We start from the raw sequence: 252,156 nt of genomic DNA on the forward strand, positions 1-252,156 counted from the left end.
GCCCACCCCTCTGATCGCCGCACAGCTGGCGCACTGGGCCTGCCAGCCTCCTGGTGCCTAACCCTAACCCTAGGTCGGCCCCCAAGGGCCCCCTTCCAAGGGGCCTGGCGATGCAACATCGGCGATTGTGGACCCCCGAGCCCAAGCGCTGGACTCACCCTGCCGCCGGATGCCACCCGGGTCGCTAGGTGCGCTGAGGTCATTCAGGGCTAGAGAACTGGCCCCTTGGGAGGGGTTGCATTTTGGCGCGGGCCGAGGTGAGGGCGCTGTTGAGCAGGAACATAGGCCAAAGCATTTTGGGGTGAAGGGCCTTTGAAGGTCACTGGGCGCTCGGAGGTCCCTGCCAGTGTTCCCTCCTTGAATGACCGGCCCCTCAGGGGCCGACCTAGGGTTACGGTTAGCTCCCATGAGGCTGGCAAGCCCGATCCGCCAGCTGTGCGGTGAGCAGAGGGGCGTGCCAAGATGAGGGTGCTGGCGAGCGGGAGAGTGGGCCCAAGCGTTTTGGTGTGGGGGGCCTTCGAAGGTTGCCAGGGGCTCGGATGGCCCACCCGTTCTCGGGTCCTGAATGACCGGCGGCGCCCCTAGGGGCCGGGGTGGTGGCGGGTGGCAGGGTGAGTCCAGTGCTGGGACTCGGGGGCCCCTGCCCGTTCTCCCTCCCTGAATGACCTGCGGCGACCCTACTGGCATGGGTGGTGGCGGGGTGGCAGGGTGAGTCCAGCGCTGGGGCTAGGGGGTCCCCAATCCCGGCGTTGCGGTGCCAGGCCCCTTGGGGGGGCCATTCTGTTGCTGACCTAGGGTTGTGGTTAGCCCCCAGGAGAACAGTAGGCCTGATCCACCAGCTGTGCAACGAGCAGAGGGCGGGCCGAGGTGAGGGCACTGGCAAGCGGGAGCGGGGGCCCAAGCATTTTGGCGTGGGGAGCTTTCGAAGGTGTCCGGGGGCTCAGAGTGCACTGCAAATTCTCCCGCCTGAATGACCGGAGGCGCCCCTAGCAGCCCAGTTGTGGCAGGGCAGCAGGGTAAGTCCAGCGCTGGCGCTAGGGGTTTCCCAATCCCCGGCGTTTCGGCGCCAGGTCCCTTGGTAGTGGCCCCTCGGGGGCCGACTTAGGGTTAGGGTTAGCCCCCAGGAGGCCGGCAGGCCCGATCCGCCAGCTGTGCAGCGAGCAGAGGGGCGGGCCGAGGTGAGGGCGTTGGCGAGCGGGAGCGAGGGCCCAAGCCGTTTTGCACGGAGGGCCTTCGAAGGTCGCCAGGGGCTCGGAGGGCACTGCCCGTTCTCCCGCCCTGAATGACCGGCGGTGCCCCTAGTGGCCCGGGTGGTGGCAGGGCAGCCGGATGAGGTGGTGCTGGATCTCAGGGGTCCCCAATCCCCGGCGTTGTGGTGCCAGGCACCTTGGGTGGGCCCCTCCGGGGCCAACATAGTGTTAGGGTTAGCCCCCAGGAGGCCGGCAGGCCCGATCCGCCGGCTGTGCATCTTTCAGAGAGGCAGGCCAAGGTGAGGGCGTTGGCGAGCAGGAGCGTGGGCTGGAGCGTTTTGGCGCAGGGGCCTTCGAAGGTCGCTGTGGGATCGGAGGGCCCTGCCCCTTCTCCAGCCGTGAATGAGCGGCGGCGCCCCTAGCGGCCCGGGTGGCACCGGGGCAGCGGGTGATTCTGGCGCTGGGGCTCAGGGGTCCCCAATCCCCGGCGTTGCGGCACCAGGCACCTTGGGAGGGACCCCTCGGGGGCCGACCTAGGGTTAGGGTTAGTCCTCAGGAGGCCGGCAGGCCAGATCCGCCAGCTGTGCAGCGAGCAGAGGGGCGGGCTGAGGTGAGGGCGCTGACGAGCGGGAGCATGGGCCCAAGCCTTTTTGCGGGGGGGGTCTTCGAAGTCGCCGGGGGCTCGGAGGGCCCTACCCATTCTCCCTCCCTGAATGACCAGCGGCGCCCCTAGCGGCCCAGGTGACAGCGGGGCGACAGGGTGAGTCCGGCGCTGGGGCTCGGGGGTCCCAAATCGCCGGCGTTGAGGCACCAGGCCCCTTGAGAGGGGCCCCTCAGGAGTCGACCTAGGGTTAGGGTTAGCCACCATGAGGCCGGCAGGCATGATCCACCGGCTATGCGGTGCGCAGAGGGGAGGGCTGAGGCGAGGGTGCTGGCGAGCGGGTGCGTGGGCCCAATCCTTTTGGCGCAGGGGGCCTTCAAAGGGCACCGGGGACTCAGAGGGCCCTGCCTGTTGTCCCGTCCTGAATGACTGGTGGCACTCCTAGCAGCCTGGGTGGTGGTGGGGTGGCAGTTTGAGTCCGGCGCTGGGGCTCGGGGGTCCCCAATCCCCGGAGTTGTGGCGCCAAGCCCCTTAGGAGGGGCTGATGGGGGCGGACCTAGGGTTAGTGTTAGCCCCCAGAACACCATAAGGCCCGATCCGCCAGCTGTGCCTCAAGCGCAGGGGCGGGCCGAGGTGAAGGCTCTGGCGAGCGGGAGCGTGGGCCCAAGCGTTATGGCATGGGGGGCCTTCGAAGGAAGCCAGGGGCTTGGAGGGCCCTGCCCGTTCTCCCACCCTGAATGACCGGCGGCGCCCCTAGTGCCGGGTGGCAGCGGGGCAGCAGGGTGAGTCCGGTGCTGGGGCTCAGGGGTCCCCAATAACCGGCGTTGCGGCACCAGGCCCCAAGGATGACACCCTCGGGGGCAGACCTAGGGTTAGGGTTAGCCTCCAGGAGGCCGGCAGGCCCGATCCACCAGCTGTGTGGCGAGCAGAGAGCCGAGCCAAGGTGAGGGAGCAGGCGAGGTGTTGCGTGGGCCCAAGCGTTTTGGTACGGGGGGCCTTCAAAGGTCGCCAGGGTCTCAGAGGGCCCTGCCCGTTCTCCCGCCCTGAATGACCGGCGGCGCCCCTAGCAGCCCGGGTGGTGGCAGGGCGGCAGGGAGAGTCCGGTGCTGGGGCTCAGGGGTCCCCAATCCCCGGCGTTGCGGCGCCAGGCACCTTGGGATTGACCCCTCAGGGGCCGACTTAGGGTTAGGGTTATCACATAGGAGGCCGGCAGGCCCGATCTGCCGGCTGTGCGGCAAGTAGAGGGGCAGGCCGAGGTGAGGGCGCTGGTGAGCGGGAGCGTGGGCCCAAACGTTTTGGCGCGGGGGGCCTTCAAAGGTTGCCGGGGACTCGGAGGGCCCTGCCCGTTCTCCCTCCCTGAATGACCGGCGGCCCCCCTAGCGGCCTGGGTGGCGGCGGGGAGGCGGGGTGAGTCCAGCGCTGGGGCTCAGGGGTCCCCAATCCCCGGCGTTGCAGCGCCAGGCCCCTTGGGAAGGGCCCCTCGGGGGCCGACCTAGGGTTAGGGTTATCCCCCAGGAGACCAGCAGGCACGATCCGCCGGCTCTGCGGCGAGTTGAAGGGCGCTCCGAGGAGATGGCACTGGCGAGCGGGAGCGTGGGCCCAAGCGTTTTGTCGCGGGGGGCCTTCAAAGTTCCCTGGGGGCTCGGTGGGCCCTGCATGTTCCACCGCCCTGAATGACTGGGGGCGCCCCTAGCGGCCCAGGTGGCGGCGGCCGGTAGGGTGAGTCTGGCGCTGGGGCTCGGTGGTCCCCAATCCCAGGCATTGTGGCACCAGGCCCCTTGGGAGGGGCAATTCTGGGGCCGACATATGGTTAGGGTTAGCCCCCAGGAGGCCTGCAGGCCCGTTCTGCTAGCTGTGCGGTGAGTGGAGGGGCGGGCCGAGGTGAGGGTGCTGGCGAGTGGGAACGGGGGCCCAAAAGTTTTGGCGTAGAGGGCCTTCAAATGTCGCCAGGGGCTCAGAGGGCCCTGCCCGTTCTCCTGCCCTGAACGACCGGCGGCACCCCTGGTGGCCCAGGTGGCAGCGGGACGGCAGGGTGAGTCCGGCGCTGGGGCTCGGGGGTCCCCAATCCCCAGCGTTTCGGCGCCAGGCCCCTTGGGAGGGGCCCCTCGGTGGCTGACCTAGGGTTAGGGTTAGCCCCCAGGAGGCCGGCAGGCTAGATCCGTCGTCTGTGCGGCGAGCAGAGGAGTGGGCCGAGGTGAGCGCGCTGGCGAGCGGGATCGTGGGCCTAAGCGTTTTGGTGTAGAGGGCCTTCGAAGGTTGCCAGGGGCTCGGAGGCCCTGCCTGTTCTCTCGCAATGAATGACCGGCGGCGCCCCTAGCGGCCTGGGTGGTGGAGGTGCGGTGGGGTGAGTCCGAGGCTGGGGCTTGGGGGTCCCCAATCCCCAGCGATGCAGCGCCAGGCCCCTTGGGAGGGGCCCCTCGGGGGCCGACCTAGGGTTAGTGTTAGCCCCCAGGAGGCTGGCAGGCCTGATCCGCTGGCTGTGCGGTGAGCAGAGGGTCGGGCCTAGGTGTGGGCACTGGCGAGCAGGAGCGTGGGCCCAAGCGTTTTGGCACGAGGGCTTCGAAAGTCGCTGGGGTCTCGGAGGGCCCTGCCCGTTCTCCTGCCCTGAATGACCCGTGGCTCACCTAGCAGCCCAGGTGGGGGCGGGGCGGCAGGGTGCCTCCGGAACTGGGGCTCGAGGGTCCCCAATCCCTGGCGTTGAGTTGCCAGGCCCCTTGGGAAGGGCCCCTCGGGGGCCTACCTTGGGTTAGGGTTAGCCCTCAAGAGGCCGGCAGACTCGATCCACCAGCTGTGTAGAAACTGGAGGGGCGGGACAAAGTGTGGGCGCTGGCGAGCAGGAGCATGGGCCCAAGCGTTTTGGCACAGGGGGCTTTCAATAGTCGCCGGGGGCTCAGAGGGCCCTGCCCATTCTCCTGCCCTGAATGACCCGTGGCTCACCTAGCGGCCCCGGTGGTGGCGGGGTGGCAGGGTGACTCTGGACCTGGGGCTTGGGGGTCCCCAATCCCCGGCGTTGAGTTGCCAGGCCCCTTGGGAAGGGCCCCTCGGGGGCCGACCTAGGGTTAGGGTTAGCCACCAAGAGGCCGGCAGGCTCACCACCTGTGTGGCTAGCGGAGGGGCGGGCCAAAGTGTGGGCACTGGCGAGCTGGAGCATGGGCCCAAGCGTTTTGGCGCGGGGGGCCTTCGAAGGTCGCCGGAGGCTCGGAGGGCCCTGCCCATTCTCCCGCCCTGAACGACCGGCAACGCCTCTAGCGGCCCCGGTGGCGGTGGGGCGGCAGGGTGAGTCCGGCGCTGGGGCTCGGAGGTCCCCAATCCCTGGCATTGAGGCGCCAGGCCCCTTTGGAGGGGCCACTCAGGGGCCGACATAAAGTTGGGGTTCGCCCCCAGTAGGCTGCAGGCCTGATCCACCAGCTGTGCGGAGAGCGGCGGGGCCGGGCCGAAGTGAGGCTGCTGTGGAGCTGGAGCGTGGGCCCAAGCGTTTTGGCGCAGGGGGCCTTCGAAAGTTGCTGGGGGCTCGGAGGGCCCTGCCCGTTCTCCCGCCCTGAATGATCGGAGGCGCCCCTAGTGGCCCGGGTGGTGGCGGGGCGGCAGAGTGAGTCCGGAGGGGGACTCAGTGGTCTCCAATCCCCAGGGTTGCGACGCCAAGCCTTTGGGAGTGGCCCCTCTGGGGCCCACCTAGGGTTATTGTTCGCCCCCAGGAGGCCAGCAGGCCCCATCCGCTGGCTGTGTGGCGAGCAGTGTAGGGGGCCAAGGTGAGAGCGTGGGGTAGGGGGATCTTGGGCCCAAGTGTTGTAGCCCGGGGGGGCCTTTGAAGGTCACTGTGGGCTCAGGGTCTTGCCTCTTCTCCCGCCCTGAATGCTCTACAGGGCCCAGAGGAGCCCGGGTTGCGGCGTGGCGGCAGCCTGAGTCAGGTGCTGGGGCTCAGGGGTCCCCAATCCTAGGCGCTGTGGCGCTAAGGCCCCTTGGAAGTGGGCCCCTTGGCAGCTGACCTAGGGTTAGGGTTAGCCCCCAGAAGGCCGGCAGGCCCGATCCGCAGGCTGTGCGGCGAGCATAGGGGCGAGCCGAGGTGAGGGCACTGGCGAGCGGGAGCGTGGGCCCCAGCATTTTGGTGCAGGGGTCCTTTGAATGTCGCCTTGGGCTCGGAGGGCCCTGCCCGTTCTCCCGCCCTGAATGACCGGTGGTGCCCCTAGCAGCCCGGGTGGCGGCGGATGGCAGGGTGAGTCCGGCGCTGGGGCTGGGGGATTCCCAATCCCCGTCGTTGCGGCGCCAGGTCCCTTGGGATCGGCACCTCGGGGGCTGACCTAGGGTTAGGGATACCCTCAGGAGGCCGGCAGGCCCGATTCTCCTGTTGTGCCGCGAGCAGAGGGGCGGGCCGAGGTGAGGTCGCTGTGGAGCGGGAGCGTGGGCCCAAGCATTTTGGCGCGGGGGACATTCGAAAGTCCCCAGGGCTCGGAGGACCCTGCCCGTACTCCCCCCTTGAATGACCGGCGGCGCCCTTAGCAGCACTGGTGGTGGCGAGCCGCATGGTGAGTCCGGCACGGAGGCTAAGGGGTCCCCAATCCTGGCGTTGCGGCGCCAGACCCATTGGGAGGGGCCCCTTGGGGGCCGACCAGGGTTAGGGTTAGACTCAAGGAGGCTGGCAGGCCTGATCCGCCGGTTGTGCAGCAAGCGGAGGGGCCGGCCGAGGTGAGAGTGCTGGCGATCTGGAGCGAGGGTCAAAGCGTTTTGGCATGGGGGGCCTTCGAAGGTCGCCGGGGGCTCGGAGGGCCCTCCCGTTCTCGGGTCCTGAATGACCGGCGGCGCCCCTAGGGGCCGGGGTGGTGGCGGGTGGCAGGGTGAGTCCAGCGCTGGGACTTGGGTGTCCCCAATCTCAGGCATTGCGGCGCCAGGCCCTTTGGGCGGGGCCCCTCAGGGGCCGACCTAGTGTTAGGGTTAGCTTTAGGAGGCCACCAGTCCCGATCCGCCAGTTGGGCGGCGAGTGTAGGGGTGGGCCGAGGTGAAGGCGCTGGCGAGTGGGAGCGTGGGACCCAGCATTTTGGCGCGGGGGGCCTTTGAAGGTCACCGGGGACTCAGAGGGCCCTGCCAGTTCTCCCGCCCTGAATGACCGGCAGTGCTCCTAGCAGCCCGGGTGGTGGCGGGGTGGCAGGGTGAGTATGGCGCTGGGGCTCGGGGGTCCAATTCATGGTGTTGTGGCGCCAGGCCCCTTGGGAAGGTCTCCCTGAGGGCGGACCTAGGGTTAGGGTTAGCCCCCAGGAGGCCAACAGGCCCGATTCGCCAGCTCTGTGGCGAGCGTAGGGGCGTGCCGAAATGAGGGCGCTCGCGAGCGGGAGCATGAGCGCAAGTGTTTGGTGCGGGTGACCTTCGAAGTTCGACCAGGGCTCAGGGGCCCTCTCCGTTCTCCCGCCCTGAATGACCTTTGGCGTCCTAGCGGCCCGGGTGGCAGCGGGCTTCAGGTTGAGTTCGGCGCTGGGTCTAAGGGGTCCCCAATCCCAACGTTGCGGCACCAGGCCCCTTGGGAGGGGCCCCTCGGGGGCAACCTAGGGTTAGCGTTAGCCCCCAGGAGGCCAGCAGGCCCCATCCGCCGGTGTGCGGCAAGCGAAGGGGTGGGTCGAGTTGAGAGCGCTGGCGATCGGGAGCGTGGGCCCAAGAGTTTTGGCGTGGGGGGCCTTCGAAGGTCGCCGGGGGCTCGCAGGGCCCTGCCCGTTCTCGGGCCCTGAATGACCGGCGGCGCCCCTAGCGGCCCGGGTGGCGGCGGGTGGCAGGGTGAGTCCAGAGCTGGGACTCGGGTGTCCCCAATCTCAGGTGTTGTGGCGCCAGGCCCCTTGGGAGGGGCCCCTCGGGGGCTGACCTAGGATTAGGGTTAGCTTTAGGAGGCCACCAGTCCCAATCCACCGGTTAGGCAGCGAGTGTAGGGGCGGGCCGAGGTGAGGGCGTTGGCGAGCGGGAGCGTTGGACTCAGAATTTTGGCGCCTGGGGCCTTCGACGGTCGCCGGAGACTCAGAGGGCCCTGCCCATTCTCCCGCCCCAAATGACCAGTGGCGCCCCTAGCGGCCCGGGTGGCGGCAGGTCGGCAATGTGAGTCCGGCGGTGGTTCTCGTGGATCCCCAATGGCTGGCTTTGCGGCGCCAGGCCCCTTGGGAGGGGCCCCTCGGGGGCCGAACTAGGGTTAGGGTTAGTCCCCAGGAGGCCCCCAGGCCTGATCTGCCTGATGTGCGGCGAACGGAGGGGCGGGCCGAGGTGAGGGCGCTGGTGAGCGGGAGCGTGGGCGCAAGCGTTTGGAACGGGTGGCCTTCGAATGTCGCCGGGGGCTCAGAGGGCCCTGCCCGTTCTCCCGCCCTGAATGACTTTCGGCGCCCTATCGGCTCGGGTGGCGGCGGGGCATCATGTTGAGTCTGGCGCTGGGACGGGGGTCCCCAATCCCCGGCGTTGCTGCGCCAGGCCCCTTGGAATGGCTCCCTCAGGGGCCGACCTAGGGTTAGGGTTAGACCCCAGCAGGTCGGCAGGCCCAATCCGCAGGCTGTGCAGAGAGCGGAGGGGTGGACCAAGGTGAGGGCGCTCCGAGCGGGAGTGTGGACCCAAGCGTTTTGACGCAGGGGGCCTCCGAAGGTCGCCGGGGGCTTGGACGGCCCTGTCCGGTCTCCTGCCCTGAATGACCGGCGGCGCCCCTGGCGACCCGGGTGGCGGCAGGGGGGGCAGGGCAAGTCCAGCGCTAGGGCTCGGGGGTCCCCAATCCCAGGTGTTGCGGCACCAGGCCCCTTGACAGGGGCCCCTCGGGGGCAGACCTATGGTTAGGGTTAGTCCCAAGGAAGCCTGCAGGCAGGATCTGCCAGCTGTGCAGCGAACGGATGGGCGGGCCGAGGTGAGGGTGCTGGCGAGTGGAGTGTGGGCCCCAGCGTTTTGGCGCGGGGGGCCTTCGAAGGTCGCTGGGGGCTCGGATGGCCCTGCCCGTTCTCCCTCCCTGAATGACCGGCAGTGCCCCTAGGGGCCCAGGTGGCAGAGGGGCGGCAGGGTGAGTCCGGTGCTGGGGCTGGGGGTCCCCAATCCCCGGCGTTGCGGCACCAGGCCCCTTGCGAGGGGCCCCTCAGGGGCCGACCTACGGTTAGGGTTAGCCCCCAGGAGGCCGTCAGGCCCCATCCGCTGGCTGTGTGGCGAGCAGTGTAGGGGGCCGAGGTGAGAGCACGGGGTAGGGGAATCGTGGGCCCAAGTGTTGTGGCCCGGGGGGGCCTTTGAAGGTCGCTGTGGGCTCAGAGTGGCCTGCCTCTTCTCCCATCCTGAATGCCCTACAGCACCCAGAGGAGCCCAGGTTGTGGCGTGGTGGCAGCCTGAGTCAGGTGCTGGGGCTCAGGGTCCCCAATTCTAGGTGCTGTGGCGCTAAGGCCCCTTGGGAGTGGGCCCCTTGGCAGCTGACCTATGGTTAGGGTTAGCCCCCAGAAGGCCGGCAGGCCCGATATGCCAGCTGATGGGCGAGCGGGGCGGTGGACCAAGGTGAGAGCATGGGGCAGGGGGAGCATGGGCCCAAGCGTTGTGTCCTAGGATGCCGTCGAGGGTGACAGGGGTCTTGGGACCTCTGCCGGTTCTCCCACCCTGAATGCTCGGCATCACCTCTAGGGATTCAGGTGGCCTTCTGGTAGTAAGCTGAGTGCTGCTGGGGCTCGGGGTTCCCCAGTCCTATGTGGTGCTGCGCCAGGCCCCTAGTAAAGGGCCCCTCAGCCCCCAACCGACGTTTAGGGTTAGGCCCCAGGATCGCAACAAGCCCGATCTTCCATCTGGGTGGTGAGCAAGGCAGCTTGCCAAGGTGAAGGTGTCGGGGAGGGGGAGCGTGGGCCCAAGCGTTGTGGCATGGGGGGCCATCGAATTTTGCTGGGGGCTCGGGGGTCCCTGCCATTCTCCCGCCCTGAATGCTGGGCAGCACCCCGAGGGCCCCAGGGGGGCTGCACAGTGGCAGGCTGAGTCCAGCGCTTGGGCTCAGGGGTCCCCAATCCCTGGCGCTGTGGCGCCAGGCCCCTGGGGAGGCTCCCCTTGGTGGCCAATGTAGGGTTAGGGTTAGGCCCCAGGAGCCCGGCAGGCCCGATCCGCTGGCTGTGCTGTGATTGGAGCGGTGGGCAGAGGTGATGACGCGGGGTAGTGGTAGCGTGGTCCCAAGTGTTGTGACGCTGGGGGCCGTCGAAGTCGCTGGGGGCTCCGGGGCCCTGCCGGTTTTCCTGAATGTTCGTCTGAACACTGAGTCCTGCATGCTCGGCGGCGCCCTGAGGGGACCAGTTGGCTGCAGGTGGGCAGGCTGAGTCCAGCGCTGTGGTCAGGGGTCCCCTATACATGGCACTGTGGCTCCAGGCCCCTGCGGAGGGACCCCTAGTCGACTGACCTAGGGTTAGGGTTAGGCCCCAGGAGCCTAACAGGCCCGATCCGCCGGCTGTGCGGGGAGCAGAGCGGCGGGCTGAGGTGAGTACGTGGGGGAGGGGGAGCGTGGCCCCCAGTGTTGGGGCACAGGGGGCCTTCAAATGTCCCTGGTTTTTTTTTCTCCTTCTGTAAAGCTCTGGATTTGGACTGCTCACACTTGCTTTCAGATTTTATCATCTACATTGAGAAGAGTTGCTCTGGAATTCCTTTCCCTATCACGGGTTGCTGGGATGGCATCAAGATCCTCCTGATCCACTGAGAGCAGTGTGGTGTATTCCCTTCGTGTGTTCTGTGTATGAGTATGGACAAAATTGTCATTCAGAAACAGTCCAATTTTCTGAATTTAGAAGCTATTTAAGGAAGCCAGTTTCATTGAAAAATCAAAATTAACTAATATGGAAAACCTAGAATTTTCATCTGAAACTGTGGACAAATTGGAGTGTGGAAATGAAAAGAAAAATTTAAAAAAGAAACAAATTTCTCTAAAAGTGAGGCAGCCAACTTGAGAGAAGGAATTCAGAAAATTGACACGAACATACCTGTAGAAAAACAGTTCAGATTTCCCATCGTGGGGAGCTTCACACCTGTTAACCAAACTGCAAGGTCTGGGCTCACAGAGTGACAGTTGAAATGGAAGGGAAGGTGTGCATCATCATCAGGTTGCCGTGGCGATGGCTCATGCTAGAACTTTCAGAGCCCAAGGCAGCTCTGCACACTGTGCATTGATAGAGGAAAGTGGGTCGGGGTTGGGTAGATGGATGATGGGTATGAAGGAGGACACAGATCAGCACTAAGTGTTGTATGTAAGTGATGAATGACCAAATTCTACTCCAGAAGCCAATACTGTACTGTATGTTAACTAACAAAAAAAAAAAAAAAAAAAAGATACCCCTGGCAGGGACACATAGGAGACTTAAATTTTCTTTTTACATCTGCTATTCTATAAAACTTTTATTAGTAAAACACTGTTTAAAAAAGTCTTTCCTGGGTTTCCTGGGTGGCTTAGTGAGTTAAGCATCTGCCTTCAGCTCAAGTCAGGCTCCTGGACTCCAGGGATCAAACCCAGCAGCAAGCTCCCCACTCAGTGGGGAGTCTGCATCTCCCTCTGCCCCTCACCCCACTTGTGCACTCTGTCTTGTTCTCTTTTGCTCTCTCAAATAAATAAGATCCCCAGGATGTCCCTGTTTTCCTTCCAAGGAGCCCTTTGAAGCCAAGAGTGACACTAATGTCTCAGGGGAGGACTGCCTGAGCCACAAGCTAAGTATGCAAACATATCTCCCTCATTTTCCAATAAATTTCATTAATTTGGATTCCAAGTTTCCTTTCTGCAGGGGATAGAAAGACATTCTTGGAAACACTGGATTTCTCCTGTGTTTCAGATTATAAAGGTCCTTAGTGCATTGACCTCCCTCTCTCCTGCCCTCCATCCTGAATTTCCATTGTGTAATGTGGATAGTTCTGTGTGGACAGCAGGTCCTCCCCACCACTGGATGGGGCCTCCCGTGGTGTGTGTGCAGGTCATGGGGCCAGGCTACTCTTGCAGTGGGTGTCCTGCATGGACTCATAAGATGAGGCAGGTCCCAGCTGGGCAGGACCCTCTGGCTGCTGAGGTCAGTCTGTGCACTCTGAGTGTTTGGACCCCACACCTCTCTGCTGGTTTCACCCCTTGTCCACCCACTCCCTAGAGCTGTCATGCAGGGGACCACATAAATTGTAACCATCTGCCAGACCAGCAACATGCTCTGTGTGATCCCTTGCAAAATGAAAATTCAGAATCCTGTGGGCAGAAAGCTAGAGATAATAAGCAGTTCTAGGCAAGAAAGATAGAAATGATTTTCTTTAAAGTATTTTATGGCTTAGATAACATAATAGGATTAAAGAATCCATGAGTAGCAGCATAAATTTACACATGACGAAGCCATCCTTTTGCTTCTAGGGGTAATGCAATCATGCCATTTTATCCAATTGATACCTAAACAGATCATTTTTCTGGCACAGTTTTGTAAAACTTTATGAAATATGTCATTAAATGGATACTTTTAAGAAGTTAATTTTTGGATAATATCATCAAGTAATCGCTGTCACTTTGGCAAATGTTGGATAACAACTATTCTTAGTTTATGCCTTTGAGAGGATTTTTTGTTGCTGGTGGTGGTGTGAATGTAAGTATAGGTATTTAGAGTACCTTATAGGCTGTGATGGATCACAATGAATGGATTTCTGAAGTGATGTCAAAGTATAAATTATATTTATAAAACCCAGAGCTGATTCTTGTGAACTAAAGTTTCCACAAAGATTTACTTTTTTTATTTTTATTTCTTTTAGATTTTATTTATTTATTTGACAGAGAGAGAGATAGCCAGTGAGACAGGGAACACAAGCAGGAGAGTGGGAGAGAAAGGAGCAGGCTCCCAGTGGAGGAGCCCCATGTGGGGCTCGATCCCAGGACTCCAGGATCACGCCCTGACCTGAAGGCAGATGCTTAACAACTGAGCCACCCAGGTGCCCCTCCAAAAAGATGTAAATGGAAACAACTCAATTTCAGGAACCTCAATTTAACTTGAAGTGTACTTTGTCATTTTCATGTTTCCTCTGGTATTTGCCATAACCTGATGATGTGTCAATAGCCTCGAGTGGGCTCTGCATTTGCACATCATTCGTGTCCATCAAGAGTAGATGCTGGAAAACACCTGAAACCTCAATTTGGGGAAGTAGGGACGGTCATCTGGGAGACAAGGATTGGTGAGAAATCCGGTGTGCCCCTTATTTTCAGCAGGGAGAGCAGGTCTATGAAGGAAAACCACAGGCACTTGTTTTGAAAGAACTGTGGTGAGGGCTGGCCGCTAACAGTTGTTACATTGTCTCTAGTTCAGTCCAAAGTAGAAGGCTGTGTTGGAGGAGGTGGTCCGGTTGTAGCTGAGCAGTTACAAGTGCCAGGAGTCCACAGTTCGTGGTGTTCGGAAACTGAAACAGGAGATGTGTAGATGCATTACTTCTGTGTCCTCATTTCCACTCTAGTTGGAGTGGCTCTCTTAGCAAAACTTACTTCATTTTGAATCTTTTTTTAAATTTTTTATTGTGTTATGTTAGTCACCATACAGTACATCCTTAGTTTTGGATATAATGTTCCATGATTCATTGTTTGCGTATAATACCCAGTGCTCCATGCAATATGTGCCTTCCCACTCACTCAACATACATACACTCTCCTTACTCTTGTTCCCTCTTTCATCCCCCCTCCCTCTTAACTCATCCCTGTTTACCTTATACATTTAATGTACACTTGGTATTTCCTGAGTACCTGCTATCCTCCCTAGAATGTAAGGTGCCCCAAGGCAGCGATTTCGTTCTTGCTCGTTGCTCTGTCCCAGAGCTTAGAACAATAACATAACACGTGCCGTGAAGGGTTGTTTAAGAAATGAGCAAACAGAGCTTAGTTAAGTGTTTGGCTTAACGTTACACCTCATTTTTAAGGCTTAATTTATAGTGGGGTTAACACTGTTTACCTCACAATGGATATGTGATGCAAAGAGATGGAAAAGCATTCTTTCAACTCTCTATTGTCATAGTCTGTGAAAATAAAGAGAAGCCTTGTCAAAGCGAACTCGGGGGAAGCTGGAAGGGACAATCACAGCACTCAGTGTCAGTTACAGGAAGGATTGTCAATTACAGACCCAACAGAAGAATCCTCAACAGGAAAGAATCATCAATTACAGGCCCCAGCAGGAAAAGATGTACATTGCATGTCCTATAAGAAATTGACTACCCCTGCAACCCAGACAATGAGAAACTGTCATCACCCCCAATTCTTGCTTTTCTGCAATGGACTTTCCTTCAAAACAACCTCTCCCAACTTCCTCCTTCTTTGCCATAAAATAAGTCCCTCTCCTTTGTTTGTTGAACTTGGCTATGGTTTTGCCATAGCTTGCAGGTCCTGAATTGTAATCTCTGTTAATCCCAAATAAATGCATTTTTGCTGGTAAAATATCTGATTGTTTTATTTTTAGGTGAAACAATCCAAACTCAGGATGTCCCAAAGGGAACTGTCTTCATTTATTTAAAGAAAAAATAGTAGATGCCTCTCACTCCCCTGCTCTCATATAACTTTCATGCTAGTTAGAAAGACACATATTCAACAATCACAGAGTTACAGAATTCAAAATTGTTATAGATGACATAAGAAATAACGGCAACAATAATAATAATCAACAACAATAATACTGAGTTTAGGCATCCACAAAGAATATTGCCATTAGGCTGGCAGAGTTCTTTTGTAGATATCTGCCCTGGGAAATGCTGGAATGTAGGGCGTGCAACAAACCTCTGCCTGCAAGAAGGAAGGAGAAAGCTTCTCTGTAGCCAAGATCAGGGACCTGACTCATTTTTCATGGTGGGTCAATTAGTGAGTGCATCCTAATATCCATGGGTACCTGCTGTCTTTAAAAACAGAAAGAAGCTGGGGCTCCTGGGTGGCTCAGTTGGTTGAGTGTCTGCCTTCAACTCAGGTCATGATCCCGGGGCCAGGTCATGATCCCAGGGTCATGGGATTGAGCCCTGTGTTGGCCTCCCCGCTTGGAGGGTAGCCTGCTTCTCCCTTTCCCCGGCTTGTGCTCTCTCTCTCTCTCTCTCAAATAAATAAATGAAATCTTAAAAAAAGAAAAAAGTAGTACAGCATAGTGACAAGGCCTCCAATCTCAGTCTTCCTGCCCATTAGATCACCTTTCTGGTCTCAGTGTTTGCATCTATAAAATGGGGATGATAGTAAGAGCATTTGCTTCTACATTGGTAGATGGTTGAATGAGATAATACATGTAAATGACATGATGCATTATGAGTGATTGAGATTATTCTGGAATTATTTTGGAAAATACATCCTAGAAAAGTGGGCTTAAAATGGACCCTAAAAATCATTATAGTCTACCTAATAGTTCGTGGATTATTGCAATGCCTAGCTTTATTTTCTTTCTTTAGCTGCCATATCATTTAACCATTTCAATTTAAACGCATACACACTTCAATAAAAGGATTAGGGAAAAAAGGAGAATAAGCTATTATTTAATGTACCGTGTGTAATAATGCCCCAGGCACTTCGGCCTCATTTTTGTTTTTCTGCTTCAGGATTTTTACTGTTCCCTTTGCCTGCAATGCTTTTCCCTGGGGCATGTGCACAGAAGGCAGCTATACACCACTGAGGCCTCCACTCAAGGGTCTGTTCCTCAGAGTGCCCTTTCCGGAGCCCCCGACACAGCCTCCACACTCAGCCCACCTTCTCCTATAGTTGTCATTACTATATCAAGTGATTCTGTTCTTTAATCTTCCCCTGCCGTTGCCTGTCTTCCCTCCAAACTGTGAACTCCATGAAGGCAGGACAATGTCTATCTGGTTCAGCCCTCTGCCCCTGGTGCCTGGAACAGTCCTGGGAACAGGAAAGTTTTCTCAAATGTCTGTCAGGTGGAGGTGGAGCAATAATGTGGAGTACGCAAAAGGGCCAGGGGAGGAAGAAAAACAATAAAAATACTGAAAATAGGGGGCGCCTGGGTGGCTCAGTCATTGGGCGTCTGCCTTCAGCTCAGGGCGTGATCCTGGAGTTCTGGGATCAAGCCCCATGTTGGGCTCTTCCGCTGGGAGCCTGCTTCTTCCTTTCCCACTCCCCCTGCTTGTGTTCCCTCTCTCACTGGCTGTCTCTATCTCTGTCAAATGAATGGGTAAGATCTAAAAAAAAAAAATACTGAAAATAGCCTGTTTTCTCCACTTAGTAACTTCACATATATTTGTACAGTACTAAAATAGCAGGCCATTTACAATTAAATATAATAATTTCTACCTCCAAATTCTCACAACCCTTGACTTTTTAAAATGATTTTATTTATTTATTTATTTATTTATTTATTTATTTATTTATTTATTTATTTGAGAGAGAGAGAGAGAACAGGCAGAGGAAGAGGAAGAAGCAGACTCCCCACTGAGCAAGGAGCCCAATGCAGTACTCGATCCTAGCACCCTGCGATCATGACCTGGGCCAAAGGCAAATGCTTAACTGACTGAGCCACCCAGGCGACCCACCCTTGAACTACTGATGCTCAGCGTATTGTACTTCATTTTCTGGTGACTTGTGAATGTCTTATTTCTCTAACTGGACTATAAATTTCTTCCATCAGGAGTGCAGGACATTCATTTAATTTTAATTTCACATAAACAATGAATAACAATTAGTAAAAGGACATTCCTAATATTGCATGGGATATCATATTTGTTGCTTATTCAGAGAAGCCAAACGAGGGCTCAAAGCCTGAGTCAGTCTGCCAAATTCCTGTCCCCTAGTGGAGAGAGATATACTCTGGGGCCTGAGCTCAAGGACTGAGTAAGGCAGAGAGAACAGGCAGGTCTCCATAACTGCACTTCTAATCCTGACCCGCCCTCCTGCTAGATGTCCAGGCCATTCGAACAGGCAGCGCCTCTTTCTCTTTGGACTGACTCTACCAAATTACTAGACTCCTAGAGGACTTGCATCAAGCCTCGCTCTGCAGATGTGAGACACATGGTGTATTTAGTCTTTGTCATCACATAGAAACTAACACACATCAATACAAATTCACATCCTTACTATAACGAACTGCACAGTCTGGATGAAGGCTAAGCATACCGCTGGCCCAGCAGTGAGTTCCAGGTCTGGGAAGTACTCGCCATGCAGAAGCATCATCTCATTTAGCCTTTGCAACAACCCTACAAGGCAGAATATCTGTTATCACACCCATTTTACAGAAAACGGACCTGAGGCCCACAGAGATTAAGTCACATAGCTAGAAAGAAGCAGAGTGAGAACTTGACCCCAAGCATCTTGGCTCAAGCGTCTATGCTTGTAACTACCTCATTCTACTTTTGCCTGGAGCAGTTCAGGGTACAGAGAGAGGAAAATAAACAGATTTTCCAAAAGGAAAGTTACAAGCATGTGGTAAGGAAAATGATGGGGTCGTGGCGCTTTTCCAGACCCTAGAATGTACAGAGAAAAAAAACTGGCTTCAAGTCACATAATCCAAGCATGAAGCAATCGCTTGTGAATTCTGCTGTATCGCAAATGTCTCATTTAACCCCTTCAGATCTAGAGTTAAGTGTGCCCTTCAGTCCCCATTTCAGTGGAAGTGTCAATACTAGGGTCTTGAGGCAAAGACAAGTTACGTGCCACAGCCCCTAAGGAAATACTGAGCATCCAGCTAATGTAAATATCAGGGTAATTTTTTCAAGGATCCTTTACCCCACCCTGCCCTCTCCCTGGGCAAGAGTGCACCCTTTCCACACAAATTCCAAAGCCTAGAAAATGAGACAAATGAACTTGTGTTTGTTTCCTGTAGATTGGGGAAAAGTGTTTGGTGGCAGATTCCAAATGGTTTACTTGTTGCCGGAGTTAGTTCCTGGTCTTAACACCAACTCTGAAAGGACATTATTGCAACAACAACAAAGCAGCAGCAGCTTCATTTGCACAAAAAACTCCCTGGCCAGGGACACAAGTCTCTGGAATACAGTTGTGACTTGGTGTCAAACAAAATATGTAACTTTGGAAACGCTCAAAGTAGGTGTGCTCAGATGGGCAGAAGGTAAAAGCTGCCAGAGTTGATGGTTTTAAAATGTGAACAGAACTAAATTTCACCTTGTCTCAGGACACAAGAGCATAAACATGATTTTGTTTGAGGGAAATAAAAAAGGCAACATCGGAACATTCATCAACAACGGAAGGCACAAATGGTGCAGGAGAAGACCTTCTCTTCCCAAAATGTAGCTGAAAATATACATTTTGCAGCTGTATTTTAAAATACATAACATTTTTGGAAGCCAGTCCCTTGTCATCAATCTGACAGTCCACTTCTGCCGGAGCTTTAACATTTTCAAAACGTAATCTTCAAAGCCCAAACAAGAAAAAGAGTCTAAAGGACATGAAGGATCCCTGGGGGGATCCCTGTTTGATGATAACGCACACTGCCATGAATTGCCCCTGTCAGAGGGAGGAGGCGAGAGAGCAGTGTTAGCTGACCGGACAGGTGAACAACAGAGACAGCCATTCCGTTTGCTCAGGTGACTGGAGTACTTCTTCCACTCAGGTTTCTCTGGATCCACCATGTGTCAGGACCCTTTCGGGTGAAAATCACAGCCACCCAACTCAACAAACAAGCTAAAGCAAGAAATGAAATCGATTGGCTTACATGACTGCATGACTGCACGTGAGTTCCACGTGACTGCAAAATGTAGCCCAGGAGTCCCAGGCTAGATGCTCAGTGTCACGAGACTTCCACTGTTTCCATCACTGTGGTCCTCTCAGATCTCTTTCCTTCCGTGTTGACTTCATCATCCCAATAGAGACCCAAAATGGCCTTCAACAACTCAGGCAAAAAAAAGGGGGGGGGCGCTTTGGTATAATTCCCATTGGTCTAGCTCTGAGTCACATGCTCCAGGTTCTGAACCAATCACTGTAGCCAGAGGGATGGCTGATGCTGATTGGTCACATCTGGGGCATGTGTTCACTGGTGGCGCTAGGAATGAGGTGTGTTACCTTATAAACCTGGAAGGATGGTGACTCCACCCCCCCCCCGGGTCACCTGCTATAACTGGTAGGAGGGGAATAGATCCTGGGCAGGCAAGAGCAGAATTCATTCTATCTTCACCATGGGATGTCCTGAGCCTTCTTGCACATCTCCAGTGATTCTTCAAATGTTCACTTCTTGTTCAGAACTTCTCCCATATGTTTTCCTGTTACCCTTGGTGATTTCCTCAACACTCCTGAGGCCGGGGTTATAGGTTTAGGCTGAATCACCTCAAACATCTGACACGACCCCCCTTCCTTTATTGTCCAAGATGCCCCTATTATGCATTATTGTGCATAATCCCTGCTATGGTCTGAATGCTTATGGCCCCTTAAATCCATATATTAAAATCCTAACTCCCAATGTGATGGCATTAGGGGGTGGGGTCTTGGAGGTGTTTAGGTTATGAAGGTGGAGCCCTCATAAATGGGATTACAAAAGAGATCCCACAGGGGCACCTGGGTGGCTCAGCCTGTTGGGCATCTGCCTTCAGCTCAGGTCATGATCCCAGAATCCTAGGATTGAGCCCCACACTGGGCTCCCTGCTTGGCTGGGAGTCTGCTTCTCCCTCTCTCTCTGCTCTGCTCGTGTTCTCTCTCAGTCTCTCTCTCAAATAAATAAATAGAACCTTTTAAAAATTAATTAAATTAAATTTAAAAAAGAGAGATCCCACAGAGTTCCCTTGTCCCTTCCACCATGACAAAGTAAGAAGGTACCAGCTATGAACAAGGAAGGCAGAGCTCACCAGAAAATGACCATGATGCCCTAACAGCACTCCTTCTGGGCTTAAGGGGTAACTTGCTTCAAGTGAACACAGTCCTTACTTGCTGACCTAAGGCTCTTGACCTGTAACAGAACTAATTGCCTTGCTTTGAGGTTTGCAGGCCACTCACCTTAAGGAATGAAGAAACAGAACTTTCCCAGGCCACAGAGGTCAGCAAGTCTGTTTGAAGCCACCTAGGTTTTCTGATCAGCCTAGCAATTTTTTTTTGACCAAAATGTTTTTCTTTCTTTTAGGTCACACAAATGACTTTACTGACCTCCCTTGGCATGCCCTCCTTTGCAGAAAGAACAGAGGACTCCTGCACATCATGGAACAAGAACCAGATCCCCTTGCACAACCCCGGAGCACTGAAGCAACATTTGTAGCTGGCATGGAGTCTGCACATGATGAAGAAATGTTGCAGGCCACTCTACCCCCTTTGCTGATGAATGACCCTAAACCCCTTTAAAAATGCCTGGGCCAGGCGGAAACCTCAGAGTTGGCTTTTGGATAGGAGCCCACCTTCTCCCAAGGTTGCCGGTCTCTTGAATAAAGCTCAAATTCCTTTCCAATCGAAACTCTTCTATGATGATCTTTCAGGTGACGTGCAGCGAAACTTGGGTTCACTAACAATGCTGACTTGATCTTGGACTTTTCAGCCTCCAGAACTGTGAGCGAGCATTTTTGTTATTTACAAACTATCTAGGCTATGGTATGGACTAAGGACTTGGGCAGGGAGTGGGTTTGGAATTAGAGCATATCACAGAAAATCAGAGAACCCCAAATGCCAGATAGCACTGACGGTCCATCTTATGAGCCTTCTGATGCCAGAAGGCTGGGGTCAACTTCCTCCCCACACAGCCATTCTCCCAGCTCTTGTATCATGCTCCCATCTCAAGGCCTCCGCCATGTGTTTTTCAAGCACCAGGTGAAAATCAGAAATTCAGATGATTTTGTTATTGGAGCAGTTTAGCTTCTTTTGTCTTCAGTTCTCCATTCCAGGCTATGCTCTGGGCTTTGCCTTTCATAACCAAAAAGGCCGCTGAAGTATTTTCCTAAATCACAGTCATAAAACACTTCTTTCCTAAGTTAAGACTGGCGCCTCCCATATCTTGGCTATTGTACCACAATGCTGCAGTCAACATAGGGGTGTATGTATCTTTCCGAATTAGATATACACACCTTATGTTTATTGTGGCACTATTTACAGTAGCCAAGCTATGGAAGCAGTCCTAATGTCCATGGGTAGATGAATAAAGATGTGGTACTTATATACAACAGAAAATTACTCAGTCATAAAAAGGAATGAAATCTTGCCATTTGCAATGACATAGGTAGAACTAGAGGGTATAATGCTAAGTGCAATAAGCCAGTCAGAGAAAGACAAATACCATATGATTTCACTCCTATGTGGAACTTAAGAAAAAAACAAATGAACAAAGAAAAAAAAAGAGACAACCAAAAATCCAACTCTTTTTTTTTTCAAAGATTTATTTATTTATTTATTTATTTTAACAGAGAGAGACAGCCAGCGAGAGAGGGAACAGAAGCAGGGGGAGTGGGAGAAAAAGAAGCAGGCTCCCAGCAGAAGAGCCTGATGCGGGGCTCGATCCCAGAACTCTGGGATCACACCCTGAACCGAAGGCAGATGCTCAACGACTGAGCCACCCAGGCGCCCCAAAAAACCAACTCTTAAGTATAGGTAAGAAACTGATGGTTGCCAGAGGGGAGGGAGGGCAGGGAACGAGTGAAATAGGTAATGGGAAGTAAGCTTATCATGACGAGCACTGAGAAATGTACAGAACTGTTGAATTGTAGGGCATCTGGGTGGCTCAGTTGGTTAAGTGTCTGACTCTTGGTCTCAGGTCAGGTCTTGATCTTGGGGTCATGAGTTTGGGCCCCACATTGGGCTCCATGCTGGGCATGAAGCCTACTTTAAAAAAATAAATAATTGTTGAATTGTTAAATTATACAATGAAACTAATATAACACTGTATGTTAATTGTATTGGAATTAAAAAATAAATATAATTAAAAAAAACTGGTGCCTGTTAGTGGAAATCAAAACCACAATGATATATGACTTTAAAACTACTAGGATGGGGGTGTCTGGGTGACTCAATCAGTTGGGTGTTGGACCTTGATTTCAAGTAGGGTCATGATCTCAGCATTGTGGGATCAAGCCCCATGTTGGGTGTAGAGATTACTTAGATAAATTAGACTTTAAAAAAAGAAATATATATAATGGAATATTTTTCAGCCACACAAAGGAATGAAATTTTGAAGTATGTGATCATATGAATGGACCTTGAAAACACTATGCTTAGTAAAATGAGCCAGACACAGAAGGACAAGTATTAGATGGTTCCATTTACATGAGGTACCCAGAATAGTTAAGTTCATAGGGACAGAAAGTGGAATAGAGTGACTGGGAGAGGGGAGAAGGGAGAGTTATTGTCTAATGGGTAGAGTGGTTTAGTGGAAGATGACGAATAAGTTTTGGATATAGATAACAGTAATGGTAATTATACAACATTGTACATTTATGTTGAATTGTACATTTATGAATGGTAAAAATGATAAATATTATGCTATGTACATTTAACCACAATATTAGTTGATTGATTAATTGGCAACACCCCAAAATTTGTCATTTTTGCTTTTGTTGAGGCTTCTGCAGGGAAAAACTATAAATAGAAATGTATCACCTGAAATGTAGGGACTTGGATATCACAGATAAACACTACAGTCTGTGATCATGCAAGCATTCAGAAACACATTCAGATGCTAGGGTTAAAGACATAAAAGATGAGCTAATGAGCAGCTGTTGGAATTTACTAGCGAGAGAGATCGCCAGCTCACCATCTTTTCCAGTTTTTATTCTTTCTACTCCAGTATCAAGAAAATGATTAATTTGAAATCTTGCTTTTAGCAAATGTTTTTGAGCTGACCATAATTCATCGTCGTATATTTTTTCTTTTTTTATTATGAAGTATAATTGAAATACATCCAGTATAATTGATATACACGTGATGTTATATTAGTTTTAGGTGCACAACATATTGATTTGATAATTCTATATGTTACTGTGTTCACCATGACGAGTGCAGTCACCATTTGTCACCATACAGTGTTACTAAAATATTATTATTACTTATTTAAAGATTTTATTTATTTGTCGAAGAAGGAGAGGTAGAGAGAGCAGAAGCAGGGAGGGTGGCAGGCAGAGGGAGAAGCAGGCTCCCTGTTGAGCAAGGAGCCGGATGTGGGACTTGGTCCCAGGACACAGGGATCATGGCCTGAGCTGAAGGCAGATGCTTAACTGACTGAGCCACCCAGGCGTCCCAAAATATTATTGACTGTATTCCCTATGCTGTACTTTTCATCTCCATGACTTATTTATTTTATATTTGGAAGTTTGTACCTCTTAATCCCCTTCATCTATTTCACCCATGCCCAACCCACCTCCCTTTGGCAATCACCAGTTTGTTCTCTGCATTTGTTCTCTGGTTTATTTCTTTTGTTTTTTTATATTCCACATATGAGTGAAATCACATGGCATTTGTCTTTCTCTAACTGACTTATTTCAATCAGCATAATACCCTTTAGATCCATTCATGTTGTTGCAAATGGAAGATTTCATTATTTTTTTTATGCCTGAGTAATATTCCAGTGTGTGTGTGTGTGTGTGTGTGTGTGTGTGTGTGTGTGTGTAACCCATCTTCATCTATTCACCTATTGATGGACACTTGAGTTGCTTCCATATCTTGGCTATTGTAAATAATTCTGCAATGAACATAGGGGGTGCATATATCTTTTTGATTTAGTATTTTTGTTTTCTTTGGAAAAATACTCAGTAGTGACAGAGGAAGGAGGGCCTGGAGGATTATCAGAGTCCTGGGGTGGTGTGGAGGGTTTGCTCTAAGACAAGATGGGCTCTGTCCCCTGCCACTGCAGGGCCTAGGGACAGATGAGGAGCCCATGGAGCCTGGATTTTGGAGGGGAGGGAAGGAGCAGAGAAGGTGACCACTCAGAGCCAGTGCAGCCCCTGTCCATTGTCAGCCAGATCTTAGTCCAGGCTGCTCGGATGGCTGCTCAGATCAATAGTCAGACATTGAGGGTCCCAGACTCCATTCATTAAATTATCAGAGCACCAGCCTAGATGGCCATTTTCCCAGTTAATTGACAGGAACTGCTCAGCCAGGGTTGGTCAGTTGAAGGGAAGATAATTCTTGGCAGAGCTGACATGTGAGAGTTGTTTAGGAGTGTCCTGGGTTCCGAGTCAACCTGTGAGCTGAGCAGACCACTCGCTGGTCACTGAGGGTGGTCAGCTGGTCACCAGGAAGGCTCCAAGTGAGGAGGCCGATAGTGCAAAGATGCTGGGGGAGGACAGCCACAGTTGGGCTTCCCCCGGCCCTTCAGAGGGGCTTCACTCTGGGAGCATCTGCATTGGATTTTGGGTCAGGGATTAAAATCTAGAGGCAAGAGGCTAGGTCAGGGTTTGAGGTCTTTCCTCAGCCCAGGAAACTCTTTCAGGCATCAACTGTCTCCTGCAGAAATCTTGGGGCAGGATATTTTGAGAAAGAGTGAGAAGAGCCCTTGGTTTGTGTACAGGGCATGACCTAGTGGTCCCAGGTGTTCAGGGACCTCTGTCCTCAGGGAACCAACTACATTCCTGTCCCAGATGCATCACACGTCCGTGTTGTGACTCTGGACAAGCCACTTAAAATCTCTAAATTTCAATGCTGTGAACTCTATGATGTGGGTTACAATCCACAGGGCTGACGTGGGGACTGCAGGAGATGAGAACAGATCTCCAGACTGGCAGCCAAGTACAAGCAGAACCAGGTAATCCTCGCTTTCTTCTTTCTTGTATTACAGGTCTGGGAGAGCCTCCAAGTTTCGTCTCGGTGACACCACACACCACCTCCTCTGTTCTGATCCAGTGGCAGGTAAGGGCTGGGAAGGGCGGGGTGTTTCCTGAACTGGTGTCAGGAGCTGGGACCTGCCCGCCAGGCCACGTGACAGCATCCGAGGGTCGGTGGCAGGTCAGAGGACACGACGTGGTTGGTGTGCCCACCTGGGGGGAGCACCACGGACCACCCGAGCCCAGCTGTGGGAAGGAGCCTGAGCTTGGCTCTCTGAGGAGGGCCAGTGTGACGGCGTGGCTGGTGCAGAGCCTCCAGGGCTGAACGTTGCAGGCATTTGGGGAAGGGCGGCCCAGCAACGCTTCCATGGTACACACAGAACTGGGTGTTGTACGACAGGGCCAAGAAACCATAGCCTGGGGAGTGATCTCTTCTATAGTGATCATCTCCTATCAGACAGAATACCCACAGGGTTACATGTGTCCTCCCTACATTCCAGGTGTTAATCCTCAGTGAAAGTCCTCTCAAGGCACCTCTATCCTAGATAATGAAGTAGTGTTGGTGGGCCATGGACAGCACCGGACACTCTGACCTCTCTTTGCCTTATTTCCAATTTGGGTACTTTTGCCAACAGCAACATGCATTGAAGACAAAAGTCACAGAGGGGAGAACTGGCAAGGAAGGCTGCCCTGTCCCAGCAAGGGTGTTCACCGGGTCTGTGGAGAGGGCTCAGCCAGGCTGGGGGGTTGGGTTCAGAAGCCTAGCTGGAGCTGGGCCAGAGAGGCACAACACAGCAACAGGCAGGGCCAAGGGCAGCGATGAGAACGTCATGGGAACTCTGGTCAACAAGGGAAGTTCCTGAGGCCAGAATGGGGCAGCCTTCCTGGGGAGAGGTAGGGCAGTGCCTAGGGCAGAGGGTCATGGGGTAAGGAGATGGGAGCAGAAGCCCTGGTCTGTGTTCATGGCCACAGTGAGGTGAGGTCTGCCTAGAAGTGGCCACACTGGGCTAGTGGTCCACGGAGGGGTCTGTGCAGCTGATCTTCTTCCTCCAGGTTGATAAGATTGTCCAGGAGAGTGCCAGCATCACATCCAGACCAGGAAGGAGAGAGGGGATGGTTTGAGGTCAGGAGATGTAGGGGCCCTGGTGATGATGGAATCCAAAGCAAACTGTGGTCTAGACATGGCCTTGGAGAGGCAGATGCCATGCCTAGCTGGGGGCAGAGCCTGGCAAGATGGGAGGACTGGAAGGGACTCCGTTAAAAAGGGAGGGGCTGAAGGGCATGCGTGGGCATGCCAGGAAACCCAGAGGAGGCTCTAGGGGACCCTGTCCTAAATGGACTGCCTCCATGGGACTTGTAAGCCAGGACAGAACATGATGGAGACCCCTCCAGGCTAGAGCTGCTGCCCAGCAAGGAGCAAGGGGGAGAAGAGCCAGGTCAGGGGCACTCCCCGGCCATCCTGGTGCTGCTAATGGAGCAGGGGTGCTGGGTGGGAAGTCAGGACAGGAAGGCCACAGTTGGGGTGTGTACACCAGCCATGAGGGGGCTTCCTGAACTCTCAAGTGGTGGCCCCTAACCGCTGAAGGTTCCTGCTGCCTCTCCTTATGTGGCAGCTCAGTGGCATCAGTAGGTATTAGCTCCACTCGCGTGCAATTTGACCATGAGTGAGGAGCACGTTTAGAGGTTCTATGAGGGTTAAATGGACAGACTTGGGGGGGGTGGGGGAATGGGATAGACCGGTGATGGGTAGTAAGGAGGGCATGTATTGCATGGTGCACTGGGTGTTAGATGCAACTAATGAATCATTGAGCCTTACATCGGAAACCGGGGATGTACTGTATGGTGACTAACATAATATAATAAAAAATCATTTAAAAAAAAAGAATTTACAAAAAAAAAAAGGACAGACTTGACACGGTTGCTCCAGGAGGGACAAGAGTGGGGCTTTCATAGCCTGGGCTCTGTGAGGCATGCAGAATGTGCAGGAATTGACGAAGTGGCTGTGGACCCTTCCTTCACTCCACTGCCAAGTGACACATCTCAAGAAGTGAAAGAACCCTTAAAGGTGACAGTTCCAAATGTCTTCCAATGAACATGGAAGTTTGCTGCCTGGTGTTCTGTAGTTTCCAGCCTCACCAGTGTGGGGACATGATGGGAACTGGCTCCCACCCCTGCCTCTGGGTAGCTGTATCCCCTGAGCTTGTCTCAGGGCCCCCACCGGCTCTAGGTCTGTGGACCCCAGTTTGCCAGTGGATGACGTGTCCCTGTTAGGCATGGCTGCCTCCCCATTCTTCCTCTGTAAAAATAGGAGGTTAAAGGTGAACTTCAAGATCTCTGATGTAAGGCCCATTAGGTCTCACAACCCCAGCTTCCTGTAGGGCCTTTGGTGGGAGGTGGGAGACTTTCAAAATGGAGATTCAAGGTCCCAAGAACTTCTGTTTCCCACCCTCCACTAACTTAATCAACCCAAAGATTGGTCTTCTCTACTGTGCTAAATTCTACCAGAAATTTAGCATTTCCTTTGTAGATGTGGCATTTGGCTTGCCAGTAACTAAGTAAGCTCTTTTCTATAAAGACATCTCAGAGCCTTGGAACAGACCATCACCTCTACAAAGTGGCTTTTGTCCCGTGCTGTCCTGGCCCCTGAGCACATGGGGCTCGGAGCCCCGTGGTTGCCATCGGACAGCTCTGTGACTGGCGGACGGCTGTACCAAAGGAACTTGGCATTCGTGTCCATCAGCTGTCCCCGTTCAGAGCCCAGTAGAACAAACTAATCGCAAGAAGCCCAGAGCAGGAGGTGGTCAATAGGATATATTGTAGAAATAAATACCTGTCAACTGCCGGGTAACTGAAGTATAAAAAAAATATGAGTAATTTACTAAATCAGAGCAAACAAAACGAAGAGACTATTTTTAAATATAGATTTGCATTCCAAATGAAATGCTTCACTTGTAAACCCCCTTCTTTCCCGTAATTTGTTTAAAAATGTGAACGCCACCTGTAATTTCAAGGCTGCTGGCCCACTTAAATGTCTCCTCCATTAGAAAATGTCAAGTTTGATTTTTCCTAGTAGGATAGTCAATCCCTGCCTTTCATGGGGCCCAGCATTATCTGAAATCTAAGGATTTGAGTGTGTTTTCTAGACAGTGGCGGTATTGTGGTCACACTGAGTACAACTCATAACAGACACCAGTGTTTCTCAATTGGTCACAACATTTAATCTGGCTGTTCTGAAACTTGCAGTGGCTCATACAGTCTGTCACTCAAGTGTAGTTCCCTTTGTGTGGCTATAGACTCTCCTAAGTGGATTTTGAGGCCATTTTTAAGCAGCAGCAGCAACAACAACAACAATAACAACAACAACAACAAAACCCCAAACAAAACAAAACAAAACAAAAAAACCCAAAAAACAAAACAAAACAAAATCTTAGCAATAGATCACATCACACACATTGGCCTCAGCAGAGGGTGGACCCAGTGTTGTATTAGGCACCTTCCTAAGAGGAGTGCGACTGCCACCTGGACGGGGGGAGCAGCAGCAGGGCCTTTTCAGGATGTATTTGGGGTTTGTTTCTTCTCTCACGTGGGCTCCATCACCTGCAGAAGACCAGGTCCTGTGTAGGGTGCCGATCACCCAGAGGTGGACAAGACAGACGCCAGGCCTTAAAGAGCTCCTGTTTCCTGGGCTGAGCCCTAGGACACATCAATGGGAAGACAGTGGAGAAGGAGCTGGGAGGAGACCCTGAGCGGGTTTGTTCACCTTCCTGAGCCTCGGATTTCTCACCTATACACAGCACCCACCCCTCCAGAGTCACAGGGGACTGAATGGCAATGTGGCCGTGGGGCGCATATAATGTGCCCTGCATGGTGTGCTCTCAGGGGACAGGTAAATGCAGGTGCTGGTAATGCTTCTGGTAATGGGCTGCTTTTTTCCACCTCTTTTTCCCCACAGGGCCATCCAGGAGATCCTGCTCACCAGCTCAGAAGGCCTGTGCCCTGGAGCCTCGAGTGAGAGGAGCCATTTCGATAGCGACTCACAGCAGGCCATGGAGCTGTCTGCCAAAGAGCTGGAGGAGTGGGAGCTCCGGCTCTAGGGGAGGAGGAGGAGCTCCAGCAAGTCTTACAGCTGTCTCTCATGGAGAAATAGACCTTTCTGCTCACGGGCTGCACAAAGCAGGGCTTCTGGGCTGCACGCGGGTGCTGCGTCACTCGTGCCCTGGGGCTGAAACAAATCAACAAATCATAAAATGGGCAGAAGATATGAACAGACACTTTTCCAATGAAGACATACAAATGGCACAGACAGACACATGAAAAAATGTTCAAAATCATTAGCCATCAGGGAAATTCAAATCAAAACCACACTAAGATACCACCTTATGCCAGTTAGAATGGCAAAAATTGACAAGCCAAGAAACAACAATTGCTGGAGAGGATGTGGAGAAAGGGGATCCCTCCTACATTGTTGGTGGAATGCAAGTTGGTACAGCCACTCTGGAAAACAGTGTGGAGGTCCCTTAAAAAGTGAAAAATTAAGCGACCCTATGATCCAGCAGTTGCACTACTGGGTATTTACCCCAAAGATACAGACATAGTGAAGAGAAGGGCCATATGCACCCCAATGTTCATAGCAGCATTGTCCACAATAGCCAAAGCGTGGAAGGAACCAAGATGCCCCTCAACAGATGACTGGATTAAGAAGTTGTGGTCCATATATACACTGGAATATTACTCAGCTATCAAAAAGAACGATTTCTCAACATTTGCTGCAACATGGATGGCACTGGAGGAGATTATGCTAAGTGAAATAAGTCAAGCTGAGAAAGACAATTATCATATGGTTCCCCTTATCTATGGAACAGAAGAACTAGGAAGATCGGTAGGAGAAGAAACGGATAAAGAAAGGGGGGAATCAGAAGGGGGAATGAAGCATGAGAGACTATGGACTCTGGGAAACAAACTGAGGGCTTCAGAGGGGAGGGGGTGGGGGAATGGGATAGGCTGGTGATGGGTAGTAGGGAGGGCACGTATTGCATGGTGCACTCGGTGTTATACGCAACCAAAGAATCATGGAACTTTACATCAAGAACCAGGGATGTACTGTATGGTGACTAACATAATATAATAAAAAAATATTCTTATAAAAAAATAAGTGCTCTGTAAGTGTTCAAGTAGCTGCTGCCTCTAGAGAGGGGGCTTCGACGGCCACAGAGCAGGGAGGGTAGAGGTGTACTTCTCATCCTTTACGCGGGAGGATGCATTACCGCTCCTCAGGAATGCCAGTTCCCTCCTGGTTCTGGTGAGGAGGCAGGACCAGAGACTGGCTCGGGGGGTTGCTGGGGAAGCAAGCCGGCAAACCAACATGCTGGCCTTGGCCTCCCTTCCCTGTGGATGCCCTTCTCTGCCTATGGAGCTTGTTTCTGCCAGGATAGAAGGGACCAGATTCTGATGCAGATGACAAGATAACATCACACCTTTATCCCCCCCACCCCCCTGCAGACCCACATGGAGACACACAAAGGCGCTTGGCTGTCTTCCCTGGGAACCCTCTGGGGAGACTTCCTGCTCTCCCACATCTTCTCAGGGGCACACACCCATCCCTGGAGGAGAGGCATCATTTATTGGAGGGACTTAATTTAAAGAGGCTCTGAACAGGATAGAGGGTCAACCCAGGCCAGAGTGCTCTTGGTTTCAGACTCTAAGGGAGGGAGGCTGACTTCTGGGGGTGCAGGGACAGCTGCATGTTCCGGGCAATGGTGGGGCTCAGCTCTGCTCTCTGAAGGGCCAAGGTCAGTTTGGCTCTGCCTTGGCCGTGCCCTACACGCTGGAAACTCAGTCCTGCACCATCTGTCTTGTCCCGCGGGCCTCCTCAGACACCCCTTCCCTACCCCTGCTCCCACTGAACCCAAAAGGCATACTGAGTTGGCCCTTGCATGGCTGCCCACTGTAAGATCCTGAGACGGTATATCAAATGTTTGGCAAGAGTCACTGAGTGGAATGACTGAGGCTGTTCTCCCCACCCCATACCCACTTGACTATCTGAGACTTGGCCTCTTGGTCACCTGCTCTGTGAGTCTCCTCTGCACCTGCCAGGGCACCCAGCACCGGGGACATGGCGGTATCAGCACACCTGCAGCCCCCCATCCTGCCTTCTGGGGAGCCCTCTACTGCATGTTCTCTGGCCTCCTGTTGGTCTGTCTGAAGTCCATGGTAGACCCTTACCTAGCTTTCCAGATCACACTGGATTGATGGCCTCTCAGTATCCCAACCACCATAACAAGAAAATGTTTATCAGCAAACCACCCACACATGGAAAGCCCCCCCGCCGCCCCACCCCAGCCCAGGGCCCCCCAAGCCCCGGAGTCTGTGCAGCTCAGTGGCTCTGTGGTTCTGGGGGCGGTACCATGCAAACACAAGGCAGTCAACTGTGAAGAGAAACTGCAAATCTTTAAGGAGGAAGGTAACAGGATAGGTGCATCAAAAGAAAGGATTTAAATATCAAAGGATTGAGACAGGCTTTAGGAACCTGGAGAGGCCCTTGAATGTTTTTGTTTTTGTTTTTGTTTTTTCCAAAACAAGCCAGGTCTGCTGGAGCCTGAGCCTTGTAAGGGCAAAGGGAGTCTGCGGTGTCCTGCTCACTGGCTTGCAATTTCCTCAAAGACTCGCCAACAAAATCAGCTTGCTGTGTTTGCTTCCATCTGCTAAAAATCAGTGCTACTCCCAAACAGAACCCCAGCTGTGTTAAATGTAAGATTAAAATATGAGCCACAGAGACAACCAGTTTCACTGGGGGTCTGTCCTGGCGACAGGCGCCTTGCGTGTGCAGAAGAGGAATCTCTGCATAAGGCCGAGAAGCTGGAAGGGTCCCCCTGAACCTCTCTGTTGGTCCCCAGCTCACCCAAGGACTCACGTTAGGACCCATGCTCCCAGGTTATAAAAGAGGAAGATGGAAACGTGGGGAATGAGTACCCAGTGCTGCTGGGTGAGCTGAGGTCTCAGGTTTGCAGCCTGGGATCTGAGCCCCAGCATCTTGAAGCAAGAGCGACCCTCCTCTCCTAAAAGTTGGCCTGCCACTGGGCCTGGCAGGATCGGCACCCAAAAGCACAAGGGATCTTGGGGTCTGCTCCTGAGGTGGGAAACAATGGGTAAGAACCACCTGGAGCTTTCAGGGGATCTCAACTCAATCACTTCCCTGTGCTTTTGTCAAACGGCAAAACAGAGGAGTGGTTCGTGAATGAGAAAAATGGGGAAACCTCTCAAAACCCAGTATAAACTGAGGGCTTCAGAGGGGAGGGGGGTGGGGTAATGGGGTAGGCTGGTCATGGGTAGTAAGGAGGGCACGTATTGCATGGTGCACTGGGTGTTATACGCAACTAATGAATCATGGAACTTTACATCAAAAACTAGGGATGTACTGTATGATGATGAACATAATAAAAAACTATTCTTATAAAAAAAAAACACCCGGTTATCCTTTGACCTTATAAATTATTCAAGTTCTAGGATGCTAATGAATCGTAGGGGTTTGGAAGCCAATCAAAGGAACCTCTGTTCCACTTGTGAGCCCTTGAAGTAGATTCACAGAGAGAAGCTTCGGAGTGCTCCGAGCTGTTTGCTGCTCACAGAACCCCACTGCTCAGCAGCCACTGCCCTCCCTCCCCAGGGTGACCCCTTCCTGGCTCGGAATGAAGCGGGGCCTCTCTGTGGGAGCCCATGTCTGCGGGTCCAAAGGCGGCAGCTATGGAAGATGCCCGTGTCTGCACGCCTGCCTGGGTCCCAGCTGGCTCACCGTCCTGCAGCATCGTCACCTCGTCCATCTCCGCACTAAAGTCACTGTCCCCAATGTCATTGGTGGCTTTCAGGCTCAGCTTGTAGGAAGTAAAGGGCCTCAGCCTGAACCACAGAAGAGCCACGAGGGCCTGAGCCCCTCGCCTTTGTCCTTCTCCCAGCTCTGGTCACAGGGAGCGGGCAGCCAGGAGGAAGAGGCACTCAGGGACCACGGGATCTGTCCTGCCCAGGGAGGGGCCCTCAGGCAGCCAGCGCTGTCCTCACAGCCTGCCTCCAGGAACAGAGGGCTTTCTGGGTGGAGGGGAGTGGGGAACGTCCAGGCAGGCCCAGGCTGGCGGTTTTACTCGGGGCCCCTCCTGTCATTAGAGCTTCTCCGGCAAAGCAAATCACCGCTCTCTGAGGGATGCGAGAATTTCTCAGGAGGAGCTGATTACCACAGCCCTCCCAGGATTCAGAGCCAGAAAAGAGGGCCCGCCTAACCACTTCCTTGCTCACCCAGAAGTGCCCCTTCGTGGGGGTCTGCCCTGGCCAGGCCCACCTGGCTCCAAAGACCATCTCTGCCTGCCCCTCGTTTCTGCACTTGTCCGGCTGGCAAGAGCGCCACGCCCTAGACAGGCAGTGCCCGGGTTCACTGCACAGCAGTTCTGTCTGCTGGACTTCCTGTGATTCCCATTGCAAGGACAAGAAAATCGAGGCCCAGTCCCATTAAGGCCCTTGCCCCCTACCAGAGGACTGGCCAGAGGCTTGGCTGGGGCTGGAAGAGGATCTTGTGTTGGGGCAACCTCTCCGCCGTACCTGAGACGAGGTAATGCCAGTTGTCCATGGGGGAAAATGTCCCCGCCTGCCTGCTGATGGGAATTTAAGGGGCACGAATACTCTGGGTGCGTGGCTCGTTGCCACCGCTCAGGCCTCCCTCCTTCCCTCCGTTGAGCAGGTCCATGTTGATGGTCTCCTGTGCTGAGCTCTGTACCACACACACTCCAGACAGACTTCTAAGCAGAGGACATTCCAGTCTTCCTTGGGTCACTGGCTGGCCTGCTCCTGTGGCTTTCCTTGCCATTACTTCTGAAGGAGCAGATGAGGAGACCCCCCCCACCCCTGCCCCACTGGCAACAGCTCTGTTTCAGGTGAGGCTCTGCCCCTGTGTCCATCTCCCAGACCAGGAGAGCAGGAGTGGCTCTGGACTCTGCCTCCTTCCTCAGCTACCAGTGGGCAAACCCTCACCGCCTCTATGCTGGGCCTCTGTCCTCCCTCCCAGGCCAACCTGTAAACTCATGGGTTTCAAACCGAGCACCGTGGAACCCCCGGAGGCTCTAAGGGATCCTCTAGGAGACCAGAGGGTTCCCATGCCCCCCGAGTCAGACAACAGCAGCCCCACTTCCATCTGATTTGCAAATGGGGTCTGGGTAATCCTTTGCCTAGAGGAAGGTTCCTGTGTTTTCAAAGACTGATAACTATCTTTGGACACTGGATCAGAAGAATCTTCCTCTAACTGTTTTCATATGCCCTCCTGCCTAAGATGGAAGTACAGTGGTTCTCTGTCGGCCGGCACCTCAAAGGATGCTCTCATGCCTGCTTGCCCTACTACGGCTGGTCCGCGACCACAGGTCTGTCTCCTGACCTCTCTGTGCCCCCATTCCACAGCTGGAGAAGGCATGCCAGGTGACCTTGCTTTGGCCCTGGCTGTCCTGGGGGTGCTTCCAAAGTTCCATCCTTAAGAATGCTCTTTGTTCCTGGTTTCTGGGGGAGCTATCCTTTATAAAGTTAAAACAAATTGTTTCCTATCTGTTTCTGGCTTCCTAGGAACTATTTTATCTAATTCTGGTGACAACCACATGGTTTTCTCCTTGGGTTCCTGCCTCAACCACCTGAGGCCCCATATTTGCATTAGCTTCTCCTTCTTAGATTAGATGGTGGCCCAGGGTGGTTGTCAGGAACGTGCACTCTGAAGCCCAACAGCCTACATGCTGACCCCCACATAGCCTTGGGCAGGTCAGTGAGCCAGAAGCATCTCACCTGGGCTGACAGAAGCACTGAGATCATGAGGCGGTCATGCAGATTCCGTTCAGAAGCAGCACAGGAAAGAGACTCTAGTACCCAAGGCGCACTCACTGCATCCTGGCTGCTCTCCTTATCATCAGGACCCTCTGGCAGCAGCTCAAGTGGCTCCAGGAAGAGCCTGTGCCCTGCACACTGTCCTCTAGGCCCATCCATCCCCTCACCAACCCCACCATTATTTGTAAGTAACCGTTCCCCTCCTGGACAAGTGTCTGCCTTCCCCCACAGGGACAGGGACCGAGGTGGTCTCCTTTACTGCTGTGCCCTGAGCACCAAGAACAAGGCCCCGCACCTAGGAGGCACTTGGTGAGGAAGGGAGGAAGAGAGGAAGGAAGGGGAGGGAGGGAGGAAGGAATGGGGGTAGGACTCAGGAGGGGTGAATGAGAGGACGCTCGTCACCATCAACATGGTGTCTGGCACATGTCAGCGTGCCAGAAACGACCCTCGTCCTTGTATTTAGTGCTCGTGTTCACTTAGCATGTTACCTTGAGGACATGTGTCAGACATGTCATTGATCCCTCCATGTTTAGCACCTACTGTTCTCTAACGCTTTGTTTTGGAATCTGAGGCAGGGCCGCCTCCTCCATTCCCACCCCAGCACACACAGCAGGGGTGCAGTTCACACACTTCAGACAGCTGGAAGCTTCCGCCAGGGTCTGAGGTCAAGCAGAGGGTTCACGGAGAGCAGGAAGCAGAGTTCCCAGCTTTAGGCCTGTTTCCCGGGCTCATGTCATTTACAGGACTGTTAGCTGTCTCGGGGGCCACAGGGCACACCCAGGGGCTGAGCTGCAGGAGCACCCTCTCCTCGGGGTAGGAAGCCCACTAGGTGCCCTAAAAATAGACCAAGAGGGACCCAGCAGCAGTGAAGGGAGCTCCATGGGAGGTGACAACAGTCCCAGTGTCCCCTCTCCTGGGCCCCAGCCCCTGCAAGCTCACCCAGCCCTTCCTCCTCATCCCTGCATAGCCAGTCCTTTAGACCCCTAGTCTACCTCCCAGTCCTGAACTGGCCTCCACCCGCCCCCGGGCTCTTGCCGTGCTCCCCCCTGAGGCAGAGCAGGACTTCAGTGCTGGTGACCTGTGAAGAAAGGCACAAACCATCCTAGACCCTCTTCTTCAACCCCTCTCATTTCCCCCAGTTCTGTTCTCTGTTCACACGCCAGGCCCACATCAGGGTCGGCCCAACCAGAATCCAGAGTCTGGTCCTGGCATCTGAGCCTGGGCCAGTCCTCAAACTTCTCTGAGCCTCCCTTTATTCATCTGTGAGAATGGCAGTACCGGTACCCGGCCCTCCCAGGGCTGCCATGACAGTCACAGGACATGACCCCCTCATGGAATAGGCAATTCCTACATGTGACCTCCTCTTTCTCGTCTTCCCAAAGTCCTCCTCTACCCCTGCCCACAGTGACCTCGTTGTCCCCAGATGCATCTGCCACGCACAGACTCCCTTGGCCTTTTCCCACTCAGCACCCTCTACCTGCCAGCTTTCTGCCATCCACACTCGAAACTGGCTGGATTTAGGTAAATGTTTGAGGTAACACCTTTTCTTAAACTACAGCTGTCTGGGGAGGGAACAGGTCAGTGGCTCAGGACGCTCACTGTCCAAGCTCACAGGAAGCAAGCACAGTCAGAAACCAATCTTGTGCTTGACCTGCTGTTCAGCTCCACAGCCAAAGTACTCGGGTGAGGGTGGCACGGAGGCGGCTTCCCGTCCCTGTCCCTGTCCCTGCCATGGAGCTTGAGGCAGAGTCTCATACACGGAAGGAGCTCCCTACATTCATTTGCCCGGTTTGGTTATGAAAATAAAGCCTGAGTCCTGATCATTTTAGAGGCTACTTACCGCTGCCTTTATGCCTCATCTATTCAGAACTCGTGATTAGCATCACAAAGATCAAAGAATATTGAACCCATGCAGGATATCCCTGGCCATTTAAATTAACCTGACTTTTCACATGGCTTTATTTTTTTAAATGGCATGGAAGAAGCAAAGAAAGAACCCCGTGGAGATGGGGCCAGCATCCTGACTTGAACTGAATCCCTCTAGTTTCACACAGTAATCCCCTTCCGGCCCTCCTGGTTGGGTCCATCGCGTCGCCCTGGGGACACGCAGAGGAACGGCAGGCCCTGTTATTGGTGGATACACAGCTGTCAGCTGAGCTCACACTGCTGCTGTCCCATCCTAGTAACACCCAGAATGTCTGTGTGGCTCTGGGCCCACGGGCCTTCTCCTCCTCTATGGTACTGCATGTCTGCGGGATGCAGCCCCGATATGTCCCTCAACCCAGAACCTCCCTCCTGCTCCAGACCCACACCCTCTAAATGTGGGGATGGCCACTTGATGTAGATGGCAAAACTTTTTGCTTTGAACTTTGGTTTAAACTTTTATGTTTTCTGGTCATTGGCAGATTTCAAGCAATCGGCAAATGTAAAATGTAAAAAGAACATCGAGAAAGAGGAGGATAAAGTTGCTCTGAGGCTGTTGAACAGGAGGGAGGCCACACCATGGCCATGTACAAAGCGCTGCTTTCCTAGAAACTCGGCCCACGGCGTGTGTCTCCTGACGAGTGGAAGAGACCCTGGAGGGGACGGACCACAGCGTCTCCCACACCAAATCAAACTGTCTGCCGGGAAACATGGACCCCTCCTTTCCAATGTGACATCCCCTGCTCACCATTGTCTGTTTGATCTCAGGAAGCTCCAGGACAGAAAAAGCCATTGGAATTCCTTTTTCTCCTGTCTTTCACATGGCTACCCAAAGGGGTGACTCCCTGTGATGCCCAGTGCTGACCACACCCACGTGTGCATCACGTGGCACCCCAGTCACATGCTTACACCTTGAACCCAGGAGAGGGAGCTCCTTTTCTCTCTAAACTTTGCTGTTGCCACATGTCAGAGGCAGAGACAGAGTCACATGCCAGCCCCCACTCCTCCCCTACAGCTTGGGGAGAGGGTGCCTGAGGATCAAGGCCGGTGCAGGAGCTCCCCCACCCCGGCTGCTCCTTTCCCTTGCCTGAGGTTCAGCAGCATGCAGAAGCTGAGCTGGGCAGCCTTGCAAAGGAGGAGGGTCAGGAGGTGCACCCGTGGGTGGTGCTGGGGCTGCAGGCAAATATGACCTTTGCAATCCTCAGCTCTCCTCTGTAGAATGGGGACGATGATCTCCCCCCACTGGGCTATCATGTGGGTTCAATGAGAAATGTGAGATTTCACAGCACAGTGCTCAGAATAGGGGGGGAATCAGTACATGGTGTTCTATCTGAAAGGTGAGAGGAACATTGGCCAGCCTGGGAATGGGGTATAGGCCTCCTCCATCATCCCAATGATAGGTGCTGGCCAGGGTCCTGGAACCCTCAGAGCAGGTGGGACACGCTCCTTCGTGGCCCCCTCACAGCCTGACGTGAGCTTCAAGGAATGTGACCACGGTCAGGGCCAGAGGAGGAGGACAGGAAAGATGTGAGGCCAGCTCCCCAGACAGGCCTGCCCACCAGAACGACCCAGGGGGCTTCTACAGGGTGGCGTGAGCCTGCACAACCCAGGCCTGCTTGTGGAGACACGAGGCCTGAGGTCACTTCTGAGAACCCTCACCTAGATGGTTAGATAGCCCTGGTCTCCTATGAGCCATCATAAAGGAGAATGCCCTGGTCTCCAACCATAGCACGGGGGGGGGGTGCCCTCATCCCTCACTGCAGAGGGGGCTACCTTGGTCCCCCACTGTAGAGGGGGTGCCCTGCTCTCCCGCCATAGAGAGGGGGTGCCCTGGTCCCTCACTGCAGAGGGGGTGCTCTGGTCCCTCACTGTAGAAGGGGGTGGGAACATGAGGAGGGGCCCCAATGAGGCTGTAGGTGCCAAGAACTTAGCTGTGGTGGTTGGCACCACTCCCCTCTGCCTTTGCTTGGTGGTTCCCTCAGCAGCTGGATAAATGCTGGGTTCTCAAGGTGCGGTGGGGTTGCCTCTCCCATTTCCCTCCTCAGCCATCACTAATGGATGACAGAACAAGTCTGCCTTGCTGACTAGGACAGAGAGCACAAAGAGAAGGTGCAACTCTCTCAACCTCCCCCTCCTCCACATCTGCCTCTCAGGGGATAGGGCACTAGAGCCCATACTTCCAGGCTCCCTGGCCCCATCATCTGTGCCTCATCCATCTCTGGGTCCTGGGGTATGCACATGACATGCACAGGGCATGCCCAGAGGACAGACCCAGGGCAGAGGCCAGAGCGGCTCCAGGAGGTGGGAGACCTGGTCCCTGGTACAGGGAGTGTGCACTAGGAGAAGAGAGCTCAGCGGTCCGGGTGCATCTCTGGCCCACACATATTCCCTGCTCTGTTTCCTGGGGAAGGCGCGCCTGGCGCTGGGTACCTTTCAACAGCACAGGCTTTGGCCTTGTGGCGGATGGATGAGGAGTAGGTCTGCTGCTCTCCCCGGGGCAGCTCTCGCACCTGCACAGTGAAGTAGTGGGTGGTGGTGGGGGGGGGGGGGCGTCGCTGCCCGGGATCCTCTGGAGCCGGAAGCTGTGCGCAGTCACTTCTGCCAGTGACACCAGGAGCTCTCGGGGGGGGGGGGCACTGGACGCTCTGCAACCAAAACAGAACAGACTAGGGACACGTGACCGGCTGTTTCTCCAGGAAGGCACCATGTGAGCTCAAGCATGAGGATGCGGGCTGCCCATGAGGGCAGAGAACAGGGAGCTCATTCCCAGTTCTGCAGGCACCTGCGGCTCCCTCACAGCCGACTCTGGACCTGCCCCAGCCTGGACCTCACAGGAGACCCTGGCTTGCTCCCAAAGCGCTGCTCTCTCCTGCCAGAGACAGTCGGACAGACAGGAGGATGAGCCCACACATGCTCCGTGGCAACCACACGTCCCTACAACATCTCGAAGTTGACACCTGGGCTCTGCTGAGCACATCCAGGCCCCTATGGACTCTCCCTGTGATCTCAGGCTCAGTGCATCTGTCATGCTGACTCCTTCTTCCTGGAAGCCAGCCCGAGCCTGAAACACAGACTGTGTCCCACTCGGCTCCTCCGGGGCGTGTCACCGCCACTCTGTCCCCACAGTGCTGGCGACTGGGAGTTCAGAGCGCAGGGAGCGGGGACCTGGCTCCCGAGCGTGGTTCGTTCGCAGCATGCATCTCCCCGTCCCATCAATTGCAGCAGAGGAACCCCACAGAGGAAGGAATAATTGTTTATCATGAAGATGATTGATCCTGTTGAGAATGTGTGGTGAGTAATGAACAGTGATGATCGCAGACCCTGAGGTGATGGCGGGAGGAGCCCTTCCACCTGACTGTGGTCAGCACTCCTCTGGGAGCACACACTTGGGCTGTCGGGGTCCTCCTCCCTCAAAGAGCCCTGCATCCCCTCACCAGCCACAAGGACCACCCTCCTGGGCATACTGGCAATTGGTGAAGCTCTGCTGGGGGGGTCTGCAGGCCCTGGCAGACATCCCCTAAGCTCTATGGGCCCAAGGCAGGTGGTGCGGGTGGTTGGCATGTGGGCTGAGGTGTGGGCATGCATCCCCCAGCCCCAGCAGCAGCAGCCCCGCTGTGGACCAGGGTGCCTCCTGGAGGGCACTCCTGATAATGCTTCCATCTGGATTTAAGTCACGTCACACCTTTAGCAAACCTGGCTTTCCCTGTGCCTTAGAAAGTGCTGAATTTCCCTACGGGGCTGCATCAACTCTGAGGAAGATGGCAAGAGCCTTTGGGAGAGGCACTCAGGGCCCTGAGCATGCCCCGGACAAGAGGGAGCCTGAGGACCTGGGCCAAAGCTGCAGGAGGGGTTCTCCTGGTGCCTGTCCCCGGTCTTGCCAACCCCACCCCTGTGCTGGCAGCTGCAGGTCAGACAGCGCTATGTGCCAAAAGCCAGGGGCCAACTATGCATGGCTGTCTCTCCACCCACCTCAAGCTTTGGCATCTCCAGTGACTTCAAGGCTTCCTTCCTCCAGTTAGCAGTAGAGGTAACCTTTGTCAGAGGAGGGGCTGTGCATTTGTCTTCATCCTTGGGGGACTGAGGCTTGGCGGTTGAGGTCGGGGGACTCACAGCAGGCTATGGCCTTCCCCTGGAATGTGTGGGGCCCTCGAAGATCTGAAGCCACAGATGGGGGACACCAGCGTCCCCCCGTTGGCCATCACAAGGGTCAGCCGTGTGCCTGAGCCGAGCAGCCCTGTCCTGAGCAGCTGGGTGTTCCAGCCGGGGCGGCCTCCGAGCAGGTGCCAGAGCTCATGGGCCCTTCCACCTTGTGGGGCATCAGCTTCCCCAGATGCTCAGCCTGCTTGTGAGGGAATTTGAGAGAGCAGTGAGCCGCAGTGCCTGGAAGGTGGCCAGAGCGTGGTACGGGCTCAGTGCATGCTAGGCTCCTTTGCCTTCTACCTTTTGTAGGTTTCAGATCGGCCCTTGGGATGGTTTTCCAAGCACTCTGGGCTCAATTCATGCCTCCCTAAGACTGTCTAGATCTTCTCCTAGAGTGATCCCGCAGGCCACGGGGTCACTGGCTCACATTCTGAGTGCAGCCATGGCACCAGCTCTGTCCCTGGAGTTCTGCGGACCATGCTGGCCCTCAGGCTTCCCAAGAGGCCACCAGGTGAGTGCAGGGAACAGAGAGGGGAAGGGCCTTGCCTAAGGTCACATGGCTCCAGAGTCTGACGCTTGGGGACTCCCAGAGCCCCCCCGTTTACTCTGTGCACAAGCACCTTCCTGTCATCCTCTTCCCTGAGACCTCTGGGTCAGGTCCTGATCTCCCAACCTGGAGCTGGGGTGGCCCTGGGGAGGGAGTCTTCTGAGGCAGATTCCAGAGTGAGCCTGGAGGGCATGTCAGGCGCTCGCTGAGATGGGAACCCACAGCAGATTTCTGTAGGTGGAGGAGACTGAGTGTCTGTGGAGGGTGTCCACGTCACGGCCTCACAGCTGTGGCCCCAGCAAATGACTGAATCCGTCTGGGCCCCACTTCTGTAGAACTGGGGCTCACAGCGCTTTGTTCCCCAGGCCTTTGTGAGGATAAACCAAGACAATGTACAATAAGCATCTCACCAGTGCTTGGAACGGAAGCAGCATCCATGGAGACAGATCTCCCTATGACTGCTGGGTAGAAAACTTGTTTATTGAGCCCCTGCTGAGCTGGGCACCTGGTTTTGACCATCGGCAATCAAGTGCCTGGCTTCAGGGAGCTGCGCTCCAACAGGATGACTCAGAGCCACCCTGGGCCAGTTACACAACCTCGCTGAGCCACGTCTCCAGCTTTAAACCTGGGACATTCCTGTCTTTCTGGTAAATGTCAGGCTGTGCAGACATGCAACAGTGCAGGGCCTGACCCAGGAAGCCGTGGACCCAGCAAGTTCACGGCTCCCATTTAGGCCCAGCTCTCCTCCCCACAGGGCCACAACAGTGGACTTGGGCCCTGGGGTTGTACGTCTCTTCTCAGTGGTGATGACAGTGGCCACCAGCGGCAGCCCCTAGTGGTGTTTCGTCTTGGCCAAAAGCCTGAAGATGTATGCCGACTCCAGGGCCAGCTTGGCTGCTGTGAACTGCCTCACCGTGGTCCCCACCTCCACCGTCGTGAACGTGCTGGGGCTGTTGCTGGCCAGGCGGTAGGGGATCTGGTACCCTGTGGACAGGGCAGGAGGACCACACATTGGTCACGTCACCCCCTTTGGACCCCGCATTCCCGCCACCCTGCCACCACCACTCTGCTTTCTTTCCCCGACATTCTTCCTCCTCTGCCAGCATCTGAGAGGGAGGGCACAGCCGTGGTGATGGATGGAGACTCTGAGTGCTGGGCCCCCATGACCCTTGTTCCCCTTCATCCTTCCCACCACCAAGATGTGGACACAGTTTCATCTTCCCCAGGGCTGTTGGAGCTGAGAGAACATGGCGGGAACCAACCAGTGCTCCTGAGGGGCAGGCCCAGTACTCCCTGCTTTTTCTCTTCCTCCTCACCCCTCCTGCCACCCCCCCATCCTCCCAGGGCCAAGGGCAGTGCCTCCTCCTAGAATGTTCCTTCAAGTGCGCCCTTCTCCCACGGTTACATGTCTTTCCCCTCAGTCATCCTCCCCATCTGTCCACAGATCCCAGCTTTGGGAATGGGAGCTGGTGCCAGCTCAGCACTGTCCCCTGCTGTCGGCTCTTCCTCTGCGCCCACCCCCAGGAAACCCCAGCGTGGCCCCCATCCTGGGGGTTCCCCTGCAAAGGAAGCAGTGGGGTGCATGTTATCAGTTCTGGGGGGCTTCTGCAGCTCTGAATGGCTCCTGAAGTTCCTTGGTTTTCAAGGGATTGCAGTTGATGAGATGTTATGAATGACCAAGCCTCCCAACCAGGCTGCGCCAAACCGCCTCCACGCATGTATGAAGAGGCAATGCCAACTGTCAGACCCAGCCCGGGACCCAGCTGTGCTCCTGCCCTGATTAAAACCAGAGCTGGTGGGGTGCGGTGGCATCCACAAACACAGAAGACAGCCAACCTGCTCATTGACAGATGATGTGGGCCTCAAAGTCGGGAAATCGTGGGGTCCAGAAAGAACTTGTGTTTACTCAATAGATGTGTGCCCCACAAACCCAGAAAGCTCTGGATCAGCAGAGGGGCTTCTTGGGTCCGTGACAGCAAGGGCAGAGTGGTGACAACGGTTACTGACCCCCTGGACTGTGTTCAGTCAGCCTCCAGGCCTCCCGGGTCCCTTTCTGCAGCCACCTATCGCAGTCAGTCCCTCCCAAATGTCCCCTGGGGGACACACTGCCCCTCCTGAGGACCATGGCTCCACAGTCGGACCCGCAGCACTTGCCTCCCCTGGGCCTCTCTGCTCTGCACTCTCCTCCCTTCTGTTCACCAACAGGCAGGAGCCTCTTCGGGTCCATCCAGCCAACTCCTGGTGGACCTGCAATCCCAGAACTGACCTAGGAAAAATTCCTCAGCCCCTCAAACTGCGAGAAGTGCCCTCCACTCTCTGTTCTGCTCACCACCTACTTGTTTACAGGCCACATGCCTTGATGAGACCCTGGACTCCCTGGAGACCTGGAAGGCATCTGTCTTGGCCTCCCCGCAAAGTCCTTGGAGTGGCAGGGTTTCAGGGCCCTGAAGTGGAATCATGCAATATTGGTCTTTCTCTCTGTGCTTTATCTCACAGAGCATAATATGTTTTCAAGGTCCGTCCATGTTGGGGCATATTTCAAAATTGAATTCCTTTCTAGACCTCCAGTTAATAAAAGTGTATCGATATTGTTTTGCTAATTATAACAAATGCACCACATCCATATAAGATGTTATTAGTGGAGGAATTGGGGTCGGGGGGCATGGGTTATGGGAACTTTCTATGTTATCTGTTCAACTCTTAGATTTGTCTAAACCTCCTGTTGTCAATAATGCCTATTAATTTTTTAAAATCCGAGAACATTCTTTCAGGGAGCGATCTGTGTCAGCCAATATTGGTTCGAACATCAGCTAAAGGTCTGTACGTTAGCTAAAGATGTTGTTTACTGGTAAAGGTGAGCCCATTCTTGAGTTAGAAATGCCCATTGACTGCTGGAGTTACAGCGATACTGACTGACTTGATCATTTGCCTTTGCATACAGAAGAGAAGAATGTGGCTTCACATTTTGATGGTTTTCTCTTACATATGGGTCACTGAATAAAGTAGCATCATTCTTCTTGAATAAACCTAATAAGTACATTCCCACAGTACCTTCAACTGGGTCATTGGTAGGGTGCCCCCTGTTGTTTGGCCAGAGGCAGAGGTTTCAGAATCACTGCTTGGGGTCAGGTGATACTCTTGACTTCAGGCAGGAGCCGCGAGCACCTGAGAAAGTTACGTAGACCCCTCTGTGTCTCATTTTCCTGTTCTGAGATGTTGAAATGTGACTGTGGCCTACTTATTAGAATTATGTTATGAGGCTAAAAGTAATTAAACACAAGGAAAGCCTTAAGAAAAATAAAATAAATGACTGGTGTTTCATAATCACCCTAAGTGTTCAATCACTGAGCGACTGCAAGAATAAGGTAGACACTTGGTGGTGGTGGAATCCGGAGAGGGGACGTGGATGGCTCCACAGCAAGAGAGGATGGACACTCACTCTTAGCTTTACATGGGAAGGATGCTTTACTGCTCGTGGACAATACCTGTTACCATCTCCTGTAATCCTCAGGTCAGCCCTATTGAGGTAGGTGGGGGCAGAGCAGGGGCTGTAAGCCATATTCTAGTGGGAGGCACTGAAACGTAGAGAGATTAAGTGACATGCCAAGAGTTACCAGTCACTTTTGCCAACATTAGAGATAGGTTTCTTACAGGCTTTTTCTATTTATGCACTTCCCACCAAAGGGAACACTGTTCTAATTTGGGGCATACGTAGTAATTCCCCCAAGTCGTGTGCCTGAATCATCAAAAGTGGCCTCGGTTTGGAGTTGACACAGGAGTTGGAATTTCCAACCTTGGTGATTCATTTCATTTGATGAAATCAGAAGTTCCCAGAGGGACTTACCATGGGGGGGTCCGTAGATGGATGGCACATCCAGCAGTCAGAAACCCAGGAGTGACGTCAGGGATGTTCTGACCTATCAAGGGTAATAATTAGTAGAATGAATAGAATAAGAAAACAGGAGTAAAGGGGTCATTCTGGGTGAATGGCAACAAGGGTTTATAGAAAATGAGAAGAATTATTTTAACTGAGCAGATACAAAACAGAAAAAGAATTAAATGGGAGTCTTGACCCAATATCTTGTGTGGAAACTGCCCACTAGCAATCACAATTTGCCTGTTCTGAAAATCTTGGGGCAACTGCCTGCTTCTGAAGACCGGCTATTTCCAGAGGATCTCTGAGAAGCTTCAGTTTGAGTAGCCCTCTAATTGTGTGAAATTCTGATTTTTTAAATTATTTTACTTATTTTAGTGGAGACATATGAAGCCAAGAGTGAACCCCCAGGAGTTACACTGCTTTGTTTTTAAACAGTACCTGAAGGGGTCCCTTCAGGGGATGTGTAAGGGCAGTTTTTCTCCGATGTCTCTTCCTGAGGTTGAAGATCATGAAGAGGCTTCTAGGAAGATTTCAGGAATGGAGGCCTGAAGCTGTTGGTGAAAAACTTGGGCACTATTACAAGAGCTCTTTGCAATATGCTGCCATGTCTGCACGTAGTAGGGTAGTGCAATCTAGTCTGGGTAGTGAAATTCCTAGAGATAAGGAACTTCCAGATACTCATTTAGTGGGAGAGCCCGTGTGTTCCCAAGGGAATGGACTGGAGAAAGTTTTGCTACTTTAAATGGAAGGATGAAAATGTTTTGCCCACTTGAAACAGTTTATGTCTTAAATAATGAACTGTGTTCCAGCAAAATTGTAATTTCTTGTGAAACTCTATTTCTTTTTGGCCAAGGTTGAGAGCAAGTAAAGAGAACCCTTTTTAGAGGCTTTTTTGTTCTCTGGACAAAGTCGGAGATCATTCACACATTGTATAAGAACTGAATTACAAGGGAAACCTAGATTTCCTTTTTCAGCCTTGATTGAGCACATGGGAAAAGGAGAGGGGCCTTCAGTGAACTCCTGGGCCATGACTGTCCAGGTATGCCACTGTTCTGTCCAGGAGAGAACAAAAAGGATATACCCTTCTGGTCTCTTAGTGAAACAACTTTGGATTCAGAATTTCTTTTGGAGGCCTCAACATAGCATCCAAAATGTGCTGCCCATTGGGCTTCCTCCTTTCCGATGATGCTTCTCAAATGAATGATTTCACTCCAATCAGGTTGTCTAGAGTTGGCCCTGAAAACCCAAATCATCGTTGGTGAAGTCGTGGGGAACAAGAATTCGGATTGTGATGAATGTACACATGAGCATCAGACATTTTTTTCTGGAAGAGGAGAGGGGTTAGGTTTAGAGGATTCCCAAGAGAGCTGGTGACAGTTGGTAGAAATAGAACATTTGTGCATCTCATGCCTTGAGCCCGAAAAATGACAGGGCTGAAGAGAGAGATGATAGATTTGAAGATCCAAGAACATCAAGTGCCTGGAGGAGCCCAGGTCCTGCAGGAGGAGGATCATAAAAAGCAGGAAAGAGGAACTTGGCCAAAGCTACAAAAAGGACCTTATCAATAAGAGAGAGGAGAGGGGTGCCTGGGTGGCAAAGGCGGGTAAGCATGTGACTCCTGATTTAGACTCAGGTCATGATCTCTGGGTCCTGGGGTCAAGTCCCATGTCAGGCTCTGCCCTCAGTGGGGATTCTGCTTTGGGGTCTCCCTCTCTCTTCCTCTGTCCCTCCCCCACTCGTGCCATCTCAGTCTCTCCCAAAATAAAATAAATAAATCTTTACAAAAAAAAAGAGTATAAAAATGAAAGAGGAAATAAATTACATGCGGATGGTGGATCTATGGGTCCGAGTCTTTGCAACCTGCGAAGTCGTCTTCCTTACGGACGACAGTGGGCATTGTCATGGCCTGGTCTTGGGAAAGGAAAGGGGACAATCAGGGTGAAGTGAGGACTCAGGCCACTGCCCCCGGGATTATGTCCCCAACCCCAAAACTCAATGCTGCCCTCAGCTCCGCAGTCCCCCCACCTCACCACCCATGGGGCTGTGATCCCTTTACCTCACTGATGAGAAAGGCGTCCAGGGTCTCTGGGCCCTTCCCAGCCCTCAGATTTCATAACTGGGACCAGGAAGCAGTGCCTGTCAGCCCATTCTTTCAAGAGGAAGCCACGGTGGTGCCCATGACTTTCTGTCCCCATGATTTCCTACCTTCCTCTGCTCCCTCCTGCTACCCTCCCTCCTCTCTCCCAGAATCATTAATTTCTTATTTCCCTTCTCCTGTCACCTCCAACAACCAGACTGTTCTCTGCAATGGGAACAGTGGAGGAACGATCATGGGTTTACTGACATGCTCCCTAGTCAATCAGTTGATCAATGAGCCAATGCAGCTAACATGGAGGCGGCTGCCATGGGCCTGGGGTGATGCTGGGCCATGAGAGTGACCATCAACTGGGCAATCAAGTGACTGCCCCGTGCCTGGGCTCATCTTGGGAACTTGAGACACACTTCCTATTGATGACAGCCCGTAAGTGTCCTAGCCCAGAGAGGAGATGAATGTGACAGTAGAGGTAATGGTACTTGTCCAAATTCCCCTAGTCTGTCAGTGGGGGGACGGGCATTCTCCAGCTGGTGTGGCCACATAAACACCAGTACCTGCAGTGTTCACCAAAGACCCTGAGACCTGGAAGGACTAGGGGCGGCCCTGAGCAGATGGATGGAAGGTCCGAGGGTGGGCCGTGACCACGATGTGGGGACCAGGCCCATCGCTGTCAGTGGGATCTGACAGGAGCAAAGACCCTGGCCACGCTTCCCAGAGCCTCTGTCCTGGGCCCAGTCAGTCCCAGGAGACCAGCTCAGAGGGACCATGAGAGCCAGTGTGTGCTGCCAGCCCAGCAGCCTTCACACAGGCCTCTAGAATTCCCGTCAGCCAGGGAGGGTCTCCGGGCAGCTGCATATGAGCCTCTCCCCCATAGAGCCAAGTGAAGGTCTTGCTCTGGTCCCAGTATAAGGGATGTGGTGAGGAGAAGAGAGAAATGTGCTCCAGGATGTGCCTCTCACCTCACCTCTGCAGCAGAATGCCTCGGGGAGTACTGCTCGCTATGAATGGGATTAAAGCATATGGAGGCATTTGGTTCCCAGGCATGAGCTGAGGGCCACCGCTTGGCCTCCCGTGGTAATAGGGCTATAATGTGTGCCCTGTGACGAGATTTCTTTATCTCGTCTTTTCATTTCGTTTCTTTACTTTTAAATTCTTTTCTTTCTTTCTTTCTTTCTTTCTTTCTTTCTTTCTTTCTTTCTTTCTTTCCTTTTTCTTTCTTTCTTTCTTTTTTTTTTTTTGAGAGTATGGACAATGGGAATTGTGTAGTGGCAGTGGGATACACCTCCTGGAGACATATGCAATCTCTCTCCCACTCTTTCCATCTCTCCCTCTCCCTCTCTGCATCTCTCTGTCTGTGTCTGACTCTCCCTGTCTCCCACACAAAATCACACACTCACAATCACACCACATAGAGCCACAAAAGACACCCCAATCCCAAGCCTCACGCACACACACCCACACCACACACAGGGAATACAATGGCTTCCTAGGACTATAGACACTTCTTCACCTGGGAAATCTACTGTCCACCAAGCCCCCACAACCCAATCAGGGCGGCTCGCCAGACTAAGGATTGCAAGGATGCCCCACCTGCATTAACATCTAGAGTTTTGTCTCAGGAAGAGGCTGATTCCAGAATACGTACCGCATTCACTGGATGGTGCTGTCACCTGCAGGTACAGAAAAGAGGACACCGTGAGGCTCAGGTCATGCTACACAATGTCTTTCTGCGTGAGCTTTATTTCCCTCAATGACTTTAGGAACCCAGATGGAACACAGTGGTTGAGTCCAACGACCCCAAAGTAAGTGAACTGGTTGCCTTAGGAAGTTGTTTTTCCTGGGGGACATGTCTGTCCAGTCCATTCAGGACGGTGACTACAAAATGCTTCATCCAAGCAGGAGAAAGTGTTACTGAGGGACAGGATCCTACCACAGCATTTAGAACCAGGTTTGGTGTCGCCAATGGTAAATGTCCTCTCGAATCAGCTAACGGTTGGCAGAGACAACCACTTGATGCTCTCCCAAAAAGGAAAATTGTATGAGATCTATATGTATAATCTCAAATATACATTGTCTGATTTTCATCTGAATTTGATTGGAAAGAAACCAAGAAAGCAACATCTGTTCCTGGGACAAAGAACTTCTAGCTCATCATGGCGAGAGGTGTCCCTCCAGCGCTGTCTCCTTTGATGGGATCGATGTCTTCCTCCAAGGCATCTAGGACACAGAGTACCCGTCAGCACATTCCTCTTTGCTCAAGAATATTCATGGAATGTTGCTTGATATGGACACGAGGCTGGGGTATATGGAGCCAGCTGGTTTCCAAGCATGGACTGAAGTGCCCCTGCTGGGCCACCCACTGCAGTAAGGCTCTAAAGTGCGCAGTGTGATAACATGGCTTTTGAGAAGGGTGACATCATGCAGTATCTGTCTGACATATCTCCTGGAGAAACACCTTTCTCTCCCTCTCTCCCCCTCTCTGTCTCTCTCTCTCTTTCTCGGTCATCTCTCTCTGTCTCTGTCTTTGTCTCTCTTTCTCTTGCTCTCTCCCTCTCTCTCTCTCTCTCTCTCTCTCTCTCTCTCTCTCTCTCTCACACACACACACACACACACACACACACTCACAATCACACTACACAAGACACCTAACCCCCAAGCCTCACGCACACACACCCACACCACCCAGGGGGAATGCATTGGTTTCCTAGGACTGGAGACACATGCACATAGTTTCTCACCTGGAGTCTGCTTTTCCCCACACTCCCAAGCCTCAGTCCTACCAGGAACCTGGAATCAGATGGCTCTCCAGACTGAGGACTGTGAGGACATCCCCCCAACCTGCTTTACCATCTAGAGTTTTTCCTCAGCAAGGGACTGATTCCAGAATACGTACCACTTCCACATGGTAATGGGGCCACCTGCATTTACAGAAAAGAACACACCCTGAGAGTCAGGTCATATGCATACTGTGTCATCACTGGTTCTCTTAGTGACTATTGAAAACCAAATGAGAAACAGCAGGAAAGACAAAGGCCCGGAAAGGAAGCACAGTGTGCACCCATGGAAAAGGCATGAGCTTTTCCTGGGGGATGGATCTTTCAAATTCCCTGAAGCACAATTACAAAACTCTTAATTCAGGGAGGAAAAACCGCTTCTGAGTAAAAGGTCCCCTACCACACAGTTTACAACCTCCCCTCCCAACACCCCAAGAAAATGGTACCTCACGTCTAAAAACTACACTGTCATGTTGTCATAGCTGAACTCACTTCAAAAAGAGGAAACTCAAGTAAGAAACATTTCTTTCTCAGGCAAAGACAGCCAAGCTTACCCTGGATGTGTTGGGCCACAGTGCTTTCTTGCCAAGGTCCTCCTTGGTAGACTCTAAAAGGACACAGAGTAAGTGTCAGTCCATTGTTGGTCCTACTCCAGAATTACTCTGTGATCACTGTTGATATGGACATGGGACAAGACTGTATGGGAGTGACTGGTTAAGAAGCATGGGCTGAGCTGCTGCTGGGCCATTCTCCTTGGTGGGTGAGGAAAAGCAAACAAGAGGATGAGAAAACGAAGGAGAAACAGACCTTTGACTTTCTAGCTTAAGGCAACCTGGTCGATGTGAGTCAGTTAGTCTACAAAGAGGTCGCCTGGTTGCACACTGTGGTGTCGTGAGGGAGCCCCACCCCTCCCTCTGCCCGTAGCGAAGTCTCTCTATTTGTTCTGCCAGAACGAAGCTCCTCCAACTGGCCATCCGAATGGGAGACAGACTAGAGGACACAGAGTACCTTCCCGCCACGGTGCTCTATCTCATGAATGACTCAGAGTGCTCTGCTTGACTTGAACGACAGAACAGTGGAGATGGATGTGGTTGGTTAAACAGCATGCAGTTGCCAATGGCAAGATTTGATTCCTTCTGATGGTTGAGTAATTTACAGTGTATCTACATTACAAACTGAGGGCTGCTGAAGGAGGGGATTGATGAGGGATGTGGTTGGTTTAACAGCATGCACTTCCCAATGACAAGATTTGAGTCCTTCAACAGTTGAGTAATATTCCCGTATATCTAGAGAACACACTGAGGCTGCTGAAGTGGGGGGATGGGGTAATTGGGTGATGGGCCTTAAGGAGGGCACTTGATGGAATGACAACTGGCTGTTACCACAACAGATGAACCACTAAGTTCTACCCCTGAAACTACTAATACAGTATATGTTACCTAATTTGAATTTAAATTAAAAAAAAAAAGGCTGCAGTTGGCTATTGGTGAGCCCCCTTCTTCATGGAAGGAGATGCAGAGAAGAGAAGCAGCAAAGAAGGGAGAAACAGAGTCCCGGCTTTGCCATTGAAGGCAAAGGTATACCTGAAACGAATGGAATATGGTGTGTCAACTCAACTACTTCCATTAAAAAATAATAATGATGAAAAATAAAGACACCCTTAAGACAGAAGATAGTCCAAAAATTTAAAAATATGAAAGAAATAAAAATAACATCATTAATCTTATGGTATTTTCCTGTCCAGGGTGTGTCTCATGTATGTGTTCACTGAGTCGGGTGGCTCTCCGTGCTAGCAGTAGTCATCCACTAATGGGATGGTCCTTTACAGTGGGAGGCCTGGGTTCCTCCCAACGTCCTCTACCCCAGCTCTGTAAGAGAGGTGCAGGAAAAAGAGTGGACCCTGGGTTAGTAACCAAATGTTACTTGGAGTTCTTGTTTGTCCTTGTTGCTTGGGTGTGTCATTGCCAGCACTGGAGGCTTTCTGGGGCTCAGGGGGATCACGCAATCAAAGAGCACTAAACTATCTCTTGATTCCTGTTTGGGGCCAGCCTCTGAGAAGTGACCCAACACTGAGAGAGATTTACCAGGTTTTTCAATGTTGTGTTTCCCAGTCTCAAAATCTGTGAGCTGGGCAGACAGTTTAGACCTTCTGTGTGCTTTTCACACTAAGGGCTATGCCCAAGTATGCCCTCCATGTGACCACTGAGGCCACCTCATAATAGTAGACAGTACTTGGGATCTCTGTAGACTCATGCAGTTCAGATATATACACAGGCCTTGGAAAGATCCTGCATGGTTTCTGTTGAACCCATGGCTCAGAGCTATGCTTGTCAGTGTGGTAAGTGCAGTTCAGTATCTCAGAGTAGCAGCATGGGCCCAGCCACCTGGGTGCACATTTTGGCATTTCCACTTAAGAGCTGTGTGCTTGGGCACATTCAGCTCTGTGCCTGTTTCCCCATCTGAAGAGTGCCCTTAGCAAGCAAAGTACTGCATTGGTGGTGAGGGTTGAATGGTTAGTGTAAGTAAAGCATGCCGTGGAAATGCTCAGGAAGGTTCCTTGGAGGTGAAATGTCTCATCTGAGATGCCATAACTTCACAAAACTCAGAGCTGCAGTCAAACTCTGCTGTCCAAGCTCCCAGGCCAGTGCTTTCTCCACGACACACACCTGCTTTGTCTAAAAAAGGACTCCTTTATGTTAAGCCAGACCTGGTGTTTAAGGAGTCACATAAAGGTCTCAGAAATGCTTTTGCTGACTGCCTGAGGACACACTAAGTGGCCATTTCCCAAAATAATGTGCATGATGCTTCCAGAATGAATTAGTTGCCTGACCTGACAGCTATCTGGTCAAACACGACGAACACCAGTTTACTGGTGGGAGAGAGCTTATGTACATAACATACTCGTGTTCTACAACGTGTGAAACTCTATCATCTTGTGATTTCCTCCTCCTACATGTGAGCACCTCAAGCTAAGACCTGTTGCCCAGTCATGCAAATGACCAGAGCTTCGCCTTTGAACAGCGCGCTGGATGCAGACTCAGGGGACCTGACCTGTGCATTACCTCACAACCACATGAATAGAGGCTCATGCTTTTCTATGTGCACAAGGATGCAATTGTCTACATACAGAAATTCATATGTCTCTTCATCTCAAAACGTTACCTTTTCTTTTTTCTATGTTACTAACTCCCTATGTACATGCATATCTATCCATCTCTGTCAATGGGTTTCTTGGTCTGTCATTGTGTGTGAAAGGCTGGATATATGTAAAGACACATATATTCTCTATTTTCACTAGTCCATACCTCTGGGAGGGTAACACGTTGAGTGAAAGCATATGGCTGATATTTCTGTAAACCTCTAACTTAGGATAACAGCCAATGTAACAGGTGGAATGTCAAAGAAAACGTGTGTTTTGCTACGTAAGCTGACATCTAGACACAGGCTTCTTGGCAGTTTTTGGAGACCTGGTTATATGAATGGAAGCAGTGTGTGCCCAAATATCTTGAAGTCAAGACACATTTCAGGAGAAGGGAGATTGAAGGCACATGAAGACAAAAGTAGAGGGCTCCACATGCAAGGATCATGGAAATCACTGTCCACCCTACGAACAAGAAAAAGCCTGAGGACACTGAAAAATCAACCACTCTCAGATCCATGGAGAAGGGAGGACACAGGACAAACCATGGCCCTGAGGAGACAGGAAAGGGAACACAGGGAATCCAGGTTTCCTGGAGCACAGACTCTTTAGCAGAATATACTGTTTCTCCAGCTCACCTGGAACATTCAGCAAGAGACCACATTCTGGGCCATAAAACACACCCCAACACATCTCAAAGGGTAGAAGCAATACAACAGCTGCTCTCAGACCTCTATGAAATTAAACTAGAGCTCACCCACAGCAAGAAATCTTGGGAAATCCCCAAATAGCTGGAGATTTTAAAAAATGGTCAAAGAGGAAGTTTCAAGAGAAGCTTGAAAAGATTTTGAACTAAACGAAATGAAAATATACGTTGACAAAAATGTATGCAAAGGCAGTGCTTGGGAGAATTTATACTACTGAATGTCATCATGTTGGAAAGTAAGAAAGATTCAAAGTGAATAGGCTTCCTCCTTAGAAAACAAGGCAAAAAAGAGTCATGTCATATAAAGTAAGAGAAAAAAAAATAATATAATTGCAGATACCAATGAAATGGAACACAAAAAACTCTCAGACAAAATCAACCAAACCAAGACAAAAGCTGGTTCTTTGTAAATATCAGTAAAATGGATAAAGCTCTAGCCTGACTAACCATGAAGAAAGAGGGAAGACACACATTAACATGAGATGAAAGAGGAGACGTCACGTTGAAAGGATTCTAAAGGAATACATGGAAAAATTCTAGGATTCCTGAGAGGAAAGAGGCCAATTCCTTCAAAGTCACAAAACTACCAAAACACACTGAAAGGAAATAGATGATCTGAACAGGCATGTATCAAAGACATTTAACCGATCGTTAATACATTTCCCAGAAAGGAAGAGCCGGCCCCAGATGGTTTGACTGGTGAATCCTATCAAATCTTACAAAGCAAAGCACAGTCTTGCTGTGTCATCCAGCCATCTCACTCCTAGATATTTACCCGGTTGAGTTGAAAAATGTGTCCACATGAAAACTGGCCCAGGAGTGCTTCTATCGGCTTGATTTATGAACACCAAATCTAGAGGCGACTAAGCTGTCCTACACTAGGTGAACGGAGAAACAATCGGCAATACACCCTTACAATGCAATACGATTCGGTAATAAACATAGCTGAGCTACCGGAGCACATAGCTGGCTCACTTAGTTAAGCATCCAACTCTTGATTTTGGCTCAGGTCATGATCTCAGGGGCATGATATCCAGCCCCACGTCAGAGGGGTTCCCTGGTGAGCGTGGAGGCTGCTGAAGATTCTCTCTCCCTCTTCCTCTGCCCCTCCCCACACACCTTCACTCTTTCTCTCAAACAATAATACAAAGGAGATTAAAAAAAATAATTGAGCTATCAAGTCACAAAAAGACATCGACGAATGTGAACTGTATAGATGAAAGTGAAAGAAGTCAGTCTGGAAAAGCAACATGCTTTACGGTTCCAACTAGATGACATTCTGGAGAAAGGAAAGCTATAGAGATGACAAAAGGTCAACGGTTGTTAAGATTTCTAGAGAAAGAGCAAAGGCATGAATAGGTTAAACACAGGATTTTCAAGGCAGTGAAGTTACTCTGTACATGGTGGATACACGACTTTAAGCATTTGTCAAAACCCATACTCCTGCACAACACAGAGCAGACCTTCCTAGCGATGCTGGCCTTCAATGAGTATTAACATCGCTACACTGGTTTGTGATTCGTGACATGTGTTCCACACTGATGAAGCTTTTAAGGATTGTGGAAATTGTGCGCCAAGGGATAAGGGTGATAGGGAAACTTTTTATATTATCTGCTCAATTATTATCTTAATCTAAACCTATTCGAAGTAATAACGTCTATTCATTAAAAATAATAAAGATATATTTTTCCTAATATTTAACAACAGACTAATGTCCATTCGTTAGCTTCACTATGCCCACCGTGAAATGTGAACAGAGTTGAGTTGCAAATGCCATTTGACTCTTGTGGTTATAAACTAATGAGTGACCAGCTAAATTAAAATTTTCACATGTGAAACAAAAATAATATGGCTTGGCATTTTTGTCTTAAGTATGGGACACTGAAAACTAGTGTAATGATTCTTCTTCTTCTTTTTTCTTTTAGAGACAAAGAGAGAGTGTGAGCAGGGGAGGGGCATAGGGAAAGGGAGAGAGAATCTGAAGCAGGCTCCATACCTAGCATGGAGCCCAACACGGGGTTCAGTCTCATGACCCTGACATCATGACCTGGGCCAAAATCAAGAGTTGGACACCACCCAGGTGCCCCTAGAATAATTATTCTTGAATCAACTTAATGAATGAATTTCCACAGTACCTTCAACAGGGTCAGAAGTGGGGTGAACCTTCGGCTTTATTCTCCTGGCCAGCTTCCGGAGACCTAGAGAAAATATGGATTTTTTTTCACTTTTGTTTTTTGTTTTCTCAGAGACCGTGGGAAATGCATGACAACAGAAAGAGCTGTTGATATCTTGCTATCAGAAGACCATAGAAAAAGGGGTAATAAGTTCATCAGAGTTCAAACTTTTGATCCCATGGTTCATCATTTGCCTAGCAAAGCCACCTGAGTCAGAGAGGGCTTTAGGAAGGTCTTAGGGTTCATATAGCCTTCAAATACCCCACAGAGAATGTAAACTGATGCAGTCACTATGAAAACACAATATGGGACTTCATCAAAAAAATTCACAAAAGAACTACCATTACACCCAGCAATCCCACTCTTGGATAAGAAATCCATTTGAATTCAAGTCTAGATTTCAGAGAAATATCTGCCCATGTTCAGCAGCACTATTTACCAAAGCCAAGCTATAGAGACTACTTAATGTTGAGTGGGGGAGCCGGGACAGGAATGGAGTTGTTTCCTTGGGGAGAGAGGTCCCGGAACATCTGACACCTGCCCAGACACCTGAGATCCAGCCCTGTAGCCCTGAACCAGGGCTCCCTCATCTCTTTCTTATATCCTCCAGCCCCAAGTTGTCTGTGGGAGACAGTGGATGCCCTGGGGGAGGTGCCTGAGCCAACAGCAAAGTCCAAATCCTAGCTCACCTTCGCACATCTAGGTTTCAACCCCTGACCCAGAACACAGTGCAGATGCCCCTTGACAAGCCCCTCTGAAGGGCCAGGGGAAGCCCAACTGTGGCCATCCTCCCACAGCATTCACCCTACTAGCTGTCTGACATGGAGCCTTCCCCGGGACCAGTTGAGCACCCTCAGGGACCAGTGGTCTGCAGGGCTCCCAAGCTGATTCAGAACCCAGTGACCAGCTGTCACATGACAGCTCTACCAAGAATTAGCTTCCCTTCAACTGACCAACCCTGGCTGAGCAGTTCCTGTGAATTAACTGGGAAAATGGCCACCTGGGCTAGTGCTTTGCTGGTTTAATAAATTAAGCCTATGACCTCTAGTATCTTACTGGTATTGATCTAAGTAAGTCTCCAAACTGCCTGGGCTAAGGCCTGGCTAAGAGTGAACCGAGACTGCACTGGCTCTGAATGGGCACCTTCCCTGTTCCTTCCTTCCTCCCCCAGATCCAGTCTTTATAGACTCCCCATCCTTCTCTAGACCCTGCAGTGGCAGGGCACCAAGCCCCACCTCCTTTGAGAGGGACCCCTCAGGGGCGCCTGTGTGGCTCAGTGGGTCACGTGTCTGACCTGGCTCAGGTCATGATCTCAGGGTCCTGGGATCGGGCCAGGCCTGTTTCTGCACTCAGCTTTGTGCCTGCTTGTCCCTCTTCTCCCCCCCCCCCCACATCCCCGTTACTCACCGCTTCTGCTCTCTCATTATCTCTCAAATAAAATCTTTTTTAAAAAAATCAGGGAATATACAAAGGACACATAGAGAGGAACCCTTCCATACCCACACCCTGGAGAAGCTCCCCTGTCACGACTCTCCGTAAGGATCACCCAGACCTGCTTTTGCATTTAAATCTATCATCTGCTGTATACTATTTTGCACGTGATAATAAGCAACCTTTTATTGAGAGACTTAGATTCAGATCTAAGCATGACTTTCTGTTGCATTTCATCTCACATTCTTTGTGAGGAAGCTCATCAATTGTTGATGATTTGTCAATAATGAAGTTCTATCATTGAAAACCAAGCACCATTATTCATTTGATGCTGTTTACTTCTAGTCTTGCTTTGCAAGGCTATGTGTATATAGTCATGAAGCATGGCCTCTCTCCATGCTTGCACTTACTAGCCAACAATGGGAGAGCTCCGGAAGGAGCAAGGCCCCCACTGGAGCATGGACACTCCCTGGCCCAGCTGGACAAGCGCATCCAAACAAGGATGATGGACAGCAGGCTGTTACGAGTGTTTGAGTTCTTGTTGGTCACTGTCCCTAAAGTGTGTAGTTCATGGCATTCAAGCATTTTTTTAGGGCTCATGGGGAGAATGTTATCAAATCTACAACACTATGTCCCCGATTCTTTTCTCTCTGTTTTTAAAATAGGCTCCATGCCCAACATGGGGACTGAACTCACAACCCTGAGATCAAGAGTCAAATGCTCCACTGGTGGAGCCAGCCAGGCACCACCCAGCATGCTCCCTATTCTTATTCTATTTGTGCCATGCCCTGAAGAGTGACCATGCCATGACACTGATTGGCCAGGCACTGACCAGCTCTGGACAGAAGGTTAATCATGAACTGGTTCTTTGAGTCTTATTTTTCCTTGTCCCAGGAGTGTCCCTAAGCTCACAGGATTTCAGCATGACTAGGGCTTACTCATACTGACAATGCCATAAAATACCATGAAAGGGTCTCCTCCATTCTGACCAGATTGAGGTCAGTTGCTGAGGAGTAGCCCAGCGTTTAAACAGAGTTTGACTGGCTTGTCCTAAACGGTGCCTCCAAACCCTCAGAGTCTTTGAACTGAACACAATCATGGCTTCAAACGGACCAGGCTTTCTACATCCTTTTCAGATGAATGACTATGGCAAGATCTGGACTTCTATGGCTCAAGAGCTTCCCTGGGCATTGTGACCACCGAGCTGACCTCATAATGACAGTGTTTGGGATTCCCCTTGGCTCAGAGAATTCCTGACATCCACGCAGATGCTAAAGCTTCTTTGCACAGTAAATACTGATCCCATGGCTGAGTCATAAGTGCAGTTCAGTTCAGTAGTTAGAGCACGAGCACTGGACTGCAGGCCTGGGTTCACCTCCTGGCTCCTTTCCTTAGAGGAGTTCATGAACCTGGTCACATTCATCTCTGTGCCTCCATTCCTCTGCCTGAGGAATAGGGAGAGGAAACAAATCATCGCATAAGTGTGTGATGAGCATTGAATGAATGAACACCTGTCACGTGGTCAGAAAGGTGAATTAGAGTGTCTAGATCTTGTTTGAGATCTCACAATTTCACAAGTTCCAGAGCTGGATTCAAATCTGGGAGTCTGAGTTCCCAGACCATTGCTCTGTGACACACAGCTGCTTTGCCTAAATACAAGCATTTTATCCCAACACGATTTCTTTTGGACAGAATCAGAGGCAAACAACAACAACAACAACAACAACAACAACGACAGCAACAACAACAAAAAGCAAACGAGCAAACCTATTGCTGTCTCCCTGAATCCACTCTCTGGGGCCCTTGTCCACAAATATCCATGACTGTTCTCTAGAATGTTCCAGTTGCCTGTCTTAAGGTCAGCAGATCAAATGAGATGAATCCCAGTGTAAAGGAAGGGAGGGTCACTGTTACAAAGTCTTGTGTTTTCAAACATGTGAAACAATGCCATCTTGCATTATTTATTCCTCGCACAAATAGAAGTGCCTCCAAACAAACTAGGAGTTCCTGAGACCCTTGTCAACTCATAGAAAAAAAAAAAAAAAACATAGCTTAGCTTTTGGGAAGAGATCTGGATGAAAGTTCAGGAGAACTAAGAAACACATTACATCAAAACCACTTTAATGTAGACACGTTCTGTTTTCAAGCTACAATCCTATGTGCAAATGTATGCAATCATCTATATATACATATATACTTACATATATAATGTGTGTGTCTCTGTTCTTGTGTCTACATCACCTATTTTTCTTTGTGCATCACTAATAATCTGTGTACTTGGTTATCGATCACTCATTAAATCGATCCATTAACCAGTTACCCATCTTTCACCATACATTAAAGGCCGGCTATTCATTACATCACTGAGAAAAGAAGGTCATGCTATTGTCACCATACTTACGTCTGGGGCGCTGAATGGGATGGGTGGTAGCATACCATTGAAATCTCTAGAAAATGTCATTTTGGATAACACCCAAAGTTCTTAGAAATGGAAATGTGTGTTTGGGGGTCATAAATTGAAACGTAGACTCTCATATTCTGAGGATCTCTTTGGGGCAACTATTGATAGGAACGAACCCACATGTCTCCAAAATCCTGAAATCCATACCCCTTTGGGGATGAATGGTATAGGGCAGACGTTGTAAGACACTGAGAAAACAATGATAAATGTCCTCCATATCAACCTTTCTGGGTTCACTCTAAATTTCAGAAATGCATAACGTGAATATAGAATTTAGGATGCTTAAAAAAACTTAAACGAGGGGCACCTGGGTGGCACAGCGGTTAAGCGTCTGCCTTCGGCTCAGGGCATGATCCCGGCATTATGGGATCGAGCCCCACATCAGGCTCTTCTGCTATGAGCCTGCTTCTTCCTCTCCCACTCCCCCTGCTTGTGTTCCCTCTCTCGCTGGCTGTCTCTATCTCTGTCGAATAAAAAAAAAAACTTAAATGAACATAGACACTGCCGTATTTTCCCCCCCTGAGAACCTAGGGGTGACAAGTGAGGGGTGCAGGATATCATAGGAAGTAGTCCATTGTTCTCCATGGAGGACAAAAACCAAGGCGGCTGGCTCAGTAGAACCACCAACAGTAGAAATCAAGGGATAGAACAAAACTATAAAACATATGTAGATGAAATTGGGAGAGAGGAAATTTTCAATGATGAGAAAAATGGTTTGAGAAAGAGTGAACTAAGTCATAGCAAACAGCATTCAGAAGATCATTATGAACATACCATCACAGCAGGAACCACAGCAGGAACCACAGCAATTTCCCATTCTGAGTTGGAGCAGCAGAGCAAACAACAATCCGCAGGAATGGGTCAGCTCAAAGAGTCCCAGCTGCAAAGGACAGCAGAGGTGTGGCTCAAGTCACCATGGCGACGGTGTCATCATAGACCTTTCAGAGTCAATGCAGCTGCACAGCGGCCAACTTCTGGTGTCAACAGGGGCCTGTCTTCACAGACAAGGGGGGCATGGGAGAGTAAACGCTTTGTTTCAAAAGTTGAACCCCAGTCTCACACATTCTCACTCTTTTTTTTTTTTAATAAATGACATGAGGGGGGATAACCTGCCATCCCCCCAAATAGAGTCACTAGCCAAACTTCAGGGTGAAGAGGGAAAAGAAAAACAGATTGAGAATAAATAGAGGTCCCACTCTTGATTTAAAACACCATCCTCACCCATTCTATCCTCCGGAGTCACCAGACATTTCCAGAACAAAGTTTAAAATGGGTCCCAGATGAAATGAAGAGCAGTGTTCACAGAAATTCCATTCTTCAAATCATATTTCTCTAAGCATATACTAATGAAATTATGTCATTCTCTCACCGTCTATGCATACTACCTGATTTTTCTCTGTGTATAGCTGAGAGGATGTACTTAGTTACCTCTCAACTTTGTGAATTTCTTGGTCAGTATGTGTATGTAAAGCAGACTCTTCCCTGAATAATGAGGGGGAAATATCACTGTATTTTCACCACTGCATTTCTGTAATAGTGAACGGGTTGAGGGCAATACATACAACTAGTACTTTTCTAAATGAAGTATTTTAAATACTCCCCAAAATGCAGGGTTCAGTGTGTGTTCTGGCTCATGGATGGGCACTCAATAGACACAGGATTTTGATCTGTTCATGAAAAGTAGCAATGGAAATGGAAGGAACCAGCTCCAAATATACATAAAGAAGGAAACCTTTTAGAACAAAACCAAGTGCCATGGACTTAACCAAGCAACTACAATACATGGTTAAAAAAAAAAGTGTATGTAGTCGGGGAACCTGGTGAATCCTTAGACTCTGAATTTTGGCTCAGGTCATGATCTCAGATTCGTGAGATCAAGCCCCAGAAAATAATGGCATAAAACAACCCCATTACTTTGGTAAAGTACTACTTTGGTAAACCTGGTCACAAGGTTAGGAATTCATCCAGGACACAATGCTGATGTTAGAAAATGAAAGGTTTCAAATATCCACACCCAGGATGATCCCCACTAGGTAGAACTTGGGGTCCATGAAAAGAGCAGCTCTAGGCCCAGTGCCAATAAATAAACGAGGGCTTTCTATTTCTCAAATCCACAATCCAGAATCCAAGTTTTGCAGGCAGTTGGAACTTCCTGTGTTAGTGAACAGATTCTTTGCAAATGCCCACATCTATTCTTTGCATGTTCCCCAGATCTACCTCCCAGTAGGGTGGCCAGAGGGCAACCAAGGGGAGTCCATGATGCCAGTTGTGTAGCTGAACCTCTCAGCACCTCTTTTGGATTCTATCTGAACCAAATACCCACTTTGGACACTCCTCAGGGTAGCAGAAATCATGAGGTTGTCATTGGGTGTATCTACATCTGAGGTCATACCCATTGGAGAGAAAAAACAAATTCAGCCACTGGTCAGAATGCAGAGCCTGGACATAGAAGAGGCCCACACATTCCTTTTGCATTTCAGTGGCTTATCTCTGTTTTTCCACAGTCAATAAACCTTCCCACAGAAATCTGTCCTGAACATCAAACTCAGGACTCAATTAATGATGCCGATAAGAGAGACCTTGTCTCACGATCATTAAGCAGTGAATCAGTAAAAATGTTGTAAGGAGGGAAATAAGCAAGACCAGACATAGGGGGCAGTATGATTTTTGAAGCCTTTGCTTTTTTTTTGCACTCTGGGGTAGCCACACCCTTTTCCATATCAAAAGGTTAAGACACACATTAGTAGTATCATTCTCCCCCCCACAAAGCCAAGAAAAAGGACGAGACTGTGTTACATGTCTTGCGAGGGAAATCAAGAGACGAGGCAGGTGCTGTCCATAGGGAATAGATTCCACCTGAGGTTTGGCATGGCAGGGAGACCTTCCACAAGGGCACCAATCAAGAGCGCAAAGGAGGTGGGGAAGCAACAGGAAAGGAAGAGTGTAAGAGGCAATCACTCCTCCAAAGAATAGATGTCTCACAAGAAACTGATCTGTCCTGATAATGGACTCTGTCGGGTGGCTCACTTGTGTCCAGAGCAGGACTCAACCATCAGTCTTTATCAGAGACCTACCAGATCACTCTACTCTGCACTTGGGACTGAGGGGCACAGGCCCATAAAATGCCCAAAGTCAGATAATTCCCACCTTTTGTGGGGAACCAACTGTGATATCACAATCTCTGAGTCCTTAGTGAGGAAGGGGGCAGTGGGGTCACTTTGGCATCCATGGCTTCACCTAGGTCTCAGCTAGGCTCCAGATCTTTGATCTTGGAAACCAACTTCCCCTACTGCCAGTTGAACCTGACTCCATTCTTCCAAGAGACCACAGAGCACAGAGGACCCCCATGGGGGGGCTTTATGCAGTCAATTGGTGCAGTGGAGGGAGGAGATGTGTTCATGTTTCAAGTACACCCGTGTGCTCTATTTCCTGACACCAACCACAACCAAATCGCCAAGTTCTCCAACAATTCAATTCATACTCCACGGATTTCAGGGCTCAGTCCCACAAGTCTGTCCCCACTGCAGAGGCCAGTCACAAATGGGGTGTTCAAGCTACCCACACTTCTGCCCAACCACAAGGTCAGGTATTCCTGCAGACCCTCTCCTTACGGTTGATAATTTCACTAGAATGACTCACATCCACAAGTGGATGGATAAAGAAGATGGGCTCCATGTATACAAAGGAATATGACTCAGCCATTCGAAAGGATGAATTCTTACCACTTACATCAACCTGGATGGAACTGGAGTGTATTATACTGAGTGAAACACAGCAGTCAGAGAAAGACAAGTATATGGTTTCACTCATAGGTAGACTCTAAGACACAGTGCAGAAGATCATAGGGGAAGAGAGGGAAAACTGAACTGGAGGTCATCAGAGAGGGAGAAAAACCATGAGAGACATTTAAGTATATGAAATAAACTGAGGGTTGCTGGAGGTGAGGTGGGTGGGGGGATGAGGTAATTGGGTGATGGGCATTAAGGGGGGTGCGTGATGCGATGAGCACTGGGGGGTATACGCAAATGATATATTATTGAACACTACATCTGAAACTAACGATGTACTATATGCTGCCTAATTGAATTTAAATTTTAAAAAAGGAAAAAACAATTATAAATACACTGTAATAAAAGTTATGTGAATGAAGGGGGAAAAAAGATCGACTCAGAAGTCAGGAAAGCACTTTACTTACATCGACCAGTTTATTATAAAGAATACAACTCAGGAAACGCCCAATGGAAGAGATGCGTATAGCAAGGAAGGTCTAAAGGGGGTGGGGAGTGGTGGAGAGCTTCCACGCCCTCTCTGGGGGAAAATCACTTTTCCAGAATATTAATGTGTTCACCAACCTCTTGTTCAAGACTTTTTATAACCCAATCTTCAGCCCCCTCCCCTCACAGATGGCCAGTGGCTGGGGCTGAAATTTCCAATCCTTGACTCCCAGTTTGGTCCTTCTTGTGACCAGCCCCACTGCAATGCCATTTCTGGGCCCCGCCCTATGTCAGCTCTTTAGCCTAAACTCTGGAGAGGTCTGTTGGAGATTTTATGACTAACAGAAGGCTCTCCTATCCCTCAGGAAACTGCAAGGATTTTAGGAGTCCTGTGCCAGGAACCAGAAATAAATAAATAAATAAATAAATAAATAAATTTATTTATTTATTTATTTATTTATTTATTTATTTATTTATTTATACATTTTCCACAAAGCACTTCTCCAGAAAGGCTAGGCAGACAGGACATTGGCTTGCCTCTTCAAACTACTTCATGGTGGCTTCCCAGAGGGAGATCACCTGGACAGCTGAATGGCAGGATCATCTGTGATTTAAATGCTATTGTTTCCTGAAATCCTTTCATCCTTAAAGTGGAAATACCTAACGGGTCCTAACTAAATGTCCTTTCTAGTGTTAAGGAATGAACACACAAAATCAAGGGCACATGGTCCAAACCGAGAGAGATCTGAAATGCCGATTGGAAACCAAGTCTAGAATCCTCACTGGGCTTTGAGCTGAGATGGAAGACGGATCCGAACTTAGGTGGATCCCCAGCTCTGCCTGCAGGTCCTGCCTGGCCCAGACACTAACCCAGAGCAGGGTTGAGTTTAAGATGTCCTGACAGTGCAGAATTCTCCACCTTCTAGATCAGGGCTCTCTGATAAAAACCTAATGCAAGACACAGACATTGTTTCATGTTTTCTAATAAGCACACTGGAAACAAGAGCGATGATTATGGTGAAGTAAATGTAAATGATGTTTTGGGTTTGGTTTGGTTTTTTAAGGAGGCTCCTGCCCAGTGTGGAGTGCAAGGCAGAGATTGAACACACAACCATCAAGACCTGAGCTGAGATCAAGAGATGGTCTTTTAACCAACTGAGCCACCCAGGCACACTAAACAATGTATTTTTAATTCACTATCCCCCAAATGTTCACATTTCCACATGTGACACAAGAAAGGTGGCCACATTTCAAGGGCTCAAGAGCCACTCCGAGCTGGTGCTACCATATTGGACAGGGAAGACAGAGATTGTTTACATCACGGAATCCTATTGGCCAGTGCTGTTCAGGCTGTCTCAGGCTATACTGCACTTTGATTTATGAACATCCTGAAATAATCCACTTCTTCAGACTGAGTGCTGAGACTCACATCTGTGCCTGGGATTCTCAAACCCAGAGTCAATGTGGGACAAAATTACGTACATGTTGCCAGGCATGGGTGGTAGTGGCTCAGTAACAGTTTAATCAACCTCGTCTAAACTCTCCATCTTGCTCTCACCTTAGCCACCCTCTGTAGAATGTGAGAAACCCATGAATGGAATGAATGATTATCAGTCATTTTAATGAATGAAAATTAATGTAGGGCTCCTCTCTACTCGCCTTGAATCCTGGCCTCCAGGCATTTACACGGTGATGAGGCTTCCATTGGTGTTCTCGCTCTCCCTGTATTCACATCCCATCAATGTCTCTTCGGTCTGAGATTATTTTTACTACATTAAGGGGTACATAATAGAATATTATACCCAGAGGGTGTATCTTCCCAGTTCTCTGGACACATTATATTGGCTTCCAGTGGTCCCCAAGCAGGGAGTGCTTTGGCCCCCAGGGAACACTTGGCAATGTCTGGGTACATTGAAGGTTCCCAACTGTGGGGCGGGTGCTACTGGCATTTGGCGGGTAGAGGCCGGGGATGCTGCTCCACACGCTACCAGGCTCCCTGCAGCTCCCACAAGAGTTCCCTTGCCCCAAATGTCAACAGAGCCGAGGTTGAGAAGCCCTGTCTTAAGCCATGTCTGCTAACACCCTTTAAGAAAAATGGGGGTTCCTAAGGGAGCCCCACATTGGGCTCTGCATTCAACATGGAGTCTACTTGAGATTCTCCCTCTCCCTCTGCTCCTCCAACTCACGCTGTCTCTCTCTCTCTAAAATATACAAATAAGTCATTAAAAAAAATAATGAAAAATGGGGATTCCTCCTGATCTCTTTTAACCCAATATTAAACGGTCAATATCTATCTCTATGGAATTAGTCACAGACCCCACTGATGTAAAAAGGAATATACCTATTCTTATATTCAATTTTTTCAAAGTAGCGAAAGTGTTTTGGGAAGTGTTCTCTCAAAGCTCACTCTCTGGACCCAGTCATTTCTCCCCAACTGTTTTTCTCCATGATTGCAAATATGTATTTTCAAGCATTGTTAGACAAACTGGAACGGGCCCCAGACCACCCGAAATTGGACAACAGCCTTTCCTTTTTGAAAATTTTGCAAGAGAGCATAATAGAAACGAGACATCTAAAGTTGCAGTAAATCATATCGTGTCTTTTATCCAAACTAAAATTCATATTCACAGAACAATTATTACTGATCAGCCATTTCACACAATTTTTCACCCCTTGTTAATGCTAATAAAGTGTATGAGTTTTGAATCTGCGGGTGGCTGACCAAAGTGTGACCCCACAGCATGTATAGCCTGTTAGAAGGTTGTGTGCCTCACAGTCAAATCCAATCACCATTTCTAAATATTGCAACTCATGAGTTTCATATTTGCTTTCTTTTGTTCACCACAAATTTGGATACATTTGAAAATGTCCAAGAATAATGAGAATTGTAGACTTTACTTCTGAGATGGGAAATTACAAATAATTTTCATAACATCTTCATATTTCCCTTCTTTTCTTTTTAAAGATTTTATTTATTTATTTGACAGAGATAGAGACAGCCAGGGAGAGAGGGAACACAAGCAGGGGGAGTGGGAGAGGAAGAAGCAGGCTCATAGCGGAGGAGCCTGATGTGGGGCTTGATCCCATAACGCGGGGATCACGCCCTGAGCCGAAGGCAGATGCTTAACCGCTGTGTCACCCAGGCGCCCCCATATTTCCCTTCTTGACATCGTACCACAACTTAGGTAAATGGCCTTTGGTTTATTCTTTGCATAATGTCCAATCAAGTTTTCTCCCTTCAATTATGTTATATTGTTTTACATTACTCCTAGATAAGCAGGAAAGTGTAGGGAGCATGAAAATCAAGAGATAATATAAGGGAAATCAGATTGATTTCAAGTTATAAAATTAAATTCTACATCAATCCAGTAATAACTATTTGTTGTCTACTTTTTGCTGGATACTCCTTGTAGTTGATATCCAAAATCAAGACCACAGACCCAGCTATTAAATTTGTCTCATTAAAAAAGAATTAAGACCACACCCATCCCAAAAGAAAAGAATAGTAACCAATTCTATTAGAAATGTTTATAAGTTGGGTACCTGTGTGCTTCAGTCAGATGGGCGTTGGATTCTTGGTTTCATCTCAGGTCATGATCTCAGGGTCCTGGGATCCAGCCCTGTGTCAGTTCCACACTCAGGAAGGAGTATGTTCCTCTCTCTCTCTCTCTCTCTCTGCTCCTCTCCCTGCTTGTGAGTGCTCTCACTCTAAAATAAATAAATAAAATATTTTTAAAAAGAGAGAAGGGAGAAAGAAGAAACAGCAGCATTTATAAGTTGTCCTGGGAGAGCAACATAAAGAAATTATTTGTCTTGGGACAAAAGGAAAGGTTCCTACAGGTAGGAATAATTGAGGGGAGACTGGATTTAGCCGAGTTTTGCCATGTCATTAAGGTTTAATGGGGCGCCTGGGTAGCTTAGTCACTTCAATGTCTGACTCTCGATTTTGACTCGGGTCATGATCTCAGGGTGGTGCAGTCATTAAGTGTCTGCCTTTGGCTCAGGGTGTGATCCCAGAGGTCTGGGATCGAGCCCCCCCATCAGGCTCCTCCGCTGGGAGCCTGCTTCTTCCTCTCCCACTCCCCCTGCTTGTGTTCCCTCTCTCTCTGGCTGTCTCTTTCTGGGTCAAATAAATAAATAAAATCTTTAAAATAAAACAAAATAAAAAAAGATTCTCTCTCTCCCTCTTTGTTTGCCGCTCTCCTCCCTATAAAAAGGATAAAGGTTTCCAGAAAGAAGGCAGGCTGAACATTTACCTATGAGTTTAAACTGCTCTAATTTTTAGTAGTCTTGTGAGGAGTGGGTGGTGAAGATACCCCTCATTATCAAGAGACAGAAATGTTTACTAAACTGAGCAGTTGTGGAATCAGATGGGTCCTTGCCCTCTGCTGGGCAGTTCAGATAGTAGAATGGAGGAGGGGGTAAGCCTGGGTGGGGACAGGGAAGAGGGAAGAGCTGGCATAGTTTCAGACGCAGCACCACCTAGCGGCCGGCTGTGTTTACAACCACTGGACTCACCAAAAGTTCAGGTGTCACTCAAGCCCGAAAATCCACCAGGGCTTTCTCTATTTGAAGAGAAAAACACAAAATAAGTGAGGCACAACAACAAAAACCCCTCAAATTTCTCTGAGTGTTCGCCAAAAAGGATATTTAAAATACATATAATTTATGAACTGTTGTTATGACCTTCCCATATTTTGAATCTCACATATATTTGGCTCCATGGTTTTGATACACCTGTATTTTTATATTTCACTGTGCAATAAAACATGGTAGCAATAAGAGATTTCTTTTTTTTAGTCACTGAGTGGCAATAAAATCAACGTGAAGAATCCATCTCAGAGGATGGGAACGAAGCAGAGCCAAATGCCATCCCCCTTGCTTGGTTCCCCATGATTCCTTAGCAAATAGGTTGTGTGTCCATCAGTCTGGACCTGCATGTTCTAAATAGCTGAGCTAAAGTGAAAGAGAATTTGTACCGATATTAATGATGGGTAACTATTAATTAGTAAAGCTGAAGGCTTTAATATAACAAAATATGAGTCGAGTTGAAATTGGAATTTTACCTTCCATGGTGTGGATTAATGATGAAGCATGAATTTTTACAAGTATATGGAGTAATATATATGGAGTAATGTTGATGAAATTAAATACATGACTGATTTTGTCCAGAAGACAAGAAAAAAATTATACTTATTGGCCACAGGCAATTCTTGAGATTTGTAAATACTCAAATTCAAATTTTCTGAACGTGTAGCTCCCTTTGAAATTTTGGTCAATGCCGAATAAAACCATTTGTGGCACAAGCTTTCTGTCATCAGCAAATCGCTTTTCTCCTAGAATTAAATTAAAATGAATCAGATTCAAGAGGTGAATGCTGGTATGGTAGAAGAGAACACTTTCACAGAAAGTGCCCCTTGTGGATCATTCTTGTTCCAGAACCAAGTCACCTTTGGAGGGAGTGGGAGACCCGAGAAGAATCTCACAGAGGACACACCCAATCTTGTGCAATTTTGTTTTTAACTTCTCAGGGTTCTACAAAAGGCAAATACGAGAGAGCAAAGTCTGGGGAATGAAGTATTTTACTAATACAGCAAGTGTTTCTGAGCCCAATTCAATTCCAAGCACAGCGTGTGCACCTAGAGACACTGGGGGCACTCAGGCTCTCTGCTCCTGGAGCTGTGGGCAGGACTAGATTTTCAATACCCACGCTGGAGAGATGACCAAGTCTTCCTTTTCCTTAACCAGATCATAGCTTGGACTGTGCCACGAGATGCTGAACTGAGCTCCCCATCGACTGCTTCCACCCCTCAGCTGCTGCTCCGGGTCTGAGTGGCGGCCAGGTGGGACCAGCTCCCTGAGCTGGAGGCCCTCTGAGCTGAGTCTGGCAGCATCTGGCAGACGTCTAATGTGACCCACCTGCGTCAATCATAACTTTTCTAGTAGCCACATTACACACAGTAAAAGGAGAAAAGTCAAAAGAATTGTAATTGGAAAAATGGTATCACTCCAACATGCATTTACGTCAATGAGACAGTGTTTTAAAAATCTCAATAAAATAATTTATGTTCTCTTTCTTATTCTGGTTTCAGCATCCAGTGTGCATTTTACACTCAGAGCACATCTCAATTCAGGTGAGCTGAATTCCAGGTGCTTGAAGGCCACAGGTAGTTGGTGGCTACATTTTCGGACACCCCAGATCTGGTTCATTTCACCAGCTCAGGTCAAAGCTGAATGACCAAATGCACCATTTATTCTAAATAGCATCTCAGATATCAGAAGTTCTGGGCCAAGAGTCATTTATTTATATTTATATTCATATTCATATTTGTATTATGCTGTAGGCCATATCCTTGTAGAGGGATGAGAAATACTAGGTACGTGACAGGTCTATGCAAGCAAAGAGGATAAAACCTCAAGCCCTCATGGTCATTTGGGTCATTAGGAAACTCCAGTATACTTGTTATTCCCGAGAGTGGGTCTGGCTGAACATTTTAAAGAATGAAGCAAATGTCTCATCTACCTAGGTTATCTAGAAAAAGCTATGTACCTAAACTGTGCTTATATCCGCAGCCACTAGTGCATCAATTCATGGCTGAGGGAGCCCCATGGGAAAGGTTTGTCGTGTCCCTTCTGCTCTGTGGTCACTCAGAAGAATGAGATCAAGACACAGGGTCAGTTGGGGGAGCTGGTGTCCAAGATCAGGGATCTGGAGTCCTGGGTTCTGGGACGCACATCCAGGGACAAGAGGAAGGAATTGGGCCCTGCTAAGTGAGCTGCTGAAACACAGAGTCTAACCCAACCTTCCAGTCCAGAAACTATCCTGTGGGCAAGGAAGCTTCACCACGGTCCCAGGGGAAGGCAGGGAAGCTCCTCTCTATGCAAAGCTCCCACTGGGGAAGTTAATGTAGGTAACTCCAGGTGAGAAAGGCCAAGTCCCACCCTCTGGGCCTGTGAGGAGAGGGAGTCTGATGACAGAGGCTGAGAGTGGGGACACTGCCCCCACCCCACCTGCAGTATGACCCATTCTGACACCAGCACCTGCACAATGGACAGAGACCTGAAACTGCCCTCTTTTCCTTGCTCACATTCCTTCTTCTTCCTCACTCGTCATCAAACCCTGCCTGTGACTTTCAGGTAAAAGCCAATCAGTACACCTCATGTTAGCATCATTACTCTTATGCCTTTATATATTCCCGCAAGAAGAGGGGGCGGAAGACACTGCTTTTTCAACTATAATACAAGTTGCATTTGTTTTATTTTTTTTTACAGAAGTGGAAAGTGAAATGTATGCAATTTTAATCCTAACTGCTTAACATATTCTGAATTCGCACTGCATGGAATTTCCTTCCCATCTGAGTGCTTCGTTTGGTTCTCATGTACATGAGTCATCTCCAGAGCCTGAGAAACGCTGCCGCGAGGTGACCCAAACCCTCCATATGTCTCCACAGAGGCGAGAAAGGAAACTAACTTGTCCAAATTCCTCTCCTCTGTCAGGGGGGTGACAGGGGCTCTACCACAGGTGCGGCCCCACCAACACCCGTGCCTGCCAGCGTTTGCCCCGAGAGCCGAGCCCTGAAAGGACTGGGGAGGCCCCGGGCAGGCCTGAGGGGAGGACCCAGGGTGGGCCGTGACCACGAGGTGGGAAGCAGGCCCATCGCTGTGTGGCTGGAGCAGCAGGTTGACAGGAACAGGGACTCTGGCTCTGGTGCTCAGAGCCTCTGTCCTGGGCCTGGCCGGTCCCAGGAGCTCAGTGAGACCATGAGAGCCATTGTGTGCAGCCAACCCAGCAGGCTTCACACAGGCCTCTAGAATTCCCGCCAGCAGGGGAGGGTCTCCAGGCCGCTGCACCCGGGCCTCTCTCCCACGGAGCCAAGTGCAGGTTTTATTCTGATCCCAGGACCGGGGATGTGGGCGAGGAGAGGAGGAGAGAGATGTGCTCCAGGGCGTGCCACCCACCTCACTTCTGCAGCAGGACCCAGGAGCAGTGAGGGAGCCCCACAGGGAACATTCTCTGTGCCGCCCTCCCTGGCAGCGCCCTTTCCCCTAGGGCAGACCTGAGGGCGGCCCCTGCAGGGGCTGGTCCGAGACCTGAAGGTGCAGAGAGAGAGGGTCCCCGGCGCCTCCCACACCTGGCTCGAAGGGAAGCACTCTGTCTCCAGCTCAAGTGTGCAGGACAGACTGTATCCCACCAGACCGCCTCTGGCAGGGGTCATACCACACCCGACCCAGTAACTCCCCTGCTCAGTTCCCAACACACGAGATTCAAACATGAGCCAGGTTTGCTGCTTGGCAGACGCAGAGCAGAAAAGAGCAGGTCTTGGGGAAAGATCATCTTAAATAGCAGAGCACACCTGAAACCCATCCACATAATATCTCCTACTATTTTGTCATTGGTATATGAAGAAAACAAGACAAACATCACACATATTTACTTCTCTCTGATTTCACAACCCCAGTCTCCCACCTCAGTCTGCAAAGCAGCCGGTGAGCCAGACTGCTCCCGGAACCCTCCTCCCTGGATTCCTACCTGAATGTAGCTCTCTTCGGGAGGAGGGGGCAGCAAGCAGAGAGAGGAGTTGAAATGGGAGAGCACAGCAGGGGAGAGGGAGGGAAGAAGGAGAGATGAAGGGAAGGAAGGTCAACCACCAGTTTTGATTTTGTGCTTCCTAGTGTGGATGACACAGAGGTGATCTGTCAGCCCTTCTCACTTTCCAGAAAGTGAATGGAGACTGGATTGTTTGCCACAGCTCGCTGACATTATGGTGACCACATTAACTCCAGTAGGTGTAATCTGAGCGCTGAGCACGGGCCAGGCTCTTTTCACAAATCAGCTCCTTAACCCCCAAAAGGCCCTGTGATCTAAGTTCCCAACCTACCCACAAGGAAACTGGGTCTCAGAGAGGTGAAGTGACCTGCCCAGAGCTACACAGCACATAACTAGACAGGCTGTATTTCAAACCCAAGTTCCCAGATTCCAAATGCCAGAGGCTTGACCACCACACTGTCCCACTCTCCAAGGAAATTGCTATTTACTGAGCTCTTACTATATGCTGGGTGCTGTGTGAGGCATGAGGGATACAGGGATGAATAAGACAGAGCCATTCTATGGGCAGCTTGTCATGTGTTGTCTGCACTGGGAACCTCGAGGATAGAGCCAACTTGTTCCCAATATCTAATATGGAGCATGGCCCACAGTGGGGTCTTAGTTGATGTTGGCTGAAGAAATGCACCCACATGTGCCCTTGGTTTCTTTCACTGATGGAGTCCCATGACTGCTGCCCATTTCAAAACCAGCAAAATAGCGCGACCAGACTGAAAACCAGAACTCCAGTGCGCTCACTGGAACCAGACTGAGACCGGGAGCTCCGGGAGCACGTGGGGGTGGCTGGCAGCTGGCAATGTTAGAAACACAAAGAACAGAGACACGCCGGCCCTGGAAGTGAGGGCTGGGACACCGGGTGTGGAGCGCACATCCCGGGACACTGCAGGGTTGAGCAGCACCAACAGAATCAGAGTTAAAGTGGCCAAAACATCAGTGGAGAATGGTCCACGATCCCTCTGTTCTGAGACAGAGGCTGAGATTCGGCCACTGCTGCTCTGACTCTCAGAAGAGGCATAGCAAACCACCAGGGAAAGCCGCCAGAGAACAAAAGCCTGGAAATACTGGCTCACAGTGTGCCCATCCCCATCCCCCCTCGCAGGGGACATGGAGGCACTACCCAAACAGGGTTGCGTGAGTATCGGTGCGGCAGCCCCCTCCCCCAGAAGGTACGCTGAAAAATCAAGAAGCCCACATCCCTAAGATCCCTATAAAACAAGGGCACACGGCCTGGGTCCCAGTCAATAATTTGGGCTCTGGACAACCCCGCAACGTCTCCTCATCAGAATGAAGAGAAGGAGAAATCCCCCCAGCAAAGAAAAGACAATGAGTCTGTGGCCTCTGCCACAGAACTAATGGATACGGATATAACCAAATTATCAGAAATGGAGTTCAGAGTAACAATGGTCAAGATGATGTGTAGACTTGAAAAAAGTATTAACGAAAATGTTAATGAGAATATAGAATCTCTAAGGGCGGAAATGAGAGCGAATCTGGCAGAAATTAAAAATTCTATGAGCCAAATGCAGGCAAAACTAGAGGCTCTGACGGCCAGGGTGAATGAGGCAGAACATATCAGCGAATTGGAGGATGGGTTAGTAGAAGAGAAAGCTAGAATAGAATCTGGACTCAAAAAAATCCACGCTCAGGAATGTAGCTTACGGGAGATTCCTGACTCAATGAAACATTCCAATGACAGAATCATCAGCATCCCCGAGGGGGTGAAGAAAAACAGAGGTCTAGAAGAGATATTTGAACAAATTGTAGCTGAAAAGTTCCCTAATCTAGCAAGGGAAACAAACATTCATGTCCAAGAGGCAGAGAGGATCCCTCCCAAGCTCAACCACGACAAACCTACGCCACGTCACGTCACAGTGCAATTCGCAAATATTAGAGCCAGGGATACACTATTGAAAGCGGCCAGGGCAAAGAAATTTCTCACATACCAAGGCAAAGGTATCAGAATTACGTCAGACCTGTCTACACAGACCTGGAATGAGAGAAAGGGTTGGGGTAAAGCTCTTTCAGAGAAAAACATGCAGCCAAGGATCCTTTATCCAGCAAGGCTGTCATACAGAATTGATGGAGAGATAAAGACCTTCCAGAATCACCAGTCATTGACCAATTTCATAACCAGGAAACCAGCCCTACAGGAGATATTACGGGGGGGTTCTATAAAAGTAAAAAGGCCCCAAGAGTGATACAGAACAGAAAGTCACAATCTATAGAAAAAAAGACTTTACTGGCAACATGGCATCCTTAAAATCATATCTCTCAATAATCAGTCTCAATGTAAAGGGCCTAAATGCTCCCATAATGCCACAGGGTTGCAGATTGGATAAAAAGACATGACCCATTCATTTGCTGTCTACAAGAGACTCATTTTGAACCTAAAGATACATTCAGACTGAAAGTAAAGTGATGGAATACCATCTTTCATGACAATGGACCTCAAAAGAAAGCTGGGGTAGCAATTCTCATATCAGACAGATTGGATTTTAAACTAAAGACTATAGTTAGAGACACAGAAGGGCACTATATTATTCTTAAAGGATGTATCCAACAAGTGGATATGACAATTATAAATATATATGCCCCCAACAGGGGAGCAGCAAGATACACAAGACAACTCTTAACCACAATAAAGAGGCATAGAGATAAAAATACGCTAATAGTAGGGGACCTCAACACTCCACTATCAGCAATAGACAGATCACCAAAGCAAGAAATCAGCCAAGAAACAAGAGCTTTGAATGCCATACTCGACGAGTTGGACCTCATAGGTATATATAGAACACTACACCCCAAAACCAAAGAATACTCATTCTATTCTAATGCCCATGGAACATTCTCAAGAATAGACCATGTTCTGGGTCACAAAACAGGTCTCAACTGATACCAAAAGACTGAAATTATACCCTGCGTATTCTGAGACTGCAACACTCTGAAATTGGAACTCAACCACAAGGAAAAATTTGGAAGAAACTCAAACACTTGGAGACTAAGAACCATCCTGCTCAGGAATGACTCGATAAACCAGGAAATCAAAAATCAAATTAAACAATTTATGGAGACCAACGAGAATGAATACACAATGGTCCAAAACCTATGGGATACTGCAAAGGCAGTCCTAAGGGGGAAATACATACCCATTCAAGCCTCACTCAAAAGAATAGAAAAATCTAAAATGCAGTTTTTATATTCTCACCTCAAGAAGCTGGAACAGCTGGGGCGCCTGGGTGGCACAGCGGTTAAGCGTCTGCCTTTGGCTCAGGGCGTGATCCCGGCGTTATGGGATCGAGCCCCACATCAGGCTACTCCGCTATGAGCCTGCTTCTTCCTCTCCCACTCCCCCTGCTTGTGTTCCCTCTCTCGCTGGCTGTCTCTATCTCTATAGAATAAATAAATAAAATCTTTAAAAAAAAAAAGAAGCTGGAACAGCAACAAAGGGACAGGCCTAATCCACACACAAGGAAGCAATTGACCAAGATTAGAGCAGAAATCAATGAATTAGAAACCAGGAGTACAGTAGAGCAGATCAACAGAACTAGAAGGTGGTTCTCTGAGACAATCAATAAAATTGACAAACCACTGGCAAGACTTATCCAAAAGAATAGAGAAAGGACCCAAATTAATAAAATTATGAATGAAAAAGGAGAGGTCACAACCAACACTAATGAAATTGGAAGGATTATTAGAAACTTTTATCAACAGCTTTATGCCAATAAATTAAGCACTCTGGATGAGATGGAGGCCTTCCTGGAAACCTATAAACTACCAAGACTGAAACAGGAAGAAATTGATTTCTTAAACAGGCCAATTAATTATGAAGAGATTGAGTCAGTGATAAACAACCTTCCAAAACACAAAACTCCAGACCCAGATGGTTTTCCTGGGGAATTCTACCAAACATTCAAAGAAGAAATAATACCTATTCTCCTGAAGGTCTTTCAAAATATAGAAACAGAAGGAAAGCTACCAAATTGATTCTATGAGGCCAGTATTACCTTGATCCCCAAACCAGGCAAAGACCCCATCAAAAAGGAGAATTACAGACCTATTTCCCTAATGAATATGGATGCCAAAATCCTCAACAAGATCCTGGCTAATAGAATCCAACAGTACATTAAAAGGATTATCCATCATGACCAAGTGGGATTCATCCCTGGGATGCAAGGGTGGTTTAACATTTGCAAATCTATCAGTGTCTTAGATTTTATCCAGAAAGAAAAATTCAAAAATCATATGATTCTCTCAATAGATGCAGAAAAAGCATTTGACAAAATACACCATCCTTTCCTGATTAAAACACTTCAGAGTGTAGGGATAGAGGGTACATTCCTCAATCTCATAAAAAACCATCTATGAAAAGCCTACAGCAAATATCATTCTCAACGGGGAAAAGCTGGAAGCCTTTCCCTTAAGATCAGGAACACGACAAGGATGCCCACTCTCGCCACTATTATTCAACATAGTACTAGAAGCCCTTGCAACAGCAATCAGACAACAAAAAGGGATCAAATGTATCCAAATTGGCAAAGAAGAAGTCAAAATGTCTCTCTTCACAGATGACATGATACTCAATATGGAAAACCCAAAAGAATCCACTCCCAAACTATTAGAAGTTATAGAGCAATTCAGTAATGTGGCGGGATACAAAATCAATGCTCAGAAATCAATTGTATTTCTATACATGAATAATGAGACTGAAGAAAGAGAAATTAGGGAATCCATCTCATTTACAATAGCACCAAAAACCATACGTTACCTTGGAATCAACTTAACCTGAGACGTAAAGGATCTATATTCTATAAAGTACAAATTACTCTTGAAATACATTGAAGAAGACACAAAAAGATGGAAAAATATTCCATGCTCATGGATCAAAAGAATTAACATAGTTAAAATGTCCATGCTTCCCAGAGCAATCTACACTTTCAATGCTATCCCGATCAAAATACCGAGGACATTTTTCAAAGAACTGGAACAAATAGTCCTTAAATTTGTATGGAACCAGAAAAGGCCCCAAATCGCCCAAGGAACTGTTGAAAAGGAAAAACAAAGCTGGGGGGCATCACGATGCTGGATTTCAAGCTGTATTACAAAGCTGTGATCACAAAGACAGCATGGTACTTGCACAAAAACAGACACATAGACCAATGGAACAGAATAGAGAACCCAGAAATGGACCCTCGGCTCTTTGGGCAACTAATCTTTGATAAAGCAGGAAAAAACATCCAGTGGAAAAAAGATAGTCACTTCAATAAATGGTGCTGGGAAAATTGGACAGCTACATGCAAAAGAATGAAACTTGACCACTCTCTCACACCATACACAAAAATAAACTCCAAATGGATGAAAGACCTCGATGTGAGACAGGAATCCATCAAAATCCTAGAGGATAACACAGGCAGCAACCTCTACGACATCGGCCAAAGCAAACTTTTTCATGACACATCTCCAAAGGCAAGAGAAACAAAAGATAAAATGAACTTGTGGGACTTCATCAAGATAGAAAGCTTCTGCACAGCCAAGGAAAGAGTCAAAAAAACTAAGAGGCAGCCCACGGAATGGGAGAAGATATTTGCAAATGATGCTACAGATAAAAGACTTGTATCCAAGATGTACAAAGAACTTCTCAAACTCAATACACGAGAAACAAATAAACAAATCATAAAATGGGCAGAAGATATGAACAGACACTTTTCCAATGAAGACATACAAATGGCTAACAGACACATGAAAAAAGGTTCAAAATCATTAGCCATCAAGGAAATTCAAATCAAAACCACACTAAGATACCACCTTATGCCAGTTAGAATGGCAAGAATTGACAAGCCAAGAAACAACAATTGCTGGAGAGGATGTGGAGAAAGGGGATCCCTCCTACATTGTTAGTGGGAATGCAAGTTGGTACAGCCACTCTGGAAAACAGTGTGGAGGTCCCTTAAAAAGTTAAAAATTGAGCTACCCTATGACCCAGCCATTGCACTACTGGGTATTTACCCCAAAGATACAGACGTAGTGAAGAGAAGGGCCATATGCATCCCAATGTTCATAGCAGCATTGTCCACAATAGCTAAATCCTGGAAGGAACTGAGATGCCCTTCAACAGATGACTGGATTAAGAAGGTGTGGTCCATATATAGAATGGAATATTACTCAGCTATCAGAAAGAACGTGTTCTCAACATTTGCTGCAACATGGACGGCACTGGAGGAGATAATGCTAAGTGAAATAAGTCAAGCAGAGAAAGGCAATTATCATATGATTTCTCTCATCTATGAAACATGAGAACTAGGAAGATCGGTAGGGGAAGAAAGGGATAAAGAAAGGGGGGTAATCAGAAGGGGGAATGAAGCATGAGAGACTATGGACTCTGAGAAACAAACTGAGGGCATCAGAGGGGAGGGGGTGGGGAAATGGGATAGACTGGTGATGGGTAGTAAGGAGGGCACGTATTGCATGGTGCACTGGGTGTTATACGCAACTAATGAATCATCGAAATTTACATCAGAAACTAGGGATGTACTGTATGGTGACTAACATAATCTAATAAAAAAACATTAAAGTAAAAAAAATGACAAAAAAAAAAAAGGCGCCGGGTGCTCGGGGTGCCCTGCCCATTCTCCCGCCCTGAATGCTCAGCGGCGCCCCGAGGGTCCCGGATGGCGGCGCGGCAGCAGGCTGAGTCTGGCGCCGGGGCTCGGGGGTCCTCAATACCCGGCGTTGTGGCGCCAGGCCCCTGGGGAGGGGTCCCTCGGCGGCCGACCTAGGATTAGGGTTTGGCCCAGGAGCCTGGCAGGCCCGATCCACTGTCTGGCGGCTAGCAGAGCGGCGGGCTGAGGTGAGGGCGCTGGGAGCTGGAGTTTTGCCCAAGGGTTGTGGAGCAGAGGTCGTCGAAGGTCGCCGGGGCCTCTGGAGGCCCTGCCCATTCTCAGGCCCTGAATGCTCCACGGTGCTCCAAGGTGCCTGGGTGGCAGCGCGTCAGCAGGCTGAGTTGGCGCGGGGGTTCGGGGGTCGCCAATCCCTGGCGCCGTGGCCCCAGGCCCCTGGGGAGGGGACCCTCAGTGGCTGACCTAGGGTTATGGTTAGGCCCCAGGAGCCCGGCAGGCCCGATCCACCAGCGGTTTAGCAAGCGGACCGGCGGGCCGAGATCAGGGCGCAGGAGAGGGGGACCATGGGCCCAAGGGTTGTGGTGCGGGGGACCGTCAAAAGTCCCCGGGGTCTCAGGAGGCCCTGCCCGTTCTCCCACCCTGAATGCTCGGTGCCGCCCTAAGGGGCCCGGATGGCTACGCAGTGGCAGGCTGACTCCGGCGCTGAGGCTCAGGGGTCCCCATTCTCCAGCGCTGAGGTGCTGGGCCCCTGAGGTGGGGCTCCTCGGCAGCCAACGTAGGGTTAGGGTTAGGCCCCAGGAGCCCGGCAGGCCGATCCGCAGTCTGCCATGAGCGGAGTGGCGGGCCGAGGTGACGGCGCAGGGGAGGGAGAGGGGGAGCCCAAGGGTTGTGGCGCAGGGAGCCGTCGAAGGTCACCAGGGGCTCGGGGGGCCCTGCCCATTCTCCCGCAGTGAATGCTTGGCAGCTCCCTGAGAGGCCTGGGTGGTGGCGCGGCGGCAGGCTGAGTCTGCGCTGGGGCTCGGGGGTCTCCAATCCCCTGTGCTGCAGCTGCAGGCCCCTGCGGAGGGGAACCTCGGAGGCTGACCTAGGGTTAGGTTTAGGCCCCAGGAGTCGGGCAGGTCCAATCCGCCAGCTGTGCAGGGAGTGGAGTGGGGGTCCGAGGTGAGGGCGCGGGGGAGGGGGAGCGTAAGACCAAGTGCTGTGGGGGTGGGCTGTCGAAGGTCGCTGGGGGCTCGGAGGGCCCTGCCCGTTCTCCCGCCCTGAATGCACAGTGGCGCCCCAAGGGGCCCGGGTGGCGGCGCAGCGGCAGGCTGAGTCCGGCCCTGGGTATCGGGGGTCCCCAGTCCCTGGCGCTGGGACGCCAGGCCCCTGGGGAGGAGTCTCTAGTCGGCCAACCTAGGGCTAGTGTTAGGTCTCAGGAGCCCAGCAGGCCCAATCCGCCGGCTGTGCAGTGAGCTGAGCAGTGGGCCAAGGTGAGGTCGCGGGGAGGGGGAGCGTGTGCCCAAGCGTTGTGGCCCAGAGGGCCATCGAATGTCGCCAGGGCGTCGGGTTCCCTGCCCATTCTCACGCCCTGAATTCTCGGGGGTGCCCCGAGGGGCCCAGGTGGTGGCGCGCCAGCAAGCTGAGTCCGCCGCTGGGGCTCAGGTGTCCCAAATCCCCGGCGCTGTGGTGCCAGGCCGCTGGGGAGAGGCCCCTTGGTGGCTGACCTAGGGTTAGGGTTAGGCCCCAGGAGCCTGGCAGACCCGATCAGCCAGCTGTCCAGCGAGCGGAGCGCTGGGCCGAGGCGAGGGCGCAGGGGAGGGGGAGCGTGGGCCCAATTGTTGTGGCACGAGGGGCTGTCCAAGGTCGCCAGGGGCTCGAGGGGCCCTGCTCATTCTCTTGCCCTGAATGCACAGCGGCACCCCGAGTGTCCAGAGTGGCTGCACGGCAGCAGGGTTAGTTTGGCGCTGGGGCTCAGGTATCCCCAATCCCCGGTGCTGCGGCACCAGGCCCCCTTGGAGGGGCCCCTCACCAGCTGACCTAGAGTTAGGGTTAGGTCACAAGAGCCCAGCAGGCCTGATCCGCCAACTGTGCGACGAGCTGAGCAGCGGGACAAAGTGAGGTCACAGGTTAGAAGAAGTGTGAGCCAAAGGGTTGTGCCGCAGGGGGCCGTCGAAGGTTGCGGGGGGGGGGGGGTGTTGGGGGGCCCTGCCGGTCTCCCTCCCTGAATGCTCACAGCGCCCCGTGGGGCCCGGGTTGCTGCGGGGTGGCAGGCTGAGTCTGGTGCTGGGGCTCAGGTGTCCCCAATCCCCAGCACTGTGGCACCAGGCCCCTGGGGAGGGGCGCCTCGGTGGCGGACCTAGGATTAGGATCAGGCCCCAGGAGACCAGAAGGGCCGATCCGCTACCAGTGCAGCGAGCTGGGCGGCGGTCGAGGAGAGAGCGTGGGGGAGGGGGAGCGTGGGCCCAAGGGTTGTGGTGCAGGCAGCCGTCGAAAGTCACTGAGGGCTCGGGGGGCCCTGCCGGTCTCACACCCTGAATGTTCGGCGGCACTCTGAGGGGCCCGGGTGGCTTCGAGGTGGTAGGCTGATTCGGCGCTGGGGCTCAGGTGTCCCCAATCCCTGGAGCTGCGACGCCAGGCCCCTGGGGAGGGGCCCCTTGGCGGCCGACCTAGCGTTAACGGTAGGGCCCAGAAGCCTGGGAGGCCCGATCTGCTGGGTGTGCGGCGAGCTGGGCGGCTGGCCGAGCTGACGGCGCAGGGGAGGGGGAGGGTGGACCACAGGGTGGGAGCACAGGGGGCCACAGAACGTCGCAGCTGGATTGGGGGGCCCTGCCATTTCTCCCACACTGAATGCTCGGCGGCACCGGAAGGGGCCCAGGTTGTTGCACGGCGGCAGGCTGAGTACAGTGCTGGGTCTTGGGTGTCCCCAATCCCTGGCACTACGGCGCCAGGCCCCTGGGGAGGGGCGCTTTAGCGGCAGACCTAGGGTTAGGGTTAGTCCCCAGGAGACCGGCAGGCCTGATCCGCCAGCAGTGCGTTGCATGGGTGGTGGTCTGAGGTGAGGGAGGGGGAGAGGGGGAGCGTGGGCGCCAGGGTTGGGGCGCGGGGGGCGATCAAAGGTCGCCAGGGGCTCAGGGGGCCCTGCCTGTTCTCCCACACTGAATGCTCAGCGGCACCCCAAGGGACCCGGGTTGCTGTGAGGTGGCATGCTGAGTCCGCCTTGGGGCTCAGGTGTCCCCAATCCCTGGCGCTGCGGTGCCAGGCCCCTGGGGAGAGGATGGGATAGGCTGGTGATGGGTAGTAAGGAGGGCACGTATTGCATGGTCCACTGGGTTGTATACACAACTAATGAATCATCGAACTTTACATCAAAAACCAGGGATGTACTGTATGGTGACTAACATAATATAATAAAAAAAATATTAAAAAAAAAAAGAAATGCCGTTTACTAAACTCTGACCACCAAGCCTCTGTATAGAGAATGCAACTTCAAACATCCTGATATATGGAGAGAAGCTTTTTCAAATATCTGTGTTGAACCCTAAGAGAAGTGCCATACACTTAACACTAAGAAACAGCACCACCTAGAGACAACCTTCCAAATCACATCTACCTTCATGAAGATGGATGTATTTTCCAAAAGTGTGTATGAAAACAAGGAACGTGCTGTATGCTCAGGTAAGAACACCCTTTGGAAAAGACCTTCCAACTCACAACTTCTGTAATGAAGATGGAAGTACTTGCAGAAGTGTGAGTGAAAGCATAAGGAGAGGTTCTAAGTAGTTGTGAGAACCAAGTCTGTGTTGATAGAAGGCAACATCGAACTAACATTGCGACCAATGAACATACACACGGTTTCCAATATGTGTGTGGAACCTTAAGGAAAGGGCAATATATATAAATCTCAGTCAGAAAACCGAATAGACACCATCTTCCAAGTCATATCTTCTGTTAGGAAGATGGCAAGTTTTTCTTTTTCTTTTTTTTTTTTTAAGATTTTATTTATTTATTTGACAGAGACAGCCAGTGAGAGAGGGAACACAAGCAGGGGGAATGGGAGAGGAAGAAGCAGGCTCATAGCGGATGAGCCTGATGTGGGGCTCGATCCTATAACGCCGGGATCACGCCCTGAGCCGAAGGCAGACGCTTAACCGCTGAGCCACCCAGGCGCCCCAATGGCAAGTTTTTCAAAAGTGTCTACGAATGCATAAAGAAAGTGTCACCTACTTTACTCTAGGAGAGAACACTCTATATAAAAGTATCTTGCACTTCAACAAGATCCTTGCTAATAGAACCCAACAGTACATTAAAAGGATTATCCATCATGACCAAGTGGGATTCAACCCTGGGATGCAAGGGTGGTTCAACATTCGCAAATCGATAAGTGTAACAGATTTTACCAACAAGCAAAAAGCCAAAAATCGTATGATGCTCTCAATAGATGCAGAAAAGGCATGTAACAAAATACAGCATCCTTTCTTGATTAAAACCCTTCAGAGTGTAGGGATAGAGGGTACATTCCTCAATCTCATAAAAACCATCTATGAAAAGCCTACAGCAAATATCATTCTCAACGGGGAGAAGCTGGAAGCCTTTCCCTTAAGATCAGGAACACAACAAGGATGCCCACTCTCACCACTATTATTCAACACAGTACTAGAAGTCCTTGCAACAGCAATCAGACAACAAAAAGGGATCAAAGGTATCCAAATTGGCAAAGAAGAAGTCAAACTGTCTCTTTTCGCAGATGACATGATACTCTATATGGGAAACCCAAAAGAAGCCACTCCCAAACTATTAGAAGTTATAGAGCAATTCAGTAATGTGGCGGAATACAAAATCAATGCTCAGAAATCAGTTGCATTTCTATACATGAATAATGAGACTGAAGAAAGAGAAATTACGGAATCCATCCCATTTACAATAGCACCAAAAATCATACGTTACCTTGGAATCAACTTAACCAGAGACGTAAAGGACCTATATTCTAGAAACTACAAATCACTCTTGAAAGACATTGAGGAAGACACAAAAAGATGGGAAAATATTCCATGCTCATGGATCGGAAGAATTAACATAGTTAAAATGTCCATGCTTCCCAGAGCAATCTACACTTTCAATGCTATCCCGATCAAAATACCGAGGACATTTTTCAAAGAACTGGAACAACTAGTCCTTAAATTTGTATGGAACCAGAAAAGGCCCTGAATCTCCAATGAATTGTTGAAAAGGAAAAACAAAGCTGGGGGCATCACAATGCCGGATTTTGAGCTGTACTACAAAGCTGTGATCACAAAGACAGCATGGTTCTTGCACAAAAACAGACACATAGACCAATGGAACAGAATAGAGAACCCAGAAATGGACCCTCGGCTCTTTGGGCAACTAATCTTTGATAAAGCAGGAAAAAACATCCGGTGGAAAAAAGACAGTCACTTCAATAAATGGTGCTGGGAAAATTGGACAGCTACATGCAAAAGAATGAAACTTGACCACTCTCTCACACCATACACAAAAATAAACTCCAAATGGATGAAAGACCTCGATGTGAGACAGGAATCCATCAAAATCCTAGAGGATAACACAGGCAGCAACCTCTACGACATCGGCCAAAGCAAACTTTTTCATGACACATCTCCAAAGGCAAGAGAAACAAAAGATAAAATGAACTTGTGGGAATTCATCAAGATAGAAAGCTTCTGCACAGCCAAGGAAAGAGTCAAAAAAACTAAGAGGCAGCCCACGGAATGGGAGAAGATATTTGCAAATGATGCTACAGATAAAAGACTTGTATCCAAGATCTACAAAGAACTTCTCAAACTCAATACACGAGAAACAAATAAACAAATCATAAAATGTGCAGAAGATATGAACAGACACTTTTCCAATGAGGACATACAAATGGCTAACAGACACATGAAAAAAGGTTCAAAATCATTAGCCATCAGGGAAATTCAAATCAAAACCACACTAAGATACCACCTTACACCAGTTAGAATGGCAAGAATTGACAAGCCAAGAAACAACAATTGCTGGAGAGGATGTGGAGAAAGGGGATCCCTCCTACATTGTTGGTGGAATGCAAGTTGGTACAGCCACTCTGGAAAACAGTGTGGAGGTCCCTTAAAAAGTTAAAAATTGAGCTACTCTATGATCCAGCCATTGCACTACTGGGTATTTACCCCCAAGATACAGACGTAGTGAAGAGAAGGGCCACATGCACCCCAATGTTCATAACAGCATTGTCCACAATAGCTAAATCATGGAAGGAGCCGAGATGCCCTTCAACAGATGACTGGATTAAGAAGTTGTGGTCCAAACTAATGAATCATCGAGCCTTACATCGAAAACCGGGGATGTACTGTATGGTGATTAACATAATATAATAAAAAATCATTATAAAAAAAAAAAAAGAAGTAAAAAGAAGTTGTGGTCCAGGGAGTTAAGATGGCGGAGGAGTAGGAGACACCTTTTTCAGCCGGTCCCCCAAGTTGAGCTGGATAGGTACCAGACCAGCCTAAACAACCACGGAACCAGCCTGAGACGCAGGAAGATGCATCTCGATCTCTACAAATGAACATCTCCAGCGCTGAGTATTGAGGTACGAAGCGGGAAACCATGAAACCGTGCACAGATATCGGAAGATAAATGGAAGGGGGAGGGAGCCGCCGCGTTCGGGCGCCGGGAAGTGGTAGCCACTTGCACGGCAGAGTGGGCGGGGCTCACGGACTGCACCCGCAAAACAGCAGACTGAGACCGTGAGCCGGGTGCGCGCGCCACCAGGCATCTCGTGGAACACCGGAATCCCGGTGCGCTCACTGGATCCAGACTGAGACCGGGAACTTCCGGAGCACGCGCGGGGTGGCTGGCCGCTGGCGGCATTAGAAACACAAAGGACAGAGACGCGCCGGCCCTGGAAGTGAGGGCTGGGACGCCGGGTGTGGGGTGCACATCCCGGGACGCTGCAGGGTTGAGCAGCACCAACAGTAACAGAGTTAAAGTGGCCAGAACATTAGTAGAGAACGGGCCGCAATCCCTCTGTTCTGTGACAGAGGCTGAAATTCGGCCGCTGCTGCTCTGACTCTCAGAAGAGGCACAGCAAACCACCAGGGAAAGCCGCCAGAGAACAAAAGCCTGGAAATACCGGCTCAGAGAGTGCCGATCCCCATCCCCCCTCGCAGGGGACACGGAGACTCTACCCAAACAGGGTTGCCTGAGTATCAGCGCAGCAGGCCCCTCCCCCAGAAGGCAGGCTGAAAAATCAAGAAGCCCACAACCCGGGCGCCTGGGTGGCGCAGTCATGGAGCGCCTGTCTTCGGCTTAGGGCGGGATCCCGGCGTTCCGGAAAGGAGTCCCTCATCGGGCTCCTCCGCTGGGAGCCTGCTTCTTCCTCTCCCACTCCCCTGCTTCTGTTCCCTCTCTCGCTGGTTGGCTGCCACATAAATAAATAAATAAAATCTTTAAAGAAGAAGCCCACATCCCTAAGATCCCTATAAAACAAGGGGCACGGCCTGGGACCCAGTCAATAATTTGGGCTCTGGACAACCCCTCAACCTCTCCTCATCAGAATGACAAGAAGCAGAAGCCCCCCCCCCAAACAAAGAAAAGACAGTGAGTCTGTGGCCTCTGCCACAGAAATAATGGATATGGATGTAACCGAAGTATCAGAAATGGAATTCAGAGTAACGATGGTCAAAATGATGAGTAGAATTGAAAAAACTATTAACGAAAAGGTTACTGAGAATATAGAATCCCTAAGGACAGAAATGAGAGCGAATCTGACAGAAATTAAAAATTCTATGAGCCAAATGCAGGCAAAACTAGAGGCTCTGACGGCCAGGGTCACAGAGGCAGAGGAACGGGTTAGTGAATTGGAGGATGGATTAATAGAGGAAAAAACCAAAATAGACGCTGCTCTTAAAAAATCCAAGCCCACGAATATAGGTTACGAGAGATTACTGACTCAATGAAACGATCCAATGTTAGAATCATCGGCATCCCCGAGGGGGTGGAGAAAAACAGAGGTCTAGAAGAGATATTTGAACAAATTGTAGCTGAAAACTTCCCTAATCTAGTGAGGGAAACAAACATTCGTGTCCAAGAGGCAGAGAGGATCCCTCCCAAGCTCAACCACGACAAACCTACGCCACGTCTCATCATAGTGCATTTCGCAAATATTAGAGCCAAGGATACAGTATTGAAAACGGCCAGGGCAAAGAAATTTCTCACGTACCAAGGTAAAGTCATCAGAATTACGTCAGACCTGTCTACACAGACCTGGAATGAGAGAAAGGGTTGGGGGAGCATATTTAAAGCTCTTTCAGAGAAAAACATGCAGCCAAGGATCCTTTATCCAGCAAGGCTGTCATTCAGAATTGATGGAGAAATAAAGACATTTCAGAATCGCAGTCACTAACCAATTTCGTAAGCACGACACCAGCCCTACAGGAGATATTACGGGGGGTTCTATAAAAGTAAAAAGGCCCCAAGAGTGATACAGAACAGAAAGTCACAATCTATAGAAACAAAGACTTTACTGGCAACATGGCATCATTAAAATCACATCTCTCAGTACTCAGTCTTAATGTTAATGGCTTAAATGCTCCCATAAAACTCCACAGGGTTGCAGATTGGATAAAAAGAAATAACCCATCCATTTGCTGTCTACAAGAGACTCATTTCGAACCCAGATGCATTCAGACTGAGAGTAAGGGGATGGAGTACCATCTTTCACGCAAATGGACCTCAAAAGAAAACTGGGGTAGCAATTCTCATATCAGATAAATTAGATTTTAAACTACAGACTATAGTTAGAGATGCAGAAGGGCACTATATTATTCTTAAAGGAAGTATTCAACAAGTGGATATGACAATTATAAATATATATGCCCCCAACAGGGGAGCAGCAAGATACACAAGCCAACTCTTAACCAGAATAAAGAGACATATAGATAAAAATACATTAATAGTAGGGGACCTCAACACTCCACTCTCAGAAATAGACAGAACACCCTGGCAAAAACTAAGCAAAGAATCAAAGGCTTTAAATGCCATACTCAACGAGTTGGACCTCATAGATATATAGAGAGCACTACACCCCAGAACCAAAGAATACTCATTCTATTCTAATGCCCATGGAACATTCTCAAGAATAGACCATGTTCTGGGACACAAAACAGGTCTCAACCGATACCAAAAAATTGAAATTATCCCCTGCATATTCTCAGACCACAATGCTCTGAAATTGGAACTCAACCACAAGGAAAAATTTGGAAGAAACTCAAACACTTGGAGACTAAGAACCATCCTGCTCAGGAATGACTCGATAAACCAGGAAATCAAAAATCAAATTAAACAATTTATGAAGACCAATGAGAATGAAAATACAACAGTCCAAAACCTATGGGATACTGCAAAGGCAGGCCTAAGGGGGAAATACATAACCATCCAAGCCTCACTCAAAAGAATAGAAAAATGTAAAATGCAGTTTTTATATTCTCACCTCAAGAAGCTGGAACAGCAACAGAGGGACAGGCCTAATCCACGCACCAGGAAGCAGTTAACCAAAATTAGAGCTGAAATCAATCAAGCAGAAACCAGAAGTACAGTAGAGCAGATCAACAGGACTAGAAGCTGGTTCTTGGAGAGAATCAATAAAATTGACAGACCACTGGCAACACTTACCCAAAAGAAAAGAGAAAGGACCCATATTATTAAAATTATGAATGAAAAAGGAGAGATCACAACGAACACCATTGAAATTGGAAGGATTATTAGAAATTTTTATCAACAGCTATATGCCAATAAACTAAGCAATCTGGAAGAGATGGAATCCTTCCTGGAAACCTATAAACTACCAAGATTGAAACAGGAAGAAATTGATTTCTTAAACAGGCCAATTAATTATGAAGAAATTGAGTCAGTGATAAACAACCTTCCAAATAACAAAACTCCAGGCCCAGATGGTTTTCCTGGGGAATTCTACCAAACATTCAAAGAAGAAATAATACCTATTCTCCTAAAGCTATTTCAAAAAATAGAAACAGAAGGAAAGCTACCAAACTCATTCTATGAGGCCAATATTACCTTGATCCCCAAACCAGGCAAAGACCCCCCTCAAAAAGGAGAATTACAGACTGATTTCCCTAATGAATATGGATGCCAAAATCCTCAACAAGATACTTGCTAATAGAATCCAACAGTTCATTAAAAGGATTATCCATCACGATCAAGTGGGATTCATACCTGGGATGCAAGCGTGGTTCAATATTCGCAAATCAATCAGCGTGATACATCATATCAACAAGAAAAGACTCAGGAACCATATGATCCTCTCAATCGATGCTGAAAAAGCATTTGACAAAATACAGCATCCTTTCTTGATTAAAACCCTTCAGAGTGTAGGAATAGAAGATACATTTCTCAATCTCATAAAAGTCATCTATGAAAAGCCTACTGCAAATATTATTCTCAATGGGGAAAAGCTGGAAGCCTTTCCCTTAAGATCAGGAACTCGACAAGGATGCCCACTCTCGCCACTATTATTCAACATAGTACTAGAAGTCCTTGCAACAGCAATCAGACGACAAAAAGGGATCAAAGGTATTCAAATCGGCAAAGAAGAAGTCAAAATGTCTCTCTTTGCAGATGACATGATACTCTATATGGGAAACCCAAAAGAAGCCACTCCCAAACTATTAGAAGTTATAGAGCAATTCAGTAATGTGGCGGGATACAAAATCAATGCTCAGAAATCAGTTGCATTTCTGTACACGAATAACGAGACCGAAGAAAGAGAATTAGGGAATCCATCCCATTTACAATAGCACCAAAAACCATACGTTACCTTGGAATTAACTTAACCAGAGACGTAAAGGACCTATATTCTAGAAACTATAAATCACTCTTGAAAGACATTGAGGAAGAAATAAAAAGATGGAAAGATATTCCATGCTCATGGATCGGAAGAATTAACATAGTTAAAATGTCCATGCTTCCCAGAGCAATCTACACTTTCAATGCTATCCCGATCAAAATACCGAGGACATTTTTCAAAGAACTGGAACAACTAGTCCTTAAATTTGTATGGAAACAGAAAAGGCCCCGAATCTCCAAGGAACTGTTGAAAAGGAAAAACAAAGTTGGGGGCATCACAATGCTGGATTTCGAGCTGTACTACAAAGCTGTGATCACAAAGACAGCATGGTACTGGCACAAAAACAGACACATAGACCAATGGAACAGAATAGAGAGCCCAGAAATGGACCCTCGGCTCTTTGGGCAACTAATCTTTGATAAAGCAGGAAAAAACATCCGGTGGAAAAAAGACAGTCTCTTCAATAAATGGTGCTGGGAAAATTGGACAGCTACATGCAAAAGAATGAAACTTGACCACTCTCTCACACCATACACAAAAACTAACTCCAAATGGATGAAAGACCTCGATGTGAGACAGGAATCCATCAAAATTCTAGAGGAGAACATAGGCAGCAACCTCTACGACATCAGCCAAAGCAACCTTTTTCATGACACATTCCCAAAGGCAAGAGAAACAAAAGATAAAATGAATTTATGGGACTTCATCAAGATTAAAAGTTTCTGCACAGCCAAGGAAACAGTCAGAAAAACTAAGAGGCAGCCCACGGAACGGGAGAATATATTTGCAAATGACACTACAGATAAAGGACTGGTATCCAAGATCTACAAAGAACTTCTCAAACTCAATACACGAGAAACAAATAAACAAATCAAAAAATGGGCAGAAGATATGAACAGACACTTTTCCAAAGAAGACATACAAATGGCTAACAGACACATGAAAAAATGTTCAAAATCATTAGCCATCAAGGAAATTCAAATCAAAACCACACTGAGATACCACCTTATGCCAGTTAGAATGGCAAAAATAGATAAGGCAAGAAACAACAATTGTTGGAGGGGATGTGGAGAAAGGGGATCCCTCCTACATTGTTGGTGGGAATGCAAGTTGGTACAGCCACTCTGGAAAACAGTGTGGAGGTCCCTTAAAAAGTTAAAAATTGAGCTACCCTATGATCCAGCCATTGCACTAGTGGGTGTTTACCCCAAAGATACAGACGTAGTGAAGAGAAGGGCCATACGCACCCCAATGTTCATAGCAGCAATGTCCACAGTAGCTAAATCGTGGAAGGAGCCGAGATGCCCTTCAACAGATGACTGGATTAAGAAGTTGTGGTCCTTGGTATCCAAGATCTAAAAGAACTTCTCAAACTCAATACACGAGAAACAAATAAACAAATCAAAAAATGGGCAGAAGATATGAACAGACACTTTTCCAATGAAGACATACAAATGGCTAACAGACACATGAAAAAATGTTCAAAATCATTAGCCATCAAGGAAATTCAAATCAAAACCACACTGAGATACCACCTTACGCCAGTTAGAATGGCAAAAATAGACAAGGCAAGAAACAACAATTGTTGGAGAGGATGTGGAGAAAGGGGATCCCTCCTACATTGTTGGTGGGAATGCAAGTTGGTACAGCCACTCTGGAAAATAGTGTGGAGGTCCCTTAAAAAGTTAAAAATTGAGCTACCCTATGATCCAGCCATTGTACTACTGGGTGTTTACCCCAAAGATACAGACGTAGTGAAGAGAAGGGCCATATGCACCCCAATGTTCATAGCAGCAATGTCCACAATAGCTAAATCGTGGAAGGAGCCGAGATGCCCTTCAACAGATGACTGGATTAAGAAGTTGTGGTCCATATATACAATGGAATATTACTCAGCTATCTGAAAGAACGAGTTCTCAACATTTGCTACAACATGGACGGCACTGGAGGAGATAATGCTAAGTGAAATAAGTCAAGCAGAGAAAGACAACTATCATATGATTTCTCTCATCTATGGAACATAAGAACTAGAATGATCAGTAGGGGAAGAAAGGGATAAAGAAAGGGGGGTAATCAGAAGGGGGAATGAAACATGAGAGACTATGGACTATGAGAAACAAACTGAGGACTACAGAGGGGAGGGGGGTGGGGGAATGGGATAGGCCGGTGATGGGTAGTAAGGAGGGCACATATTGCATGGTGCACTGGGTGTTATACACAACTAATGAATCATTGAGCCTTACATCGAATACCGGGGATGTACTGTATGGGGACTAACATAATATAAAAAAATCATTATTAAAAAAAAAAAAAAGAAGTTGTGGTCCTGGGGCGCCTGGGTGGCACAGCGGTTAAGCGTCTGCCCTCGGCTCAGGGCGTGATCCCAGCGTTCTGGGATCGAGCCCCACATCAGGCTCCTCCGCTATGAGCCTGCTTCTTCCTCTCCCACTCCCCCTGCTTGTGTTCCCTCTCTCGCTGGCTGTCTCTATCTCTGTCGAATAAATAAATAAAATCTTAAAAAAAAAAAGAAGTTGTGGTCCATATATACAATGGAATATTACTCAGCTATCAGAAAGAACGAGTTCTCAGCATTTGCTACAACATGGACGGCACTGGAGGAGATAATGCTAAGTGAAATAAATCAAGCAGAGAAAGACAACTATCATATGATTTCTCTCATCTATGGAACATAAGAACTAGGATGATCAGTAGGGGGAGAAAGGGATAAAGAAAGGGGGGAGGTAATCAGAAGGGGGAATGAAACATGAGAGACTATGGACTATGAGAAACAAACTGAGGGCCTCAGAGGGGAGGGGGGTGGGGGAATGGGATAGACTGGTGATGGGTAGTAAGGAGGGCACGTATTGCATGGTGCACTGGGTGTTATACACAACTAATGAATCATCCTGCCTTACGTCGGAAACCGGGGATGTACTGTATGGTGACTAACATAATATAATAAAAAATCATTAAAAAATAAAAGAAGTTGTGGTCCATATATACAATGGAATGTTACTCAGCCATCAAAAAGAATGATTTCTCGACATTTGCTGCAACATGGACGGCACTGGAGGAGATAATGCTAAGTGAAATAAGTCAAGCAGAGAAAGACAATTATCAGATGGTTTCTCTCATCTATGGAACATGAGAACTAGGAAGATCGGTAGGAGAAGAAAGGGATAAAGAAAGGGGGTAATCAGAAGGGGGAATGAAGCATGAGAGACTATGGACTCTGAGAAACAAACTGAGGGCTTCAGAGGGGAGGGGGGTTGGGGAATGGGATAGGCTGGTGATGGGTAGTAAGGAGGGCATGTATTGCATGGTGCACTGGGTGTTATATGCAACTAATGAATCAAAATTTACATCAAGAAATAAAAATAAAAATATGAAATTTAAAAAGTAAAATAAAAAATAAAAAAAAGAGAAACGCCATGTAAAAGTTGGAAGATAATTTAAGAAAATCTCCCAGAAAATAGAGCAAAGGAAAAGGGATAGATGAGAAAAGATAGAGCAACTTTCCTCAAACATCCAAATGAGAAAATGGAAGGGAGGAAATAATCAACAATCACAACAAAAAATAATATTTGAAGGAATGTTGCCAGAACTGAAGATCTTAGAAGGCTGGAATGTTGGAAGAACCCTTCAAAAATCTATAGGTCCACAACAGAGAAAGTTACTATGAAGTTTCAAAATATTGGGAACAAATGGAAAATTCTAAAACTTGAAGAGAGAGAGGAAAAAACAAGTCACACACACAAAAAGATTAAGAGTCAGAATGGCTTTAAATTTATCAACAACCACACTGGAGATAAGTAGACAAGGGAATAATCATTTCAGATATTGAAAGAAAATTATTTCCATCCTAGAATTCTGTATCCAAGACAAACCATCCACCAAGTGGGAAGGTTGAATACAGATGTTTTCAGGCATGTAAGGTCTAAAGAATGGACCTTCCAAACACCTTTTCTTGAAAGGCTACTGAGAGATGTTCTTCACCAAAACAAAAGATATAAACAAGAAAGAGGAAGAGATGGGTCAATGGAACCAAAAGATCCAACAAAGAGGGACGTGAAGGAAACCCCCAGGAGAATGTTGGAGGAGAATCCCCGGGTGTCCTCCTTCACTGCATCATCTTATAACCAGAAGACATATGCCCAGCTGAGCCTGATCCGAACTTTCATCTGTACTTGGTTTATATAGAAAAAGTTCCTGCTCTCCTCTCCATGCCCAGCTGGGGATGCTCAGCCCACTGCATAGAAATACCCCTCCTCCCATCATATTGCTACCAGATGAGCAGCACCTGTGAACCCTGTTAGCCCTGTGGGATATCCCAACTACCGTGAGACCACCCAGGCCTCACTCACGATCTTGCCAACTGACTTCCTCGGAGGGGCCCTTGAAAACTCTCAAGGACAGAGAAGTCAAGTCTATGCCCCAGAACCTCTGCTCAGTTTATCTTCTGGAACTTTATCTGACAGTGACCATACTGCCTTTTCCTTGCACAGATGGGTGTGAGTTTGCTTCTGAGGTTTTCAAAACTATATAGTGTATTATTTAGAAGTACATTATTTGTAGTGAAACTACAAAGAAAAGCAAAGAAGACTAATACTAATTAATAAGTGAGGCTAGTGGTTATATGGGAGGATGTGGGGGACATGGAATGCTTTGTGGTTTGCCCCTAAAAACCTTACTTAAGGTTCTAGGACCAGCCTATTTCCTAACCTGAGTGATGGGTATGCAGCTATCCATATTATTTCTCTTCTGACTGTAAATATTCATTTTACATACTTGTCTCTATGTATGATACACTTCACAATAAAGTTGTTTGAATTTTTACATACATATATGCGATATTCCTTGCATACTATTTTACCCAAAAGTTATAATTCCAAAAAAAGGCACTTAGCAGATAGTAATTGCTCAGTTTCCTTCATAAAGGGCTATGCTAGTACAAACAAGTATACAAAACAGACAGGGCTCTTAACTTTCAAATATAGGTGCCTGTCATTGTTCATGGAGAGATTGGGGGCTCAAAAGGAATTAAGGCATAAGCCTCTGGTTGTTACATTTACATTCCCTGGTGAAATGGCAGCAAGAAATGGGCCAAGATCAATTCCACCCCAACATCTCCACCTCTGTATGCATCACCAGGCTAAAGAAGAAAAAGCACATGATCATTTCAATAGGTACAGAAAAGGATCTGACAAAATCCAACACCCATTCATAATAAAAACTCTCAGAAAAACAGATAGAGGGAAGCCTTCTCAACTTGATAAAGGTTTTACAAAAAACCTATAGTTACTGGGGCACCTGGGTGGCACAGCGGTTAAGCGTCTGCCTTCAGCTCAGGGCGTGATCCTGGCATTATGGGATCGAGTCCCACATCAGGCTCCTCCGCTATGAGCCTGCTTCTTACTCTCCCACTCCCCCTGCTTGTGTTCCCTCTCTCGCTGGCTGTCTCTATCTCTGTCGAATAAATAAATAAAATCTTAAAAAAAAAAAACTAGAGTTACTATCATTCTTAAGGGTGAGAAACTCAAAGCTTTTCTGCTAAGATCAGAAACAAGGCAAAGATGTGCCTTCTCACCACTGCTTTTCAACATTGTACTGAAATTCTCGCTAATGCAATAAAGGAAATTAAAATAAACATACTGAAAAGGAAGAAATAAAACTTTATTCAATCAAATGAACTTGGATAGTCTATGTAGAAAATCCAAAAGAATCAACAAAACAACTCTTGAAACTAATGAACGATTATAACAACTCTGTAGGATAAAACATGGATATACAAAAGTCAATCACTTTCCTATATACCAGCAGTGAAAAGTGGAATTTGAAATTAAAAATAGAGCATAATTTACATTAGCACCCCCCAAAATGAAATACTTAGGTATAAATCTAACAAAATATATACAGTATTTTTTTAAGATTTTAAGTAATCTCTACATCCAACATGGAGCTCAAACTTAGAACCCCAAGATCAAGAGTTGCATGCTCTACCGACTGAGCCAGCCAGCTGCCCCAATATATACAAGATTTATATAAAGATATCTACAAAACTTTAATGAAAAAGTCACAGAACTTAAATAAATGGACAGATATTCCATATTTATGGGCAGCAAGACTCAATATTGTCAAGATGTCTGTTCATCCCAACTTGATCTATAGATTCAATGCAATCCTGATCAAAATTATTTGGTGGATATCAACGAATTGATTCTAAAGTTACTATGGAAGGGCGACAGGGCTGGCCAGAGTAGCCAACACAATATTGAAGGAAAAGAACAAGGCTGGAAGATTGATCCTCCCCATCTTTACTATAAAGCTACAGTCATCCAGACAGTGAGGTATTGCTGAAAGAACAGACAAATATATCAGTAGAACAGAATAAAGAACACAAAAATGGACCCACATAAACAACATCAACTGCTCTTTGACAAAGGAGCAAAGACAATACGATGGAGGAAAGATAGTGCTTTCAACAAATGGTGCTGTAACAACTGGACATCCATATGCAAGAACAAAACAAAACAAAAACAAAAACAAATCTAGCACAGGCATTACACCCTTCACAAAAATTAACTCAAAATGGATCACAGACCTAAATGTAAAATGCAAAGCTATAAAACTCCTTGAAGATAACATAGGAGAAAATCTAGATGACCTTACATATGGCAATGACTTCTTAAAAACAACACCAGAGTCATGATCTTTGAAATAAATCATTGATTATAATTTAATCTTCATTAAAATTTAAAATTTCTGCTCTGCAAAAAACACTGTCAAGAGCATAGAAAGACAGGGCACAGAGCAGGAGAAAATACTTGCAAAAGACATAGTGATAAAGGATTGTTATCCAAAATATACAAAGAAATCTTAAAACTCAACAATAAGAAAACTAACAGTCCAGGGATGCCTGGGTGGCTCAGTTGGTTACGCTCCTGCCTTTGGCTCAGGTCATGATCCCAGGGCACTGGGATTGAGTCCCACATTGGGCTCCTTGCTCAGTGGGGAGCCTGTTTCTTCCTCTGCCTGCCGCTCCCCCTGCTCCTGCTCTTTCTCTCTCTCTCTCTCTGACGAATAAATACATTAAAAATCTTTTTAAAAATCTATAAAAAATAAAAATAAAACTAGCAATCCAATTAAAAAATGGGGGCAAAAGACCTGAACAAACAACTCACCAAAGAAGATATACAAATGGCAAATAAACATATGGAAAGATGTTCCACATCATGTCATCAGAGAAATGCAAATTAAAACAACAATGAGATACCACCACACAACTATCAAAATGGCCAAAACCCAGAACATGAAAACACCAAATGCTTGTGAATATGTGGAGAATAGGAGTTCTCATTCTTTGCTGGTGAAATACAAAATGGTACAGCTACTTTGGAAGACTGTCAGTTTCTTACAGAGCTAAACATACTCTTACCATACAATCCAGCAAAATCATGCTCTTTGCTATTTACCCAAACAAGTTAAAAACTTACATCCACACAAATATAGGCACATTGGTGTTTATAGTAGCTTGATTCAAAATTACAATACTTGGAAGCAACCAAGATGTCCTTCACTAGGTAAATGGATCAATAAACTGTGGTACATCCAGACAATGGAATATTATTCCATTGCTCAAAGCCATAGAAAAAACATGGAAGAACTTTAAATGCATATTGCAAAGTAAAAAAAGCCAATTTGAAAAAACTATATATTGTATAATTCCAATTACATGGAACTCTGGAAAAGGCAACATTGTGGAGATAGTAAAAAGATCACTGGTTGTCAGAAATTGGGAGGGAAGAAGGGATGAATAGGCAGAGCATAGAGGATACTTCCAGTAGCAAAACTGTTCTGTATGATACTATAATGATCGATACATATCATTCTACATTTATCAAAATCCATAGAATGTACAATACCAAGAGTGACCCCTGATGTAAACTATGGACTTTGGGCAATAATGATGTGTCAGTGTAGGTTCATTAATTATAACATTATTCCCACCTTGGTGTAGGAAGTTGAAAGCGGGTGAGACTATGCATGTGTTGGGGCAAGAAGGTGTATAGTAACTCTGGGCACTTTTCACTCAATTTGCTGTCAATCTATTTTCTAAAAATAAAGTTTATTTTTTAAAAAAAGAAAAACATTGGAGCGCCTGGATGCCTCAGTCGGTTAAGAATCCAACTTGATATCAGCTCAGGTCAGGGGATCAAGCCCCACTTCAGGCTCCAAGCTCAATGCAGAATCTGCTTGGGATTCTCTCTCTCCCTCTGCCCCTCCCCTCTCTCTTTCTCTCTCTCTAAAATAAATAAATAAAATCTTTTTTTAAAAATATCTAAAATGGTAAATCTTATTTTATATATATATATATATATATATATATATATATATATATATATATATATATATATATATATTACTACAATAAAAACGTCCATTATTATAACTTCATTTAAAGTAAAATTGTATACATATCATCTTTCATTTAAAACAAGTTATGGAAACAGTGGTAACTTACTTAACTCATAAAATCAATCAAGAAATTTAGAAAGTTTAGGAGGAGGAGTCCAAGATGGCGGAGGAGCAGGAGGCTTAAATTTCGTCTGGTCCCAGGAATTCAGCTAGATAGAGATCAGACCATTCTGAACACCTACAAACTCAACTGGAGAATGAAGAAAAGAAAGCAGCAACTCTATGAACAGAAAAGTGACCACTTTCTGCAAGGAACCCAGTTTAAAACAGGAGTTGAGCTCCAGCTTGGCATTCCAAGATGGCGGAGAGCAGGAGACCTAAAGTTCGTCTGATCCCAGGAATTCAGCGAGAGAGCTACCAAACCATTCTGAATACCTATGAATGCAACCAGAGAATGAAGAAAAGAGTAGCAGAAACTCTATGAAGAGAAAAGCAACCACTTTCTGCAAGGAGGAGAAAAGATGGCGGAGGAGTAGGAGACCCTTTCTCAGCTGGTCCGAGTCGAGTTGGATATCTACTAGACCATCCTGAACACCCACAGAATCAGCCTGAGATGCAGGAAGATACACCTGGATCTCTACAAATGAATATCTCCAGAGCTGAGTATTGAGATATGAAACGGGGAGCTGTGAATCCGCGCACAGATATAAGAAGATAAACAGAAGGGGGAGGGAGCCTCCGCACTTGGGTGCCAGGAAGCAATAGCCCCTTGTGCTGGGGAGCGGGCTGGACTCACAGACCAGCACCTGCAAGAGAGCGGACTGAGACAGTGAGCCTGGGAACACGTGTGTCCAAACTGAAAACAGGAGCTCCAGACCGCACACTCGAACTAGACTGAAACCGAGAGCTCAGGAGTGCACGTGACCAGACCGAAAACTGGCACTCCAGAGCGCACGCGAACCATACTGAAACAGGGAGCTCGGGAGCGCATGGGAACCGGGGCGGCGGTTAGAAGCACAAAGGATAGAGATGTGCCGGCCCTGGAAGTGAGGGCTGGGACACAGGCTGTGGGGTGCACATCCCGGGTTGCTGCAGGGTTTTTAGCAGCACCAATAGAAACAGAGTTAAAGTGGCCAAGAGAGTTCAGTGGAGAGCAAACTACGATCTCTCAGCTCTGAGACACAGGCTAGGATACGGCCACTGCTGCTCTGACTCTCAAAAGAGGCACAGAAAACCGACAGGGAAAGCTGCCAGAGAACAAAAGCCCGGAAATACCAGCTCACATTGTGCCCATCCCCATCCCCCCTTGCAGGGGATGGGGCAACTCTACCCAAACAGGGTTTCCTGAATATCAGCACGGCAGGCCCCTTGCCCAGAAGGCAGGCTGAAAAATCAGGAAGCCGACATCCCTAAGGTCCCTATAAAACAAGTGCACACTGCCTGGGTCCTGGTCAATAACTTGGGCTCTGGGCATCCCAAAACCTCTCCTCATCAAAATGACGAGAAGGAGAAATCCCCCCAGCAAAGAAAAGATAATGAGTCTGTGGCCTCTGCCACAGAACTGATGGAAATGGATATAACCAAATTGTCAGAAATGGAGTTCAGAGTAACAATGGTCAAGATGATGTGTAGGCTTGAAAAAACTATTAATAAAAATATTAACAAGAATATAGAATCTCTAAGGGCAAAAATGAGAGCGAGTCTGGCAGAAATTAAAAATGCTGTGAATCAAATGCAGTCTAAACTAGACGCTCTGACAGCCAGGGTAAATGAGGCAGAAGCACGAATTAGTGAATTGGAGGATGGGATGGTAGAAGAGAAAGTTAAAACAGAAACTTGCCTCAAAAAAATCCAATCTCAAGAATGCAGATTACGGGAGATTACTGACTCAATGAAACGTTCCAGTGTCAGAATCATTGGAATCCCTGAGGGGGTGGAGAAAGAGAGAGGTCTAGAAGAGATATTTGAACAAATTGTAGCTGAGAACCTCCCTAATCTGGCAAAGGAAACAAATATTCATGTCCAGGAAGCAGAGAGGACCCCTCCCAAGGTCAATGAGAACAGACCTACACCATGTCACGTCATAGTGCAATTCGCAAATATTAGATCCAAGGATACAGTATTGAAAGTGGCCAGGGGGAAGAAAATTCTTACGTACAGAGGGAAAAATATCAGAATAACGTCAGACCTGTCTACAGAGACCTGGCAGGCTAGGAAGAGTTGGCAGGGTATTTTCAAAGCTCAATCTCAGAAGAACATGCAGCCAAGGATCCTTTATCCAGCAAGGCTGTCATTCAAAATTGATGGAGAGATAAGGACCTTCCAGGATCGGCAGAAACTGAAGGAATTCGTAACCACCAAACCAGCCCTACAGGAGATATTACGGGGGGGGGGGGGTTCTATAAAAGTAAAAAGGCCCCAAGAGTGATACAGAACAGAAAGTCACAATCTATAGAAACAAAGACTTCACAGGGAACATGACCTCATTAAAATCATATCTCTCAACAATCACTCTCAATGTGAATGGCCTAAATGCTCCCATAACGCCACAGGGTTGCAGATTGGATAAAAAGACATGACCCATCCATTTGCTGTCTGTAAGAGACTCATTTTCAACCTAAAGATACATCCAGACTGAAAGTGAAGGGATGGAAAACTATTTTTCATGCCAATGGACCTCAAAAGAAAGCTGGGGTAGCAATTCTCCTATCAGACAGATTGGATTTTAAACTAAAGACTTAGTGAGAGATACAGAAGGACACTATATTATTCTTAAAGGATGTATCCAACAAGTGGATGTGACAATTATAAATATCTATGCCCCCAACGGGGGAGCAGCTAGATACATAAGCCAACTCTTAACCAGAATAAAGAGACATATAGATAATAATACATTAATAGTAGGGGACCTCAACACTCCACTCCCAGCAATAGACAGATCACCTAAACAGAAAATCAACAAAGAAACAAGAGCTTTGAATGACATATTGGAACAGATGGACCTCATAGATATATATAGAACACTACACCCCAGAACAACAGAATACTCATTCTTTTCTAATGCACATGGAACTTTCTCCAGAATAGACCGTATACTGGGTCACAAAACAGGTCTTAACCGATACCAAAAGACAGATTATTCCCTGCATATTCTCAGACCACAATGCTTTGAAACTGGAACTCAATCACAAGGAAAAATTTGGAAGAAACTTAAACACTTGGAAACTAAGAACCATCCTGCTCAAAAATGATTGGGTAAACCAGGAAATTAAAAATCACTTTAAACAATTTATGGAGACCAACAAGAAAGAAAACACATCAGTCCAAAACCTATGGGACACTGCAAAGGCAGTCCTAAGGGGAAAATACATAGCCATCCAAGCCTCACTCAAAAGAATAGAAAAATCTAAAATGCAGTTTTTATATTCTCACCTCAAAAAGCTGGAGCTGGAACAGAAGAATAGGCCTAACCCACGCACGAGAAGGCAGGTGATCAAGATTAGAGCAGAGATCAATGAATTAGAAACCAGGAGCACAGTAGAGCAGATCAACAGAACTAGAAGCTGGTTCTTTGAAAGAATGAATAAGATCGATAGGCCACTGGCCAGACTTATTCAAAAGAATAGAAAAAGGACCCAAATTAATAAAATTATGAATGAAAGGGGAGAGATCACAACCAACACCAATGAAATAGGAAGGATCATTAGAAACTTTTATCAACGGCTTTATGCCAATAAATTAAACAACCTGGAAGAAATGGATGCCTTCCTGGAAACCTATAAACTACCAAGACTAAAACAGGAAGAAATTGATTATTTAAACAGACCAATTAATTACGAAGAGATTGAAGCAGTGATCAAAAACCTCCCCAAAAACAAGAGTCCAGGGCCTGACAGATTCCCTGGGGAATTCTACCAAACATTCAAAGAAGAAATAATACCTATTCTCCTGAAGGTCTTTCAAAATATAGAAACAGAAGGAAAACTACCAAACTCATTCTATGAGGCCAATATTACCTTGATCCCCAAACCAGGCAAAGACCCCATGAAAAGGGAGAATTACAGACCGATTTCCCTGACGAATATGGATGCCAAAATCCTCAACAAGATCCTAGCTAATGGGATCCAAAAGTACATTAAAAGGATTATCCATCAAGACCAAGTGGGATTCATCCCTGGGATGCAAGGGTGGTTCAACATTTGCAAATCGATCAGTGTGATTGATCATATCATCAAGAAAAGAGTCAAGAGGAATGGAGTTAAGATGGCGGAGGAGTAGGGGACCCCTTTTTCAGGCAGTCCCCTGAGTCGAGCTGGATAGGTACCAGACCAGCCTAAATAACCACGGAATCAGCCTGAGACGCAGGATGATGCATCTGGATCTCTACAAATGAACATCTCCAGCGCTGAGTATTGAGGTACGAAGAGGGAAGCTGTAAACCGTGCATGGATATCGGAAGATAAACGGAAGGGGGAGGGAGCCGCCGCGTTTGGGCGCCGGGAAGCGGCAGCCACCTGCACGGGGGAGCGGGCGGACTCACAGAGGGCACCCGCGAGAGAGCGGACTGAGACCGGTGAGCCGTGAATGCGCGCGCCACCAGGCATCTCCCGGAACACCGGAATCCCGGTGTGCTCACGGGATCCAGACTGAGACCGGGAACTCCCGGAGCGCGCGCGGGGCGGCTGGCGGCTGGCGGGCCACCTGCACGGGGGAGCGGGCGGACTCGCGGTTGGCACCCACGAAACAGCAGACTGAGACCCTGAACCGGGTGCGCGCGCCACCAGGCTTCTCACGAAACTCCGGAATCGAGGTGTGCTCACCGGGCATAGACTGAGACTGGGAGACCCGGGAGCCTGCAGGGCGGCCGGTGGCTGGCGGCATTAGAAACACAAAGGACAGAGACGCGCCGGCCCTGGAAGTGAGGGCAGGGACGCCGGGTGTGGGGCGCACATCCCCGGACGCTGCAGGGTTGAGCAGCACCAACAGTAATAGAGTTAAAGTGGCCAGAACATCAGTGGAGAACGGGCCGCAATCCCTCTGTTCTGCGACAATGCAGCCTCTGCTGCTCTGACCCTCAGAAGAGGCATAGCCGGCCGCCAGGGAAAGCCGCCAGAGAACAAAAGCCTGGAAATACCGGCTCAGAGAGTGCCCATCCCCATCCTCCCTCGCAGGGGACACGGAGACTCTACCCAAACAGGGTTGCCTGAGTATCGGCGCGGCAGGCCCCTCCCCCAGAACACAGAAGGCAGGCTGAAAAATCAAGAAGCCCACAACCCAGGCGCCTGGGTGGCGCAGTCATTGAGCGCCTGTCTCCGGCTTAGGGCGTGATCCCAGCGTTCCGGAAAGGAGTCCCTCATCGGGCTCCTCCGCTGGGAGCCTGCTTCTTCCTCTCTCACTCCCCTGCTTCTGTTTCGTTCTTGCTGACTGTATGTCTCCCTCTCTCAGATAAGTAAATAAATAAAATCTTTAAAGAAGAAGCCCACATCTCTAAGATCCCTATAAAACAAGGGGCACGGCCTGGGACCCAGTCAATAATTTTGGGCTCTGGAAACCCCGCAACCTCTCTTCATCAGAATGACAAGAAGGAGAAGCCCCCCCCAGCAAAGAAAAGACAGTGAGTCAGTGGCCTCTGCCACAGAAGTAACGGATATGGATGTAACCAAATTATCAGAAATGGAATTCAGAGTAACAATGGTCAAGATAATGAGTAGACTTGAGAAAAGTATTCAGGAAAATATTACTGAGAATATAGAATCCCTAAGGGCGGAAATGAGAGCGAATTTGACAGAAATTAAAAATTCTATGAGCCAAATGCAGGCAAAACTAGAGGCTCTGACGGCCAGGGTCACGGAAGCGGAGGAAAGGGTTAGTGAATTGGAGGATGGGTTAATAGAGGAAAAAATAAAAATAGAAGATGGTCTTAAAAAAATCCACGCCCACGAATGTTGGCTACGGGAGATTACTGACTCAATGAAACGATCCAATGTTAGAATCATCGGCATCCCCGAGGGGGTGGAGAAAAACAGAGGCCTAGAAGAGATATTTGAACAAATTGTAGCTGAAAACTTCCCTAATCTAGCAAGGGAAACAAACATTCGTGTCCAAGAGGCAGAGAGGACCCCTCCCAAGCTCAACCATGACAGACCTACACCACGTCACGTCATAGTACAATTCGCAAATATGAGATCCAAGGATACAGTATTGAAAGCGGCCAGGGCAAAGAAATTTCTCACGTACCAAGGCAAAGGCATCAGAATTACGTCAGACCTGTCTATACAGACCTGGAATGAGAGAAAGGGTTGGGGGAGCATTTTTAAGCTCCTTCAGAGAAAAACATGCAGCCAAGGATCCTTTATCCAGCAAGGCTGTCATTCAGAATTGATGGAGAAATAAAGACATTTCAGAATCGACAGTCACTAGCCAATTTCGTAACCACGAAACCAGCCCTACAGGAGATATTACGGGGGGTTCTATAAAAGTAAAAAGGCCCCAAGAGTGATACAAAACAGAAAGTCACAGCCAATACAAACAAAGACTTTACTGACAACATGGCAGAATTAAAAGCATATCTCTCAGTACTCAGCCTGAACATTAATGGTTTAAATTCTTGCTTTAAACGCCACAGGGTTGCAGATTGGATAAAAAGAAATGACCCATCCATTTGCTGTCTACAAGAGACTCATTTCGAACCCAAAGATGCATTCAGACTGAGAGTAAGGGGATGGAGTACCATCTTTCACGCAAATGGACCTCAAAAGAAAGCTGGGGTAGCAATTCTCATATCAGATAAACTGGATTTTAAACTACAGACTATAGTTAGAGATGCAGAAGGGCACTATATTATTCTTAAAGGAAGTATTCAACAAGTGGATATGACAATTATAAATATATATGCCCCCAACAGGGGAGCAGCAAGATACACAAGCCAACTCTTAACCAGAATAAAGAGACATATAGATAAAAATACATTAATAGTAGGGGACCTCAACACTCCACTCTCAGAAATAGACAGAACACCCTGGCAAAAACTAAGCAAAGAATCAAAGGCTTTGAATGCCATACTCGACGAGTTGGACCTCTTAGATATATAGAGAACACTACACCCCAGAACCAAAGAATACTCATTCTATTCTAATGCCCATGGAACATTTTCAAGAATAGACCATGTTCTGGGACACAAAACAGGTCTCAGCCGATACCAAAAGATTGAAATTATCCCCTGCATATTCTCAGACCACAACGCTCTGAAATTGGAACTCAACCACAAGGAAAAATTTGGAAGAAACTCAAACACTTGGAGACTAAGAACCATCCTGCTCAGGAATGACTCGATAAACCAGGAAATCAAAAATCAAATTAAACAATTTATGGAGACCAATGAGAATGAAAATACAACAGTCCAAAACCTATGGGATACTGCAAAGGCAGTCCTAAGGGGGAAATACATAGCCATCCAAGCCTCACTCAAAAGAATAGAAACATCTAAAATGCAGTTTTTATATTCTCACCTCAAGAAGCTGGAACAGCAACAGAGGGACAGGCCTAATCCACGCACAAGGAAGCAGTTGACCAAAATTAAAGCTGAAATCAATCAAGCAGAAACCAGAAGTACAGTAGAGCAGATCAACAGGACTAGAAGCTGGTTCTTGGAGAGAATCAATAAAATTGACAGACCACTGGCAACACTTATCCAAAAGAAAAGAGAAAAGACCCAGATTATTAAAATTATGAATGAAAAAGGAGAGGTCACGACGAACACCATTGAAATTGGAAGGATTATTAGAAATTTTTATCAACAGCTATATGCCAATAAACTAAGCAATCTGGAAGAGATGGAATCCTTCCTGGAAACCTATAAACTACCAAGATTGAAACAGGAAGAAATTGATTTCTTAAACAGGCCAATTAATTATGAAGAAATTGAGTCAGTGATAAACAACCTTCCAAATAACAAAACTCCAGGCCCAGATGGTTTTCCTGGGGAATTCTACCAAACATTCAAAGAAGAAATAATACCTATTCTCCTAAAGCTATTTCAAAAAATAGAAACAGAAGGAAAGCTACCAAACTCATTCTATGAGGCCAATATTACCTTGATCCCCAAACCAGGCAAAGACCCCCTCAAAAAGGAGAATTACAGACCGATTTCCCTAATGAATATGGACGCCAAAATCCTCAACAAGATACTTGCTAATAGAATCCAACAGTTCATTAAAAGGATTATCCACCACGATCAAGTGGGATTCATACCTGGGATGCAAGCGTGGTTCAATATTCGCAAATCAATCAGCGTGATACATCATATCAACAAGAAAAGACTCAAGAACCATATGATCCTCTCAATCGATGCCGAAAAAGCATTTGACAAAATACAGCATCCTTTCCTGATTAAAACCCTTCAGAGTGTAGGAATAGAAGGTACATTTCTCAATCTCATAAAAGCCATCTATGAAAAGCCTACTGCAAATATTATTCTCAATGGGGAAAAGCTGGAAGCCTTTCCCTTAAGATCAGGAACACGACAAGGATGCCCACTCTCGCCACTATTATTCAACATAGTACTAGAAGTCCTTGCAACAGCAATCAGACAACAAAAAGGGATCAAAGGTATTCAAATCGGCAAAGAAGAAGTCAAAATGTCTCTCTTCGCAGACGACATGATACTCTATATGGAAAACCCAAAAGAAGCCACTCCCAAACTATTAGAAGTTATAGAGCAATTCAGTAACGTGGCGGGATACAAAATCAATGCTCAGAAATCAGTTGCATTTCTGTACACGAATAACGAGAACGAAGAAAGAGAAATCAGGGAATCCATCCCATTTACAATAGCACCAAAAACCATACGTTACCTTGGAATTAACTTAACCGGAGACGTAAAGGACCTTTATTCTAGAAACTATAAATCACTCTTAAAAGACATTGAGGAAGAAATAAAAAGATGGAAAGATATTCCATGCTCATGGATCGGAAGAATTAACATAGTTAAAATGTCCATGCTACCCAGAGCAATCTACACTTTCAATGCTATCCCGATCAAAATACCGAGAACGTTTTTCAAAGAACTGGAACAAATAGTCCTTAAATTTGTATGGAACCAGAAAAGACCCCGAATCTCCAAGGAACTGTTGAAAAGGAAAAACAAAGCTGGGGGCATCACAATGCCGGATTTCGAGCTGTACTACAAAGCTGTGATCACAAAGACAGCATGGTACTGGCACAAAAACAGACACATAGACCAATGGAACAGAATAGAGAGCCCAGAAATGGACCCTCAGCTCTTTGGGCAACTAATATTTGATAAAGCAGGAAAAAACATCCGGTGGGAAAAAGACAGTCTCTTCAATAAATGGTGCTGGGAAAATTGGACAGCTACATGCAAAAGAATGAAACTTGACCACTCTCTCACACCATACACAAAAACTAACTCCAAATGGATGAAAGACCTCGATGTGAGACAGGAATCCATCAAAATTCTAGAGGAGAACATAGGCAGCAACCTCTACGACATCGGCCAAAGCAACCTTTTTCATGACACATCCCCAAAGGCAAGAGAAACAAAAGATAAAATGAATTTATGGGACTTCATCAAGATTAAAAGTTTCTGCACAGCCAAGGAAACAGTCAGAAAAACTAAGAGGCAGCCCACGGAATGGGAGAATATATTTGCAAATGACACTACAGATAAAGGACTGGTATCCAAGATCTACAAAGAACTTCTCAAACTCAATACACGAGAAACAAATAAACAAATCAAAAAATAGGCAGAAGATATGAACAGACACTTTTCCAATGAAGACATACAAATGGCTAACAGACACATGAAAAAATGTTCAAAATCATTAGCCATCAAGGAAATTCAAATCAAAACCACACTGAGATACCACCTTACGCCAGTTAGAATGGCAAAAATAGACAAGGCAAGAAACAACAATTGTTGGAGAGGATGTGGAGAAAGGGGATCCCTCCTACATTGTTGGTGGGAATGCAAGTTGGTACAGCCACTCTGGAAAACAGTGTGGAGGTCCCTTAAGAAGTTAAAAATTGAGCTACCCTATGATCCAGCCATTGTACTACTGGGTGTTTACCCCAAAGATACAGACGTAGTGAAGAGAAGGGCCATATGCACCCCAATGTTCATAGCAGCAATGTCCACAATAGCTAAATCGTGGAAGGAGCCGAGATGCCCTGCAACAGATGACTGGATTAAGAAGTTGTGGTCCATATATACAATGGAATATTACTCAGCAATCAGAAAGAATGAGTTCTCAACATTTGCTACAACATGGACGGCACTGGAGGAGATAATGCTTAGTGAAATAAGTCAAGCAGAGAAAGACAACTATCATATGATTTCTCTCATCTATGGAACATAAGAAGTAGAATGATCAGTAGGGGAAGAAAGGGATAAAGAAAGGGGGGGTAATCAGAAGGGGGAATGAAACATGAGAGACTATGGACTATAAGAAACAAACTGAGGGCTACAGAGGGGAGGGGGGTGGGGGAATGGGATAGACTGGTGATGGGTAGTAAGGAGGGCACATATTGCGTGGTGCACTGGGTGTTATACACAACTAATGAATCATCAAGCCTTACATCGAAAACCGGGGATGTACTGTATGGTGACTAACATAATAAAAAATCATTATTAAAATAAAAAAAATAAAAAAAATAAAAGAAAAGAGTCAAGAACCATATGATCCTCTCGATTGATGCAGAAAAAGCATTTGACAAAATACAGCATCCTTTCCTGATTAAAACACTTCAGAGTGTAGGGATAGAGGGTACATTCCTCAATCTCATAAAAAACCATCTATGAAAAGCCTACAGCAAATATCATTCTCAACGGGGAAAAGCTGGAAGCCTTTCCCTTAAGATCAGGAACACAACAAGGATGCCCACTCTCACCACTATTATTCAACATAGTACTAGAAGTCCTTGCAACAGCAATCAGACAACAAAAAGGGATCAAAGGTATCCAAATCGGCAAAGAAGAAGTCAAACTGTTTCTCTTCCCAGATGACATGATACTCTATATGGAAAACCCAAAAGAATCCACCCCCAAACCACTAGAACTTATAGAACAATTCAGTAATGTGGCAGGATACAAAATCAATGCTCAGAAATCAGTTGCATTTCTACACGCGAACAATGAGACTGAAGAAAGAGAAATTAGGGAATCCATTCCATTTACAATAGCACCAAAAATCATACGTTACCTTGGAATCAACTTAACCAGAGACATAGATCTATATTCTAGAAACTACAAATCACTCTTGAAAGACATTGAAGAAGACACAAAAAGATGGAAAAATATTCCATGCTCATGGATCGGAAGAATAAACATAGTTAAAATGTCTATGCTACCCAGAGCAATCTACACTTTCAATGCCATCCTGATCAAAATACCAATGACGCTTTTCAAAGAACTGGAACAAACAGCCCTTAAATTTGTGTGGAACCAGAAAAGACCCCGAATCTCCAAGGAATTGCTGAAAAGGAAAAACAACGCTGGGGGCATCACAATGCCAGATTTCGAGCTGTACTACAAAGCTGTGATCACAAAGACAGCATGGTACTGGCACAAAAACAGACACATAGACCAATGGAACAGAATAGAGAACCCAGAAATGGACCCTCGCCTCTTTGGGCAACTAATCTTTGACAAAGCAGGAAAAAACATCCAGTGGAAAAAAGACAGTCTCTTCAATAAATAGTGCTGGGAAAATTGGACAGCTACATGCAAAAGAATGAAACTTGACCACTCTCTCACACCATACACAAAGATAAACTCCAAATGGTTGAAAGACCTCAATGTGAGACAGGAATCCATCAAAATGCTAGAGAAGAACATAGGCTGCAACCTCTTTGACATCGGCCAAAGCAACTTTTTCCATGACACATATCCAAAGGCAAGAAAAACAAAAGATAAAATGAACTTGTGGGACTTCATCAAGATAAAAAGCTTCTGCACAGCCAAGGAAAGAGTCAAAAAAACTAAGAGGCAGCCCACGGAATGGGAGAAGATATTTGCAAATGATGCTACAGATAAAGGACTAGTATCCAAGATCTACAAAGAACTTCTCAAACTCAATACACGTGAAACAAATAACCAAATCAATAAATGGGCAGAAGATATGAACAGACACTTTTCCAATGAAGACATACAAATGGCTAACAGACACATGTAAAATGTTCAAAATCATTAGCCATCAGGGAAATTCAAATCAAAACCACCTTGAGATACCACCTTACACCAGTTAGAATGGCAAAAATGGACAAGACAGGAAACAACAAATGTTGGAGAGGATATGGAGAAAGGGGATCCCTCTTACACTGTTGGTGGGAATGCAAGTTGGTGGAGCCACTTTGGAAAACAGTGTGGAGGTCCCTTAAAAAGTTAAAAATAGAGCTACCCTATGATCCAGCAATTGCACTACTGGGTATTTACCCCAAAGATACAGACGTAGTGAAGAGAAGGGCCATATGCACCCCAATGTTCATAGCAGCAATGTCCACAATAGCTAAATCATGGAAGGAGCCGACGCCCTTCAACAGATGACTAGATTAAGAAGCTGTGGTCCACTCGGCTCTTTGGGCAACTAATATTTGATAAAGCAGGAAAAAACATCCGATGGGAAAAGGACAGTCTCTTCAATAAATGGTGCTGGGAAAATTGGACAGCTACATGCAAGAGAATGAAACTTGACCACTATCTCACACCATACACAAAAATAAACTCCAAATGGATGAAAGACCTCGATGTGAGACAGGAATCCATCAAAATTCTAGAGGAGAACATAGGCAACAACCTCTACGACATCGGCCAAAGCAACCTTTTTCATGACACATCCCCAAAGGCAAGAGAAACAAAAGATAAAATGAATTTATGGGACTTCATCAAGATTAAAAGTTTCTGCACAGCCAAGGAAACAGTCAGAAAAACTAAGAGGCAGCCCATGGAATGGGAGAATATATTTGCAAATGACACTACAGATAAAGGACTGGTATCCAAGATCTACAAAGAACTTCTCAAACTCAATACACGAGAAACAAATAAACAAATCAAAAAATAGGCAGAAGATATGAACAGACACTTTTCCAATGAAGACATACAAATGGCTAACAGACACATGAAAAAATGTTCAAAATCATTAGCCATCAAGGAAATTCAAATCAAAACCACACTGAGATACCACCTTACGCCAGTTAGAATGGCAAAAATAGACAAGGCAAGAAACAACAATTGTTGGAGAGGATGTGGAGAAAGGGGATCCCTCCTACATTGTTGGTGGGAATGCAAGTTGGTACAGCCACTCTGGAAAACAGTGTGGAGGTCCCTTAAAAAGTTAAAAATTGAGCTACCCTATGATCCAGCCATTGCACTACTGGGTATTTACCCCAAAGATACAGACGTAGTGAAGAGAAGGGCCATATGCACCCCAATGTTCATAGCAGCAATGTCCACAATAGCTAAATTGTGGAAGGAGCCGAGATGCCCTTCAACAGATGACTGGATTAAGAAGTTGTGGTCCATATATACAATGGAATATTACTCAGCTATCAGAAAGAACGAGTTCTCAACATTTGCTACAACATGGACAGCACTGGAGGAGATAATGCTAAGTGAAATAAGTCAAGCAGAGAAAGACAACTATCATATGATTTCTCTCATCTATGGAACATAAGAACTAGGATGATCGGTAGGGGAAGAAAGGGATAAAGAAAGGGGGGGTAATCAGAAGGGGGAATGAAACATGAGAGACTATGGACTATGAGAAACAAACTGAGGACTTCAGAGGGGAGGGGGGTGGGGGAATGGGATAGACCGGTGATGGGTAGTAAGGAGGGCACGTATTGCATGGTGCACTGGGTGTTATACACAACTAATGAATCATCGAGCCTTACATCGGAAACCGGGGATGTACTGTATGGTGACTAACATAATATAATAAAAAATCATTTAAAAAAAAAAAAAAAGAAGCTGTGGTCCATATATACAATGGAATATTACTCAGCCGTCAGAAAGAACGATTTCTCAACATTTGCAGCAACATGGACGGGACTGGAGGAGATTATGCTAAGTGAAATAAGTCAAGCAGAGAAAGACAATTATCATATGGTTTCACTCATATATGGAACATGAGAGATCGGAGGATCGGTGGGAGAGGGACGGGAGGAATGAAGGGGGGTAAACAGAAGGGGGAATGAACCATGAGAGACTGTGGACTCTGGGAAACAAACTGAGGGCTTCAGAGGGGAGAGGGGTGGGGGAATGGGATAGGCCGGTGATGGGTATTAAGGAGGGCACATATTGCATGGTGCACTGGGTGTTATATGCAAGTAATGAATCATGGAACATTGCATCAAGAACTGGGGATGTACTGTATGGTGACTAACATAACAAAATAAATATCATTTTAAAAATATAAAAATAAAAAAAGAAATTAAAAAAAGAAATTTAGAAAGTTTAATTCATGAGAAATCTAACCTTGCTCTTATACAAACCAAAATATTGTGCTAACATTATTTTTATACGGTAAACTACTTTTTAAAGACTCAATCATGCCAAAAAGCTGTTTCAGCTTGGAATTAAAGCTTTTTCTTATCTTGCGACAAAAGCTATTCTGAACATAAATTTTTGAGTGTCCACACACACATCAAAAACTACGATCGATAACCTTGTCTTTCTTTGTATTAGATCTCTTTTGCTGTTTTGGAGGGTTAGATATTTCTAGTGTGCACATAACTAAGAATGTTCTGGGGGTTTTGATTTTTGCAGGTTTGTTTTTTTTTTTTTTTAATAGCTAATCTTTAGAATTTCCCAAAAGAGAGAATAGAGGAGAGGAACAAAAAGAGTGAGAAGCACCTGGCTTTGGACCAACATGAAATTGTCATTTTAAAAGTCTACCTACATTTCCTCTGCAAGGGGAGAGAAGAAACTTTAGATGTAGAGAAACAAAAGAAACCTTGGGGCATCTGAGTAGCACAGTTGGTTAAATGTCCAGCTCTTGGTTTCAGCTTGGGTCATGGTCTTAGGGTTGTGGTCTCAGGGTTGTGGTCTCAGGATCGCGGTGTCAGGATCGCGGTCTCAGGATCGTGGTCTCAGGATCGTGGGATCAAATGCTCAGTGTGAGCCCAGCTCATGTTGGGCTCCATGCTCAGTGTGGAATCTGCTTGAGATTCACTCCCTCCCCCTCTGCCCCTGCTCACACACACTATCTCTCTCTCTCTCTCAAAATAAATAAATAAAAATTTTTTTAAAAGAGAAGAAAAACAAAAGAAACCACATTACAGCTAGTTCAGACAGTAACTTGGGGCTTGACTATTTTCTCAAGCCATACAATTAGAAAGCCAGCCCTTATTAATCCCAAGGTAGGGAAATAAGGAGTGGTATGCTTCCTGCATTAAATAAAACTATCTTTTTGATATGCAAGAGATCTTTTCATGAGGGTTTCTTTGCTTTTTGCCCTCAGATATGAACAATGTTTGTTCTAAATCTTCTGTCCTAAATGAACAATCTTTTCAATGTCAAAATCTCCCCAAGTGGACACTGCAATTCCAACTGTCACTGGTGAAATTGCACCACTTAGAGAACTAAGGGTACAAGTTGGTGGTATTAGAGTGAGAAAACATGCAGAAAGGAATGTGGATGTGGAATAGGCATAGTTTTAATTGAGAAAGAAGCCATGGAACTGAATGGTCCAAAAGGATGGTGCATGTGTAACTCTATTTTTCTGGAGCTTGACCAAAGGCCTATCAGTCAGCATCTACCAGGGCCAGCCCAACCTCCTAAATCCAGGCAGACTAAACTGAACAAAATAGTTCTCAGCGACATAAGGACAAGGATCAAAGAAGAAATCTTTACGAGGTTTTAAAATGATGACCTAAGGGATGCCTGAGTGGCTCAGTCGGTTAAGCATCTGCCTTCGGCTCAGGTCATGATCCCAGGGTTCTGGGATCCAGTCCTGTGTCAGGAATCCTTGCTCAGTAGGGGGTCTGCTTCTCCCTCTGCCTGCAGCTCCCTTGCTTGTGCATTCTCTCTGACAAATAAATAAACAAAATTAAAAAATAATAATAATGATGACCTAAGACAAAGCACGTCCAGAGAACCACAGGGCCAGCAGGAAAACAGATTTATCTGGCTTATGCCCACCTTTCCCTATAGAATTTCCATCTTCAAGAAATAACAGGTGCTGGTAAGGTTGTGGAGAAAAGGGAACACTTGCTCAGTGTTGGTGGGAAGGCAAGTTAGTGCAGCCACTATGGAAAACAGCATGGATGTTCCTCAAAAAAATTAAAAATAGAACTACCATGTGATCCAACAATTCTACTACTGGATATTTATCTGAAAAAAATGAAATCATTATCTCAAAAAGATATCTGCACTGCCATGTTCGCTGCATATTATTTACAATAGCCAAGACATGGAAACAACCTAGTGTCCACCATGGATGAATAAATAAAGAAGATGTGGTATATTCATACAATGGAATATTATTCAGCCATAAAAAGAAGGAAATAATGCTATTTCTGACAATATGGATGGACCTAGAAGGCATTACAGCATTACACTAAGTAAAATAAGTCAATTTTGTATGTATATATAGCATATGATCTCACTCATTTGTAGAATTTAAGAAACAAAACAGAGGGGGTGCCTCAGTGGCTCAGTCAGTTAAGCGTCTGCCTTCCACTCAGGTCATAATCCCAGGGTCCTGGGATCGAACCCTGCATCAGGCTCCCTGCTCATTAAAACTTGTCAATAGGGGCGCCTGGGTAGCGCAGTCGTTAAAGCGTCTGCCTTCGGCTCAGGGCGTGATCCCGGCGTACCGGGATCGAGTCCCACATCAGGCTCCTCCGCTGGGAGCCTGCTTCTTCCTCTCCCACTCCCCTGCTGTGTTCCCTCTCTCACTGACTGTCTCTCTGTCACATAAATAAATAAAATCTTTAAAAAAAAAAAAAACTTGTCAATAACCACAGCAATTGTGTAGAACTTAGATCTGCAGAAGATATTTTTCAGGGGGAGGGGGAGGGGTAGTACCTTATATGACATCATTTAGAGTTGCCAGCATGGCGATGATAAAAGGCAGACCAACTTATAACCGGTCTTACTGTTTTTAAATTATCTGCAGACACACCCTTTATTGCCTACATTCTGGGTGGAAGCTTCCATTACCCATCCTTGGTCAGCCGCCACATTCCTTGCAGAAGGCCCCAGGGTGGAAGCATGCAGAGCAAGGGGCCAAGTGGCTGAGACAATGACAGCAAGGGGGAGTAGAGGGGCTCAGAAGTAGAAGAGGATGAGGTAAGGCCATATAGACCCCACTGAGGATTTCAGCTTTCACTCTGGGTGATGTGCAGAGGTCTAGCTGAGGACTGACATGTCTTGGATGTATCTGAGGAACAGGGAGAACCAGAGGACTCATCCATGGGAGATAGGGTATATAAGAAAGGTCCAGAGAATAGGCAGTGGTTGCCAGATGAGACAATGAGAAAATGCCTCCTCTGTGAAAACCTATCTTGGATGTAGAAATCCTCAGCCCTGGAGGACAAGGCTAGAAGCATAGGGCATTTCTACCACAAGGTGCTCTCCAAGAAAAGATTTCTGAAAGAAGGTTGTCACCCTTGTAACTAACCACAAAGACTTATCTACAGAGAAGAATGTAGCCAGCTTAGTTTCCTCTCATCTCTCCAAGGGATGTCCCAACTCTGGGATAGGAAATGAGGGTGGGCTTTGGAATGGAGGAAAAGAAATGCCCCAAATTCAAGGCCGCCAGTGTGGTCCAGCCCAACATCAGAGTCTCTGGAGGCTCTAATGGAATAGAACTGCTTTTCTCCTCAGGGAGATGGCCAGGGTGAGCCAGTTCCTGGACCTTCCCACTGCTTTCTCCCTCCCGTAGCCACTGATGGTACAGAAGTGTAACAGTCTGAGCAATGGTGGCAGAGCCCCAGCTTCCTAAGGGCACTCCAGTCACACAAGGACACACTTCCTCACCCCTGGTGGATTCTGGCTACACAGTGGGGCTCTGGCAGCAATAACAGCCAGAGAAATCAGAGTGCTTCTGGAGATTCCTCAAGCTTTCCAGGGTCCTATCCTGCAAACACCTGCACCCAAGACTGGTCAGGGCACCTGAGTTGTGGACCTACTGTGGGAAGGAGGACATTCTTGGGATGGTGATAGGACCCCAAGCCAATTAATTAATAGGAACATTAAAAGACATGGAACTCTTTTTTTTTTTAATGGGGAGGAAATTAAGCTGTTCCTGTCAGCAAGACGTCCTCCATTTAGTAGATCAGCATAATGCCCTGTAGGTCAAGGTCCCTGTACACTAAGTTGCCGCCCAGAGACAGGATATAGCCTATGACAGCATGAGGTGAGGTGTGAACTCTAGGCCCTAAAGTTCATTCATTCATTGTTGCTCACAGGCTTTCAAGGCTTACTTGCTACAATGATGTGCCTCTTCCTCCTGGCCCTGAAGATGCCCCTTCCTTCTTCTCAAGCTGAAAAATGTATCTACATTTCATATAATACTTTGTGTTTGGAGTGGGGGACCTCTTCTCTTCTCCATCTTGGTAATCCAAGGACGCATGAGACAGCAGCCCTTTAGTGGCCAGCCTCCAAGATGACCCTGAATGATTCTTCCTTACTGGTATTCACGGTCCTGTAGAGTCCGTCGTCACACTGAGCAGCATCGACCTGTGTAACCAACAAGGTGCTGCAGAAAGGAGAACATGTGATCCCTGCGGCCGGTCGTAAAGGCTTACACTTCCACCTTGCCCTCACTTGGGTCGCTTACTTGAGGGAAGTCAGCCGCCAAGTCAGGAGGGCGCCCAGCAGCCCCGTGGAGAGGCCCACAGGGGGAGGAACTGCCTCCTGCCAAGAGCCAGATGAGTGAGCCACCGTGGGAGATCCTCCAGCCCCATCAAAGACTTCAGATGATGTGCCCTGAGTGACATCTTGACTGCACCTCATGCTAGACCCTGCCCAGAACACCCAGCTGAGCTGCTTCAAATTCCTGACCCACAGAGAAATAACATGAAATAATGTCTATTTTTGTTTTAAGCCACGAAGCTTTGGTGTAATTTGTTACTAAAACAGATTAACTACTCCGGAGAAGCCACCTTTTTACAGACCAACTTTTAACTGGTGGTGTTTTTTTTTTAATTCTCTGCAGACACACCCCTTATTGCCTACATCCTGGGCAGAAGCTTCCATCACATACCCACTGTGTGGCTCCACGGAACCCACCCTGCATTAACTACTCTTCAAGAAGCCAGTGTCATGGGCATTGTGGATGTGAGCAATGTAGGATCCCCACTCCCCACAGACTTGGATCCCTGGGTGTGGGCTCCAAGCCCATTGGAGTTCACATCCCTTGGAAACTACTAGTCCTTTCCTCTGTTAGCCCCACTTTAAGCCAAGAAATAACAGTGGGACTAGGGAGTACAACAGTGGGCTGCCACCTGAAGATTCCCCATCCACACTCTGCCCTAATCTGAATGATTCCCTACCACTACTATATATTCTCAAGAACGTGGATGAGACCCTTCCTCATTTCCAGTGATGGAGAAGAATTCTTCCTATGACTTCGGTTTGTCTGTTTCAGTAGGAAACCGGGAAGAGCATAAGTCAAAGGCACAGACCTGGGATGCCACTTTGGAAAAGGAAATTACTAAAACCCTGAGTTACAGGGCACCTGGGTGGCTCAGCTGGTTAAGCATCTGCCTTCAGCTCAGGTCATGATCCTGGAGTTCTGGGATCGAGCCCCACATCGGGCTCTCTGCTGAGCGGGGAGCCTGCTTCTCCCTCTCCCTCTGCCTGCCACTCTGCCTACTTGTGCTCTCTCTCTTTCAAATAAATAAATAAAATCTTTAAAAAACAAAATATAAAATAAAATAAAACCCTGAGTTACAACATTATCACACCTATTAGAAAATTATAGGGCAGTGGATGCCAGGGGGCTGGAGAGGCAAACTCAGAGTCATAGTGCACTGCAGGGGAGCTATTATTGGCCAACAGAATGGTGATGACCTCATTGTCGTGATGACTTCATTGTTGCGTCCATAATAAATCACTGTGTTAGCTGACTTCTGACAGGGCAGGCTGTATTAGTTATCACAGTATTTCAAGATGCCCTGGACTTTAGCTCTCTCTTGGCCAAGGCCTTCTTAGGACGCCCTTGTTTACAAACACCCTATGGTACGTGCCAGGCTCCGTGCTGAAGGGCAGCAGAATATCCCACCCCCATAATTCACCTCTTTGACACAAGGATTATTGAGCTAAAGTCACTTGAAAAACAGAACGTACAAGAAAGGAACTTTGAACTCCCCTTTACTTACTGAAAGCAGGAGATAAAAATCCCATGTGAAAGATGGTCTCTCTATACCAGGAGGAGAGAAATGTTGTTATCACCAGAAACAGAGAGTCGAGGCCAAGAGAAATCTGTACAAATAGATTTTGTTAAAATAATTCTTATCTTTAGCTTCCCCATATATTTTAGTTACTTTTCCACAACTGACTCTCTTTGTTCAACCTAGTATATAAAACACTTAGGCCTGGCCACTTCTCTGGGTCTCCGTTTTCCTGTGGGGGCTCCCATGCACATGTAAAAATCTATATGCTTTTCTCCTATTAATCTGTCTTATGTCAATTTAGTTCTCAGGCTCAGCTGGAGATCCTAAGAGGTTGGAGGTGAAGTTTTGCCTCCCTACAGTGCTATGGTCTCTGTTTGTATGTCACAATCCCATGGGACACTGCTTTTATCCCCATTCTCTACATGATAAAACTGAGACCCAGAGAAATTGAGGACTTTCCCGAGGTCACATAGCCAGTAAGTATCAAAATCTAAGTCTGTCTGAGTCCCATGACTTTCTGCTACAATGTACAGGGGAGTGAGTCAGATGGATTCAAAGAAGAAGAGACCCTTGGACTGGCCGTCCAATGATCAGCACAAGTTCATCAGACCCAGGAAGAGTAGAGGAGAGAAAACAGTGCCGAGCACCTCACAGCTGTAAGATGGGGTGGAAACCCACGGCTCAAGGGAAACAGGTGAGGGAAGAGGCTGCTGCAGGCAATGGCCAGCTCACAAAGGGCTGTAAATACCAGGCTTGGGGGTCTTGGAACTTACCCTGGGGGGGTGGGGGGCGCCTGATTGTTCTCAGCTTGTAAGATACTGTCAGACTCAGCGTTTGAAATCTGGGGAGAGCATGGAGGCTGAATTGGAACAGCAGTTCCCAGCATGGGTGTGGATCAGAATCATCCAGGCTCCTCATAAAACACACCTCAAACCCACACTCAAAGTGTGTGATTCAGCCAGGCTGGAGAGAGGCCCAGGGATCTGCATTTTAACATTTTCCAAGGGATTCTAAAATGAGTCATCACTTGAAGAAACACCAGTAATCCAGAGGGAGAGAAGCAGCAAGGAGACTAATTATGAGGTTGTCGCCAAAGACAAATGATGAGTTCTGAACTCCAACAGTGGTAAGGAAAATGGAAACAGCCTCATTGCTATGGCAGGATAATGTTTTTATAATGTTACCCTTTGTTTTTCTTTTTTCTGGTAATTCATCCCCCAGCCCCTTTCAAATTGCTAGTTCATTATGTGCTCATTGTCCCTCGGGAGTGGGATGTGACAGGACAGAAAACAAGTCTTTCTAGTATGATGTATCGGGCTTGTTTCAATTAATACGGCAGTTGCGGGTGGGGGACAGTTATAGATGAATCATAATTGGCCATGAGCTGATAACTGTGGAAGCTGGATGATGGCTGCAAGGGATTCGTTATAGAATTCTGTTTACATTTGTCTGTGTTTTTAAGTTTTATTTAAACATTTTTAAGTATTGCTAGATTTCGGTTCAAAAAGGACTTAGGGACAAGGAGAGACATCTCAGACATAGCTGAAAAGTTTTGAGAAACTTCATGAGCTAAAGGAGATAAGGAGGCTCTGCCAGCAGGATACTTCTGCACCTGGGAGAGAGAAAAACTCATCTGATTTGTGTATTTGTGAAGAATACAGCGCATGTTCTGCTCAGTTCCGCTCTTCTTCCTCTTCAGATCTGCCACATCCATTGCCCTACAAGGGGCTCTGGAGGGAGGCCCACCCAGTTGAGCACTGCCATGACTGTGGACAAGGCGGTATCTACCCAGCTCAGGGGTTCGGTTGCCCACCCTGAGTGAATGCTCTGCCCTGGCCTTTGTCAGAAATAAGGCAATGTCCTGGTCTTCACCTGTCTCTCCTTTGCTTCATTTTCCAGTAAGTTTAGAACCCTCATCAATGAGACAGCTCCAACTATTGGGGGTCCTCCAGAGACCCCAAAACAAGGGCTTCCAAGGACTGGAGAAAAGGGAATGCAAAAGAGGAGGATGGAAGGAAGTGATGAGAGTTCACAGAGACGGGAGTACAGGGCAGAAAACCCAGGAGCAGAGAGGAACGTTGCTCTGGGAAGCAGCAACACCTGTCAGGGAGATGGCTCTGAGGCACATCTAGCCAAAAAAAAAAAGGACTTAGCTAAGCTCAGCAAGATTCCCACAGGCAAGAGTGGCACACAGCAGGAAGAGAGCTGGGGTCTCTAGCAGACACGTGAGTGAGAACAGCCAGGTCTCAGTAGCAACCTGTGGGACCAATGACATTTCCACGAATATCTGTATAGAGAGATGACATTGAGAACTAGATTCCCCCAACACACACACACACACACACACACACACACACACACACACACACACAGAGTCATATACACACTCACACCCAAGTACTAGATGAGGCTCCAGAGCCTTAAACGCAAGCCCCAGGGAAGGGGGAAAACCCTCAATTAGCTGAGATGAAGTTTCTGCCACTCCAGCAGAATGTGAGTTCAAAATATAAATTAAGTTGAGTTATTAAAAAACGTTAATTCTATTTCTTGCACAGGTGCATTTACGAACAGAGGCTCCTCCTTGCTGGAATAGATATTTTGGAAGCAGAATCAACAAGACTTGGGGGTCAGATGGATGATAGGGTGGTGAGGAGGAGGAAGTCTCTCCTCCCTTTGAGAGATTTGTTTCCCAAACACCCCAGGCTAATTCAGGTTCTACAATACTGTCTACAAAGTTTTCCCTCCTTCCCTGATGGCCTTTTCTCAGGGCCCTGTAACATAGGTTCAATCGTTCTTGCCTACTCAATGATTAGGAACAATAACCAACTGCTCTAATAAAGCCACCTACTTAAGCAGCCATTTTCTATTTACTACCTAGAAAAAGTATCTGTTAGAATTGCACCATGCAGACTCTACTATAGTCACTCTAACAATGAGGCCTGTAGGGCCTGGAAAAGGTCACAGCAATATACTTCCCCTCCCAGGGCACCTCATCTGGATCTCCCTATTTCATTCTGCCCCGTGCCAACGCTCCACCACCCTCACGGACGGTCCAAATCTCAACCTGGGATTCAAGACCTTTCACAGTGGACCCGATCTCTTATCCTCTTCAATTTTATTCCTATGCCTCTAAACCCCCTCTCCCTCTCATGAGAAGTGGGGAGAGTCAGTCCCAGGCTCTCCTGCCCAAAGGTGCAAGCCCATTCCCAAGTTTAGAGGGAGAAGGATTGAGGGAGAAGGAACGAGAACTTCCCTGAAAAAGGTTATTACCTCCCTCAAAAAATGCTAAGAAATCCTTAGTTATGGGGCACCTAGGTGGCTCAGTCGGTTAAGGGCTTGCCTTCAGCTCGGGTCATGATCCCAGTGTCCTGGGATGTAGCCCAGAGTCAGGCTTCCTGCTCAGCGGGGAATCCGCTTCTCCCTCTCCTTCTGCCTCTCCCCCTGACCCCGGCTTGTGCTCTCACTCACTCTCTCTCTCTCTTAAATAAATAAATAATCTTTAAAATTAAAAAAAAAAATTTAAGTCCTTAGTTAGTTTGAGGCCCAACTCCAAGACTCAAGGGGAGGAAGGGGCCCTGATCTCCTTTCCTCTGGTGGAACCACTTCTTCCCCAGAAGTCAGCCAGGATGAGGGTGGTGAGCTGGATGGGACTCAGTAACTGCACTGCGGCTAGCTCAAGCCCACATCTATAGAAGGCCCAACATCACCTGTGTGGATTAGAAACAATGCCAAGATGGTAATCTAGTTTGTACCGCCCTTAGAATTCCCCCTGCCCTCCTCTCCACTCAAGCAACTAGTTAGTTCTGCACCCACCACATTGGGTGAAAGGGGAACTAAGTCACAGAGTACTGCTGGCAAACCACCTGGATTTTGTGTTCCACACCCAAGCCCTTACAGGCCTGAGTGATGAGGCCAGTGGCCTTCATACTTTTGACTGTATGCCCCCGTAAAAGTAGTTTGGAAAACTACACACCGTCTTCCACAGGACCAGCTAAATAAGTTGTAGCACCCCATGCAAAATGAAAACGTGGGCTTCTTGCTCAAACCTGAATAAGCATGTCAAAGGGATTAAAGACCACACTGACCATGATAAGCACTGAGTAACTTACAGAATCGTTGAGTCACTATATTGTACACCAAACGAATATAACCGTATGTTATCTATACTGGAATTAAAATTAAAATCTTAGTAAAATGTAAAGAAAGGATTTCAAGAAGACAAAGGCAAGGCATTAAGGCAGGCTCAGAGCGCTTCTGAATGTGGTGTCCTGAGCGGCTGCAAACGCTGTGCATCCAGGAAGCTGGCCCTGCCTTCATACATTTTTAAGTTAGCACGTGAAAATAGATATATAAATAAACAGTTGCAAAAAATACAATTTCAGTATATTGTATACTTGATTTAAAAATCTTTTCTTCCAGTTCTCAGAGCGGCATAATAAGCTAATTGAATGTATGAGAACTGTTTGTCCTGACGGCTCATCAGTGTGGAATGGGGAAGCAAACTGTGGAACGTGCACACGATGGACTACTACTCAGCAGTAAGAAAGAATGGGTGTGGGTCCACACTACAACACGGACGAATCACAAAACAATCATGCTGAGGGAAAGAACTCAGGCAAAACAGTTCATACTGTATGAAATGCAAAATTTCACAGAGACAGAAAGCAGATCAGTGGTTGCCTGGGGAGAGGGGATGGAGTGGGAGGGATGGATTACAGTCCATTGGAGCCATGTGGCTAACATTGCACCAACAGAATGTGAGTGAAAATGATGTATAGTCATTTCTGTGTATTTTTCATAAAACATCCCATGCAATCCTCACTCTATCTTCTTCCCCATCCTCTAGACGACTGGAGAGAATACAGATGAAAGAACAGTTACAAGATAGGAGAGGACTGGATCCCTGAATGACTGCATGCAGCAAATCCCCTTTGCCTGGCATGGGACTGTGACATGAACAAGAACTAAACTATTATGGTATTAAACCCCTTACATGTTGGGATTGTTTGTTACAGCAGTTGGCCAACCCTAACAAATACATAGTCCAATGTAACCTCTGCCAGAAGACAGCTGGCCAGTCTTCTCAAAGTCAGGTTCTACCCCAGGGCTTAGGCTGGTTTCCTGAGGCTGACAAACTGGACTCAGCAGTGATGGTGGCGAGGCCATCTATGGGAGGGAGGAGTCTGTGTTGTGGGCCAGTTTTGTCATAAACCTGATGAGAAAGTCCCAAAGTGGCTGTGAAAGGGGACTGCCTGATAGTCACAGTGTCATTCTGCCCACCAGGTAGAAGAGCTTCTTCCATAGTGAGGACCTTTTGGTGAATGTCCATCTGAGACATAAATCACTTTATGCTCTGAAGCCATCCTGAGCAGTTTATGCAATTTTACCTTCCTCAAAATTTCCTGTCACTAACCTTCAGTCTGTTTCCTTCCAAATCTCTGACCAACAGACTAAATCATTATCCAATGCCCAGGAATCAGTGTGCCTATACTTCAGGCTTTCTGAGCACAATTCTCTTTGCTAGGTCCGTTAGGTCCTCTTGGAGGAAGATGGGAACACCCCAGTGACCACTTCTGGCTGAAGTCAACATACTGTGCAGAGCCATCTATAAACTGGGCTTTAGATTTTTCTTCCTCAGGCAACTCATCATAAATAATTCTCCATGAGACCATGAATATCAGCAGGAGAGAAATGTAAACAACTTGCTAGGTAACCTACTGTACTTGTACCTTTAGGGCTTGCTTGGACCCAAGCCATATATGTCACTCCTCTTGGCAGTGGAGTGCTGCTGACCACCCCTGATTTTATGGCTGGGTAGATCAGATAACATGGTAGCTCAGGTCACATGATAACCTTGGTATGCCATGGTCAGGCAACCAATTTCACCAGACCCCTGGAGCAAGCCAGGAGCATCTCAAAAGGATAACAACTATTTGCTGAAGGAGGGCATAACTTTGTTCCAAAATCCAATGCCTAAATATAAAGACCAGAGGTAGAAGTACTTACTCTGCAACGTGATCCAATAAGAAAACCTTCCCTCCTCATACGGTCCCCCGTAAAGTTGACAGCTTTCAAGTGACCCCGTAATAGGTAAAAATAATTAAATATAGCATATTTTGCCACCCTAGTCTAAAGAAGCCCACCAAGTACTGTACCTCTTTATTAGTGATAGGGAGTATGATGTACAGCAACTTGTCCTTCATTTTATTGGGAAGATCTCAACACACTCCAGACCCCTGGACAGTGCACCGAGTGGACAGACCACTGTATATATATATTTTTAAATTTGTTTGACAGAGAGAGAGCATGAGCGGGCGGGGCAGAGGGAGAAAGAGAGAGAATCCCAAGCAGACTCCACACCGAGCACAGAGCCCAATGCAGGGCTTTATCTCATGACCCTGAGATCACAACCTGAGCTGAAACCAAGAGTCGAAACACTTAACTGACTACACCACCCAGGCGCCCCCAAAGACAGACCATTGTCTTTTTGTGATATTTATTACTTGCCTTCTAGCACACACATCATGCTTACCAAGTCATTTGGGGCATCTCCTACTTCCCGTTCTCAAGGTCCACCAGGATGTCATCAGTGTCACAGTAGATTAGCCTGGTAGCCAATGGAATGGTGATTTGGTCAAAACTTCCTATAAAGTAAGTGTGTTCAGAGAGTGACATACCATTGAAGCAAGACAGTAAAGGTTTACTACTGCCCTGTCAGAGGCACACAAACTATTCCTAAAGTTCGGTATAGAAGGAAAAGCATTTACCAGACCTACAGTTGTCTATTAGAGGCCAACAACTGCACCCATATGCTCCAAGAATGACCACTCTGAAAAAGTGCCCACACCTGGGGTCCTTACCAGAATAAGTTTGCCATAATGCTCTGTCATTCTTCGGGACCATCTATCTTCTCCATTAATAAAGAGAATGTGGCATACACACACACACACACACACACACACATATATATATACATGTATATGTGAAAAAATAATATACAAAATACATAAGTGTAAGAATATATATTATATACAAAGCGTATGTATATAATATAGATATAAAGAAATAAATGTTAGTCATCCCTAAAAAAGAAGAAAATCCTCCCATTTCCAACAACATGGATGACTCTGGAGGACACTCTGCAAAGTGACAAAGCCAATCACAAAAGACAAATATTGCATGATCTCACTTATATGTGGAATATTAAAAAAAAAAAAAGTTGAACTCATAGTAACAGAAAGTAGAATGGTGGTTACCAGAGACTGGGGTATGAAGAAAAAGAGGTTGAGTTTTTTGGGCTTCTGTGTGTGTGTGTGTGTGTGTGTGTGTGTGCGCGCGCTTTAAGTAGAATGGGCGTTGCCATGGGCTGTGGGAAGAGAGAATGAGGAGTTATTTAATCAGTACGGAGTTTCAGTTTTACAGGACGAAAAGAGTTCTGGAGATGGATAGTGGTAACGATCGCACACAATGTGAATGTACTTAATACCACTGAACTATACGCTTGTAAATGGTTAAGATTGTTAAGTTTTATGTTAGGCATGTTTTAACACAATAAAAATAAATGGGAAAAAATACTATCTATCTTCTATTTGGGCCAAACTAAGAAGTATTGTTCAGGTAGTGGGAATCACCCTGAATCCTTCAAATCTTTGATGATGGCACTAATCCCTATAATAGGATGAAGTATCTTTCATTTAGGTTCTTGGTAGTTAAGGAAAGCTCCAGGGCAGTGCAGCCCTTCTCAAAATAGCCCTTGTTCCCATTAATTAGGCTAATGTCACAATTCTGCCCTGTTGATGATATCAATAGCAACTCTACATATAACCACCATATAGTTTCAGGGAACCACTGGCCCTGGCATGAGAGAATGCACTCGAAACTTGTTCTAAAAATTTGTACCACATGCATGTCTCATATATTCAAAAAAGGAGAGGGGGAAACTCATTTTAACGATTAAATACATAATTATCACATTTTTGAATGTTCCTTTGTGCACCACTCAAAATCCTCTCCTGCACAGACAACTTTTGCGGAAACACTGACCTAGTATGTGCCCAGTCATCTCATCTTCATCACACTGGTTGTAACTGTGTATTTAACTGTCCACTTTCTCCACCAGACTGGGGCCGGAGCTGGGTCTGAGCTCTGCAGTCCCAAGCACAGAACGCTGGACTCCAGTCGACTCCAGTCGATCATACGTTGCAAATAAAGACCTAGACCATTCCTTCACCCCTGTCACCTCAGGCCACCCACGAGCCCAGGAGTTCTGGCTGGCTGATGTTGAGGAGCCACTTCGCTTTCTGTAGCCTCGATTTTCTCCCCTGCAAAATGGGAACGACCGTACCTGCCTCGCCGCGTGAGTGCGAGGAGTCAGACGGTGGGTGTGGAAGTACTCTAGAAATCAATTAATTCACTCAGCCATTTAACATAAATTATTAAGCGCCCAGGGCCTTGCAGCACGGTTACCACAGCGACCACCCTTTCCTGGCGCAGGTCGCATCCCCCGCGTCCACCAGGTTCTTACTCTCACAGAACTTTAGGTGGTGACCTTATTCAAAATGGCGCAGGCGGCCTCGGGGGCTAGTGCGGCGGCGCGGACGCCGCGCCCTATGACCTGCTGGCAGCAGCAGAGGGGGGAGCCGGGCGCCGCCATATTGGCTGTTGTCCTGCGAGGGGAGCGGCGGCGGCGGCGGCGGCGGCGCGAGTGGAGCGAGGGAGCGGCGCGAGCAGCAGCATGACTCGGAGGCGGAGCAGGCCGAGTGGCGGCGCGGGTCGGCGCGAGCGGATGCGGGCCGCGGGGCAACAGAAGCCCCAGGCTCCCGAGCCCCCGCCGCCGCCGAGCCTGGAAGCGGGAGCGGGTGCAGGGCCCCCGGAGGCGCCCGTGGAGCCCGACCGCGACGGCCCCAGGGAGGAGGACGAGCCCAAGTTGGCGCTCGGACCGCAGGTAGGAGCGAGCGAGGGGAGTCCGGCTGCCCTGGCACTTTCACCTCCCGGGAGCGGGGCCGGGGTGAGCTTGGGGATGGACCATCCTCTACTGACTGGGGCTGAGGCTGAATCCCCTGAGGCGGGAGTGGAGGCTGGACCCTTCTCTCCAAGACGAAGCGTGGCCCGTCCTGTCCTGTGACCAGGGCTGCCTGCCCTCTCCCGCCGCCTCCGGGCTGGAGCAGGGGCTAAACCTTCTGGTCGTATACCCACACTGGGACTGGGGCTCTGCTCCTGAGGCCACAGCTCAGCTCTCTGCCCTTCACCTCCCCCTGGGCCCACCTGCTCCCCCACCTACCCACAGGCCAGCCTGGAGCGCTGTGGCCTGCACGGCTGCAGCCTCTTCCCTCTCCCCGCCCCGGGAGCGGCCCCACCCTTTCCCCACACTGCCTGCAGCCACTGCCCCCTCAGCAGCTGTGTGCCCCCAGCGTATGTCTCCTGTGGCCTCCCGCCTCTCCCTGCTCAGCCGAGCAGTTGGAGCAGACAGCCAGGCTGCCCAGAAGACTATTTGGTGGGGCCCCTGCACTGAAGCGTAAACCTAGCAAAGCCTGCCCTTTTCTTCCCTCTATACTTCTGACCCATAAGGTGGCCCACCCCAAACCCTGGGTTTGGTGAATCCTGCTGAGAGTGAGCTGTAGCAGGACTCAGCAAAGCTTCCAGCTTGCCACCTGGAAGAAGGTCACTTTCTTTTGAGCAAAGGAGATAATGGGAGGTACCCCGCCAGTGTTCACTGAGAGCCCGGGGTGGCATGAGCCACAGTTGCTCTGGGAGGGTTGTGGCACCTGGGGCTGGGTGGCTCGCCCTAAGCTTGCTCTGACGAAAGAGTTTTGAGTTGGTCTTTTGGCTGAGCCTGCCAAGGAAGGCAGGCTCCTGCAGGAGTCTTGGAGGGTCGGATGCAGCGCCGGATGAGGATGAGGCGTGGCGGAAGATGCGTTTGGCTCTGCAGACACTGCATCGGGCAGCAGGGGACTCTGGGAGGCTGGTGCAGCCAGAAGGCATGGCTCTTGACAGCCTTCTAGTAGAATCTCTGGAATTGTGCATGTGAGTGGGGATGCCATTTGGGGTACCATTCCCAGAAAGCCTTCCCTATCTTCCCAACTGCGTGAGGTGCCCCCTTTGTGCCCACAGCCCCGTCTGCTTCCTTTGGTAGCACTCCCCATTCTTCATTGAGACATTCTGTTGATGTATCTGTTCCCTGCACTGCACTGTGAACTCCACAGGGGCACAGACTATGTCATCGATCTCTGATCCTCCATGCCTAGCCCTGGGCCTTGCTGACACTGAGTAGAAATACCTAGGTGAATGAGAGAGAGAGTGAATCCGTTGAGAACCTGTGCTTATTGTAACCCAGTTTTAATGCTGGTCTCCTTTGTGTTTCAGATTACAATAAGATTTTTAATTAATGAAAATGTCACCACTTATTGAGTGTCAGAAGCCCCACCTTCATCCCCACCCCTACCCTGGGATGCAACTCCCCAGGTTGGACCCCACCCTTGCCTGGTCAGACTTTAGACCCTGAACCTGCTTCCCCCGCTGGCTTTCCTCTTTCTCTTCTCTGGGCCACCCTGGGAATGCTGTTTTCCAACATGGGAGCATTTAGGTCCGGAGAGCCAGGGGAGTTGTTGTCTTCTCTTCTTCCCACTCACCTGCAGCACTTTAGGGTCCCCTGCCACTTAGCTAGGATATAGTATTCTTGGCCAGAATTTTGGATAATGGCTTAACCATTTAGTTTTTATTTAGGACACAACTTTGCTAAGAGCTATAAGCTTCATTATCTGCTCCACTGCTTGACCTGCCAGTTCATTAATTTATTCATGCCTGACACTTTATATACCATACTTCTAATCTTCCCACCACCCCTGTTCTTTCCTCAGCATTTAGTACAAATGTGATGTGTTAATTATTGGTTTAATTATTGGTCTGCTTTTGCTACAGAAACTCTGAGAGTGCAGGAACCACGTCAGTCACTATTGTACCCCTATGCCCATGATTAACAGATGTTAAATGAATGAACTGAAGGATATAAATACTATTTCCCCATTTTTCAGATGAAGAAACAGAAACTCAGAGCAAGTAAACATTTGCTCAAATAACTCCCACTCCAGGTCTCAGGTGCCTTCTGCCCCTCCGAAAAAGGACACTCTTGTGTACTGTGAGGGATTTGACAAGGCTTTTTTTTTTTTTTTTTTTTTAAACACTATAGCCGCAAAGAGGTGAAACAAATTGACAAACTGTCTTCTGATTGTACCCCATTTTTTTGCTGGGGAGGGTGTTTCTCAATGCCAGAAGCAGGTGCCCTGGTGAAAAACACCTGCTGAAAGGGTTGGGGTCATTGTTCTGCCCACTAGCGTGCCTTTGGTGAGAATCTCTGTCTCCCACTGCCGCTTAAAATTCTCTGTGTGCACAGAGTGGGTACATAAGGTGAAACTCAGTGTTGCATGCCAAACTGAAGCCAAAGATGGCAAGTAGGACCACTTGTAGTCCACAGACAGGTTCTAAAGTCCCAAGTCACACATTGTTTTGTTTTTGTTTTGATTTAAGCCGGTTTTTTAAAAACCAAAAGATTCCCACAAACTGGATTTGTGGCATTTCTTAAAACGAAAAATCTGGTGCTGCTGTGCCCACATTTCTATAAGTCAGTAATCTGCAGTTTCTGAATAGTGTCTTCCCCTGATATGAAGGACACCTGATCTGTGCCAGGCCCTGGGCTAACTGGGAATGCAGAAGTGAATCAGATGTGGTGCCTGCCCACAAAGGGCTCATGATCCAGAGAACATATGTACAGTAATTGCAGTTAGGCTGGAATAGCCATGGTTCCTGAGTTCAGGTTTGAAGGCCCCTCTGGTTCCATCCAGTCCCCTTTGCTCATTTGCATAACTTGTTCACATTTAAATGCAGAACCTTGAGCTAGCGTATTTGGGATTGCAAAAGTCCTTACTTCTAGTTGTTTCAGGTCACTAAACTATATTGATGTGTTCACTAACAATCCAAACCCTCGTTTACTAAATAAGACTAAAACAGTTACTGCCTTATTAGCAAAGGAAAGGAAAAAAACTTACAAAGCAGCTGAATAAGGCAGTAGTGAGAAATAGTGTTTAGTATTTCAGACTTGGGATGGTCTCCCAAGTTCAGTCTCTAGCTTTGTGACCCTGAGCATGTTTTGTCCTCTCTCTAAGCCTCATCAGCAATATCTAAGAGAAAGTGGAGCAACCAACATAGCATTTAGAACATCGGGGCTTCTGAGGCAAGAGCAGGAGTCAGAGATAGTGGTAACTGTGCCAGATGGTCATTTAGAGCTTGAATGTTCTCACCTGCCAGTTCTGCTCTGTCTTTTGGTCTCAGTCTGCAGTCCAGGTGCATACTCAGTAAACCCTCAGGAGACTTGCCAGACTGTAAACCAGGATTTGGAGCTGGTTGAGCTCATCCTGCTCTTCCCATCTCTCAGCTCTCTACAGCACCTGCTGAGACCTGCCCAGCCCAGTTTAAAGAGACTCTAGAGACCTGGTTCCCCACTGCTCAGAGTTAAACCTGCTCCTTCAAGAGACTGGAGCAGAGGATCAGTCAGTATCTTTATTGAAACCACTTCATTATGTTTAATCCACTCAGCAAGCATTATGACCTCTGTGCCAGGGCCTTTATTTTGGGCACACGGATGACTAAGATAGTCCCTATACCTGGGGACCTCCCCCTTAAAATCACTGTCCACCCAGCCTGGCCACTTTCATTGCACGTAGTAGGACATGATACCGAGGAGGGACTCCTGCCACCTCTGGTTTTCTCTGTAAGCCAGTAGAGATTGACTATGTAGAAATGCTAAAAGGCCTTTGAAGAGGAAGACTTACTTGGCTAATTTTTAATTTCCTTAAAATGTCCCAGAGCTATAAACTTTATATCTGGTATTAGATAGCCTATTAAGATCCTGACACCTTTATATACTGAACCTAGAATTTTTGAGAGCAGGGGCTATATTTTAATTCATTTGTGGGGTATTTATTGTGCATGGTCCTTTGTGCTCAATAAGTGGCCGTTAAACGAAATTATAGTAAAAGAAGTAAAATTTAGTTTTTTTTCCACTTTGTTCTTACCAGCCTCTATTGCTGGGCCAAGCTGTCCATCATTCATTTATTTAGGCCCATTACACACACACTGCACCCAATCTCCCACTCACCTGACCTGGTGTTAATTTATTCTGCAAACACTAATGGACACCTGCTCTGTGCCAGGCCCTGGGCTAGCTGGGGATGCAGAGGTGAATCAGTCCCTGCCCACATGGATATATTAATCGTAGTTAGGCTAGAAGAGCACCACTTCCTCTGAGTTAAGGTTCAAGTCCTAGATCCTAGTACGTGGACTTTGGAAGAGTTTTAGTCTTCTTAGTTTGTTTTCTCACGAGTATGACAGTGATGCCAGGCTCATGTTAGGGCAGCAAGTAGTGGTAGTCATGGTTATTACAGATACTTGGTACTGAAGATGCACAGATATGATAGCCTAGAGAAGACTTCTCAGAACTCATGTTTCAAGGTTGAGTATAAGTTCCTTTAGAGAAGGTAGGAGAAAGTATCTAAACAAAAAAAGCAATATAGAGACCCAGAGGCGAGAACTGCCCAACCCAGGCAGAGTAGCATGGAGTCAGGCTGGAGTGGTTAGCAGGGTTCTACAAAACCACACCAAGAAGTTTGGGCTTTATCCTTCAGGCAGTGAAGAATCAATGAAAGCTTTTAAATAAAGTGAACATGATGTCCTTGGGTAAATTCTCTGATAGCATGAGAGGAAGCAATCTCAGTTGAAGAAGCAGCCGTGGTTGCTTGATTCTACCTCTCCCTCATCCCAGCCTAACTAATCATCAGATCCCCTGTGCTTCGCTAGAACCTGTCCCAGACCTACAGAATCAGAGTCTCTAGGTCTGGAGCCCAGAAATCTATGGTTGTTAAACGGCCCCAGGTGATTGTATTGTGTGGCTGGGTCTGGGAAATGCTGAGTTGAGGGTGGCATGGGGAAGCTTTGCGGAAGCCTAGGATATTCTTCAAAGAATGGGGCTTCCCAGAGAGGGGAGCTTTTCCATAAGCAGGAATAGAAACAGCCTTAGTTTTAAAAACAAAAAACAGACTTTCCCCAGTTCTCCAGTTGTTGCCCCATTAATGATATTCTTCAACTGCTAATCTTCCTTTGTGTATCCAAAGACTTACCCATGCCCATTTGATCCTGCCATCTCTGTTGAACTGTTGGGATGGAGTGAGTTATGGGGCACAGGTCCTGCCCTTCAGTGTTCTTAGTGTTGTGGAGAAGACAGATTTCAAAAACTGGGATACATATATGATAAGTTCCATTCAAGAGATACGTAAGAAATGTTAGGACGTTCCAGAGCAAAGCACAGTTAATTCTGCCTATGGACTTAGGAGGATGTAACACCCAAACTGTGCCTAAAAAGTAAGAGGCAGAGGGAACAACATGAGTGAAGGTGTGAGTGCTTTATATATTTGGGAAAGAAACGGATATTAGGGAAAGGGGTGGTTAATGGTTCTTCCTGGCAGGATGTGCAGAGCAGAAAAGGACTGAGGAGAAGAGGTCCTATGTCCCAGGAAAGGCACTGTATTTGCACCCTTTGGTTCTATGCCCATGCTCCCCCCTTCGTCCTTCAACCTGTAGGTAGATGAACATGCTGCAGTCCTAGGCCATCCCCCTTAGTTCCTCCTCGAGACTCTCAGCCCTCCAGCTCCCTTTGTGGTTCCCCCTCCATTCTGAAATGAATAGATCTCTTCATCTACTCTGAAAAGTGATATAGGGAAACTAAGGCAGAAAGAAGGGCCCTAAAATACTGAAGGGTCTTACTAGGAAGTTGTAGCCAGAGATCGTGGATGGGGGGGTACAAAGGGGCCTTGAAGGTCACCTGTCTAGTCCTCTGTCCTGTGCTTCAAGTAATAACTTTGGATTGGGCAAGTCTCACTTAGTAAGTTTCCCTGTCATTTCTTCCAGGACAGAAGAGGAAAGAAACTAACGGGTATTGAGCACCTACTGTGTGCCAGGCCCAGGCCAGGTACTTTACATAATTTATTTCCTTCTGTCCTCACAACTCTGTGAAGTATGGTTTTATTCTCATTTCATAAATGAGGAGATTGAGGCTCAAAGAAATTGAGTAATAATCCAAGATCATACTGAATGGCAGAACTGGAATTTGAACTCAAAACAGTCTGTCTCCAAAGTTTGTACTCTTCCACCCGTGAGAAATCCGTACTGGGGTGCCAGAGTAGGTAATATGGTTTGCCTGAAGTTCTAGGTTAATAGCGGTAGTTTAGGCCTTCCGGTGGCTGATTGTACCCAGGAAGCAGGTTCAACAGATGAGCCAGCCTTGTGGGGGTGGAAGGCCACTGGGGTCAGAGAGACTCACTACCTACCCTGTCCTTGACTGAGCTTGTACAACCAGAGAGCATTCTCCACAAAGCAGCTGGTGTAAAACAGCTGTTCTTTCAGGAAGGAACTGAGCCAACAGCCTGAGTGGGAGTTTGGGTGAAAGTTCCAGGGCACTGAGGTGTGGTTCTATCTCCTCCTTAAGAATTACCTTTAGCGCTGATGCCGTTTCATCAGTGACCCAGAGTGACAGAACTATGCCGTTAGCATAGCATATCCTGGAAGGGGCTAGTTCGGCTGTGTCTTTAGATTCTATCCTCTGTGTAGAGCAACTGAAATGGAGCCAGGTGGGCTTTAAGCATTTATTCATTTATTCAGGGAATGCCTACTGTATGTCACGTCCAAACCAAGCCTAGGTTCCTGGGCACACTTAAGTGACCAAGATGCACTCCCTGCCCCCAAAGAGTTCTCATTCCACCAGGGGTTTGAGGCAGACAGAATATGTCTGTGGCACAATGTTATAGGTGCTATACTAAAAGAATTAGTTCTGCTTAGCCTGGTCCAGCAAAAACTACATTAACCTATGACCAAGATACTAGGGTATGAGTACAAATTTGCTGAGGAGTAGAACTGAGATGCTGAGGTTTGCAGGGCAAGATGTATCAGAGGAGCAGTATGAATAGAACCTAAGATTGTCAGATGTTATGCGTGGAAGTGAAGCGTGGAGAGGTCAACTGGGGCCAAGTCATGAAACACAGGGGCCAGAAGTTGTCATGGTAGTGAGCTCAACCAGAAAGGAGCCAGGAGATTAAAGAGAGACCAAGGTAGGAAAGAGGAGCTAAAGGAAGGAGACCCTTAAACTGGATAAGTACCTGAGAAGGCACATAATAAGCTTACATGAACTAGAGAAGCCTAATGTCCTGGTTGGATGGTTGTTTTAATTTGTATATTATTTTGTTACATTAATTTTAATTGCGTGTTATTTGAATTTGTGTTCCTGCCTGATTCTCCAAAATGAGACGTCTGGGAGTTTGGGAGTATTGACAACCCCATGCGTTAACCTGCCTGGTTTATGCATGTGTTCTTAAGGCAGGGATTCTATATCGTTTAATGTTTCCCAGCACCTAGCACAGTGAGAATGGGCTCTGAGCATGTTCATTGAATGAGGAAATGAATGGGTGAATGGAAGAGTAAGTGGCAATGACTGGGCTGATGAGTTTTGCTAGGCTAGGGATTAATCATTTTTCTCTGCTTCTAGAAGGGAATTTTGGCTGCTTCTGTTGTCCTCTATCTGCCTTGGTGACAGGGAGGCTCTTGAAGTTGGGTGCCTTGAGGATAGAGTGCTCTAATGGGGTCATTTCAGAATAGAATTTGGAAGCTTTTGCAGGGCCACTGGTTAGATACAGCATATGTCTTGGGGAAATCCTCTACAAACATACACGAACTCCTGGGATTAAAAGGAATCCATGAGAGGAATGAGAGCAGGTTTAGTGCTGGATATTAGATCCCAGACCTCGATAGCTGCCTGTTTTGATGACCTGGATTATTCCCCAGCAATTCCTAAATTGTAGACAGAAAGGTGAGATGGAAAATTTATTCATGCCCCCAAAGAGCTATCCAGATTCACCATGAACTGTATCATTGTTAATCATTGCTGCTAATTGTGCACCCACCAGATGACAGGCACCATTAGAGGCTTTACATTAGCAGTTCTCAAAGTGTTTGGTCTGAGGCCCTTTTATACTCCTAAAAATTACTGAGGACCCAAGAGAGCTTTCTTTTGTTGGTTTTATCTACTGATATTTACCAAATTAAGTATTAAAACTGAGAAAGCTTAAAAATATTTTGTTAACTAATTCATTTAAGAATGATAATATTAAACCTATCATGTTAACATGAATAATTTTTTAATGAAAAATACATTTACCAAAAAAAAAAAAATAATAATAATAATAGAAGAATGGTCTCTTTCTCATTTTTGCAAATTTCTTTGTCTGGCTTAATAAAAAGAAGCTGATGCTCATATATATTTCTGTATCCCATCTGTTGCAATATATTGTTTTGAAGTATATTCTAAAAATCCAGCCCCAAACAGATAATGTAGTTGGAAAAGGGAGGAGTATTTTAATAGCCTTTCCAGGTGATTGCTGATATTCTTCTTTGCAATATAAAATCTGAGACCATATTAATGAAGTCTTTGTACTCATTCACATTCAAATCTGTTGGTTTATCTAGCACTTTGAGTGGATATTTTTACCAATGCATGATTCTAAAGCATCATACTTTGCTCATTTGGAAAATAGGTTCACCGAGTTATGCAGCTCTTCCAAATGTTTTTCCATTTCATTTTGCAATATCAAAAGACTGCATTTGTTAAAATCACCACCATTTTCACCAGAAAAGTCTTTTAAGTATTGTGAAGCTGTTAAGTTTATGACGATGGATACAAAATTCTAATTTCCAAATTTCCGGAATTCTGATTTTTGCCTGAAAGCTCGAATTTTGACATTGGCCACAAATAAAAAGTTGTTTTCCTTGAAGTGATGGGCTCATTTTGTTCATTTTTTGAGAAAATGTCTGCCAGTTTCCAAGTCTGAATAACCAGTTTGTCAGTCATTCTTTCAAGTAAAAATGATGATCCATGAGAAAAATTGGCTTCCTTTTCCTTTGATTTTAACTACTCTTATCCAGAAAAATCTAGAATACCCTAGCATAATGTTTCTCAGGCGAAGACAGAAAAGTCTTGGGCCTGGTCAGGTGAGAGAGCAGAGATAATGATTTTAATGACTGCACCCGCCAGCCCCCTGGGCTGGGAGTGGCCACATCCTGGGGTTCACCTGGCTCCTTGACTGCCCTGGGGATGTGCATGCTAACACATGTGAGTAACCCCACATTCTCAGAGATGCTTGTTTTGCCTAGAGTGAAGCAGAATTTAATCTTGGAGCTTTTTCGAGCAGATCCCAAACCTAGAAAACCCCTAGAATCTTTCCTTGCTCTTCCCCCATCTCTTACGTAGGACTAGACCTTTATCTGGAGAGGCTCTGGAATTTAAACTGAAGTGAGAAGGAATAATTGTTGCCCAGGGCTGCTGGGTTTAAGGATCAGTTCCCTAGGCTTTGTGATGAAGAAAAATGGTTGGGTGTTTCATTCATTCGATAAACATTTATTGTTCATGTTCTTGTGTGGGAATACTGTGCCTGATGTTAAAAATGCAACTTGAGAACAGCTAGTTGAAAGCCTAAGTTGACTTCGGGGCATAAGAGGTCATGATTGCCAGGTATTTGAAAAATGGCAGGAGATGGCAGTCAAAGGGAATTCTGAACGAAGAGCTTCTCTCTGCCAAAGCAAAAATTTGCAGAAACAGTGGGAGTACTGACTGAATATAACATCTCCAGGTCTCGGGATTCTCACCACCCCCCAGGAGTAGAAATGAAAATGTCAGAGAAAGAAGTCCCCAGGCCCTACCAGGCATTGTATTCAGGGGCAGGCTCCAAGGCTTAGGGTTAAAACAGCTTTGGGGGTAGCCCCAAGAATTGCCTGGCCCAGAAAGAAGAACTCAGGTATACCAAACTCAGGACAGTGAATTAACTAGATTCCAATGTAGCTTTTTATTAAGAACAGAATGGCCAAAGGGCCTACGTATTAGATTGAGTGTCTACTGCATGGAACCCTTGGGCTAAGTTTTGCGTCTCTAATGTCACTTAATTCTCTGGGGAACCTTACGCAGTGTAGGTGGTATCATCCCTGCTTCGGTTAGGACATAATTAGCTTGCCAGGCCCTGTGGTTTCTTCCTTTAACTGGACAGACAGCCTGTCCTGTAAATTTGCTTCCATTGATGGCTAATCTCATTTATTATGTGGACCAGTTCGGCTCTAGGAAGAGCCACATTATTTCCATGAATGAGGCCATCTCATTGTAGTCCCCAAGGAATGTGATCTTCCACTCTTCCACACTTGAGATTGGAACCATTCAGGGGAAGGTCCAGGGTAGGGAGATGGCCTTTCTCTGTGAGAAGCAAAAATTTCAAAATTTCAAGCAATGTCCTGCTAAGCTGTATTGCCATAGTGATACTTAACAAATCTGATTTAGCCACTATGTGCCCAGCTGAGCCCATGCCCTGTGCTACACTGTGAGAGATCCAGACAAGGATCAGACCTGATGCTTGCCCTCTAGGACTGCAACCTAATAGAAGGGACAGGAAATGTAGGTAAATAAACAAAGTGGAAGGCACAGATGCTGTAAGCAAGGCATAATGTGCCATGGAGATATGGGGAGGGGAGGAGAATTACAAGAGGGACTCTCTGGGAAAGCTTGGATGAGATTGGGTTTCAGCCCTGCCCAGCTACTTATTGGTAAACTTGGGAAGGAAGGGGGTTTGAAGCGGAGGATCCCCTTTAGCAAAGGCATGAGGTAGGGGTAGGAGAGTACAGAGAATATTTGGGGAACTTAAAGAATGGCTTTATGGGGTAGAGGGCAGAGATTAAGATGTCTAAAAGTCACCTTAAATTCATTACACATGAAAGATGCTTGCATTCTTATAAAATATAGTGACTGTATTTTCTGTATTTTTCAAGCCTAGTCCTGATTTTAAATGTTTCCCATCACTCCCATATTTGTAAGTTGAGGCAATGTATTATGGGTCTGGCACTGGACTAGGTGCTTTGTCCATCCAGTGTTCACAGCCAGCCCTACAAGTTAGGACTTAATCCCATTTTACAGATGAAGAGACAGAGACTAGAACTTTCCCAACATCCTACAGCTGGTAAGTGGGGGAGGCCCAAGACAGTGTTCTTTCCACTGCACCCTGTGTCTCCCACAGGTACTTTGGCACGAGGTACAATCACACTGATCATAGGTTTAACTTACAAGAATTCTGTATATGCTTTTAAAAGGAAAAAAACCCACTTATTGAACATTGCCATATATGTTATACGTATATCTCGGTTGTGCCAAAACTGTGTATACTGTACTTCACAGGCCATACAAAGAAATGTCAGAATAATTTTACTCAGACAAGATTTTCCTCTTATGTAGTAACTTGAGAACCTAATACCCAAATGAAATGAAACTCTGTTGTAGTAAAACTACATGTCCTGGTGTTTTTCTTAAGAATATGGTCACCATCAGTACAGGGAAAGGGACTTGGGGGTTGGCCTCACTTCCTCCGTCTGGATTTACTATGGCACCCTATGGCTGTGAAAAGTTTCCTGGGGACACTTCTCAAAAAGGCCTCCTTTGCCTTGCCTTCTCTGAATACCATCCTTCTCCATCAGTCTCCCACCCTTTCCATGAGATACCAGCAGTGGGTTAGAAGCTCTGTCCTTGTACAGTTGCAGTAAAGCAGCTGCCTTGTCCGCTGGAACATTCCCTTGACAGAAACCTTTTAGGCAGTATCTCACATAGGTTCCATGTATAAGATTTCTCTCTCTCTGGTACTCTTTTCCAACGTCCTTGTTCTTCCCCAGATGTTTCATTATGCTCCTGGTACTTCCATTTTGTTCCTTTCTTTTTCTAGAAACCAGAGACCCAGGTCAGTGTAATTATAACATTACAGATTTAAGGATACCCTGATGCCAATTTATTGTGAGAAGATGATTTTATTCGAGAAAGATGATGGCATTTATTTTCTTGTTAGGATGAGGATGATACCCTTATTCCTTTGCTTAGGCCTCTGCAAACACCTGTTACCTAGTGGTGGGTAAGTTTGGAAGGTATATCAGTTAATATAACTATTGCATGTAACAAACCACCCCAAAACTTAGTAGCTTAAAACAACACCATTTATTATTTCTCATGAGTCTCTGCGCTGACTGGGTGTTTCTGTCGATCGGGGCCGGCTTGGCTAATCTCAGCTGGGCTCACTCATGTATCTGATCTGCTGGCCAATCAGCAAGGAAGACTCAGATTCCTCCACACGTCTCTCACATCCCTCCAGCAGCTAGCCCGGTCATGCTCTCATGGCAGGCAGAGGTGCAAGAGCGAGCAAGTCCAGCCATGCAAAGAAGCAAGTAGAAATGCATACATACTTTTCAAGATTATGCTGGCAGCAAGTTTGCTAACATCCCATTGGCCAAAGAAAGTGACATGACCAACCCCAGTGTCAGAGAGAGAGGGTTCTACAAAGTTGCAGAATAGCCCTGGTAGCAGTGGCGGTGGTGGTATAGTGGTGAGCATAGCTGTCTTCCGAATCTGCAGAATATAGGAAAGCCTCTAATTTGGGTCAGTCTCCCAATCAGTACCCCTCAATGTGACATAAAAACCTGTAGACTTATATTTCTATGTCATTTGTCCTAAAAGGAAAGAAAAAGTCCAAATAATAATTACTGTGTATTGGGCCTATGCTTTGAGCATGCACAGGGCTAGGCACTTTCCCTGTTTATGCACTGAGTCTCGCATCAACTCTGCAAGGTAGGCAGGAAGTCGGAGCTCAGGAAGTTAAATAACTTGCTCAAGGTCACCCAGCTAATGTGTGCTCAGGCAGGCATTAGAATGCGGGTCAGTGTGACCCCCAAAGTCCAGGTTCTTTTTGCCATACCTCACTGCCTCTTAGATGCACCAGGGTCTGCTTTACCCTTTCTCCAGCTCAGTTTTCTACTGAATTAAGGCTTTCTGATTAGCTATCCAAACCCGTCTTCTAAAATGCTGCTGTGATCCTAATGGAATTGTGCACCTCTCGGGAAAGCCACACATTCTCCCAAACTCAGCATTAAGTGAAAGGATCTCCCCAACCCCCAGATGGGGATTGGTCTGTGGACTGCACAGACAGCCCAAGAATTGTGGCTTCTTCCAGACATACCAGAGAAGAAAGGGGACCTTCCTTTAACCTTCAGGATTTGGAGATATCAGGGCATTTAAGCATGAGCTTTGAAGTCAACCGGAGTTCAACTCCTAACTCAGCCACTCACTAGCTCTATAACCTTGGGCAAGTTACTTAACTTCTCGAAATTTGTTTCTTCATCTTAAAAAAAAAGGGGGGGGGGGACTAACACCAAGTTTGCAGAGCTATTACAAGGACTAAAATTCTGTATAGAAAGTGCCTAACCCAGTGCCTGGCACATAAGTGAAGTTATTAGTATGGTTAATATTATTTCTAAGCAGAGCCTTTCCCCTCCTGGGAAACCCTGTTTCTGTCTGTTGGACAGGTTCCCCCCACCTCCACCCAGTCTGTGCAGACTTGCTGCCTGCTATGTCATCGGGAGCGCAAAGGCTGGGAAGAAGGCCCTTCCCAAAACGGACTGGTGTTGCAGGGTGAGAAGCTGCCCCCTGACTTCATGCCAAAGCTTGTCAAGAATCTCCTAGGCGAGATGCCTCTATGGGTCTGCCAGAGTTGCCGAAAGAGCATGGAGGAAGATGAAAGGCAGACAGGTCGAGAGCATGCAGTGGCGGTAGGTAATGGCTGAGAAGGGGGTCCCTGAATGCAGGAGGGCTGCCTGCCCAGAGAGATCAGGCTGTTGAGCTATTCCTTCCCTGCCCTCTCAGGTGGCTCTCCTCCGGCAGCCCCTGCACCCAGGCACTGAGGGGCTGCTGGGCTATATCCACACAGCAGTAGTGGCTTGGGTTTACAATCGGGGCAAGAACAGGGAGGCTGCAGGCAGCCCCGTTGACCCTGAGGAGAGTCTATGCAGTGTGAGGGCCTGCTTGTAGGTACTGTCGATGGAGATTCTGCCCCTTCTGTGTCACTGTGCTGCTTCAGCCCTGTGACAGCTTGAAAGCCAAACTAGTATGATACGGATGGCAAAGGTCGGTTTGCGGTTCTACCATGTGCCTCAGTTAGTAGGCCTCCAGGATGCCCAAGAGCCATCTAAGTGGCATCTCCTGACTCACAGCAGTCAGACTTTTCCTTGTTTCTCATTCCCCTCCAGCCCCTCTCTTTCACCCCAGGATCGTTTCAGCTTCAGGACTTTTGACTTAAAGACCCTTCCTTTCCTTGGCAGCTCTCAGGACTCCCCAAAGGCCCACAATTGACAGGCAGTCTGTGTCTCTACCAGAGTCTCTCTCACCGGTATCCACACACTTCACTTTACTGGGAGCATCCCTGCCCCTCCTGGCAAAGGCCTGATCCATGTCTGCCCGTGCACCTGGAGTTGTGGGAATTGCACTTTGGCCATGGCACAGGGCCTGGAGGAGGAGGCACTCCTGAATAAGCTAAGGCAGCAGAGGGTCAGCTCTGATGTTTGCTGTTTTACCATGAGCCTTTTTCTTCCCCCTTCTCCAGATCTCCTTGTCACACACATCCTGCAAATCACAGTCTTGTGGGGGTGACTCTCATTCCTCTTCGTCCTCCTCTTCATCGTCCTCGTCCTCCTCCTCCTGCCATGGGAACTCAGGGGACTGGGATCCCAGCTCCTTCCTGTCAGCACATAAGCTCTCGGGCCTCTGGAACTCTCCGCACTCCAGTGGGGCCGTGCCGGGTAGCTCACTCGGGAGTCCTCCTACCATCCCTGGTGAGTCTTTGAGCTCGGGAGAGAGCCAGGCCACATAAATGTAGAGAGCTATGTTTTTCTAACCACTTCATTAGACAAATCAGGGCAGTTATTAAAATAAATAAATAAATAAATAAATAAATAAATAAATAAATAGGTAAAAGAGGAACTGTTCGGATGGAAGCAGGGGGTACCTAGCCCTTGGCTGTCTCCATGGCACTCCTTTCCCTAGAACTCTGAAGTTGAAAAATATTGTCATTGGCCCTGATAGCTTTCCCTTCAGATTCAGGAGGGGACGTGGTAAACAGTGGCTGAACAGAAAGTAGTGTGGAAGTGTCCCTAAGGAGTTCAGATGTCAGCCACCTAACACCTGACCCCTGCAGCAGCACAGAGGACCTGGGTGCTTTGTCTTCCTAGGCCTCCTTTTCTCCACCTAAGGAACAGTTATAAAAGCACAAGAAGTTGTGGTGCAAACTGCCAGGATTATTAGCCAAGTTCACAGCTATATAAGCCTTTTTTATGCCCTGAGTTAACCCTTAGATACCCAAAGAAAAAGTCTTAGGTTATTGAGATACTATGTAAATATTCATTACTGTTTCTAAATTGAGGGCTCGAGATTAGCGTAACACTATATGTTAACTATACCGGAATTAAAATATATAAGAAGAACAAAATTGAGGGCCTGAGTTCTCCAAAGGGGTGCTGCTCCCAGAATTGTGAGAGTTGAGTAGAATTCCATTTATTTTGATGGATAAGCCAAAGAAGACTCATCAAAGCCTTTTCCCACTTCTGTGATATTTGGGGCCACCCGGGAGTCTGGCATACCCTGTCTGCCTCAGTCCTCATGGCCCAGGGGCAGAGCTTTGGCCTGCTGCTCCACTGGCTTCTGTAGACCCCTTCCTGGGCCTGAGGAATGCCTACAAGCGTGCAAGTCCTAGAGAGACTCCCCAAGAGACAGAACACATATCTGCTGTTTATGCCACAACAGAGGTGTTGTGGCCTTCCATGGGGTGGGCATTCCTGGGTCCTTCTCTCAGATCTGGGCTCCTCAAGCTTGTCCAGCCAAGTTGCTCCCAGCAGGGACAATTGTCCAGCCCGAGGCACTGCTAGACTTTCCCAAAAGTTCACATGTTCCACTGTGCTGAGAGGCTGTCCCCAGACTGGTCACAGTAAGCAGGATGTTGTGACAGTGAGCACTTGGGCTTTCCTTCCCAGGGTCTTGGCTCTCACTCTGACCCCCTTCTTCCCCATCCATCCACAGGAGAGGTTTTCTCTATCTCGGAGCACCACCGGCACTCAGACCTCACTGCTCCACCTAACAGCCCCACTGGCCACCACCCCCAGCCAGCGTCGCTGATCCCATCTCACCCCGGATCCTTCGGCTCACCACCCCACCCACACCTGCTGCCTGCTACCCCAGCAGCGCCTTTCCCTGCCCAGGCTTCAGAATGCCCTGTTGCCGCTGCTGCCGCCCCCCACACCCCAGGGGCATGTCAGACCCCCCACCTGCCCTCCACCAGCATGCCGCTCCTGAAGATGCCTCCACCATTTTTGGGGTGCAGCCACCCCTGTAGCGGGCACTGCAGCGGGCACTGCAGCGGGCCTCTCCTTCCGCCTCCCAGCTCTCAGCAACTCCCTAGCACTCACAGGTAAGCGAGTGGCAGGAAGGGTGTACTCCCTGCTAACTTCAGCCTTTCATTCTGTGAAACTTTACGAAGCATACCTTTGGGGTAGCCTCTAGGGGTGCCGGGGTGGCTCAGTCAGTTGAGCATCCAACTCTTGGTTTCTGCTCGGGTCATGATCTCGGGGGCCTGAGATAGAGCCCCACATTGGGCTCCATTCTTAGGGAGGCGTCTACTTGAGATTCTCTCTCTCTTTCTCCTTCTGCCTCTCCCCCCACTCACACTTTCTCTCTTTCTCTCTAGGATAGATAAGTAAATCTTAGAAAATAAAAGGTAGACTCTGTGTCTTTTGTATAGTTTTTACAGTCATTAAAGAAATAGGTATTTATTGTTTTTTTAAAAACTTGGAAAAATTCAGAGATGTCTAATGAAAAAATTTCTTCACAACCTAAACTTTGTTTTTTAAGATTTACTTATTTATTTTGAGAGAGAGAGCACATGTATACAAGCGGGGAGAGGGGCAGAGGGAGAGAGAGAAAATCCACAGGCAAACTCCCTGCTGAGCGTGGAGCCCAACACGGGGCTCGATTTCACAACCCTGAGATCGTGACCTGAGCTGAAATCAAGAGTTGGACCCTTAACTGACTGAGCCACCCAGTGTGCCCCTAATTATAAACTTCTAACACTGCAGTATGTGTTTTTTCTGATGTCTCTGTATATAAATTAGGTCCATGTTTATACATTCTTGTGTAGTTATTTTTTTTAACATCGTAGATCATTTCCCCAGTTAAAATTCTTCAAAAAACTCAAGTGACCACAAAATGTCTTATTATATACCTCTAGCATAATTTATTTTATCATTCCCCTGTTCCTGGACATTGGGGCATTTCTATTTTTTTTTGGTTTTGTTTTTAAGATTTTATTTATTTATTTGACAGAGAGACAGAGTGTGAACACAAGTAGGCAAAGTGGCAGGGAGAGGGAGAAGCCAGGTTCCCCATTGAGCAGGGAGCCCCGATGCAGGGCTCGCAGGACCTGAGCCAAAGGCAGACGCTTAACTGACTGAGCCACCCAGGCGCTCCCGGGCATTTCTAGTTTTTACCACTAAAAACAAGGCTGTAATAAACATTCTTTTTTTTTCTTTTTAAAGATTTAAAGATTTTATTTATTTATTCGACAGAGATAGAGACAGCCAGCGAGAGAGGGAACACAAGCAGGGGGAGTGGGAGAGGAAGAAGCAGGCTCATAGCAGAGGAGCCTGATGTGGGGCTCGATCCCAGAACGCCGGGACCACACCCTGAGCCGAAGGCAGACGCTTAACCGCTGTGCCACCCAGGCGCCCCTGTAATAAACATTCTTGCACCCAAATCTGTATCTAACAGTCCAGAATTATGGGCTTAAGGATTCCCTAAAATAACTCTAAGTACTGAAGAAGTTGATATTAATGTAGATGTGGAAGATAAAATTCTTTGGAGAAGATAAATATGCATTTTTGTACTATAAGTCAGATCTGTGTTTAGGATGCATTTATATTTTCGTATTCTAAAATCCCACCACCCCAATATCACCACTGTTGGCAGTTTTCCCTGCAGGTCTTTCCCACACAGTGGTGGTGGTGTCTGTAAAGTCTATACAGTTTTTCTCTGTCCTGTTTCACTCGGCATTCATTGTTTGGTTCCTGTGTGGTCTTCTGGGCCTCAGCTGAAGGCTGGAGAATGTTCTCCATGGTGTACTTCACTGTCTTCCGGTTGCTGATGATTTAAGTCATTCCAGTACTTTAACACTGTAAATAATCTCTCTAAAGATGCCTTTGCCTAAAGCTTTTTTCCCTCTTTTGGGTTTTTTTCTCCTTGGAATAGATCCCTCAGAATGAAAACAGTTCTCAGTTTAAGGGATGTCAGGATGTCTTTTTTGAGAAGGATTCTTAATACACATTGAAAAATTGCTTTTTAAAGGGCTCTCCAAATTGATGTAACCACCAATATTAGGGTGCTAGTTTCTTCATATTCTCAGGAGCAGTGGGTATTTTAATTTTGCTAATGTGGGTGAAGAATGGTCAGTTTGGATTAAGTTTCTGTGAGTACCACTGATAATGGTTCCTGCCCCTCCTTTTCTACTCCTTGCTCAACAGACTGCCCTAGGAGCCAGGCCTCCTCACTGCTCCTCATCTTGCCCTTTCTCCCAGCTCCCACCCCATGGCCCCAGCCCCAGGGCACTCCAGCTGCTGAGGGCCAATCCCGGGCTCTTGCTCTTCAGGCTCCAATTACGGGACTTTGTGGGCCCAAGTCTTTTCTTACCCTGGAAAAATAGGCTATATTACAGGATGCCCCCAGTGCTTCCTAAAGTCCAGAGGCAAAGCAGTGCAATGGGAGAGTATGGGGTTTGCACATAGGCAGAGGCTGAGTCCTAGCCACTCCTTGGGCAAAGTAGTTAAGCACTCTGACCCTTAAGTTAACTTCCACTGCAGGATGGGGATAGCAACATCTATTTTGCAAGACTTGGGAGACACTTAGAAATACTATGCTAAATAGAGTACCAGACCCAAACAGTAAAGTAGCTCTTAGAGTCTCACTCACAAGGCACATTTACTTTCCTAACTTTAAGGCCCCATACTAAGGCAGCTCCACCCACTGGAGCTTCAGGAACCTTAGAAGATGAAATTGACCTTGTCAGCCTCCTTCAGTTGCTCCAGGAGAGCCATCAGCCCACTAATCTGTTCGCTTAGCTACTTACTGAGCACCTGCTGTATACACTGTTGTTATGCTGCCCACTGGGACCTAAAAATAGAAGTGGCATGGTTCATGCCCCTAGGGAATGCACCATCTGGTCTGAGAGACAGGTGGGCAAACAGACCATCACAGTGAAGTGTGATATACAGTAGGATAGAGAGGTATATACACCAACTGTGTGACCCTTCTTCAGAGTTCAGGAGGGTCACACAGTGGGTGCGGGCACAGGAGGCATGAGTTTCCTACCTTTCCAGAATAATGCCATTGAGCTGGGCCCTGAGGGTCAGTGAGGGTGTTGGCCCTGTTCTTGTGACAGGCACTGATATGGTCTGACTGCTTTGGCCTTTGTGGGATGAGGCAGATAAAGGGTAGTTGGGACAACAGTGGTGGGGTTGCTTCTCCAGGCTCCTGCTGCAGCCTGCTCCTGCCCTGCCCTCCCTCACGTGTGGGCTTATCTTTCTCCCCCATCAGCAGGGACCCTGGGTGCAAGGGGCACAAGTTTACACACAGTGGCCTGGCCTGCCAGCTGCCCCAGCCCTGCGAGGCAGATGAGGGCCTGGGTGAGGAAGAGGACAGCAGCTCAGAGCGCAGCTCCTGCACCTCATCCTCCACTCACCAGAGAGATGGAAAGTTCTGTGACTGCTGCTACTGTGAGTTCTTCGGCCACAATGCGGTGAGTGAGCCTGCCCAGGCCAGAGAGGGCTGGGGGCCAGTCAAGGTGAGCCAAAGGAACACCTGCTCTTCCTAGAGAGCCCCCCCCCCACCACCGCTCATGGGGATAATAACCACACTGGGACCCTCTGAGTCCTTGCAGCCTGTGTCCGCTTGCTTGATCCTTACAACACATTTGTGAGGTAGGGATGTTTAAACACCTCTACCCTTGCTTTTTTCATGGTTTCTCTTAAGATTGACTTTTTTTCCTTAGGCAAAAGGAAAGGAAATGGCAGAGAGCGTGCATACGTGTGTAATCACAGAGAAGCGAACACTTGTGCGTGATGAAGGCAGAGTGGAAGCGAAGGCTCTCAGTCCCCCAAGTGTGAGAGCCAGCGAGGGACAGGCCGTGAGCACAGACGGCACCAGGCAGGAGGCTCAGGGCAGAGTACATGCTGTCTCTGGACAGAGGGCGAAAGCAGCTCAGAAGTCTCATAAAGTGAAGAGGAAAGGGCCGCCGGCTAGGGTAGAGCAGTTGAGGACAGAAGAAATGAAAGTAATTACATTGTTAGTCACCTTTAAGCTAAGGGTTATTATTCTCATTTTAGAGATGACAAAATTGAGGCACACAAAGACTCAGTGACCTGCCCAAGGTCATACAGCTTCCAAGTGACAAAGCCCGGGCTCAAACCTGCTTTGCTGGCTCCCAAGTCAGTGTGCTCACAGTGCTGTTACGTACCTCTCGCTCCCTCCGCCCACCGCTGCCTCAGCTCTGGGCCTGACCGAGGCTGAAGCCACTTGGCCTTTGTGGCTATGGTAGAAAGAACAGTTGTCTCGCTTCTTGCCACATGTTCAGTGCCAGCGGGTGGGAGTGCTCCGGGCTTCCCAGGCCCAGGGTGTAACGTCAGCACCTCCCCCTCCCCCAGCCACCCGCTGCCCCGACGAGTCGGAATTATACAGAGATCCGAGAGAAGCTCCGCTCGAGGCTGACCAGGCGGAAAGAGGAGCTGCCCGTGAAGGGGGGCGCCCTGGGCGGGATCCCTGGGGAGCCCGCCGTGGACCACCGAGATGTGGATGAGCTGCTGGAATTCATCAACAGCACGGAGCCCAAAGTCCCCAACAGCGCCAGGGCCGCCAAGCGGGCCCGGCACAAGCTGAAAAAGAAGGTGGGTGTGGGGGGGGGAGCCTAGCTCTACCGCCTCTCCTCCCTGAGGAATCCCTCGCCCCAACCCCCCAAGACTTGTGGGGCATGAACGGTGCTGGCTGCCAGAAGCCTTGGCACAGCTTACTGCTATGGGAAGGTCTGAATTCATTTGGGAGGCATCAGGGTCAGGGAGCCTGGGGCCAGTGATTGGAGGAAAGACGAGTCCTGGCCTCAGAAGCTGCTTGCTGGATTCCTCAAAGCACAGGACTTGCTTCAGTCAGTCAGTCATTTATTCATTCAGCAAACACTTCTGCAAATACTGGGAGCCAAAGCATGACGCAGTTAAGTTCTCACCCTGGAGAAGCTCAGTCCAGTGGAGAGACTGATACAAAACTGGATGAGCACATTAGCATGTGACAAGCCCTGGGATGAGGGAAGCCCCCCATCCTGCCTGGGCACGCTGGAAATGGCTTACCAAGAGGCTGACTTGAGAGCTGAGTTGCAGGGAGTGAGTTCAGTTTCATCAGGAGAGTCATTCTGGCAGTAGGCGTAGCACATTCACAGCAGTTTGGGGTAGCCAAAGTTCAAATAGAGGAGAGGCAGGACAGCTAGTACAGGTGAGACAGGGCCTCATGGGCCCCGCTGAAGAGTTTTGACTTGATCCTGTAGCCGAGGGGGAGTCACTGCAGGGCTTTTATCAGAGGATGCACTTGGTCAGATCTGTATGTCACCATGACTATGGCAGTATGGAAAGTAGCCTGGAGGGGTAACACTCCTGGAAGGAATACAGAGGCCCAGGGAAAGCTGACTGATGGTGGGTCTGGAGTAAGGGAAGCAGACATGACTGGCTTTGGTGATCTGATTGTGGAACAGAGATGAAGGAGTCAAGGATGTCTTCCAGGTGTTTGCTTGGGTGACTGGCAGGATGGTGTGCCCTTCACCAAGCAAGGATGGGATTGGCAGAAGACAGGGAATTCAGTTGGGGCACATTGACTCAGATTCTCAGGAGACCTCCAAGTGGAGATGAAGGTGTGTGGCTGGGAGTTGCCAGCTTGGAGATGTAATTGAAGCCATGGGAATGACCCAGCCCTGGGCTGAGTGAGCTCCTCAGAGGGCTGAGGAGAGAACCCAGCGAGCTATTCCTGGGCAGCCCTGCTCCCAGGCAAGCCCCAGGGCGTGGCATCTCATCCCCTGCCACCTCATTACCTCTTCACCTGCCTGCCCCCAGCTGCGTCTGCACAGCGCCACACTTGGGAGCCCAGCAGCCGAAGAGTTGGGTTTGACAACGAGCTAGCTCCAGGTCCTGGGTGGTCAAACAGCCCTGGTGCTCTGGAAAGCAGCAGCAATTCGACATCTTTTTCCAGCCCAAAGGACAAACAAGGACCCTTTCCCTGCAGCCTGAAGTAGTGAGCCAAGGGGTCCCACCGCTGCCTTCAGAAAATGGTCAGCACTTTCTTTCTCCCATCCAGTGTTGCCTGATCAGAAGTGTCCACTGGGCAACAGCAGTCTCTTTAGCCTTCCCTGGCTTCTTAAGGCAGTGGTCCCCAGTTAGGTCCCAGCGAGCAGGGACACTTTGAAGTTCCCAGGCCTGGTGTGCTTTCCATAAATCTGTGTGCCCACACACCCCTACCCCTTCGCTGGTAATGGCAGTAACACTCTTCTCTCCCCTTCTTTTCCTCCTGGCAAGTTCCTTCCAAGCTCAGACTTCCTCAGGTAACTCCTTCCACAGGACTGCCACTGTACCTCGCACGTCTCTCTCAGCTGCCGTCCATCACACTCCATGCACTCATGCGGAAACTTGCTGCACAGCGGCTGTCTGCCCTGTCCAGTCTAGAGGCCAGAATACAACATGGCACCAGGCAGTTGCAAGGTCATGTGATAGGCAGTCATGGTCATTATCTGTTTATGCATCAGCCTTCTCTCTAGTGTCCTTCCTCTACCTCTCAGACTTAACCACAATCTGACTGTCCACCAAAAACACAACTTCCCCTGGGAGCCATCCGGTGGAGACTGCTCATTTTCTCCCACCTCAGGAGACCAAGAAAGCTGAGTATCTTTCTGCTCCCTTATACCATTTCCAGACCGTGACTGTCTGTCCTTCATGTACTAATTCCTACTCCTTTGAAACTGACCCTGGCTCTGTCATCTACAGCCCTCGGCCACTCCTCTTCATCCACTGAAGGCTGTCACCTGTCCCTTTCTCCTCTTCCCAGGCCATAGAGATCCCCTGACCATCATTCACTCACTGTCTTACCAATACTCTCAATTTCTCGTCCTGTGGCCCTTGCATTACACCACTCAGAAAAATCACAGCCCTGCGTTTGACCCCTCCCTGCCTGTCCCCTTCCACACCTCCAGGAAAGCGCTGGATCACATCTGTCTGTGGCACCCAGGCCATGTGGTCTCCCGCTTGCCTGAGCCCTCACATTGCCCAGCAGCCCTCTGGTCCCCTTGCTCTTCATCACTCCTGTTCACCACAGACCCTTTGTCAGACCTTCAGATTCTTCTCAAATCTCCAGGCTTTCCCCACCCCGCTTTTCTTTTTTGTTAGATCAGCTCGCTTTCTGTTTCAACAAGGAAAAAAAAAGCCAGTGAACAGGCACTCCCTCAAACATCTTACCATTCCACCTGCAGACTTTCTTGTCATGAGAGAAGAGTTATCCCTTCTGCTTAAGACCGTGCAGTCCTTTCCCACTGCTTCAGTCTAAGCTCGACTTACTGCTCTGGCTCCAGCCTCTCTTGGTCTGGCTCCCATCAGCATTGCACTGTGCCCAGTACTCTCTCTTCTGAAAGCAAACTGCGCCTTGAATGTACAGCCTCTCACCCTCACCTCATCTTTTTCCTCCCATCACAGCCAGATTTCTTGAAAACTGTTGTCTGCCTTCACTGTCCTTCCTTTCAGCTCATTGCAGACTGTTTTCCTCTCCCTCTCCTCCACAGAACCACCAGTGACATCTTTGTTGCCAAATCGTACCCTCCTATCCCATCTGCTCTGTAGCATCTCACATTTTGTATTGGTTATCTTTTTCAAATATGTCCTCTTCAGCTCCCCTGTCCTCGGCCGGTGGGGGAGTGGAAGAACAGTGCGATTGCCGTGTTCTCCAGATTTCTCACCTTCTCTGACCTCTCCTCTGTCTCCTTTGTGGATTCCTCTTCCTTTCTCCAACCCTCCCCCTCAAGGCCCTCTCCCTGGCGAAGAGAAGCCATCCAGATAGCGTTGTTCCTGGTTCACCAGGTCTCCCTGTTTCCTCCCTGCACTTCACACTGGTGACTCCTGCTGCTATGGGGCTCCTCCTCACAAATGTCCTACCAGTATTCAGACTGAGCATATCCAAATCCAAAACTGAGCTTGTTCTCTTTCTCCAAGGAGGCCTGCTCTTCCTTCTCCGTTGTCTGTCTAGTTAATGGCGCCACCGTCCACCCAGTTGCCTGAACCAGAACCCAGGGTGCCATCCTGGGAGGAAAGCATCATGGTGATTGAGAGCAGCGGGCCTTGGAATTGGACATCAGTTTGAAACCTGGCTCTGCCACACTTGCTGGATGACCTTGGGCAAATCACTTCACCTCTAAGCCTCAGTTTCTTCATCCACAACATGAGAATAACAGTAGAGCCTGACTCAGATGGTTGCAGGAATGAAACAGTGATGCACAGAAAGGCTCATCAGAGAGTGTGTGTGGTCAGGGAAGCGGCGGCAGCGCCAGTGGTCGTCAGTATTGTTTTCATGGCTCATCCCACTCTCCCCACCTGTCCCTGAGTCCTGGCCGTGTGACCTCCCAAGTAGCTCAAACCACCCGCTTCTCTCCACCCTACTGCTGCTATTGAAAAAGTCTTCAGTGGCTGAACATGGCCCTCAGTGTCAAACCCAGACTTGAACCTGGCCTGCAGGGCTCTTGAGCCCCTGCTTAGCTTGCCAGCTTCATCTCTCAGTCTCTCCTCCCTCGCCTTCCCGCCTACCAGTCCCCACCACTCCTAAAAGAAACCTGGGCTCCAGCTCTCCCTGTGAATGTTTGCATTCCCTAAAGATTATATGTGCCCATTCCCCAGTCACTTGCTCTTCCTTCTGCTAGTCTCACTCTGGGATGATCCCAGTCACCCTCCAGTGCCCAGTGAGATACTGCCTCCTCTGGGAAGCACCTCTGGTGTCCCAGTCTGAGTTCCCAGAGCATCTTGTGCTTTCTTCCCTGTAGCTCTTGTCACTCAGAATTAAACAGCCGGTTTGCATGTGCATCTCCCCCAGCAGACTCAAGTCCGCAAGCAGACCTCTCATGCGCAGCTGAATCCCCCAGAGCCCAGCCCAGTGCCTCAGTCATTGGTCAAGATGTGATTGTCAGGATTGAAAGACCTAGGAACTGCGGATCACACGTGGGTGTGCTGTCCCAACTCTGCCACTTTCTAGCCATGTGGGTCAGTTCCTTTTTTGTGCCAAAGTCAAGTGTCCTCATCTGCAAATTGAGGATAATGGCACAACAAGGGCAATTGTGAGAATTAAACAAGACAACGTGTGGAAAGGATCAGGCTCGTGGCACATAACAGAAAGCGTGTGTTCTGTGCGCTCCTCTCACTACCAAATCGCACATGGTTCCATGTCACTCCCTCTAACTCATTATTTTCAGACTTCTTTGTTTGGCAGCAGAACTCTTTTTTACAATTGAAATCCTCCATGTAACCTCCATTCTAATAGAAAAGCCTGGGTTGGTACAGGAGAGAAGTGATGTGAAGGGCCTTCCAGTCCTTCATCCATCCCTGTGGCCTCAGAGCTCTGCCCATGGTCTTAAACTCCATGGCACAAGGCTGGAAACACTGCTCCAGACCGAGCTGCTTCCCTACTTGAGCCCCATGGTGCTAAGTCACAGCCTCATCGGCACCTGGGGAAAGGGGCACATGCCCTCTCAGGTGTCCTCCGGGCAACACTGAGGTATAGGTAGGCGGTTTTTCTCCCAAATACACCAACGGGGACGATTAGGTTCAGAGAGAGTAAGTGATTTGTCCAAGGTCCCACGGTGGTGGTGCTCTTCTGCCCCAGAGCGCTACCAGGGCACAGGGTTACCCTCTTTAAGTTGACTCTGAGGTGGTGGCACGCCCCCTTTTCTCTCCCGTTTCCTTTTCCTGTTTCTCCCCCTCCAATTCCCCAGTCAGCTAGAAATGTGGGAAATGGTAGAAGTCATCCAACCCCTGGCCCAATACCACCACCTCCTTCCCATGGGCTTTTGACATTGTCTCCCGTCTCCCTCTAAAGGCCACCTTGGTCTGCTGGTGTGTGGAGGTTGGGCAGAGGGATGGAGTGACTCAGAGCCCACAGACTTTTCACTTCCATTCTCCAGAACTGGGTCTGTTAACACTTGACTGACAGAGTCCAGTCCCCCAGTTCTCACCTGGGCAGAAGGGCTGCTTTTACATCTTGGTGTGGGGCCCCATGTAGCTGTCCTGTATGCCATCGGGCACACTTCAGGCATGGCCTTGATTACTTGAGGCAGCTGAGTGGTGAGTGGCTTTTATATGGAATTTCTCCTTCTTCCATAGCATCCATACACACATTCCTGCCACCCAGAGTAGTCTGACCTACTGTGGTGGTCTCACAGCCCTGTCTTACTTCTTGAAAGGTCTCCCATGATGTCACAGCTTTTTTCCCTACTACCAGCACAATTGGAGAGAATGCCTCTGTAGCTGCCATCTCCCTCACTTGTATCCGCACTTTGGTCTTCACCCCAGAATTTTTGTCCACCTTTTGCAGATGAGTCCGCTGAGACTCAGCAAATGAATGAATTGCTTAAGTTGAGGCCTGGAAGGCAAGGTGCAATTAGCTGCATTCCTATCCCTTTGAGTCCTACTGGTCTTATGCCCTAGGACTGACACTGGGGCTCTGAGTGAACAAGCTGTCAAAACCTATCCTCCGTGGGTCTGTCTCCATCCCAAGAGCATGCACCTGTTCAACTGCATTTCATCCTCCCTCCTGCAGGTTGGGTGAGCAGGCCCCGCATGGCCAGGGCCCTGCTTCTAGCCAGTTAGCTGCAAAGCCAGGCCCCAGGCTGATGTGTCAGGTGTCACACTGTGCCTGGCAGCTGCCAGCCTCCAGCTGAAACTGCTTCTTATATTGGCAGGAAAAGGAGAAGGCCCACTTGGCAGCAGAAGCTCTAAAGCAGGTGAATCGTAGTGTTTCCGGAAGCCGGGAGCCAAGGCCTGCCAGGGAGAGGCTCTTGGAGTGGCCTGACCGGGAGCTGGATCGGGTCAACAGCTTCCTGAGCAGCCGTCTGCAAGAGATCAAGAACACTGTCAAGGACTCTATCCGTGCCAGCTTCAGTGTGTGTGAGCTCAACATGGACAGCAATGGATTCTCTAAGGAGGGGGCTGCTGAGCCAGAGCCCCAGAGCCTATCCCCCTCAAACCTCAATGGCTCCTCAGAGCAACGGCCTGACATTAACCTTGACCTGTCCCCTTTGACTTTGGGGTCCTCTCAGAACCACACATTAGGAGTTCCAGGTGAGCCAGCCCCACCGTGGACAGAAATGAGAGGCTCTCACCCACCATGGACAGAGGTGAGGGGGCCCCCTCCCGGTATCATCCCTGAGAATGGGCTAGTGAGGAGACTCAGCGCCGTGCCCAACCTTTCCCGGGTGATCTGGGTCAAGACACCCAAGCCAGGCAACCCTAGCCCTGAGGAGCCAAGCCCAAAGGAGGTTCCCAGTTGCAAGCCGGAGTTGCCCGAGCCTGTGGCCTCAAGTGGGAAGCCGCGGAAAGGCAAGAGACAGGGCAGTCAGGCCAAGAAGAATGAGGCGAGCCCAGCCCCCCGGTCCCCAGCCAGCCTCGAGGCTCCCAATGCCAAGGGCCACACTCCCAGCTCCAAGCAGCCAGGCAAGGCCCTGGAGCCTCCCAAAGGGGGTAGCTGTGCCGAGGCTGGAGAGGGGAGCCAGCCAGGATCAGGCTGGGCTGGCAGCCCCAAAGCCGATGAGAAGGGCAGTTCCTGGCGAAACTGGCCAGGCGAGGCCAAAGTGCGGCCTCTGGAGCAGGAGTCCGTGCAGCCCCCAGGCCCAGCAAGGCCACAGAGTTTGCCACAGGGCAAGGGCCGCAGCCGCCGGAGCCGCAACAAGCAGGAGAAGACGGCCGCCTCCTTGGGTGAGTACACCAGGAACTGAGTGGTTAACGCCCCCCCACCCACCCACCCAGCCAGGCCACAGGGTGGAGGGTAGTCCTCGCGTGTGGGCAGTGCTGCCCCAAGAGCATGACCCCAGAGGCCTGGCCGTGGGCACTGAGCCCTCCTGGCTGTGTCTTCCTAGACGATGTGTTCCTGCCCAAGGACATGGATGGGGTGGAGATGGATGAGACTGACCGGGAGGTGGAGTACTTCAAGAGGTAGGTGTGGGGATGCCTCCTTGCCCACCCTCACTCAGGCTCACCCTCAGAGGGAGAGCCTTTCCAGGCTCTCTCCCAACAGTCTATCTGCTGGAACCCAGGTAGCCACATGGCAGGACAGGACATATGGGAAGGTGTAAGGCACAGGGAGAAGGAAGTACGTCGGGCCCCAAGAACCAGCGCTTTCTCCAGGTTTATTCACTTGCACTTCCTCTGCTCTGCCTGGGCTAAGCTCTGGGCTGGAGGCAAATCAGATACAGTCTAGATGGAGAGAGAGAGCCATAAACACACAGTCCAGTGATAGGTGCTGTTGGAGGAGTAAGGGCCTGGGACTGCAGACCAAGCTGAGACGTAGGGATGGGCAGCGCTCCCAGAAGAGGTAGGAACCAAGCTGAGACCTGAGAAGTAAGAATGAGTAGGCCAGGTCAAACAGGGCCTTTGTGACGGCAGAGCTGGTAGGTACAGAGGTCTGAGGCTGAAAGCAATGTGCAATAGCGAGGGGAGCAGGAGGCAGCCCAGTGTAGCCAGAGTAAAATACATCATGAGGAGCGATGCTGTATCCCAAGGCAGTGTCACTCTCTTCATATGCTGTTCCCTGGGCTCGTGGGCACCTGTCCAGAAAGCCAGCAAAGCTCTTATAACCTGCTAGACCCCAATACCCTGGAGCCAGAGGGGTTGTACAGAGCTGACTTGGTTCCTTTAGTGACCAAGACACATGGGTCTAGAAGTGGGGTCCAGCAGGGAGAGGGGAACCTCTGATTGTGCTTTTCTGGTGTCTCTCAAACTTAATAGGTTCTGTTTGGATTCTGCAAAGCAAACTCGTCAGAAAGTTGCTGTGAACTGGACCAACTTCAGCCTCAAGAAAACCACCCCCAGCACAGCTCAGTGAGGTATGGAGATCCCCAAGTGTTGCATGTACTTCTGCTCCCCACCAGACCATTTCATGCTCTGTGCCACACAGAGTTGGGCTAGTAGCTGGCCAGCCCTAGCCCCTGCGCCTCCACAGTGATAGCTACATGCTCCGGAGACACAGGCCCTATCTGTTCTCCTGTGGCCACTCACCCCTAGGCCTCTGTCCTTTCATCTCTCCTTCCTGGGCCAGACCCTCCTGGAGCCCTCCTGCCTTTGTTCATGAAGGGCCCTTCCTTCACTGCCATCCCTGGGCTATCTCCACCAGGCCTCTACTTCCCTTACCATCTGCCTCTCAAGTGCCTAGGCAGCCTTAATCCCCAGAGGCCTGCCCCCCTCCCTGACATTATTAGCCTCGGTTGAATCTCACTTGCTCAGCCTTGTAGCCTGCGAGGGTGCCTCCCGGCTGACGCCATGCAAGAAGGTAGGACCAGTGAGAGGACAGATGAGCTAGACCAAAGCCTTGGTGAGGTCATTTAGGCATGGGGGAGGTGGTAAGCGCTCTCCCCAAACAGGACAACCCCCATGAAGAGATTAATAGCTAAGCTGCCTCCTGAAGAAGAGACCTGGCCCCCAGCTGGGCTCGGGGCTCCTCTCCCAACCACCTACACAGGTCCTTTTGTGTGAAATACTGACATATCAGATGATGCTCTAGACTGAGAGCAGAAGACCAAGAAGACACTGGGCTGAGCACCATAGTGCAGGAGAGAAGGGTGGCTGGAAGGCAGGCCTTGGTGCTGGGTTTGCAACCTAATGGCTGTGCAGTGCCCTTATCTTAACCCTGTGCTCTGTCCCTGGGATCATGCCTTTTCTGGCTGGCAACCACACAACTGCCCTTACAGCAACAGGAAACTGGGGCAGGTGAGCTGAGCTCAGGGAACCCAGGAGGATGTCCTCACCTATCCTCCTCCTCCTTTTCTCAGTGCCAGGACCACAGTCTTCCTGGACCCTCAGCCAAGTCCCCTTGCCCACTTTTGGGTCAGGATTCCCCACCCTTGGGGCTGGGCTCCCCATGGCATCTTGGGCTGCCCAGAGTCAGGACTGTCTTTAGACTCACCTCAGCCCCTCTCTCTGAAGGGGCTAGGCTCTCTGATCTTTTGCCAAGCTGAAATGTCCACACCCTCGGGAGCCTCTGCCAGGGCCAGGGTGCCCTCCTGCCCCTTTTGTCCACTTCCACAGGATCCAGGAGGCATGGGGACCCCAGGCACTTTATTTGTTGCCTCTTCTGAGAGAAAAAGGGGCATACTTCCTCCTACAGCCCAATGCCCCTCTCAGCCAGGAAACCTCACTCAGCCATCTTCTCTCAGGGACTCCCTCTTTGGTTGATCTCTTTCCCAAGACAGGAGATGTTCCCTCCCTGCCCCACCCCACCGTAAGGGCTCTCCATTGGCCTTTTTGACCCTCCTCAGAGTGGGATTGGGAGCCCCGAGAGTGTGTGAAAAAACAGTGCTGGGACAGATTCGGGACCTAGCCTGGGCTGTGTACCCAGAGCCTGAGGCAGGAGTCAGAGTGCATATTGCTACCTCTCCCCTGCCTGTCAGCAGGAGAGCAAAGGCCAGAGTCCGGGCTCTTATAGCACCCTGGCTTGGAAAGATGTGTTCCAGGGCAGCTGTCCCCTGGCAGGGTCTTAACCTGCATCCTCTACTGGAGGTAGTCAGGGAAGTCTATTCAGTATTTTCAGCCTAGGCAGCAAAAGCAGCAGGCAGCTGCTCCTACCCATGGGGACTGTGGAAACCCAGAGCCAGCACAGGGAGGCTAGGGCAAAGGCGCACTCACGGTCTGGCCATGCTCTGTTTTCTCAGCCCCTGCCGGGTCGAGCTTCTTCAGGGTGTCCTGAGACCCCGACTGCCAGCTGAAGGTCTACAGTCTCTTCTCTACATCCCTTCCCACCTGCCCAAGATCCTCCCTGCTCCTCGCCATCCTGGACCAACCAAAAGTTGAATGGATGCTGTGCCGTGCTGGGGCCCCTCGGGACCTCAGCAGAGCCGCTTCCTGGTGCTATGCAGCCTCCTCACTCGGAGCCTGGGGGCTGGACTGGCCTGGGGGCCGGGGGCTGATGGTACTGCTGGCCCAACACTGCTCTCTTTGTGTTTGGTTTTGTTTTTGTTCTTGTTTTTCAATTCTTTACTTTTGATACTGTGAAGATCTTTCCTGCGAAAGATAAAGCAACATTTGGACACAGAGTCAGTGTGTTGGTGGTTTGCTGGTCTGGGGCAGGGGTGAGGTGAGGAATGTACTCAGAAGCATGGGATCTGCCTTGGTCATTAGCCTCACTGAGCACGTACTATGTGTCAGCAGTTTGGCAATTTCCACTTAATTCTCAGCAGTTCTAAATGGGACTGTTATCCCATTTTACAGATGAGGAAATTAAAGCTAAGACAGGAAAGTAACTTTAGTGCATTCAGTCTGGCTGAGCAGGACTAGAGCCTAGGCCTGTATAACAGCAGCATCTCTGCACTTTCTCCTGGTGGGAGGATTCTGGTATGTGACCTGGAACAGCCCCCTCCCCATGCCCTGTTTACCCTTCTGCGAGCTGGAGGAGTGAGATTCGGTCTCTGTGCAGCTGCTGTGAGAAGAGGTCTGGGAAAGACTTGAGGCCTTTACCGACTGTGCACCTATAGCCTGGGTTATTGACATTGTCAAGGGAAATGGAATAAATGGAGTTTCTATAAATTGGATCTGACTTTCCAACGGGAATGAGACATGTAGCCAAAGTATTTAAGAGTTGAGGATAATGAACCCTTCTGTAAAGTAAAGCAAACTACCTCATTCCTACCTCCCACCCCCTGCAGTAGATCTGGTCGTACACTGATTTTCATATAATAGGTTGTTTTTGTTTTAAAGATTTTATTTATTTATTTGACAGCCAGCGAGAGAGGGAACACAAGCAAGGGGAGTGGGAGAGGAAGAAGCAGGCTCCCAGCGGAGGAGCCTGATGCGGGGCTCAATCCCAGGACCCTGGGATCACGCCCTGAGCCGAAGGCAGACACTTAACGACTGATCCACCCAGGCGCCCCTTAATATAATAGGCTTGCTTAAAAAAAAAAAAAAAAAAGCCTCGCACACACTTGTGTTCCAACTCCTTGCTCCTATTGTCATTGTCTAAAACTGATACTTAACTTGAGCTTGTGTGGGGAGCAGTGGAGGCTGTGGCCACACAGTCACTAAGATCCCTTTATAAAGTGTTGGGAAGCAGGATCAGAAACCATTCCCTACCCCTTCCCCCTTCTCCCAGGTTGAACCCCACCATAAGCAGTCAGTGCTAGCTTCCTCTTCTAAAGAAGTTAAAAAGCATCGCCCACAGGTTCACAATTCCTGGTTCCTGGCCTTTTCAAATCTCCAAGGTCTGCATTATGCCCCTGTGAAGCTTGTCTCTCTGTACGTATTGTCTGTGTTCCTCTTCCTTCAACTCTTGCACTAGGCTCCTGCCCTGCAGTTGAACTGGCATAGCTACCTAAAATTCTGCTTCATCATTCAAAACTTGCATGTCTGATCAAGGAGCTGCTTTACCTACAGAGAAGGACCTGTGGATGGCATTCAGAGCCTTCCATGCCTGGCCCCTGCCTCCCGGCACTTCATTCCAGCCACACCAGATGATCTCAGTCTCCCTCTAGGCCTGGCACTCTCAGGTCTCCCAACTTTTGCTCACATGTTTCCTTCTTCCAGATTAACTTTCCTTCATCATGTCCTGCATATCCTTCACATTCCAGCTGAAAGGCCACTTTTACTAGGAGAATCAGTTTGCCCTGCCTTGTGATGCTTCCAAAAGTACTAACTTTATCTGTCTTAGAATATTTCTCCTTAACCTCAAGACCCGTTATATTTTTGTCTCCTCAACTAATCCATAAACTCACAAGCCAGGTTTGTGTCTCGTTAATCTTTTATCTGCTTCAGCACTGGGCACAATGCCCAGCACGTGCTGATAATAAATATGTGAGTGAAGGAAAAAATAGTACTGATACATCACGCCTCTTTAGAAGTCCCCAGTGAAGGGGCGCCTGGGTGGCTCAGTCGTCCGACTCTTGATTTGCCCTCAGTTCATGATCTCAGCGTCGTGGGACCGAGCCCCACGTCAGAATCCTTGCTCAGCATGGAGCTTGCTTGAGATTCTCTCTCCCACTCTGCCTTTGCCCCTGACCCCCGCCCACACTCCTCTCAAAATAAATAAAATCTTTAAATATAAATAAATAAAAGTACCCAATGAAGTTGAAGTTACTTTGACAGTCACAGCCCTGCATGCTCTGGGCCCACCCAGCCTACCAATCCAGCTTTAGCTCTGGCCACCCCAACCCCACAGCGGCTGGCCACGTGGTCTGTTTCTTGAGGAATCTGTACTTGCATGTGGCTAGCTAGGCCTTCACTCTTAACAGGACCCCCAGTCAGAAAGCTGCTCTTTCCTCCACTCCCCGTTCTGAGAGTCTACAGCTCTGGAAGTTCAGATGCAAGTCTCCTGGAAGCCTTCTCTGGTTCCCCAGGCAGTCAGTTACTCTTAAGCTCTAATACAGCATTTACGATAAAAATCGCTCCACAGACCCGCAGCAAAAAAACACTTGTCACCAGCATTTTATTTACCTTTCACCACTATGAACATACGTGTTGTCTCACATAGATGAGGACGCCCAGTCAGAGCAGTAGTGTTGATTCATTTTTCCGCAAGCCACACCCCATACCCGCGCCCGCGCTCGCCATGGAGGCCCGGGCGGGGTCCCAGGGGGCTCCGTCTCGGAACGTGCCGGATGACGTCAGACTCTGGGCGAGGCTCGGCAGCTGGCAGGCCGGCCTCTTCGGGATCAGCCGTCTCCACTCTGGGGACCTTCCACCAGACTCCGTTTGAGCCTTTTGCGCATGCTCCAAATCCTCCAGCGTCCCATAATGCATTGTCTGACGCTTTGCCCTCGCCCCTGGCAACAAATGCGCAGCCGCCCAAGGGGACTTTGACACCGCGCTACCTGACTGGGTCTCCGGGGAAAGTTTGTCCCTCTGCGCGATCCGGCACTCAGAGGTCGTTGCTAGGCGCCCACGTTCCGCTTTTTCACATCTGATTGGATTTCACTCAAAAGTTGAGGCGGGGTTTTACCGTAGCGCGCATGCGTGTTGCAAAGGATGGAGGACTCGGAACCCGAACGGAAGGTAGGAGCGAGGCAGGGGTCCGCGCGGGTGGCGAGCGGCAGTGAAAGCGGGGGCTTGAGCCTGACTCCTGTGTATCTCTAGCGGGCTCGCACCGACGAGGCGACTGCCACAGGAAGCCGCTCCGAGACGGAGGATGAGGACGACGAAGATTACGTGCCTTACGTGCCTTTGCGACAGCGCCGGCAACTGCTGGTGAGGGCCCCGGTTCGGAAGAGGAATGAGGGCGTAGGATCGGGATGGGGAGGGAGGTTGGCCGCCAGTGGAGCGAGCTGCCAGTACTCGGGACCGTGGCCCTCCGGCGAACGAGGGACGGGCAACCTGGTCGGAGGGGTAGGGCAGCTCCACGTCGCAGGGTGCAGGTCCCTCTCCCAAAGGCCAAGATCCTGACGCAGGCCCCCTGGGCCCAATGCCCCGCTCTGTTTTGGGCTTGGCTGGGAGGGGCGCTGGTGGAACCTCAGCTCCAGAAGCTACTGCAACGAAGGCGTAAAGGAGCTGCGGAGGAGGAGCAACAGGACAGCGGCAGCGAACCCCGGGGAGATGAGGACGATATCCCGCTGGGCCCTCAGTCCAACGTCAGCCTCCTGGATCAGCACCAGCATCTCAAAGAGAAGGCTGAAGGTGGGCTGGAAAGCAGCGGGGAAAGCTCAGCTTGGTGCAGTGCTTTGGTGTCTGATATCTGCTTCTTTTCTCAGCCCGCAAGGAGTCTGCCAAGGAGAAGCAGCTGAAAGAAGAGGAAAAGATCCTGGAGAGTGTGGCTGAGGGCCGAGGTATGGTTGTAGCCTCCTCCCCCTACCCCAGGCATGTTATATCTCAAGGGCCTGGCCTCTGGGAAGCAAGAGCCAGCCCTGAGTCACGTCTGTCTCCTTAGCGTTGATGTCAGTGAAGGAAATGGCCAAGGGAATCACATACGATGATCCAATCAAAACCAGGTATGTTTTTCAGTCTGTGGGAAGGCAGTCACTTTTACTTGGAATGGTATGTGGCTGAGACCGGCAGGTGCACCCCAGAGCCAGCTGTGCCTGGGGCCTCTCTTGACCCCCACCACCCACTCACAGTTGGACACCCCCCCGTTATGTCCTGAGCATGTCTGAAGAGCGGCATGAACGCGTACGGAAGAAGTACCACATCCTGGTGGAAGGAGATGGTATTCCACCACCCATCAAGAGCTTCAAGGAAATGAAATTTCCCGCAGGTACCTGGGAACTTTAGTAGTCAAACAACTGTGAGGTTGTGTCCCAGTCTCCACAGAGTTTGGCGTCTGCAGCAATGGGTCTAGCCGTTGGAGATGGTGGGACTTAGGTTTGAATTTCAGTTGCCCCAGCTGTACCTGTTAGCTATCTTTTGCCATTAGGGAACTTCAGTGGGCAAGTGACTTTGGCCTTAAATGGACCTGGGTGCAAATCCTGCCTCTAGTTATCCTAGAGATCTTGGACAAGTCTTTCTTTTTCTTTCTCTTTTTCTCTGGGCCTCATTTGTAACTTGAATGGGGTAGTGCCCATTTTACAGCTTTGGGGGCCTGATAAAGTATCTGTGAGACAAGAATGATGCTGAGGTTGTTTTCCGTAGCCATCCTGAGAGGCCTGAAGAAGAAAGGCATCCACCACCCAACACCCATTCAGATCCAGGGCATCCCCACCATGTGAGTGTGGACCTGGGGGCCCTGAAGAGGGCGGTGATGGGAAGGAGCAGTCCCTAGGTGTCCACCTGGAGACTCATTCCCTGCATTCTCCTGAACCTGATCCTCAGGCCTCTCCTCTCCCAACAGTCTATCTGGCCGTGACATGATAGGTATCGCCTTCACGGGTTCAGGCAAGACACTGGTGTTCACATTGCCTGTCATCATGTTCTGCCTGGAACAAGAAAAGAGATTACCTTTCTCCAAGCGTGAAGGGCCCTATGGACTCATCATCTGCCCCTCGGTAAGACAGACCAGGCTGGAGGGCAGGGCAGAGACAGGACTGCCTTCTGGTGCCAACCTCTGCCCTGTGCCTACAGCGGGAGCTTGCCCGGCAGACCCATGGCATCCTGGAGTATTACTGCCGCCTACTGCAGGAGGACAGCTCCCCACTCCTGCGCTGCGCTCTCTGCATCGGGGGCATGTCTGTTAAAGAGCAGATGGAAACCATCCGACAGTGAGCACAAGCACCCCCACCCTGTGGGCCTGCCCAGAGCTCCTCGACAAGTTAAATGGCCCTTTGCTTTAGCTACCCCTGCAAATCCTTACAGAAGCCTCCTTGTCCTCAAGGAGTTCCTCGTCTAATGGGGAGATCAGTTGGGGTGGGACAGAGGGATGTGGTAAGATACCGTGGGAGCACAACAGATGGAATGGGGGCATCTGGGAGGTCAGGGCGTCGGGGCATTCTGGGCAGAGGTGGGGGACCCAGCATGTCCAGGAAGGTCGGGGTCATTCAGTGTGGTCCAGCATGGAGGCTGAGACACTAGGGCAGGGCCAGATCTGTGGCCTTTCCACACAGTGCAATCCCCAGCAGACAGTGCTGATTGCCCTGGACCAGGCTCTGGGGTCCTGGACAGGTCACACCCTTTCCAAGGCATTCCCAGTCTCGGAAGATTCAGATACAGAAAAGATTAATTTAGCGTTCCAGGAAAGTGAGCCCATCAATGCCTACAAAGGGAGCTGCGGGAGCACATACTGAGGCCTAATCTGGAGATTCAGAACCACCCTCATTCTAGAGAGGGAAGGGTATGCCAGGTAGGGTTGATTCATGGCTGGGGAGGAGCTCTGGAGCAGAGCAGTAGTTAAGAAGGCTGCAGCCCCTTCCAGAAGAGACATGTTTTACAAGTAGGGTAGGGTGGTGGAAGTGATGAGGGGACAGGTGAGGAGAGATAGGAAAGAGGGCAGAATGCCAGCCCTTAGGTGCAGGAATGGGCAGGTAGCCCTGACTGCAGAGTGTCCTCTTGATCCCCAGCGGTGTGCACATGATGGTGGCCACCCCCGGGCGCCTCATGGATTTGCTGCAGAAGAAGATGGTCAGCCTAGACATCTGCCGCTACCTGGCTCTGGACGAGGCCGACCGCATGATTGACATGGGTTTCGAAGGCGACATCCGCACCATCTTCTCCTACTTCAAGGTGCCCATCCCTAGGGCATTCCTGCCACCCTCCCCAGCACACCCCATTCAACTGTGGCAGGCCCTGAGGCCTGGCACTGCCCACCCACTGGCCCTGCTTTGGGGGGCTACATCCCAGCTACTTGGCCTTCCCAGGCCTCACATGCCCTCAGTCCTAGCCCTACTCTTCCTCAGGGCCAGCGGCAGACCCTACTCTTCAGTGCCACCATGCCTAAGAAGATTCAGAACTTTGCCAAGAGTGCCCTGGTAAAGCCAGTCACGATCAACGTGGGGCGCGCTGGGGCTGCCAGCCTGGATGTCATCCAGGTGGGCAGGCACTTCTGATGAGCAGGATCTCGTTGTGAGGGTTGGATCTGGCTAGGCCATGTTGAAGCTCTTGGAGTAGGGTTGAGGGGCCACCTTGTGGACAATGGGGGTTTCATTCAAATCCCCAGCCCTTAGCCGGGAACATTCTTAGAGTGGCCAGTGCCTTATGGCAAGAGGCTTCTGGTCTCCTCCCACCTGGGATTGGGGGCCCAGGCTCTGTGGCAGGGCCATGGCTGGTGAGCCCATTTGCAGGCCTACCTGATCTGGCCCCTGTGATGGCAGGAGGTGGAATATGTCAAAGAGGAGGCCAAGATGGTGTACTTGCTCGAGTGCCTACAGAAAACACCCCCACCCGTAAGTATAGCCCTCCAGGCTGGCCCAGGACCCCTGGGATGAAGGGGAGAGGGGCAGTGGGGGCAGCATGCTGGAGAAGGTTGGGCACGCCCCCATGACTGAAGTTGGCCTTCTTGGACAGGTGCTCATCTTTGCAGAGAAGAAGGCCGATGTGGATGCCATCCATGAGTACCTGCTGCTCAAGGGGGTTGAGGCAGTGGCCATCCATGGGGGCAAAGGTCAGGGGTAGTGCACGGATACTGCTGCCATTGTGGCCCCTCACCTAATCCCTTTCCCAGTCTGGTGGGCCCGCCACTACTCCCCAGACTCCTGTCACTCTAACAGCTCCTGCCTGACCCTCCCCAGACCAGGAGGAACGGACCAAGGCCATCGAGGCATTCCGGGAGGGCAAGAAGGATGTCCTGGTGGCCACAGACGTAGCCTCCAAGGGTCTGGACTTCCCTGCCATTCAGCATGTCATAAATTATGACATGCCTGAGGAGATCGAGAATTATGGTAGGGAGCTTGGATGTGGGGGGTCGGGTACGGGCTGGGCCCCAGCCCCTGGGCAGTAGGCCAGAAGCTCTGTTCCCTTTCTGCAGTGCACCGTATTGGCCGTACCGGGCGCTCAGGAAACACAGGCATCGCCACCACTTTCATCAACAAGGCCTGTGGTAAGGCCACCACCAAGGCCACCTCAGCTGTCCCCTGGGTCCTCTGCCTGTGGCTATCCAGGTCCTGGCTTCAGGGCCCGGGGTTGGGCCTGATGGTTCCCTCCTACCCCCACAGACGAGTCAGTGCTGATGGACCTGAAAGCCCTGCTGCTGGAGGCTAAGCAGAAGGTGCCCCCCGTGCTGCAAGTGCTGCACTGCGGGGATGAGTCCATGCTGGACATCGGAGGTGACTGTGCGGCAGGAGACACCGGTCCGGTGGGGCGGGAGGGGGAACATGACGGGAACACCACAAAACAAGTCCATGCCGCACAGCAGAGGACTTGGGGGAGGGGTCTAATGAGAAGCCGAGGTCTGGGATATGGGGCCTGGTCCTGTGCAGTCGTGCTGACTCTCATCCCCGTGCCCCCAGGAGAGCGTGGCTGTGCCTTCTGTGGGGGCCTGGGCCATCGAATCACTGACTGCCCCAAACTGGAGGCTATGCAGACCAAGCAGGTCAGCAACATCGGCCGCAAAGACTACCTGGCCCACAGCTCTATGGACTTCTGAGCCATCCGTCGTCCCTTGTCTCCCAAGAGACCTCAGTCTCCAGCCTCCTCCTACACACACCAGCCCCCTGGACAAAAAGCCAGCATCATCGGCCCAGCTGGCCTGGGCTGGGCCAGGCTGAGCCTGGCTGCCTGCGCCCTGTGTCCCCTAGAATGACAATTTTTGTTCCCCTTTACCCCAGCTGTCATTAAAGCACAAGCCTCTCTGGTCTCAGCCCAACCCTGCCTATGTGTTTCACCTTCCCTGATCCCTGCTTCCTAGACAGGCCTCACCCTCTGATCTCTGTAGCCCCTCTAAGGTGGGGGAACTGGCATCTCCCAGTGACACAGCCAACAATCAGCCTGCTGGGCCTTAGTTGTGGAGAGAGCCACGTAGTGGGAGCCCCCTGCTGGGGGCTCTGGGTATTTCCTCTGGGCTAGCTGGATTTGTCTCAGGGAGAGACTGCATTGGTGGGCCAAGGGGAAATGGCTGGGTTTTCTGGTCTCTGGTTGGTTCTTACAATCTCCAACCTGGCCCCAGCCTCCCTCTTCCTGTCAGTTGTATGAAACTCCTGGGGCCCCTTGGGAGGCCACTTCCTGCCTCAGGCCCCCTGCCCACTTGCCTGCCCACAGAGTCCCAATAAGGAACCCTCTGATCCCCTCACTGAGGGGGCAGCAGATGCTACGGGACTGCCACTCGGGCCGCTAGCACTTACTGGCCTCACTCTATGCCTGGCTCTCTGTTGGGCTCAGGATCCGGGCAATCCAGGCAGACGCCTGCTGGGAGGCTTATAGGTAAGTGGGAAAGACAGGAGATGGGAATGATGGGGGTGGCACATGGTGCAGGATCTCAGCATCTGGCAAGGGACAGGCGGCAAATTCTCTGGGCCTGGCACTGTGCGTGCAAGGCCACATGCTTATCCCAGCGGGACAGCAGTTGCTCAAGCCATGTTTGTCACTTGGTTTTGGCCTTGGGCAAGTTACTTAATGTTTCTGAGCCTCGATTTCCTCATCATTGAAATGGCAATGAGAATGCAAAGGACAGGGTGTCCGGCTGCCAGCGCTCGGGGCTGCCAGACTGCAACGGACACAAAGCCAGGTGGAAAGGCCCTTGGAAAAGACTTCCTGCCCACATCCCATATGTGACCCCAAATGGTATTGCTCAGCCTGGTTACACATGCCTTCCTAAAGGTGGCATTGAATGAGTGACAGGAGGCTGTCTCCCTCTCAGAGCCCCAATGGTAGCCTCCAACAAGGTGAGGCAAAAAAAAAAAAAAAAAATAGGTGCCTAGCAAGAAGCAAATTTACAAAGCATGTGAGCTCTCCAGGGACCCACTGGGGGCGTGCCACCCACGCTCACATGACTGTGCCGAGCCTTGAGGACAGGTTCACTGGTGGGGGCCCTTGTGCTCGGTGGGGGGTGGTCAAGGAGGGCCTCCCAGGGGAAGAGGCAGCCCAGTGCTCAAGTGGCATGGTGGTAAGAGGTTCTCTGGATAGACTGGGCTGAGGGGAGGTGGAGGCCACAACAGAGCACCTTGAGTGCAGGCCTGAGGAGCCCAGGCTACACCCCAGGGCAGGGGGGAGTCAGAGGGGTTTGGAATTGGTGGAAAGGACCACAGTGGGCCCTGTGGGGCAGTGGTTCAAAGGGGAGATAAGAGGCTGGTAATGGACAGAGACTGTGAAGACAGAGAAGAGCAAGTGAATGTTAGAAATATTTCCAAGATAAAGACAAGCAGAGCAGGCCTGAGAGGGTACCAACCAGGGCTCAAAAGTAGGAAAGCAAGGAGTTGGCCAGTGTGGCTAGAGGAGGTCCTGGGGCAGGGACAGGGCTGCGGGAATGTCAGATGCCGGGGTGTCCGACTGCCTTGCACAGAGGAGAGGTTGGAGCTTATGACTCACAGCCAGCTGACCCAGGTGCAGGCAGAGGTCAGCTGCCCTCTGGGGCTCTGAGGCCCCTGCCAGGCACACGTGGGCACCTTGGGCCAGCTGGACCCCAAGGAAGAAATACGTGATGTCCCCACCCCCTATCCTAGCTCCTTTACTGAAGACAGGCTCCCCTCCCCCCAGCCCTGCAGCTGCCTCTCTGGACAGAGGGAGGGGGAAGTGGCCAGAAGGGGAAGTGTGAGGAGTTCCCCTCCGGCCTGTCACCAGTCTCCTCGGGCCCTCGGAGTGGCAGTCCTGGGGCCTGGCGGCGGCCATGGAACCTCTGGAGACTCCCATCAAGGACGGCATCCTGTACCAGCAGCACGTCAAGTTCGGCAAGGTGGGGACCCCGGCTGCCAGGCAGCTGCCCAGGACAGTAGGCGTTGGCCCCAGCCTCAGCTCACCAGGACCTGGGAGAATGGGGAAGGAGTCAGGGTGGGGGACGCAACCAAGGTGTTGGGGAGTAGGACGGAGCCCCATTCTCAGCTTGAGTGGGTTGGGCTGAGTGGGCCTTTCTGAGAGCCTGCCCTATTTACTGATGGGGAAGCCAAGAGTGGGAAGGATCTAAGAATCCAAACCTTAGGGCAGGGCAGAGCTGAGAGGCTGGCTACCTGAACAGCTTTCTGCCCTGTGCAGTAGAAGCACCAAGGCCCCTGTAGAGAAGGCCGGGGCTGAGTCGGAGGGGCCCCACCCTGCAGAAGAGGGCTCAGCACCTCCCAGCCCTGTGACGGGACATAGTTGGGGAGTTTACATCCCTCCGCAGGCAGCAGGCCCTGCACCCTCACAGCTCAGCTGCAGCTGCTGCCCAGGCAGATAAACAGTCTGTTTCCTTTGCTTTACGCTATTTGCATGTTTCCTTCCTTGCCACCGTGAGACTGACACCTCCCTCCTGCCTCAGCTCTTGTCCCATCGCCCAAGTGACCTTTTCTTGGGGGGGGGGGGCTTGGGGGCCCCAACATAATGGTAGTGTCAGGTGGTCTGCTTTGACCACTTCAGAGGCATGACCCAGAAGCCCCAACCTTGCGTTTTGATGGCTTTTGAGATATGAGGGCACTAGTCCTCGTAGGGGTCACAGTTAGGCAATTGGTGGGGTGGATTTGAACCCACAGCTGCCTGCCCCAAGCACAGACTCTTCCCCCTGCTGGGCTGGCCCTGGCAGGGCCTCCTTCTCTGGGGCCCTGAGGATCTGGGGGAAGTGGAGGCCAGCCGGGGTGGCCAGGAGCTCTTGCTGGGCAGCTTGTGCTGAGCTGAGCTATAGGGCGAACAGCCACCCAAGAGTCTTTTCCCCCATCCTCGTCTCCCACAGAAGTCCTGGCGGAAGGTATGGGGTCTGCTGTATGCAGGAAGCCCGTCAGGTGTGGCACGGCTGGAGAGCTGGGAGGTCCGGGATGGTGGCCTGGGGCCAGCAGGTGACAGGTCTGCAGGACCCAGCCGACGTGGGGAACGGCGGGTCATCCGCCTGGCTGACTGCGTGTCTGTGCTGCCGGCTGACGGTGAGAGCTGTCCCAAAGACACTGGTGCCTTCCTGCTCACCACCACAGAGCGAAGCCACCTACTGGCCGCACAGCATCGCCAGGAATGGATGGGCCCCATCTGCCAGCTGGCCTTCCAGGTGAGCATAAGACGGGTGGTGGGGGGCGCCTGGGTGGCTCAGTCGTTAGATGTCTGCCTTTGGCTCAGGTCATGATCCCAGGGTCCTGGAGTCGAGCCCCGCATCAGGCTCCCTGCTCAGCTGGAAGCCTGCTTCTCCCTCTCACACTCCCCCTGCTTGTGTTCCCTCTCTCTCTGTCAAATAAATAAAATCTTAAAAAAAAAAAAAAAGACACATAGGCAGGGCATCCAGGGGCCAGAGGTGGGCCACCTGATCCCCAACCTTGTTCATCTCCATGCTCCCTCACATCCTGTCACTCAGCAAGTACCTGCCAAGTACCCACGAGCCTTTGGGGCAATAGCCCCGAAGTCCACAGAGCGAACCTCAGATGGCCGTTCATGCTGTGGAGAAAATGAAAGCTGGTGGGACCAGGCGTGAATGGCAGGATGTTAGATGGGAAGTCCTCTCAGGAAGGGACAGTGAGCTGTGAGTCCTCAAGGACAAATAAGAACCCACCAGTCAAAGATCTGAGGCAAGAGTGACCCAGACACTGAGGTCTGAGGAGTGTCTCGAACAGAGGGAGCAGCATGGGCAAAGGCCATGGTGTGTTAAAGGGACAGAAAGGCCAACATGGCTGGAGGGTAAGGAGTGGGAGGGAGCCCAGGAGGACGCAAAGGTGGAGAGTTTGGTGGGAGCCAACTGAAACTACTTTGGGCCACATTCAGAGTTTGGGGTTTTATTCTGAGTGAAAGGAGATGCTTTTGAGAGGGGGTTTCTTTGGGGCGCCAGGGACTGAGAGCTCTATGATGGACCAAAAGGAAATGAGCCTAGCAGTTCCTCAAAAAGTTAAACATAGAGTTACCATATGACCCAGCAATTCCACTGGTAGGTGTATACCCAAGAGAATTGAAACAGGTGTTCACACAGAACTTGTAGGAGTATGCTCAGAGCAGCAATAGTCACAATAGCTCAAAGGTGCAGACAACCCCAATGTCTGTTAACTGATAAATACACCAAATGTGGTCTATCCATACAACAGAACAGTACTTGACCATAAACAAAAGAAGAATGAGGTAGTGATACATGCTAACACCATACATGAACCTGGAGAACATTGCGCTAAGTAGAAGGAGCCAGACGCAGAAGACCACATGCTAGAACCGCTCTGTTTGTGTGCGACGTCCAGCATAGACAAATCCACAGGGACAGAAAGCAGCAGGTGCTGGGGGGGCTGGTAGTCACTGCTAACGGGTTTCCATGTGGGATGATGAAAAAATTCTGGAACTGGATAAAGGTGACCATTACACAGTCTTGTGACTATACTAAAACCACTGAATTACACACTTTAAAATGGTGAAATGGTAAATTTTATGTTCTGTATTTTACCACAATATGTTTTTTAAGATTTTATTTATTTATTTATATTTATTTATTGATTGATTGATTTATTTATCTATCTATCTATCTATCTATCTATCTATCTATCTATTTGACAGAGAGAGAGGGAGAGAGTGAGAGATCATGAGCAGAGGCAGAGAGCCCAACACGGGACTCGACCCCAGGACTGTGGGATCATGACCTGAGCCCAAGGCAGACACTTCACTGACTGAGCCACCCAGGCGCCCCTGCCACAATATTTTAAAGTAAAAAAAAAAAAAAAAGGAAATTGACAGGAGCAAGGAGACCAGTGGCTGAAGCTGCTGCAGTGGCCCTGGCCATGCTACTGTGGGCCAGGATGGTTGCAGTGGAGGTGCTGATAGGGCTCCAAGGATGTGAGGGGAGATGGTGAAAGAGGCCTGGAGAAGGATGGAGAAGCCAGTTCACTTGCATGTCCCACCCCTGAAGCTCCTGCACCTTTAGCACTCCAAGCTGTAAGGGACACAATACACAGGGAGACCCTGGCCAAGACAAGTGCAGTGGGGACCTCCTCATGTGTGCTGCTACTTTACAACTCTCGGCACCCTCAAAGGGGTGCTGGGGGGCCACAGGTGGGGAAACAGAGGGGTCTCTGTGGTCGTGCAGTGTGTCAGGGGCAGAACTGGAAGTAACACCCTGGTCCCTGGATGTTCTTGCTTGGCCTGGAGTCCTGGGTTACTGGCCCCAGGGAAAGGATGTGGAAAGAAGATCGAGGGGGAGGGCTCTAACTTCTGACCTTTTTTCATTCTCCAGGGCACAGGGGAATGTTCCTCAGGCCCAGGGGAGGTGGAAGCTTCCAAGAGGGGTCTGGTCCCCATGGAGGAGAATTCCATCTACTCCTCCTGGCAGGAAGGTGAGTCAGGGAGGTACGGGGACAGCCTCAGCCGTCCTCCACCCAGGCCTGGGACGTTTGGGGGACCCATGCGGGCTATACCTGATACCCTTGCCACCCTCCTGCCTGCAGTGGGCGAGTTTCCAGTGGTGGTGCAGAGGACCGAGGCTGCCACCCGCTGCCAGTTGAAGGGGCCCTACCTCCTACTGCTAGGCCAAGACACCATCCACCTCAGGGAACCCTCCAGCCCCCAGGCCCTCTACACCTGGCCCTACCGCTTCCTGCGCAAGTTCGGCTCTGACAAGGTGAGGTGCAGGGAGTGCCCTGCTGGGAAGGGTGGCAGGTGGAGGGGTGCCTAGTTTCCTCCGCTGCTAACCCACCCATACCACCCTCAATCCTGTGTCCAGGACGTGTTCTCCTTTGAAGCTGGACGCCGCTGTGACTCGGGTGAGGGTCTCTTCGCCTTCAGCAGCCCCCGAGCCCTCGACCTGTGCAGGGCCGTAGCCGCTGCCATTGCCCGCCAGCGGGAACGGCTGCCAGAGCTGGCTGGGCCCCGGCCCTGTCCCCTGCCTCGGGCCACCTCCCTGCCCTCACTGGACCCACCGGGAGAGCTGCGGGAGGTGCCCCCGGGGCTGGAGACTCCCAGCTCCTGGAGGGCACGCCTGGCTGAGCCTGGCCCCCAGAGCCTGCCCCCACTGCTGAGCCCAGTGCCCCACGATGAGCCAGTGTCTGGGCTCTATGCATCAGTGTGCAAGCGGGCCAGTGGGCCCCCAAGCAATGCCGAGCACCTCTACGAGAACCTATGCGTGCTGGAGGCAGGCCCCGTGCTGCCCAGGGAGAGGGACCCTGAGCAGGAGGGTCCCAGCCGCCGCAGCCCCCTGGCCAGCCCCATCTACCACAACAGTGAGGACCTGGGCTGGCCGGGCCCTGCACACGACAGCAGCCTGGAGGCCCAGTACCGGCGGCTTCTGGAACTGGAGCTCGGTGACAGTGATGAAGCCGGGGGCTCTGGCCGCCCCAGTGCTCACACGGGCTTCAAGGCCAAGCTGGTGACGCTGCTGAGCCGTGAGCGAAAGAAGGGCCCAGCCCCCTGTGACCGGCACTGAAAGCTCTGTGTGGCTCTGCGACAGGAGAGAAAGGCGCTCTGATGTTCCTGGCCCAGGGCCAACAATGGACATCCGGGACACAGCCCTGCCTCCACTCTGGCCTGTGGGGGTAAGGCGGGCAGGCCAAGGAGGACCCCTCCTGTGCCCCGCCGCCCCCAGCCCCCCTGTACAGTGTACAGATTTGCTGGAAATAAACCTCCCAGCGCTGCTCTTGGCCCCACCTTGTGGCACGTGGTGTACAGCTCCTCCCTTCGGCTCTTGGCAGCGGCCTTCACCGAGGCACACAGACACACAGACCCTCACTCCCATGCACCCAGCACGCACCAGGGCCCAGTGCTGGGTTCCAGGGATCCATATAACCTGGACTTGACCTCTGCGACCGTGCGTTCAAGTCCACTTGAGCAGATGGGTGGGATGCAGATAATGATGGCCCATGGAGTCAGTCCTGTGCAGCAAAAATGACGGCGACAGTAAGGCAGGAGGAGAAATTGGGCTTGCCTACGGGTGAGGTGTCCTCTGAGTTAAGTGTGAAGGACAGGCGGAGCCTTACCAGGTGGGCAGCAAGCCCCAGGTCTTTCTGCACTGGCCCAGAGATGAAGGGAAAAGCACGGGGCTGACGGAGTTGGTGGCCAAGCCTGAGAGGCCTGAGCACCCTGCGGTGAGCTTGGTCTCACCCTCAGCAGAGAGACAGGGTCAGATTATGGAAGGAGCAGTGTGCAAAACAAATTTGAGGGAGCCCAACTGGTGACCAAGTAGCCTGAGCGGGGGAGGAGGTAATGGGTGGGGGTGAGGGAAGGGCAGGTGGAAGGGACTTCAAAGATTTGCACAACCAAAATACCGCCTGCTTCCCACTAAGACTCAAAACTATGCAGACACTTCTGGGGAACCTTGGGCCTCAGTGTCCTCAACTGTCAAGGATAAAGTTCAAATTACTTACCAAGCATGCATTCATTCCTTAGAGTTTTACTGCCTGCCTCCTCTGTGCCAGGCACTGGGGACATAGCCATGCTCAAGACAGCGAGGTCCTGTTTTTGTTTTTTTGTTTTAGAGAGAGAGAGTGTGTGAGCGGGGCGCGAGGGGGCGGGCGGAGAGAGAGAATCCTAGGCAGGCTCCATGCTCAGCACGGAGCCCAACACGGGGCTTGATCTCGTGACCCTGAGATCGTGACCTGAGCCGGAACCGATGTTCAGCCAACTGAGCCGCCCAGGCGCCCATGATTCGGTGAGGTTCTGTTCTCAAGGACCTCACATTCCAGAGGGAAATAAAGCAAGTGTCTTGAAGACTTTGGTGCCCTCACACTACTCCTGTCACCATCCCTGAGGCCTCCATGCACAAAAGCAGCATGCCCCCAAGAACCTTGCCCCCCTTATGCTCTTGACCTCAACTCTGCCTTGGCCACCCATGCCATCGGCACATCCTGAACCTCTTCATGACAGTGATGATCCCTCTCCGCAATCTCATTTCCAAGCATCCACCTCTGGCCGCCTCCTTTGCTCCTTCCAGCCCACTTCCTCTGGCATGGCCCATAAAGCTCCTCTCCAACCACACTGGCCTACATGACCCTTTCCTTGCCGTCTGTGCAGTTGCTCGCCGCAACGCCATCCTCGTCCCACTTCGATTCTTTGCTCCGCCGATGGGGCAACCCCCTTGTGCTCCTCTCCTCTTCCATCTTATTTGTCTGGCAAAGTGCCCAGCCTCGGAGGAACCCAACTCCCCTCCATGCCTTCCCCTTGGCAGCTGCCCATGGCCAGAGACATTCACACAGCCAGGCTGACCACATTCTCCCGCGATGTGATCTCAAAACTCAGACAGGCTCTCCAGAGAGATCCTACATCCCAAGACCTTCTCACCTTCTCCTCTTCATCCCCACTCATTCTCATCTCGAAGGTATCCTGGAGAGATGGCAGTGGACAGCAGTGAGCCCCCTCAGCCTCCCACCCTTCACTGGCCAGCGCACCAGCAGCTGCACCGTGTCCGCCCTGCCCTGCAATGACAGAAGCGTCTGCTCCCCAACCCGCATGCTCTGACCCCAGCTCCTCTCCCCTCACAGCTTGGCAAAGAGCTGTCCCCTCTCCTCAGCCCATGAATTCCACCATCACCATCATCCTTTCCAGCCACATGCAAACATGCTCCAGAATTTCACATCTTTAAGGGAAACCTTTGATCTCACATTCTGCTTCAGCCACCTCCCCGTTCCCTTTTCCCCTTCACAGTGAAACTCCTCAAAAGAGTTGTTGATTACTTTCATTTCCACTTTCTCCTATTCTCCCTTTAGCCAACCCAAGTCTCCCCGTGGGCCCCACTGATCCATTACATCGCTCTTATTAGGGTCACCAACCTCCTTGTTCCCCAAAACAAAAGCAACGTGGTCTCCCCAACTTCTCAGCAGCATTTGACATCCCTCCCTAAAACACCGTCTTCACTGGGTTCTCCCTCTCACAGATCTCTTCTCCCCAGCCTCTGCCAGCACCTCGTCTGCCAGAGTTCTGCCTGGGGCTTTGGCCTCAGACACAGTGTAGCTCAACCCTGGCTGCACACAGAATCACCTGGAGCCTTTTTTAAAATGTCCACACCTGGGGCTGAGGTTTCATCAGTCTAGGTGGGGACTGGGCACCAGTGCCCAGTTTTTCAATTTCCCAGGTGATTTCAGTGTGAGTCCAAGGTGCAGAACCATTGCTGGAAGTGAGCCGATTCTGTCTCCAGATTCACAGACCACCTAAATGCTCACGGCCCCCACAGGTACATCTCAGCACAGACCTGTCCCCCTGAAGTCCAGATTTAAGAATCCAACCGCACACTAGATTCTGAATGTCTGAAAGACATCTCCAAATGCAATGTATGAAAGGAGGCTATGGGCAGCGGGTGCTGCCCAGTGCTGGCTGCAGAAGGAAAAGCCTGGAAGGATGTTAGATTTAGGGGGAGGTAGATGTCAGCCCCGCTGATGGGTCGGGGAGGGGGGATGTCTTCCCTGTGACAGGGAAAGTCTTCCCATGATCAGTCAGGCTGCCTGCATAAAGCAAGCTAAGGCCAGGATGCTCCCCAGTCCAGCTGGCTGCAGCAAGGACCCCGTCACCCCACAGTGGCAAGCCAGCCCTTGACAGTTCAGCAAATCCCAGGACACACTGAAGGTTACCCAAAGAATTAGGGTCATGGCCAGAACTGGAACCTAGGACTCTGGGTCTCTGTTCTGGCATGCTTTTTTATTACAAATCTAAGCCTCTTTGCTTTACAGCGATTTTTGTGAGATTCCAACCAGTCTATAAAAGAGAAAGTCTTTGCAAATCTCCAGGATTCTAGGGCCCCGCCTTGGAGCTGCACTTGTCCTAGACACTAGGGGGCTCTGTGTCCTAGCCTGGGGCCTGTTCCTCCCCTTGGGCTGCCTTTGCGAGGAAACATTGGTGGCTTCATCCAGGCCTAAGCCTTGCACAAGCCAAGGAATGGGGCCCTGGAGTCCTGTGCTGGAGGATTGCCAGGACCCCCAGGCTGCCACTTGTTCCTTTACTCATTTGCTGTTTCACTTTCTCGATCCTTCCTTCATCTATTCATTCACATCCACTGTGTACAAACACTGGGGAAATGGTGGACGAGACAGGCAAATCCCTGCTCTAATGGGACTGACATTCGAATGAGGACAAAGGGCAATGAAGAAACAAGCACCTAATATAATGTCAGATGGTGCGGTTGTGCTATGGTGGACACAGTCAGATGACAGTAAGTTCTTTGGGGAAAAATAGAACAGGGTAAGGGACTAAGTGCCCAATGCGAGTGACATGTCAAGGGGCTACTGTTTTAGATAGGGTGATCAGGGAAGGCCCCTTGGAGGAGGCAACAGCTGAGCAAAGATCTGAACAAAGTGAGAGAGCCTATTGTTTACGTATCAGGGGAAACTCTTCGGAGCAGAAGGAGCTTCAAGTGCAACATCTCTGAGGCAGCAATGTGCTTGATGTGTTGCAGGAACAGTGAGGAGGCTGGAGTGGCTGGGGTAGAGCGAGCAAGGATGGGAGCGGTGGGAGGTAGAATCAGCTCATTAATGTCATGTACATCGTGAGGACCTTTGTTTTATTTCAAGTGCACCATGAGCCCACTGGAATGCTAAAAGCTGAGGGTGAAGTGGTGCGACTTCCGCTTAAAAAATATCACAGCTGCTGCGTGGAGACTCTGGAGTAGGTAAGGTTGGAAGCAGGAAGATCTGTCAGGAGCCTGTTAAGGTGTCCGGGCACAAGACAACTGGCTGGGACAACAGTGGCAGCAGTGACTAGATGTGGGACATATTCTGAAGGTGAAATTTGCAGAATTTAGGGTATAACAGAGAAAGGAAGGGTAATGTCATAGTTTTTACTGGGTCAGGTGGATGAATGGTGATGCCATTTCCTAAGGTGAGGACGAAGTTAGGGAGGTGGGAAATCACAAGTTTAAATTGGGATATGATGAGGTGAGATGTCTAGTAGACCTCCAAACAGAGGTTGGATGGGATGTTGGATAGTAGAGCCTGGGGTTTGGGGGTGGGGAGGTCAGGACTGGACAGATAACCTGGGAGTCCTTGGCATGTAGGTGTTATTGATAGTCACAGGACAAGATGGGGTCCCAGCGAATTAATGTAGTCAGGGAACATTTCATGGCCAAGGTGGGCGGCAGAGGCAGAGCTGCCAAAGGAGGTGGAGAAGAATAGCCAGTGGCAGGAGGAGGCATGAAGCCAAGCGCGAGGGGGAGGACACCTGGACCAGTGCTACTCCCAGGCAGGATAAAAGGAAAGCTAACAAATCACCACTGACTTGATAACTTGGAGGTCACTGGAGACCCTGAGAAGAGGGAATTAATTTAGAGGACTGGTGGAAACAACAGCCTGACTGGAGTGAGTTCAAGAAAGAGCAGGAGGAAAGCAAGTGCAGACAGGGCTATAGACAACTCCTCTGAGAAATTTTACTCTCAAAAAGAATAGAATAGGGGGCGCCTGGGTGACTCAGTCTGTTGAGCATCTGCCTTCAGCTCGGGTCATGATCCCAGGATCCTGGAATTGAATCCTGCGTTGGGCTCCCTGCTCAGCGGGGAGTCTGCTTCTGCCTCTCCCCCTGACCCTCCCCGCTGCTCGGGCTGGCTCTCTCACACGCCCTCTCTCTCAAATAAATAAATAAAATCTATTTTTAAAAAAAGGAGTAGAAGAACAATAGTTGGAGGGGAGGTGGGGTCAAGAGAGGATTTCTTTAAAGATGACTCTTGCAGTGGTCTGTGTAGTGAGGAAATGATGTACAAGAAGAGAGCGATGTGATGATGGCAGAGGGGGGCACAGCAGCAGCCATGCCCTAGGAGGAGCTGAGGGGTACACGCCTCTTCACTCAGCCACACGCTGCCATTTCTGCTGTTTCCCCTGCCCGCTGTGCTAGCTGCCCAGGATGACCACTAGGGACAAAGTGGGGACTCTGACACCCTTGCTAGAGTCACCCTGTTACATCCCCACTGCAGGCGCTGCCTTCTCTGGAGTGGGGTACCAGGCAACACACCATTTCAACAGTGTGGAGTCATTACAGGACAGAGGGCTGTTGGCTGCCTGGGGTCAGGCTCAGAGCCAAGCCAGGACCCCTCCAACTCTGTCCGCTCCTGCCATTATTTTCTGCCTTCTGTAGAGGGTTCTACAGACCTAGCTGCAAGATCCTCTGTCCCCACCTCAACTGACTCCACCTCGAGGTGCTCCACACCCGCAAGTCCCTCCGATTTAGAAATTCGGGAGACGCCGATGGCTTGCACCTTATGCCAAACAATGCCTATCCTCACGATGGACCTGCAAAGCGAGTATTATCGTCCCATTTTTCCGAGGAGGACACTAAGATTCGGGATATCCAGGTCTGTTTGGTTTCGAAGGCCGCTTTCTTTCGGCTCCGCCAGAGGATGGCGCAAGGGGCTGGGCGAGCTGCTAGCGGGCTCCTAGACGAGGCGACCTGCAGCCCAGACCCCGCCCAGACCCCGCCCAGGCTCCGCCCCATCGAGTGGTCCCGGGCAGGCCCGGCCTTCCAGCTCAAAGCAAAACGGGATTTCGTGATTGGGCGGGGCGGGCGGAAGGCTTGGGTGGGGCTTCCCAGTCGTAGAGAGGCCGCTCGCGGGCGTGACGTTGACGGGGCGTGGCCTCTGGCTCCGCCCCCTTCCGCGGGCTCAAAGCGGACGGCGGCCGCGGGGGCGGGGTCAGAACACGGGTGGCCGATCCCAGCGCGGCTCCTTGGGGCCAGCCACCGAGCAGCGCCTCGGCGGGGCCGAGCAGGTACTGGCGACCGCGCGGGGCATCTCGGGCTGGGCCAGGCTGAGGGCAAGAGCCTTCTGGGGACCACGGAGGGTACTGGGGTCGGGGCCAGCGCTGCGCTTCCTCTTGCGATCCTGGGCCCCTGCCCCCGCCCCCGCCCCCGCCCCCGCCTTCCTGCGGCGAAGCCGGCTGCGGCAGGGCCGATTGGCGCCTGCGCTGCTTCCTGCGCCCGGGACTCGGCCAATGCATGGGGCCCGGGCGGAGGACGGGAGAAACTGAGTCACGTCGGGATGTTACTAGGCCTGTATGGGAGGCACCACCCCAGCTGGGCTCCAGAATGAATCCCCTACCTGGCCACGCTTTGGGGTCCTAGTCCTCACCGATTTCCATAGGGGCTATGGCCCCGCCCGGTCGCCCCCAGCGTCCGGGAGTCCTCATCAGCCCCGACCCGTCCGGGAATGGCTAGGACTCGCTCCAGCCGCCTCCCTTTCCACCCCTCCCCCTCGCGTCCCGAGCCCCCGTGTGCTCCGCTGGCTCCGCAGTGTCAGCTTACACGCCTTATATAGTCCGAGCAGGCTTCAGCGCGGCCTGCCTGTCGGGACCTGGGGGCGGGGGAGAGGAGCGCCGGCCCCTGACTCACCCGCCGTCTGTCCGAGGCTTAAGGCTGGCTTGGGGGGAGGCCGTGTCAAATTAGCCCTGCGGCCCATTTCTGAATGAAAAGAACCTCAACACTGAATGAGGGGAACTCTTCATCATCCCAGTCCCCGGGGGTGGGGGGTGTTACCTCTGCCTTTCCAGAGTGAGGTCTGCCAGCCAGAAACCCAGCCACACCTGACAAGGTGCCCGCCTCCCAGTGCCCTGGCCGAGTTCAGCGGCTGCTCGTGTCTGCCTGGCACCAGTCCAAGGCTAGTGTCCAGAGCTGGGCCTGCCTGCACACCCACCATGCTGTCCACTCACCTTTTTTTTTCCTCCCAAGAGCAGGCACCATGGAGTCCTTCAAGGTGGTGCTGGAGGGGCCGGCACCTTGGGGCTTTCGGCTGCAGGGAGGCAAGGACTTCAATGTGCCCCTCTCCATCTCCAGGGTGAGCCAACGTTGGGGGAGGGGCTCCCCCAGTAGTCTTTGGGTGCTCAGGCCTCTGGTGGGTGATGGGAGGAGTCTGAGCTGGAGGTAGCCAGGTCCAGAGATGTGGTGAACACGCCCCACAAAGACTCCCAACTAGGTGGGTACTGGGAGAGGAGCAGCTACGGTTCCCCAGCACTGCCCTGTACTTGATGCCATTCCACAAAGCTCCTGGGGCCACCTTTGAGGCCCGAGGGGGATGCCCATTCTGCGGGAAGGGAGCCTGAGGTCTCCGGGAAGTATCTAAGCTGCTTGAAGGAGCAATGCTTGGAGCGAGGCCCCAGTCGGGGCACTGACTGCAGAATCTCACTTCAGCCTCATTGCCACCCAGGGACTAGCAGTTGTCATCCTGTTTTTCCAGATAAGGGAACTCAGAGCTCAGAGAGGTAGAGGGGCCTTTACAGTGATTCCTTGGCAAAGCAGGGATTTGAATTCAGGCACTGGGATGGTCTGCAGTTGGGTGGGGAGAGGGGGCACTTTCCAGCCTTTGAGAGATTTCTCCATCTTCACCCATTGGTTCTATTCAGGATGCAGTGGCCTCTGATCCAAAGCGGGGGAGTGGGATGGGGCTCTGGGGTTCTAACTTCAGCTCCTGAGGGCCTGCCCTGGTAGGGGCGGAGCTGGGGGCTGGCTCCTCCCTGTGGCAGGGGGATTGCCTTATAAGCCCAAGAATGCAACCCCATGCTGGGATGGCCAGCTGGTGACTAGAGTCCACAGAGCTGAAAAAAGCTGAGGTCTGAACCCCTAAGTGCCACTGGTGGGCCTCTCAGCTGGTGACCACGAGGACATGGCTCCAACTGTAGGGTCAGTTGTAGGACACAAAGAGGGTGCCCAGAGAGAATGAGGCCAGCCCTCGGACTGGTGTCTGTGGCCTGGGGGTCAGGAGGGGGCGGGGACTTCCTGCCCCCACATCCGCATCTCCAGAGAGGCCCACCCAGGCGCCCACTGGGCAGGCAGCTGTTGGCAGGAAGCCCAAGGCAAGCACAGCCTGGAGGGGGCCAGAAGGTTGTCCAGGCACTGCCCAGCCTGAGAGGGGCCCCAAGGCCAAGTCTGTCTACGGGAGTTGGGCTTGGTGGCCGGGGCAGGTGGGTGGACACTGTTCTTTCCAGGGACCTTTCCATGGGGTTCCCCTGGAAACTGTCCTGCCATCTGGGTAGCTTAGGTTCCCCTACTACACAAACCCACCCCTCCACAATTGTCAAGCCTTGGTAGCCCTGGAAACGTATTCTATAGCCCCCTCTCTGGGAAAGTGCTAGCCAGTGTGGCTGGGGAGCGGTAGGCCTTGGCTGGGCTCTGAGACTCAGTTCTTCATTGATGAGGATGGGCAACATAATAGCCTGAGGGATGGACTTTAAGATGTGGCCTGTTGGGGGCACTCTAGGTCTGAGCTTAGTAGCCCCAGCTGTGGGTGGGGCCATAGGCTGAGTCCAGCACTGGAGTTGGATCTAGGCCCTGGTGGGTGGGCGGGTGGGGTGGTCTTTTCTGAGCTGGGCCAGCCCCTCCCTCTCCCCTGACCCCAGGGAGGAGGGAGGGGCTAGGCTGGCTATGGGCCCAGGCCTGGGAGATGAGGTAATGTCTGAGACTTGGGGGTTGGGCTGCTCATTAGAGCCCTCAGGCTGACTCACCCCCACCCTATTGCAGTGTCCAGCTCTCTGGCTTTCCCCCTCCTTGACTCCTCAGGCCTCCTTGCTTCTCTTTCCAGCCCCCCACCCCACACCCAGGGTTTTCTCCTGCTTCCCTCTCCACCTCTTGGACTACTCTATCCCTCTGGTGCTTCCTGTCCTCCTCACTCAGGAAAGGAAGTAGTCCCTAAATCCCCACTCCTCACTGGGAGCCAGCTGCTCCTGCCTACCCCCAAGACCTCTACCTCAGGCTTAGCCCACACCTCCCAGGAGCCAGCTTGTGTGGGTAGGGAGTGGCTGGACCAGGTTTCCCTTCTACTGACTCACCATGACCTTGAGTAAGTCACTTCCTTTCAAGGGTGTCCCTTCTCTATGCTCGTTATAGGGGGTCGTTGGATTAAACTGAAATCAAGAGAGGAGATCTAGGCCCCAGACCCAGCCAGGGGTTTAGGGAGTTGTAGGTAGGCTGACCTCTGAGTTGGGTCCCAGCACTCAGCAGAGGTAGCCTAGTGTAGTGAAGCCTTGGGGTCAGTGGCAGACCTGGCCTTGCCTCTTGCTACCTGAGCAGCTTGAGGCAAGTTACATAAACTCTCTTTTTTTCCCCCCGTGTGTAAAATGCATGTAATCTCAGACTTCACTCTACGGGTTGTTGGAAGATTCAGTATTAGCACGTGACAGTACTAGGTTCTCCATAAATGTCAGGTGCTCATCTTACCATTTAGCAGATGAAGGAGGCACCCAGCTGTCTTGCCCTTCTAACCTCCCAAGCATGAAATAGAGCCAGCTCTCCCTTCTTGCCCCAGTGCTGCATCTGGTCTCTCTGCCTTCTGCATATCTCTCAAGAACCTCCTACCTCCCTTCTCCCTGCCTCAACTCAGTCTGTGCATCAGCCCTCCTGAGGAGCCTTGCAGTCATACCCCCAACCTGTGAAGTGTGAATTGGCCTTCCGGCACTTCCCCATAGAAGTGTACTTAGTGCCACACCCCTTGCCAGATGTGCAGGCAGCTCTGTGGGCTTAGACCCACGAACAGCTGCACCACCCCTTTCTGAGGGACTAGAGGGCTGGGAGCGCCCAGTGGGGTTTGTCAGGGTTACCTCTATCAGGGCTCTGGGAAATACCCCACAGGGGCTTTCAAAGAGCTGATAGCCCCTCCTAACCTCAAGGCCAAGTCCTGGTTTCTTCATGACAGTCTCAGTTCATGCTGTGGTGACCATTACTGCCAGCCCACTATTACCCCTCCTTTGCCACAGGAACCAGAGATTCCCAAGGCAGAGCCCAAAGGACTGGGGAAGAGGGTGATGTGGCAGTTGAAGGCTTCGGGGTGACACTCATTTACAGCCCCAGCTGACACCTTGGGCCCCTTCAGTCACTTCATGGGGTACCTGGAGATGATGGGGGTCCTATCCCTGGCTCTCAGAGGGTCCTGGCAGATCCCTGCAGATGGCCGCAGGACAGGGTGCTGGGAGTGTAAGAGGGCAGTGAGAGCACCTAGCAGTGTCCTGGAGGAAGTGGCCATATGCACAAGCCAGCAGGTGGGTGAGACAGCCTGGGCAGGAGGCCAGCAGGGGGCTCAAAGGCTGTGGTTGGAGCTGAGAAGCTTGGGGCTTAACCTGAAGGTGGCTGTTTGGTGACATCACAGCAGTTCTGCACGGTGGGGAGGAGGGTCATGGAGGTGAACAAACAACTAAATAAATAGGGCGATTGGGGTGTTTGTGAAGTTCAGATGAACCCCACCCTCCCAGATTGTTTTACTGTTCCGCAGCTGCCCCGAAATACGTGGAATGAAGAAGCCTCTGCGTTCTAGAAGTGGGGCAGCTTAAACAGGGTTGACTAATGTTGGCCTCAGTTTGGGCTGCAGAGGCTTGCGCCCCCGTGACCTTGCATCTCTCCACAGCTCACTCCTGGAGGCAAAGCTGCACAGGCAGGCGTGGCTGTGGGTGACTGGGTGCTGAGCATCGATGGGGAGAATGCAGGGGGCCTCACACACATTGAAGCCCAGAACAAGATTCGTGCCTGCGGGGAACGCCTCAGCCTGGGTCTCAGCAGGTACAAGGGCCCTGGCCTGCCTGGTGGGTGGGGGCGCCCTCAGGCTTGGCCTGCTGTTACCCCTTCCCCTTCCCCTCCAGGGCCCAGCTGGCTCAGAGCAAACCACAGAAGGTAGGCCTAGGACATCTGAGCAGGACATCTGGGCGGTGGGAGGGGTTGGATTGGACTGTTGAGCTGACTAGCCCTCCCCCGAAGCAAGGAGCCTTGATACCCCTATCCCTGGCGGGAAGTAGAGGGTGGGGGCCAGAGCTGGGAGAGTCTGGGAAACTGGGAGTCGGGCTGGGAGCTGCCGCACGGTCTGGGCACCACGCATGTCTGCCTGTCTGTCCGCTGCCTTCCGCTGGCCTGTGCTACAAGTCGCGTGCGTCTGCCCTTTGGCCCGCGCAGGCTGAGATCATCCCTCCCACAGGGGCCCCTTGAAACCTGAGTTCGACCCCCACCGGCCCCGCCCCCATGCCTCCGGTCAGATGTGTGGGTGTGGGGCTGGAGCACCCCTGTCCTCTCCACGCCAAGGGGGCATCCCCCTCTGGCCCAGCGTCCCCGCCCCTGCCTGCCCTGCCCGGCTCTGTCTCTGCCCAGGCCCTGGCCCCTGCCGCGGACCCCCCGCGGTACACCTTTGCACCCAGCGCCTCCCTCAACAAGACGGCCCGGCCCTTCGGGGCGCCCCTGCCCGCTGACAGCGCCCTGCAGCAGAATGGGTACGTCGGTCCTGCCCACCCACCGCCCACGCCCACACCATCTGTCAGAGGCCCCACGCCCCCGCTGCCCGCTGCTGCTCAGTCTGCATTGCGCCCAGCCTGGCTGGAACCGTGCGGCAGCGACCCCTGGCGGCCGGGGCAGGGCTGTAGGCACTGGGCCTCTCTGAGGGTGTGGCTCTTGCCCAGGTATTGCCCACCTGGGCACTCTGAGCCAGGCGACGCCCCCCAACTGGTGGCCCGGGGTTGGGGTGTGGTGTCGGGCGACTGAGCCCCAGACACTCAGTGCAGCCTTGCCCCTGGCTACTCTGACCCCTTGCCATTTTTCTTCTTCCTTGTGTCTGTCCCTTTGTCCCTTTATTTGTCCATCTGTCTATTTCCTTCACAGGTGCAGACCCCTGACAAGTCAGTGAGCCCCCTCTGCCTGTCCCTTTCTTCCTTCTTTTTGGCATTCTGGGCGGTGGCCCCTCCCCACCCTAGCTGCCCTCCTTTCCTCTCACTTAGCTACCCTCCCCCCCTCACCCTTCAGGGTCTGGGCCTTGCCTTCCCCACTCTCCCAGCACCATAACCCACATGCACCAATCCTGGGAGGGGCTGCCCCCACTGCCCATCCCCTGCATGAGGTTCTGAGCCACGCCCTCCCCACAGACAGCCGCTCCGGCCGCTGGTCCCAGACGCCAGCAAGCAGCGGCTGATGGAGGACACGGAGGACTGGCGGCCTCGGCCCGGGACAGGCCAGTCCCGTTCCTTCCGCATCCTTGCCCACCTCACGGGCACCGAGTTCAGTAAGTGCCAGCCCAGGGCAGGGCGGACTCTCCTGCTGGCCCCCAGCCTGGGCCTGGGCTCAGCTGGAGCCTGCTCTGGTGCCCTGTGACCTTCTGCCGGGGCCCAGGGCTGGGGTGGCCCTCTGTCTTCTCTTGGTCAATGCCTGCCTCTGCCCTCTCAGTGCAAGACCCGGATGAGGAGCACCTGAAGAAATCAAGGTAAAAGGACGGGCAGTAGCCCCTCTTTCTCACCTCCTGCCTCTCCTATTCCAGCCACCGCCCTGTGTCTGCTCCTGAGGGTCCCCAGCCAGGGCTCTCTGTTTTCCTTCCTTCTCCTTCCTTCCTTCTTCCCTTCCATCTTCCCTCCCTTCCATCTCTCCTTCCTTCTACTTCCCCCTCCTTCTCTCTCTGCCCCCCAGGGAAAAGTATGTCCTGGAGTTGCAGAGCCCACGCTACACCCGCCTCCGGGACTGGCACCACCAGCGCTCTGCCCACGTGCTCAACGTGCAGTCGTAGCTCGGCCCTCAGCGGCCGGCTGCCCTCTCTGCCTCTCTCTTTCTGTTCCTCCCACCCAGGGCACCCCCTTTGGTCGCTGCAGCTTCCGCCTACCTCACCCCCTCCTTTTCTGCCCCTGGACCGAGCCTCCTGCTGGCCTGGCAGAGGGCCTGGCTCTGTCTGACACTGCCTTCCCTCTTTGCCCTATGGTATTACTCTCTGCCAGGTCTGTGCTGGCTGAAGCATGGAAATAAACATTCTCAGCCCTGCTTCCTCTGCCTCTGCCTTCTATCTTTGTGGGCTTGGTTTGTGTTTTGGGTGTGGGGGTGTTAGATGGTTCAGACCCAGTGTGGGCCATGCCAGTCTGGGTCTCAATGAGGGGTGGTACCTGGCAAAGGGGGCCCTGCCGTCAGAGCGAGACCTCTGGGATGAGGAAGCCCCGAGAACTGCCTCAGAAGGGAGAGTGCCCTGCTCCACCCCCCAGCCCTGTATGACAGACCTGCCAGCTGGAACCTGGCTAGAAGCTGCCCTACTCACACCTACCCCGTGGGGCCTGGAGTCCAGCCCAGCAGCTCTCACACACCCAGGCATCTCCCATGGGGCCAGCAGGACCAAGGTTGGGGGTGGGGCCACACCAGGCACCTCAACCATACAGGGCCTTGAATGGCAGATCTTGCAGCCAGGTGCCCAGGACAGAAGTCCCAGCCCCAGCCTCAGCTACACCCCAGGAACCCTGGCCTGGTGAGAGAGAGTGGGCTTGAGCCTGGGAAAGGGTGGGTAGCTTACAGGGGCATGTGGGTGGTGGGGAGGGCCTCCAAGCTGCCCTGGGCTCAACCCCCTGACCTTTGGGGTCCCTGGACACCTCCCTGGAGCCACTTTCCTTAGCCCCGGCAGGCCCTACCACCCCCAGCCCCACTAGCCGCCCACCCTGGGCTGTGGACCCCGCATTTGCTGAGCGCTACGCCCCGGACAAGACCAGCACAGTGCTGACCCGGCACAGCCAGCCAGCCACACCCACGCCTCTGCAGAACCGCACCTCCATCGTGCAGGCAGCCGCCGGAGGGGGCACAGGAGCAGGTGGTGGCAACAATGGCAAGACTCCTGTGTGCCACCATTGCCACAAGGTCATCCGGTGGGTGGCCCTGTCCCTTTTCCTACTCTGGCCTTTCCCATCCTAAAGCCTGGCCCTGGCATCTTTCCAACCTCTGCGCCCCCAACTGTCTCCCCACTCACCTCACCTGTCACTGTGGGAGGATAAGGATTCAGTTCCCAGTTGCGGCGGGGGCAGGGACCTGGCCTAGGTCCTCAGATTCTGCATCCTGCACCCCTCCCCCCACCCCACCACAGGTCAGCCTCTATCAGTGTTTGTCCTGCTGACCTGGAGGAAGTGTCAGCAGCACACTCAAGCCGCACCCCTAGGATGGCCACTCTCTGGGTCAGGAAAGGCCTGCCCCTCCCAGCCCCTCTGCTCTCCCTCCTGTTCACTTGGTCTCTGCCAAACCTCTGCTCTCAGAACAGACAGGCCTGAGGCTCCTCCCTCTCTCCACTGTTCCCTAGGGCCCAGCAGGGTCACACAGCACCCCCGGAGTCAGCGTGAGAACCTAGTTCTGAGCGCTGGTCCCGCACTGCTCTTGACTCCCGTCAGCTCTTAGGCTCTTCTTTAGACATTCATGTGGGACCCCCTCCCCAGGCCAGATGGACTAGGCTAGTGGGACAGAGTGGGCACCAAGGTCGGCTCAAGTACCCACTGGTCTTCAGAGCCGATGGGCACTCTGGGCCTCCTGCCCCCAGGGCAGCAATTCCTCTGGCTTGTCTCATTAGGCCCGGGTCAGCGGCCCCCACCTAGTGAAACCCTCCCCCTCATCCCAACACTGCCTGTCACCGTTTCTTGTCATCAGAGCAGTGCAGCTTCATCCCTGTGTCATCACTTGGGTCACCTCCCAACCCAAGCCTGTTTCTCCTTTATTTGGAAAATGGGGAGAATGAATTTCCCTTCAAGGCTTCAGGACAAGCATTCAGTAAGGTTACACAGAATTGGCGGACACTCCCTCTCACTGCCCTCGCCTCCCCCTCAGGGGCCGCTACCTGGTTGCGCTGGGCCATGCATACCACCCCGAGGAATTTGTGTGCAGCCAGTGTGGGAAGGTCCTGGAAGAGGGCGGTTTCTTTGAGGAGAAGGGTGCCATCTTCTGCCCACCCTGCTATGATGTGCGCTATGCACCCAGCTGTGCCAAGTGCAAGAAGAAGATCACAGGCGTGAGTGGGGCTGGTGGGTGGGCAGGGCAAGGGGGGGAGGGCGAATCGGACCTGTCAGCATGGGAGAGTACTGTGGAGGAACTCTTAGGCCTGGGGGCTCTCTCCTCAGGAGTCCTGGATCCCCAGCATCTTAATAGACAGGATGCCATATTAGCCTCATTTTGCCTTAGCCAAGATCCTCTTCACCAATGACCAAAGTCCTGCTCAGAGGGGCCCAAGCGAGCAGGAGTGTTGCAGGTTTCCCTGGCTCTCTGGAAGTGGAGCATTCCTGTGAAAACCTTCACAAGCCGAAATGGCGTAGTGAAGAAGCAAGAACTGTTAATTTATATGGAAGAAAATTTGAGTGTTCCCAGACCCAAACAGTAACCTCATGTAGGCTTTTCTGGTACCTTAGGACGCATCTTGCTAACAGAGGCACCAAGTAAATTGACATAAAGCGCAGACGCCCACCGACAGGGCTCAGAGCTGTGGCGGCCTGGTGCCGGGGCGCACCTGGTGCCGGGCGCGGAGCGTGGCTCCCCAGGAAGGAGCCGGGCGCGGCCCCTGCTCAGTAAGGGGTGTGTGCCGCCTCTATAAGGGCTCACTGCAAAACAAATACTGAACGCTCTTTTTCACTTTCACATCTTTTTTTTGTAAAAGCAAAATTCCTTTTCAGATTTCTTTCAGTTAGCGGGTCTGTCATAAAAGTGAGCGGTATATCGTTAACTTTTGGAAAGCAGGAGATATGTGTATCGGCTCAAACACTCAGAAAGCCCGAGCAGCACTAGCTTCAGGCCCAGTTCAAGGCGGGTCCTGAGATCATGAGGACTTTGTCCACCACTTGCCGCTGTTTCCGTCTGTGTTGGCTTCGTTCCCTGCATACTTTTCCCTTAGAAGGCGGCAGAGATGACACCGCAGTAGCTCCAGCATTACCTGTCCCCAGCTTAGCGCTACAAAGAGAATAGGAGCACCCCGTGCCAGCTGACGCATCACGGGTCCCAGTGCTGATGCTCATTGGAATAGCTTGTGTCACATGCCCATCTCTGGCCTCCAGCCGCAGGACTCAGATTAGCCGGGCCTGGGTGACACCCACCGGAGCAGGGGTCAGGCGGGCCCACCTGCACCACAGACAGAGTGAGGGAGGATTGGTTCCCCAAAATAAAACAAGATGACCTTACCCGAAGAGGGGAGGTCCACGTGGATCCTCGTGGCTGTGTCAGTGGGGTTGCAGTCAGCGGCAGTAATAAAACCTCACTACAGAGATTTCAGCAGGAGGGGTTATTTACTCCAGTCACAAGAATTCCAGGGCTAAAACAGCAGCTCAAGGGTGCCTTTAGGCTTTTCCTGCCTTTGGTTCCGAAATCCTTAGCATGTAGACCCTTGTCCCCAACCCTCTCATACCATGGTTACCCGAGGACTACTTAAGCCCCATGCTTTACATTCTTGTTGCAGGAGGGAAGGAGAGGGAAAGGCCAAATGGCATTACTTTAACAAGGTTTTGCTTTTGACTCTGGAAGAAAAACCAGGAACTTGCATCTTTCCCTCAGTGTTTGGACTTGTTATCCTCTGAGCACCTGGGCTGTAGGGGAAGTTGGCAAACCCGGTATCGTAGCCTTCATGTTCCATGAGAAGAAGGCAGAAAGGAAGGGGGTCATGACAGGCTTTGAGGAGGCTGACCCACAGTGTCTGCCACCTCCAGTGCACGAGACGACAGAAACTTTGAAGGATAATTCACCACGCCTGGAGGGCATAGGACTATGGAATGCCAGAGCCAGAAATCCAGACAGAAGTTTGTGATTCAAAATCCTGTTCTTCCCACTGAGGCTAAAGACGTGGCAGACCCTGGCCGTGTTTTCTGCAGGGCAGCCCAGCTGCCAACGGGAGCCAGGCTTGGGACTTGGCTCGGTGTGTCAGGAGCACAGAGTGACGGGCCATCTACCTTCGCCCGTTCGTTCTGTTTATTTGTGGACAGTGTGCCGGATAGTGTGCCCCATGCCCAAGGATGCCTCATGAGGGAACAGGTTTGGGCCCTGCCCCCAGGAGCTCATACTAAGTGGGGAGGACTCAGAGGGTATCAGGTGGTCAAGGATGCAGCTAGAGGAAAAGGGGGCAGAACTGGCAAGGTGGAAAGCTAACGGGGTTCGTGTCACACATATGTGGAAACTGAAGCCCAGAGAGAGGCAGAAACTGCCCAAGGCTGCAGAGCATGAGGGCTGGGCTGGAGCAGCCCCGGGCACCGTTGACTTCCAGCTTGGGCTCTTCCTGACATTTCCTGCTTCTCCTTATTTCTGGATACAGAGGCAGAGCTGCCAGATGTGGCCAGATAGTTCTGTGGTGATGTTCATTTTAGTAAGGATTACCTTGACCATGAGCGGTAGAAAATTCAAAGTAGCGGCAGTTTATTGCCCACCTAAGAAAGTCCAGGGGTGGGCAGTCTGGGACTAATGGGCAGATCTAGGTTTCTGTATCTTGTTTCTTGGCCATTGTCAGCACAGGCTTAACACTCTTAGTCCAAGATGCCTCATGAGCCTTGGCCAAAACTGCCGTGTTTCAGACATGAAACGGGAAGGAGGAAGGGGAAGAAGGGATGGAAGGCCCATGGCAGCCATCTTGAGAACATGCTGCCACCCAACCCTGATGCTTCCGTCCCATTGGCTGGATCTCAGTCACATGACCATAGTCCCATGACCATACTGAGCTGCAAGAGAGGCTGGGAAAGACAGTCTATTTGGGGCAGCCATGTACCCAGCCAGAAAGGGAGATTATATCAGTAGATAGGAAGGGAGAATGGATATTATCAGAGTCTTTGTCCTTGTGTTGACAGTCTGTGTTGTGGGGTACGTACAGTGTGGGGGGTGTCCAGCCTCACAGTCCTATAGGAAGTCAGTGTGGGATTCCCATCTTCTAGATGAGGGAATTTTGCCCCAGATCACAGTCGTTTCCCTGCCTGCTTGGGCCACACCCCATTGGGCTGTTCTAAGAGAATGGGCTAGATCCCAGGACCTTTCTTGAGCTGGGCGTCTACAAATTAAGGCCCTACTGATCGATGACTGCTCTGTCTGCGTTACACTGCAGTCTTGTCCTGCTGCACCCCTGTCCTGAGTGGACAGGGTTATCACCCAGGCCACAGATGAGGAGCCAAGCTTAATAGGGCCTGGCTGGCTCCCAGGTCCTGGAGTAAGCCTTGGGTGGCAAACCCTCTCCTGCCCCAGCCCAGGCTAATGTTCCACAGAGGCCCAGGGACCCTTAGCTTCCCCTCTTGCAGGGACAGGGCCTGACAAACTCTGGGAAGCCCCCACCTCACCCTGGGAGAAAGTGGGGGGAAGCTTACCTCGCCAACCTGTCACAGGTTCAGTTTCCGTCTGTGCCCAGAGCTCAGAACTCTGCCTGCCCTGGGACATCAGTATGCAGCATAGGGAGAGAAACCGAGGGCAATCAGATTGTTTCAGTGGAGTTGGAGGGAAGCTGCACAGCGCGAGGGACACATTAGAGGGGACCTGCCCAGGTTTGGGAGCCCTCAGAAACCCTGTGCTTTTTAAGGGTTACCTCTCACCACTTGGCCCTCTCCAGTGCTACAGCCATGTGGCCCATCTCATTTTGCCAGTTGCTGTTTCCCTTACCACAGGGCCCTTGCACAGTCTGTCCTCTCTGCCAGGAATACTATTTTAGCACCCTCTTTACCTTGCCCCTTCTCATCTGGGACTCCTAACATTTCCTCGGGAACACTTTCCCTGATACCCACCCTTTCCACCAGACCAAGTCCCCCACAGTTTGCTCACTATTCCACAGTCCTCTTGTCCCATCTTTTCCCCAGGTGTGAACTCCATGGGCTGGGACCAGGGCTGGTCTGCTTTATACTGTGCTCCAGATAGAGGAGGTGATCAGTAAATGTTTGAAGGAATGGATAGAAGTGGCCTCTAGGCTGAACTTTAAAAATGAATAGGAATTAGCTTGGAGAAGGATCAGGAGAGAACACTCCAAGCAGAAGGAATAGCTTGTGTCACAAGGTAACACCCGGGAAGGGTGCAAGATGAGGTGGAAGAGGTGAGTGGGGGCTGTGTTAGGAGTTGGGAGCTGGGGCTGATGAGGTCAGCCGTGCTGCAGCAAGCTTCCTCTGGGCAAGGGGAGACAGCTGGAGAAGGGAACAGGCTGCTGGGGCCCGGGTCAGGACAGTGGAGAGGGGAGAGGCAGACATATTTAGGAAACTAGGGCATTAAATACTGATAACTGGCTTCCAGGTTCTTCTGAATACCGGCAGAAAGCTGCCTCCCCGCTCACACACACACTGGACTCTGCTCTGGGCTACCTACGCTCTTGCCCAAGCCCCCTGTCCCACCAGCTCGCAGCCAGGTTCCTTCCCCTGGAGGCTTTGTCCACTTCTTGAAAAGAGGCAGCACCAGGCAGTGGGAAGAGCCAGCTTTGGCGCTAGCTAGACTTGGGCATGAAACCCATTTCTGCCGTCTGTTGACTCTGTGACCTGCTGCAGGTCACTTTCCCTGGGCCTCACTCAAATGGTGGCAGACACTTCCTGGCCAGGGTGGTTGTGAGGCATATGTGAGATGTGACAGAGGTGCAGAGGGCGCCCACAGGCCGTCGGAGACCCAAGATGCTGCCCACGTGTCCTGCTTGGTCTACGTGTGCATTGTAAATTAATGGGCAATATTTGAAAATCAGATTTCACTTTAACACCTAGATTTCAACCTGAGCCTTCTAGGCATTCCTGCATGAACTGCTCAGTGCCATCCCTACAGGCAGAAACAGGCACTCCCCAACAACACCTTGCCCTGTGGAGTATACTGCCGGGCCCCAGCAGGCACAGGGTCTGGGACCCCCAGCTTCAAATGTGGGGCCATCCTTAAAACCTGCAAGGGTGGGATTAGGTTCCCAGTTCACAAGAGAAGCAACCAAGTGTCAAGAGAAGGTAATGCCGTTGGCCAAGTTAGCCAGCTAAGCAGCAGGGTCTGGTTGGACCCCCAGATCTGACCTACCTTGAGGCCCCACACTGCCCTCTGCCCGCTCTAGATCTGAATGCTGCTGGCCCTGGTTGGCCCCAGGGGCCCCAGGATTGACAGTCTGGGCCCGGTGACAGCACAGACCCTTCCTGCGCCTCGGCCTCGTCCCCAGGACATTTGTTGACGAGCACCCACAGGAGTGGGCACTGCTGCAGTGTATGAGCTACTAGAACAGTCATGTTCCGTTCCCTCCCGGGCCTTACATTTGAGCAGGAGGAAGGGAGGAGAGGGAATGCTAAGCAATAGACACAGTAAGTAAATCACCTGGTACTGTGTCAGTAAAAGCTGGTGAGGGATGAGAACAGAGTTAAAGGTATTAGGAATGTGGCACTGGAAGAGCAGATTGGAAGTATTAACTGGTGTTGTCAGAACAGGCGTCTGGAGAAGGGGACATTGGAGCAGAAACTGGAAGCAGTGAGGTGTGAGACTTGGGACATACCTGGGGTAGACAGTCTGGGCAGAGGGGACAGCAGGTGTGAAGCCCCTAGACCGGCATGCCTGGTGCATCAACCATGGCCAAGAGGCCACGTGGGGAGAGCAGAGGGTACAGAGGCCAGAGGGAAATGGAGCATAGGCAGGGATTCAAGCAGAGGGGAACGTGGACTCGTTTAGCTTGACATCCATCTCTAGGGGCAGAAGGAGGAGCTCAGAGGTGAGTTTTGTGCAGTCATCCGGGCCAAGGATGCCCGAGGCTCCCATCCTGCATCAGGGAGGCAGTGGGAAGTGGTCAGGATCTGGGTGCATGAAGGTGGACCCAACAGGGGTTCCTGGCCGCCTTGGTGTGGTGTGTGAGAGAAAGAGGGGCATCTCAGCTGAGCAGATTCGAAGGATGGAGTTGCCGTCAACTGAGCTGGGGACAGCTGTGGGAGAGGCAAGTTTGGGGTACAGAGGTGAGGAGCCGAGCTTTGGACGTGGCAAATCTGAAAGGCGTAGTGGCCATCCGTGGGAGATCGCAGGGCTGGAGGTAGAGCGGGAATAGGGGGTGTGCAGATGTAACATTTACCATGGGAAGGAAGAGGGCCCACGGCCAGCCTTCCTGTGTCCCCAGCTCTGGAGAGGAGGGGCCAAGCTGCCCGGTGACTGTAGCGTCCTCCTAGGAGATCATGCACGCCCTAAAGATGACCTGGCACGTGCACTGTTTCACCTGCGCGGCCTGCAAGACGCCCATTCGGAACAGGGCCTTCTACATGGAGGAAGGCGCACCCTACTGCGAGCGAGGTATGGGGGCCAGGGCAGGGGGGCACAGGTAAGGGGTGGGGTGTGGGGCAGGTGAGAACCCAGGGCCCCTTTCCTCTCTGCCTCCATCCTCAGACTATGAGAAGATGTTTGGCACGAAATGCCGGGGCTGCGACTTCAAGATCGACGCAGGGGACCGCTTCCTGGAGGCGCTGGGCTTCAGCTGGCACGACACTTGCTTCGTGTGTGCGGTGAGTGCCCACCAGCGTGGACTCGGGTCCTGCCCCCTCGTCCTGTGTTCTTTGTCAGCCTCCCTCCCACTCCCTGCCTCTGGAATTCATGAGAGGTTGGGAAGGGGACTCTCCTGCCACCCCCCAACCCAATGTGGCTTGACCCTCAGATATGCCAGATCAACCTGGAAGGAAAGACTTTCTACTCCAAGAAGGACAAGCCCCTCTGCAAGAGCCACGCCTTCTCCCACGTGTGAGCCCCTCCCACCCATGGCTGCCTCGTCCAGCCCAGCCAGAGGGAGCTCCCATTCCAGAGTCCTTGCCCCAGGTTTCTGGATAGGGCTGGCAGAGGTCACCCCAACCCCAACTCCCGGCCTGAGCCTGGGGTTCCCTGGGCCCTGCCCTGTCCCCTCCATTTCCCCCCACTCCCTCCACCACTGTCACACACTGGTGCTGGCCACACCAGCCCTGTTCACATCCAGAGCCACAATAAACCTGTACGCAGCTGTGTCCTGCACGTGCTTCTGCCTGTGCGTTAGGAAGGGTGGGATGTGAGGCCCACAGCAGGGTGGGGATTAAGATGGGTTTTCCCAGGGGTGCCTGGGTGGCACAGCGGTTGAGCGTCTGCCTTTGGCCCAGGGCGTGATGGGATCGAGCCCCACATCAGGCTTCTCCGCTATGAACCTGCTTCTTCCTCTCCCACTCCCCCTGCTTGTGTTCCCTCTCTTGCTGGCTGTCTCTATCTCTCTCGAATAAATAAATAAAATCTTAAAAAAAAAAAAAAAAAGGATGGGCTTTCCCAGGGTTTGCCATCCTGGTCATCCTTGTGATGGGGACTTAGACAGTTCATGGTCAGCAGGAGAAGGTCAATGGGGATCCCATGTGCTGGGCCCCAGCACCCACGGAAGTGGGGAGTGTCCGATCTGGACTGGCTTGGAGGTCAGAGAAGAGGAGTTGAAGGTGCATCTGCAGAGATGGGAGGTGGAAAACAGTGACAGCCGGAGTGAAGGCCCACAGGTGTCCGCCAAATGCCACAGCAGAGGGTGGGGCTGGAGCACAGCCCCCGGGGGCCTGGGAGGCCACAAGTGCCCGGCCAAGGAGCTGGGACTACATTGTGAGCGTGGGGTTGGGGTGTCAGGGCACAGAAGAGCATGAAATAATGAAGCAGCCCTTTCAGATTTATATCGTAAAAGAGCTCCAAGCTGTGAGCAAGGTGGACGGAAGGAGGGGGACTAGGAGGAAGGGCAGGGGCTGTGGAAAGGGAGGAGCAGAGATGGGACCCAGTGACAAGTCCCAGGGATCCTAGAGTGGGGGTCTGAGGGACGAGGGGTGAGGAGAGGCAGGAAGGCAGCTCTGCTACGCATCTGGAATATACCAGTCATTGCTCACAACATCTCATGCCATCCTCCCAGCCACCCTGGGAGGTGTCTACCCTCACTGTGGAGACGAAAGGTTAGGAGACCTGACCGAGGTTTCATAGCCCGTGAGCCACAAGCCAGACTAGATGCCAGGCCTGAAGCTGGGCACACGGTCCTGGACTGGCTGGCACTGAGCACCCTTCATCTGTGAATGCCCCTTAAAAGCTCCCTCCTGCCTGTGTCTTGAAACTTGGAGGCTTTGGTAGTGGCCCCATCTTTCTCTGGGGCTTCTTGCTTCCCACCGATGCCCTCCACCCTAGGGGAACGGTCATCTCTCCCTCCCGTCTCAAGCCTGGACTAGAGAGACTGAGGAGAGGCCCAGACCAGGGCCAGGACAACCCGGCATGAGGACCTTCAGCATGTCTGAAGTTGCTGGCATTCTCAGCAGGTCCTTGGGCCCATCGTTTTCAAGAGAAGAGATGACCTCTCTGTCGTGTTCTCTTGAGGACCCATGGAGCATGAGGGCAGGGCTTCCTGTGTTATTTTCATCACACCTTGCCAGAGCCTAGAACAGTGCCTGGCACACAGTGGATGCCCAGTGAATGTTTGTTGAATGACTCAATGGGGTGCCTGTGGGACATTTATGTGACAAATTCAGGGGGCAGATGAAGATTCAAGTCCATATTCATCTCAGATTCAATTCAGGAATGAGTTTGGGACAGGGCCGGGGAGGTCACAGATGCTTGTAATTGGTGCCCAGAGAGAGAGCTGAGGAGTAGGCCCAGGCAGGTCACAGCAGGAGTGAAGCAGGTAAGATGCGGTTTCCTTTCAACCGAGACATCCCTAGCATATTAAACACAGTATCTTTCACCTCCACAAAGAAATATACTCTCTCCCACTTCTCTTGAACTGTGAAGCCGTCTCAGTCCATCCTTGGTTTCCATGGATACAGGTGAGCAAGAACACAGGGGAGGATGGTGAGTGCTGCTGGGAGCAGTCTTGGGGGAGTCTTCTGGGGGGCAGTGACTCTCGGCCTCAAGCAAGGGCCACGATGTAGGAATGCCCAGCTGTGCCAAATCTGACAGTTTACCAACAGCATCCAGAGATTCAGACTTTTATGTGAAATCTGGTGTTTGGAGTTTGGCAATTAAGTTTGATTCTTTTTTAACCTGTTAAAAAAATAATAAGCATGGAACAAATTCAGCGTGAGGACAGCCAGGGAAGAAATGAGAGGCCAGGAAGCAGCACCATCACAGCAGTGGGCAGAGGAAGCAGACAGATGACAGCCTCTGGAGAGCTCAGGGCAGGGAGGCAGGGGCAGGGCAGGAGTGTTTCCAGAAGTTGCCAACAGTGTCATCCAGGCAGATGAGGCCAAGAAGTCCCCTTCGCGTTTCGCAACAAAGCTTATCAGTTTAGCAGAGAGCTGGGGCAACAGCCAGGGTGAGAGGAACAAGGGGGAGGGCTGGTTGAATGAGAGATGAGAGAGTGTAGACAACTCTTTTAAGAGGCTTGGCTGTGGTGGGCCAGGAAGAAGCCGGACCACTAGCTGCCAGGGTCAGCTGGACAACCAGATCGCTGGAGGGAGGAAGCTTGGGAGGCTTCTGCCCAGGGAAGGTGGTTGAAAAGGGGAAGTTGGGGGAGGGGGGGACAAGGAGGGGAGGGTGAGGAGTGGAGAGCTGGGGACCGAATCTCAGGAAAGAGGAGCTAGCCTGGAAGAAAGTAAACACAAGCATGGGGTACCTGCTCTGAATGCTCCCTCCCTCTGCCAGGAGCCACAGAGCAATAGCTTATATATAATTTAATCATAGAAAATCACTTAAGAGAGATGCCATTAAAGGCATGTTTCAGGGGCACCTGGGAGGCTCAGTCGGTTAAGCAGCTGCCTTTGGCTCATGTCATGATCCCAGGGGCCTGGGATCGAGCCCCACAAGCCTGCTTCTCCCTCTCCCCCTGCCTGCTGCTCTGCCTACTTGTGCTCTCTCTCTCTCTCTGTCAAATAAATAAATAAAATCGTTGAAAAAAGAAAAAAGGCATGTTTCAGATGGGGGAACTGAGGCTCAGAGAGTGAAAGTGACCTGTCTAGAGCCACCGCTCTAGACTACTTGTGCTCTCTCTCTCTCTCTGTCAAATAAATAAATAAAATCGTTGAAAAAAGAAAAAAGGCATGTTTCAGATGGGGGAACTGAGGCTCAGAGAGTGAAAGTGACCTGTCTAGAGCCACCCAGCCAGAATGGCCTGGGTCTGCTGCTCAAAGGATCAAAGGCTGAGGTGCTCCCCACTGCACCTCCCAGCTGCCCCCACCCCAAGAGCTGCAGGGATCACGGTGTTCCAAAGGTGGGGTGTGAGGCTGTGCGGGTGGAGGCTATGGGGACTGGGAAACGTCCTTGTGCCAGGCAGGGGAGGCCATTAGCGCCCTTGGAGAGTACAGTCTCCAACCGAGGGGGCAGAGCCCGCGGCGGGGGCATGAGTGGGCAAGTGGAGAGGCGGCAGGCAGGGGAGGGGCTTTTGCCAGCTCTGAGCGGTTTGAGCTCATTTGAAGTCAGCGGGGAGAGAGGCGGTGCAGGGCGAGGGACTGTTTCACTGGAGTACAGAGTACAGAGAACTGATGGTTCTGGGGCTGCCTCCTCAGTGCCAGGTCCCACGTGGCCTTGGAACATTCACAGTCCCGTGGACCCCTCCAAGCAGCCCTGCTAGGGGAAGGGAGCTGAGGCCGTGGGCTGAAGCGCTGGGCCCCACAGCACACAGGGACTGGGACTGCAGCAACCCTGTGAGTGGAGGAAGGCCAACGGGGGCCAAGATGGGGTGGGGCCAGGGCTCCAGGGGCCACAGTGGAGCAAGAAGCTTGCTGGGAGTCTGGGAAGAACTCAGCGGCGGGCTGGGCCAGCCCCGGGAGATTGTGTGGTGAGGTCACCACAGAGTGGTCAGGGAGGGTCCTCCCTCTCAGGGCTGAGGCAGGGCGGGGCACTAAAAGGCCAGCTCAGCTCTCACCCATGTCCCTGCCTTGGACAAAAATGACTACTACTTGAGGACTGGGTAGATTAAGGAGGACTCTTTCAGCGGCCATTCAAACTAGTTTAAGCAAAAACAGGGATAATTTGTCTCATTTAACTGGAAAGGTCATTGACAGTGGGAATCTCTCTGAGCTTGCTTTCTTGCTCACTCGCCATCTCTCAGCTCTGTTTTCTGCGTGCTGGCTGTATTCTCAGGTGGGTCTCGCCATTCCTGGCAGAGATGCCCCTCAACCAGCCCCAGGCCCACATCTTGCGAGCTCAGTAGCCCCAGTGGAGCCTTTCTTAATGGTTTCAGCAATAGTCTCAGAGCTGACGTCCATCCCTGAAGCAGTCTCTGCATCTGACCACCAGCCTGGGCTACATGATCCCCTCTGGAGCCTGCCGTGGAAAAGCAGCCAGAAGACAGGGACAGGGATACCTAACCAAGGACATCCATAGCACTGGGCACACTTCCTCCCCTCCAAGCCCAGGACCCTCCCCGGTGAGTCCCAGCCTAGTCTCCACAGCGGTAGCCTTAGAACTACTTCCGACCAAACTCCAGACTAGGCCACCCCCCCTGGAAATGACGGTGCTAGGAGGGAAAGCAGGGACAGCCTGTGGTGTGAAGTGACATGGGACAGACCTGAGTTCCCACCCAGACTTTGTCACTCACCAGCTGCACATCTCAGGGCAAGTCACTGCCCTTCTCTGAGCCTCAGTTTCCCCATCTGTAAAACAGCCAACACATCAATAGCACCCACAATGTGCAGCTGCCATTTTAAGCACTTTCTACTTTTTAAAAATCCTCAGACAGACCCTATGAGGTAGGCACCATCATGATCATTCCCATTTTATAGTTGAAGATGAGTGAGACAAGGAAGGTCCTACAACGAGTCTAAGGTCACACAGTTGGCAAAGTCTGTGTGGTGACAGCAACGGACTTAGCAGGAGCAGAGCTCTTGTGGTCAAGTGGCTGGCCCCATGCCAGGATCCAATGCCTGGGAAATGCGGTGAGCACCGTAAGGATGGTGGGTACTGCTGAAGGGTGCTTGGTTGGAACTTGGCAGAGGCAGGATGCGGGCAGAGAAGGCTCTACCAGCTGGCGCTGAAAAAGTGCTGAAGCCAACATGTCAGCCTTGAAAGCTTCCCCGCCAGTTGTGGAGAAGCATAGAACAGGAAGATGGGCATGGGAGGTGGGGAGAGCCAGGCTTCAAGGAGGAGGGAAGGGTTTCTTACCTTTTAAGCCTCCATCCAGTCACAGTTTCTCCCTATAAGTCATCAAAGAGGAAACACAGAGAGGGAAAGCATTTTAGCCAAGGTCACACAGCAAGTGACCAGCTTCTGGATCTGAATCCTCCTTCTTTCTTGTCTTTTCTACTCCAGGGACCCAGCGTGGAGAGGAGCTTGTGCTCTAGGGATGGGAGAGACCCAATATGTTAGTGACTTGAAGAGTGATCAGGGCTGGGAGCGGGAGACATGAAAGCCTGGTGGGAGTACTCCGAGGAGGCCCGGAGACCTACCTACCAGGACTGGGCCCATGGGTTTGTTACGGGGGTAGCCAGTGGCTGAAGAAAGGCAGATTCACAGAGGAGAGGGTGATCAGTGGTCCCCTTCCTCCCACTGGTAAAGGAAATGGAAGACCATGATGGGGACACTAAATTTGGCAACTTAAGGGTCACTAGTGACTTTGGCTGCAGCAGTGTCAGGGACAACAGGAGCAGGAGGAGACAGATTGCAGATCTACAAATTTTAGGATGAAAATGATGTGGAGGGGTGAAGGGGAAGAAGACCAGAAGGAGTAGGCTCCAGGGCATGTAAACAGGGAACCCTCTTTCTCCCCTGAAAATAGAGAAAACAGGGCATGGGACATATGAGGACTCTGTACTATCTTTGTAACTTCTCTGTAAATTTAAAACTGTTCTAAAATTAAAAGTTTATTTAAAAATATAGATGGCAAAGAGGTGAGAATGGGGTGGCTGGAGAGTTTGTAGGTGGCTGAGGGGAAGCAAGAATTTGAGGAAGGGAGAGCATGCTCATTGGACTTCTGTTCTTTGGATATGAAATTGAGTGAGCAGGAGGCCGGGGAGGAGGAGGTGGTGGGGAGTTCTGAGCTGGGACACATCAAGGGAAGCAGGAGCGGAATGAGGCCTGGGAACCCTCTACCTACCCCTTCCAGGCACCCCTCGGCCCTACTGCAGTCTCCTCCCTCCCCAGAATCCCGCTGACTCTGCCTGGGCCTTGCTCCAATTGGGGGCTGTGGAGAAACTCCCAGGGCCGGGGGATCCATGAGCATAGTAGGTACAGAGTTCCTCAGGCAGGTATCTGTGAAATTTGGAGGGGGGGTGTTGAAGAGGTTCTTCCTACCCTAAAGCACTGGGACTCACTGCTGATCAATGCACACTGATCTCCTCCTCTTGGTGTAATTGATTACCCAACTCAGAACTCAGAGGCCCAGCTGGGGACCACCTTCTCCTCCATTTCACAGACTGGACCAAGTAAAACTTGCTTGGTTCTGTCACCTCCCCCCAGAAGATGGGAGTGGGAGGCTTTGTAGGAGGTGGAAAAGGCTTCTTAGAGCTGGGAGGTAGGGGGATTCAGGGTCCCACCTCAGCAAGGAGTGGAGATGTTCCAGGAGGCCCTCGCAGCGGTGCTCACTCCCCTGTAGGAGATTTCTGTGCTCTGAGCTTTGGGAAATAAAGGTGCAGAAGGCTGGTCCTGTAGTGTCCTTGGAGGAACCCTGACCTGGGAGTCTGGGGTTAGATGCTGCTTCTGGAACTGTAGTTGGGATTCCTCTGAGAGGCCTGAGGCTTGGGGGAGAAGGCAAGGTTTCCTAGGCTGGCCCCATCTGAGCCGGCCCTGGGGGCAGCTAGTAAGGGAGGGGGTGCCCAGAAGAGGGCTGGGGCAGGGATGGAGAAGTTGGGAGTGCTGGGGTATTGAGCTGGGTTGGGGCTGGGCATGGTCAGGGAGGCAGGGATGGAGGGGTGTGGTTGGGAACTGGGAACCCCATGGGAATCCAGTAGGCTGGACTGGGGTGCTGCTAGCAAAGGCGGATTGTGACTGTGTGGAGGTGCGCACTGAGCATGGGGTTGGGAGTAGGCTGGGAAAGAAATGGGTTGGATGTGGGGTGGAGACACAGATGGCAGTGAATAGTGATGGGGATGGACTAGAAGTGGACCTTTCAGAGGTGGGTATGGGTTGCAGATGGGCCAGGGTGGCTGATCCAGTTGGGTTGGGGGTTGGGACGGAAATGGATTTAACCTGGTTTGGGATGGACCAGGGATGGAGGTGAGGCTGGGACGGGGAGAAATTGAGCAAGGAGTGGGGCTGGGCCCGACTGGAATGAAGTGGATTTGGGACTGGGAGTAGGAGCTGGAAAGGAGAGGGGTGAACCCGAGCCTGGGCGGTGGCTGCAGACTGGAATCGCGCTGAGGTGGGGTCGCCGCGGGGTATGGGGCTGGGGAAGAGGGTGAGCGCCTACGCCGGGAACACAGTAGGCGAGGGTTTGGGACGTGGGTGAGGCGCGCCTGGGGAGCGGCAGGGCAGATCTGCCGCGGGGCTCTGCGCGCAGGGGCTGTGGGTGAGGGGCGTGGGGGCGCCCCGGGGCAGGCCGGGAAGGGGGGGCGGCCCTCCCCCTGGGCCGGGCCAGGGCGGCGCTAGGACCGAGCGCGCGGAGGGAGCGAGCCGGGCGGAGCCTGCGCCCCCCGCCCCCCGCCGGCCGGCTCCCCTCCCCCGGCCGCTGGCTCGCTCCGCTCGCAACGCTGCAGAGGCTTCGAGGCGGCGGCGGCGGCGACTCCTTCTTTCCTTCCCTCTTCCTCTGGACGTCCGTCCGTCTGTGCGTCTGTCCGTTCGCCCTCGGTCCGGCCAGCAGCATGGCCGGCGTCAGCTTCAGCGGCCACCGCCTGGAGCTGCTGGCTGCGTACGAGGAGGTGATTCGGGAGGAGAGCGCGGCCGACTGGTGAGCCCCCCGCCCCCGCCCCCCGGCCCCTTTGTCCCCGCGCCGCCGCCGCCGCCGCCGCCGCCGCCGCCGCCGCGCCTTTGTTTCCACCCGGCTCCGCCGCCCTGCAGCCGGGAAGGGAGGGGGAGACCCCGAAATGGTGCAGCGGCCCGGGAGGGCCAGGGAGGGGCTGCCTTTGTGCGCGCCGGGGGAGGGGCCGGGCCAGGCGGGGCACCGCCGGGCCCCGAGCGCCCACAGGCGGTCCCAGTCGCGCGGTGGGAGCGGTGGCCGGACGCCGGCCGGGGAGAAGCAGGGTCCAGCTGTGTGGCCCGGGGCCGCATGGCCCTGCGGAGCCCATCCCCCGCCCTCTGCCCTCCCGCCCTGGGCCCGGGGGACAGGTGTGCACGGGGCGGCCAAGGGCACCTTCGCCACCTTCGAGCGGGCGAGGACCGGGCGGGGACGAGGCGGGGACCGAGCCCGCGGAGCCAGCGCAGCCTGTCTGGCCCAGCCCGGCCCGGCCAGGCCACAGCACAAAGGAAAGCTAGGGCGGGGGAGGAGCGGAGCGGGCTGGGGGCCGGGGCGCCCCGCCCACCGGGGGCCTCTCGGAGTTGGGGTGTGATGGAAAGACGTTCATTGCCACATAGCAACCACCAAGCGACTCCTGTTCCCCTCAGGGGTCGCGGAGGAGGCAGAGGTGAGTCCTCCTCTCCTCGACCCCTGAGGGGATTGTGGGGACCAGACAGCAGGTCTGGGAGATGCCTGGGGACTGAACTGCCTGGCTAGGTGGCCAGCTGGGGTCCCTGAGGGGAAGCTCTCAGGCGCACAAGTGTGGAGGGAGCTCGGAAAGAGAAATGAGAGAGTAGGTAGAGCCAGTGAGCCCCTAAGCCTCATGGCCCAGTGGCCAGAGGTTCTTAGCTCCCTGGTTGGGGAAAAGCTGAGCTCCCCTCTCCCCCTTCCCCTGCTGTTGTCTTCCCCTGAGCTGTGGGAGGGAATGGACCACCTGCTCTCAGGCTGGAGTCTCAGGGTGGCAGGAAAGTAAAGGGGTCCCACACTGCCCCATTCAGGAATGCTCTTCCCCCAAAATACTCTCTCCTGGGACAGGTGCCCATTCTGTTCTCTAGGCCTGATCTTCTCTTGGCAGGCAGGAAACTGAGGCACAGAGTAAGGATAGGTCTGAGGGACTTCACTTGGGCTGGCTTCACCCTCATCCTAGGAGGGCACAGTTGGGTAGGGACACTGACCTGGGGGCTGGAGGCGGGGCAAGATGGCCAGGCGTCCATGCCATGGTACTGCAGCACTGGCCGGCAGCCAGGCCTGGAGGGATGGACGTGGGAGACAAGCTCTCATGTCCTGCAGGTCAGTCACAGGAGAGGCCAGCGCCGGCTAAGCCGGCAGGCGGCCCACCCATTGTCCCAGCCCTGCCCCAAGGGGGCTGAGATCATGGGAGGAGTTCAGGGCAAGTGGCCGGCTTGGCCCGGTGGAGGACCTAGGCTTGGGATAGGGGCCTTGCCTGCAGAGAGGCACAGCCCACCTTAAAATCCCCCTCTTGCCCTCTTGTCTGCTGGTTACTGTCTACCATCACCCCATGTCCCTGTAACCTCCCAGAAGCAGGGCTCTGGCAGCCCAGTGCAGGGCCACACAACCACTGCTGGGCCACATCCTGCTTAGCAGAGGCCTGGGCTCCCACCTCCCAGCAGCATCCATGTGGCCACAGCAAGTTATTCATCATTGGCATGCGTCACCCCCCCATCTGGGTTGTGTGTGGGACACACAAACACACACACCCTCGCAAATACACACATTTGCTCACTCCCAAGGGCCTAGATAGCATTTTGTAAAAAGGATATGAGGGTCATAACCTGCAGAATAGGGCATGAGTGCCCCCAGCACCCAATACAGAGCCAGGGGCATGGCAGAGTCTCAAGCCCCAGGGGCAGAGTCTGCACCCAGAGACCAGAGGAGGGTGTCTTGGGTACAGTTGCTGTCTTGGTCAGGGGGTTTGGCACTGCCCTCCCTTACCTTGCCTCCTAAGGGGAGCTCACTCCTAGGTGGCAGAGCCTCTGAAATGGACCGTTGCCCTGAATGTGACACAACTCACTGTGTTGACCACACACAGGTGTCTGCTCCTCTCTGGTCTTCTTGAAAAGGGAAAGAGGGGATGGTACCGCACCGTATCTGGGACCCCCAAGGCCCTTCCAGCTCCAGCATGCTGAGAGTGGGATTGTCCTGAGGGCCCACCGGCCTTTCGTCTCCCACCGCAGCTGGATGCGGGATCTCCCTGCAGGGGCTACATTCCAGCCCCACTGCACCCTAGTCCAGTGTCTCTGGCCTGGGTGGTTTCTCAGAGTTTGTGTCAATATCACAGATACCTACGGGTGCTGCCCTGTGATGGCCCCGGGACCCAGTGAGTGACAGGTGTTGATTGACTGAATCAGATGTCTCCGCTTCACACAGCTTCCAGTTAGAGGCATCGTCTGTCTCTAGGGGTTGAAGCTGGAGAAACCTGTAGATTCCTGGGCTCCCCATCCTGATACCTTGTGGTTTCACCAGCTCCCACCCATTCAGGCCCGGGCTGCCCCTGATGTGTTTGAGAAGCGCAGATCTAATGAGCTCTGGGGTGGGCTCGGAGGCTTCTTGCCATCCCTGCTGGGGTATGGTAAGTGCTCTTGGGAGGTGCAGATTAGGGCAGGGCTTCCTTGGGAGCTGGTGTTTGTCCCTGAGGGATTTCAGCCACGGGTGGGCCATGAGGTAGAGAAGTAGGTCTGGCCCTCCTGTGGAGGGAACCACATATGCAGAGGCTCCCGGGTGGGAAACATCTAGAATTGTGTTTGGGATCCGGGGAGCCATCCAGCATCCCAGGTGTTTGGTATGGATATGGAGGTCTAGTTGGAAAGGCAGGCAGGGGCAGAGCTCAGGGTTTGAAGGCCTGCTGAAGGCTTTGAACTTAGGTATGGCTTCTGCCAGGCAAGGGCTGCGGCTGTTAGTGGGAAAAGATGGCCAGAGGTGGGTAGGCAAGCATCAAGGATGGAAGGGGTGCTTAGCAGGGCTGGTGTTCGTGGGCCCTCAGAGAGGCTGACAAGTTGTCCCACGGAGGTGTGATATCTAGAGCAGTGTCTGGCAACCAGGATCTTTGAGTTCTGCCTCTGTTTCTGGTCTGTGGAATGGAGAGGGGCAGACCCCTGCTTCTCTGAGGGCCCTTTGTTCCCAGTGGTGGGTTAGGGTAGCCAGACAGGTGGTGGGACAGCTGTGCTGAGAAGCAGCTGCCAGGGTTGGGGCCCAGGCAACAGTTGGACCAGGAGCTTCCCAGCCCCACAGCCCACCTGTGTCCCTTTCCGGAGGGAGGGCTCCCGGAGAAGCAGAGTTGGGGGGGTGGGGGGGCTAGGGGGCCATTTGGCCCTGGCAATGACTTGTGCTGACCTCATGAGACTGAGCCAGGCCCTCCTTTTCCTTTCCTCCTCCCTCTCTCCTCCCTCCTCCTTCCTTCCTCCCTCCTTCCCTCCTCCTTCTCCACCCCCTCCCTCCTTCCTCTTCCAGCTCTCGCTTCATCCCCCTTCCCTCCGTCTCTCCCTCCCTCTTTGATTTTTCTCTTCATCCCTTCACTTCCTTCCTTTCTCTCTCTTTCTTCCTCCTCTCTCCTTGTTTCTCCCTCCCTTTCTCTTCTCCATCACCCTGCCTCCCCTTCTTCTAGCCCCAATACTCCTCCACCTTCCCTGGAAGTAGGGAAAGGAAAGCATGGGGAAGGGGCTTGAGACCTTCTGAGCCTCTGGGATGAGGTCCTTCTCCCTTGCCCCACTGGGTTCTCAGGGGGAGACGGCTCTGCCTTCCCTTCCATGAAATGGATGCTGTGCCAGTGCTGCCAGGGAGAAAAAGCCAGGGCAGAAGAAGCTAGGGAGGAGGAGCAAGGAGGGAGGCTGCTAGGGTCAGCTTTCTCGTGAAACTAAGGCAGAAGGAAAGGCCAGCATTCCCAGGAGGCCAGGGCCTCCTCAGCTCTGGCAGAGGCCTAGGGGCTGGAAGGCCAGGAGAACATGCCCAGCAGGGGTCTGAGTCTGGACAAGAGTGACAAGAGTGACCATGGTGACCTCATCCCCATTTCTGAGAGGCGGAGATTGAGGCCAAGGGCGCGTCCCCAGGGTCCTTTGTGCTCAGGAGAATGTGGCTAGGGTGGGCCCATCATCTGCCAGTTGTCAGGTTGCCATGGTTACCGAGGGATGCCCAGCGAAGAGAGCACCAGGTTCTCCTCCCCCTCCCTTGCCATGGGGGGAGGGGCGGTGGGTACTGAAGAACACACCAGGTAGGTTCCCAGCGCTGGCCAATGGGGGCTGAGGATTGTGGTAGCCAGGGAACGGTAACCAAGGAACCGTCGCCTTGGAGTCTCCATCTCACACCCGCTCACTGGGTTGTAGGCTGCCAGGGCCTGAGCTCTGAGAACGGGACACATGGGCTCCCTCAAAGCCAGCGACCAGGCAGCGATTTCTGCCCCCTTGCCTACTCCCCACCTGACTCTACCAAGTCCCTCTACCAAGGCCCAGGCTACCCCCACTGGGCTCCAGCCAGAATTGGTGCCTAGCCCCGCTGTCATGATGACATGGCGGTGCTGAACCAGAACCCCTACTCCTGTCCCGCCTCCTCTGGGTCCCTCCTCCTTCCCCGGAGCCATCCCCACCCAAAATTGGCCGCCTGGGCCCAGTCAGTACTCTGAGCCACCCCTCCCTCTCCCCAGGGCTCTGTACACGTACGAGGATGGCTCAGATGACCTCAAGCTTGCAGCATCAGGAGGTACGAATTCCAGCCATTCCTTTGCCTTCCACTCCCCCCCCTCCCGTTGTTTTCCTCCCCACCCTCCTGGCTCCAGGCCATCTGCCTGCCTTCAGCCAGCCGACCCATACTTGTCTGCCAGTGTCCTTCCTCCAGCCATCTCGAAGATCCCCAGGGTGGGGCGGGAGGGAGCCTTGCTTGCCCTTTGAGGATGAGAAAACCGAGCCTCAGAGATGGAGAGTGATTTGCCCGAAGTCACACAGCGAAGTCACACAGCGAGGAGGGAAGGGGCGGGGCTGGCCCAGATCACACCCACTTTCTCCAGAGCCCAGCTCACCGGGCATAGCACTGTGTGAGCGGTGATGAAGCGCCAAGAGTGGGACACGGGGCGTGTGAAGAACAAACGCGTCCTCAGCCCTAAATCAGCCCAGGGGTTCACAGACAGAGCTTACTCCTGCCTGCTGTCCCTGTCTCGCGCCAGCACAGAGTGTGGGACCTCCAGCTCTCTGGGTGTGCCTGCAGAGCCCACGAGACGAGTCTTTCCTTCGGGTTCCGGGCCCTTTGCAGGGTAAGGGTTCAGGAGGTGGGGAGTCTTGCTTGATACCCTCCTGATTCCCCCAGATGGGGGTTTGCAGGAGCTCTCCGGCCACTTTGAGAACCAGAAGGTGATGTACGGCTTCTGCAGCGTCAAGGACTCCCAGGCCGCTCTGCCAAAATATGTGCTCATCAACTGGGTATGCGGCTGTGGGCTGGGGAGGCCCCAGAGCAGTCACCCGCCTCCCCACCTCACCTACTGACACCACCAGAGAGAGCCCACCAGCCCCCTGGCAGGGGAGCCCAGGGCCTCAGGCTGCTGCCCCCTCTTGTCCTTTCCCGACCCCCTCTCTGCTGGATACTTTGCAGGTTGGTGAAGATGTGCCTGATGCCCGAAAATGCGCTTGTGCCAGCCACGTGGCTAAGGTGGCTGAGTTCTTCCAGGTGCGAGTGGGGCCCGGGCTCGTGGGGGCGGGGCCAGACCTTAGCAGGGGCTGGGTCTCTGTGCTGGTGGTGGTCTTGGAATGGAGCCAGGCTGCCTGAACACGCCTTCTTGCTGCAGGGTGTCGATGTGATTGTGAACGCCAGCAGCGTGGAAGACATAGATGCGGGCGCCATCGGGCAGCGGCTCTCCAACGGGCTGGCGCGGCTCTCCAGCCCCGTGCTGCACCGACTGCGGCTGCGCGAGGATGAGAACGCCGAGCCGGTGGTCAGTGTGTGCCTCGGGCAGGCCAGCCCTGCCGGGGCTTCACCCGCCCCGTCTCTGCCAGTCAGTCCTCACCCTTTGTGGATGGGAGCTCCCAGAGCACTCAGCCCGTTCTCCCCGCTCACGCGAAGCTGTTTGACTCTGCAGGGCACCACCTATCAGAAAACTGATGCAGCTGTGGAAATGAAGCGGATTAACCGGGAGCAGTTCTGGGAGCAGGCCAAGGTGCGGACCCAGGCCCCAGCTTTCAGGCTGCACTGTCCCTCCCTAATCCCTCTCCAAGGCATCGTTCTGGCCTCTGTCCCTCCTCACACAGTGTGTCCCATCTTGTGTGCTACCCCAGCCGGAAGAGGGAGCCCTTCCGGCTTTATGGCCATAAGGCATAATTCCCAGACGCAGAACCTCCCCCGTCCTGGTCTGGGGATGGGCTGGAGGGGCAGTGGCAGAGGCGGGCCCCAGCTCAGGGCCTGCACTGCCTTGGCGTGGGGGGTTGCAGAAGGAGGAGGAGCTGAGGAAGGAGGAGGAGCGGAAGAAGGCCCTGGATGAGAGACTCAGGTTCGAGCAAGAGCGGATGGAGCAGGAGCGGCAGGAGCAGGAGGAGCGGGAACGGCGCTACCGAGAGCGGGAACAGCAGATCGAGGAGCACAGGTTGGCCCTGCCCCACCCTAGGCCACCTGCTCCAGGCCTGGTGCGGACCCACCCTAAGGTGTGCGTGCCGGCTTATCGTTCCAGGAGGAAACAGCAGACTTTAGAAGCCGAGGAGGCCAAGCGGCGGTTGAAGGAGCAGTCTATCTTTGTGAGTTTTTAGCCGGGGCTCCTGGTCTCCTGGTGAGGGGAAATGAGAACGGTCCCCGTGTTCCTGGGCCTTCAGAGGGGAGTCTGGAGGGGGTTGTCATCGGCTTAGGGACAGTTCTGGGTGTTTGGAGCCTCTCTGCATGGGCATGGAGTGTCACAGAGTATTAGGCCTGTCACCCGACCATGTGGGTCTCTGTTCCTTGGCTGTGGAGAGAGACTTCCTTGAGGAAGTGTCTTCTGTAGACTGAAAGAGAAAATCTACCTTGACCCTGACCCTCACTGACCAGGCCCCCCTGCCCCTCCCAGTGGAACAGGAGAGGCTTGGGGTGGGTTAGACATGCTTCCTGCACTTCGGGGGCTGGAGGCCTGACCCCCACCACAGAGCCACATGAATGAGTTTGGCGTTTGGAGCATCTGTGCACACGTGTGTGTCATTCCAAGGGTGCTGGCTGACCCCCAAACATTGGGGTGGCCCACGAAATCATCTTGGAGTTGAGACTTCATGCTTTGACTGGAATTTTGTATTTCCACAATAGCTAAGGTCATTTAGGCTGGAGCATGGTATAGTTCTGAATGGGAGGTGGGTGGTACTCATCTGGACTGGGACTGTGATGGCCAGTTGTGCCATGAGGACCCAGACAGGAGGCTGGGAGGGTGGACACCAGACAACCCTGCAGGCCCTGGCATGAAGTGGCTGTCATAGTTCACTCCAGCCACATCGGCCCTGGAGTGGAGGACGTGCAGGTAGGGAGCTCAGCTGCAACTGCTCATTCAGCGCACCTTTGCCACCTGCCACGTGCCAGGGGTTAGAAACAGTGGAGAACAGGTGGGCAAGGCTTTTTACAAAAGTAATTGAGGGATCAAGTTTGTTTTGAATTGTGCCAAAATGTCCATAAAATGTGCCATCTTCACCATTTTTAAGTGTACAGTTTAGTGGCATTAAGAGTCCCAACAAATCCACATTGTACAACTGTCATCACTGTTCATCTCCAGAATTGTTTTTTCATCTTCCCGTATTGAAACTCTGCCCACATTAAACATTCCCTCCCCATTCTCTCCTCCCCTGGGCCCCTGGCAACTGCCTTTCTGCTTTCTTTGAATTTGACTACTCTTAAGTACCTCATTTGAACGGAACCGTAATTTTTTTTCCTTTTGTGACTAGGTTATTTCACTTAGCACACTGTCTTCCGGGTTCATCCAGGTGTCAGAATGTCTTCCTTTTCAAGGTTAATAATATTCCACTGTATGTATATACCACATTTTGTTTATCCATTCAGAGCAAGGTCGCTTTGAAAAAGCTTATTTTGACAGAAAATTTCGCACGCACACAAAAGTTGAAAGAATATTAGTATGGTGAGTCCCCTGAAGTGATCACTCATTTTCACCAGGTGTCAGCGTTTCAGGCAAAGTCTTCAAGTCTCACACCATTATATTATAGTCTCATCTGGCCCTTCAAGTGTGGCTCATGGGACAGTGACACTGATACTCTGGCAGGTCAGGGTGGTGACCCTACGAGTTCAGGCCCTCTAAAGAAGGTCCCATGTGAGAACTTTGGAATTTAGAACCATAAAATGCTTTCTCGTTATTTAAGCCTTTGTTCTGCTTTCTCTTCTCTGTTAAGAATTGTGTTCCTTGTCTGAGTTCCCTTTTTGCCTGTGTTGCCAGGGAGCCCCCATATATCTGAAAAGGCTTAGGGACAGCAGTGCCTTGGACCCGATGATTAGTGTATTGATCTCGCTTTCCTACCCGTAGCCCCAATTTGTTTCAATGTTTTGCACTTTGTTGGTAGTTTAGGCTTTTGTGGTGAGCTTGCCTCTAGTCCTTTTTTTGAACGAGGCAGAGGAATCTAGTGAGGTCACCCAGGCAGGGCTGGAATACCAGCAGAGGCTGGTGGGATATAATTTATGGGAAGGCAGGGAGCCTGACTGGAGCCCAATGGGCTGAGGAGCAGGGGAAATTTGATTGGAAAGAGAGCTAGGTCAGAGGAGGACTTGAGCTTTCGTTCTGAAAGACACAGAGTTGTGGTTAGAGTGACAGCCCTCTCGGGGGTACTTGGAAGGGCCACTCTCTTAATGTATCCCAAGGTATGTGTGTAACTGCCCACCTTACTGCAGCTCGCTCTCCCCTCGGCGTCAGCCCCCTGCCCCATTCCTCACCCGCAGCTCGCTCTCCCCTCTCCCCTCGGCGTCAGCCCCCTGCCCCATTTGCCACACTAGCAGCAGGGGCAGCACTGGTTAAAAAGTTTGCTGTAGTGAGTTCAGTTGAACCAACGTGTGCCAACTGAACCTTGTGCTGGCCGCTCACACACAGACCTGACTTCTCACTCTGTGTCACCCACAGAGGGTGGGGGCAAGGATCCCAGAAAACGGAAGTTAGGATACAGTGTCATCTGTGGTGTGTGCCTGGACCACCTCAGGGAGACCCAGAAATGACCTGAATGGGCGAGGGACCTCTTCCCCGGGAGGCAGTGCCCAAGCTGAGGCTGGAAGCGGGAAGAGGTGGACCTGGGGTGGGAGATGGGCATTTGGGGCAGGAGACATTGAGCTCCCATGCGAAGGCGTCGGAGGGGAATGGTGTGCCTGTTCCAGGAACTGTGACTACACCGTGCGGAGACTTTGTGGCTGCATCCTACAGGGTGTGTGGGTGAGTCAGGGCAGGAGGCGGGTGTTAGAGAGGTGATGGGCTAGATCAGACAAGGGGAAAGGGAACATGGGACAAACAGGGGGCCCCATGCCTTTACTGCTGGCGTCGCAGCCTCAAAACTGCAGTGCAGTTAGCCGGTGCAGTGCAGTAGGGAATGGTGGGGACTGCAGCGAGCCGGGCAGCACGTGCCTGGGGTCAAGGCCCCTGCAGCACAGCTCTGGCCAGTAGTTGCTTTGGGGCATGTCTGTTGTGGCCAGGGCTTCTGGCATTTTAAGAGAAACCAGAGATCCTGGTTTTGGTATGAAACTCCTGATATTTAAGTGGTAGCAACTGATATGTTTTAAAAATACCACAGTGGCAAAACAAAAGCTGCGTGTGGGCCACACTCAGCTAGTACTCACTATACTGGTGAGAAACCCCCTAAGGGATGTTAGGCTAGGAAAAATCGTGGTCTGATTTGGATTTTGGAAAGATCCTTGTACGAGAGGATAGCAAGGAGACAGGTGACTAAGGAGAAGCCCTCCATCATGATGCCAAGATCAGGGCAGCAGTGATGGCGGTGTGGCTGACTGGGTGCTGGGTGTCAAGAACAGTTAGCTACAAAGCAGGGAGCACTCCTGAATGGCCCTGGATGCCGGGTTGGATCTGGGGATGAAGGGGCAGGAGGAGCTGAGCTGGGTACCGAGGGGCCTGTCTGAGCTGGAGATGAGGTGACCTAGGGCCTTGCAGGTGGAGAGAAGGAGCTACATGACTGGGTGGCAAAGGGAGCAGAGGTTCCACCTCCAAGCCCCTTCCTGCCAGGTTGTGGAGAAAACATGGGGCCTGTAAGAAGGCCGAGAGCTCAGGGGGAGTGGGGAGCCCAGGACACTGTCCCTTTGGTTTCCAGGGTGACCAGCGGGATGAGGAGGAGGAGACCCAGATGAAGAAGTCAGAGTCGGAGGTAGAGGTGAGAGCTGGGAAGAGGGCAAGTGAGGTGTGCAGGGCTCGCCTCGGCTGGGCCCGCCCTGACCCTTTCTCTGTGCCTTTAGGAGGCAGCGGCCATTATTGCCCAGCGGCCTGACAACCCACGGGAATTCTTCAAGCAGCAGGAACGAGTTGCATCGGCCTCTGCAGGCAGCTGCGATGCACCCTCGCCCTTCAACCACCGGCCAGGTAGTCCCAGGTCCCACCCCCACCTGATCCCCACTTCTCAGGTTTGGGGCCTGAGCCTCTCTGCGACTCTTTCTTGGAAGGGAAGCCTTGCCCAAGGACCCCTTGGAGAAGGCAAGGCCATTCATCAAGGGTGCTTTCACCCACCGACTCCGAGGGGGCAGGACTGAGAGGGGCTCAGGCCAGGGTCGGTGTTGGCCTTGGCTGAGCAATGGGTAGTGCTAGAGGTCATCCGGGCAGCCCTGGCATGGACTGAGGCACCCCCATGGCTGCAGGGAGCGGCCCCGCTGGGGTTGAACTAGGTCTTGCCTGAAGGGCTGCGGGTGCATGTGGGACGGGCTCTGACCCTGGCCCTGAGTTTGAGCAGCCCGGAACCTGCATCCAGTGCTCGCTGCTGGGATCGTCCCTGTGCAGCTTCTGCCTCCCTCCACAAAGCACCCTCCCGCTCTGTCCGCTGCTCCGTGTGTTTGCCCCTGCTGTGTGCTTGGCCCCGTGCTGGGGTTCCAGGGGTGGGGCCCGCTGTCCCGTGATGCTCAGAGGCTGGCTTGGCGTGGCAGGCTCATTGCTGTGCGTGCCTGGTGCTGGTGGGAGTCATCTGTGGCTTGAGGCTGTGGCCTAGCTGAGGGCAGTTTGGACTTCTAGGGCCAGCTCTGGGGGCGGGTGAGGCCTTGGGGTGGGGGTGGGGGAGACTGACCCTCTCTTGTCCTCTGTCTCTCTCTGTCTGTCTCTCTCGGCAGGTCGTCCGTACTGCCCTTTCATAAAGGCATCGGACAGTGGGCCTTCCTCCTCCTCCTCTTCCTCTTCCTCCCCTCCACGGACTCCCTTTCCCTATATCACCTGTCACCGCACCCCAAACCTCTCTTCCTCCCTCCCATGTAGGTAGCAGCCCCAGGCTTCAGTGGGAGGGGTAAGGAGGGCCCCGCTTCCCAGCAGTGCCCCCCCCCACTCCCCCAGCCTGACCGCTGATCTCTGGTGTTTGTCCCCAGAGCAGGTGCACCTGTCTCTTTCCCCTGGCCCTGAAGGGGCTCTGGCCCATAGGATCTGGAGCTGTGGTCTGGCCCCCGAGGGGCCTGGGGGGGCTCCCAGCCCCCACCCAGACTCCACACAGGAGGTGCTGGCCAGATCCCAAGGTGGACAGTCCTGGTCCCATCTGGCTCCCTGGCCCTCCCTGACCAGCCTGGGGGTTTGTTCCACAGGCAGCCACCTGGACAGCCACCGGAGGATGGCACCTACCCCCATCCCCACCCGGAGCCCATCTGACTCCAGCACGGCTTCCACCCCTGTCGCTGAACACATTGAGCGGGCTCTGGATGAGGTCACATCCTCGCAGCCTCCACCACTGCCACCGCCACCCCCTCAAGGTGAGTGAGGGGCTGCACCCTAGCTGCACCAGGGCTCCCACTAGTCCCTGGGCCGAGACCCCCACGTGGCCACAGTAACGGCTCCTCGGGGATCTGAGCCCGATGATCACCCAGATCGTACTGCACGGGCCATGGCTGTGGCAGGGAGGAGCCGCAGCTGTGGCAGGGAGGAGCCCTGGTGTTGCAGTGGGACCTGCCGTTTCTAAAGCTCAGTGTGTCTCCCTGGAATGGGGATCGGGCCTTCCTCCTGGGCTGCTGAGCAGATCAAAAACCCTAGGAGATAAAGGGGCAGCAGGGCCCAGGGGGTGTGCTGAAAGGTGCTCTTCTCTTTTGGAAGCCGCTGACTCCCCAGCAGGTGGGCAGAGTGGAGTAGGTTGGCTGCCCTGGGCCTGCGTCCTTTTCTGAGGGAGCTGACCCCATGTCTTTCCTCCATGTGTGCTATGACAGAGACCCAGGAGCCCGGGCCTGGCCTGGATGGCGAAGAGACCAGCCAAGAGGCCAGAGCAGCAGCCCCTCCGGCCTGGGCCGGCCCCGTGGAGGAGCCCCCGCAGGCCCCAGAGCCTCCGCCGGGGCAGGGCAGCCCCACGGAGGACCTGATGTTCATGGCATCTCCAGAGCAGGCTGTCCTGGCCGCCCCTCTGGAGCCTGCCGTGGCCAACGCCGCCACAGCGGACACCCCGGCAGCCGATGCCATTGAAGCCGACACTGCCACTGCTGACACCGCTGTTGCCAATGCCATCACCCCCACCGCTGCCAGCCTCATTGACCTATGGCCTGGCAACGGGGAGGAGGCCTCCAGAGCCCAGGCTGAGCCTAGGGTCCCCACACCTCCCGTGGGTGCCGAGGTGCCCCTGCTAGATGAGGTGGCTGAGGAGCCACTGCCCTTGGCAGGCAAAGGCTGTGCCAACCTTCTCAATTTTGATGAGCTGCCTGAGCCGCCAGCTACCTTCTGTGACCCAGAGGAGGAAATAGAAGGGGAGCCCCTAGCTGCCCCCCAGGTCCCAACTCTGCCCTCGGCTCTAGAGGAGCTGGAACAGGAGCCAGAGCTGGAGCCAGAGCCAGAGCCCCATCTGCTGACCAATGGCGAGACCACCCAGAAGGAGGGGACCCAGGTGGGGCAGGGACATCCTGGTGGGAGGGGTGGTGCTCAGGGTTCTACCAGGGGGTACCCGCTTTCTCTGTGACCCACGTTACTGGAGGGAAGCTCCATTCCATCTTCCTCCTTGGGCCAGCTCTGCTTTTTTGTCCAAGGCAGGCATATGTTTCCCTGGAAACCACTGATGGAATCACTGGTTGCTGGGGAAACGAGCAATGGCCTGGTAGGTCGGCGCTAGTCCTCCTGGGTGGGGCCCAGTGACCTGGAGCTTTCCTCCTGCAGGCCAGTGAGGGGTACTTCAGCCAATCACAGGAGGAGGAGTTCGCCCAATCGGAAGAGCTGTGCGCAAAGGCCCCGCCTCCTATGTTCTACAACAAACCTCCAGGTAGTACTGGGGTGGGCGATGGGGGGGGGGGATTCCTGCAGGGGTGCTGGGTTCAAGTGTGAACATGCGCGTGCACGCACACACAGTCACATAGCGGTGCTGGGTTCAAGCGTGTTTGCATACACACACAACCACAGCTTCCAGGGGTTGGGGGACACAGCCATGGATCTGCTGGGCCATCTCCTTAACTCCCCTCCCTTTCCAACATCACAGAAATCGACATCACCTGCTGGGATGCAGACCCAGTACCAGAAGAGGAGGAGGGCTTCGAGGGCGGTGATTAGCGGGGCGCCAGCCCTCAGGCTGCCCTTGCGAAGGCCGCCCACCTGTGCCGGCCTCTGGCCAGACGGCCCGTCGCGCCTGCACTCGCAGCAGCTCCGCCTGGCACCCACTCCGGATTCCGGCCCTGGCCCGGGACTTGGCCGCTTCCCTACCCACAGGGCCCGACTTTTACAGCTTTTCTCTTTTTTTTAAAGTTGATAGGAGACTTGTACAGTTGACTGGTTTTCCTCCCGTTGGTAGTTGAGACGCTGTTGCAAATTCTACCCCGTCCCCGCCCGGTCCAGATTGTAGCTTAGTCCTCCCTGCTCACTCAAGCTGGCCGGGGTGGAGGCCTCACCCTACTTGGGGCCTGGCGTCGGGGGAGCTCTGGTGGGAAAATGTCCCACCTCTTTTCCTAGTTTTATGTTTCTTGGAAAAATATCACTTTGTATTCTCTGTCCAGGGCTTCAGATATTTTGCACGAATTTTAAAACATGGCAATAAATGGCTCGTGGGCTCTGGCTCCCTGGGACCCCCTCCCCGCCCTTCTCTTGACCCCTCCCCGCCTGGCCCAAAGGAAGTAGGCCCAGCTGGGGCCCCTCAGCTTCCAGGCCCTTTCCTGCCCCCCTCCTGCTGGGCAGGTCCCAAGCTGGAGGCCCTAGGCGCGGATCTGGTCAGGGCTATCGACTATCTATCGGTGGGGCCCGGGGCTTGGACGGCCCCTCCCCGACTCCTCCCTCTTTGCTTGGGTTCCTTTTTCACGTTCAGTAACTGTTTTTTGGAAAGCACAAACTTCTGTAACGGGTCGTGCTCATGTCTGTTAATAAAGAAATCCAGATCCCTTCGGGCCTGCTGCTCCGGGCCTCCACGGGCGGATCTGGGGTGTGCCGCCTGCCCTGACCCCTATTCCCAACTCTTCCCACCTACAAGGTCACTGGGGCCGCCCCTAACCATGATCTGACAGGCAGGGAAGGTAGGCCCTGGAGCTTCCAGGGGAACCAGCCTATGAAGTTAGGTTCCACACGCTCAGGCCACTTTGTAGCCAAAAGGCACACTCGGTTCTGTCCCACCAAGGCCCAGGCACGCCTTGCTACCAGAACCTTGGGCGCAAGCAGTGGGTGTCCCCTCCGCTTGTACCAAACCAGATCACACACCTTTATTATCCTCAAAATGTAACAAACGGGGTAAGAAATCCCTCCCTCCCCCCCTCCCCCGCCAGTCCAAGGGAAGCATTTAAAAAGCCCCGCAATCAGGCCACGAGTCCGCGGGTGGGGCCCGGAACGCCGGGCGCCCCTCTATACGGCTGTAGTCCTCCCGAACAAGGGGATGGAGACCGGCAGACGCCAAGCTCCATGCTCCAGCGGCTCGCGGCTGCTGAGCTCCGAGTCGGTCCAGCTAGGGAAGACCCGGCGGCCACGGTCCGCCTGCAGACAGAGCGCAGGGCAGGGTGGCGCGGGCCGTGGAGCGCTGGGCAGGTGCAGCGCCGACGTGTAGCCCCGGTCCAGGAAGAGCGGCTTGTAGCTGGGCGGCGGCTGCTCCTGTTTCTCTGCGCTGTCGCGGCGGCTCAGAAAGGGCGTGACGATCTTGCGGTAGAGGCCGCGCGTGTCCGTGAGCACCTCACTGTAGGGCGGCGGCGGCTCAGCCATCAGCACCGCCTCTTCATAGCACGGTGGCTTGGACATGTCCGACTCCGCTGCAGAGTGGGAAGCGGTCCGAGGGGTGAGGCTACCCGTTCCCGGCCTCCCGCGGAGGCCTTGGCCCGCCGCCAACCCCAGGCCCAGCCCGCTCCCTCCAAGGTTCTCCGGGAGGCTGTCCAGTGGAATACCCGCTGGTCTGCAGAGATCCCGCCCACTCTGAGTAGCCCGCGTTGCCCCCGGCGGAGGTCGGGACTTACCTTGGCGCGGGTAGCTCCAAGGCCGCGGCGGCACTGAGAGGTGCGCCGGCGGCGGGTGCGGAAGCGCGTGGTGGTGTGCGTGCGGGTGTGCGTGCGGCTGCGCCGGCCCGTGGTGCAGCAGCGGGTGGACGTGCACGTGCTGATGCGCGTGCGCCGGCGCCTCGAGGCGGCCGCGCTGCGGTGGTGGTGGCGGCGCCAAGCCTGGGGGGCTCCCGGCCAGGCTGCCCTCGAGCTCCAGGGGCTCCAGCTCGAGGGCGCGCAGGTTCTGCTCACGTAGTCGCTCCTCCTGGCGCCGTTTGAGGCGGCGGCGCAGGAAGCTGCAGAAGCAGCAGAGTAGGACGATGAGACCCCAGATGAGCCAGAAACCGGCGAAGCACGTGAGGAACGTGTAGGTGCCCTGGGACATAACCATGGCGGCGGCGGGGCGGCGGGTCCTCGGCTGCTTCACTGGACACTGGGCTCCTCTACGTGGCCCCGGGCCCGCGCCACGCTCCCAGGCGCCGCCAGTGTCACTCGGGGACCTGCGGCCGGGGGCTGCCCGCGGCGGGGCTCAAGTCGTGCGCGCGCCGGCGGGGGGCAGCAGCAGCGGCGCCCGCTCCTTCCCATGGCGCCGGTGGGCGCGCGGGCAGGCCTCACCCGGGGCCGCGCGGGACCTGTAGGACAGACACAGGGCACGGTGAAGGCGCACTGCAGTCCCGGACGACTTCCCAGACGGCGCCCGTGCCCTGCGCAATTCCAGGGAAGCCTCTTCTGCGGGAACCCCCGCACTCCCCGGGGGGCCGGTGACGTCACCGAGGAGGATGACGTCACACCTCGAGGTTTCCCCGGTAGGGTTTTCCCGGATCTGAGAACCGGCAGCCGCCGCCGCCGCTGAGCCTAGGGGACTCCGGGCGCACCAGCAGAGGGCGTGCGAAAGCAAGACTCAGCTTCAGTGCGCACGGAAGGTTCGCCGCCCCAGAGGGTACCCCATTTCGTAAAGGGTTTCAGAGGCCCGTGGATAGACCCCTGGGGCGCTGAAGAGGCTTCTCGGCGCGGTTGCTGGGTGGCGGGGAAAGGGTGGCCCACGTCCTACAGCCCCACAAGCAGCCCACTGACGCCCAGCTTCAGGCCAGTGCATAAGCCCGGAAGCCCCTGGTGCTCTAGGCCTTGTACCGGCTCCTATCCCTGGCCGCCCAAAGCATGGAGCATCTAGGCCCGCACTGCGGCCTCCCGGCTGTCGCCGCTCGCGTAGAGGGGGCTCAGGCAGGGTCGTTCCTGCTGTTACTGCGTGCCACTGGCCTGCCTTTGTCTGCACCGCCGGGCGTGGGCCGTTCCCTCTTTTCCTTTCTTCTAAGCGCCTCCGCCTGTCAGATCCCAGCTCTGTCTCCGTTTCCCCAGCCTCCTATCAATTCGCAGCCCCACTTGGCCCTACCCTTCTAGCTCTTGTGCTCCGCATCGCTTCCCCTCAATTCCTTTCCGTTTCTGCAGAGGGTAGGAAAAGTAGCTCGTTTGCTACTGTATCACCTGGTCTCTCATCACTCCAGATGGGCACGTCTAGTTCTGCCTCCTCCTCTCCACAGCCAGGGTTTAGAGGGGAACCTTGCATCCTAAGAGGTATGTAGGAGGGAGCCCTGACTGCGGAGTGACGGGTGGCAGGCGACTGTTCCCCACCCCCGCAGAACAGAAGTGTGCCCTTCTTGAATGCCTTATAACTACCCGGGGCTTTCACATACAACCCTTTGGGGTAACTCTAGTTATTCCTATTTTACAGATGAGGGAGGGGGGCAGCAATTAGCTGTGTAAATGGCAGATGGCAGTGCCTTAATCTGAACCCAAGCTTGGCCACAAAATCCTAACCAGGGTGGGAGAGTGCCGCTGCTTGAGCTACTTCATGGGCCTCTTCCAAGAGCCCCATGGACATACCCCCTTCCTCAGCATGTCCAGTGCACATACACATTTAGCTCTGGGGGCCATGGCGGGCCTAAGCCCCAAGCAGGGGGCTCCACATCAACCTGTCTCAGACTCTTCTGACAGCAAGCTGGGGGGAAGCCAGGCCAGGGGCCACCCCACACTTCTCCCCAGATGGCTCCTGTCTGATTCTGTGGCTGCCTTGTGCCATGTGCCACTTGGTCCCCGTGCCAGTCCCTTTCTCCTGGGCCTGTGTTCCAGAACAGACAATAGCAAGAACAATAGCTCCACCCGCCCCCTCCACAACCCTGCCATGAGGCTGCCATGGCGACGCGGCCCAGATAAAAACACGATGCTGCCAGTCACTGGGAGTTAATTAAATCTGTTGTTCTCCTTTTTCCTGAGCCCACAGGAATTTTCAGGAATGCTCTGAGGAAGCTGGCACTGACTAGGGGGCCCCTTGGCCTGCACGGCAGGAACAGCTCCAGATCAGAAAAGGTACTTCTGGGGCTGGAGGTGATGGAGTTTAGCTGAATTAGAAAGAGAAATACCTGCCAAGAACTATCTACTGCATGTCAGGCCTTGTTCTAGGCCCTTTCCATTCAGAATCTCATGTGACATGCAACACCACCTGCTCAGCGGGGGCCCACTTGATAGATGAGGAGACAGGCTCAGACAGAGAAATGACCTGCCCCAGGTCACACAGCTAGTAAGGGGAGGAGCTAGGATTTAGCCTGAGTCTGAATCCATAGTCAAAATACCTTCCCTCAGATGGCCACTGAAATGTAAATGAAAAGCCAGGTGCCTGTGAGCTCTTGATATGGAAGGACCTGGCAGCCATGGAGACACTGGGCTAACTGGCCAACTTGTAGCCAAAACACACCTTCCTGTTACTTCCCAGCAAGACCCTGGTGCTTCTGGCCACCAGCCCTCAGCTCAAGAGTAGGAAACGGCTATAGGGTAGAGAAACCGGATGGCAGCTCCAACGTTAACAAGGAACAAAGGACAGACTCAACGCTGAGGGGCCCAGCTCAGCTGAGTGGGCGTTAGGGTGGGTGACGGCAGGCCATACCCAAGATCCTCTAGGCGCCAATGTGGCTCCTCAGTCAGGAGGCAGGAACCACTGCCGTAGTTTACAGACTAGGCCGCTGCAGGTCCAAGAGAAGAAGGCTCTCTGTCATCACACTGGTGCCAATACCCAGTTTGAGTGGGCAGGGGTTTGACGCTAAACACTCCCTCCTGGGCTGCTACTTCACTCCGTGGTGCTCTGGCAGGCCAAGGGCATGGGTCCTGCCTGAGGCCTCCCTCCTGCCTTTGTCTAGCCCACAGGAGTTGCTCAGTACATCTCATCTAATCCACAGTAGGTGCTCGGTACATGACTGTTAGGAGGGTCATTCAGACCTTTGCAGATGCTCTTCCTGACAAGCCAGGCTTCTCTAAGCTTCCTCCACGCTTCTGTGCATGCTCCTGCCTATCTGGAGAACCCTTCAGTGCAGACCCAGCCTGCAGCCTCTTACAGCCTTGCACCTTCCCCATCCCCTCCAGAACAAATACTGCACTTGTCCAGCTCCAGCTGTGTGCTAGGGGTGATGACTCCAGATGGACTCATCCTCAAGTCTGCCATTTTATGATTTGTTTTGTTTCATCATTCTCTTTTCTTACCTTCTTGCAGGTTATTTGAACATTTTTCTGGATTCCATCTTGATTTATTTGTAGAATTTGTGAGTGTTTTGCTTTGTATGGTTTTCTTAGGCCACACACTCACTGGGAGTATAGCAGCAGGACAAAAGTGAAACCCTAGGAGGTTTCTTAAGCCCTGTGATGCCAGTTTCCTTGTCAGTGACCATGGTGAAAACTGAGCTAGTTCATGCAAAGGACTTGGAGATGCCCAGCAGACATCAGTGCTGATGATGGCTGCCTCTGAGCTGGGGATGCAGAGATGTGTGTGTCCTTAAGGCACTCTTAAGGCACAAACCATTCTCAGACATCCTACAAACTAGGTTAGCATTCCTCCCATTTGACAGATGAGAGCACTTGGCTCACAGGGATCCAGTGGTCCCCAAGGTCACACAGATCTCTTATTCTGGGGCCTGGCACACTGCTGGGGGCACCTACCACATTGCTTCTCTGCACAGAGAACCTCAGCATTCCAGTCTTAGACCCCAAAGATCTATTGGATACTTTATCTCAGTAAAGGGCCCAACATTTACTCCATCCACTAAATCCTGTTTTTTTATGGGGTGTCTGGGTCGCTCAGTTGGTTAAGCATCTGCCTTTGGCTCAGTTCTGATCTCAGGGTCATGGGATCTAGTCCCACATCGGCCCCCTGCTCAGCAGAGAGTCTGCTTCTCCCTCTCTCTCCAACCCTCCTCCCCACCTGTCCCCCCACCCTCAAAAAAAAAAAAAATTAAATCCTGTTCTTTTTACCCTCAGTGCACTGTGCCTTCATCTGTCTACTTCCTTTGGTCCCCTGCCACTGCCTTGGCCAAGTGACCATCATCTCTCACCTGGGCCCCTATTGCTGTGCTTACTACTGCTCTCTCTACTTCCATGCTGTGCCCCTGCCCAGCCTACCCACTTTCCACACTGCCCATTTCCCCGAGGCCCTCTCCTGCCTGAACCCTCTGACAACTCCCCACAACTTCAGGAGGCAGCCCAGCTCTTTAAGACAGTTTAGATGGGTGCCTTTCTTTTCTTTTCTTTTTTTTAAGAATTTATTTATTTATTTGACAGAGAGAGACAGGGAGAGAGAGAACACAAGCAGGGGAAGTGGGAGAGGGAGAAGCAGGCTTCCTGCTGAGCAGGGAGCCCGATGCAGGGCTCGATCCCAGGACCCTGTGAACATGACCTGACCTAAAGGCAGACGCTTAATGACTGAGCCACCCAGGTGCCCCTAGGTGGGTGCCTTTCAACCTTGAATGAGCATCAGAGCCACAGGGAGAGCTGGTTAAAAAAGGGTTCTGGGCTCTGCTCCCAGTGTTTGCTTCGGTAGGTCTGAGGTTGGACACGAGAGTTTGCATTTCTAACAAATTCCCAGCAGATACTGATGTTGTGGTCCAGAGAGCACACTTTGAGAACTGACCTAGATCATGGCTTCTGGGACGAGTGCCTGCCAAGGCCTCTTCAGCCTCACCTCTCAGTGCCCTTCCCTCTGCAACCAGCCTGTGTTCCCATCCTGAGCTGCCGAGAGTCCTGTTTTCTTCCCGCAAGGGGCCTGCAACACAGCCTCAAAGCTCTTGCCCCCACACTTACTCTCAGCTCCATGGCCTCACTGTCACTTTGCTGTACAGGTTAGCTCCAGGCCACCTCAGTCCCCAGGGCCGGACAAGAAGCCAGGGATATGACAGGGATAGGACTGTGCTCTGGCTGCCCGTGTGCAGCTCCAGTGGTTGCACCTGTCTTGTCATCTGGCACGCAGCAGCTCCAAAACTTGTTAGGCTGCCTGGAGATGCCCCGTTCCCTGTTTGGTCTTTCAGCTGTAGGACAGGGAATACCTCAAGAGCTGGGTCTGCATCCCACTCACTCCTGGGAAGTATCAACCATTCACCAGAAAGGCCCTGAGAAAGAAGCCATCACCCAGCTCTTGGCCCTCGCAGGGTGGTTTGCAAACAAGACGAGGATCCATACATCCATGTGAATGACAGGAAACGGAAGCATGGGTCAGGGCTCTGGAATGGGCAGGGCGAATCCCAGACAGCAGGGGCTCCGGGTCATAAGGGTCTCTGGACAGAAGGCCAGAGCTGCTGGTCAAGTGAAGGGACAGGGACTCAGACCAAGGGATAGCAGAGGGAGGGAGAACGTGGTATACAGAGGATGGGGTGGGAGAAGTTACTGCGAACCTGTCCTGCATGCCCAGCACATGCCAGGCCCACTGCTGGCCTCTTCACATTCATTATCTCAGTGACACCCAGGACGTGGCTGCTGCCATCTCCATCCTCCAGATAAGGAGCTGGGGCCGGTTTGGGCCCAGTTTGGTTAGCCAGGTGGTTGTGAAGCCCAGACGACTGCAAAGCCCATTGCCCTGGCAGGAAGGGCATTTCAGGCAGGCCCTGGTAACAATTTTACACTCCTCGCACACCAAGACACATGAACTCAGGCCTGAGAGGGACTGCTACCACAGTCAGCCAGGCATGGAGCTGACCAGAGCCCCATCTTCAGCTCGGCTAATCCCCTGCCTTGGCACCCTTGCCTACAGGTAGCACCTCTGTGACCCAACCCTGACACTGGGCCAGGAACCCAGAGCTTGGGAACTGCAAACATGACAACAGAGACTGGGGTCTCAGCTTGTAGGCAGAGAGGCCCTATGTGGCTCAGTATCTACTGTACTCGTGTCTGTCCTTCCAAGGGAGTTGGCCACACCTCAGAGGCTGGGAGGAGATGAGGATGCCCTCTTCTGAGATGCAGCGTGGCATAACAGAGCACTGAAGGCAGAGCCCAGGGTTCAAATCCTGTGTCTACCTTGATAGGCTGTGTGGCCCCATCCCAGCTGTTCCCATGCCTGAGCTGAAATTTCTTTGCCTGTAAGACCGGGATGATGCGATCGCCCTAGCATTGCCAAGGGAGAAGCAAAACTGATGAAGGAAGTGAAAATACTTCAAGACTGGTGTACACAGCTGCACGTGACAAACCAAATGCCAGCAGTTTGCAGCCTCAAGAGGCTCAAATATGGAAACCAGCCCATGGCGCTCCATCTACATAAGCCTGGGAGCGGCCCAGCAAAACTGCCATCACTACCATGGACCAGAGGTCATGGCCTTGTGACTCTCAGGCTGGACACAGTTCATGGGCATGTTTTGTTGGCCCACAATCAATTTTTTAAAATATTCTGATTAGTTGTCAAATTTAAAACCTGGGAGATTTTACATAAAAGTCTGGATTCTTGGTTCATCTTGAAAATTATCTGGTCATTCCAAGTCTACATTCTCACATAGTGACATAGACTGTAGCTGAGTAGCTCCCTGGCCCACCTCACTCATTCCATTGCTCCCTGGGCCCTAGAGGCATTTGGGTTCCCAGCCCCCGAGCCAGAGTGAGCACCCACAGCAGCCAGCCTACACAGACCCATCTTTGCTGAATTTGACCACAGCCAAGGATGCAAGCTGATCAGGCCATGGAGGCCCAAAACCAAAAATGAGGGCCTTGGGGGTTTCCCAGGTAAGTGAGGTAGCCCTCACTGCTCAGGTTCACCCAGAGAGAGAAAATGGAGGAAGGGAGCCAGCCCAGCGGCACCACAGTCCCACAGAGCACCTGGGTGAGCAAAAACCTAGCTGATTTTGCTGGAAGAAGGAAAGGTGTGTTAAGGCTTGAAAGACATGGGGAATTTCCTCACTGGAAGACTATGAAAGAAAGTTAAGAATGCTTCTCTAGAAGGCCCTCCAGTTCTTTTCTGTCTGGGTCACAAGAGATGGTGTGTGGCAGGCAGAGAGCAGCTGTGCCAGCAGAGAAACCTTCACTGGAAACCTAACTCCACCACTTACTGATTGTGTGACCTTGGGGAAGTCACTTTACCTCCCTGAGCCTGGCGAGTCTTCATCTCTAAAATGGGGGTAATAAACTTACCTTGTACAACCATTGAAAGGATTAGGGAATAATGGACGCAGAACACTCAACACAGGTCTCACACAGAGCAGGGACAGAACGAAAAGAGCCTGTGAATAATTCCAAAGGCACTCCTGCCTGCAAGGAGGGAGACTAAGGATTTACTCAGGGCACCGCCCATCTAAGGGCATCTTATGCCAAGGCCTCAAATGCCTGGGGTGATGGTCACCCCTGGGGCCCAGGACACCTTCCTGGATGGGAGAGGAAACCCAAGAGTGGTTGTGGTCACTGGGATGTTGAGTCCAAGATCTGCAGTTAGAGGCTGGTGTCTGCTGAGTCAGGTCTGGGAGAGCTGGCAGGAGGACAGTTTCTCTCCCCCAGCACCCTGCCGCTGCCGGCTGGGGGAGGTTGGGAGAGGAGCCAGAGGTCATTTCCTCTGACTCAGCGGCCATTCTCCTCCCAGAGGAGCTCCCTTGGAGGACAGAGCATCTCCATGTGGCACTCGCCTGCTTGCCAGCCAACCTGCATGCCACCCAGCACAGTCTAGGCTTTGTGCTCAGTCAAGAAAGGGACACTTGTGATCCAGACAATGGGCCAGGGCGCTCCCATTTGGCCTGAGCTTCAGCTTCCCTGGGTCAGCAATGTCCTTTCCTCTGCTCCTGCCCACTCTGCTCCCACCACTCCCTGGAGAATGGTGGCTTGGAATGCGGAGCAGAAACCCACGACCGGCCCTAGCCGCGGTTTGGCACATGCCCTGGCCATGAGGAGGGATGTGAGCTTCTTTCTTCTCCCCTGGTAAGGAACATCGCCTCTGTGGCACCCAACTCAGGTCAGGCCATTTCGCTGGCGAGAGGTGGAGCGGTGGTGGGGGTGTTGGAGCGCAGACGCTGGACCCAGCCTCCAAGCCGCCTCCTCCCGCGGCAGGCCCAGGGGCTGGGCCGCCCCCACGTTTGCAGCCACCCCAGAAGCCCTGCTGCGACGACTGCAGCCACGTGGGAGCCAGCTCGTGCCCACGGGGCCGCTCACCCCCCACCCCCATCTTCGAAGAGCTGTGGAGGCAGGCACACCCAGACTGGCGAAGTTACCCCCACCGCTCGAGGGGGAGTCCCCGCACCCCCTCTCCCCCTGTGCCCCTAGGCTGCGGCCCCGCTTGGGGTGGGGGAGGGGTGGGAGGGGGCGTCGCCGCCCCGCTGTCGCGTTGCCGGGGAGCGCAACCCCGTTGCTGTGGCAACCGTTTCCAAGCGAACCGGTGGCGGCTCGCGCCCGGCTTTGGCTCCCTCGCTTACTGGCGCCCTCCCTCTCTTTCCCTCCCTCCCTCCCTCCCTCCCTCCCTCCCTCCCTCCCTCCTCCGAAGGGGGCTGGGGAAGGGGCTGGCCGGGTCGGGGGTCCGGGGCGGCGACCCGGGGCCAGAGCGCGGAGCTGCCCGCGGGGAGGGGCTCAGCCCAGGATCATCTTCCTCCCGCGCTCCAGGCCCGCCCGGCCTGCCGCCGCCGCGGTACTCACGGGCCCAGGCATCCTCCTCGAGCTCGTCCTCCTGGCTCGGGGCGAGTGGCGCGGGCCCCGCGGACAGAGCCCCCGGCCTGGGGGAGGCGGCGGCGGCACCGGGGAGCTGACTGTGGCAGCGAAGGCGGCTGCGAGCGCTGGGTTGGAGCCGTGGGGCGCGCGCACGGGCGCGTACACGGCGCGTACCAGCCCGGCGTGCGCGCGGGCGCGCACGCGCGGCAGCCGGCAGAGGGCCCCCACCCTCAGCCGCTCGCCGCCGAGGAGGCTGTCCTGGGAGCGGAAGGCGGAGGACCTGGCGCCCACCTGCCGCGCGGAGACTCGCACGCAGGGCGCCGGGCTCACCCTGCACAGGGAATGCACGCGCCACGCCGCACAGCTCCTGGCAACAGGCTGTCCGGAACGGGGCGCACGCAGGCAGACGGGGTGTACACAATCGGCCGAGCGCACAGGATGCTCAAGCCGAGCAGCTGCGGTCAAGGACCCTGACACACACACATACATACTTCAACCCGGAAAACACACACACACACACACGTCCACGCCCCGGCCACATCCTGAGAGGCACTGCACACATGCGGTGGGTAAGGGTTGGAGCAGGCAGGCACCACAGTGTTGTTCCAACTCACCGATGGCCCCCTCCCAACTCACGGCCCCTGCCAGTGTGTCCCCAGTAAGCATACATCACCACATGTCTACTAAGTGGCACAGGAAGAACGCAGGGCTGGATTCATAGCCCTGGTCTTCATGGACCCTGCTCATCCACGGGGAATAGAGGAGAGGCCTAGTAAGGGCCCCACTGCCTAGGCTGAGTCTGAACCTGGCTGTTCATCAGTCTCTCTTAATTGGGTTCTCTGTTTCCAGTCCAACTTCTGTATCACACTTATGGTTATCTTCCCAAAACACCCTCCACCACCATATCAGCTGGGACATTTTGATTTGCAAGTGACAGAACCCTGAAATGAACAGGCTTGAGCCCAAGGGTGTTTGACTCATAACTGGGAAGTCCAGAGGTAGATTTTAGCTGTGATTACAATTGGTTCCAGCTGTCCCAACAATGGTATCAGACATGTATCTGTTCTCTCCACTCTGCTTTCTTCTGTTTGGGTCATTCTTGAAAATTCCCAGGTGGTGGCAAGAATGACCCCATGGCTCTAGGCTTATATCCTGCCACCCAACCCCAGAGAAGAGAACCTCAAATCTTTCCCAACAGTTCTAGCAAGCCCCCCAAAAGACTCTTTTTGGATTCATTTTGACTTAGTGTCCATTGATGAACCAATCCAGTTGGTCATGCCTGGGGGAGGGGATATATGTTCAGCCATCCAGTACCCATTTCCTTTTCTTTGGGTATAGGGACCCTATTTCATCAGGGGGACTCACTGCATACCATGGGTGCCATCGTGCTGGGCCTTTGAACCCAAGTGCCCTGCTCCTGTGGGCAGATTTCCAGCTGGGCCTTTTGGGTTCCTTGGGTTTTCGGTCAGGCTCAATGATGCAGACACAGACGTGGGAATGGGGTCTGTGACTAAGACCCTGGAGGTGCCCCAGTCCTGGTTCTTCCTATCACATTCCCCTATATCCTTCTAGGTGGAAAGTTCTGTCACTTGCAACCAAAGATCTCTAACAGCCTCACCCGGGTTACACACTCTAGGTATATATGTATGCAGGGGGTACAAACCCAGCCCCATCAAAACCACATGGACTGAGACAGGAGGTTCCCCAAAATAAACATGGGGTGCTTTTTGTACACACTAGGCAGACATCCCAACACAACCAGCTGAAATCCTTTAGGGATGCCCCTGCCTTCTTTGGCTCCAGTTGCTTCCTTCACCTACCCATCCCTACCCACCCCACCCCAAGCCATCCTGAGCCACTGGAGGCCCTAGACCATCCATCTGGCTCCTCCACCCAGGTACATCTGGTTCTGTATCCTGGAGGGCACCAATTCTGACACTTTTGTGGCCAAGAGGCCTCCCTGCTTGGTGCTGACCCCCAGCCCGAGCCCCTCAGCTCTAGAATCATCTCCGCCACAGTGCCGATCACACTGGGTCTTAACTGTTCCCATTTCTGTCTCCCTACCAGACTGAGCTACAAACTGGTGGGGGCCTTGTCTCCATCTGGGTCCCCAGCTCCCATCATAGAGCTGGACTCACTGTGCTAAGAGCTTGACGGTGAGCTGAACTGTAGCCAAGTTCCCTGGGTGCCTACCTAGCCCAAGGCGGAGCTTGGTGGGAGGTCTTGACCCACCTGCAGATGGAGTACTCCAGAGACCTACTGGTCCAACTGGTACCCTCTCACTCTTGTATATCTGCTGAGGGCTGGGCTTCAGCCAACTAACTAACTGCCCTCCCACCAACACCGAAGGGCAAATGCACCTCAGGCCCCAACATCACACATCACAGGCAGGACCCAGCTTCATCTTGAGCTGACTTCCTTGTTGCCATGCAACAGCCACTCACCAGCTGGAAGACCTTGGGCATGGCCCTCCCCGGTTTCCCTCAAGTTAACAGAGGCAGCAGCACATACTCCACATACCATCAAGAGCTGGGCCACCACCAGAGAGGCCCCTTCTAAGTCAGTGCTAAGAACCTTCTGGATGCCCTTGACATAGCTGTCAGCCTGGCACCCAGCACCCACTCCCCTCATCAGCAAGAGTCCTGTCAGTGACCCAGGGGCAAAAGGAGGTGACTGGCTGCTTTCATGGATTCTCACAACTGCCCTGTGAGGTGATGGGTATCACACCCATCTTTCTAGACAAGGGAAGGACCTATGCAAAGCCAGCTTGAAAAGTGGCCTGGCCGAGACTCGAATCCAGAACTGTCCAACTGCTTGTGGACCCTGTGGCGCTGGTGCCTGGCCAGAGGCAAGGAACAAACCCTTACTGTGGTTACAGAGCACCCTTAGAGTGCTGGGGGCACTGGGAGACTATGGTGCAACAACAGATTTGTGAAGTCTGGGACAGACTTGCCAACAAACTGTCAACATCTTTGCACAGGCGGAATGCTATGGAATGCTCCTCCAATCCCTCTGTTCCCAGCTAGAGAAGTCTCCTTAAAGACCTGGCTCAACTCTTCAGAGAACCCTTCCTAATGTCCTCATGGCTGGTCCCCACCCACCCTAGCCACAGCCTAACTCCCAGCATAACCTCTATCTCATGTCTGCCCGGCCACATTTCCTGCTTCCAGGGCCAAGGGATGGCTCTAATTCACTGGCCCTGGGCCACACACACAACAGGTGTCCAGGTTAGGACAGAGTTGGCAGATGTTTCTAACGGCAGCTTCCACTTTGCTCCCCAGGCTGCTCCAAGCCCACAACTGGTCGCCAGACCATCCTGGCCTTGGAGGGGACCCTTCCAGCTAAACCTGCCTCACAGTACCAGTAGAGCCAGACTCACACCCTAGTGGGGACCCAAGGCTTTTTCCCTCAGGCCTCATCCCATTTAGGAAGCTGAGAAACCCACTGGATGAGCCCAAAGGCCACCAAGGCCTGGCTGCCTGGAGAGGCTACTCCAAGATCAGCTGTGGGGGGGTCAAGGGCATGTTGGAAGGGCAGCCCCCACCAGGCCCACCTCTGATCCCTTCCCACTTCCTTCCCTTCTGCGAGGGAAGCAGAAAGACCCCTGGAACACCAGGAGCAAGAAAGAGGCAGGCAGGGCGGCTGGCCAGGTTTGTGCTCAACTGTATTCACTCAGAGACACGTGGCAGCTTACATTGGACAAAATGAGTAATAAAAATTGGCTTTAAATACGGAAAAACCAGGGAGGGCCCTGTAATCCCATGCTACCCTAACACTGGGATCAGGACGGCCATCACAATGTGGGAAGGACCAGAACTGGGGCCTGGGGTGCAGGCACACACACACCTCAGCCTACCCCCTTCACACACACGCACTCACATACACACCCCACAGGCACACACAGGGAGGGATGGGTTATTGCTGGGCACATGTGTCTATTGTTAAGAGGGGAGTCTGGAATGTTTGAGAGTCGGCCAGGGACAACCTCCTCCCCCCTTCCCATGGCCTGGGCTGGGGTGTTTCTGCAAGAGGTGTCTTCAGGACAGGGCCCAGCATGAGGGGCGAGGCACCCTGGGAGCTGGAAGGCAGAGGCAGACCCATCTGGGACAGCCTGGGCAGTGGACTGATGGGTCCCAGGGTCAGCCCAATCTCTGGTCACACTTTGGCACAGGCCTAGGGGATACAGAGGCCCCAGATCCAGCTTTGACAAGTGCTGAGAAGGGACAGCATTGGACCCCAGAGGTGGTGGCCTGAGCCCGGGGCAGCAGAGGCAGGCATGAGTCTCACTCGGAGGTCGGCGGTGGCGAGCACAGTGCTGGGGGCTCAAGGGCCTTCCTGGCCCAGTCTCGGCCTGTTCAAGCTGGGCCCAAGGAGCCTTGAGTTTGGCAGTGGCCCTGCTGCCAGCTCCAGGGTGGGTCTTAAGAACGCTCTGGTTGCTATATACATTCGTACAAATACATAAATACAGAAAGCCCCGAGCTCCACAGACAAGAGCTGAAGGGACGCACCTTTGTCCCAGGGACAGCCCAGGTCTTGCCCGAACTCAGCCAGACCAGGGGCTGAGGGGCAGAGGACACCGGGGACAGCTCCGGCTGTGTTCCCCAGGCCACAGCTTGCGTGGGCAATGGGGAAGACCACTGTGCAAAACTGTAAACAGCGCTCGGAGTAGCTGCTACCGCCAACCACCGGTGGGGGCCTCAGGCTGGGGGCTAGAGGCGGGTGGGGAGCTCGAGGCGGGTGGGGAGCTCTTCCTCACTGTCGCTGCAGTTTCCACAGCAATCCTGGAGGGATGGGGAAGACACGGAGGGAGAGAGGCAGAGCGAGTGCCATTAGCCACCAGTGCCACCACCCAGGCCGGCCCTGCCAGGAGCTGCCTGGAGCCATGCTCTGGGCTGGGGGCTCCCCACGAGGGGCCTGGAGCAGCAGCTCAGGCCAGACATGTGTGGACATTGGTGCAGAGGCTACTGGCAGCAGGCTGAAGTAAGAGGGTCCAGGTGGATCTCGGGCTTTGACAGAGCAAGGCCCTGTCCAGACCCTCTCCCCTGGGGATGGTGGAGGCGGAGCATGGGGGGACAGATGGCTAAGCAAGGCTAGCAGCTTGAAGGTGCCAGGGTGCAGGGAACGGAGTAGTTGGGGGAAGGGGGGAGCGGGCACCAGACTTCTTTCGCCCACATCTCGCCTCTGCCATGGAAGGGCTGCCTGTGGCTCCCCGAGGCCGGGCAGCAAGGCCAACCCACGGGGAGCCCACACTGCTCACCTCTGGAAAGAGAAAAGAGGCCGTGAGCCCAGCCAGGGGTAGGGGACCGGCGGGAATGAGGCCAGAGACCCTGGGCACACGTGGCACGGCTGGAAGATGCCCACTCCCAGTGCACGCGGGCACCAGCTCTGCCTCCCGCCCACCGTCCCCTACAGCCAGGAGAGGGGCCAAGACAGGACAGTGCTGGGGGTTACCTGGCGGCTGAAGAGTCTCTGCAGCAGTCCCTTCTTGGGGGGTGCAGGTGGCTGACCCTTCCAGTCCAGATCTGGCGGAACCGAGCCATCCAGCCCAAAGACATTGAGCTCCTGGAAGCACTCGGTCTCCACCATCTGCCGAAGCACAGGCAGCCGTGAGAGCCGGCTCCGGGGCTGCCCCTCTGGAGCCCGGCCCACCAGCTGGCCAGCTCCTTACCTCATTCTGCCAGGGGATGGGCACACTGCCCGTGGCAAACTTCTGGTAGAAGTCCTGGTCAGTGGGCTCCAGCTCCACACCCTTAACTGTGGAAAACTGTTCGATGTCCAGAACATCCTTGCAATAAATGGCCTGGGGCTGGTGGGGACGGAACAGCAGTCAGACGGGAGCAACAGACTCCCGAGCAAGCACACACGCATGCCTGGCCGCCTACGCGCCCGGGCAGCTCAGCCCCGGAAAGCCCTGCAGCCTTGGCCTGGCTGTGCCCCAACCCTTGCAACTCTCTGATCCGAGTCAGAAACTAGGTACCCCATGCACTTCCTAAGCACAGCAGTCCCTTCTCTTTGAGGTAATTTCCCCTCTGTAAACTGGGGATCATTACCCTTCATTGCTTCTGACTCATGAAGCTACGTAAAGGCCATGCCTCTCCAGGTCGATGGGAGCCGACCTGCTGCAGCCAACCAGCCCCCACAGTGCCTTGGGGAATCAGTGGCAGGTACCCCCTTCAACCACACATGGCTGTTGGGGGTATCACAGGTGAGGTGCGTGCAGGCAGATCTTAGCTGGTCCTTTCATCTGACCATCCCCATGCAGGGCCTGGAACGGATAGGTCCTCTGTTCCAGGATGTCCAATGGCCTGCTCCATCCCCTCAAGCTTCATGGCCAACCAGAGGATTAGAACAGTCCTCCCAACTCCCCACATCCCCGGAAGCCCCTCCTGGGAGCCCACCTCACTCCAGAAGGCCACTGTCTCTTTCATCTTCACATTGTTTTCTAAATCCTACTATTAAGGACGTCAATTAAAACAACATCGTTATGTAAAATGGTACAGCTGCTTTGGAAGACAATCTAGCATTTCCTCAAAAGGTTAAATGTAGCATTACCACATCAGCCAGCAATCCCACTGCTAGGTATACATCCAAGAGAAATGAAAACATATGTCCCCACCAAAACTCGCATGTCAATGTTCATAGTAGAAGAATTACTCATAATAGGCCAAAGTGGAAACAACTTCAATGTCCATCAACTGATAAATAAACAAAATGTGGTGTATTCACACAATGGAATATTATTCAGTAATAAGAAAGGAACAAAGTAGGGGCGCCTGGGTGGCTGACTTGATTAAGTGTCTGTTTTCGGCTCAGGTCATGATCCCAGGGTCTTGGGATCGAGCCCCACGACCCTGGGATCGAACCCCACATCGGGCTCCCTGTTCAGCAGGTAGTCTGCTTCTCCTCTCCCTTTGCCCCTCTCCCCTGCTCGTGCTCAAATAAACAAAATCTTTAAAAAAAAAAGGGGGGGGTGGCGCGCCTGGGTGGCTCAGTCGGTTAAGCAACTGCCTTCGGCTCAGGTCATGATCTCAGGGTCCTGGGATCGAGCCCCACATCAGGCTCCCTGCTCAGGGGGGTGTCTGTTTCTCCCTCTCCCTCTGCCCCTCCCCACCACTCATGTGCTCTCTCTCAAATAAAATCTTCAAAAAAAAAAAAAAAAAGGAACAAAGTACAGGCTACAATATTGATGAACCTTGAAAACGTTATGCTAAGAGAAAGAAGACAGTCACAAAGGACCACGTATTGGATAACACCATTTGCATGAAATGTCCAGAACAGGCAAATATACAGAGACAGAAAGTAGATTAGTGATTGCCAGGGCCACAGGGAGAGGGAAATGGGGAATGAGTGCTAATGGGCATGGCGTTTTTGTTGGGTGGGTGGAAAGGGGTGATGTGAATGTTCTAAAATTGATTATAGTGATGGTTGCACAACTCTGAATATGCCAAAAGCCACTTAGTTACACATTTTAAGTGAGTGAATTATGTTATGTGCATTAAATCTCAACAAAGCTATTAAAAATGACATCAGCATCAAGCTTGCTTCTCATCCATTCCATCTAAAAAGTTAAATTCCGGGGCACTGGTTTTCTAACTTTGAAGACTTGGGGTGGTGGGATGATTTCGAGGTTAAATGAGATGATATGCACTGCAAGCAGGAGTACACCTGATGGGGGGGCCAGCCCTGAGGCAAGCTGCTCTCAGTTCAATCACTCCCAGCAAAGCCCACACCCCAGGGTGCTGGTGAGGCCTACAAGGCACGATGCTTCCTAAGCAACGGCTCCCTAGCTGGCCTCCGGCTTCTACTCACCCCTCCAGCCCTGCCCCCACACCTCGCAAGCCTGCTCAACATTCCCTGAAGGCCCCGTGTCACACTTAGAATAAAACCGTGCGCCTCTCCCAGCCCATGCTCGCTCTGGCCACACTGGCCTCCTCGCTGGTCTATCACACTCGAGGCTTCTCCTTCTCCCTGGAATGCTCTCACCCCAAAACTCGGCACAGCTCTCTCCTTCACATATTTTAGGCTTCTGCTTAACCGTCACGTCCTCACAGACCACCCTGTCTAAAAATACTCCCGCCCTCCATCATTCCCTATCTCCCTCTTAGCCGGATTTATTTTTTTCACACTACCTGATATTCTTTTTCTCTTAGTGCTTTCTTTCGCCATGCTCCCCACTACGACAGGAAGGCAGGACTGGGTCCTGCTGACCTCTTTATCTCAGGTCTGGCACTTACGGGCACTCAGATATTTGTTGAGCGAATCAACAGTCACTGTGTGGGTGACAGCTATCAGCCTGGCCTGCTGGTAAACTGTCAATGCCAGGACCGAGTCCTCTTACACATGGGAAGGGGGCAAGCACCTAACTTCATCTTGGCCAGTCACAATCTTCCCTGTGACTTCACGCACAGAAGCCCGAATTCAGATGGGGGACGATTAACAGGTTGAAGCAGAGCCAAAAGATGAAGCCTGGCAACATTGCATGACCCTGACATGGGCCCTATACTAGGACCTTCTGGTGAAATGAACCAATAAGCTCCATGTTGGACATAAGTTTTAGCTGGGTTTCTGCCACTTGGAATATGAGGACTCGAGGATGTCTCCGCCCACAGAACGCCTGATCCACTGAGCTGCTCAGTAAATGGGTAAGACTCTACGAGGGTGAAGTCCGCACTGCTTGGTGCGGTGCGCAGCCGATATTCAGCCGCCTACCCCTGCAGGCAATGGCATGTTGGTTTTCCTTCAGGAAACTGACCTCCCCCACTGTCAGTGGCTCAGGTGGGCCAGTGATCCAAGTGTGGCCACCGAAGGGCCTCCAAACAATCAGTGGAAGTAAGCGCTAGCCTTAAGACTTTTCTTTTTCCCTTTTAGGACTTGCTTTGAAATGACTGGGCAAGAAGTACACTGTGCCTCCTGGGCTGGCTGAGCTGGTAGGATGAGGACCTGAAATGCCGGGTCCACACCATGGCCACACCCTAGGGGAAGCAGCCAGAAAGTAAAGACTGCACACTGGCCAGTACAGTGGGGAGGGAGAGGAAGAGAGAATTCCTGCAACGTTGTCGGAGCCCCAGATCCAGGGATGCCAAAAGCTTTCCATCTGTGTGAGCCCACTGAATTATGTTCTGTAGGGCAAGCCACTTGAGTTGGGTTTTCTGACACTTGCACTGAAGGTGTGCTGAGCGCGCCTCCAAGAGCCCCGAGCCCCCCTCGGCCCGCCCTCAGCACGAGTGGAAAGCACTCACATCAGGCTTGAAGGGCGGCTCCAGCATGCCAGCTCCCAGCCGCTTGAAGTTCAGCTTCTTGAAGAGGGGGTGTTCCTTCACCTCGCGGGCACCACCTCCCCGACACCCCAGGCGCTCAGCAGGGTCCTTGCTTAGGAGCTGTGGCAGGGCAGGGGCGGTCAGGGTGGCCCCGGAGAGGTGCCCGCTGCCCCCGGCCCCAGGCCTGACGGCCGCCTACCTGGGTGCAGAGCGAGCGCGCCTGTGGGGAAAAGCGCTCCGAGTATTCTTCGGGCACCTCCTTCACCAACCGCTCCACCTCCTCTCGCTTGATTTTCTTTTTCCTCTGCTGGAAGGGGGACTGGCCTGCGATCATCTCGTACAGGAGGCAGCCTAGCGCCCACCAGTCTGGGCTGAATGTGTACCGCTCATTCTTCACCACCTCTGGGGCTGGGCAGGGTGGAACAGGAGTGAGGGCTGGGCAGGAGGGAGGAACCAAGCCCTGGGGCCCTGGGAATGCCCAACACACACCAAGTGGGGTGTTTGTTGTAGTGGCCGCCTGCCGGCAGGCGCTCCCCCCAGCCTGGTAGGGACTTCAGCACATAGGACAGCACATGCCCCGTCAGAGAGCCGATGTGGCCCTGCAGGGGGCCAGTTCTTCTGATTTTTCAAGAGAAGTCAGCAATCCCTGTTTTTAATGTGAAGCTGTCTGGCCTATCAAATGTTGGCAACCCATTCCAATTGTTTTAAAAACAATTTGATTTAAACACAAATATAGGCCACATCAGCCCTGTGTGGTTACCAGTTCGCAATCTCTGGATTTAATACAGAAAGAAGAAAGAAGAAACTCCTCTGCTGCGTGCCCGCACCAGCCAGGGTGGGCACACGGGAATGGCTGCCTCTCCTACCTCTGCACCTTCAAGGCAACGCCGGAGCCAGTACGATTGCTTTCCAGTTGGGCAAAGTGAGGCTGGGAGCAGCAGTACGTGGCCCAAGGACACACCACAGACCAGAGGTGGGTCCTGTACCTGGGGCTCTGTCTGCCGCGTCACACGGTCCCAAGGGGAATACGGGGGCACATCTTGGCACTGCAGATGGGCACTCCCTCTTGGAACCTGGGCAGTTCAGGGGAGGGCAGGACCAAGGCCCTAAAATCAGCCCCTTCTCATCCCTCTCTGGCAGCCACCTGCAAGCCCAGCCAATAGCAGGAGCTCCGTAAGTACTTGGTAAATGAGTGTGTGTTCGCAGGTGTGTGGGGCCCCGGCTGAGTCTCGGTCCTAACTTATAAAAGAGGGATATCAGCTCTTTCTACTCCCCGAGACACAGAAGAGGTGGAGCCCAGCCCAGGACAGCAAGGGGACCCAGGAAGCAAGGGGGTCAGGGTGGAGGGAGACTCACCCATGTAGCCCACAGTGCCCACACGACCCTTGATGGTCTGGCCCTCTGGCACGTGCACAGCCAGCCCCAGGTCAGAGATTCGGATGTGACCTGAATGTGGGTGGAGAAGCAGGGGGCCCACTAAGCAGGTGGTCCAGACACTGCCCTACTCCACGGCACCCCACCTCTGTGGCCCCCCCACCCACCGTGGTCATCCAGTAGGATGTTCTCTGGCTTCAGGTCCCTGTGGGGAGAGAAAGGTAGGGTCAGACGTTGTTCAATTTGCAGAGGAGCCAGACGGGACGCCACCACCTCCTAGCTCACTCGTCTCCTGGGGTGGAATACGCAGCAAGGTGCGGGAGCCATTTATTGCCAGGGTGAGAGACGGCCCTGCCCTCGCCCACAGCAGCCTCGACCTGAGGGAGCAGCCCAAGGATCTGTCCAGCCAGGACCCTTCCTGGGAGGCCCCAGGCAAGTGGAGAGCAGCCCCCACCTGGGGGGAGAGCACCAGTAGCCTTGCTCACCACTAGTGTTGAGGGAGCCCCACCCTCCCCCCCAACTCTGGTGGCTGACTCTACCTTTCCTGTCAAATGGGGCTACTCATCTGTCCCTTCATGGGGCTGCGGCGAAGTTCAAATGAAATCACTGCCAATGACAAAAGGCAGAGCCGTCCGCTGCCAAGCCCCGCACGCCAGGCTCTGTGCGCTCTACCCCATTATCTCATTTGGGTCCTAAAACCACCTGCGAGGCAGGAATTATAGTCTCTGCTTCCCAGAAAAGGAACGAGGGTAAAGAGCAGGGAGCCGACTGGCCCAGGGTCACACAGAGAGGGGTGACGACACCGGCATTCACGTGAGTGAGCCAGACCCGGAGGCTCTCAAGTGCGGCGGGCACAGCCAAGTGTGGAGCCCCAAGCCCGCGGCCGGCAGGGCTCAAACCGGCTTCTGCGTGCCCTGGCGGCCCTGGCACCCAACCTCTTTCGGCAGCCTCCACCCATGCCCCGCTGCAGTCCCCGCGGGGAGGCCCAGGCCCGCCACCTGTACACGATGCGCTCCCGGTGCAGGTCCTCCAGGCCACAGCAGATCTCCGCGGCATAGAAGACGGCCCGAGCCTCGGGGAAGCCGGCCTGGCCCATGTGGTAGATGTGGAACTTGAGGTCGCCTCCGTTCATCAGCGTCAGCACCAGGCACAGCGCGTCCTTGGTCTCATAGGCATAGGCCAAGCTCACCTGTGGCCGAGGGGAACCGAGCCCTCAAGTAGGAGCCAGGGGCCACCCGGTGGCAAGGCTGGCACCAGCCGCCCAAAAAATCCTTCTCAGTGCCACTCCTTGGGACCCAGCCTGCTCCCCAGGCCTGGTGTCAACACCCCAAACCCGCCCTTCCCAGGCATCTCCGAGGGCGGGAAGGCAATGCCTGGAGGGGACGGGGCAGGGCAGGAAGAGAACTAGCCCGGTGAGTGGGGAGGGCAGCGCAAGCGCGTGACCAGGGGGAAGGGAGGGGGTCTCCTGTCTGTACTTACTACAAACCTACTGTTCACTTTCTCCAGGATCTGCTTCTCATTGAGCGCCATGGCTTCCCCTTTCCGCTTCTTGATCCGCTTCTTCTCCAGCTTCTTGCAAGCGTACATCTTGCCTGTTGCCCGCACCTGGCAGGCACACACCTGGAGCCGAGGTAGACGAGCAAATAGGGACCAGCTGTGCCCTTCCTGGGGCTACAGGAGTTCGGGGAGGGGGGCTGGTCCAGGGCTACTGTACCCCACCTCCCCACTCCATCAGGGGCTCTGGCCCTGCCACTTACCTCACCAAAGCCACCTTTGCCCAGGACCCGGTACTGCCGGAAGGTGTTTTTGGTCACTGGCTGCCTGTGGGTAAGGGATTTCAGAGCAAACACCGGCTGAGCAGGGGCCCAAGGCCCGGGAGACTCCCAGCAACTTGGCCTAGTGTGACCCAGCCCTCAAGGAGCTCACCTTTCCAGCCACTTCCACTGTAGGAAACGGTTGAAGTAGACGCTGTCGAGGTAGTCGGCAAAAGGAGCCACGCTCAGGTACTCGTGGGTCAGCCTGTTGGGAGGGCCGGCCACGGTCAGCCCCTGACCCCCCAGGTTCTCGGCTCGTTGGGCCGGACCCCTGTTATGTGCACGCTCAGTCTGAAAGGCAGCACCCTCGGTCGACCCTCTTGCTCACCCGACCAGGCAGGAGCCACGCACCCATGCAGAAGCGGAAGATGCTACAGAGAGGGAAGGCAACCTGCCCAAGCCCACGCACAAGGCCAGGGTGAGAGGCTGAGCTCCCTCACCGGCTGCTGAGCTGTTCACAGCCTTCCGGGCCCACAGAAGCCCCCTCCTCAGGACACAATTCCAGGCCTGTGGGCAGGGAGAGGCTTACCGGGTGAGCTCCTGGAAGAGGTCTTTGCAGGGCCCCTGCTCCAGCCGCTGGGAGCAATTAGTCACCAGCTGCCGGGGGACCTCAGGGATGAGGTCAGGACCCTAGGAACAGGCAATAAAGAGGTCAGTGCAGGGGGCTCCCTTGGCCAGCTGCCCCCTCCCAGGCACAGACAGCTGATATCTTGGGCCCGGGCTAGGCGCAGCTGTAGGCTAGTGGTACGCCAGCCTGCCCAGTTGCTGAACTCGGTTCCACTGTTACCCCTGAGGTAGGGTGAAGCCGAGCCACTGGCAGGCTGCCCGGCCTAGCCCACCCTCCTGGGCTCCCTGCCCGCGGTGTGCCTGGTGAACCTGGAGCAGCTCCAGGGCCTCTCTGCCCAGGCTGTGGTCATTGCTCTCCCCATCATGGAGCTCTGCCCACTGCTGTCATCCCTCCATCACTGCTCACTCACCGTGTGGCTCAGAAAATTCTGCATTAGCCGCCGCCCACAGGCCTTCCGCTTCTCATCAGGGGTCACTTCATACTCGGCCTGCAGGGTGGAAGGCAGAGAAGCCTGAGGTTGGGGAAACAACAGGTGTGGGGAGATGGAACACATTTGACCTGGGGACTCTGGACACCCTCAGGGCTGGCCTGGGCCGCACTCACCACTCCATCCAGGAAGGCAATGCAGCGGGTCAGCTCGGGCCTCGTCGCGCAAAACTCTCGGAACAGCAGGCGCCCAATGGGCTGCCGCTCGCACAGGCTGTGGTAGTCACGCTCTGCAAGCAGGGGTAGGAGCTACTGGGTTCCCAGACCTGGAGCCTGCCAGTGGGGCACTCCTGTCCATACTGCCAGGCCCTGGGCCCCAACAGCGGCTTCCAGCCCTGTAGTATGGAAGCCATTATCTCCTTTAGAACCCTTACCACAACACTGAGGTGGGCATTACTCTTCTTTCCATCATAGCTTGGGACTCTGAGGCCCAGAGAAGCCAAGTAATTAGCTCAAGGTCACACAGCCAGGAGTATGGCTCCAGAGCTGGGCCCTCACCTCCCCCTGCTATCTCCTGGTTCACACCACCTACATACGTCACAGTGCCGGGCTTGGGTGTGGTCTGTGAGGTTCCGGCCTGGCCCAGGCTAGGCCCAAACCTGCTGCGTGCCTGGCGAAAGTGCAGGAGGAAGCTGTGGCTTCCGGCAAGCTCGAGGCTAGGCCTCCTTCCCAGGCGGTGGAAGCAGCCATAGTATACTCCTTGCCCACGTGCAGGCTGTCAGAGGGGCCTAGGCCACCTTGGGTGCCGCGCAGACCTGGGGCCTCGGCCAAGATAAGCAGGAACTGGGGTCCTGGCTCTTCAGGTCCAGGTTTTGGTGCTCCCCACCTGCCACTCACCCTGCTCCGGGCTGGGCTGTGCTAAGCACGGGCTTGGGGCTCCTCATACAGTCCACTCGTGGGCGGACTCCAGCCTCCCCTGTGCCCTCTGTCCCTCAGACCCTCGGCCTGACCCTCCTTTGCTCTGCATCTCTCAGACTGCCCCCAATCTGACCCTGCCCTCCTCCCCGCATCCACCCACCCCCAACCACCTCAGCTGTCCTGTTTGCACTGTGCTCTCCACCCATCTCAAGCCCCGGAACTGAAACTGGGTTGGGTGGTGCAGCCTCAATCTTCCTGCTCCCCAGACCCCCCAACCCCGCCTGCCCCTCTGCGCCCGGGGTGAGGTCTCAGGGGAGGCTCCCCCAACACCCCCGGGTCTCCACCCGGGCCTCACCGAGGCGGAGCCGCAGCTCTTCACACTGGCTGATGTGGGGGAACTGCAGCATCTGTCGCCATTTCTTGCTTTTGCCTTTCCGATTCCCGCCACCACCTATGGGAGCAAACGGGCGCTGGGTCTCCAGTCCCACCGCTACCCCGCTTCCCTCACCACTTGTGGCATCCAAAGGCCTTCTGGGCTCAGCCCGGGCACAGCCCACTCTAGAAGGCACCTCAGGTCTTCATTCCACATGCTTCAGCATGCTCTCGCTGGGCTCTGGGACACACAAGGTCCCCTGGGCGCTCTTGCTGGGGGCTCCTGGGCTGGAAGATCCAAGAGGGGTGGTAGGGACAGGCCACCGGGAGTAGGAATGGGGGTGGTGGGTATGGAGGGGGGGCTTCCGGGAAGCCTGAGCTGCTTCCTACCAGGTAAGAGTTTCCCAGGGGAAGAAAGTAGAGGACATGACAGTGGTGGGAACTACCTAAGTCAGGGCACGGAAGGGAGAGATTCCAGGACATGGGGACATGCCTGAGACACGCCAGAGGCACAGGACAGGCTAGGTCCCTGGGAAGGCTTCAGGCCCCCATTACCTGGCCCTGTGCCAGAGCTATCAGAGACTCGAACAACGTGGTGCCAAGAGGACTGGCATTCGGGGTGCCCACTGCAGTACCAAGGGCTTCTGTGACCCCGATACCCGCCTCATTTTACCTAGCTGACTCCCTGTGTGTAGCTGCTAAGACTAGACTAGCAGCCTAGGTGCCTACAGAGCCAGACGGGTACGGTAAAAGTGGGCCAGATGTGAGACAATAGGGAGTGGTGGGGAGTGTGGTGAACTGCGCTGCGCATGCCCCTTTCAACAGGGGCAGCTGCAGCTTGGTTGTCGCCAGACAGGAATGCAGGCTCAGTGTGCCCGGCTGGGAATCTGAACTGTTATGTGAAAGACTGGTTCGTATTTTTTGTAAAAGCCCACTGCAGCCAAATGAATTAAACATGTTAGAGAGCCAGATGTGGCCCATGGGCCAAGAGGTTGAAAATGGAAGGGCCCGAGTCTTGGAGCCCCACAGACATAGATCTGAATCTCCAATTCACGCTTTAGGCCCATCACTTGCCCTCTATGTACCTCAATATCCTCATAGGCCCTTTGGATCCAAAACCACCTCTTAAGGTGTCGACAGGGTGACTGGGAGAGTCTGTGTCTAGCATTCTGCAGGGCGGGGCAAGAGGTGGGCCTCAGCTCCAACAACCATGGCAAGCTCAGACAGCCACTTTCCCTTGCCTGACCTCAGTTTCCCCTCGGTTTAGCCAGCCTTATTTCCATCTGGCCTGGCTGAAGGCAGGTGGCACAGGAGAAGGGGCTGCGCCAGGGAGGGGGCAGAGCTGGGTGCCTCCCTGGGTTCTGTGACCTAAGCCACCTGGAGGAGGAAATGTTGCAGGACACCCATTGGGAAACCTGCTAGCAACCCTGCTGCAGGCTGCCCCCAGCATACCCCACAGTCATTGCTCCACTGTGAATGAGCAACAGACCCCCACCCCCAAGCCGGGGCAAGGCCTCCCCAGAAGGGGAACTCCTCCCCCACCCCCACAGGTCCCTCACCCAACCCTCCATCCGCTGGCCTCCCCCCACCAGTTACTTCCTCCTCCCCCTCCTCCCAGCCACATCAAGGCAGCAAGAGTCACATGCAAATATCCTGTCCTGGAACTGCCACCAGAGTCAGTGGGGCTCCTCCCTGGCCTGGCCTAGCCTGGCCCCCTCCCTGTGCCTCTGGGGCAAGGAAGGAGGATTAAACAAGGGCCCCCCCCGCCCCGCCCAGTGCTGCCCCACTTCATCCTCACAGCAACGCTGCTACGCTAGGCACAACCTCAGGAGAAAACGGAGGCCTTGAAACGAGGAATCAATTTGTCCAAGATCACAAAGCCTGGAGGTGCCAGAGGCAGGATTCAAACCCAGATCCCTAGGACCACAACCCATGCTCCTTTCCAACCCCAAACATTCCACGCCAGTCATCCCAGGGTTCCCAAATCACTTAGGGCCTCAGATCCCTTCGGAAGGTGGCAAAGGCCTGGCCCCAAGCTGTCAGCCAGCTAATGAAGGGATTCCAATGCAGCCAGCCACCTATCACAGGGTTTAGGACCTAGTGACAACCGGGATTTCTTTTAGTTCTCATGTCCCATCCCCAACCATTCCACAAAAAGGGTTACTAAAGTTTAGAGAGAAGAGACTTCTCTAGAAGCATGCAGGTGGGAGGGGCAGAACCAAGTTGGGTAAGGGTTCTCCAGGGGAGGCATCAGTCCAGGTCTGGCCGTACCCCACTACGCCTCACCCACCGCTTGAGGAAGCCTGTCGGGAGATGCCACCCTCCCCGGCCAGGCAAGGCAGTGCTCTCGGCAGGCCTGAGGACTGAACTGGCTACAGCCCTAGGGAGGGAGGCCTGGCCAGGCTCTCCCCACCCCTCCTCCCTAGCTGGCTAGATGACGAGGCAGAACAGACTCGGCAGATGCCCCCAGAGGCTAGGAGGAAGGCCTAGCCCTGAGACTCAATAAAGGACAAGAGATAAGGAAGGCTCTGGGCACTAAGGACCCAGCCTGCCATGCCAACTTCCAGGCAGCACCTTCCAGGGGGCAACACACACTCAGCACGCAGAGGGTTGCAGATGCCGTGCCATCTGAGGGCTCCTCTGGGCTGCCTACAGACTATATTAGGGACATCCTGTGTCCTAGGCCTGGGTCAACCACAGCCTCACTGTATGACTTGGAGGCTAGTCCCTAGTCTGAGCCTGTTTCCACCTGTAAAATGGAGCAGAAAAGTGAAACAGATGACTCAGCCTGGAAGCCCAGCAAGAGTGGAAAATGACAATGTCATGACCTCCCTACCCTAGAGTTCAAAAAAGAAGGGTCTTGTTCACTTGCTGGTCCCCAGCACCCTAGACAGGACAGGGCACAGAATGAGTGTTCCATGATTATGTTACTGAGGTGGACAATGGCAGATGAAGGCCAGACTAACCACAAGGCAGTGAGGGCCAGGTCTGGTTCTGTGTGTTCCCCAGGACTCTCAGAGAGCAGGTGCCTTGTAACATTTGGGGTGGAAACCCTGAGGAGCTCAATACACACTCACCAAACTTGCTCCCTCTGCCAGGCCTTGCACTTACAAGTCCTGCCAGCCCCACATGCTCTCTTCCTTCAAAGCACAGCTCCCACTTATTTCTGTGACCGTTTAGCCCGCTAGACCGTGGGCTTCCTGAGGGCAAAAACCATGACCCATTCGCCTCTGTCCCCAGTGTCCTGAGGGACGGTGCAACATATGTGATCAGCAGTTTCCCCAAACCGGGTGGGCTGTGGTACCGCAGTGGCTCCGCTCATTCATTCTCCCAGCCTTTATCCTGCACCAACTTTGTGCGGATCCAGGCTGGGCGCCAGGGTCTGGGCCTGAGGCACGTGGGGTAGGCTACCCTTTCTTGGGGCATCTTCTCACCTATCACCTGCGAGAGGCCTCAGGCTCTCCAAGGACCCAGGTCCCACCCTTCCCTCTTCCTTCCTCTCTCTTTCCCTCACCGCACCCCCACCCCCCCGCGCGCGCCGCGAGGGCGGTGGCCTGACCCCCGCCCCTTCCTGGGCCCCGGCACCCCGGGGCAGGTGCGGAGGACTACCGGCCGGAAGGGCTCGCCTCTGCGCGGGGTGCGGGGCGCGCTGCCCTAGGGGATCTGGCGACTGGGGCGCCCAGCCGAGCTCGGAGGCCGCGCGCCCGCGTTCCCCGCAACCGGCCGCCTGCTCGGCCGCCTCACCTTCCCGGGCCTTGAGTAGCACCGTGTTCGCTACGATGTTCTCGAGCTCCATGGGCTGCGGCGCCGCCGGGCCCGCCGGCCCGCGCCGCCGGCCGGGATCGCTCGCGGGAGCCGGGGCCGGATGGCGATCGGCGCGGCTCGGCTCGGCTCGCAGTGACCGCGCCGCGGCCTCCCGGGCCTCCCCGGCCGCCGCCGCCCGCCGCGCACACTCCGCCCCCTCCCGGGGGCCACCCCGGCGCCGGCCCGCCCAGCCCTGCCCTCTGTTTACTTTACGCGGCCAATAACCAGGCGGGCGCTCCCCGCGCCGTCTTGCCATTAAGCGGCCCCTTCAGTAACCCCCGCCTTCCGAGCCAGGGATTCGCTCCGAGGAGCGGAGAGGCGGGACTTAATACGTCATCTCTTCCTGGTTGGTCTGCGGTGGTGTTCAGCCCCTAGGTTCGAATTTCTGGGCCTTCGTAGGATAGCGAACTGCCAATTAGGGCCGAGCCCTCTGCTGGGACAACGGAGGTGAGTCCTCTGGGTCACGCCCTGGAGGCCGGATGTTTAATTGGATAAAGGGGCGTCAGTCATTCTCCTCGCTGCACTTTAACTGGGCCATCCGATGGGGGTGTGGCTCGGGTCCCTTTGACTAGCCTTGGCTTGTCTAAGGTTTGTAGTGGATGCACTTGCTGTTTTGGGCCTCCTGAGGGCCGGCTGCGAACTGTTTTGAGCCATGTGTTCAGCCATATTCCTTTGGGTTGGCCCATTCTGGAGAGCGCACAGCGGAAGAGGGGAGAAGTCCAGAGGAGGTGGCCTCCTCAGCGGCTCCCCGGCCTCCGGCCCCCGCCCCGCCCCCGCAGCCGGATGTTGTGATTTCTCCCCACCCACACGGCCTCGCCCGCCCTCGGCTCTGCTGCCTTATAAGGCAGCGCTACCACCCCGAGACGTTGGGGTGAGCTCACACCCATTATACAGGTGGAGAACAGAAGTGCCAGGAGTCCAGCGGCTGGCTCCAGGCCAGAAGCTTGGCAGAAAACAAGGCCAGCATCCTACTCCCTCCACTCCCACTTCACACAACAGAAAACGGAGGCTTGCCCAAACTCAGCGAGTAAGAGTAAGGCAGAACCGAATTCAGCCAGGTTTCTCTGATCCTTATCCATTCATTCATCCAAAAATACAGAGCACCCGCTTTGTGCCAGGCATTGAATCAGGTGCTGGGGAATACAGTGGTGTCAGCAAGATAGCCAAGCTCTCTGCTTAACATGCATAATCAAACAGAATGGTCTCAGAGGGTGGTAGGTGCTATTAAGACATTATGACAAAATACTAAAGTGTGAGGGGGGGATGGTCTCAGGGTGTGACATTTGAGGAGATCCAATAGCCGTGTGTGGCAACCATATTGGACAATACGGAGAATATTTCCATCATCACAGAAATTTCTGCCAGATAGCACTAGTCTGGAGGAAGGAGTGGCTTCCATTTGTAAAAGGTTCCATGGTGACAGCCTGAATAACTGGGAAAAAATGGTGCCACCAACTGAGGAGGAGTGAAGGATGGTAGGCTGAGTACTTTCGGGTCCCCTAAACTTGTCTTTGAACAGGCAGTTCTGCCACCTCTTGAAATTTATGCCCCAAGTCACTGCTAGAGAGAAGTGGGGTATTGTGTGTGGGTATCCAGACATTTGTGAGCAGGAACTAGATGGCTTCCAACTTCTCATCCCATAGACCCATGTCCCAGCTCTACAAAGACAGAAGCCAGAGCAAGAAGATGGTGCCCTTCTGTTCTAGTCCAAAGTTGTTGGAAGACACCCAGATGTGCCGGAAGAACTGGGACAGATGTGTAGGAACTGCTGAGAAGGGGCAGTGTGTCTCTACAGGAAAGTTTCTTTGCAAACTTCTGTAGATTGAGCCTAACCATATACCAGGCTCTGCTAGCTCTCTTTCTCTTTCTCCCTTTCTTTTTTCTTTCTCTCTCTCTGTCTCTCTTTCTTTCTTTCTTTCTTGACTTATTTATTTACTTTCTTTTCTATTTATTTGAGGGGGGGTGGGGGGGGTAGGCAGAGGGAGAGGGAGAGAAAGTCTTAAGCAGACTCCACTGAGATCAGGACCCTGAGCTGGAACCAAGGTCAGACACTTAAGGACCACACCATTTGCATTCAGCTATCTCAACAAGCGGGCCAGGCCATGTGAGTGCCCCTCCCTCTCTAGTGAGATGTGGCAGTTAAGGTTCATAGAGGCTGACAAATTATGGAAAGAGCCCAAATGTCCATTGACTGTTGAATGGATAAAAAAGATGTGGGGGTCTCCAGTGGCTCAGTTGGTTAAGCCCCCAACTCTTGATTTTGGCTCAGGTCATGATCTCAGGGTCGTGAGATTGAGCCCTGTGTCAGGCTACACGCTGGGCGTGGAGCCTGCTTAAGGTTCTCTTGCTCTGGGGCATCTGAGTGGCTCAGTTGTTAAGCATCTGCCTTTGGTTCAGGGTGTGATCCCAGGGTCCTGGGATCGAGCCCCACATCGGGCTCCCTGCCCTGCTGGAAGCCTGCTTCTTCCTCTCCCACTCCCCTGCTTGTGTTTGGCTGTCTCTCTCTGTCAAATAAATAAATAAAATCTTAAAAAAAAAAAAAGAAAGAAAGAAAAAGAAAAGATTCTCTCGCTCCCTCTCCTTCTGCCCCTCCAATCTTTTCTCTCTCTCTCTCTCTCAAAAAAAAAAAAAAAGAGAGAGAGATGTGGTACACACACACACACACACACACACACACACACACAATTGAATACTACTCAGCCATCAAAAAGAATGAAATCTTGCCATTTGCAACAATGTGGATGGAACTGGAGTGTATTATGATAAGCAAAACAAGCCAGTCAGAGAATGACAAATACCATATGATTTCACTCTTGTGTGGAATTTAAGAAACAAAACATGTACATAGAGGAAGGGAAGGAAAAGTAAAACAAAATAAAAACAGAGAGGAAGGAAAACCATAAAAGACTCCTTACAATAGAGAACAAACTGAGGGTTGCTGGAGGGGAGGTGGGTGGGGTGATGGGCTGAATGAATGATGGGCACTAAGAAGGGCGCTTGTTGTGATGAGCACTGGGTGTTATACATAAGGAATGGATCACTAAATTCTACTTCGAAAACCGATACTATACTATATGTTAACTAACTTGAATTTTTTTTTTTAAAAAGGTTCATAGAAGCTGAGCCCCTGACCCATGGTCATACAGGAGGGGGTGGGTGTCAGCGGCCAAGATGGAATTGAAGGTTTCCTGATTCAAGTTCACTGCTGTTTTTTTTCTTCCAGTCCCTGCTTTTAAGCTCATTATTTCCCTATTTTATAAGCTACTGACTTACAGAGTAATCATGAGGGGTATTGTTTTGTTTTGTTTTGTTTTGTTTTAGGAACTTCCTGGTAACAGTACATGAAGTCTTGCATCAGTTAGGACTTCTGGTTACAACTAAAACTGGCTTCGGCCAAAAAAAAAAAAAAAAAAAGGAATTTATTGGTTTAAGTAACTGAAAAGAAGAGGTGGTAGTTCTGACTTTATGTGTCTTTGGATCCCAGGTCTCAAATAGTGTCACTCAAAATTTGTCTTTCCCATATTCTGACTTTGCTTTTAATCTGCATTGTCTTTATTCTCAGGCAGGTTTACTCTCTGAGATGTTAAAGACAGCAGTCAGCTGCCCCATGCTCACTTCTTACCAATGAGGCAACTTCTATGGTAGGAGAAAGCCTCCACCTTGAAGACTGCAGCAAAACTCGTGGGGCTGCCTCTGACTGGTTTGGTCTGGGTCAGGTGTTCGTTTTGAACCAACCACTGAGGACAGAGAGACACAGTGTTCTGATTGGCCAGGTATGGATCACATTCCCACTCCTGCCTCAGCTGAGGGATGGGGTAAGTCATTAGGAATCAGTCCATCTGTATTAGTCACCAAATGCTGGGTAACAAATCACCCTAACACTTATGGCTTAAAACAACAACAACCAATTAGCATTTCTCAGTGTTTCTGAAGTTCAAGAATCAATTATACCAAAAAGAGAGAGAGAGAGAGAGAGAGAGAATTCAGAAGCAACTTAGCTGAATGGTTCTGGCTTGAGGTCTCCCATGAGGTTGCAGGCCAGATGTTGTTTGGGGCTGCAGTGTCTACTTCCAAAGTGGCCCATTCAAACTGGGTTTGGTTGTTGGCAGGTGATTTTACTTTCTCCTCACATGGGCCTCTTTGTAGGTTTGCTTAAGTGTCCTCACAACATGGTAGCTGCTTCTCCTAGAGTGAGCAATCCAAGAAACCAAGGCAGAAACTGCAATCCTTTTTATGACCTGGGCTTCTCCCATATTCTGTTGGACACAAAGAGCAGCTCTGATTCTGATGCAGTGTGGGAAGAGACTGTACAAAGGCATGCATCCCAGGAGGTGAGGATCAACAGAGAACGCTGACTCCCACAGCATCCCTCCATCCTTCCTTCCCTGTTTGTTTTGCTTTTCCTATGTGTAGGCTTCATTCTCAGGCAGGCTCTCCCTAAGCAGTGACAAAGATGGCCCCCATCTCCAGGCTTGCATTCCTGGTGACACCAGTGGGAAGAAAGTGTCTTTTTCCCAAAAGTCCTGGCAAAAGTCCCAAGGCTGCCTCTGATTGGCCAAACATATATATGCTTATCCCTGAACTCATGGCTGTGGTCTAGAGTGACCATGCTCTGATTGGCCAGACCTAGGTCACACACCCAGCCCTAGAACTGAGGGTAGGGCTAGAAGCACTAGACACAGAGAGGATGACGGAGGAGTGGCTCCCAAAGGGAAAATCAGGGTGTCACTACTGAACCACAGTACATGGTTTTGGGGCAGGAGAAACAATAATGCCACCCCATCTCTCTCCCTTGTGCTCCAACTGCACATCTTAGTAGTAGCTCTTGGTTTAGCATTTTTCTCATGGGATCATTTACTTTCTTGGTTCCCTTTCTGTGGTAGGTAGAATTCTAAGATGGTCCTGAGGATCCGTGCTGTATGCATACCTTATCCTAGTTATTCAATACAACACTAATCTAGGTGTTCTGTAGAAGAATGCTGCAAATGTAATTCAGGTACCAAATAAACAGACCTTAAAATGAGATTATCCTTGGTGGGCCAGACCTAATCAGGTGAGCCCTTAAATGGAATGGGGTTCTAACTGGTAGAGGAGATTCAAAGTGTGAGGGAGAGTCAACATGGGGGCGAGTCTCTGTTGCTGACTTGGAAGGTGGAGGGGGCCACATGGCAAAAATACAAGCAGCTTCTAGGACCTGAGGCCGGCCCCTGGCTGACAGCCTGCAAATTGGGATCTCAGTCCTACAAATGCAAGGAACTGAATTCTGCCAATGATCTGAATGACCTTGAAAGTGGATTTTTCTCCAGACCTTCCAGAGAACTCGGCCTTGATCGGTGTCATGGTACCCTGAGCAGAAAACCCAGTCACACAGTGTCAGACTTTTGACCTACAGATTTGTAAATAAATGGGTATTGTTTTAAGCTGCAAAGTTTGTGGTTAATTTTAGGTACCAATAGAATACGGATAAATTTCCCATGGACTCTAAGATCCCTGACATAGGAAACCTCTGTTGGATCTCCTTAACTTCCCCTCAGGAGGACCTGAAACATAAAGTCTCTCTT

The 252,156-nt window shown here is 51.6% G+C and overlaps 7 protein-coding genes and 2 long non-coding RNA genes across 39 annotated transcripts; 5 read left to right on the plus strand and 4 right to left on the minus strand.

Annotated features, from left to right (window-relative positions):
• Positions 1 to 41,286: 41,286 nt before the first annotated feature.
• LOC123789436 (uncharacterized) lies at positions 41,287 to 127,092 on the minus strand. The gene is made up of 13 exons (XR_015726823.1): positions 126,602 to 127,092; positions 125,091 to 125,202; positions 68,230 to 68,276; positions 67,255 to 67,419; positions 60,272 to 60,492; positions 55,567 to 55,629; positions 50,141 to 50,193; positions 49,706 to 49,730; positions 48,458 to 49,029; positions 46,540 to 46,628; positions 45,156 to 45,268; positions 44,685 to 44,757; positions 41,287 to 41,824 (listed from the first exon to the last, which is right to left on the minus strand). It is a non-coding gene; the product is annotated as an uncharacterized LOC123789436 (long non-coding RNA).
• Positions 127,093 to 127,199: 107 nt separating this feature from the next.
• On the plus strand, positions 127,200 to 158,895 carry FAM193B (family with sequence similarity 193 member B). Of its 11 annotated transcripts, XM_045793939.2 has the most exons (12): positions 127,509 to 128,581; positions 133,514 to 133,574; positions 139,522 to 139,584; positions 141,029 to 141,134; positions 142,102 to 142,330; positions 143,571 to 143,958; positions 147,132 to 147,333; positions 148,238 to 148,477; positions 154,555 to 155,566; positions 155,728 to 155,803; positions 156,596 to 156,693; positions 158,515 to 158,895. In XM_045793939.2, the coding sequence occupies exons 3-11, from the start codon at positions 139,523 to 139,525 to the stop codon at positions 156,690 to 156,692; spliced, it is 2,412 nt and encodes an 803-aa protein (XP_045649895.2). In that variant the 5' UTR covers positions 127,509 to 128,581; positions 133,514 to 133,574; position 139,522; the 3' UTR covers position 156,693; positions 158,515 to 158,895. The 11 variants fall into 11 exon arrangements, with proteins under 11 accessions (XP_045649605.2, XP_045649554.2, XP_045649782.2 ...); XM_045793755.2 differs by lacking the exons at positions 133,514 to 133,574; positions 139,522 to 139,584 and adding an exon at positions 127,367 to 127,502 and having other exon boundaries at positions 128,126 to 128,581; XM_045794021.2 differs by lacking the exon at positions 139,522 to 139,584 and having other exon boundaries at positions 141,029 to 141,271.
• Positions 158,896 to 161,661: 2,766 nt separating this feature from the next.
• Positions 161,662 to 167,009, plus strand: DDX41 (DEAD-box helicase 41). 2 transcript variants are annotated; one of them, XM_045794544.2, is made up of 17 exons: positions 161,662 to 161,842; positions 161,924 to 162,034; positions 162,301 to 162,460; positions 162,535 to 162,609; positions 162,711 to 162,771; positions 162,898 to 163,034; positions 163,409 to 163,481; positions 163,608 to 163,761; positions 163,838 to 163,974; positions 164,770 to 164,932; positions 165,106 to 165,237; positions 165,520 to 165,591; positions 165,713 to 165,809; positions 165,937 to 166,086; positions 166,173 to 166,244; positions 166,360 to 166,470; positions 166,654 to 167,009. In XM_045794544.2, the coding sequence occupies exons 1-17, from the start codon at positions 161,816 to 161,818 to the stop codon at positions 166,788 to 166,790; spliced, it is 1,869 nt and encodes a 622-aa protein (XP_045650500.1). In that variant the 5' UTR covers positions 161,662 to 161,815; the 3' UTR covers positions 166,791 to 167,009. The 2 variants fall into 2 exon arrangements, with proteins under 2 accessions (XP_045650500.1, XP_045650421.1); XM_045794465.1 differs by having other exon boundaries at positions 161,804 to 161,842; positions 161,924 to 162,460.
• Positions 167,010 to 168,462: 1,453 nt separating this feature from the next.
• LOC148108833 (uncharacterized) lies at positions 168,463 to 180,345 on the minus strand. The gene is made up of 2 exons (XR_015726824.1): positions 180,216 to 180,345; positions 168,463 to 169,101 (listed from the first exon to the last, which is right to left on the minus strand). It is a non-coding gene; the product is annotated as an uncharacterized LOC148108833 (long non-coding RNA).
• On the plus strand, positions 168,897 to 173,851 carry DOK3 (docking protein 3). The gene is made up of 5 exons (XM_045794671.2): positions 168,897 to 169,031; positions 169,998 to 170,303; positions 172,452 to 172,551; positions 172,663 to 172,835; positions 172,938 to 173,851. The coding sequence occupies exons 1-5, from the start codon at positions 168,966 to 168,968 to the stop codon at positions 173,634 to 173,636; spliced, it is 1,344 nt and encodes a 447-aa protein (XP_045650627.1). The 5' UTR covers positions 168,897 to 168,965; the 3' UTR covers positions 173,637 to 173,851.
• On the plus strand, positions 179,772 to 195,778 carry PDLIM7 (PDZ and LIM domain 7). Of its 14 annotated transcripts, none has more exons than XR_006779195.2 (14): positions 179,783 to 179,886; positions 180,842 to 180,947; positions 184,503 to 184,654; positions 184,735 to 184,765; positions 185,234 to 185,352; positions 185,738 to 185,758; positions 185,998 to 186,134; positions 186,296 to 186,332; positions 187,264 to 187,349; positions 187,494 to 187,740; positions 188,684 to 188,864; positions 194,904 to 195,073; positions 195,167 to 195,282; positions 195,432 to 195,455. XR_006779195.2 is itself a non-coding variant. In XM_045794803.1 (14 exons), exons 2-14 carry the CDS (start codon positions 180,852 to 180,854, stop codon positions 195,516 to 195,518), a joined length of 1,431 nt encoding a protein of 476 aa, XP_045650759.1. In that variant the 5' UTR covers positions 179,783 to 179,886; positions 180,842 to 180,851; the 3' UTR covers positions 195,519 to 195,778. The 14 variants fall into 14 exon arrangements, 13 of the variants coding, with proteins under 13 accessions (XP_045651558.1, XP_045650759.1, XP_045650905.1 ...); XM_045794803.1 differs by having other exon boundaries at positions 194,953 to 195,073; positions 195,432 to 195,778; XM_045794949.2 differs by having other exon boundaries at positions 187,279 to 187,349; positions 194,953 to 195,073; positions 195,432 to 195,778.
• A 7,551-nt stretch (positions 195,779 to 203,329) lies between these two features.
• DBN1 (drebrin 1) lies at positions 203,330 to 218,070 on the plus strand. Of its 4 annotated transcripts, none has more exons than XM_087867775.1 (15): positions 203,330 to 203,564; positions 208,264 to 208,319; positions 208,920 to 209,032; positions 209,202 to 209,276; positions 209,395 to 209,601; positions 209,686 to 209,763; positions 210,035 to 210,186; positions 210,271 to 210,334; positions 213,863 to 213,922; positions 214,005 to 214,128; positions 214,863 to 215,000; positions 215,322 to 215,486; positions 215,934 to 216,598; positions 216,865 to 216,967; positions 217,181 to 218,070. In XM_087867775.1, exons 1-15 carry the CDS (start codon positions 203,479 to 203,481, stop codon positions 217,249 to 217,251), a joined length of 2,157 nt encoding a protein of 718 aa, XP_087723901.1. In that variant the 5' UTR covers positions 203,330 to 203,478; the 3' UTR covers positions 217,252 to 218,070. The 4 variants fall into 4 exon arrangements, with proteins under 4 accessions (XP_087723901.1, XP_045651719.1, XP_087723902.1 ...); XM_045795763.2 differs by having other exon boundaries at positions 203,331 to 203,564; positions 209,395 to 209,541; XM_087867776.1 differs by lacking the exon at positions 214,863 to 215,000 and having other exon boundaries at positions 203,332 to 203,564; positions 217,181 to 217,758.
• Positions 218,071 to 218,436: 366 nt separating this feature from the next.
• Positions 218,437 to 229,883, minus strand: PRR7 (proline rich 7, synaptic). The gene is made up of 3 exons (XM_045796274.2): positions 228,051 to 229,883; positions 219,123 to 219,775; positions 218,437 to 218,921 (listed from the first exon to the last, which is right to left on the minus strand). Exons 2-3 carry the CDS (start codon positions 219,532 to 219,534, stop codon positions 218,524 to 218,526), a joined length of 810 nt encoding a protein of 269 aa, XP_045652230.1. The 5' UTR covers positions 219,535 to 219,775; positions 228,051 to 229,883; the 3' UTR covers positions 218,437 to 218,523.
• A 1,826-nt stretch (positions 229,884 to 231,709) lies between these two features.
• GRK6 (G protein-coupled receptor kinase 6) lies at positions 231,710 to 246,743 on the minus strand. Of its 4 annotated transcripts, XM_087867778.1 has the most exons (17): positions 246,536 to 246,743; positions 242,775 to 242,870; positions 241,679 to 241,791; positions 241,485 to 241,562; positions 241,037 to 241,137; positions 240,620 to 240,712; positions 240,451 to 240,514; positions 240,173 to 240,313; positions 239,692 to 239,882; positions 238,861 to 238,898; positions 238,676 to 238,765; positions 237,519 to 237,727; positions 237,302 to 237,439; positions 233,731 to 233,868; positions 233,514 to 233,648; positions 233,320 to 233,321; positions 231,710 to 232,843 (listed from the first exon to the last, which is right to left on the minus strand). In XM_087867778.1, exons 1-17 carry the CDS (start codon positions 246,585 to 246,587, stop codon positions 232,735 to 232,737), a joined length of 1,788 nt encoding a protein of 595 aa, XP_087723904.1. In that variant the 5' UTR covers positions 246,588 to 246,743; the 3' UTR covers positions 231,710 to 232,734. The 4 variants fall into 4 exon arrangements, with proteins under 4 accessions (XP_087723904.1, XP_045651958.1, XP_087723905.1 ...); XM_045796002.2 differs by lacking the exon at positions 233,320 to 233,321 and having other exon boundaries at positions 246,536 to 246,742; XM_087867779.1 differs by lacking the exons at positions 233,320 to 233,321; positions 246,536 to 246,743 and adding an exon at positions 246,127 to 246,232.
• Between the last annotated feature and the right edge of the window lie 5,413 nt (positions 246,744 to 252,156).

This window comes from Ursus americanus, chromosome 15 (assembly GCF_024610735.1).
Source record: "Ursus americanus isolate L20-20 chromosome 15, mUrsAme1.1.p, whole genome shotgun sequence".
Taxonomy (NCBI): Eukaryota; Metazoa; Chordata; class Mammalia; order Carnivora; family Ursidae; genus Ursus; species Ursus americanus.

Coding starts and splice junctions, on each gene's coding strand:
- PDLIM7 (XM_045794803.1), top strand. CDS start 180,852: ATGGAGTCCTTCAAGGTGGTGCTGGAGGGGCCGGCACCTTGGGGCTTT. Junction 186,135..186,295: donor CCTCACGGGCACCGAGTTCA/GTAAGTGCCAGC, acceptor CTGCCCTCTCAG/TGCAAGACCCGGATGAGGAG. Junction 195,074..195,166: donor CGCACCCTACTGCGAGCGAG/GTATGGGGGCCA, acceptor CTCCATCCTCAG/ACTATGAGAAGATGTTTGGC.
- FAM193B (XM_045793598.2), top strand. CDS start 127,293: ATGACTCGGAGGCGGAGCAGGCCGAGTGGCGGCGCGGGTCGGCGCGAG. Junction 127,503..141,028: donor AGTTGGCGCTCGGACCGCAG/GTAGGAGCGAGC, acceptor TCTGTTGGACAG/GTTCCCCCCACCTCCACCCA. Junction 148,478..154,554: donor GGCACAAGCTGAAAAAGAAG/GTGGGTGTGGGG, acceptor TTATATTGGCAG/GAAAAGGAGAAGGCCCACTT.
- PRR7 (XM_045796274.2), bottom strand. CDS start 219,534: ATGGTTATGTCCCAGGGCACCTACACGTTCCTCACGTGCTTCGCCGGT. Junction 218,922..219,122: donor TTGGAGCTACCCGCGCCAAG/GTAAGTCCCGAC, acceptor CCCACTCTGCAG/CGGAGTCGGACATGTCCAAG.
- DBN1 (XM_087867775.1), top strand. CDS start 203,479: ATGGCCGGCGTCAGCTTCAGCGGCCACCGCCTGGAGCTGCTGGCTGCG. Junction 209,277..209,394: donor AGGTGGCTGAGTTCTTCCAG/GTGCGAGTGGGG, acceptor TTCTTGCTGCAG/GGTGTCGATGTGATTGTGAA. Junction 215,001..215,321: donor CCTCTCTTCCTCCCTCCCAT/GTAGGTAGCAGC, acceptor TTTGTTCCACAG/GCAGCCACCTGGACAGCCAC.
- DDX41 (XM_045794465.1), top strand. CDS start 162,079: ATGGGGAGGGAGGTTGGCCGCCAGTGGAGCGAGCTGCCAGTACTCGGG. Junction 163,975..164,769: donor CAGATGGAAACCATCCGACA/GTGAGCACAAGC, acceptor CTTGATCCCCAG/CGGTGTGCACATGATGGTGG. Junction 165,238..165,519: donor CCAGCCTGGATGTCATCCAG/GTGGGCAGGCAC, acceptor CTGTGATGGCAG/GAGGTGGAATATGTCAAAGA.
- DOK3 (XM_045794671.2), top strand. CDS start 168,966: ATGGAACCTCTGGAGACTCCCATCAAGGACGGCATCCTGTACCAGCAG. Junction 169,032..169,997: donor AGCACGTCAAGTTCGGCAAG/GTGGGGACCCCG, acceptor CGTCTCCCACAG/AAGTCCTGGCGGAAGGTATG. Junction 172,552..172,662: donor CTACTCCTCCTGGCAGGAAG/GTGAGTCAGGGA, acceptor TCCTGCCTGCAG/TGGGCGAGTTTCCAGTGGTG.
- GRK6 (XM_087867778.1), bottom strand. CDS start 246,587: ATGGAGCTCGAGAACATCGTAGCGAACACGGTGCTACTCAAGGCCCGG. Junction 240,515..240,619: donor CAGTGGAAGTGGCTGGAAAG/GTGAGCTCCTTG, acceptor CCTTACCCACAG/GCAGCCAGTGACCAAAAACA. Junction 238,766..238,860: donor CATCCTACTGGATGACCACG/GTGGGTGGGGGG, acceptor ACCCACATTCAG/GTCACATCCGAATCTCTGAC.